Source organism: Glycine soja, chromosome 11, assembly GCF_004193775.1.
Source record: "Glycine soja cultivar W05 chromosome 11, ASM419377v2, whole genome shotgun sequence".
Lineage (NCBI taxonomy): Eukaryota > Viridiplantae > Streptophyta > Magnoliopsida > Fabales > Fabaceae > Glycine > Glycine soja.
Window position 1 is genome coordinate 7,110,154 of NC_041012.1, and position 261,581 is coordinate 7,371,734.

Here is a 261,581-nt window from a genome sequence, read left to right on the forward strand (position 1 = left end):
CCTGTTGAAATAATATTATGTGAATTAATTCTTATACTATTTTGATATTTTATATGTCTCTAATTATAATATTATTTCAACTAATTTATATTTATTAAGAAAAGTATTTATCACATTAAATTTGTTAATTATTTATATTATCATTCTAAAATTATTCTTTTTCTATCCATGTGTTTTTTTATTAATGTTTGAGAGAAAAATAATTAATATATTTAAAAATAAAAAATTCTTAAAAGAAAAGATAAACAATTTTAAAAAAATTATAATTAAAAACAAAGGAAGTAACATTATATAAACTAATAAATCACCAATTCAGAACAAATAAAATAATATCCAACATTGAATAATAAACTCATGTTGTAATTAATTATAAGACTCTTCAAATTTTTTTATAAAATTATTTTTAATTTTTAGATGTATTAATTATTATTTTTATTTAATTATTTTTTAAAATATTAATGAGAAATAAATAAGTAGGTAGAGAAAAAATAAAAAAAATAATTAATAAATTTGATGTGATAACTATTTTTTAAAATTAAGGGAATTAATTGAATGCAGAGCAATTATTCGAAGTATGATACACATGATTAACGTAATGTGTTGTTGTTTTGGTGCATGTAGTAATTTGAAAGAGAAAGAGACCGTCCTTTTCAAATTCCCGTAAGGAAACAGTGTCCAACGTTGGAAATAAATACTGGAGAGAACAACCCACACACACACACACCTTTTTTGCATTTCAAATCTCTGTTCTTCCACTTCACGAGGTTGCACGCCAACCACCTCTTTATCACTTACTCTCCCGGCTCCACACACAAACAAACACTCTTTCTTTATCTGTCTCTAATATATACTCTTCCTCTCAACTTGTTTCTGTTGCATGGCAACTGCAGCATCAAGAAGACCCAAGTGGCGCCCCCACGCTCCTCCTCCTCCCACGCCGAGGATCCTGCACTTCTCTCGCCGGAGACCCTCTTCCCGGAGGGACCTTAAATCCAATACTACTAACAGGCTGGGGGCTCTCATTGATCGAGAAAGACGTGCACGTGTTCCAATAGTGGTGTTGGACAACAACAATAGTTCCGAGGGTGAGAGGAGGAGGGAGAGGGTTGAGAATGAGAGCAGAAGCCATAGTCCAAAAGGGTGGGCCTTGGAGGAAGAAAAGTGGAAGTTTCAAGCGGAAATGTTGAGAGCAGAATGTAACTTGTTGAGGATGGAGAAGGAGATTGCGGTTAAGAAGTTAGAGAGGACTCGTGTTAAGATGGAGACAACTCTAAGATCTGCACTCCACACGCTTGTTTCTGTTAGTGCCCCTTCTCTCTTTCCTTCTTCATATTTTGTTATTGTCTTCATTTCAACATTGACTAGTCAGCCATAGATATAAAAAGATCATACAATATGAATATGATCAAAGCAGTTTGTGAGGTGTTTCCAAATTTAGCTCCAGGGAATGTCTTATTTCAACTTTGCTATGACTTTGTTTGTTTGTCTCAGATATGTTGCAATTTTTAATGTTTATTGTCCAAAGTTTTGAGAGTGGGTGGGGTGGGTGTTTATTTTATAGGAACATTTGAATTGAATAGTTTTTGTCACATTTGATGCATTATGAATTGGTGGGGTATAATTGTACTTACTATAGTTTTCGTTGGTTTGGCTTTACTTGTCTCTTCTTATGATTTGGACCTTCTGATCTTTAACTTGTGATGTGGAATGCAGGGAAGAATCAAGATTTGTGAAGGAAAGAATGTTGATATGGTTTTGGATGAGGAGATTCATGAGTTGACACAGAAACTTCAGAGATTGCACAAGAGGTCGAAAGTCAAGGATTTAGGGGCTAGGAAGAACAGAAATTTTGACAAGCAAGTTTCTGTTCTGCAGAGGAGACTGGATAAGATTGGAGGGTCATCAGATGAGATATATTTGAGGGAGTTTCAAGAGATGGAAAACATAAGCTTTTCAATTAAAAGAAGTAGCACAGTTGATGATAACGTTGTTGCAAGTGGAAAACTAAATGTAAGTAAGAACCTTAATGTTTTCCCCTCAACACTTGTATTGAGTTTTGATTAACTCCATAGCTCATAGCTCAAATAAAAAACACCACGATTTTCTTCTTCCTTTTGTCTTTTGTTGTTATTTTGGTGTTTTCTTCTCATGGATTTTATTAAAATTTACAGGTGGAGATTTTGAGGAGGAAAATGGAGGGATTGTCAAAGGGCATATTATTGCAGAGAATGGAGGAAGAGTATAATTCACTGCTGTCCACTGCTAGTAGTTCTCTTGCTAGTTCTGGTTCAAATTCCAAAAGAGTTGAATTTCAAGATTCATCTTCCGTAAGAGTACCTCATCAGGTATATACATATATCCATGATTTCTTTGCTCATCACTACTTGATAGTAGTAGGCTATTGTTAACAATTAGTGTACACAGTACACACAATAACACAATGTTGGCCACAGTGTACCTAATCCTGTTTAATCCGACTAAAAAATCCCACCACCAATAGGAAAATCTAGACATGAATTGATTTGACTTATCTTAGTGTACTAATTCTTTTAAAACCGAAAATAAAATTGAAGAGTGGTCCACCTTTTTTTATGTAAAACCAATTTTCTTGACTAACTGAATTAAGAAAATGATTTCTTAACTAACTTTGGAATTAACAAATCCTGCAGGAAAAATTATCCTGTGAAGGGAATCCATGTTCAGGACATTGCAAGACTGTTGTACGAAGAATTGTAGAGCAAGTTAGAACAGAAACTGAGCAATGGTCCCAAATGCAGGAGATGCTAGGTAAGGTGAGGGAAGAGATGGAGGAATTGCAGGCTTCTCGAGATTTTTGGGAAGATCGGGCACGGCACTCTGATTTTCAAATCCAATCCCTACACAATGCTGTAAGATACAGTTCATTGTTTCCACTTGTTCTATTTCTTTCATTTCTCAGTTTTCCTTTTAAGTTCTTGTTTCTTATGCAATACTACTTGTAAGCTTCACAACCATTCTAAAATAACTTTCTTTGCTTTCATGGCTCACCAATTACATTGTTCAGATACTTCAGTGAGCACCATATCTTTTTGTTTTTTTAACTTATTTGCTAACATATAGACTTGGCTAGTTATCTTATTTGACAAATTTAAATGTTTGGACTTTATGCTCAATGTTTCCTCTTTGAATTAAAATTTGAAGGAGAAAATATTGGGCATTCAGACCAGCTGGTGGAAAGCATAAACTACCATAAATAAGCAACCTGTTAATTCATTTGACTTGTGTTAGCTCAGCATTAGTGCACCTGACAGTGTTTAAAATGTGGTTGATGGCATTTCTAGTGAATCACTTTGGCATTATTTAAGGTTCTCACTCAAGTCATAGAAAGAAAGAAAAAAAGATGAAAAACATGAGATTTGGTGATGCTCAAAACATGTCCTTGGCTTGCATTTGGTCTCTTAAGCTTGTTTTTTGTTTCACAGGTGCAAGAATGGAAAGAAAAAGCTCTTTCATCTGAAAATAAAACAAATGAGGTTGAAGCAGAACTCTCCGTACTCCGTGGTGATCTTGAAAGATTGAGGAAGGAACAGAATGCAGCAAAGGGGACCAAATGTTTATCAATTCCCGTGGACACACAGAATGAGTTGGAAAAGCGAATAGTGGTTTGTAACTCAAAGGAAAAGAATGATGTTTTAAGGAGTGGGGAAAGAAAAGCACATGGTGGTCGTAGAGGAGGTGGATTCTTAGCCCCAAAACGATCACCACTCCGAGACATTGGGAACTCATCATCATCATTGTTGATGAAGCAGAATAATAATGGCAAAGCAGTTTTCCCTTTGCGTTGCCATCTTTCTTCAGATGTTTGAGATCTTCATGTAATATGTACCTATATTATATTATATGCCAAGAGAATAAATTGATGTAGCTGAAGCTTTCATTTGTTAAAAGAATAAAATTTAGCTCTTAAAGAGATTCAAGATGAATCTTGATCTTTGGTATAGAATAAAAATCATGTTAAAAAACAAAATTTAGCCGGTGAAATATCAATTTTGATTAGAAAGCAGCACTAAAACCATATAGAAAAAACTGTATAAATTTTTTCGTTTTCAAAAATCATCAAAGGTTTGTTACCCAGGTACCAAATTCAACAAGGTAGTTGTACCAAATTCAGCAAGGGAGATGTAGGCTTTGCTTGCTCCAGCATCATATTCATGCGCGACCCCGACCCCTCAATATATTACTATTTAGTCATTTAATTACAGATGTGTTCTCATGAATTAAATTTGATTCAAATTAATGTAAGATGTTTTTTTATTTTTATTGCGCTTGTAGTATTTAACTTCATTTTTTTAGAGGAAAACTTCATTTTATTCATTCGGAAAACTATCTTGATCTATTTATCTAAAACTTTAGCAATGTATTGTACAGAATACATTATTTTATATAACTAAATTTATAATAAATAAGTACTTCCTAATATATAAGTTATATTATAATTAAAAATTATAATAAATAAATACTTGTAAAATATAGACTATAAAATATTTTATAATAAATAATTTATATTGTAATATAATATAGTTTTAAATTATTGATAATTTATTTATAAAACATTGAAGTTCAATTTAGAACTTAAAATATTGAAAATAATAAATTGAAAGATATAAAAGGTTAAATTTTTTACTAAAAACATTTTTGTTGAATAAAAAAAATCATAAAAAACATTCTTTTTGAAAGATGTTTTTTTTTCTCCTTTAAAGCAAGATAACCTCTATAGCAAAAAATAATGAAATTAACGCTTAAGAAATCATCAAAATAAATTTTGCTGTTTCATATGCACAACTAGAAAAATAGTTAAAAATATTTTCAGTTAAGATATCTATTCTAATATATACATATATATAGATCATTTTTTCATAAAGTACATCTAAGATCTCTCTTTCTGTATTAGCAAATAAAATATTACTTGTTAGAAGACGAATTAAGATAATCAAGATAAAAAAAAAAAACCCATTGAAGATTGTTTAATTTTACAACAATATAAGATTTTTGAGGCCAGACGTCATGCTCGAACCCACTACATAATGGTTTTAGATGGTATCTGCAGACTGCAGGCTACAAAGTCATGTAGAAGTGACTTTTTTGTATATGATGTAAAGATAAAACCGAACAAGGAATAGTTGAATCCTTGACTAAATTGATTAGGCTTAAATACATATTTGTTTTCTTTTTAATTTATTATTTTTTTTTTGTTTTTATATTGTAATTTTTTTAGTTTTATGTCTTTTATAAAATGTATTTGATTTATTTTTTGTTTTTAAATAATATTTTTTTATGATTCAAAATATGATTTTTTTATTGTTTAAAGTATTATTTAAAATACTTTTAAAAACAAAAAGTAAAATAAATATATTTTATAAAGATAAAAAAATACTAGATTATAAAAAAATGTATTTAAACCAATTTATTATTGTCATTGACCTAAAAATATATAATCACTTCTTTTATCAGGCGTTATTGCGTTAATGAATCACTTTAACCATTAACTTCACGACCGCCCAATCGCAGGATTCGCTTTTCACGTTCGTCCTCCTTCCAAGTTTCATTTGCTTTGAACTCGTGACGACGTCGTTTGGAGCGTCTGCTTAAAGCTACTCGTTCTGTTGTTCTCTTGGTACCTTTAGTTCTAATTGAAGGTGTAATGTTAAGTTATTGATTTTGCCCCTTGGTCTATTTTAATTCATTCAGTGGGTAAACCCTAAAAAAGGTAATTTCTATAATTTTAAAAAATAAATTCTTTTTTTTTTCATTTTCTATTCAACTAAATAGAAAGAAAAAAACATCATTATCTATATTTTTTATTTTCTAGTTTGTTATTTCTTATTTAAAGAAACCATTGAAATGTCATTTTCTTGGTAAAAATATTTGAAAATGATTGAACAATTTCTTGGGGGTTTTAATTGGGGTGCCAATCTGAATTTCCCCCATTAGTGCAACTCAAAGGCACGCACGCCATGAAAAGTTTCTCCCAACACCACCACTAGTTCCTTAATGCTTCAGTGGGCACCACCATGTACCTGTATAATCATGATACGACTCTAAATAATTTTTTATGGAATAGGTCATATTCGTGTTTTCTTCTTGAGAAAAAAAAAACAATTAGGATTACTTGAATTTAGTATGTCATTTTGATCCTTGGATTTTTTTTAATTTATTCTCTTAAATTTTTAATTATTACAATTAATTTTCGCCACTTTTTATTCACATAAAAATTTTCATTTTCTCTTAATTAAGCTATTAAAATATTATCGTTAATTAATTTAAGAAGAAATAATATAATAATTTAAAAATAGAATATTATGATTAAATTCAACGAATTTGTAAGACATGGGAACATGGTTTTGAAAGGAAAAAAATGATTTTTTAAGTTTTAAATAAAACATGAATTTTTAATTGATAATTTTTTTAGCAAAATGGCATTAAGTAAATTTAACTAGTGTAAGACTGCATTTTTATAAAGTTTTCAATTATATATGTTGACATTTTGCGAAAATAACAGTGATTGTCATAAAATTATTATTGTAACCAGCTAGTATGGATGGTGTAATACCCCATATCTATATATAAAATAGATAATAATATCTTACACTGCACATGCAAATTAAAGTTGACGTACTAATTTAGAATAAATTTTACTGATTTTTCAAATAATACTTTTTTGTTATTAATTTTTTTATCCGAAATAATTAAAATCGATTCCCTTTGATATTTTTAGTCATTGATTATAAATATATGAACTACGCATCTGAACTTAAAATAAATGCAATTTAAGTCATACATGATGCATGCATATACAAGTTTTACAGTTTATCAAATTAATGTCAACATACATACATAACCATAGAATGGCTAGAGAAAAAAAAAGTACCAATTCCATACAAAATGCCCTAAAAACATTTTTAAAAAAGTGAGATTCAGTATTGACAACAAAAAGAAACCAACACTGCTTTGGCTGATTTGAAACTAACAATTAAAAGGAACTCAATAATGTCAATCAGACGAGGGAATCTGTCATTTAAAAAAACAATTAAAACGTAAGAAAACATACACAGACAAAGAAAAAATTAACAGGGAGATATATAGGTTTCGTGCTAGGGCCTTAATTGTGTAATAACAAATTAAAACAAATAATGGGCCTAATCTAGCAAATTATCATAACATAAACAAGTAGATTGGACAATATATATCATATCACTAATAACAATCAAATGAAATGAACAGATACACAAATACATATTCATGTCCACAGGGAACCTTCCAATAATGTAGTAGTAAGATTAATTAGTAGCTCGTACTCCACCAAGTCACCAACCTTCTGCATGCATCAATATTCACGTAGTAGGTGTTCATAGACACACCCCAATACTATTACACTAATCATAAATAAATTGTAATGATTCATCAAATATGATATATTACTTAAAATGTTAGAATTAAAGTTAGACAAAAGTTACATAAAAAATAAAATAAAAAATAGGTATAAAACAAACGAGTTTAGTTTCATAATTATAAAATACGTTTTAAAAATGATTCATATAATAGAATTTTGATTTAAATAAAAAAATGTTGGAAAAAAACATATTAAATAACTTTTCAAGCACAAGGAAAGAAATATAAATTCTACCAGTGACCATCATGAAGAGAGCTCCACAACATTTAATAGTGGACCAGAAACATAATGTTTAATTTAGTGGAATCAGTAGGCAATTGCGCATCATCATGTTTTCATTCACAAAAATGTTTTTTCAAAACACCCCCATTCTTAACCAACTTAGTTGACGTAACATAGTCAACTCACATCAACTACACGTGCTCTTTTGTGCTTTACAAGTGGATCCATCTTCATCTCCAACATCCAACGAGCACCACGGTTCCCGATCAGTTGTAAATCGGAAGATGAGCCATGGCAAGTAAATTAAAGTACCATTCAAGATCAGTTTACTAAAACCCTAACCAATTTTCTTGGTTCATGCCAGTTTAACTTATAAATTACAAGTTGTTTAGGCTTCATAAACAATTAGTTAACTTTTCTATAACTTATTTTTTGTTTTTAAGATGAAGTTAATTGGATCAAACACTTTTTGATATATAAAAACTATACTCTAAAAAAATTAGTAACTTTTTTTAGAAAAAAATACAATGATAAAGAGATATTAGAAAAGGTAATTTGAAGGAGTTTCAGGAGCATGTTTGCATTCCTTTGGGGGTAATCTAAACTCAATTTCGTGACCATTTTTCATTATTCTCCAAAGCATATTGTCATGCTTATATTTTGCTTCAAATCAAATTCTCATAAAACCAAGATAAATGTTCTTTTTCCAAAAAAGCACAAGTATTTTTATGAACTTTAATGTACGATAATGAATTTTAATACACCAAGTCAAAAAGGAAAAAAATGCTAATTCAAGAATAAAAATACTTCTAATCTATCTCAATTTTAATCCAAACATGCAATTATAACTTAATCTTACTTGTATCAATATATTTTATATTTTATATCTTATGTTTTTTTTAAAGGTGATCAAAATCAGAAATTAAAGATAAGTAGGAGATAAAAAATGTAATTTTGCCATTGAATAAATATGACTATTACGTTTGAGTGTTCATTTTTTTTACTATGGATATTATTTATCATCTAATTTTTTTTGTGTTTCTAATTATTCAATTTAAATGTATTTATAGTAAAATTAAATTTTTTGAAATTGTATGATTTTCAATCCTTTCAAAACTTATTTATAGTAAACATTTTCCTATTTTATGTAGTGCTGTATAAAGCTGCCCTGTGCAATACAAGTGCATTTAAACAGAACAGATAACACAACCACCTCACTCTGTCTCAAGTCACCAAAGTCACACCAACAACTAGCAGCATAGCACTGCATTGATTTCTTCCTCTTCATAATTACTTCCTCCCAATTTCAACCTCTACTTCATCATCTTCCATAAAAGATCAACTCATACAATTAATAATATCCTCTTCTATTTACACACACATGGCTTCTGTTCTGCCTATTTACCACAACTACGTTAACCTCCCATGTCCTCTTCCCCTTTCAAAACCATCCACCACCTTCAACACACCCATAATTCTCTTCTTCCCAAAAACCAAACCTTCACTAACCCTCAAGTGCTCCTCTTCCGCTTCAAGCCTAACCCCGGAACTGGACCAAGAAGAAGAAACATTTGGTAACTTTGATGAGCCTCCCTTGAGCGAATCGTGGAAGGAAATCCAAGGCTTGAACAACTGGGATGGTCTCATAGACCCAACCATGAACCCTCACCTCCGAAGAGAAATAATCCGCTACGGCGAACTCGCCCAAGCATGCTACGACTCCTTCGACTTCGACCCTCACTCCAAGTACTGCGGAACATGCAAGTACCACCCTTCACAGTTGTTCGAGAAACTCAACATGTCCCAAACCGGCTACATGATAAGCCGGTACCTCTACGCCACCTCCAATGTCAACCTCCCCAACTTCTTCCAGAAGTCCAGGCTCTCCACCAGCGTCTGGTCCCCACACGCCAACTGGATGGGCTACGTGGCAGTCTCCACCGACAGGGACCAAATCAAACGCCTCGGACGCCGCGACATCGTCATTGCATGGCGAGGAACCGTCACCTACGTCGAATGGATCTACGACCTCAAAGACATTCTCCGTCCAGCGCTCTTCTCCGACGACCCCACCATCAAAGTCGAATCAGGCTTCTACGACTTGTACACCAAAAAAGAAGATTCATGCACCTATTGCTCTTTCTCCGCTCGCGAACAAGTACTCTCGGAAGTCAAGCGTCTTCTCCATTATTACAAAAACGAAGAGATCAGTATTACCATCACAGGACACAGCCTCGGTGCTGCCTTGGCGATTCTGAGCGCTTACGACATCGCTGAACTCAAGTTAAACGTTGTTGAAGACGGTCGTAACAAAATTCCTGTGACTGTGTTTTCGTTTGCGGGGCCGAGGGTTGGGAATCTGAAGTTCAAGGAGAGGTGCGAGGAGCTAGGGGTGAAGGTGCTGAGGGTGGTGAACGTGCAGGACGTGGTCCCGACCGTGCCGGGGATAATAACGAACGAGAAGTTTCAGTTCCAGAGGTACATAGAGGAAACGCTGTCGTTTCCGTGGAGCTACGCGCACTTGGGGACGGAGATGGCGTTGGATCACAGGGAGAGTCCGTTTTTAAAAGGAGGGATGAATGATTTGGGGTGCGCGCATAACTTGGAGGTGCATTTGCACTTGGTGGATGGGTACCATGGGAAGGGGAAGAGGTTCTGTTTGGCAACCAAGAGGGACATAGCGCTTGTGAACAAGAGCTGCGATTTTCTCAGGAGTGAGTACGGTGTTCCCTCGCATTGGCGCCAGGATGAGAATAAGGGGATGGTCAGGAGCCGAGATGGCCGCTGGGTTCTGCCGGACCGCCCAATATTGGAGGCTCATCCGCCGGACATGGCGCACCATCTGCAGCAGGTCCTCAACAACCACTTAGCAGCTCAGCAATTCGAAACCAGTACTTGATTCAAGCTCAATATCCATCTTCAGAGATTATCTCGTGTTTCCTCTGCTCATGCTCCCAAAATATTACATGTTACTTTTTAGATTTTTAGATTTTCTCAAATTCTACCATTTATTCTTCTCTGATATTTTTATATATTATATTCTGATCAGCTCAACTTAAAAATTTGTCCTGCTTTAAATTCTACCATTAATATAATAATTACTATCATATTTAATGTTTTATTCTTTCCCTCCAATGAAGCCAAAATTTCATGCATTTTTTCTTTTCATACACTCTTTTTTGTTATTTTTATTTTATTGATTTTGCAACATAAGAGTATAGTATTTTAAAAAATTTAATTATAATGGTTAATTAAAAATATAAATAAATACTATAATTGTGAAATTATAGATAAAATTATGAAAATTGAAAATTTGAAATTATAACATTTTGATTATCACGTACATGTCATAGTATTTATTACTTTAATAGATAAATAATTAAATTATAATTGTTAATTAAATCCTAATAATTATAATTATACTAAATATCTTAACCCCTTGACATATTTTTATATTATATACATATACAACACTTGTTATAAAAATAAAATAATATATAAAAAAAAAACATGTTACTACAAGCATCAATTACAAAAGTTATAAAAACTGCAATGATTGATTCATAACTTCTAGACTGTAGAAGTATGTTTAAATTTTGCAAAAAGTACAAGAAATTGTTAATTATTTGTTATTATTATTAATTACATGGGCCTATAATGTTTTTCCTTGACTTACATAAACAAAACAAAGATGTCGGCTCAATACACCAAGTCCAACTATTCATTATCCAACTATAGTCCAATGTTTCCTTAAAAAACCTATAGTATAGTCCAATGTTTCCTTAAAAAAAAAAAAAAAAAAAAACTATAGTATAGTCCGATGTTCTTCATTTCTCGAGAATCTTTGTAACAATACACCGAAGCTCGTATGAATGCTAGACTAGACACATGATCATGATCAAAGACAATTACTAACAGACATTCGTACGTTAAGGGGTTTAGCTTAAAGTCGCCTTTCACGGATCATCACACGCAAAAACAGTAAATATCACTCTAACTCAATGAAAATCTAACGCGAATATGAGAGTTCTTATAAGTGACCACATCCAAGCTCAACTAAAAAATTTAATGAAAATCTTAACTTTTATCATATTTATTCGTCAATTTAGATTTTTTTTTGCCTTAATCTTCTTGGTTTATAAAAGCAAAAATATGCTAATTAATTCGAAATTTGATGGTAAGGTAAATAAAATCTGATAAAAATTTATTTTTATTAAAAATCAAACTTAAATAATATCCAAACAATTTAATTTTAATTTCAAACACATTAAATCATTTGGTTATTCTTCAACTTGGATTGAAGTGTAAATTATTAAAAGCTATTATTCTCGTTGTTGTTATCTACCCAATTCATGAAGTGTTGTACACCTTTGTTTAGAATGATGTTCCTTGAATATATTAAATTCAGTAAGAGTGTCCTTATAACATGAAAGCATAATAATAAATAATGGTACTAATATATATAGTCTCTCGATCATAAAATAAAAAATAAAAAATCAGTCTCTTACTCTTGAAGAAAAATCTGATACTGACATAATTCTTAATTTTCCATATATCTTACATAAATTTGGAATTGCAAAATAAGACAAGACGACATTAACCTTAGATGGTGAAGGTGAAGAACGAGGAGCCGGCCATCGGTCCAAGCTCCAGGGAGTTGGAGTTATTTAATTGTTGATAGCATCTTTAGTTACTATTTCAAATGAATAATAGAAGCATTTGCAAGTTCAACCAAAATGGGTTCACAAATCACAAACATGCTCTGGCTAGTGGACTCCGTTGTGTTTGGCTGGTATTTTGTGTCAGCGGAATATTCAACGTTGTTTTAAGGATTCTTCGTCTATCTATGACTATGTGAGTTTGCTTCCAATAATGTTGGTAGAAACTAGAAACACACGTTGCTGGTTCTGTCTTCTGTCATGCCATATGCTTCAAATAATGAGGCCAAACACGGTAGGCCAAGACGCCATTTTATAATTTCTTTAGAATGTGAAAATTAATTCGAAAGAAAACTAAATTGAATTTTATCTTTTAACAAACACAAAATTTTGTTGTATTTAGTTGGCGAGGACATTTTTTTTAATATTGAGATTTGTATTTTGTATAAAAAATATAACAAATTATTTTAATTTATATTTAATAATTTTTTGTATTTGATCTCTATATTTAGTAAACAAATGTTTTTATAATCCTTCAATACACCTTCATTAAAAATAATAATTTTAAATATACAGTGTAGATTTAATCTAAATCTTTGGTGTTATATTCGATGTAAACATATTTTATCTCTTTTTTTTTATTAATATTTATACATTGTAAAATAATTTTACATAGTTATTTAATTACATATTTAAAATAATTATTTTAAAATTTAATAAACTAAGTATACATAGTAGATTGTGTGAATCAAGACATCCGCCTAAGGTTAAAACTAATTCTCCAAACTACTAAGATTCATTTAAAAGATTTAAGTGTTTAACTATTTTGACAAATATATTTTATTCCCACGAGTCAATGATATTATTCAAACTAAACCACAATCTTTTTATTCTCTTAACAATAATTTTTTTTTATAATTGGATCAGATAATTTTTTATTTCAAAATTAATTTAATTTTAATTATATTCAACAAAATATTTTAATTAATTTTTATATTTTTTATTAACTGAAAATTTGATTTGATTGTTCAATAAACAATTTTTAATATTTTTTGAAACATTTGAAGTAACGTTTTTTAACATGCATTCTAACTTTTTATATTTTATTCTTAATATATTTATCCATTTTGTTACTATTTTTAATAATTTTATTATTTTTCTATTATTTTATATTTTTCAATCATTTTAACAATTAAATTTTATCAAATATTTATAATTTAACAAGTTAATTTTTTATCTTTTAATTTCCATCTAATTTTTTTAATTAGTTTTATCAAACTTAACCTAAAGAAATACATCTAAAGAGAATAAAAAAAAATTGTACAAGAAGGGGCTAAAAGCTCGAACTAAAAACCTCCAAAGAAAGAAACTGCAGACATATCTGCAAGCAAACGCAATCTGAATCCAAGCGGGTGGACTCTCAAAGATCTGCATAGCTTCCCAAGTTTATCAGTTACCTGATTAGCCTCTCGAAACTAAAGAGAGAGAAAAGAATGAGTAACATCATGCAAAAGCTAATGATGCATTCCATTTTATAAATCGTTAAATAATTGGGACTATGATTTTTTAATACAGAATTGGGAATATTTTTTTCAATTTTCATACGTACAGAATTGGGAGTATGATATAACTATTGAATGGTCTTTATATTATTAATTAATGTAATTTTATTTGCTGATTATGTAAAAAAAAAAAAACTCTCAGTTTTTCATCATGTGCTCATAGGCATATATTAGAAGATTCGTTTTTATTTAGAAAAGTATATGATTTATAAATTATTTTAACTTAAATAAAGAGGATAAAGAAATTCTAGAATAGTGATCAGCGACCAGAAAAAAGTTGTATGAACCAAGTGATGGAAAAGAATAGTATTTATGACTTACACAAAAAAAGAATAATTTTTAACATCATGCAAAAGCCAATGATGCGTTGATTTTATAATTTGTCGAATAATTGAGGATATAGAACGATCTTAAAATAAATGTGGCCCCTTAAAATCCACTAGGAACAAAGATTTAATATTGATTTACACAATCATCAGTTTTGACATATTGCTAAGAAATCACGATCATACTGATAATTATTAAAAGCTAAATGTTTTTTTTTTCATTGGAAGATATTCATGTTAATTGTTAGATTTTTATCGGTGGGGGATTTAAGCCTATGGTTTTTTCATTCCTATTCCTTTCCCTCCCTTTTTTTCTTGCAATATCTGTAAGCTAAATGACTAAAATGATTCGATAGTGGATATATACTACGATATTCGTTAAAAGCTGTTTTTTTCATTTCTTAAAAAAAACTGTTTTTTCATTCGGAATTAAATATTTTTCAACAAAAAAGGTAGAAGAAAACAGTTAATTATGAAAGGATATGTCTTTATGCTCAAAGTCTCAAAATTCTATTGAGGAATAGAAAAACGAATCAAAAGATACAATATATATATATACTATTTATTGTTTAGAGAAAGGACAACTTTTTAAAAAGAAAGAATAAAAGAGATCTAAAAAAGGCGGGGTTATGGTTGTTAGGGATGGTGATAGCACGGAATGAAGCTAGGATGAGTATTTATTTTTATCGGACAAAATATTAAAACAAAATAATATACAATATGTTGTAAATTCAAATTTTCTCTTGTCTTTTTAGAGTAAAATATTTTATTTATTGTGATGATATTGATATTGGAAAAGGGTTTTTGACCGTTAGATTTACTAGGGATCAAAGAGAGAAGTCTAACTAGTTAAGAGATGCACTCTTCTATGCACACTCATAGAGAAATGGTTCTTGACCGTTGGATTTGCATGAGTTCAGAGAAAAGAGTTTAGCTAGTTAAGAAATGTGTTCTCTTCTGCAGCACACAATGTTTAAAATTGGAAGTAAGTGTTTCTTTGGATTATTTTGTCAAAAAAATGTTATTGACTATTTTCAGTGGATTTTTTTATCTATTAAACACAAATTCAAAAAATTACTTAAAAATATAAAGTTGAATACCATTCAAATATATGACTTGATGGTAGAGTAACATAATTTTAAATACATTATAAGTATTATTCGAGTCTAAATTAAATACAAGTATTTTTTAGTCCAAAAACTTTTACATGAAAAAACCATAATTTAATTAGCATTACAGAGTTCAATGTATGGTTATGTTAAATAATTTTAGAGAAGTGGAGGGTTTTAGTATCCATGATGATATTTTACGGTTTCAACTTTCAAATCTAATTGTCTTTCTCTAAAAAAAATACTAGTTGTTTCTTATAAAAAAAAAAAAAAAACAAAAGGAGTTATATAAACTTGTTCCGACTTTTAAACATCGTGTCTAGAAAATAAAGAGTAAATTATAGTTTTAGTCTTTAAAATATAAAATATTGATACTTTATTTTTTAAAACAAAAAAAAATCTAAAAAAGTATTTGAAAGGGTAATCTATCATTTAAAAAAATGTTCGGCTTAAGTAATATCATCGATAATTAGGAATTAATATATTTTTAATTTAAAAAACTAGTGATATGATAGAGTTATTTTTTTGGGATGAAATCTGATAGAGTTATGTGCACTTTTATTAATTTGAAAATGGTGGGGGTTTTGCCTAAAATAAAAAATGGCACACGATGGATTTGGTGAGAGTGGAAACGTAACCTAAGAAGTAACGCCGGTCGCCTTCAGCGTGGCAACAACAATTTTGTCCCAATATTAAATAGCTACAGCGTAAGCGTGGCAGCACTGACCAAAAACAAAACTAAACTAAACTCACAGCAGAACATAAAGTGTGTTTCATTTGTTTCTCCGAACTAGCAGGGAAACTAAGTGAATTCACAAAACGCAACAATGTCGATCGCTTTTTCCTTCTTCACTCCACTCTCTTCCTCTTCCAAATCCATTCCCTCATTTTCCCTCTCTACCCCTACCCCCCCTCTCCGTTTCCGCCTCACTCCCCTCCGCCGCCCCACTGATCGCTTTTACCCTCTCCGCTCCTCCACCGGAGTCCCTGACGGCGGATCCTTCGGAGGCCACGGCGGTCACGGACACGGAGGACATGGTGGTCACGGTGGTGGCGGCGGTCATGACAACGAGGACAATGGGAGAAAGAACGAGGCTTTATTGGTGGTGGCGGAGGCGGGGAGGTCGTTGGAGAGCGTGCCGGCGGACCTGGCGGCGGCGATAAAAGCCGGGAAGATTCCGGCGTCGGTGGTCACTCGCTTTCTCGAACTGGAGAAGTCTCCGTTCTTCCGGTGGCTGCTTCAGTTCGCTGGGTTCAGAGAGCGTCTCCTCGCGGATGATCTCTTCCTCGCAAAGGTTGCTATGGAATGCGGCGTTGGCGTTTTCACCAAGGTTTCTCTTCTCTCTCTTCATTCACACTTTATAATATTCTTTTTTGTTATATTGTTATTTGTACCAAGTATTCTAATCATGACTTTGCTGATGATTAATCTCCGATCACGTTTTTTTTTTCATTTAGAAGATGCCTAAAACTCAGACCAGCCACTTGCTGGTTCACACTAATATCATTTGCCATCTGAATACAATGTCTCGTTCTCTTTTGTGTTTAGACTGCTGCTGAGTACGAAAAAAGAAAAGAAAACTTTTTCAACGAGATCGAAATTGTCTTCGCGGATGTGGTACTAATTTTCTTTCTCAATAGTTTGTTTGTGTGTTGTCTTGGAGGTAATGGACTAACATTCCTTTTTACACATACTGTTTTGTTTACTTAGGCGATGGCCATAATTGCAGATTTCATGTTGGTTTATCTTCCTGCGCCTACCGTAGCTCTTAGACCGCCACTCGCACTCACTGCAGGGCCTGTTGCTAAGTTTTTCCATGGCTGCCCCGATAATGCTTTTCAGGTTTTTATATATTATTCATCCCATAGATTTTTATTACTTTCATATTTGTTGTAACTAAATGTTGGTATTTAGTTATTGCATTCTTAATTTCCTTCGACAGGTTGCTCTCTCCGGAGCATCATATTCCTTGATACAGAGGGTTGGTGCAATTGTGGTATGTACTACAATTTGGTAACTTGCGTCTTATTTATCTTGCAATTTGAATCCAATTTTGTGGCTGTAGTTTCCTGTGACTAATTGTTGTATATAATGTGGTTACCTTCCGCAGCGTAATGGGGCTAAGCTTTTTGCAGTTGGAACTGCTTCATCACTGGTTAGTTCTCGTCTTGGATTTTTTTTCCTGGTTTAAGAATTTTTTGTTTTCAAGTTTTGATATCACTTGATTTTATCTTCCCCATAACTTATGATTAATCATTACAATAGTTAAGGAGACTCATGATTTGGCAATTGAGTTGACTGATCACCGATGCAGTCTTCTTCTCTTTTACCTTCCAACAAATCTTGAGAGTTGGACAAAGACTTTTATTTAGTCTTCACGTTTACCTTCAAATAATGGGCATGATCTTAGTCAGAGCTACACTGCAGGCAATGGTTCTCATAGGCAAAGAGTTATGTTTAATGTTTCTCATAGGCAATGGTTCTTTTTTTTTTTTGCTTTCGCAAGGAGTGTCCCCCATTGAGCATAGGGCTTAATCTCCTCCAGGGTACAGGAGGCAAAGGGTAGACCCCTTCCCGAACTTCTTGCTTAATGGAAGAGGGCCCTTACCACTCATGATAACATGGGTGCTATTTGAATTTACTTTTTACTATTTCTTTTGTATAATTCAAGTTTTATGCACCTGGGTGTCTATGATGCATTGCTAGTGTTAATACTGATCCTTGTGCTTGTTTTGAACTTATTTTTCATTCCTTTGGTGTACAGGATGGGACTGATTTGACATAATACATTCCACTATTATAATCAACTGCTTTTATACATGTTCTTCAAATGAGTTTGAAACTGTTAATCAACTAGTTCTTAAGAATGAGATTGTGAATGGCCTAATTTTTTTTTGAAGGATTTACATCATATATCACAACCTTTTCTTTTAATAAATAATCCTGCCAATTGTTCTTTCCCTTCACTGTTTTACATGTGACTGGAATTAAATGACTTCAGACACTGACATATACTGCATTTTGTATTCCTTCAGGTTGGGACAGCTATGACAAATGCCTTCATTAATGCAAAGAAGGCAGTTAACAAGACTTCTGAAGGGGAAATTGAGAATGTTCCCGTATTGTCTACCAGTGCTGCCTATGGTGTCTATATGGCAGTTTCTAGCAACCTCAGGTAAAAGGGATAATGTAACTAGTGATGGATCATTTGACGATTATAATATAGAATCTACAAATGATTTGGCTTTTGCTTCTAACTCCCTCATGCCTTTATGCATCTGGGTCTTCCACTAATTAAATGTTATACATTTTATGGTTATTCTAACATTTAGCGAAAGCTATTTCACTACTTGTTATATAAAATAATGACTACTATAGGAACCATTGAGACACGAAATAAATATCATCAATATGATTATAATGTTAGTGCTACTCACCCATAGTTAAGTAATTTATGTCAGGTGCTTGTCATTGTTTAGAACGTTTTACTTATTGTCATCTGATTATGGACAAGCATCTCAATATATCATGATGAATTGCTTGGGGAGAAAGGACACACTTTCTTTCTCTCCATTCTCATCCTTTTTTAAAATCTTTATTATGTGATAAACAACTAAAGCTACTGGAAAAGTCAAACAGATGTTAAGAAATGTAGGTTATTGTAGATGGTATTTGCACAATTTTATGATGCTTGTTGCATAATTTTCTAAAGAAAATTCATGATTTATGAACTGTTGTTATCTTTTGCCATATGAAGTATGTTATCATTATTATTACTTTTACCGCATTGAAAAATGCTCTAGCCTGTTCATGTCTCCAGTAAGTGTATATCCATTGTTGTTTAAAACCTTTACTAAGAATCTGATTTTGCTGACAGGTATCAAGTACTTGCTGGAATTATTGAACAGAGGCTTTTGGAACCTTTGTTGCACCAGCACAAACTTATCCTTAGTGCACTTTGTTTTGCTGTGCGGACTGGCAATACATATTTGGGTTCATTATTGTAAGAAATTTCATACCTTTTCTGTTACTTCTAATGGGAGCTTTACTTGTTGCCAGTGGTTCATTTTCTGTATTTTTTCCTTGGCAGGTGGGTGGATTATGCTCGTTTTGTAGGGGTTCAATAGGCCCAGGACCAAGATTACCACATGACTTATATCTTTCTTTATTGACAACATTTTTCTCAACATGTTTATTTGCTTCAGTACTGGATCTTTACAAAACTATTTATTTTCTGCAGAGGTTTGGTTGTAGGACTACCTCAATAGGTTTTCGTTCTCAATTTTTATGTGCTCATGGCTGAGCACTCTGTATTCTTGTTTTTCTCACAAGTTTCCTCATTCAATTATGCAATGAGGATGTGGAAATTTATTTTTTGATATCAGGACATAATTTGTCCCTCGATGAAAGGTGAAAAGCTTGTGATTAAACAAGTATTATGTTAGTAACACAAGAAATCCTCTGCCATTGAACAAGTATTTTACAAATTTAGCCTACGTATATTGACTTATTCCCTGTAAATTTGGTAGAATTATGATAGTCTTGATTATCAATATGCCTGCCAGAGGAGACTTTTTCAATCGATGAATTCAGACTGGGACATGGGTGCATTTGTTTTCTTTTGAGTAATTTGTTCTGGCTGGTTTGTGTCAGTTAATTAGGTAGATTTGGATCATTTCAAGACAAACCCATGCTATATTAAAAATTAAAATATATTTTATGAAGACTAAAATCAAAATTTTAAATTTATAGAATTAAATTCGAACTTCAATTTTTTTAGAAAAAAAATAGGGAAGAAAAAGTATCACTTGATGACACATGGCAATCATGTATGTTATGTGAATGTCATGTGATAGCCAATTCACTCAAAATTATCATGTTAAATAGACAAATGTTAGTAATTAGTATGTTATGTAATGCTGATGTGAAATTTCATTAACACCAAGTTAACAAGGTTAGATGTTTGCATAAAAAAAAAACGTCTTATATCTTGAGGGGACAAAAATAGGAAGAAATTTTTAAGTATTAAAACAATTTTGAAAATTTCAAAAGATGAAAAAACATAATTTACCCTTAATAATAATAATAATAATATATTGGCAAGGAGAGCATAGTAATGCTCTCTTTTACATGCATACAAGATTAAAGGTTTAATTATATTTTTTTTATTTTAGTCTCAATCATTTTAACTTGAATTTAGTTTTTCAAGTTTTAAAATGCTACAATAAAAATACTTTTATTTATTACAAAATCTTTGATTTTTTTTTCTTCTATTCAGATCCTCTTTGATATAAATTATAATAATAGTTATTTTGAACTAGATAGTTTTAGGAGTCATCATTTAATAAGAGCATTTTTAGGTATTTTTCTTAAATGGGGCCATTTCTAGCAGTTTAATTGTGTATCTTTTTAAATATATCATTTTTATCTTTATTTCTAAATTTTAATATTTTTAAAATAATCAAATAGTTAAAAATGTATCACATTACAAATTAATTGTAAGTTTAAAACATATTTTACATATTAAAAATATTCATGTACTGTGAATTTTAATTTATAAAAAAATTATCCTGTGTATTGCACAGGTTAAAATAATAGTTTGAGATAGAAAATGATTTAGAGATTCATAACTATTTTTTTAGGGTAAATAAATTCATAGCCTGAAATTTGATGTTTTTTTTATATAAAAAAATTGTTATGTAAGGGGTAGGTTAAGGTTTCAAAGATAAAAAAATGAATTTTAATCTCAATAAGTCTCTTGTATAATTGTTTTTGCAAATATTCCCTTCCTTTCTAATTATAATACTTTCTTAAAAAAAAATTGTTTGTCCCTTTTTATAAAATTATTTTCTAATATCTAGATGTATTAAAAAAAACTATATATCCTTACTTAGGTAATTTCTCTCCAAATATTAATAAAAAAATAAATAAGTATATAGAGAAAATAAAAAGGTAATTTTAAAATAATAGTATAAATAATAAATAAATATAATGTAATAACTATTTTTTTCTTAAAAAATATGAATTAATTGAAATAGTTTTATAATTAGGGATTAACCTAGAGCAAGATAGAAACCTGGAGTAAAATAAGATATTAATCAACCACATGGATTGACTAAGCAAGAAACTGTATGCAATTAACGTAGCAATGAAGGGGTCTTTGTAATAATAATAATAATAATAATAATAATAATAATAATAATAATAATAATAATAATAATAATAATAATGATAAGTGAGTCTTAATTTGAAGAATGGCAGATTCGCAGTATACCTCAGATGAGGAACATTCTCATTCAATGGATGTAACAATAACACTTGGCCATATTTTTTACAAAGGCGCTGTTGAAAGTTTTCATGTATGTCTGGAATATATCCCCCCCAAAAAAATGTATCTCTGGAATATACATTGCCTAAAATGTCTGCAATTTTTGTTTTAATTAATATATTTTTAATAAGTACATCTAAGACAAAAAAAAAAGTAAAATAAATTAAACTTTTCAATAAATTAAAATTAACTTTATCTAATTCAACTTTTGTAGAAATTCAAAATTCAACTTTATCTTGACAATTGACATGATTGAATATTTACTTTCAATATTTGTTATCTTAAAAGATGAAAAAAAAAATCAAAATGTGATTATAGAACTTTTTAAAACATCGTTATACCTATTAAAATACTAAACAATAAAGTGTTTAAAATTATTGGTTTATCACACTAAAACTCGAGGAAAAGTAAAAACCATCATTGGGAAATACATTCATAAATTATTCATACTATTAAAAGGTATCCATATTTATCTTTCTCAAGAGGAGAGTATACATTTTAAAATAAGAGAGAAATAGGGTGTAGAGGAGTATAGTTTACTGTAAATTATAACTACATGTAACTATTGGTAAAGAACTAAAATTACACTAAATTTTAAGTTGCTACTAGATAAATGACTACATGTAACACTCTGCTATTTATCTTGATAAATGACTGACTAGTCAGTTTGTTTCCAACTATAGTTGCTCTACATACAGGCTTACTAAGAAGGAAGTCATGTTTCCCGGGGGCCATCAAATGATTGTGTCTTTCTCAAATTCCAATGTAGGCCCTCATGAATACTGCGCAAGAAGTCATTAGTAGAATCATCCAAACAAGCCGTAGGAACAGGCCATGGAGCCATGCTGCACACTAGTGCATCTCCAGGTGCTAACTGCTTCCTGTCCTTGCCATCAAATGATGCCCATGCAGGGCTTCTGCTGTTGAATGGTACTTGCACCCTCAAAGTCACATGCTCTGGAAATATCAATGGCCTAAAAGATAGCGAATGTGGGCAAATTGGAGTGAATAAAATACCTGGAACCTGCAGCAGATTGAAGATTTAGTTTCAGACAGAAATTAAATCAATTAATAGCTTTCTATGACACTTGAACAAAATATAGCAGACTTCAGTTAAAGAATAAGAATAAGAAACTATTAATCAAAATACCTGTGGATGGACCATTGATCCTCCAGCTGCTAAAGAATATGCTGTACTGCCAGATGTAGTAGATAAGATTAATCCATCCCCTTGCACACACGTGACAAAGGAATTGTCACAGTAACATTCTAAATTGGTGAGGAAAGAAGATATTCCACGGTCAATTGTAACCTCATTTAGAACAAGGATAGGTTCTTCAGTTTCATATTCATTTTTAGCTGCATCTCGTATAACATGACATTGCAAACGATGCCGTAATGTGATACTAATGGGTCCCTTTAAAATTGATTCAAGGCATTCTTTGTATTGTTCCCTATCTGAAGGATGGTTAAGTTCAGCTTCCAAGTAGAAATGGAAACAGATATTATAATAAAAAAGATAATATGCATGAACACATGTTGGAGGATACAGAAAGGGGTCATAAAGCCAAGAGACCCTAAAGAAAAGGGGACAATAGGAGGCACTGGTCCTTTGAACATTGAAGCTGCCTTCACATTTAGTACATGATAATTACTAATCAATGTCAGAAAGCAAACCAATATACAATATATAATAGGATAGGTAAAGTAAAACAAGTATTATAATAGATCTAATTACTAAACTCTTTAAGCGCATAATTCATTGCCAGGGATTTATAGGACTGGAGATAGCCCATCCTAAGTCTAACAGTCATCATATTCTTGGAAATTCAAGTTCCAGAAAGAAAAAAATGGTGAAAATCCAAGATCAGTAATGCTAATTAGATGAAATTTAAACTCTTAAGATGAAAAACTTTTTTTTAGTGATTCATTAGCTTGAATAAGTAGAGTTATAAGTACAATTTGATACTTTATGTATATGCATGATTCAGACTTACCTTAACATGATATCTCTCCCTCAAAACTATCACAATGCTTAGAATCATTAACAATAAAGTATCTAGCAATATATACTAGTAATAATACAAAAAAAAAAAAATCTGCAATTCAACTTCAGGCATCAGTGGTATGGATAAATTACTGGAAAACTGAGAGTTTCTTGTGGTGTGCCAATTTCTCTCTTATTCCCAATACTTGTTGGTTAAATTTTATAAAAATAATTTTATGGCTTCAAACCATATTTTATGTGACAAAGTTGACAGGTTTCACTTTGAAAATGAACCTTTACTAGATTTGGATCAGAAATAGTTTCTTCAAATACTAAAATCAAGGAAATACCCAGTTCCATTGTATAATAGCAAGCTAGACTGCTTTCTTATGTAGAAAATTAATTTAAATTGATTTCACATACCCATAGGACAGTGCCATCTCCACCAAGAGTTACCACGAGGTCAACTTTAGTGTGTAGCCTCAAAACTTCCTTATCTACAAACAGAAGTTGTTCATGAATTGTTATAATTTTAGGAAAAATAAAAGTATGCAACCAATAAAACCAAATAGTTGATTGAAAAGATAATACAAGATATTGCGTCAAGTGATATTCACCATCTTAACTCAAACAAGGAGGCTGTAATACAATAAATAGAACACAATTTTTTTAATCTAAATCATAGTATTTGCTTTAAGAAAAGGATTGATTAGGGCCCATCATTTCTGAGCTGAACTCTAATAATCTTTGGCATTATGTTCTGCCAAAATTATGCCGACAATAAAAATGCATCATTTTAAGTAATACAGTAATTTTTGGTGCACGCCAATGGTACATAATGCTGCTGATTAAAAAAAAAAGGTAATTAATGCAATATTTGAATGCTGGCTTACTGAAATAGCAAGTAAACATTTGATACTAAAAGAAGGTGTGGCGTAAAATAACTTGACTACTAGGTTTCATTTAGGCTCACAATAACCTTCAGGAAAATGGTTCATATATATATATATATATATATATATGTTGTTGCAATAGAATGAATTATAACCATATAATTTAACTAATCAAAGACACTCACAAGTTTTGGAAAGCAGCAAGGTAAAGTAAACAAAAGAATAATAGAGAAAAGACTAAGGCAAGAGACATAAATAATAGAGAATTAATTTGGTTTTAGACTTGTGTGGTCAACCATAAAGGCTATGTATCTAGTTCTAGTGTGGGCTTTGATGAAAATAAAAGGAAACAAAAATACCTGCTCATGGTCTAAATGATTTAGAAAAAGCATGTGATAGGGTTCGATGAGAAACTGTGTCTTGTGGAAGGGTTTAGAAAAGGACTTCATATCAGAATATAAAAAGGATATGATGGATTAAATGACTAGGTTTGGACCAAAGGTTGCATACTGGGAACAACCAAAAGCTATTGCTTTAATGCATGCTTTTTACAAATGAGAAAATCCAAGTTAATGAGTTGATAGAAGAAGTAAATACATAATTTGGCCCTCCGATTTCCTTATCTTCACACAAGTTTTCCATACATAAGGTAGCATATATAAGCAAGTTGCACTCTCAGAAGCAATGAATCCACAAAAATAAAAAGCATTAGAAAAATCCCTACCAATGCCTCCCAATATAACCTTCGTGTACATGCTGTGCAATTTTGTGAATCAATTTATGAATTTAATTGCTTACCATCATTCCAAGTTTCTACAAAGTTAAAGTATGATGATTCTGTCAAAAGCTCAACCCTGACATGTGGTTCCACATAGATGTGTAGATTCTTTTGCTGCCTTAACCATCTGAAAATGAAAAAAAAAAAAAGAAGAAGCAAGCAGCACCATTTAAACAAAGGTTTGGCATGAGTTGAAAAGGTAAAATCAAAATGAAAATTTCTGTGCTATATAGCCTGTTATTCATTTATACCAAAGACAAATACATGGAAGGATAAAAAGGGAGAGGATAAATGTAAATAGTACATAATGAAAAGTGGAGTTAAACTTAAAACTTGAAAAAAAAAACAATCTTCACTTGCCACATCAAACCCATAAAAAAGAATTGCAAAGTCAGGTTAACTTTAATTTTTTCAAGAATCTAGTGAGAGGTGAGAGGATTAAATCTTGACCATCCATTATGATTGAATGGTTAAGACTAGTTCCTCTCACACTCTCATTTGCATGTGTAAGAGCAAAAAGCTCCTGTATTAAGCCGAGACCTCTAAGTTTTCCCAACAACTGCTACAAAAGAAAGAATGGAAGACACCATGAGGTAGCATGTTTCCATAAAAATATAAAATGAGTTTTGACTTTTGAGCTCTATGATTAAAATTATATTCTTTAGCAACACATTCCATACTTTTGTGAAGAGTTTATAACTCAAATCAGTACCAAATTAAAGAAAACCCGACTTTGGGAAATCTAAAAGTGAAAACAAACAATAGATTAGAATTCATACGTAATCATTTCAGCACACAGAATTTGAACTGAAACTGAATTTGGTTTGGTCAATATAAGCACTGTCTGTGGGCATGACTCCCACTTCAAAGAGATCTGAAATAAATATAACTTCTAAATTAGACAATATACAAGTATAGCTATCAGAAATTTATTACTCACGTAAGGACAAACTTTAAAGAAAAAGATACACAAGCTTATCGATCATAAGAGTAATAAAACCAAATTTAGTAAAATCAAATCGCTCACAACAACAGAAGGGACACCTGCTTACTACTGCGCTCTGCAGTGGTTATATTTCCTCTTTCAAAAGAGACAATGTCGTGTTTGTACTGATCACTTTGATCACCTTTGCTGAACCATGAAAGTTTAAATGAAGCCTGTCTCGAGAATAAAGAAATTAATTAAAATCAATTCTTTTAAGTAGGAGTAAATCAGAGTATATACATTGCAATTTTAGCAATAGACAAGAGGAATATGTCTTTAAAGTAAAAATGGTAGAAGATGTCTTACCACAGGTTTCTAAGTTCAAATAAATGGAATCAATAATACAAGATGATGGAAAAATTAATGAGGATGTCATGCACAAGATTCAAGCAGGATGGATAAAATAGAGGCATCAAGGTTATTTGTAATCACAAAGTCCCTACCAAACTCAGGCAAGTTTTATTGTACTACTATATGTTTGGCTATACTATATGGTAGTGAATGTTGAGCTTTAAAGGGACATGAGAAAAAGGTGGGTGTAGCATAAATGAGAATGTTAAGATGGATGTGTGGCCACACCAAAAACAATTGAATACAGAATGGTTATAACGAGAAAAGATTGGTGTAACACTGATTGAGGAAAAGATGAAAATCGATTGAGGTGGTTTGGACACGTATAAAGAAGGGCATGAGAGGCATCAGGGAGAAGGTAGAGGACATGGTTTTTAGTCCTATAAAAAGGAGGAAAGAGCAACCAAGAAGGATTTTGGAGGAAGTTGTCTATATCTCATGGTAAATAATATTCCTGAAGCTTTGGTTTTTTACAAAGCCAAATGATGTTGTGGATCCATGTACCCTACCTCACCTAATGGGATAAGGCATTATTGTTGTTGGATTTGTTTAGTTAAGGTTGAATTTGTAATTTTAACGTTATTAACATATGCAACAAAAATAGCAAATTCATCAAAACATATGGTGATAATACTTGCACAATGTCATAGGAAAAGATGTACAAAATATTCAATAGTAATTTTCATAATTTTGTATCAGTAATAACATTACTAGTCAGTAATTTTCCCAGTTGTCATTTGAATGTAATGGCATAAGGCTCAACAGTTTTTCTGTTCTGAAGAGTCATAATCTATTCAGCCTTATGGATGTTTAAACATGAGAAACATCAACAAAATGGCTACACAAACAAATTTACACAGAGACACAAACATTTCAAAGTATCAAATATAAATAGGAACCCAACTGTGACCAAAGCATAATAGCCCAATTTGCTTCAAGCAGGGATTTATAAAATACCTTTTTGACCATCTTGGAATCAGAACCACGTGTTCCATCCCTAAGAACTTCATGGGAGCAAATACCATTCCTTGAACAACATTTTTCAGACTGTCCATTAGCTTCATTACATAAAGTAGGTTGTTTAGCAGGGTTATTTGTCCTCACATCATCAAGATCAGCCTGATGCTCTATACATGATTTCTCTGTAATAAAAGCAAGCAGCGAATAGAAATTATAAGGTTGAGATATAGACAGAACATAACATAGCAGTTGAGATGGAAAGCATGCAATCAGCAAGAGTGTGATACAGGCCATGTGGTAACACAAATCTGGAAGTCACAGAAAATTAGAAAATTCAAGCATTCAATTTATGCTTCAATCGCCATATCTGTGAGAATTTTTCAATATAACCAGTGGACCTTCCTAGATATTAGAAGTTTAGAAGGTACATATTACATCCAAAATATTTAATGGTTTACTTTATCTTCAGGGCAGGATTGAGACCATCAAAATAATTAGGGGTATGCTGTTTTCAATAATGGAAATTCTGAAATACAATATCATGTCAAGTGAGCATGAATACATCGTGAATTAAAGGAAAAACCAAGACGCTAAGAAAATGTGATGAACAAAACCACTCCTTATTGAAGGGAAGTGAAAGACTTCAATCATCAGATATAAGAACAAAAAATGAAGCCAAAAAAAGTACTCTCATTTGAGAGAGTAAGAGTAGACTTCAAACCAAACACATCACAACTATAAGAACGTGAGTTCCAATCACTAACAAAAAAATTGCATTGCAACAAATACTTAAGACAACAATTTTGGGTGAGAGGGTACAAACCAAGGAAATAAAAAGTAACAAACAATCAGACATTGTATATAACTGAAATATAAGAACATAAGCAATAAAAAGAAATCAATTGTTCATCAATCTACAAGTATGCAGAGAGCATGACAGTAAAGTCAAAAACAGATGAAAAAGCTTTTCCTTAGGCAATATCAACTGTTATAGAATAAAAAATATAAATAAGGATCTTCATGTTGTAGTTATTCAATTATTAGAACCTGCATGTTCAAACTTCAGATTCCGATCCCTCTCCAACTCATATTTACGTTTCCATTCAGCAGCCTCAGCTTGAGCAGAAGCTTTCCCTTCAGCAACTAGCCTGAGAGCCTTCGCAACAGCTAGAAGGAGTTCAAGATAAAATAAGGACAAAGATCATAGTATCAAGCTTGTTGATACTTGATATTAATAATTTGAACAAAATATGATCATACTTCTTAAAGCTTCAGAGAACTCAATAAGATGGTCATCCGACCCCTGGACTGGAGATTGAAGAAGCTCTTGCACCACCTTCTCAGGGAAGAGAGAAAAGGAACTGACAAAACCATTCTCACCCTGTGAACATGGCATACTTGTATTTCCCTGTTGCGTAACGGAAGACAGACAACAAGAGATATGTGAAACTCTGCCCTGTGAAGCAGTGGATATATTTGGACTTTGGTTGTCCTTTGTTTTAAAAGCATGATTGCATGAACATATGAATGACTGGTAGATATTCATTTTAGCAGATAAACCCTCTATGGCTCTATCTCTATGTCAAAGAGATATGAAGGTAGAACAAACTGACATGAAGTATAGTATTAGTGGTTTACAACTAATCCCACCTAACAATCCAGAAATTAGGGAAGAATCAAGGTCAATTTTAACTATAAGTCATTTTTCTCTTCAGATTGAATTTTGCTAGCATGAATAAGTGTGGTCAATTGCAACAGTTAAGTAAACGGTTTCCCAGACTCCCAAATTCCAGGAGCACAAGTCCAAACCTCAAAATGGGACATGAAGTAACCATCCCAATTAAAGAAAAACCCTAGCAATAAAAAAACACATGAACCCAAATAACAATTAAGATCAAATTCACGTCAAAATTAAGAAGGACATGATCAAAATATGGAAGATGGGAATATAATTACTGAGGAATTGAGCTTGTTAGGAGCCATAAAAGATAGTGAAGAAGAGGAAGATGAAGAATGAATTGGGATCCCTTTGATGTAGAGCCTTCTCTTCACTGGTTCTGCTCCTATACAATACAACACAATGTGTTTGAAGAATTTTGACCATCTTATATAGATACAGGTAACGTAAGGCACATGCTGTTAGATTAAAAGATTTCGTTTGAAGTATTGTGTAATTTCGAATTTGAACAATCCAGAAACAGTGAACGCAAGACTAATTCATTAGTAATTCCTGTCGACAGAGTATTGGTAGTACCCACACCAGATAAATGACTAATGAGTGTATCCATGATATAATTTTTTTAATAGATTAAACATTATTTAGTTAAGTAATACAATCTGTTACTTGTGTCTATTCAAGTTAGCTTGTTTTTCAATTTAATTTCTTAAGTTAACTTAATAGTATAATCAATCCATTTAATTTTTAATGTTGTGAAAAAATGGATTGATTCGTCTATCGTCACCTTTTGATTTAGTCTTCTTCACCTACAAAAAATAATGATTTAATCATTATCACTATAGTATATATGATATTTGAGACTAAAGTTGTAACCAAAAAATATTAGAGACTAAATTAAAGTGAATCTATATTCTTAATATTAAGAATTGAATTGATGAATAAGGTCGATTTTAAGGACTTCGAAGCATGATTATTAAAAGTAAATATTAAATTTTATTTTTTTACAGTATAAAAAATTAAAATTAACTGAATATTAAATTTAAATACCAAAGTAATGTTTTATTGGTATCATATGATTTCAGTTTCAGTAGGAAAAAAATGGTACTATATGAGTATACTTTCTTACCTCTGGCATATAGCTGTATAGCGGTCAACGCAGTTTGGTTTTAATGAGGTTTTCCCAAACAAATTAGTCAAACTGACTTAAATTTTTGTTGTTGCGTGGGATTCTTGAATTTCTTTCATTTAATTGGCTTCAAAATTCAAACTAACATGGTCAAGAATGATGCTTGGACTTTTAGCTGTAACTGTGGCAGCTACTCTGATGTATGTATTATCAATTGGAGTCTTGAATTGTGTGCATCTTGCCCTCAATTTAAATATTTCTGCTATTAATCATCTTTTGCTTATCAAGAATTACAAAGGTTTGGGTCGGGGTTATTAAGTTAAGTCATAAAATTATTTTTTTCAAAACTTGTTTAAAAAATTTAACAAAAATTATTTTTCCTTAAGATTCTTAATGTTTAGTGTAAAACTATACCCATGCATCGGGTCTGCCTGTTTTTTTATGCTTTAGATTGTTTTATATATATATATATATAAATTAGTAAAAATTAAAATATTAATTTATTAAATTATAAATATTTATAAAATTATTTGTTGTAATAGTTAAAAAATATAAAATGATTAAAAATAATAAAATTATAATTTATTTAAAAAGGATAAATATCAAATTTGAAAATATATTAAGGTAAAAGGAAAGAAAATATAAAAAACTATAAACTAGATATTAACGTTTTTGAGTAGCATTTTAAAAAATATTATAAATTATTGAAAAATTATTAAAAAAATCTTAATAATCAAATAAATTTTTCAACTAAAAAAAATTAAAAACTAACTTAAATATGATATAAATTAATTTAATAAAGATATGTGAACGATAAAAATGTTTTTATTTTATTTTGACAACAAAATTTAAAAAAAACTAAAATTTATTTTAATCTTATTATAATATATATATATATATATATATATATATAATTACTTAACATAAAAATTATAAATAATAATTATAAATAAGCATAATAATAAAGAGGAACGAGGACAGGTATGTCATTTCTGATCGCTCTTCTCAACATTGTGACATCAGTGTTTATGGGATAACATGTTTCCATCCCCATAGAGTAAAAATAATTATTATTTTATAACAATATATTTATATATATATATATATATATATACATATAATTTTAAATTTAAAACTAATTTTAAACATAACTAAATTAAATAAGTCAAAATTATAATGCATAAACTCAACCTGTTATGGTAAAAAAGATATCAAATCTTAACATGTACCCCATCAAAGTGAACATTCCCCGTCAAAGATTACACAGATTCGGATGAGTACTCACATATACAGAAATTTCTGCCGCTGCTAATTGTGAAGTCATTTAAAAAATATTTCACTTTGATAAATGATTTTTTTATGAATTTATATATCAATTTTAACATTTCACAACAACAACACACAGAAGAAAACCATACTCTGGCATGGGATGCTACGCACAGTATACATTTGTAAAAAAAAAAAAAAAACACTTTTAATTTAAAAAGAAATGCACAAAAAAAGATACACAGTCAACTTATATTAGGCCCAAACATTTATCTTTTATTTGGTAGGAAGAAATATGAAAGAGTAAAAAAAATAATACGAGGTTTACTTGAGTAACACACATTTTATATTTTATTTTAATTTAAATATCTTCTTTTTTTTTTATCTTTATTATCTCTATCAATCAAACAGAGCATCAAACAAAATCCTAAATATATTGCTTTCGGTCAAGTTTTTTAGTATATTAAATTGCGTAAAACTGATCAACACTCCTACAAGTTTAAATTCAGTAGTTTTTTTTTTTTTTTTTTAAATTCAGTTTAAACATTCTCTATATCAATTAGTTGAAGTTATGTATTAACATCTATTAACTGTTTTTTTTATACATAACATATATAACTGTTTAATGAATAAGAAGTATAATTTCATTGTGAATAAAGCTTTTGAATTAAAATATTATGTATAAAAAGGCAAATACGTTATTATTCCACTAATCATCTTAGTATCCATAAAAAATCAATGGAAAATAAATATATTTGATATTTTTCTTCATTTGATAAATTAGAAGTTAATAAAAATGCTGTAAAAATTAAAATTATTCATGAAAAAAATACTAAGAATTTTCTATTCAAATATGTACATAGAGTATTGGATTTTTTTTTGGGTACATGAAATATTGGAATTTGATTCAAATTAATTAAAACCTAAAGTCATTGTTTAAACTTAAAAACATATAAAAATCGTAACAATTAAACTCAAACACAAAATAACATATTCATTTAAAATGATTTATTTATAATAAAAAAATATACCGGTACAAATTTATGATAAAAATAAAAAATAGAGTATTAATAATGATTATTAAAGTATCGAGTTAACTCATCTAACTAAAATAAGTTTACTTATATCATGTGAATGACTTTGATGTAAATTCTCTTTTTAATAGACTTTGATAAATTTTAAGTAAATTTGATAGACTTTTGAGTTTATCGTTGAGTCAACGAATAAGTAAGTTAAAAAATTAGATCAAAACGTAAGTCATTATTTTTTATTTGATTAATATTAAACATATCTTAATTTAGTGTGTTGTTCATGAATAGAAAAATTTTCATTTTTAATAATATCAAATTTTTAATTTTTAAAAATATCAAACCTATATGTGAATATTTTATCACTATAATAACATTTACAAATTATTATCTAATAATAACGTATTACTAGACTTATTATTTAAATATTGTGAAATTCATAATTTATTATTTAATTTTTATTTTATTATATTATTAAAATGTTTAATAAATATGTTATTTATAAATATTTTATTATTTTTATTTTTATATAAAGGAAATTCTTACACGTTTATAAGTTGAATTCATGAAATAAATTTATAAAAAATTTACGAATTTAAGTAAATTCTTAAATTTAAGAATCTTATTAATAAGAAGTAATCACTTCCAGTGATTGGCATAAAATAAAGTAAAAGTTTGACATTTAGTTTTGGTTAATGGGGACCGCACCCCACTGCATTAGTGCATGTCACTCAGTCGGTCTGGTCAAAGTCAAACAACCGTTCGTGAATCTACGCTGCATTAATGGGTAACTGTTGTCAGATAATTTGTTCTAAAGTTAAACTCAAGATAAATTAAGTTTTGTGTAAAATCATTTTAAGAATATCATTCATGAAAATCTTGTATCATGAATGAAAAATTATTCCCTGAAATAAATATTAAATAACTATAAGAATATCATTTTCTTTTTAAGGTAAGAATATCATTCTTAAACATCATTCATGGGAATTTGGTAATTGCTATCATGATTGGAAAACTATTTCAGCAAAAAAAAAAATGATTGGAAAATTAATCCCCAAATAAACATAAAATAATCTTAACAATATGAGAATCTAGCTCCATGAATGAAAACATATTCTTCAAAACAACCGCAGTTTAATTTGTAAATTTATAAATGAATAATGCATGCAGATATAAACAAGTATTTTTTAAGGCATTTTAATTAATTTTTATCTTTTTTTATTAATTGAAAAGTTATTTTATTTGTTTAGTAAATAAGTTTTTTTCCATTTTTTTCGGCTTTTGAAATTTTACTAAAAATAATATTTTTTAAAATACTAGTAACTTTTAATTTTTTATATTTTTTCCTGTTTTTATCCTTAATATATTTATTCATTTTATTGTTTTTATGATATTATTATTTTTTTGTCATTTTATATTTTTTAACTATTTCAACAACTAATTTTATCAAACACTTATAATTTAATAAGTTAACTTTTCAACTTTTAACTTTCAGATATTAACTAATTTTTTCGATTTCCAACTCACTTTTTAACTAGTTTTTGATAAACATGACCTAAACAAGGAAGCCATATTTCGACTAGTTTATAGTCTTCTTTATTAGTTGAAAAGTTTATTTAACTATTTGATAAATAATTTTTTTAATAGTTTTTAATGTTTTTTAAAATACTAGCTTTTAGTTTTTTATATTTTCTTTCACTTTTATTATTGATATATTTATTCATTTTTCTTATTATCTTTTTAAAATAAATTATGATTTTTTTTGTCATTTTACACTTTCTAACTACTTCAACAATTAGTTTTATTCAACACTTTTAATTTAACAAGCTAATTTTTTAGTTCCTAGCGACCAACTTGCAACTATCCAATTAACTTTTCATTTTCTTACTAGTTTTTTAGTTTCGAGTTAGCTTTCTAGCAACCAATAATTTTTTTAAAATTTCAGCTAATTTCTAGCAACATAATATTCAATAAGACATTTCAGCTTGGTTTTATTTTTTTTACTAGTTCAAAAATTAATTTAATTGTTCGGTAAATACATTTTTAGTAGTTTTTAGAATTTTATTTTAAAAATGTTACTTGAAATTTATGTTTTTTAAAACGTTATCTTTTAATTTTTTATATTTTCTTCTATTGTTATCCTTATTATATTTATCAAAATTTATATTCACCTTTTTAAAATAAATTGTGATTTTCAGTCATTTTATACTTTTCAATTACTTTAAAAATTAATTTTATTAAATACTTATAATTTAATAAGTTAATTTTTTAATTTTTAATTAATTTTTCAATTAAATTTATCTCATATAATTTAATAAGATATTTTTTTAATATATATTTTCCATCAATAAGGGCTATAACCCCACGAAAGAACCTTTATTAGAATCCAGAAGGGAAAGAGATAGAGACCATATTAGCCATTAGAGAGTTAATCAGGAAGCTGGGTAATACTGAAACAATCCTGCTCTCTCTATCAATGAGGGCTATATTTTTTTTAATATTATAATCTTATCACAGATTTTAATATATAGTCGATTCACTGACATGTACCCAGGTGATTAATTTACGCTTATAAATAGGTATGAGTAAAGTATATATATATATATATACTGCAACAAAATTTTACACCATCATTAGATTATAAATTAAAATACCAAAAAATGATAGTTTCATTTTGTTTCTTACTTACCAAACCAAACCAGTAAGTACCTTTGAAAAAGAAAAAAAGGTGGCCGGTACGCGGAAACGCAATCCACCGTCAACAAAAGCAAGTAAGTACTTACCAACTACCCGCGCACGCAGCAACCAAACCTTATCGAACGAGTCTTTCCACTAGGAATCAATTAAAGTGTTTTGTTTAATTTTTTTGGTAGTTGGTTTTATATAAATAAAGTAGAAAAAAATTCTTCCATTAATTCTTTAAATTCCAACTACTAGACTACAATAATACTTACCGTCCTTGATAAACATTTATCATTTATTTTTTATGAGGATAACTTAGTATTAATAATATGGTTAAAAAGAAAGATGAAATTAGTGGAGAAAAATTTTCCACGTACCAGTGCCACAAATACGTATGCATCAGGAAAATTAAGCCTTCAAAATCCCACATTAGATATAAGAAAGAAATAAGCGTTTTCTTTTACAACTTCTCTCTACCTTTCCATCATAAAATTCTTCGTGCCAAACCAAAATATAAGGTTGCTTGACAATGAGTAGAAGATAATGGCCTAATGGGTGAGCAATAACAAGGATGATTGATTGATTATTTAGCACACTTAACATGTGGATTTTTCATGAATAATTATAAATTATTCTACTTTGTATGTCAAGCATTGAATTGTCTTTTTTTAGACATTAGATATTTTATTTTTATAAAGTAATAGAAGAATTTGAAAATAGGAAAAACTAATAATTTTAATAATAATAATACATTTTTAAAAAGTTTAAATTAGTTTTTGATCATCAAATTTATTTTTAAAATGAATTTGAAATGACGACATTTCTTTCTTTCTTTTTAACCACCGAACCAATTTAACTCTTATTAAATTAAGAGTAAAATTAGCCTTAAAAGTGACTAAATTAAACTTATTTTTTTTAAAAAAATAAAAAATTTAATTGAACACAGTAAAAAACATAGTTAAACCATTTTTAAAAATCACGTGACCTAATTAAATCTTTAAATAATAAGAGACCTAAATTAGACAACAACAAAATAATTAAAACTTTTAAAATTTAGGAAAATCCGGGGCCTTAGATTATTTGAGGCATAAGCTTTGCTGTCGTCACGGGCCCGAGTCTTCAAGTCTATTGGGTTGACATCATGACCCATTTAAACTTTTTTTTTCCGGTGAAGACCCATATCAAGGTTTTTTAAAAATATATTTTATGAATTAATTTAAAATTAATGGCCCTGTGACTTTTAAGTTATTAACACAACACTTTAACCAACTGAACTAATAAGATAATTGTGTTATAAAATAATTAATGTCGTTATATATAACACTAAAATTTATAATGTATATTTAATACACATGCAAATTTACATAATAAATTTTAATGCACCAAAATTAAATATCACAAAATTTATTATGTAAATTTACATGTGCATTAAATATACATTAGAAATTAGAAAAAAATTAATTTGTAAAACATTTTTTAAATTTTATTTTTTAAAAATTGTAATCCGTATGTACATATAGATTGCTGATCCGTATGCATGGAAATCCTTATGAACACATGGATTGCCAATCCATAAGCTTGTGGATTATGAATTCACAAGTTTAAAGATTACGGAACCATAAGTTTGTCAGGGTAAGTTTGGAAAAAATGAAAAAGTGCTGGTACACAAGAAATTTTCTGTGTGCGCAAAGCAATTTCCCTCTTACCATATCATTCTGGGCTTATTATGGATATGGGCCTCAAGAAATCGAACCCAATCCAATGGTTTGAACAAATCCATCATTCTAAAGTTTCACTTTCTTCTATTGCATAGTATAGTTAATAGTATGACTCTTCCTCCATCCTTATCGGAGCCACCCTCATTTTCCGATTCATTCTCACCGTTAAACCCAACCCTAGCCATGGATAGTCTCCAAGCCACTTACAAAGACGAAGAAGAAGATGACGAAGACGACCCACAGCCGCAACCACCACCAACCACCGCCACAACCACCGACGCCGATTCACTGGAAGCCCCTCCCGCCACCACCAGCACCCCATCCGACACCCCAACCGAACCCCCGAACGACGCCCGATCGGAGCCCGACCCCTCTGACGACCTCTCCGAAGATGAGGCCGCCTCCGACGGCTCCAAGAAGTCCCCGAAATCCGGCCGCGAAGAAGGCGACGGCTCCGACGAGGACCCGCCGCCGAAGAAGCAGAAGCAGCTCTCCTCTCTCACGGTGGATACAAAGGAGGAGGATGGAACCAACAATGCGGCGGCGACCGCTACGCCGGCAACGAACGGCTCGGCACCGAAGAAATCGAAGAAGAAGAGCAACAACGTGTGGGCGACGAAGTCGACGCGGAAGGGGAAGAAGAAGACAAATCGCAACAACAACAACAACAACAGCAACAACAACAACAACCACCACCACCACGCGAACGGCGAGGACAACGTGCTTATAACGCCGGTGCCGCGGTTCCCGGACAAGAGCGACGACACGGAGGAGATGAAGATATGCCTCTCAAAGGTGTACAAAGCGGAGAAGGTGGAACTGAGCGAGGACAGAATGAGCGCGGGGAGTACCAAGGGTTACAGAATGGTGAGGGCCACGCGCGGGGTGGTGGTGGGCGCGTGGTACTTCGAGATTAGGGTTGTGAAGTTGGGGGAGAGTGGGCACACGCGCCTTGGGTGGTCGACCGAGAAGGGTGATTTGCAGGCGCCGGTTGGGTACGATGGGAATAGCTTTGGGTATAGGGATATTGATGGGAGTAAGATTCATGAGGCGCTAAGGGAGAAGTATGGAGAGGAAGGGTACAAGGAAGGGGATGTTATTGGTTTCTATATCAATTTGCCTGATGGGGAACAGTATGCCCCCAAATCATCTCAATTGGTTTGGTATAAGGGCCAGAGATATGTTTATGCACAAGATTCTACGCAAGATCCACCCAAACTAGTGCCTGGTCAGTGTACTCAACTTTGCTACTTGCTTTTCTTTTCATCATTTTTAATGGTTGCTAGGTGTAGTTGAGCAATAGGATTTTTTTTATGGATCTGGTAACATGAGGGGAAATTTAATTGTTCATGTTTTTAGGGACTTCACCTAGTTTTTAACTCTGGATTGTTCGTTCCATTTTGTGTCTAGATTCTAATGTATGTGAAACTGAGTGTTGTTGCCAAGATATCAATCAGTATTGTCAATGATAAGTGGTGGGCAAAAATCCGTCAGACATGTAATAGATGGTGAAGCTGCCAATGGCAGAGGCTTGGAGACATTGTTAAAAGAAATGTAAAATATACTAAAAAGACCTGCAGAACACAAACAAAAGGAAGTTAACAAATTATATCTAGAACAATGAACATAATAAAAACATTTTCTAGCAAATAGAAACTCAGTCCTATATAAACTTAAAGCTACCATCGATACTGGCTGTGCAATAGTTATCTACCTCACATAGAAACCAAGAAATAGCTAGAAACACATATGTTGTGATTTGCATAATACAGACAATAAAATAAGTACTCAGAAGCAGAGACAAATTATTGTATGTAAGCAGCCAAAAACAGTGTCTAGAAACAAGCAGCAGAGATGCGAGTAAAATGTGATCATAAGGTTTTCATCATTTCATGTCTTTCTCTTCATTTTTTTTTTTCTGAACAAGAGTAAGTAGAAATACCAAAACATTGTTTAAAAATTGATAACCATGTGTTGGAGGTACGCACAGACTTGCCAAATGAGGAAATTCTCATTTGCCATTTCACTCTGATGAATGGTCATTTGAGAACACTGTTTTTAATACAATTTAAAGTGTTATACTTGCAAAGCCTGAATGCTATCTGTTATTTCATTCTTCAAAGCTCAATTCTTATTGTTGGACTTATCATGAATATGGTATTTTTGGAATTTGGATATACATGGATGTACATCTAGGATATTCTAATTTGATGAAATAGGTGGCAGCTTTTGATTTCAGATTACTCGTCTATGAATAGGCCAATGATTTTATTGTCAGTTTACTAGGTTATGACCCTCTATCTGACATTGGAAAGCTTCATTAATATGTGGTTATAAAACTGAGTCTTTCCATAAATTCTTATTGTCTTCATTGTTCTATTTCTTTCATTCTTGTTATGCATTTTTGCTGACAGTGGTGCATTCTACTTGTTATGACACTTTAGTGGGTAGAAAATTCAAATGCCTCTACCAGGATGCCAATAATGTGAAACATTAGGGGTAGAAGTGAAAACGAACTTGCTATGAGTCTTAGACATCCCAATATTCTAATCAATTAAATAAAAGATACTGAGTTTGTTTCTTTATTTGTCAGGTAAGAAAAATTTCCATTCTACAAAAAATTAATGGTGAATCACTGAATCATGTATTCTAAAAATTATATTAGCTTCTATAGCAGCTAATTGGTGGATCTATTGTTTTTAATGAGAAGAGAAGCCACCAAGAAAGCTAGGCCAAACATTACCTTGGTCACCCATGCTACATTTAAGTACACCTGATTGGGCAACAGAGGGGGGTTGGGGGGGCATCATTTTGCAACATGAATTAGAGGTTTAAGTGAGTATACATGCAGTGATATGTGAAAGGACCATGGCCATGATGGGTGAGTAGGAGCTAGTGAATACAGAGTACATATTGAAAATTAGATTAAAATTTTCCCAGATGCACTAATTTATTGCTCCTTGGGATGAAATGTTTGGAAGTGACTGAGAAAGTGACACTTCAGAATAGTAAATCTATTTGTTAGCATTTTTGCTGGTAGTTAAGTACATTCTGTCAAGGCCATTGTTAATTGATCCTAATTTATTTTGGCATCTTTGTATTGGTGTATATACTAGCTTGAAGTCCTCAACTTTAATATTAACTGACTGAAAGTTAGGGTTGCTTGTCAGTGACTCTTTGAGAAGTTCATTAGCAATCTTAGCAATGGTGAATGGTGGCTGATGGCCAAAATTCCACTATATAAGCATGCCATTGCGGCCTATGGCACCACCATAGGCTACAATGATATGCTTATATAACAAATTGCCTATGACAGATGAGTCAAAAAACGCCATGTTATGTTGGTGCTAACAATTATTTAACAACATTTTTCGTTAGACATGTTCCTTACAATTGCAAATGCTGTTGACATTTAATAACCGTTTCCCTTGCATATAGAAAACTATTCACATTATAATATTATTATGACATTATTTGATCCATGTTGCTGACCCCACTAAGCGGGAAAAGGGCTTGATTACTATTGTTGTTCCCTTACATATAGTACAAACATTGAATTTCCCTTGCTGTACTGTAAGTTGTATTTTATGTATGTTTTTGTAAATATTAACTTAGTTTCAAATGTTCTATTCTGTGTGCAGGAAGTGAGATATCATTCTTTAAAAATGGCATATGCCAAGGTGTAGCTTTTAAGGATCTCCAAGGTGGTCGTTACTATCCTGCTGCTTCAATGTTTACTCTCCCCAATGAACCAAACTGCACGGTCAAGTTCAACTTTGGTCCCGACTTTGAATGTTTTCCTGAGGATTTCAATGAACGGCCAATTCCCAGGCCAATGAGTGAAGTTCCTTATCTTGGTTTTGACAATAAAGTTGAAAATGAAGAGTCTAATGAGAAGAAATCCCAGAAAGAGTGATGTGGGTTGCATTTATGTATTAAAATTGATCGTCTTCTGTAATGTTAGTTGGTATTAAAATTGATTCACAAATGATTAGATTAGTGGTGTAAACTTCTGATAGAGAAATTTGGCCACGTGAAATACATAAAATTTTCATGTGTTCAAGTAGATATTTTGTAGTTTCCTACATTCTTTGGTATTTTTTCTATTCGAGTTGCATAGTGTCAATATGATCATGCATAAATCCTTTGGTTACTTACCCGCAGAGGGAATAGCTGCGAGCAAGCCTTAGCTCACATGGTAATCTGTCATACCCCTCTTATCAGGGATCAAGGCCCTGATGCTACAGTTGCCTTAGTGTAGTAGTGCTGACCAAGGCAATTAATTTACTCGAACAGGATAAGATTAAGTGGAATTGGGCACTGTTCAATAAACTTGAACTATATCGGGAACTCGGACTACCCGGATTGTATTGGAGAAAAACTGAAAACCCCAAATGGCCATTATTCATGTGCTTATGGGAGAGTTCCGAATGGCTATTAGTCTGGAATAGTGAGTGGGTGAGAACCAACTTCAGTAACCATCACTATCCTGTGCTAGTAGAATTAGCCTAACCAAAGCAATTTTTGTGACAATTTCTTTTAGCCGAATGTCCAACTGAAAGTTATCTTGTGAGGAATTAGAGACAAGGCGGTTGTCATCTATAAATACCAAACCTCAGCATTTTTGTGTTTGGCTTCACATTGAGAATTATTGATTTTTGGATCAAAATTAATTATAATTTAAAGTAACTTTAAGTAGTGTTTACTTTAGATGAAAGCTTTATACAAGTTTTATTATTAACTTTTTTTATAATAAAGACATCTTAACATAAGTCTCATTATTTTGAAATTGATTTTATTCAAAATCAATTTAACTGTGATTTGTTCTGACCTGAAACCATAATATTATAAGGACCCTTTCTTATATATTTTAAATTTTTATTGATGTGAATTCTCAAGACAAAATATTCCCCAATATACAATATAACAATATATTCGGGGTATGATATGATATATCGAGTGTGATTCTTTTGTGTTTGTAAATATCAGCATATATATGATATATGATGGTTCTAATGAATAGGGGAGTTGAGACCCTCTTGAGAAGACAAGGGATGCAGTGATTGGTGACGCTTGGAAGGGAAAGATGGTCCTTTCCTGAAAGAAGGTCGCTTCTTGATACGTTGCAGAGTTTGCCTGGCGTAGATACTATAAAGAAAAGGTGCAGCTCTTTCCTTGAATTTGAGAATGAAAAAGAAAAGAACTCTAAGCAATACGAGGATGATCATGACTGCAACTAAGTCCCACCATTTTGAAATATCAACTCGAATGCCAAGCATGGTTTTGAGGATGATTTCTCCTTTCAGTTTTGGGCCCCCAGGTTCTAAGGAATCAAACTCCATTCCAATCATGTCATTCTTGAAAGCTCCCTGCATTCCCCATATATATATATATATAATCAGTAACTAAGCTGAACAAATTGCATGCGCTTGTTATATATATTACACACCCTAAGGCATTAACTGTTATAAACCATTTTGTTCAGTTGGTATCCTTTTGATCATGCACTTCAGTTAAGATTTTCTCTCTTAGATTTACCTGCAATCCCCATGCGCCATAATTGATGTATGATATTGGGTAACGCCAGAAGATCTTAGGAAGATCTGGGATCTGACGGAAATAGCCTGCGGTCATCATCATAACACCCTGCACACACACTTTAAATATCAGCATCAAAAGTAATTTTTCAATGAAGAATAGACTTATATTATGTATAGTACACTTACAATATATCCCGCTCCAATTATCAATCCCATGAGGAAGTTGGGAACCAGTGAAGCTATAATCATCATGGAGCTCTCCACAACCGCAATACAGCCAATAAGATCCAGACAGATATACACATAATGTGAAAATTCTGTACGAAACTTAACCATATAATAGGTTATTGTCCCCGTAGCAATGGACATCACTGCCACAAAGGGAAATGAAGAGAGAAAATTTGATAGAATGTAGACTCCAACGCCATAATACCCGTTGAGTCTTTCTTTGTAGAAAACCTGCATGTATTGGGAGGGAAAAAAGATTAAGTAAAGTACTGATAAAAAACTAAATGTCATAAACTTATTAAAGTTGTACCAAACAATAATTTCATATATATATATATATATATCGATATATATATACCTTCATTTCTTCTATGAAAGAAGGGAAGCCCCCAATGGACATGAATGTCATGAAACCAGATATAAAAGCGCCACATGCTCCTCTTGCAAAAATGGCTCTATAACTCGATCCAACTCCATAAAAGATTGTTCCAACAGAGAGAGATAAGGCAACATAGATAGTTATCCTTATCCAGTAGTATCCCACATCTCTAGACATGTTCACGACAGATCTACGAGTCAGCGTTGATAGTTGCTTCCACCATTTTGCTTCGCATTTGCTTTTACTTTCAAATCCATGTCCTTCCTGTAACAGTAACACGATTAATTCCTTGACTTTTACGTAATATATGTTTCTGTAATCTAACGGACCAGCAGCATCCCCCACAAAAAATATGCTTCTAATCGTTGGAAATTAAATATGAAGTATTACTACATTATCTTTGTCCTTATATATAAAACTCTTAACCAATTTACATTCTTTAAGAAAACGGGTTAATTTAGTTAATAATATTAAATTTGTTAGCAATTTGTATTATTTGTTCTCCTAATTTCCTAGCTACAAAATGGTATGTATCAAATCACTTGATTGTTTTGAAGATGTCAAATTCTGTTAATTCAATCCCCAAGCTCTCAAGTGGGAGAACGGAGTATTAATAGTCTAGTGGAACATTTAATTAAACTTGATTCATCGTGTATTTTGATATTTTATCCCTATGGATGTGTCTTTTGATTGAAGCACAGAAGCACTCCTAGTTTAATATATAACACCTGATCTCGTTTATTTCCTAATAGTTTTCTTCTTCCATAGCCTAGCTAGCTAACAGTAACAGTTTCAGCTCATGAAAAGATTAATATTAATTACGTGACCTTTTTATGTTCCGTAAACAATAGTTATTAATTATAATCTAAGCTGAGTAAAAGGAAGGCTACTTACAGTGGTTGATATTTCTTTGATTCTTGCTCTTGCAGTGGTTGCGTGCTCTGACCATCGGTATTTCTCTATGAGTGTTGCTTTGATTGCTGCAGTTGATAGCGATCCCGTTATTGACATTTCTTCCTGTATTGAAATAGAATCAGGGAAGATATATAGTGAGAGAGTAACGACTTTGAAAGGAAGAGATTTCAAGGGAAGGCAGAAAAATGTTACAGTAATGACCATGTTAAGTGAATAAATAATATATCCCAGGGTAAAAGTTTTGTACCTATATATATATATATATATATATAACTTCTAACTTTTAGAAGTGACACTAAAAATAATTTATGATTATTGATAATATAAAAACTTTTGCACTTGTAAAAATACATACCTCTCAAACCCAGGTTAAAAATTCATCTTAGTTTATTACATTAAATTTGAAAGTGACTTGTTTTTTTTTTAGTTTTTTTTTCAAAAAAGTGACACATTATTATTAACTTTTTAAATACTTTATAATTTTAAATATTTTCCTTCTAATTTATATTTGTCCAATTCTAATGAATTAATTACGGGTAATTTTAAATATTATTTAAGTTATACCTTTTATCTTACCTGAATTTAAAAAGAATGCAATAACGGGGGATCGATATTTGCTGATGTTTGAAAGTAAGTTTTGACTAGATGTGATTATGCAAAGGCTAAGTATCTGATTTTTTTTTCAAGGTCAACCGATGCTTGACTAAAGCTACATGTAAGCTACCTTTTGAGCTTCTATAGAGGATCCTGATAATTAAACATGTTCCAGCTATAAAATTGAATTTGCCCTTAAGCAGGGAAAACAAGAGGAGGAGTCAGAGACGCAAGCATAATCAAGCAGAAGAAACAAATAGAGAAAGAAAGAGTGAAGTAGACAAATAATAATTATGAAACTTGTGTGAATATAGATAAAACAAATTATTAGACATGCATACATGTACTCTTTGGCAGGCCATCATAGTCGTTGTGACAGCGTCAAAGTCTGAATTAATACAACGGAGGAAATGATCTGAAGGGTTTCTTCTACTTGGACAAGGGAATCCTGCTTTGGCAAAGAACTGCATGCACAAATAGATGGATAATTTATAATTATGTCAGGTTTTAACTTTAACCTATTTAGGTTCTACACACATGATTTTGTTATATTACATCAAAACACGACAAATTGCATTTGAACATATATTGAAGACGAGAGCAAATCAAGTTAAAAATTCCAACTTAAAAATTTCTATAATATTAATTATATAAACACTGAGAGTCTATACACTAAGTAATAACATGACATTATACCAACATTTAATTAATTAAAACGCTAATATATAGCATATATGAATTTTTTTATATCAATAAAATATTTCATTAGTGATGTACTAGTACATGTACATGTCTCTAATAAACGTCTACATAGTACTAGTATATACTAACAGTTTATTAGATAAAAATTAAATAAACGGAGGCAAATTCAATGCAACCTTAGTATATATACCACATGTTTTTTAGAATATGAATAATAAATAAATGTACCTCAACTGCCTTTTGGGCTGGTCCAAAATAAATTGTTTGACCGCCAGAAAGAAGAAAGAGATCGTCAAAGAGTGCAAAAACCTCACTACTTGGTTGATGTATAGAAGAGATAACAGTACTCTTGCCATCATGACCTAAATTTCTCAAAGTTTGGGCAACAAAATATGCTGAAGCACTATCTAGACCACTGGTGGGTTCATCAAGGAACAAGAGGCTTGGCCTTGTGAGGATTTCAAGTGCTATGCTTAGCCTTTTCTTTTCTCCACCGCTTATGCCTCTCAAGTGCCAATTCCCTACTAGCCGATCAGCACAGTCTTGAAGACCCATCTCCATAATTGTTCCCTCTATGATATCATTAACCTCTTCTTTGGTCATGGTTGATGGAAGCCTTAGATTAGCTGAGTAAGATATTGTCTCTCTCACTGTTAGTGTTCCCAACATTATGTCTTCTTGAGTCACATAAGCCTATAGGTGTGGTATATAAAAGATAATAATGAAAGCATTAACAATGAAACAAAAACAAGGTTGATAAATTGGAAAAATGTTGTTTGGTGCCTTCTTTTATTATATATTTATGGAAATTCAATAGCCAAATACTGGCAACAACAAACTTAATTTACTAGAACTTATAGTGTTGGATACTTACTACAACTCCATAGTCTAATCTCCTCTTCTTTCCATTTAAAAGCACATTTCCAGACATGATAACGTTTCTAGAGAGTCTACCTGCAAGGAATCCCAATTATCTGATGTTAAAGTCCACAATATATATATATATATATATATATATATATATATATATATATATATATATATATATATATAGAGAGAGAGAGAGAGAGAGAGAGAGAGAGAGAGAGAGAGGTTTATTCATAAATAAGAAACTGAATAATACCACAAAGCTAGCTTAATTACAAATTCATTTGTTCCTACCCAATTTCCAAATCAGGGTCTATCTTCACCTACCTTTTTCTTTTTATTTATTTTAGTTATGCTTATAAACAAGCATGTTTGGCTGAGGGTTCTGTCGGGATGGTAAAATGATTTTACATTTATTTCCTTCTTTTAGATTGATTTAAGAAAATATTTTTTGATTATGTTTTTTTCATAAATAATTACATGAATATATTTTATTTTTACTATATGTCATAATAAATAGTGAAAAAATATATTTTTTTTACCATCATCTATAGAAATATTTGAAATAAGAAATTAAGCTAAAATATGCGGTAACCGAAGTCCGTGAAAGATAATCAATTAACATTAAATCCTCATTGTACCAAAAAAACATTCAATCCTCCATACCAAGGATAGATATCGTCACTCAGTTGTCAATAAATGAACTGAGTTTTTCCATATGAGGAAACAACAGGGTCATGGGAAGTAAACCTCCTTGTTCGGCCATGGTAGGTGCTCACCAAGAGTTTCTTTGCTTCAAGCGTTGTAATAAATAAATGGGGTCTGTACCGTAAACCTAATGGCTAATTTTTGCCATATAGAAAAGTGGATGTAAAAAAATATCAATCTTTGCTCCACTCTTGGAAATGAAACCAAAAAAGAAAAAAGAAATAATAATGGAACAATTTAATATATGGCTCCATGACTCATTTTTACCCTCAAGTATAATTCTACAGTATTTCAACCTTACACTGGGAAAATGTTTCCATGAATTAATGACTCATAACATTATCCTGTCTGTTCCTTGGCTTCTCTAAGTTGACAAGTCATTTGCTTAGTATGGAAGGACACTCCTTGGTTTTTCGATTAAAATGGACATGATGATGATGATGGAGTTACGATTTTTCCACACTCATCAACGTTTTCTTCATGCCCTTTTTATTTCTCTGTCTCGTTTTTTCAATTATATCTCTCATCATAAACTTTTTAATCTAAACTTTCAGGGCTACTTGTCTACACGATGTAATAATGACTAACAAAAAAGGGTTATAAAGATTCTTTATTCACGATGTGATTGAAGTAGAACACCACAAATTCTATATCTTTGCACTTTGTTTGCAGAGAAAAATATTGAAATGAAATAGAAATTGTGTGCAAGCTTGCGTTTCTTACAAGATGAACATAAAACGAGGAGAAAAAAATACAGCTAATACTACTAAATAATAGAAAAAATGAAAATAAAGCAAAGTTCATATAGTTACCCGAGAAATTTCTAGCTTGATATCAAGAAATTAAGGTTAATACAAAATAAAAAAAATATCAATAAATATTTTACGAAAGAGAAAAGATATCTGTGGAGATTACAGTTATTTACTTCTATACTTTCCCCGTTGTTTTCATTTTGTGCTTCCAAGCTAGAGAAGAAAAACATTTTCTCCCCAAGTTTTTTCCCCTCCAGTCGTGAGTTTATCCAAATAAATCAAAGTTCTTGGTCGTCTTCTGATTCACCTCTCACACAATCTTCTTTGTAATATAAAATATGAAAGAGACCACAAACAAACTTTCCCATAGGTAAAATAAAAGGAAGGACAAGACTAGTATTAAGATCTGTATAATCAAGTGATAATAAAAATTATTGATAATCAAGTCGAATGAAAAAAAAGTACGTTCGTACCATTGTGCAGATCACGGTAAGCAAAGCAAAAGGGTTGTTTAAGTTATAGAAGAACATCATATATTAAGCACATTCATTGATATAAAAACCAAACGTACATGAAAGAGCATGTATCTTTTGGCATATACAAGTACAAGAAAAAATAGCATGCACAAAATTTGGACCCATGAAGGGAGAGATAGAGCTAGGGAGAGAGACCTGCTAAAGCATCAAGAAGAGTAGATTTTCCAGAGCCAGAAGGACCCATGATAGCCATGATTCTGTTAGGTTCAGCATATCCACTCAACCCATCAAGCAATCTTCTTGTGTGTCCATTCCCAAAATTTGGAACTACAACAGTTAAATCTTCCCACACGAGATACATCCCTCTCCTATTATTATTAGTATTATTATTATTTTCTGAAACAGTATCACCATAGTCGGTAACACCCTTTTCATTGGTAGTGGCTTGCTCTATCTCCATTTCTAAAATGGAAAAAAACTGGCTTTGGTTTGAAACAAATGGTAGTAGCCAGCCAGCCAGCCAGCCAGCTTAATTTTAGAGCTTACATATATACAAATAGAGATAGAGATATATGTACGTGATGATGAATGGTGGTATAAGGGTAAGGGAAATTAACATTAGTGGGACCACTAGCTCACACCATGTTGTTTTTCGTCATTCGTAACAAGTATGCGCAGTAATTAGTAATTACTGTCATCCAACTCCCACAGTACGTATTGTTCAGTCAATTAGGCCATGCATGTGAACTGTGAAGAAGGAGAACGACAGGCCTCAGATTTAATTAAGGAACTGCATTGCTCGGGTGATTGAACTCAACAATTTGATATTGAAGACTCAGAATATTTCTCAGAAACAATAAATGATTTCCTAAGTTATTAGATGATAAATATAATAAAAATTAATTTATATTATTGAATTAATATTTAATGTTCTAAGTTTTTTTAGTATGAGGTTATAGATAATACTCTATCCATTTAAAAATAAGTGTAATTCTATATTGTTTTATACGGATAAAGAAAATTAATAAATAAATGATTTTTTTTATAAAATTAAAGTTATATATATATATATATATATACATTTATATACATTGAATTTATATTTAATTGGTTCATTTATAATTATTATTTTCACCCAATTACACTTACATAAAAACTTGTCTTCAATTCATTCATAAATAAATATAAATTGTTCAATGATTATATATATATATATATATATATATATATATATATATATATATATGAGTTATATGTCTTACAAGAAATGTTAGCAATACATTGTGTAATATGGTTTTTTTACATACTCTTTAATAGTGATTAACATTTATTTAAAAATATAAAATAAATCATGAGTTAGACTTATTAAATAAAAGATAACTCACAAAATTTTGTTAATAATTATCATATATTACAAAATACTAAAATACATTATATGAAAAGTGAGACTCACTCTTTTTCATTCTCTCAATTAAATATTCCTTCTTATTTCTCCAAATATTTTCTCTTTTGGAGGGTCTATTTATTTCACACATATCGATTCCCTAAAACTTTTTATTGTTGATCATCTTAAATTATATATCATTCTTTTATCATTATATTTAATCTTCTTAACTACTTCCTTCATCCAAAAAAACAAGTATGATTCTATGTTATTTTATACAGACTAATAAAAACTAATAAAAAAGATTAATAGTTTTACAAATTTAACTAATCTTATTGTACCAGCTGAAAGAGAATAGTATTATTAATATTAGATTAAAAATAAAAATAACATTTATTAAGTATACGTATTGGTGAAAAAAATAATTATCGTTACATACCTACGTTAAAATGTAATATTTATTTTAAGAGAATTTTTTACTCAAATATGATAATTATTTTAGAATGAAAATAATAATATATTATCTTATTTTGTCTTTATATATCTAAATTGAATTTCAATATATCTTTTAAAAATTCTAAATAAATAAAAATAATCTTATATCATAAGTTAAATTATTTATTATAAAATTAAAATATATTTTATATATTAAAATTATTTATTAATTAATTTTAAATTTTAACTATAAAAAAGTAAACATATATTCTATGCACTCATTGCTGCTTTGCTACACTTGATAGACTAAACTAGGTATTATTGCTATAATGAGAACATTCAAATTGATTGATGACGGGTCAGTAACTACGTACTCTCACCAAACCATCTAACCTGCTCATAATAAATTCCATTATGAAGCTGGTGTGGGGAACTGCCGAATTGAACGTGAACAGACTTTGAAGTTAATTTGAGCATTGAATAATTTTGTACGTATGCTGCTTCTACACAGTGTACACACTATCCCAGTGTTCCACATGCATCTGACACTATTTGATCTTTAGCTTCCACCTGTACGTACGCAAGCTCTCACATCCTTCAATGTCTTGCTTTCACTCTGCAGGCAAAATAATGCTCGTAATTTATAATTAAGGAAACACATATATATTGGTAATTTTACTTTTTCCTAGGCTGCTATATGAATACCTTAAGAGGGCATGGTATTTACTATTGCTTTGGCATGTGGTACCAAACTCCAACTGGCCAATTGAATCCTGAGGGCATACCAATCCAATTTTTTCTTGTTCCAAAGCCATTTTCATGTTCATGTCATCAGCTGATCATGTTTGACAAAAAAAAAAAACTTTAGGTTGGTCTTACATGCATCTTTATCATGCTTAAATACCTCTACATGTTATTTAAGGATTTGCAAAATTAATTTTTTGTTCAAATTCTGTTTAAGGTATACATCTAGCTAGCTGTTCTTTTTCTCCACCCCCCACTTTTCCCCCCAAAAAAGAATTAAAGCCTGATCACATGAACCGCTTCAAAATACCATAACATCGTATATAATAATGCATATTTGGTAGTATTTAATAGAATCCTTTATTTAATTGATTCGTTCTCAATAATTATTTTAAGATTATCCTTTTGACGCATATTCCTATTATACTTATTTGGGATGATCCTCTTCGTTATAAGTTGTTGACTGATGCATGTTTGGTAGTAAAAAATTGGCTGTAATTCACTGCTTCAACTAAATATAAATGTATCCTCATGTCATGTCATTTCATTTGCCCAAATGACTTATTATATCTTCCTTTTGTTTTTCATTACAAAAAATTTAGTGATGTTTTTTTTTTTTTTAATTACATACAATTTTTTCAGACCTAATTTTAATTTTTTTCGATTGTAGTGATCTTTTAGTAATGAAATTAATTATTCAAATAGAAGAATTAATAATGAGCTAAACTTATGGTGGCCGTTGGAGCAACTTTGGCGGCACGTAGATTCAAATCAGAACAGTGTGCAACCGAACCTGCAGCCATGTTACACCAGAAATAGTCTCAGCCTTTACAACTGCAGACTCATTACCCCAACACCAGAGAACTAGACAAGGGGCATGATGAGTATTGCATTGACATAAATTTATGCTTTATCTTTCAGCTTCTGTTTGTTAGGTAAGAAATTTGGAAGAAAAGATTTAGATAAGAATTAAATTTAAAATTGGTAAAACTCGGACTGTATTATCTTTTATTTATGTTTAATTCTTTATTAATCTCTTTTCTGTTTTTATTTAATTAAATATTTTTAATTTTTACTTTATTTCTCACTTATTTTTACTTATTATTTTTAATAATTTGTATCCATCCTATTTCTCTCTTCTCTACTCGTGCGTATTCTCAATTCTCAAATTGATCAACCTAGCTTAGGGACTGACCCTTGATGTTTTATCTAGCCCTATGTATACTTCTTTTGCATTCCTCACATGGTGTAAATTTAAGACGTGATAATATCAAGGCGTAACTCTCAAAACAGAGGAAACGAGAACTAAAAAATTGAAACAAGAGTACTGATGTGTGAACCGCATATCATACACTCTATTAACAATATTTTTTCATCTTAATATCTTTCTCTTCCATTCATGAATCATGTCATATTCCGTATTATACGTATAATTTTTTCTCTTTCTCACATTCTAACACCCAAATGTCTATGGGTGATGATTTTTCTTGAAACAAAATCTTCATGTTATATATATATATATCACCCCTTTGTATTTCTAGAGGGCCACAATATAGTGCTATTAACGATCACAAATTCCATACGTGGGTCGACAGAACAGTCTTTTACAAATGTTGTGTAACATATATACATACATATCCACATCACATGATCATTAATATAATGTAGTACGTACGTCTGCGAAGAAAACCCCACTTTCATCCATCATTACATGACTTTGAATATGTAAAGAGGTGGAGCGAGGTCTAGCGTGAGGTACAAGTACAATGGTAAATGGTGCAAGGTGGAGCACCTTTATTTACTATTTTTAAATGACTTAATAATCAATATTAACAGTTAGATAATGTTAAATAATTAAACAGTCTGCCTGTCTATGTAGGCCCAGTTTTTATTTTTTTATCACTTAAATATGTTTTCGATTATTGTAATTTTTTTTTTAATTTTGGTCATTGTAAATTTATTTTGTTCATTTTTAGTTGTAGTGGGTTTGTATCTTTTTAATTTTGGTGTCGTATTTTGTTTATTTTTATTTTATATTAGTTTGTGTTTTTTTAATTTTAATTTCTGTAAGTGCAAGTTTATAGGGTTATAAATAAAAAATTAAAATACTAAAGGGAATAAACTTAAAAAAATAAATTTATAAGAACTAAAAATGAATTTTTTTACAACTAAAATAAAAAAATACCAATTTATAAAACTAAGATTAGGAAAATGAATTTGCAAGAAGAAAAATAAAAGTTCTTGTAGACCTCAGTCAAAAAAAAGTTCCTGTAGACCAGCTGGTGGAATCAATTAAAGTTTTATATATAATCTCTTCAATTTAAGCCAATTAATTAATCCAGGTATTATATTCATCGTGTCTAATTCTTCTGCTTGTAACTCTGGATTTTTGTACAGAAAATGTACGTAATTTGATGAATCCGTTAGCTTGCTAGAAGGTTTGGAAATGTGAAGGTGGATGAGGATGATGAGTTGGGTGTTGTGTCACGTGGTGTAATGATTTGCGGGAACTAATAACATGTAGTACTACTGTTTGCTGCAACAAATTAATGAGTGAAGTTGTCCTCTCTTTTATCTCTATATAATTTTTATTTTATTTTTGTCTTCTTAGGCGTTGCGAAATTGAAGAAAATTTAAAGGACCTTAAAGAATGTCCTTCAGTTTCAGCAGACAGACGAGTTTAATTAATTAATTTCTGTTTTCATGATTGATGAGGCAAATTAAATAGCTCATGCAGGAAACAAGTGGTGAAGTTTGTAATTGAATTTGCAGGCAGCCAAAGATTGAGAAGGCCATTTCATTTCAGCCTGCAGTTCTCTCTAGATAGAATATTGATCTTTTCTCTGATTGAATGAGTTTTGGGCTGAAAAATGATGAATGATGCTGTTGCTGGTGGATGGAACAATTGCAGCTTATTCAACCAAGAATTTGAGTGGTCCTTCTAATCCAACATCCATGCTCCCTAGCATCAAAAGGGAACAACTGAGGCCAAGTACTGATCGTGCAAAACATGAGGAGGTTGTGGTGGTACTTGAGAAATTCTCAGTCCCTTTTTCTGGTAAGATTCTTGTCTCGCTCTCTCTGCTATATATACTTTTCTCTTCATTCCATACTATCATATACTGAGTGATATCCATACCAATACATTGCATATTATACTGTGTTGCTACTATTTCTTATGAATATCTACAACATCGTAACATGCTGCTGCTTTACAAATTTATTTACAATAAGGATGTGTTTGCAATTTCGAATTGGTTCACAATCAAATGAACAATATGCGGAGCTCAAAGATGACGAGTAATGGTTGGAATTTATTATTATTTTTTCTCTTAAATATATTTTTGGTACAGGTAAGTACGTCAGTATTTTTATTTTAATTTTTGTAAGTTGATGTTTTTTAATTTTGGTTCAAGTAAGTTATTTTATTTATTTTTAGTCTTCCTAAGTAAGTTTGTAAGTGTGTGTGTGTTTTTTTTTTAATTTTAGTCCATTTAATATTCATATATTTTTATTTATATAGTCCTTATAAGTTTGAGTAAAATATCTTATAAGAATCAAAATTAAAAATATGTAAATTTATTGGGATTAAAATTAAAAAAATAAAATTATAGGAAAAAAATACTAATTTATCGGGATCAAAAACATATATATTTTTAAGTTATAAAAGAAAATTAATAACTGTTGTGCATGTAATATATAGTACTCCCTCGCGCAAGAAACTTTTGTACTTATTTTTTCATTTTTCAATACTTTTTCTTGCCTTAGCTTTTTAGATTCTCAAGCAGTTGTCTAGATCTTCCTCACATCACATGTCTTCATTTTGATCACTAATCCGTGAGACAAAATGGGTGTAATACCACCATGTTAAATTTAGAATGGATCTACTTCAAATGTTGAATTATGAGAGAGAGCTAGTGATCTTCTTGTGAATGCTTGAGAATTGCTACTAATTAATTTGTTGTGTCCAAGACATTCCCTTTTACACTTTAAATTTGTCAAAATGAGCTGAAGGTTTTTCTTAAATAGCCTGATATATATTATGCAAGTTGAGTTCTCAAAAATCAAGCCGAATTTTAATTAGGCCTACCCTAAAAATTAACTAATCCATTTGAGTTATAAGCTCACAGTGGATTGAACCAATCCACTAATTTAACCTTTTTTTTAGTATGATTATTAATTTTAATTATTTTGGATATTTTTAAATTAGCTTTTTGTGTTAAACTAGATCTTCGTACTAAAACCAATGATACATACTTTTTATATTTGCATTAAATTTAAGGGTTGAATAAATATATTAAATATCAATTTAACAAAGGAGTATGATGATAATTTTATATAAAATATTATTTTTATGTAAATTATTATATTATTAATGTAGTCGTAAAGTAAATTTAAAAAAAGAAAAAAAAACTCATGGGTCACTTTTTTTGTCCCACGGCTCATAAGAAATTGCAGTGGCGAATTTTTAATCTGTAATTAAATTGGTCAAACTTAATAACATAATTTAAAATTTTATTAAGATACTTTTGATTACCAAATTGTGTGAATTTTGTTCTCATTTATTTGTGATTACCTGCTTGTTTGTTGGTTTGTCATTTTTCTTTCTTTTTTTTCTTCTTGTTTTTGATAAGTAAAGATTTATTGAGATAAAAAAAAGGCAGAAAAAGTACAAGATGTACAAGTTCTGCAAACAGTAAAGATATGTTGTTTTGTCATTTTTCTGATAAATGATAACAATTATCGGGTTGAATTAATTTATGAGAGCATATATACTTCGCATTATATTAAAAAAAAAAATACACACCCACTTTTCGAAGAAAAGATTATAAAGTATATTCAGGCATCCTGGCCTATACGATAAATTTCTTGTAGTTAATAAATATATCATTAGATATCTGGACTTTTTTGTTCATGCAGGTATTCATGCATCTATCCAAAGTTTCAACCTGAAATATTGTTTACTAGGCCAAGGACCATGAGCTAGAGATACCTGCATTTGTACAAGGTAATTATCCCAATTTAGAGATTTTAATTGAAAGAAAGAAAAAAAAAATGTAATGGAAGGACGTAGACAATGTCCCATTAATTTGTCTGTTTGTACCTTAAACGGTTATGAAACATTTTTCTCTATACATATGCTAATTAAGAGATAACAAATACAATTTTGTATGTTATAATCCGAAAATCCAGGTGCATGCAAGTGCAACACTTTTTTATTTGTGGTTGATATTATTGATTTTAGTGGAGTGGAGAATCAAGACCATCTTGAGAAGAAAGTGAATGGAGGGGTTGATGCCTCTGTGAAGGGAAAGATGGCATCTTCCTGAAAGAGGGTCTTTTTTCAAGCTGTTGTATGGTTCTCTTGGCATAGAGTGTCTGAAACAATGGGGATGCTCTCTCCTTGAACTTGAGAACAGTAAAGAAGAGAAGTCTGTAACATATGAGAATCACAAATAGAGCTGCTAAGTCCCACCACTTGGAATGGTTTAATTCAATGCCTAACATGTGTGTGATGACGTATTCTCCACTCAATTTTGGGTCACCAGGTAACAGAGGATCAAACTCAAGCCCAAGCAAGTCATTCTTGTAGGAACCCTGCAATGCATTAATTATATATATTTCAAATCATAAAATCAATATAATGCATCATTTGGCAAGTACTATATAACTTGTCACAATTTGTTTTCTTTAAATGTTAAATCTTAATATCATATATCAAGTTAAAGATACCCAGCTTTCTATCAATAAAGATCATTAGATTTTGATTTCAATATTTTTTAATTTATTTTCATATAATAAAATAATATGCATTGTTGATAATGAAAATATCTACTATTTTTATTTATTTATTTTTGTTTATAAATTTTACTTAAATATAAATGTTAATAAAAATTGATTTTAAAAATATGAGCAAATTACAATAACACCATTAGAGCAAATTACATGTAATTTTTTTTTATTTTTCTACACTAACATCCCTTTTTAAATTTGAAAGTATTACCCTAACACTTTTTGTATGTTTAAAAACATTACACTAACATCAAGTAGAAAATGCATGTATGATTAATTAGCTAAAAAATATTCATGAAAAAATAGCTAAAAAAAATAGATTTGCCAAATTAATTAATTACCTGGATTGCCCAAGAACCATAACTGATATATGAAATTGGGTAGCGCCAAACCGGCTTTGGAAGATCAGAGAGCAACCTGAAGAATCCGGAGGTCATCATCATGATTCCCTGCCAATAATACAAAATTAATATATGTGGGTAATTTTTCAAGTACAATTAAAGGCCTAAATTGTAATTGTTCTTACTATTATTCCAGCCCCTGTAATTATTCCCATGAGGAAATTTGGAACAAGTGAAGCTACAACCATCATGAGGCTCTCTATTACCGAGATGCAGCTGTAGATGTTGAGAAAGAAAAACACAAAGTGACTGATTCCTGGCCTGAATTTCACCATGTTATACGTAATGGTGCTAGATGTCAGAGCAATTGCAACCAAGAATGGGAATGAAGAAAGGAAGTTGGCTAAAATATATGCTGCTACTCCATAGTATCCATTTAGCCTTTCTCGATAAAATACCTGTTTCATCATGTCAACAAATTAAATAAGCCTAAGTGTTAAACATGTATTGAGCATAAACACAATATACAAATTAATCAAAGGAGATTAATAGTGAAAACATTAGCAGCTTAGATTAATTAACTTGTCACATTTCCCAAATCAAAGTCTGTATATAATAGTAGCAGTATAGTAGTACCTTCATTTCTTCAATAAATGATGGAAAGCCACCAATTGACATGAATGTCATAAATCCTGATATAAATGCACCGCAGGCACCACGGGCCAGGATGGAAGTGTAGCTATAGCCAACATCAAAATAAACGGTTCCCACACATATGGATACAATGATGTAAATTATGATCCTCAACCAGTAGTAACCCACATCTCTACACATGTTCACAAATGATCTCTTTGTCAACGTTAATAGTTGCTTCCACCAACTAGCTTGACTTCCATGTTGTGTTGGAGGTTGAAGCCCTTCCTGCATGTAACACATCAATTAACCATCAACATAATTAATATTTTATGATTATGCTATCAGTTATCAAATGTTATTGTGCTGAAATGGATTTCAGTTCAGCATTGTATCAGTTGAATTAATTAGGTGTAGAGCTAAGTAGGGAAATGCATACATCGGTAGACAGTTCTTGAATTCTGTTTTTTGCCCTTCTGGCATATGTTGAACGCCTATATTTCTCAACTAGTGTTGCCTTAATCTCTGCTGTAGCCAAATTCATGAAAGGATCTGCTGAATTTGGAACATCCTAATAAGGAAAAAAAAAAAAAGAGAAAGAACAACTCCACGAATTAGTATAGACATTAATTAAAAACCAAATTGGACCCGGAAAAGTGAAGTTCAACTAGACAACTAGTTATCAACATCTATAGTTTCATTCTTTAAATTGAGAGGCAAACAGTATTAAATCTGTATCATACATCAAACACAAGAAAGAGTTTATTAAGGGGGGAGGGGGGTATAAGTACTCACATAATAAACCACAAAGCATGTTGTTAGAATATTATTTATTATCTAAAACATACATGAATTCTTTGAGATCCCTTCAGTGTAGCTGTTACAATGTCGAAATCAGAATTGATACATCGTAGGAAGTGATCAGAAGGATTTCTTTTACGTGGACAAGGGAAACCAGCTTCAGCAAAAAACTGTAAAAAAATTGAAAAACTTAGGCATTGAAACAGAGTTTCTAACCACAAAACATTGAATTAAACTAACTAAATAGAGAGACCTAACGTGACCATATTTTGGTGCTTACATCGAACATGTAATTTATTAATCATAATCATTCAAGGAGGGGATCACAAGTTAAAATTACCACTTTATATACCTCAATTGCCGATTTTGCTTCTCCAAAATAAACTGTTTCGCCCCCAGATAGTAAGAAGAGGTCATCAAAGAGTGCAAAGACTTCACTGCTTGGTTGATGAATGGAAGAGATGACAGTCCTTCCATCACGAGCAACATTTCTAAGAGTTTGAACAACAAAAAATGCAGAGGCACTATCAAGTCCACTGGTTGGTTCATCAAGGAACAGTAAGCGAGGCCTTGTAAGAATCTCAAGTGCAATGCTAAGTCTCTTCTTCTCCCCTCCACTTATCCCTCTCAAGTGCCAGTTACCAATTAACCTATCAGCACAGTCTTGAAGACCCATTTCTATGATTGTTCCATCAATGATGCTGTTAACTTCTTCTTTGCTCATTGATGTTGGAAGACGTAGATGGGCTGAGTAGGATATGGTCTCCTTCACAGTAAGTGTTCCAAGCAGCACATCTTCTTGAGTTACGTATGCCTGATAAATTAACAAGAACGCCTCTTAGAGATGCAATTGTCCATGCAGAATTAAAATAATATCTTTCTGCTAGAATAAGTTATTACAAAGTCACTTTTAGGAAAACATTCTCAAAGGCTAAATGAAATTCATTGATTCAAGAGTATTTCTTTCGAAATACTATATTCTATTAAAAGATAATATTTTCCACTAACTATATATCTACACGCATCCACAAGCAACAATATGTGTTACAAAAACTTTATATGCATGACATCAATTTGATTTGGTTAAAAATTTAATTTAAAATGATATTATATAATACTGATATTATTTATCAATGACATCCTTCTTAATAACTAAAATTATCGGATGTCTCTGAAGGGAACCTTAGTAACTATTTTTTAATGGTAATATACTGGGATTTTATTCAAAAGAACTTAGAAGCATTACATCCTCTAACATGATTTGGTCCAATTAAGATGGGACCTCCTCTACCCTGTAAGACTCAACAACTGAGAAAGCTATATTTGCTAAAATTCAAAAACTTACAATTGGATTAAAAACACTAATAAAATCAACTAATTAATGATGAAGCCATAACCACTTTTCAAACATTGATGACAAGTTGGATAATTAATTATTCCTAAACTTAAATCAATAATTAATGATATATTTCTCGTAATTTTTAGAGAAAAATCAGGATTCCCCTATATTAATCGATCCACATATTATATATTGAAAATGTGCATGTTACTTTACTCACAACAACACCGTAGCCGGCTCCTATGCCTTTTTTCTTCCCATTGAGAAGAACATTTCCTGTCATGACCACATTTTTTGAGAGTCTACCTGCGACAATATTAAGAAGGAATGTAAAATCATATAGATACAACTACAACCTTCTTTAACCGAAAGAAATAATTTAAAATTCATCAGCTGTTTCCTTTAACGGACAATTGTCCTCTGATTAACTGTGTCCAGAAATAATTGGGTCTTGTTAACTACTGCACAGATTTAGTGGAAAAAAAGACTTTATTAAAAATTATGTGGGAGTACATTTAAAAATCATAAAAGAGTGCATTTTTATACATATCAATAAAAACATTTCATCTTTTACTTCTTTAACTAATATTTGGACACCGTTAGCATTTTCGGAAATAATTTAACTCCTGCGTAGTCTGGAACTGATGAAGCTGATCGAAGACTTCATGATGTTCAACAACACTAATTTTAATTTTTGAGGAAAAGGGATATACAAGAACTATTGCACAGCATTTTTTTTCTTCTTGTTTTTATTTTTATTTTTTATGTATAAACCAATCGTCCGATTGGCAAAGATGATTATGAAGTTTGCTTTTAATTTGTTCATACACTATTCACATAAATATAACACTTCTTATTCACATAAATTTAATTAGAGGGTGTTTGGTTTTATTTTGTATACTTTTTTTTATCGATAACTACATAAATACTATTTTGAAAGAAATAATAAAAATAATATCTTTATATTTACTAACTAAAATATATGAACTTAAAATGATCAAACCAAACTAAACACCCTATGAGCAATTGCGAATTGAAAGGCGACATGCTAATTAATTTCTAGTGTTCGTGCTATTATGGTTAAAATTTTATGAGATCATTGAACATGAATTGATATAAAAATCATACATCATTCAATTAATTTGTGATAGGCGAATGTTAGATACAAGTGCAGAGACGAAACTGATCGAGGCCCAATCCCATTACAATGCTATGAAAATGACAACACAAAAGCCTGCAATGCGCAGCAAACCTACTACTCTATGGTCCCAACATGGCTTAAATTGCCTTTTATCCATGCTCTGGAAGTTGGTAGTAATTGGTAATGGTATAATGAATAATCATCTACTTATAGTGAAAAAATCATTATGCATTATAGTCACAGTTTTCATGTTTGGGAAATATATTTAGGGTCGTATATTTAAGGGCAAATGCCAAGAGCATCAGTTAAAAAACTTATATAAAATAAAAATATTTTTATTAAACGGTAAAAAATTGTGTTTTTATGATATTTTTTATGTTTTTTTATAATTTGCATAATAAATATTTTTTATTTTAATTTCTTAATAGATATCTTAAAGAACACTTATTAATCAGATCCTATATTTAAAAAAGACCTTTCAAAATCCGTGAGATAGGTTATAGTTATAGTTATACACTTCAACATGCATGTAATTCCAATCTCTTCGTTCCAACTACCAAAATTGAAGACGCCTCTGGCTACTAAAGTCTAAAGAGAACGATCAACTTGTCCTTTTCAATGTCAACTATCAGAAATTTCGAAAGTAAATGAATGGAGAATTAAATAATAACCACCACGACGCTGCTATGATTAAAGCCAATAGCAAAAAGTGCAAAATCCAGTGCACATTAAAAACCAAAAAAAAAAAAAAAACAAAACATGAAGAGGGAAAATAAAATAAAGCAAAATCCAACACATTAAAATAACTTAAAAAAGAGGCAAAACATAAGAGTTTCTCTTTTCTTTGTAATTATTTGAAACAGCAGCAATATAGTTGAGATTGTGTCCCGGGAACTTGGATGGTCTACTTATTCTTGTTATGCGTGGTAGTTGGGGATAACATCATATGCATACCCCACCACGTACCAAACCATTAAAACAAGGGCCCTTCTTTAGTGTCACTAGATTTGAGTTGGAATAATAATAGAAAACAAACAAAGATCAATTTAGTATATTCAACACACTTAAAAATTCAAAGTTTTAATCAACCAACCCCAAAGATAGATGAATCTCTATAAGGAAAGATTCAAATCCCAATTGATTAAAAGAATTTGTCCACCTCTAGAAGTGAGAAGACAATAATCATTAAAGGTTGAGCTTTTCCCAATAAAAATGACAACTTCGCTTTTTAAGTAGGTGAATCATGTTCATGAACCTTATCATGTTAGCACAAGAATGAAAGGTGTAACACACATATACTACAAATTAAGAGGAGATGAGATAGATAATTAAGTACCTGCAAGTGAATCAAGAAGGGTGGATTTTCCAGAGCCAGAAGGACCCATAATAGCCATGATTCTACCAGGCTCAGCATAGCCATTGAGTCCATTAAGCAACCTCTTGGTTGGTCCCTTTCCAAAGTTAGGAATCACCACTCTCAGATCTTGCCAAGCCAAGAAGGTTCCTCTGTCAAAGCCACTGTATGGCATCTCTCTCTCAACACCACGACCACCCCAATTGTTGTTATCGGTGGCCGCTGCTGATGATTCTATCTCCATGTTGTTGATCTCTGCAGCTAGCTAGCTAAAGAGAAGAGAAGTTTGACCCTGAAGATGGAACTAAACATAAAAAATAAATTTAACAAAGATAGATAGATAGATAGATAGAGGCTAACTAGTAGCTAGAAGGGAAACATAGAGTGATTGGCAACAAATACCAAACAACTAACTATTAATGCTATCATCAAATGAATTAGAGAGAGAGAGAGAGGGAGAAAGAAGGTAGAGAAGAGTTAATGGCTGGAGCATGAACAGATCAGAGGCATACAGGTGGCAAGTAAGGGAAATTAATGCGAGTTACAGGTGCATACATGTATACCATGCTTGTGATGGCACAGCTATGAATGCTGGTGTCAGTTTCAATATGGCTTTCTTCGTGTTTACATTTTCCATAAGGAAATTTGTCAAAGGATAATTCTCAAATTTAATTTCCATGAGTAATATCTTCATACTGTATTAAATGGAGAAAGTATTGACTTTTTTATATTTTTAATATTGTTTTTATTAGAAAAAATCACAAACAAATAATAGGAAATTTATAAGTTAAAAATATATCTTATTTAATCAATTGAGTTTAGACTCTTTTATTTTTTTAATATATTAATATATTTTATTTTTTATTTAATATTTATATTTAATTACAACTCATTAACAAATTAAAGATATTTTATATTTTTATTTAATTAAATATCATTAAAATTGGTGATTTTTTATAATAATTATTTTAAAATTTGTACATAAAATAATTTTAACTAATTGACAACATACAAATATTTACCTGACAATACATGAAAAATATTAAGATGATTAATATTTTTTATATGATTAATATAAATATATTATAGAACGATATCTAGTATATTATTCAGTAAAAAAAATTATAATTAACTCGATCTTTTGCATAATGGATCCATTCTAGTAAAATTTATAAGATTAAGTAAAAAAAAATGTGTGCTTAATTATCTTTTCATAAATTAACATTAAATACGTTTTTCATCGAAATTTGTGAAAATCTATGAAAAGAGAAATTAATACATTACATAAATTTCACTTATAATTCCTTGTCGTGCAAAAATAAATCTAACATGAGTGAATTTTTTTAGAAGAATATGAGAGGATCTATCCCTAAAAAATCCTTCATCTTTTAGCATGAGAACTACTATTTTATATGATATCATAACAAGTAAAAACTCAGGTTCATATAATTTGTTATGATTGATTACATATATTTATATTTGGAATGATTAATTATTTAATTGAACCTAACTTTTTTTTTATCAAATTTGTATACAGTTACTATGTTTTAAATATCTATATAGTTTCTTTTAGCGGTGATTTATGACTTCGTACTTGGAGCAAAATGTTACGTTAAGAGGCAATGGCGCAAAGCAACCTGAATCGAATTCCATTTCAAGATTAGGCTATCTCAAAAATAAAAAATAAATAAAAATTGATGTCACTTATGCAAAGGTTCAGGGACATTATTCTTTAGCATATATATGCTATAATTGTTTACATGAATATATATCTAGATCATGACATGTATTATATCTAAATTGTGTAATTAGGATATGAATTTTTATTTAATATTTAACTAATTTTCTCTTACCAGGTCAATGTATCTTAGGTTGAAATGATACTTCTATTTGTTATTTCATAATGTTGAGGATCTAATTTTAAATCTTAATTAAAAAATTTAAATATCGAACCATTTGTGTTAATGACTTTTGTTATAATGTATATAATTCGATTAACTAGTTATTATTCTTTTTCATGTTAACATCTGAATTAAAAAAACAAAGTTTTAGCTTTTGCATGCAGTGTATCGTTTGTATATTCTCATAAATTCATTAATGGCTTCAAACTTCATTTCTCAATTGAGTAGAAACTATATCAATCAATGAAACCAATAAATTCCTATTTACTCTTCCAAATTGTATGTGTATTAGTTATATATTAGTCTTTGACTTTGCAAAATATCTTTTATTTTAGTTTTTTGTGCAGAATAATAATGAAAAATAAAGTGAAAAATTAAAATAACGACATTATGTAAAATCAAGAAGCAACAATATAATTTATACTATACATAAACTATTTACTCTTAAAAATATTTGAAGTACGAATGTGTGATATAACCGCGCCTCCATACAGGACAATTTTTCCAAGATTTACACAATGTTTAAGGGAGTTATGTAAAACTCTTCAGCCATGCAATCGGTAGGTACCTTACAAAGTTACAACCACACCCGAAACCTCCTTAAGTCAAATGAATGTGATAATGTGTTATCCTTTAATTTATGTATTTTTTACAGCAACAAACTCATAATAAAATTTAATCTATACAAAATGTTATTGAAGATAATAACTTTACCAAAATTACTCTAAATCCTTCCTCATGTATGTGTTCATTATTTATATCTTCAAAGGTTATCACTAGTATATTTATTGTTTTTAAATATTCTTTTATAATTAATTAGAGGATCTAAATGTCAGTTAAGGATATAAAGTAACCATCTAGGCAAGGAACTGCTTGCATGGACGAGGGTGAAATTGCTCCCCCAATAAAATATTTTTCCTTTAACTTTAGAAGCAAGACTTCCACACATAGATGAAATATACTCCTTTGAAAACTTTATGGTATGTGTCGGTATTCATTTGCCAATTAGTACTCCCACCTAAACTTTTTCTACTTCAGTTCCTACATGTTAGTTCGTTAAGACCTACTTCCATAGAACTTTTACATCTTCCTTTTATGAATTGTCCTATAATTTTTATTGAGAGAAATTAATGTTTTTTTAATTTTATTTTAAACTGGTTTTTGTCTTGGACCATTAATAGTTGCATTGAAGTACGATTATTTTGAGTTGAGTATGATAAATCCGGTTAATAAGGCAAAAAGCACTTTCAACACCTATTTCTCCTTCAATAAGGCTCCAACTTGAGTTTTTATTTAAGGAGAACCAAATTTCTTAGACTTATCACTTGAACCAATAAATGTTGGCCTTTAAATTTAAGTTTAACAGATCATTACTTGCACGGTCATCAATTATGTAGTCTTTTAAATTATTAAAAAATTAGCATAAATGCTAAAAGAGCATTTTATGAAACTTATTTAAATTTATATTTTGTAAGTACTTAAACAAAAAAAATAAAGATATTTAATTAAATCTATATACGATCCTCTTTTTTTGCAGATTATTTTAATCATTTTTAAGACATTTTTTTTGCTTCGTTGGAAAATTCAATTTAATTATAACTCACCGACAAAAAATTTTAATCAGCAAAATTATATATAGATGGATGCCAAAACCAATTACATTTACATGCTAAAGAAACAAGGTTACAATTAATATAGCATAACCGAGTCCAATAAGCCATCCCCATAAAAATCTTTTACACTACCATCCAGTATTAATAATTATATAATTTAAAATTATTAGCTTTTACAAAAGTTATTTTAAAAGATGTAATTAAAGTCATCTTTAAATACCTATATAGCTTCTTTTTCAGCTTAAATATTTGCATCCTAATAAATTTCATTAAAACTCTTCTAACTATAGCCTTTTTTTAACTATTGGCCGCAAAAGTTGTTGAGAAATTGAGATTGTATGGGGTTTCAATTTGTACTTCTACTTGAAGTTTTTATGTATTTTTTATTGTTTAATACTAAATGATAATATAGGACACGTGGAATCAAAATCTAATTATTCAACCTGTTGAACCAGTAACCATTTATTTATGTATAAAACATAACAAAGTATTCGATTTGTTTCAACTATAAAAAATAGAATACAAATATCCTATTCAGATTTCCAACCATAATGATTGATCTATACAAAGTTACAAACACGTAAACAAATTTCAAAATCTCTCTCAAGGTAATTGTTATGAACTTCCTCTCAATTTGAACCCTTACCTTGAAATCCTTCATTGACACTTGTCTACTTTTAGAACTTCCACTTCTTAATATCTTTAACTTCAATCTCAAACTTTAACTCGAAATTTTACCATATTGCTAAACATTCTTCAAATCAACTTCAAACTTCAATTCAAAACCCAGCAGAAATAAACTTGGAACTGCATCGATCAGCAATTATGCACATCGAACGGAGCAAATTTGGAGACAGTTAAAAAAATACAACACAATCTGAAATTTCTTCTTCAAATTTTACAACTGACAGTGGCGGGATCAAAATTAAACCTAGGATGAAGTTTTATTTTTATATACTGATACAAATTATTTTAAAATTCAATATAAAAAGTCCCTGAGACAAGTCATCAACTACAGAACACTTATCAGAGCCTCCCGTAAAATTCGCAAATAATATAGCAGTAATATTTTAATCCAGTAGGCCGAGCATCATAACAATTATTAGCTTCAGCAAACGGATCATTACTCTTGTGGCGTCTCAAATCTTGTTGGGGTGTCAATTCCCATCATGCAGCAAAGGCCCGATATCAAAATTATTAGCAAAACTATACCCTGGATTAACACATAAAGCAATATTATCAGAACACCATAAATGTCATAGTCATGTTGCAGTATTTCCGCAAACCCTCAGCAGACGGTAGTCAAACATGAAGAGAAATCACACAAGACAGCCACAGCCACCTACTCTAAATGACCCACTCAGTCAAATATCAGATGCACAGACAAATAACGATGAAAAGTCATTATCGCTGTCTCGGGGCATATCAAGTGAAAGCATAAAAGGTGAAAGGAGCTAATTTGACAATATTATGGTATGTAGATAGTTAAGATTAAAATTAAATAAGCTCAATCTTAACCATCCATGAAAAACTAATGATCAAGAATCAAGATTACATCATCTCAGACTTAACACCTATTACACTCCCTTGTATTGGCCTGCCTGGCTGCCTACATATTGCAGGTTACTTGGTTACATATAGCACAGGTTCATGATAAAATCCGTTATCAGGGAAAGAAAAGCAAAATAACAAAACTAACGAACCTGATAAATAATAGGCCATACATTTATGAAAACAGCAAACCGGGTAGATAGGAATAAACGACAAACATTTCATGCTCTAGTTAAGAACAAAAGCAAATTTTAATCACTTCCTACCACGCTAAACTGAATTTAGGGCCTATTGAAGTTCCAAATTTTAAATTTGTTCTCTATGCTACTGAAATCTAGACACCCATAGCATTAGAAAGGATATTCCTAACACAGGTGAAGATAAGAGATTGGAATATCCCAGGACAAAGTGAAGAAGTATAAGCAAGTCAGGAAATAAAGGAGTAAACTGTAATGGTAAATATAAACGGAAGGTATTAGTTATTATAGATAATCTCCTCATCTCTTATCCCTACAAACTAGGAGTTATCTTTTATAGGACATTTGAATTGTAGTACAACAACAACAACAACAACAACAACAACGCCTTATCCCACTAGGTGGGGTCGGCTACATGGATCAACTTCCGCCATAATGTTCTATCAAGTACCATACTTCTATCCAAACCATTAATTTCGAGATCCTTTTTTATAACCTCTCTTATAGTCTTTTTGGGACATTTGAATTGTAGTACTTAATCTAAATTCATAGGGCCGAGACCCAAAGAGGATTCTTAGATGATTCCTTGGTATTTTAAGAGTTCTCAAAATGTGCATTGGTTAAGAATACTATAGTATTATTTACCACGTTTTTACATCTTAGATTGAAGGACAGTTCTACAAGGAATGTTGCCACATAACACTGGCTATTTTTTTTTAACAAAAACCAAATTTAACCAATTGCATAGCTTTTAGGGGAGCAAATGAAAAAGAATGACTAAGACCTCCTAAATCGAGAACATTACAGGATGTGGAACTGAACGTAATGATTTTATCATACTTGCATTGTTAAAACTGGAGTAGTTAGTTAGAAACAGACAACAATCTACCCAAGCAGGCCCAACAAGAGTATGGTTGTGGCACCATAGAATTTACTCATCAAGGAAAAGAAAAAAAATGGAGTTAAAAAAACAAGACAACTCCCAGATCATTGAGCTACTGCACTTGTAAAAATGGACAAGGAAACTTACCACTAAAATTCCCTCTAGAAGAGATGATTTAAGCTGGCAGACTTCATCACAAATTGTGGAATTGGTTGATTCATTCCCGGCTGTACTTTCTGCTAGAAATCTTTGCAGATCCCTGTAAGAAGGATACTGGATTGACCTGGAGGGATCCGACACATAAAGAACGGCATATTTTGCACCAGATTCCTCCACAGAACTGATAAGATTGGATAAAACTTCCCCTACAAATACACAGCAAACACAAGCATTTAGCATGTGGTAAATCATATCTAGCAAATCCCATACATAAAAGTATATGTACCTTCAGATTGTGTCTTGTCTACATTTTTAACAGCTTGAGAGCCTTCATTGCAGAACACAACCAAATCTGTTTTCCCTCTGTGACTCTCTTCCATCCTCTTGATCAAATAGTCCTGTCAATGGTAAATAAAGAGCATCAGGTCACCATACAGGACCCAAAATTCCATAGTAGACCATGTCAATTAATTTGTTGATTACTTGAACTGAGTGCAAAGTTGTGATTTCTTCATGATTTGCCCCATCCATGGAGCAAGATCCATGGAAAGCAACATTGCCAATTCCCATATCTCCACAGGCTTCAGCAAATCCTGAAATCAATGAGTTTTCCAAAAGCACATCCTCTGATGTAGAAACATAGGGAAATGCCACAGAAGTGTTGGATCTGGCGAAAGAGATCTGTTCATGACAATGGAACAGTATCACAGTGAAAAATAAAAAATGTAATTCCTTAAGAAATCTTAAATCACAGTTACTCAACATGGAAAGTTGACAGACTGCATGTCACAATTCACTCACCTTGAGCAGGTCCAAAAGAGCTGAGTCTGCATGTTTGTTCATGTTTAAATCTGAAGATTGTAACTGCAAAAGAAAAATGTAACATAATTTACTCAACCGACAACCAATGTCACTTCACTAGTTGACAGGAATCTAATATAAAGTAAACAAAAAATAAATACAAAAGTGGCAACATGAACTATCTATTTAGATGCTTGGAAAATGTTACCTCTCTACCAACAAATAAGAGTGCCAGATCCAGAGGCTCATGAAGTTTCTTTCCTTTGCACTATCCAAAATAAACAAAAATTAAAAACACTAAGCAACAACAATGATAGAAATAAAGTGAACAAAATTGAAGCAAAACTAGCATAAATAAAAAGAGAAAAAAAAAATCCCCTTCTCCATAAAGGTTGAGGGGGGAGAGAGAACTACAAAGTACATAGTGGGAAACCAGTCATGAAAAATAGTGTAATATACCAGAAAATTTGACCAGCCTGCTTCAGAAAAAACAGATTTTGCTAGATCTTTTGGAGAAATGACTTGGTAATTTACAGATTCCTTCAATCCATTTTCAGAGGCCCTGTAATAGTCCAGTAAAATATAAATGGTTTTCTGATTTTCTGAAGTACATAATGTAAACACATGAAGGGAATATTCGACAACAATACACAAACCCATTCTTACATAGAATAAATCACATCAAGTATCTGGCAATTTAAGGATGTTGTGAGTTGCCAATAAAAACTCTGTTCATGTTTTCCATTTATCCATTGCTTTCATTTTTTCACTCCAAACTAAACCTTAAAAACCACAAATTTGAAGCCTTAAAGTCCATCATATCTGCAGTTTTCTTGAGTAATTCAGAAAATCTATCTCCCGCTTATGAATCAAAAAGTGGGCATAATGCCAATGGAAACCTCAAAATGAAGTGTGGGGTTTTCTCTACTTCAAATCCTCCTCCCTTGATTTTCTTCCGTTTAGAAACCTTTTTCTCGTGTGGTTTCTATAAGCCAGACACACTACTTTTAATATCCCCAACACTACATTACAACCTTAGAAAACCCAAACCCCTGCTCCTTCCAACTACAAAATCCAAATTCACCATTCCTTTAACTTCCAGATTAGCCCTATCCTGTCCTAATCAGAAAAGGCGATTATAAGCTCGGCAATAACTCAATTAAATCTAAGTTGTTTGCTATTAGCTACATCCATACGAATCAAACACTAACAACGTGGAACATTGCAAGTAGTGATTAATTGCATAATGAACTAGAAATTGTCAATTTACACAAACACGAACAAAACAAAGAGTTAGAGAATCAGAAATTACAGTTCATAATGTGATGACCAAAGGAATGCGGGGACGGTGGAAGGAACTGCTAACAATCCATTCGGAATAAAAGCAAAAAAGAGAATGAAAGCAGCAAATAGCGGCAGCACCATCGTTGTTCCTGCACTCACAAAACAACAATTCGAAGTTAGATCGCGTGATATTTTTGATCGATCAGCTTCAGATCGAGCACAAACAACGTACAACTACAAATTTGAAGGCTCCACGATGGGATGAATTCAACAATCGAAATCGATCGAATCAGAGAGAGAGAGAAAGAGAATGAAAACCTAATGGTGTCTATTTTGCTATTATTATTTTTCTTGTTTTTATTAGAAAAATTGCAATGGACACCACTCTTTCTACATGCCTCGCTCTCGATTAAGATCTATGATTAATGATTAAATGCATATATGCTCGATTTTTTTTAATAATAAAAAACAATTTAAAAATGACAAATGATTTAAAAATAAGAAACAAGGATAGAAAAATTGTATTGAAAAATAAATAATTTACAGTATTATAATAATTTATTTCATATAATTTGAAGCATTTCAGAAAATACATTTAATTTTTATCTCCAGGTGCGTTAATCAATTAGCTTAAAATTATTCTAACTTTACAAGCAAAATAGTGATCTTAATAATAAAAAAAAAGATACACTTGATTTTCCTTAACTAATTTGTTAAGACATTACTGTGAGAAAAATAAATACAATAACGATATTTATTAAGTTAAAAAAGCATTTAAAAGGGAATAAATATAATACTAATAGAGTCTCTAGTACAATTTTTTTAGGGAAAAAATCAAATTTAATTTAACTGTCAGTTTGTTTTTCTAACTTTGTTTGTGCTAACGTTTTCTTCTAACTTTGTTTTGTCTCAGCTGAAATTTCCTAAAATGTCTTGGACTAGAGCTACTTCTTTTGCACTTCATTGTCAAACACATATAACTGGATTCTTCTTCCTCCGTATCCATCTCCTTTTTACATCTTCTATGGCTTCCTCCCTCATCTTCACAAGCTCACCAAAGTATAGTTGCTTTTGTGTCTCTATTGCTTCAAGCTCCAAACTAACTGCAGCTCGTTTGAATGATCTTTGTTAACTAGAGTAAGAGAGCATGTGCTTGATATGTCAGTTTTTGGATGATCTGCAACATGAATCGATTAAAGAGCCTGCTGAGTGTTGATTTCTCTTGGATTAATTGCTCCTTGAGGCTTTGAAGTCTAATTGTGTTGTGTTTCATTTAAAGTTAAGTTGAAGGGACACATATTTGCATATATATTTTGTAAGTAATAAATAAATTTAACTTTTAATTCAATGATCATGGAAGGTCTCCAAACAATAAATTAAACACACACTAAGTTCACACAATCTCGATAAAGATTGATCTTCTTCTATCACAATTTTACATAAATCTTTTCTCTCATGAATAACCAAAAATAAATCTTCTCTCTCATGAATAACAAAAAATGTTATCGTAAATTTTCACAACTCATACAAATTAACTACTTTTAATCACCTTGTTTTTGCTTTGTTTTTCATTTTAAACACTCAACAATCCTTATAAACAACCCACCACCATTGACTAAATGTTAAGACTTCCATTTAGGAGTATTGATGACTCATTACATCTCACTAAAGCACTAACCCGTTTTGACTCAAAGCTAATTTTGATGGATTTAGATTTTAGAAATTAATATCCAAGCATATATTTATCAACTTAATTAATAATATTTGACATATATGATATTATATTAATATTAATCTTATTTATTTTGAAATATAATTCATAAAATATACCTTAATATTAATCTTATATTTCTTTAATATTATGTATTAGTTATACATAACATTAAAAATGATATATTATACTTATAAATCAAGTCAGTTATTCTTATTTCATACATTATTAAATTTTGATTGTTATTTTTTAATCCAAATAAATGATTCTGTAAAACACCATTATCTTTGTTTGTGTTATTATTAACTCTTTATTTTACCATAAATTTATATCCATATTATTGAATTCCTAGTAAATGCTACGAGATTAATTTAACTTAATTAATTATGTTCAAATTTTGGTTATGCAATTATATTAATATATTAAGAAGAAGTACTTATCATTAATAATAATCATTGGAGCATAATTATTAAAAACATATGTGGTCTAAACAATAATTAAAAGTATTAAAAAAATCTTTTAAATCAATAACGTTTAACTATGAATAAAATTAGATTTTTTTTATCAATATCTTTATTGGAAGGGATGATTAATTTTCATTAAGAATTATAAGAACACATAATATAAGTATTTTTCTCTCACCACATTGAATTAAAATCTTTAAATGATTGAATTGAATCAAAACAATATTAAGCAAAAATATTAACTCAAAAAACTGAAAAGATGGACTGAAATAAAAAAAATTCAAAGAACATATTAAAACTCATTAAATTTAAAAGACAAATAAAATAGTTTTGTTTGTTTATAATTTATTACTTCATTTACTCAAAAAATAAAAATAATATTTTACTTCACATCACGTCTTGATTTAAGACACTGTCAAAAGAAAAGGTTAAATTTTTATACAGTTCCTTTATTTTTTAATATTTTTTTTTCAAAAAAGTACACATGAAAAATAAATATATTTAATATTTTTAAATTTTAAATATTAATTTTTTACTATGGAATTATTTATTATCTACTAAAATTTTTATTGTTATAAAATAGTACTACTAGGTTCATCATGCATTGCGTGAAGTAGGTGAAGACTGAAGAGGTAGCTAGTACTGCTCCCTCTGCGACTTCGTTTCGTAGAGGGATTTTGGCCGCCAAATAAACAGTCTCACCATAAACTTCAAAGTCCCAACGCTAAACGAAACCAAACCCCAAACACAAATACCGTTGTTGTCTGTTGTCTCTGTCGTGTCTATATTCGCAGATCTCTCACTCATTCTCTGTTGTTTCTCTGCCCAACTTCGAATTCGAAAGCAAAAACATGTTTTTGGCGAGACCCATTTTCCGAGCACCCTCCCTTTGGGCGTTGCACTCTTCGTACGCGTATTCCTCTGCCTCAGCAGCTGCAATTCAAGCTGAGAGAGCCATCAAAGAAGGACCCAGAAACGATTGGAGCCGAGACCAAGTCAAATCCATCTACGACTCTCCCATTCTCGATCTTCTCTTCCATGGGGTAATTCCTGTTTTTAGATATTGTTGAGTTGATAAGGAAAGGCCATTATTTTTTGTTAGAAATAATGTGTTGGAAATCTCACATTAATCAGTGATATGACTAAAAACAATATATATGTGTGTGTGTGTGTGTGTGGTGGCGGGGGACAACCGTTGTCTCAAACTAAAGGTGCGTGAGTTGTTTTAGACCACTCGGTACCTGTCTTCCGGTCTCTACAGATCAGAAAAAATAAACTAATTTTTGAAGTTGGTTAAGATGATACCTGAGTCTATCCTACTAGTTGTTGTTAGGCCTGATATCAGGCCATTATGAGACCACTCAAAGAAGTCCAGTTTCTCACATTTCACCCTCATGTAACGGCTGCATGATCATAATTGTCGTAATATTACTAAGATTTTGTTTCTATTTTGGGGTGGTTTGGTTTATCAGGCTCAAGTTCACAGACATGCTCATAACTTCAGGGAAGTTCAGCAGTGTACTCTTCTGTCTATCAAAACAGGAGGGTGCAGTGAAGATTGTTCCTATTGTCCTCAATCCTCTAAGTATGATACAGGAGTCAAAGGCCAACGCCTTATGAACAAGGAAGCTGTTCTACAGGCTGCAAAGAAGGTACACTTTTTTTTCTTCTTCAGATAATCAGTTTAGAGGTAGTGTGCTTTTATAGCATTTGGCCTAGTGATGTCATTATTAATCTCTGGAAAACTTGAATCTGCCTCTTGAGTGACATCGTGGAATGGTTATGTGTTCATTTCAAACATTTCCTAACTTAAGCATCGTATATCTTTTTATTCAAATTAAGAAATGTAGCTTAATTTAGATGTCGGGAATCTTATTTTATCCAAAGAAGAAAAAAAAAAACCAAGCATCTTGTTGCTTTTTTATTTTTTATGACAAATGTTAGTTATTAGTATTGTTAGTTTTTGTTATCAGCATCTTGTTGCTTGTTGCTATGGTTTTTTCTTGAATGGAGACTCCTTTTCTGTAGGCAAAAGAGGCTGGGAGCACTCGCTTTTGTATGGGTGCTGCATGGAGGGATACACTGGGAAGAAAGACCAACTTCAACCAGATCCTTGAATATGTGAAAGACATAAGGTAATGCAACATCATTTTATTTTTGTCAGATTTATCAAGTACTACACAATGAGCTGTCGAGTCTAGGCCAATAAGTCTTCTTATTTGAATTTTGTTTGTTAAATACATAGTAAAAGTTTGGCGGTGACTGAAAAGTATGCTGAATGTTTTATTTATTACCTTTCAAGTTTCAAGTGAAATACACTTTATTTTTTCATTAAAAATGATAACACTTAGGCTATCTGTCTTATTCTAGGGACATGGGAATGGAGGTTTGTTGCACCCTTGGCATGCTGGAGAAACAGCAGGCTGTTGAACTCAAGAAGGCAGGTCTCACTGCCTATAATCACAATCTTGACACTTCAAGGGAGTATTATCCAAACATCATCACAACAAGGACTTATGATGAGCGTCTTCAAACCCTTGAGTTTGTTCGTGATGCAGGGATCAATGTTTGTTCTGGTAATTATATTGCTTAAAATACAATGAAACTTATTAGTAATTTGCTGTGACTTACAGTCAAGTTCATCGAGATGAATATACTAGTGTTTGTAAAATCTTTCCTAGATTAGTAGAAGCTCCTCCATTTTATTCATAAGCAGTTATTCTTTCTTTATTCCAGAATCATAATATGTAGATTTAATTTGTTATGAACTCTTCTTTCATTGTTTTCCTTTGCTCTGAACCGAGTAATATAAAGTTATTGGTTAAATACTAGCCGGACTTGACAACTTAGTCTTGATAAATGGTATAAATCTTATTTACATGAAAGTGAGAATTATGTTTTGAATGGATTGCTTTTGGAAATAAAAAAATTCAAAATGTTAGCTTGGAATTTGTAAAATTTGAAATGATACATATTTTATCTATTTATAGATTAATTGTGTAAGAGGCAAATCAAATCTAAGTGGCTTAAGAATTTTTGTTACAGTATTTTGTTTACTTTGGTAACATCATAGTTACTTGAGAAAAGAGATTCACAGCAGTATAATGATGTCTAACGGACTTGAATTCATTAAATATCTTTTATGGCATAATTTCTATCACTTCCCTTATAGCATCTTATGGATGAACAATATTTATTTGAAGACTCAGCCATGACATCGCCAGCTATCAAATCCAAAGTTTGCTTTGTATCTATTTAAAACTAACCTGAATTACTATTGTTTATCTTTTCACTTCAACCTAAACAATGATTGTTCAAGGTCTCATTCTATTCACCAGTTCTTATAATTGAGCCATTCCATTACTCAAGAAAATATCTCATTGCAATGGGGAGGGTTATTTTTCTTACAATAGTCTGACCAACTGAAAATTATTTACAGGAGGAATTATAGGGCTTGGAGAAGCAGAGGAGGATCGTGTAGGTTTGTTACATACATTGTCAACACTTCCCACCCATCCAGAGAGTGTTCCTATTAATGCACTTGTTGCTGTAAAGGGAACCCCTCTTGAGGATCAGAAGGTGAGTTCAATAAACCACTTGAATTGTTTAACTGAACTATTAGCAAAGAAATGTCAGCCATCTTAATGGATCTTAATTTTTTATTCAGTCTGATAGTTGACTCAGGAGGACAAAAGGGTCTGATTTTAAAATGTTGAGTTACGAAATTAACCTTTCTGGAGACACCTTTTATGTAGTGCATTTCAGAAATGTGAAGATAGTAGCTAATATTTTATTACTGGAATCCAAATTGTAAAATTTATGTGATGAGGTGACTAGTAGGGAGCGGGTTAGTGTAGTAAAATTGATAGATAACAATTATCTTGTGTGGTTTGAATGATAATGATGTAAAAGAGGAGGTGAAACCTAATTAATCTGATGGAAGGTGACAAATCGTGTTATTCTCAGGTTTATGACAGAAGCAAGGGTGTATGCATTTTTTTTATGTGGTTTTATCAGATATTGTTTATTAGGATTTTCATTCTGTCATCTTCCCCTAACCTTTAAGCATCTTAATGACTATATTTGTATCTTGTGTAGGATGTAATTGCCCATTAATAATATTAAATAACAAGCATCGATGTTGAATGTAGCTATTTTGCTTGCTTTTATGTTTGGACTGGTAGCATCAGGAATTGCTTCAAACTTATTGACTGTGTATGCAAGTTTACACAAATTACTGCTACGTTGTTACATGTTTTGAATTGTCTATTAACTTATCTACAAATATTTTTCAGCCTGTTGAAATATGGGAGATGATTCGCATGATAGCAACTGCACGTATCGTAATGCCAAAAGCAATGGTCAGGTTATCAGCTGGCAGAGTTCGATTCTCCATGCCTGAGCAGGCATTGTGCTTTCTTGCTGGTGCAAATTCTATATTCACTGGTGAAAAGCTTCTCACTACTCCTAACAATGATTTTGATGCTGATCAACTCATGTTTAAAGTTCTTGGACTTCTCCCAAAAGCTCCAAGCTTACATGAAGGTGAAACTAGTGTGACAGAAGATTATAAGGAAGCAGCTTCTTCTAGTTGAGTTGTCAACGGTTTCAAAACAATATCTGTGATCCTTCAACTTCTCTAATTGCTCATTAGCATGTACTGATGTTAGGTTTCATTGAATTTGTCTAATCTCAGCTTTGAAGACACAAACTCCAACAGTTAAAAATAAATATTGAAATTATTGATTTTTCCCTAACTGGGTTTTTTCAAGATTAAAATAAATGTGTAAAAAAGATGTTGACAGTTTTCTGCGTCGTCATTCTAAAAATATGCTCCAATATCATGGTGGTGGTTGGAGATTTGCCAAAATACTCTCTTAAAATTTGAAGTATCGTTATCAATTTATTTGTGAAACACATTTGTTGTAGTCTGCAACCGCCAGAGACTTTAGTTTTGGGTATTCTGCAGCCGCCATTTTTAGTGGTTTACAATCGCCAGAAATTGCTGGCAATTCTGTTTAGACGGCTGCAGCCTGATTCATGTCTCAGGCAGAGTCTACGGTGCAAAAGAAAAAATAAATAGCTTTCAACCATTGGATTTATTAATAAAAAAATATATGGATGAGATTGATTCTCAATTTTCTTCTTTTTAGTTTTTTTTCCTTCTTCCCAACTATACCCTTGTACCTCTCTGTCTTACTTCCCCTCTATTCTACTAAAACGAAAAAACTCAACCACCGTGGACCATTCTGGCTGGTCTTTCCAACGCTGATTCACATGCTCGCTGAGTTATACATTTTTAGCGTTATAAATTTTCTCTGTATAAATTTGTCTCACACACATCATAGGTTAAAGAATTGTCTATTACCCTTTACGTCTAAATATTTCATTTTAACGGCATAACAAAAAAACAATCCAATATATCCATGGTTATATCATATCCATGCAAACATATAATTCAAACCATTTTTACCAAATAATTTACTTTTGATTTTTATTAATGGCCACTATGCTGAAGACCAAGTCGACGTCGAACTAAGGATTAGTACACTGTTCCTACGTCAAAATACAGTATTATAAAACCGCCCCTTCGAACCTTCTTCTAATAATGAAAACTAGCAATCTCGTATTAGTACAGCAACTATGGGATATTTTGTACCGCTGAGATTAAGATAGGTTCAACAATAGCAATATTACACAATAACAGTGCAGCATGAGCTAAATTAGCGCTACCATATATCATTAGACAACCGAGGAGCACCTCTTACTATCGAACTGAGAAAACTGAAATGTAGAAAATAAATCAATAGAAGGAATTGAGTGTGACAAAATAATTGACTTTAGATTATCAAGGATTAAATCAAGACACTTTATCTTTAAAATAAGACGTGAGATCCTCTATACAGAAAAAAGAATAGTCAATTGCTCAAAAGTTACAATTAGGCATGCCTGGGTATATTCTGTATTCCTAATCTTGCAAACAGATAGCATGCAAACTGGATAAAAGATCAAAAAGGAACACTTGGAAAATATGATCAGTCAGATTTTCCAGCAAGGGAATAGTCCCCCACAGTGAAAAAGACATGCTGACCAAGAACCACTTCCACAGCAGGTAGCTGTTCAATTGAATCGACAATTTTCTGCAACAGGAGATAAAATGAATGTGAATATTTCCACCAAAAACTAAAACAAAGACAGGACTATAGCTCAATCAAACCTTTCCATTTCCATCTTGAAACTCAGACTTCAACTTCAAATGATCTCTTGATAGCAGATAAGTTTGCAACTTATATGCACTTTTTGCATCACCTGTAACAACTGAACAGTAAGTTGGAGCAACCAAGAATCACAGATGATGAAAGGGTATCAAAATACAGCTTGTTTTGGCAAAGGGCGTATGAGCTTAACTGAGAGAAAACAAACCTGTAAACAGTGAAAGAATGGCTTTTTGGTTAAACATCAATGCAGGTCTTGTCAAAGTGATACCAAATGACATGCTGGCTATCCCATGGAACCTCTCTTCGCCAAGGACAACCTGCAGTTGTTCAAAGAATAATAAGATGACTGATTTATAAAGAAAAACATTTCTGTTGAGGCTTACAGCATATCACCAACATGAGATAGGAAAGGAGAGGTGGAAGCCAGGACAAGTATAGGATAACAAAATGAGAAAAAAGGTAATACACTAACAGTATAAAAAGTTTTACACAATCATCCAATCACAATCCATAATGTATGATAAGTTTGTTGACTTTTAAAATAATTATCTTAAAATAATTCAAACGATAATTTATGATTGGATGACAATGTAAAACAGTTTTACACCGTCAGTACATAATCGTTAAACTCTAACAAAATTACGTATAAAATATAATATTTGGTCTCAGTTTAATCATTTTGAACTTACTGCTTGAATATTTAATTCAGGCAAATATCAGGGTTTAAGAAATATTCCAAAAAACAATTTTGTCCAAATTGCATTAATAACCATAGAGCGAACACATGCTAACGTATAAACAATAGAACTAATTGGGAGGTTTCCCAAAGATCAGATGGGGTTAATTGTCAAGATTCGAATTGACCTTTGCACCAAGGGAAAAGCTTTGTAGCAAAAGACAGAACAGAAAGTTGAGACACATTATTTTCAATAAAACCTATAGGGAAAAGGCTTTGGTTGTTATTGAAAAAGACATGCTCAACTTCATTCAAGTTAATAGAACATAATAAATCAGCCAATCCCCCATAAGGTCCAAAATTACTTACTGCATGTGCAGGCATTAGAGAATTTGGAAGCAACTGACTACCAATAGCATCTCTGATGTAGGATTCCTGCAAAATATACATGATAAAAGAAAACCACATTACAAATTTGAGATTAGTACAGGAATTAGGTGATGCCAAGATTGTAAATTGAATTCAAGTATACCCAGCCCAAAATGCATGATGCAACTCACCATATAAGAACCACATGCATGTTTTTTACGTACAAAAGATTTTGAGAAAAATAGCTTCTTTAACATAGACATTGTAAAAGACAAAATGCCTAGCACGTCTGTATCTATAAATGAGTATGATATTAGTCCGCTAGAATTCGAACTATTCACAAAAAATAAGCCTCCAACCCAAGAAGGAAAACACACTCTTGGGTCCGATAATGAAGAGAAGAGCAAAGCTATAAAATGGACATGCAAAAAAGCCTTTTCTTAGTAATATGAGCATAGTGTATGTATATAATTTGTGTATCAGGTCCTCTCACCCTCAGATTAAAAATATCATGCCATCATGTAGGACAGATTAGCAGAGGGTTCAATTATAATTTCTATTTTAATTTTGTATGGTTTTCTTGGGCTTCTTATAGTTTGTGCAATATTTTAAAGGTTGTTTATGGTAGTTTTTGGAAGCTACGGTCAAACTAAGTTCCAACATTCTAGAACAATGAAGTATTTTAGAAGGGTAAAATGAAGATAATGTTTATCTTCTAACTAAGAATTATATTTCAAATTTTTTCTGCTTCTTTGTGGTGAACTCCAGAATTATATAGTGGATTCTAGTTTATCTACAAGAATAACTACATGATACTAGCCTCAAATTCACACTTACATACAAACACACCTCCCAAGAGTTGATAAATAAACTCATTATACAAAAAATTGTATAATGCACTGTACATATTGGGTTAGTACCATAAAACTTTTAGCCCTCAGAGAGTTCCAATGGTGAATCTAAGTAAAAGAAGATGATTAAAAATTTGATCAAGTTTTTACAAGATAACAAAGTCCTGACTCTTTTCACTGAAATTCAATTTTTTTTTCATTCTAGCATTCATGTGTCTAACCCATCCCCACACCAGCAACATACTATCTATCCACCATCTTCAAATCAAGACTTTTTTACAGAATTTACATCTTACTATTTGGCAATTCATTTGGAAAAAAAATTGTTTGGTTATTACAATTTTGAAATTTAGTTGTTTAGCTTCCTAATTGAATACTCGATGATTTAGTTTTGTACCTGAATGCTTCAAAATTGAGAATTTGTATGTTAGATCACTTTTCTTTGGGATAAAAAAATAAAAAGATTCCCAATTGTTGTAAATTTGACATTTAGTTGTTGCATATCAAATAGTATTTTGACAATTCTAGTTTTTGGGTGTTTAAATGGACCACAAGACATTAATAACTTTTCATGTTATTTTATTCTGTAAGTACTTAAATCTTTTGATCTTTATTTCTAACATAAATTCTGACTATTTTTAAAAACAACTATTTTATGGTAGCTCAGTAGTTTTGTTTGATTAGTTTTTTTCACTTTCTCAATTTCCATGTTGATAGAATAAGAATATGAATCTGCAAAAAGAAAGTAGCTGTCCAGCAATGCTTTACACAAAAAACACAAGCATAGTATTTCAAACTTCAAAGCCATTTATTGATCTCTTAATTCTCTACCTGTGAATGCAAAACTCTCTGAGAGACCGATTTGTCATCATCTAATGATTCAAAGTAAACCTCCACCATGTCAGTTGGGTCAAGAGCAACTTTCTTCCGTAACTTCTGAATCCTATTAACAATCTGTACAGCAAAATTTTAAAATAAATTAATAGATTTAACTCAATTTCAGGCCTTAAGAGTTGTAAGTGAAAAATATTAAATTAAATGAAAGTATGATAAATGTAACATTATTGTAAGAAATGGAAAAATAATATGTACTATTGAAATTATGATGTTTTAGGTATAAAGGGAGGAGATTGAGAGAACAGAGACTATGAATAATAATCTCTTAACCATTACGATGTTACATTTGCTGATATGTTTTTAACTAAGAGCACTAACTCTTGTTTATATGCTAATCATAATCTTAATTCTTAAGTCTTAACTAAATAGGGAAACAAAACATTAGATAAACGTTGCATCCGTAGTTCCATACACTTTATAAACATTAAAGAATTAGTTAGGATGTTTCTTCCAAGGCAATTATTTTACCTCTCGAGCAGCACCAGCCTCAAACAATGACTCATCAGGACGCAAGTCCAATATCACTAGAACATCACCTAAAACAAAAAGACAGACGCTCATCAAGAAAAAAAAATGCCATAAATTCAAAACTGAAAATTACAACATCATAGAAATCAGCTCATTTCAAACATAAGTTGTTTTTATAACTGCAGAAAAGGGAGTTATCATTAGCTATTAAAGATTCTCACCATCTCCAGCAGCATCAACCTCCTTCTCAGTCATACCATCAGGTCGTTTAAAATCACGGAGAACCTGAATAAAAACAAAGAATAAGGTCCTAATTTACTAGTCCACAGTCTACACTTTAAGGGAAAACCCCATGGCAGTTGGATGCTTCTAGAATCACCCTTTAGGTGCCTATATATTCAAAACTACATCTGCTTGTCACTTTATATAGGTAAATTATTTGCAGTGACCATCATGAACAGACAAAATTAAAAGGAATAATTTTGACAATATATGTTAAACAGAATTCTGTGTTTTAGAGAAAACAAAACATGGCACTGAAGGCACTCAAGAAAGCATTCATTGTAACTATGATAACTATGGTCCTATTTGGATAAATAATAATATCTATAAGCACTTATAGGAGAAGAAAATAAGAAAATAAAATGAACTAAACTTCTCTCATGAGTTAAAATCAACTTATACACTTCAACTTTTATAGAAGTTCTTTCATCTAACTTCTCCAAACAAGACCCATACCATCATCACAGACTCCTAGCTCTGAGAATACTAAAACTTCATTAAGTTCAATAAGACTTCCCTCATCTCCACACTAACCATAAAGAACATGTGCTATTTAATTATTTATTTGGGTAAAGATCAATGCAAACTAATAAAAAGGGAAAGGCTCTACTCAATGAAAACAGAGTCTTAGTTATCATCCCCACAAGATTAGCACCTTAATATCAGTCAGCTTCAAACATTGATTTGCAATGACGACTTCTCCAGCATTCTCAAAAGCCAAAATGTTTTCCTGTGACATTGCTTTGATTTCTTTGGCAACAATGCCCATTGATTTTCCAAGTCTTTTGCCTAAAACACTGCAAATAAAAAAAGAATAATATTAAACAGTGTGACAGGTATAAAGGACAAACTTCCCACAAAGTCATAAAATGCATACCTAAATTCAGGCTCGGCGCGTAAAGTGGCATATTTTAAAGTATCATTACATGGTACAAGGGATCGTACATTGAGTTCCTCCAGCACATACTGCAATGCAAATAGAATACACTTACAATTTGATTGAGTAGAAGCCAAAATAAATAGCGAAGCCTAAAAACACAAGCAATTTTTTCAAAGTAAACCATTAAGAGAGGAACACAAGGGATATGGACAAACAGGAGGAAAAGACATCTTCAATGCAGAGACAAAAACAAAAGGGAAAGAAGGTAAAAGGCAATAACTGCTCTAATTATAATTGTTAGAATAATAAGAAGGTACAAAAGAATATGTAAAACAACAATAATCACATACAAACATCAAAGCAACTTCAATAAAAAAGGATATAAACGAAGCAGATGATGTGCCATGTAGGTTTGTTTTTTCGTCCCATTTGGGAGTGCAACAAACAAAATTTTGATTTGAAATATCAAATGGAGAGAAACTTAATTGAAGGGCCAAAGATGCAGAAGGATTAATCTCTTTGTTTTGTTTTTGTGGAGAGAAAACATGGACAAATAATCATATTGTTAATAGTTAATTTAATCAGACCTCTGAGAGACTTATATAGTGAGCAGGGTAACTGATTATCAGAAGCATCAGGTAAAAGTTATTATTATCATAAGAACTGATTGGCATAAAAAAACTGCTGAATAAAAACTAAAAAGCACAAAGGGAAAACAGTAACAGCTGTTACAGCTTGTCACATCAAGCAAGTACCTCCTTCAATTTTCCATTTATGTCATCAAGGAAGTCTGCATCGGGATGAACTATAACCATCTCCCTGTAGTAGCAAGAAATGATAAAATTCTTATATGAAACCAATTGATGTCCTTACAGACATTAGAATTTAGACATACATGTCTGTATGCATTTTTTATGCTAATATACCTTAGTGGAGTCTTAAGAGGCTTGTTGTGACGCTCACGAATGTTTCTGGCTAGATCAATTATTGTCATCATCCTTGAAACACTCTGCTCAATTCGTTCTCCCCTCTGATGTAATCATGTAGTTAAATAGAAAGAGATAGCATATTAGGTTAATGCTATATATCTTGATCACAACTAAAGCAAGACCCTGTATTTAAGTTAAACTGCAAGATGCAATTACTTTCCACCACAAAACCCAATTATGCTTTCTGGGGAGGGAGAGGTAGTGGATGATGCATAATAGAGAATATGTCAGGAAAGTTTACATTCAATCCTATTTCTTATACCATATATTGAAAATAAGAGAAAAAGAGAGAATAAAAAAATATGAAATATAAATTCAACAAACTATACCAATCCAAAGGGTTATCTGCAAACTTTTAACAAGAAATTCTATTGCAAAAAAATAAAACACAAAGAAAATGGAGGAAATGAAATCATTCTAGAGCAAGGTAACAAATAGAAAAGGCTTAACAAAGGATAATGCTCAAGCAATACAAGCACAAACACTGCATATGAATTGTACATGGATCAGGATATTGATGTGACCCACACAGACCCGAAGGTGAATCTTATCATGCAAAAAGGATATGCTACTATGTTAGTTTTCAACTTTCACTTTATCTTTTGCATGTGTACTGTAGTATAGCATTATAAAAAATAAAAAATAAAAATCTAATACAAAATCCCAGTTCATCTGTCAGTTTCCAGAAGAAACAAACCAATAAAAATAAGCAAACTGAATTATGTATATCTAATAGTATATTAAAAGCAAAGATAACTTTGCACACTTCATACAATAAACATGTATACTATAATGTAAATGTAGCAATCAATAATAGATTGCCAAACAATAAGCACAAGAAACTACAATGTTTTTGTTTTTTAATCATTTTATAGTATCAATTACAGGACTGAGAGAATATATTGAATAATTAAGATATACCCTTCCTTCTTCTGTAGGAAAACTGCAATAGTGTATGCTTTCCTCTGATCCATTAGAAACTTTTCGCATATTTTGATAGAGCACCTCAGTGAAGAAAGGTGTAAAAGGAGCCATCACTTTACAGGATAACAAAAGCACCTGAAAGAGTTCATATAATTAAGTCTACACTCTACAACTGCTCTAGCATAAGGTACCATCTTTTTCTGGTAATATTGTGACCAACCAAGGTATAGATAAAAGATATCACAGACATACATGGTAAAGAGTTGATAGTGCTATCCTGCAGTCTTCTTCCCCAGAACGACCTTTAAGTCTCTTACGATTGAACCTTACATAAATATTTGTAAGGTTATCAAGAAACTTCAGAAGGTAAGGAACCACCTACAATATAATTTTTAATAATGGTAACATTTTAGTATACTTTAACTATTACACTTTTCAGCAAAATATATATATATATATATATATATATATTACACTAATTATACCCGAATATGGCAAATGATGTACCTGAGCATCATAAACAGTGGCAGTAAATCTTATACATAAGCAACAATTGTGAATTTGAGATCATGCAAAGTGAAAAATTGCGGACTTTTAGAAGTAAATGAATCTAAATGTAAAAGCAATGACTTAAAAAAATGACACCAGAGATTATATTAATATTCCTCGTTCTATCTAGACATTTTCTATCCAACAAAAAAAGACCAGCAGAAGCACTACTGACTGTGTAAAGGCGATAACCATCCATTTCTTGTCGGACAAAATGAATAAGGCTTTGGGTGGCTGAGTTAATCCATTGATCAAGAACATTCGTTGAGTTCAGAAGTGTGGCCTGATCAAAGGGAACAAAAGGTGCTAGACCTTCAACTTCAACCCTCTTTGCATTTTGAACAAGGAACCGATATGCATTATACCAAGGGAGGAAAACATCCCTAACCTGTCAGAACACCACAACAAAATGGAAGTACCAGTTGATCAGTAAAAATGAAATTAATTTTTTAGAAAGATAATGAAAATAAAACCTAGATAGATAATACTGACAACACCATAAACTCCTTCTTTCTTGAAACGAAGTGGCTCAGCACGCACAACAGGTGAGTTGATAAGGTACAATCGCAAGGCATCCTATCCAACAGACAAGAACATCATAACTGATTTTTTTATAATACAAATCACAAGTTGAAATCATGGTCATAATTAGAAAAGACAACGTTGCACATCCCAAGTAAATAAATTATGAAACCAAAAGTTCTTACCGCTCCATAATCATTAATAACTTCCGTCGGTGAAGGATAATTTTTCAAGCTTTTACTCATCTTTTTCCCATCTTCGGCCAGGACTAGTCCATTGCAGATTAGATTCCTAAATGCAGGCTTGCCAAATAAAGCAGTAGCCAGCACCATAAGGGTATAAAACCTGGAAAATGGAAAAGTGGAAAACTAAAATACACAACCATATTTGAAAAGGAGGTGGAGGTTAGGGACAAAATCATTGCTAAAAATTTCAAAACAGAGAATATAATTTCACAAGATAATTTGAAACTGTAAAATGATTTGGCAAGATAAAAAGATATAACTAATAAAAGCTGTAACATCATGAGGAAATAAGAATACCATAACAAACATGTAATTAGAAGCATAGTGACCACCAACTTTGTAATAAGTGGGGGTTCCCCCTTCCCTGGTTCTAGTTTGAACAAAAAATAGAATAACCCCCCCAAAAATTGTTCACTCAAATGAAAGAGATGTTCAGAAAAGCAAAAGGTGAATCTACAAAAGGTTGCGAACTGACCAACCACGTGTTTGATCCAGCCCTTCAGCAATAAAATGGCCAGGGAAATTCTTCTCAAAAAGCTCAACATTTTCAAAAGGATAATGGATATACGCATACGGCATGGATCCACTCTCAAACCAGCAGTCAAACACCTGAAAGATAAAACATGGATCCATAATGTCTGTCTACTGTCATATTTTTCATTCTTAGAATACTGATAATAGACATCTCTAGTTATTCATTAATGATGGCGTTGACATGATTTTGATAATCAATAATATTTCCTATATATATTAATACTATTTTCTGTCAGGGGTGATAATTATCCTTCGGTCAACTTCAATGCTATATAGCATTTAAATTTTCACAACCTGAAAGAATTAATGAATACACTACAACCATGAATGAGAGACTATGATACAATTGACTAACAAAATTGCTAAAAAACTATGAATAAGCATTTTTACATCATCAACACGTCGAAGTACACGGCCACTGTCAGATTTAATTGTAATATGATCAATGTTGTGACGATGAAGGTCAAACACCTGTAGAAAACATAAGGATGGGATTAGTGATACTTATCATTTAGCAAAAGTATCCATAAGAACTAAGAAAACAAATAGAGCATTCATTTTGGAAACAGAACCTATAATAGTTGAAACATACTTGAATATTTAGAGCCACTTTGGTCAATTAGTACACTATGTCCACAAGATAGACTATAGTAAGTGTAATATGTCCACTTTCGTAATGCATGGTGGAGGAATTAACGTAACAAATAAAGCTTTTAAGTGAAACTTCCAAGCTACAACAACCTTATACATAAGCCACCCATTGCTCAATACATGATGTAAGATTATGTTATATAACTGCCCAAAATTGACAAAATTTCATCCCAGTCACAACATGCAAAGTTATATTTATTTTATACAACTACTATATGGCTCAAAGTCAAACAGCAGAATTATGAAGCATACAGGCACTGACAGTCAATAAAAAATCAAGAAAATGTAATGAAAGAAAAGTAATAGAAGTCTGGAACACTCTACGGTAACCCTACTTTAGCAGGTCAAAGCCTATCTAACGTGATGTGTCATTGTCCAAGTGTCCAACAGGCCATGAAATATTATCTTGAGATTCTATTTTTGTTAAATGCTTTTATTTATATTGTTTGGTTAAATATTTATTACACATAATATTTTGTGAGCTAATATGGATTTCACGTAGTTTAGCACTACATTTATTTAACTCAAGATAATAGCTTCTAGAAAGCATGTGTCACAGCAATGTGATTGTGACATTATGTTTATATTTGGATTATTTATATTTTTTATTAGTTTGGTAAGTCAATTTATAAATCATTTATTTTTATAACCTTTTTTATTTATTTTTAGTATTTTTAAGTTTTGGCAAGCTAACCCAACCCAACCCACTACGTGTTGGGTTGGGTTGAGATTTTCAATCCAATCTCAAAATGGGTTCAGCCCAACCCAAAATGTTTTTTTTGTCAGGTTGGGTTGGGTCAACTTATCTTGACATCTCTAAATTGAAAACCTAATATATCCACCGAGAAGAGGTTTAGACTAGAAAAGAAGATATCATATAAATAGGAAACAAATTAGAATTTATATTCTCCAACTGGTTGTGCAGTCTTTTTTAAATATTTTCATGAAGCAACTAAGGTACAATTAATTAAGCAAAAAGGAGCTAGTATATGCCCATTTATCATTCTTCTAAGAACTTCTACAATCCCATTCCCACCTTATGAGTAATAGTGTAGAATTGCAATGAAAATATTTGGATAAAGTAAGATACAAAAATCACACCCTTCCATGTTACCAAACTATAACAAAATAAGCAATGAGTTATATATGTGAATTCATGCAAAACAAAATCAATTTACAGCGACAAATATGCATATATTTATTTTCAGAAATGTGAACAAAAGATTCTAACCTTTACACCTGAAAGCTCTTCAAGTTTTGCAACAGAATCTATGACAACTACTTCCTCCTCATCCTCACTAATCCATATAGGGAGAGGGGTCCCCCAAAATCTACTACGACTAATTGCCCAATCTCTTGCATTTTCCAGCCAATTGTGAAATCGCTTATCCTGAAAAACATGAACAATAGATAGATTTACTAAACCATTCTTAAAGTTCGTTTCCAATGACATTTTTACCTGAAGATACCTTATGGAACATGGACAAATGGTTGTGTTTATGACATGCAAATAATAGAAAGATTTGCAAAAACATATAGATTGCAGTCAATTTAAAATTCATTTCCAGTGACATTTTCTGCCCCCTGAATATGATATGGGATAGGGTTGTGTTCATGGTCATCTTTAGGCATTGTGTGACTACATATTTCATGGGAATTTCCAGAATTGAGATATCTTTTCTACATTTTTGCACATCATTGGCTCACTACTTTCTCACAGTTTCTCTCATTAGGATGATGCTGTCCTCATATTGTTATTGTATTCTTCCCCTGTGTAACTCTTAAGAATGTGGGTTTGAGTCTAATTCAACCCCAAAAGCTAGCTCATATGGTGAGGGTTGCCCCCCAACTTATATACTCTATCTTGGCCTCATCTCTAGCCAATGTGGGACTTGGGTTTTTTCCAATACACCCCTCACACCAGCACTTTTGGGCTTAGTGCGTGAATAACATGGTAGGTGATCCTTTGAATGGATCTAGGATATACTCTGATACTATCTTAGAATGTGGATTTAGGCCTAATTCAACCCCAAAAGCTAGCTCATAGGGTGAGGGTTGCCCCCCATTTATATACTCTATCTTGGCCTTATCTCTACTCCAGCCAACGTGGGACTTGGGTTTTTCTCAATAGTAACAAATATTTAATAAGTTAATCACAGCACATATTCATCCATTCTCAATTATTAACAAAGGCTCCCAATCAATAATATATTGACATGTTCAATAAAGAAAATAAATGACCAAAGTGCTTATAGAAACAATTTATTCCTTTATGCCCACATTGGCCAACTCTGGAAGCAAAAGGGAAGAGAAAAAAACAAATCAGATAATAATAAACAAAAGTTTAAAGACAAATCCGTGATGTGTTAAGGAAGACGCTATGTACCTTGACAAAATCAGGGACCCAGTAGGTCTTCTTATTGTTTTCCAACAATTTCTCTTTCAACGACTCCACTCTAACAAACCTACATATTAAGCATGCATCAAAAGAAAAACCAGGATCTTGATTGTAGAAATGCATATTATCATTATTGACAAAAAGACTGTAGTATTTATTCAAAAGAAGAGTTTCACTTCTTAAAACAATATGCAAGAATAGAAAAACCTTAATATTTTTGTTCTGAAAACAAAAATTACAATGAAGATGGTATATTTAGGGCAAGCTATTATTTACAAAAGCTACTATGAAATTTCTGCAACTTGGTTATCCTCTCAGAGAAATTCAGAGACAATATTACTGAGCTGCTAAAGGAAGTTATGAAGACATTTAGTGCAGTCTCATGCAGCAACTACCACAAGGCTTTTTAACACCACTGAAAGTCACAGACAAACCTGCATTCTCTGTCTATTAATGCACTAAAAAGCTAGTTGTAGTTGGAGAGCCCAAGACCCTATAAACCCCACCCACTAGAATCCCATACTTTCAAATCAAGACTCAAGTCTCATACCTTGCAATTGGATGCTAAGAATGATCTATATTTTCAATATCAGATTCTATTCAAAAGGAAATCAAAGAAACTCAGCACACGAGCACTTACAATCCATGTTTACATGAAATGATTAATACTGATGTGATCAGAAAATTAAAATAAACCATAGCTAATATGCTGATAAAAAGAAAAACCATAGCTAATATACCATTTTTTATGAGAAAAGTTAAAATCTTGGTCAAACATGCTTACCAGCTTGGAACAGCTCTGTAAATAAGAGGGGTCTGAGATCTCCAGCAGAATGGATAAGAATGTGTAAAAGCTCCAGATTTAACCAGTCTACCCTTTGCCTAAGGAAAGATGAAGAGGAAAATAAAATAACTAAGCAAATCCAATTAAAACGAAGTTTTAAGATGAGCACAATTCACCCAAGACATAATAAAATTAACTTCTATCAAATGTTCTCAACTTAAGCTCTACTTTAGATACTTAGTAACTTGGACAATCTGGTAAAAGGGTTCCTTTAGAAGACAAGCAGAAGGAGGAGTGGAAGAGAATTGCTGTATTCAGTATCAAGTTTATCTTTTATGCCCACGTGCACTCCCAGCCAAAAACACCGAGCATTTTCTCTTTTTTAATCTTTGTGCACTCCTCCAAATAAGTTTATAGTCGAAGTCTAAAAAAAAAGGGGGCATTTCTGTCCCAACTAGAATTTAGTGACAAACCTATTTGGGAAAAGAAAAAGAGTTCCACTCAGTCACATTAGAAACTTGGTTAATCATTCAAATAAACATCACCATAAATGATTCCAAATTAGTAATGGGCTAATGGCTTCTCATAATTATAGATATATGGAGCATACCTTTACAGCTTCAATGATATCTTTGTCAGCATGTTTGATGTAGCACCCACTAAAGTCAGTGATTTTTTCAGTAAAGCAGCCATCATCATCAACAGCTACAGTTAATTTATCCTACAGGCCAACATATTTCAGTAACCATATTAGGAAGGTAAGGAATCCAACAATAAATAAATAGACAAGAAAGGAAAATCTCAGAAGTTGTGTGCTGTCACCAAGGTTGCCAGTACAATTAAGTATCAAAGAGGAAAGTCATCATAAAAGATGCAGCATTGCAATGGGAAAAATGGACATAGGAGATCAATAGAAAATGCATCAACATGAATTAATCTTCCCGAGGGACAGAGGAAAAATAAACATATGAAGGCATGCAAGTCGATGATTTGGAATATTTATTCCAACTACACACGGCAAAGAATTGTGCCTCTAGCATTTCAGTAGGGAAAAATAAAAATCAATTAAGTTCCTAAAAGTACACACCTTGCTAAGAATTTGATTATCAATGCAAACACGGAAATCATCTTCACCAAAAGCAGGGGCACAATGGACAACACCAGTACCACTATCGTCGGTAACATAATTGTCGGCAACAATTCTAAAAGCTGTATCAGATAACTCCTTGAAGTAATCAAATAATGGTTCATACCTGCAGAACATGTTATCTTGTCAGTTTCAATACTCAATGAAATCCCATATGCAAATTGTCATTAGAAAGTCTCGAAACGGAAAATATAAGGTGCTCACTTTGTCCCCACTAATGTTGCCCCTGAGAATTTCTCCAGCACTTCAAAAGAATCCAACACATTTTCAGTTTTTCCACCTGAAGCTCCCTTGGTTTTTGCATTTATATTTTTAGGAACATTATTTGAACTATTAACAACAGCTTCTTTGGGCTTCTCCTTAGGGTTATGGATTGCAGACAGACGAGATTCAGCAACAATATAAACTTTACCAGAGTACTTATTGCGAACCTGATTTCATCAGCTCCAAAAATTAGAGTTCAAGTAACAAGAAAATAGCAAAAAAAATAGTCAAAAGAATATGAGTGTGTGCACCAAACGATGTGTGTGCTCAACCAAATGTGTTTTCATTCAGTCACCAATAATATAAGTAAATGTATGGCACTAGCTAGTGTAAAATCAAATGCACACTTCTTTCTAACACCTTTTTCCTTACCATTATTTCATGCATAAGTTCTTCACCATTAAAGATACTTAGTTATGGCAACATAAGTTTTATTACAGGAATAGAACAGCTAATCATTCAAGGCAAAGGCATACTCAAACATTGCAATCAAAATCTTCCTACTACTCAAAAAGAGTTGTGAAATAATAGTAGGTAAAAGTACTCTGTTATCCAGGCTCCAGTTCCAGCAGAACTTTCCATGCTAGCAACTTAATTCCACTTTGTTTCTATATATACATATACAAAAGTATGCTCCAACTCCAATACAATTAAAAAAAGCTTGAAAGGTAAAATGAGCAGCCTCTTTAGTTCCACATATGCTATTACCAACCGACCTTCACATAGGTAAAATTGGCATTGATGCACAGTGCAAGATTGCTAGGAAGAGTCCATGGAGTCGTTGTCCATGCTACAAAAGATGCATCATCCTGATCACCCACGACTGGAAACGTGATAAATACTTCAGGATCAGATACATCCTGTGCCAACAACATGGAATTTCAGAAGTAGATACAATTGCAACAACATAGAATAGGGTTCTGTTTGGAAAAAAAAACTCCAAACATTAGTTATAGATGAAGAATAAAAATGAATTAAAATCAACTTATGCACTTGAACCTTTATAGAAGTTCCCTCATCTAACTTCTCTAAAACCTAATATGCATAAGTTAATTTTAGCTGACAACAGAAACTCAATTCATTTTCCCTTCTCATTATTTACTTAATGAAGAAGTTCATCCAAACAGAGAAACTAGTAAGGTAAATTGATTGCATTGCATTGCATTGCATGTAATCACCACTAACCTTATAATTCTGACCAGCCTCAAAATTAGAGAGCGGCGTTTTGCAGCCAGTGCTATACGGCATGACCTAGAACAACAAAATGCAGCCATTGTGTTATAACGGAACAGAAAAGATGCAAGACAAACGAAATGAGAAATTGAAGCGTGACGAATACTACCTTGAAACCTTTATAGACAAGTTTTTTCTTGAACAGCTGGGCGAAAACCCACCAGACGGACTCCATGAAGTTGAGGTCCATGGTTTTGTAATCTTTCTTAAAGTCGATCCACCTTCCGGTGCGCGTGATGACGGTCTCCCACTCAGAGACGTAGCGCGTGACGATGGCGCGGCACTCCTCGTTGTACTTGTCGATTCCGAGCTTGAGGATGTCCTCGCGCTTTTTGATGCCAAGCTTCTTGTCGATCTCGTTCTCGACGGGGAGGCCGTGGCAATCCCAGCCGAAGCGGCGCGTGACGTGATGGCCGGTCATGGACTGGTAGCGCGTGACGATGTCCTTGATTGTGCCGGCGAGGATGTGACCGTAGTGAGGGAGGCCGGTGGCGAAGGGAGGGCCATCGTAGAAGATGTACTCCGGCTTGTCTTGCGTCAGAGATAGCTGAGTGTGGAATGCGTCGATTTGGGACCAGAAGTCCAGAATCTTCTCCTCCTGCTTCGGAAACGTGAAGTCCTTGCCTTCGCAAACGTCGTCCATCAGAGAGAGCGAGAGATTTCGTTGCTTTGCGGCGTCAAGTAAACTGCTAGCTAGTGTTGCCAGGAAATGGAATCAGGGTTTATGTAACAGTGACGGTAATTAAGTCTATTCAACCTGTACTGTAATGTAATTGTATAGGGTGGTCAAAGAAAAGAGATAAAAAGAAAAGTAAGAGTCTAATTGTTGCATAAGTATATGAGAAAAAAAGTTAGGATTGAATTAATTTGACAACCCTTTTTCTAAGGTTATCTTTTCAATCATACTTTTTGTTTCAAGAGACAAAATAAATTTTTTAATAGCATTCCTATCAAAGTATACATTTTGACAAAGAAAAGAGAAAAAAAAAAGTCTAATCTGTAATTGTTGCATAAGTAGGTTTGGTAGTGACTGGGTTCGGTTCCTAAAGACTAAGAAAATATTTTAATAATTATAGTAACCACATTTAACCTGCTAAAATAAAATGACTTCCTATTAAAGTATATATTTGATCAAAGAAAAGAGATAAAAAGAAAAGTAAGAGTCTAATTGTTGCATAAGTATATGAGAAAAAAAAGTTATGCATTAAGAGTGTAAAAATTTTACAGGGTCATACAATAAAAATCAATCATGTATATATATGATAAATTTGTTGATTTTTAAATTAATTATTTTAAAATAATTTAAATAATAATTTATAATTGAATGACAATATAAAATTATTTTATCCTAATATTGAGCGAGTGCACTATATAGATTTCATAACCAAATAGTATTTAAGATTATCTTATTTTTGTCCTTTTTACTTAACCACGTTTAATGTAGTTATGTGTGTTTGTTTATAGGCCTCCTAAAGATCATGATGTAACATTGCAAACACACCATGCAAGTTGTTTTAAAGTTGATCCAATTGTCTATCTAAATTTTATTTTTATTTTTTTGAAAAATGAATGATATAGATGTGATTTGAGCAATTAATTTGTCAAATATGTAAAAAGTTTGGAGTATAATTTTATTCATAAATTATGAAAATGAATAGATTTTTAAAAAATTATGAAAATAGATAAATTGTTATTCAAATGACGATTTCAACATGAAATACTCGTGTTTTGAAAAACAATTTCACTTATTTTATTTTTATTTTTTATACAAAAGTGACAATTAAAAACTGTCACAAATACTTTTGAAACGGTCATAAATTACTTTATAACATAAGAAATAAACAAATATTCATTTTGTGACTGTTAAAGAAGTAATTTGTCACAACTTTTAGCTAACACAATTATTTTAAAAAATACAGCTGAAAAGGTGAAATCATCTCTCAAAGGAGGATTTTTTTTCATGTTAAAATCATCTTTTGAGACATGATTTATCTATTTTCATAAATTTTTTAAAATCTGTGGTAATTTATGAAAAAAATTTGCACCATTTTGGTTAAAAAAAATACAACTGTCAATCATGGAAAACAGAATTCCTATAATCACGCATTCATGAATCATCCCCAGATAAAGATTGAACTATTCAAATTTCATATACATATTTTAAATTTGATTTACTGAGATAAAATATAAACACTACAATTTTCATTCAATGATAGTGATTTACTGATTGCAACTGTGGAAAATCCTGATCCGTCAATCATGTACATCGTACTAAGATGGATTTTAACATTTGAATCCTTATGAACCCACTGAAAGCTAGTCCCCATTTTGAACAGAAATACAAGAGCAGGAGCCAATAATAAAAACACAAAGCTATGCTGAACGGAAATAACATACTCCACACACGGATCTCCCTACAATAACCAACTAAAGTTTTAATACAACATTCATTATGCAATGGGAAGGATAGGGGAAAAATAGCAATTGGGAGCTCTCTCCAAAGAGTGAATCGTGAACAAAATTTTCTACAGTTATATGTCATTGAAATTCAAACGTTGATTACATCACAGGTGATTAGGAATGAATAGAGAAATTGTTGGAAGGCAGGAAGATGAGGAGAGAACGGTCGAAATCTTCTAACCATAATAATCTGAATCTGTTTATTCGATCTGCTCCCCTTAAAAAAGACAAATGAGGAAAGATGCAGTACAAGACAATCGAATTTCAAGATGTTATTAAGGAATGCTAATATTCCATACAAAAATGGCCATCCAGTATCAACGCTTGACCCATTGGAAACTTTTTCTTGCTTTGGCCTTTCCAGGCTTTTTCCTTTCTACCACTCGTGAGTCTCTTGTCAGGAACCCAGCTGATCAAGATTCAAGCAAAACAAGCTTAGTAAATCATCATAGCACAGCACGTATAAAATCCAGCCACAAGTAAAGGACTAATTAACATGAATCCCCACTAGGGAAGTTTGATACGAGAAATGATTAATCAAGAGTTTCATATGAGAAATTGATATGGAAAAAAAAAAAAAAAAAACTGTATCAACAATGGAGAAAAAAGGCAAAAAGGCTATACCATTTCTAAGTGCTGGCCGCAAATCTGGTTCCCAGTTTTGCAAAGCCTTGCTGATCCCCAATCGTATAGCTCCAACTTGCCCTGTTGCACCAAACACATTTCATTGACACCGATATGAATGATAGCTAAAGAATTGAACTTTGACAAGTTATCCAGTAGGTAATTCTGTTGGAACTTCCACTGTGCACAATTTCCTCAGTGTAGGATTGTCAGGGGAAGTTGAATAGAAGTGTCGATATATTAGAGTTCAAGCATTTAATCGTCAAACTTAAAAGTTTGGGCTGTGATTAGCTAAAAGGCCAAAATTAAAGCATAACGCATTTTGCCCTAAACAAAACCAGAAAAGATATTAGTGAAGGATGTAGTCATGTAACAGCAGTTGACTACAATAATTTTAGTTCGTATTAGTGAAGGATGTAGTCATGTAGCATATACAAAACAATCTAGTTCATCGATATTTTCTACTTTATATCTTGCATCAACACAAACATTTTCCTGTCTGGTCAAATCAAAATTAAAGAAAGCTCGTGATTGATATTGCAAAGGCCACTTTCAGCATGACTAAAATAGTTAAGACATGATTTCAACAACAATTAAGTTCTCAGAGGGTAAAGTTGGAATCCACCAAAAAATAAAATGGGTAAAGTCGGCTACATGGATCAAACAATACCACAAAGTTCTATTGTAAATCATATTTATAGACAAATGTAACTATTTATGTAAAAAAACAAAAACAAAAAAATAGAACATTGTAGTGACTTCTGAGCCATCTTTGTTTGCCATAAACCATTATATCTACACTACACATACAGGTTTTGAGTGTGGGCAAGCTTTCTATATCAAATAGTAAAATATGTATTTGAAAATGTCAAAACAATATTTTTTTTAAGCATCAAGCATGCATGCAATATCACGGAATATGCTTCAAGAGTGGCATAGATGCGGACAGGACACCAGATGTTCCACAAACTCTAACAAGCATTTGAAAACTGAAACTAGAAATTCTTCAGTTAAAAGAAATAAGATTATAATATAATGAAAGAATATGATGCTAGCCATGGGAATTCAAATATAGAAACTAACTAAAAGAAATGAAACCCACCTGAAACACCACCTCCTTTCACAGTACAACTGACGTCCCAGAGCCCCAAAGTCTTTGTCTCAGAGAAAGGTCGAAGGAGAGTAGCACGATGCTCAAGCATAGGAAAATAGACATCAAACTCTTTATCATTGACAACAAATTGGCCATTACCAGGCTGAACCCAGACACGGGCAACACTGCATTTTCTTCTTCCTGTTCCATAAGCACGTCCTTTATCATCAACCTGCTTCACTCTAGCTTTGGCAGCTTCCTCTTGCTTCAGACGCTCCATTTCACCTCTAGTCGATTTTCTAGTATTCTTCTCATACCGCATGTCTTCAATTACACTAAGAGGGGGCAACCCATGAACCCCATCAAAGTCTTTCAACGCAATCAAACTATCAAGCATCTCATCCGTGATTCCAGAAGCAGCAATCAAATCACCAAATGCACGTTTTGGGCCTGCAATGCCAATAGGAAAAATAACATCACTTACCTTGATAAAGGTCTAAACTCTAAATTAAATGAACAAACATACACATAATTACAAAGTACATTATCCACACACAAAAACATCCTGAGTATACTCTTGGCAAGTAAGACCAACATATCAGAACCTGGCACCCTAAAAACTAAAATAAAATGGTTGTTCAAAATATAACATACTCAAAACGCCATGAATAAATAATCCATGCACTGATAGTGTAGGACATTGTGATCCAATTGCTAAACCACACCATGTATGATAAGTTTATTAACTTTAACAATAACTACCTTGAACAATTTCTGATTGGCTGACAATGTAAAATATTTCTTAATTTGACAATGCATGACTATTAAACCCTAAAAACAATAAACCATAGAAACCAATGATATATGATGACATCAGTTCAAACCTTACGAGAACTATATTGATATTGTTATTGACAAATAATAAAAAGGGTTAAACTTAAAGCCTAACAACCTTTGACAATAGCAGTGAGAGCTTGCTCTTCCTTCTCAAGCTGTTCAACATCAACTTTAGGCTTAATATCCAAAGCAGTGATGTCTCCTGCATGCCCCACATCATCTTTGAAATCAAACACATCCTCTTTGTCCTCCTCCTCCTTCATGCTCCAAGGTTTGAAGTCCTCCCCTGCTCCAACTCCAAAATTGCTCTCATCAAAACCACCACCACCGGCTTCTCCTCCGCTTTCCTCGTCGATCCCTTTAAATATAGCATCTTCATCTGCATCGTCCAAACCCTTCTGTTGCAACCACCCTTGTTCCTCCTCTTGCAGCCACCCCCGTTCATCCCTTCTCCTCCCACCACTGCTTCCGCCGTCGTCGTTCATTCTGACGAGGCTTCCGCTCTCCTCCTCCTCCTCCTCCTCGAAGAACGCGTCGAGCTTCTCCTCGGTCTCCCGGAAATCCTTCCACACGCGGGAGGAAAACGGGTCCTTGCCATCGCCGTCGTTGTTGCCGCCGCCGCGGTTGGTGGAGAAGTGTTTGGGAACGACGACGGTGAAGTAGGGATTCGCAGGCGCGTGGGAAGGCTTCAACGGAAAAGAGAGAAAGCGACGGAGATGAGAGGGTTTGGGAATTAAACGAGAGAGCATGGTGATCGACACAGTGACTGTGAAGTTGATTTACAGAGTGAAGGCGTTGTCATTCATTCGTGCATTGAGAGATAAGAAAGTAGCCGGAGAGTTGACGCCGGCGATCGGAAGTTGTGGAGAGTGACTGAGTGACTGGTGACTACGTAACAGGGAGAGACTGCAGAAGCTACTAAGCTTGGGATTAGGTTTACACAACCAGAGGCCAACCGTCGTCGTTTAATGAACAAGGGTTGAAAAGGTTTATTAAAAATATAAAAAATAAATTAAACAAAAAATTAAGATTTAAACTTAAATAAGCGCCTGTAAAAAAAAAATAGTTTTCTTTATGGTGTATGTAGAAGTACAATAATCAAGACAATTCAGCTTTGTTGAAAAATGAGTAGAAGTACATGAATAGTAGTTGATTTTTTTTTTTAAAGAAAGACTTAAATTTTCATCTTCTTATTTCTATCAAAATGTATAATTTTCATCCTTTAATTTAAAATATAAGTATTTAGTTTTTAATTTTGTAAAATTCATAATTTTAGTCCTTTCATCAAATTCAAAAAATATTAATTAGTAAAAAATTAAATTAATATAGTTTAAATTAGTGATGTGACAATAAATTATTTATTTAATTTATATTATATTCAATGTTAATGTATTAATCGTCACGCTTTTTAGTTTAACAGGATGGTTAAAATTATAGACTTTATTTTAAAATAATAAGATTAAAATTATAAAATTTAAAAAAGAAAATAACTAAATGTTTATATTTTAAAGTAAAAAGATCAAAATTTTAAAATTTTAAAAAATAGAACAAGTAAAATTATATTTAAGACGAAAAGAAATTTGATGTTTTTTTATTATTGGAAGTTAGGTCCAAGAAAATGTAAATAATATCTTATATTTATTTAATTTCCATCATGATTTTTTATTTATTTCTTATACTTATGAGTTTTTTTATTTTATCAGGAGGGTTAATTATGTTTTTAGTCATTGAATTTTTTCAATTTTTAATTTTTAGTTATTGAATTAAATATTGACCCATTTTGGATTCTAAACTTTTGTTGTGTTAATATTTTTAATTCGTACCGTTAAGTATGTTTATTAAATGATGATGTGGTGGAAATTTTATTATTATTGTTATCTACGTTTGGTTTGGTGGCAGGTAAATGCAGAAAAAATATTTGTTAACTTGTTCAAACAAATATTAAATAGTTTGTGGCGGTTATAAAAACCTCCGGAATGCATATAATTATAACTATCCTTTAATATTATGCCCATTATTTGATTCCATGAATTCCAAAATTTAACAATTATTATTATTGTATAAGCCTCAATCAAAACTCACCATAAAAAAACAAATAATAGATAAAAAAATTATAATAAACAAATTCAAATCTACAACGAAGTCAATTTGCAGTGCACAGTTCTCAACTTATCGTTATTCCATTGGATTAGGTGTTATCTGTCATTTGTTTCTTAAATGCGTTTCTTTTGTTGATTCATTTTTCAATGTACCAAAAAAAAAGCCAATCCGTAAATTTACACACAAAAATAAAATAAAAAATTGGATTTGATTAATTTGTTTTGGTCGGCAAAGAGGAAGAAAAATTTACTTGAGATCCAATTTCTCGTTGGTCCCAAATTGTATGTATGCGGGATTTTTTATGAATCAATTTTGTAACTTGTTGAAATGAGTACGAAGAAACCAATGATAATTTCTGAGTGCTATTGATTTTATACTATGGACACTTCAAAGATTTTGGTGTAATTTTTGTTGATTGAGATGGTGGTGTGTTGTTGGTGTGGTGCATTGGTGGCTTTTTTGGGTATCTTTGTTCAATAATGAAGTGATATGTGATTGGGATGGTGATTTGATATCATAAATGATTTAAGACATAAGCTTCTTTTTTAAGTTATATATTGATATAGCTTTTGTACTTATTGTTATGGCATGATTTTGCCGCATCTTGTGCTTAAATTATGTCTCTTTTATTTAATTAAATATTTTTTTGCCAAATTCCAAGAAAAGATAGAACATTTTTTTTTGGTGTTTTTGTATTCTTTCTTTTATTTTTAATTTTATTTATCTTCAACATTTTTTTTTTGTATTTTTCCTTTTACTTTCTATTTTCCTTATTTTCAACATTTATTATTTATCCTAACAAGATTAGGATGTTTATGAATAAAACTAAAAGAGGATTGTGTATATCAGTAAACCCGATGCATATTTTACTCATGTACACCTATTTGTCTTCTACAAACAGCAACACTTTGGAATTATTTATCTATAATTTACTAAGTTTAAAATATTTATAAATTATAAAGTTTAAAAACATAATTATTTCTCTAAAACAAATTAATCTAAACATGCAATTTATATATTATTATCTATTTGATGCTTGTATTTTTTTACATGTTTGTTACAGACGGCTCATCTCCCCGGGCTTTTTAGCTGAACACTACTACCTATTTCAGCCTCTGGAAGAGGTAAGTTGTTAACTAGAATGTGTGTTTGTACATCAAGTGCTTCTGGCATGTAAGAGATTGCAGACAGTATTATGACGATGCTAATGCAATCCAATAATTTTCCAAGCATAAACTGTTTGGAGTGCCAATGATCCGTGACCAAGTCCATTCTGTCTCCTCTACAAGTTGTAATTCTGCCAACTGCCATAAGTGATGATGTTAGCTATATATGCAACTGTTTAGTATATCAATTTCAGCACCATACCACAACACCTTTTCAGTATCTTTGCTTCTGGCAGAGTTTGAATTAGCAAATTTGAAAAGGGAATTGGCAAAAGAGGTGAAATTGAAGCAGTCTACTAATATTCTATGGTATATGTTTCTAAGCTAGTTATAGTATTTGCTGTTATTGCTGTCTTGTAGTGGAAAGCTCCAGCAGACAATGATCAAAGAAGTTTGACAAATGTTAACTTAAATGCATAGACCTGAATCTTTATAGCACTGACAGCAAAAAGATTTAATTAAATTTAAGCTCACTTGAGATTAAGTAGAAGATTTAATGTTTGATATCTGGATCGGATCCACATGACCACATCCATCCTCCAAGTTTTTTTTCTAAATAATTAGTATTATTTTCAAAGAATGGATTGTGTGGTTATAAACTTGTAATAAGAGTTTTCCATCAGATAATTGGAATCTCAGTGAGCTAAGGTTCTTACCCTGCCATCTCTGAGCTCAAATATGACAGAACCTTCAGAAAATGGAATTGGTCTGGTGGATGCCACCTGTGTTGTATAAGATTCAAAGTCAATTCTCTGTCATTATTTTTTTTTTAATTTCAAAATGCAATTATGTCATTTTTAACCAACAAGTAACTACTATAGACTAATATTTACCTTTGGTTCACAATTTAAGTTAAGGTCAGCAAGGTTATCTTGGTCCTTGTTCAAGCCAGATGCACAATTTTCATCGATCCGAACTGGTTTCTCCTCATGGACTCCACCTCCAATATGTGCTTCACCAATTTTATTTCCCATAGAGGGGAAACCACAATCCTTCCACTTCCATGCATTTTTGTCCATGTATCTCAGGTGTACATTTCCATCTGAACCAATCAAAAGTAGTTGATTTCCTTCAAAGCTAGGACCAGGTGAACCAACCAGTATTACACCTTTATAAGGTGTTCCATGTTCTACCCAGTTCCATCCGTACCATGTATTCCACTGGTACTCAACAAGACCACCTTCTCTTGAAAGCATGAAAAGAGAGCCTGATAGTGATTTTGTTGATGGGCTTATAACTGTTCCAGGAAACTCTGATAGAATCAAATGTTGAGATTGGTAATGCTCATGCCACAGATCAGTCACTTTGTTGTACTGATATAGGCGACCATTTCTTCCAGTGACAAAGACTATATTTTCCCTGAACAATTCTTGGTCAACTATACTTGCAACTTTAACATTTTGAGGATTTTTGCAGTCTTTCCATTTAAATTCCCTCATGTAAACCTGGGTAGAACATGTAAATATATACTTCATATCTTGCTTGTGTAGCAGTATTTGATGTCTAAAGAGTTTATTCCCTGAAAATTTTAATATTTTATCCGTATGTGTGTGTGTGTGTGATAAATAAAGTATTTCATTCAGTTAAACATATATGAATACATGAAGTTCATGGGAATGAATATGACTTTAATTTGACTACGTTTAATTAATTCATTTATGCCAGTTGCCTTGTACTGTAAAGTGACAAACTTCACGAAAATAAAGTTCTTAAAGGTTCAAAGGGCAGAATTACCAATGTTCAAGATACGATCTGCAGAAGTTAAGGAAGTGCTATAATCTTTTTGTTAAGAGGCATAAAATCTTTGATGTATCTTTACCTAACACCTTAAGCTTTTTGACGTGTTATTCCTTCACACTTCTAGCATCTTTTATCAAGCCTTGTATCTCAAGTATTCTAACTTCTAAGGAACCAAAAGTAGATAGGTTACACCTATAAGATATTATCATCTTGTGCCTTATATTTTAGTTTGAGATATTGTGTTACTGTTTACCTACCATGAACTGCAGTAATCTTCCATTTTTGCTCACAAAGAAGATTGAATCTTCAGTTGTAGCCCTCCTTGCTTTACCTGGTAATCTATCCCATGGTTGTCCTCCAACAATACTTCTTCCTTTCCTCATAGCAGTGCAATTCCTCCATGCTATCTCATTATCACTCCATTCTCTAAGGAACAAACTCCCAAATGTATCAGCCATGAATAAACTTCCATTGTAGCTCCCCACTATACCATTCATAGTTGAGGAGCTATCATGCCTCAACCATACCCATACATTCTCGATACAAACGTATTCGAAAACCAAACCATCGTTTGTTATTAAGAAGAATGACTTGCCTTCATACAACAATCTTAACCGGAAGTTACTTCTAATCCAGTCATCTGGCAGATTGTATTCTTCTGAAGATTTATTCGGTTCACCACTTGTGCCTAGAAGCAAGTAATAATTCTGTGCTTGGCTTTGCTTTCTCCTACCTGTTACTGAACTTATTCCTGAATCATTTGACTCATCTTTTGTTCCTGCCATGCAATTCCGGGGGCCACGTTCTTCTGTGCAATATTCTGCATTCCATCCTTCACTCTCTGGCACATCTAATATAGTCCAAACATATTTAGTTGATGCTTTCCTTCGAAAGTTTTGTGGTACAGATGGTCCTGAAGTTTCACCACCTAGTCCTGCTAGATGCAATTCTGCAAGTCTACCATCATCTAGTGCAAACAGTATCCTCCCAACTTGTAATGGTAAGCCAGCTATACCTCTTGCTGCTTTTGCATGTAAGGGATGCTCATGACTTCCCCATGCTCCTGGAAACTGATTGTTTGGAACAGTTCCTGTTTTCGTGTGAGAATTCAATGTCTAGAATTTAGAATTCAGATTGAAAACTCTATTGTTGGTACATGTATATTGAATCATACAGAGATAGCATTCTATATCTTGTTACTCTTCTATAACTTAATTCTGCATATATGGTTTTCAATGGGAGAATATATATTGCAAATACTAGTTATTCTTGTGAGTAGGAAATATCAAGAACAGTGTTTACTGTTTAACGAAGTTGAAGTAAAGAATCTGATCGTCAAATAATCTTGTTAGTATTTTGTGATGCTTGAGTATATGCTGCAATAAGCTTTCAAGAAATTGACAGATTGAGAATTATGATAAGGATTTGACTACATAAGAGTTAACTATCAAGAGAAACAGGGCACCTCCCCTGGGAAACTAGTGTCTTTTTCCTTACTTTTTTAATCTCTATTCAGGAACCTATTCCATATCCCCATTAGACAATTCAACTACATGCTGTCCCTTATTTACTTTGTAAGAATTGGAATAAAATTTCAGATGGAAGATAGGTTTTGGTGATGGTGATTGCTATACAGCTGTTTACTTAGTTAATGAGATCAATATATAGATGTAGGGACTAGGGACTAACGGGAATCCACAAAATCCAGAAAGAATTTAGTTACAATAGGGGAAAATCAGAACTTTGTCTCACACTCCTTTTATGTATTGATAGATAAGGAACGAAACTGAAAATCCCTAATAGTAAAGTTTTTATATGCAGTGAAGGCCAAGGTAGTCATATCATCTTAAAAGCAAATAGCAATCATGGATAATAAAGTTAAAAGATTAAGCACAATTGGATGACTGACCTAACTGTTTTGGCATTTGATACTCAAAAACAGATCCAGTTGAAGTAGGAAAGAATAAAGAAATGAATGTTTCGCTTGATTCATCTTGCAGCGCTAGTGTAATCGATGTCAAAGTTTGATGTTCAGGACTTCCATGGACTACCCATTTCCACTTCCTTTGATGTAATCTTCTCTCCACCAAAGTACCTTCCTGTACAATTATCAAATATCTTTGAAAAAAAAAATGGTGTCCAAGACAGGATAGGATCACAGAAATAAATTCTTAAATGGCTTCATTAAGATCAAACTCTAGGTTTTGCCAAGCTATACGTGCTTAAATGAATTTCCTTTGAAACATTTCATTGAACTATCAACTTGAGAGTGATCATTCACGACTAGCTTCCTGATTACTTTCCTTTACTGAGCTCAAAATGATTTGCACTCATATTCTGATAATGGTAGATATGTTCATTAGATAAATTCATTAAGAGTACCTTGGTCAAAAGAAACAGAGATTCAGAATGATCACCACTTAATCCATGTAAAATGCACCCTTTAGATGGTAACAAAGGTGAAACTTTTGCCGTTTTTTCTTGCCATATGTGCTTCTTCCACGATGGTTTTGATTTTCTATCATATTCATAAAGATCTCCGGCAGAACTACATCACCACATCATCGGTTAAACTTGTCAGACTCCAAAAAGGTGAAGAATGACGTTTGATACAGCAATGTGGTCCATGAAATAAAAAAAGAACTATACATTTTAACTATATTTTCTGTAGTTTCTTTAGCATTTTATTTGTGAGTCAACGTGCTTCAAGTAACACACATATCACCCACCTTATCGTGTATACTACTTCTCGTTTAGAAGCAACAACAGCTATAGCTGCAACATTTGCTCCAGCTGGTTGGCCATGATTTGTCCATCTGTTCTATATATATTGGCAAAATAGGACAGAAATTAGTAATATTTGCTTAGGATTGAACTTGTTAGATTCAAATATGTGCTCCAAAACTTGAGTTTTACCTTGGAGACTCAACCGCATCAAGTTCTACCAGTGTTCCATTCTTTGTACAGAAATAACCTCTTCTGTGGACAATGCAACAACACAAACGAGGCATTATGATAGGTATCAGTAATCATGGAATTCTAATATATCCTTGTGTTATATATGTTTAATCTCAGAAACTAAAATTTCAATGTGTACTCACGTCCCATCATCTGACACCACACCAGACTTCATCAATATCAAAGAATTTTTCTCCTGATCATTATCTGTGATTTGATTGAGTGTATATGAGAATTCAACCCAAACTGGCTGTGAAGTTTCACCAAGTTGCAGATGCATCTACTAAAAAAACACATAATCAGTCAACACGAACAACAAAGGTATTGTTGCAGCAGTTCCAACAACTTTCAGAATACAAATCATATTTAGTGACTGATTTAAATTGCATGCCAAGTTGCCAAGCTACATGCATGTATTGTTTAACATGTATCCGAATAGTAGAGTGGATATTCTGAATGAAATGGAATTTAGAGAACAGATATTTATAACCTCATACAGATTTCCTGATTCGGATAGAGCAAGAATCATCTGATTGATGATAAAAACAGCAACTGCATGTCCTGCTGATATTGGCAAGTCATGAGGGGCAAACACCCATTCTAATCCATTCCAAAACCTCTCATAGATAGAGCCACTTTCACCAGTGACCCACACAGATGTCTCAGACATTTTGTTCAATGAAATTCTCTTTCTCAGAGGCATCAGAACCACATCCAAGGGCCCCGCTACTATTTTAGCTTCCTTTCTGTCCAGCCTCGTCTTTTTGTCATCAAATCCATGTTCTTGATCCAAACTTTCTTTCTTTCTGTTCTTCACTTTACCACACTCGCCATCACTACCAGATATCATCAGATCACAAGGCAGTTGCACTTCAACCCATCTATCAGCTTCTTCACTGAACTTCCAAAACGTATCAGTTTTCTGCTCAAACCTTCTATTGCTTTGCTGAAAAAACTGATATGGATGACAGCATGAAGCACAATCCACAACAGTACAAAAGCTCACAGACAAGAGCCCCCAGATGCCACATATCAAATGGAACATTGACATGGTGGCATGCATGCGGAGCCAGATAAAAACAGAAACTCCAAAAATTCAGGATTTGTAGGTTATTCTAAGGATACTCTTGGTACTTGGTAGGTGTGTGAAATATGAGGGTACCCCGTATGGGCCATGGATATAAAGGCTTCGATCATCTGATCAAAGAACTCAACTTTATGGGATAAATGGTTTTTTCAAGTAAAAGGGAATTCACTATTTTAGATATGAATATGTTGGGGTAGTGATGAAAAGAAGGAAGCAGGTATTGATTCTCATATTACAACTACCTCAAATGGCTTCTGTTTTCGTCAACTTTGAAGTTAAATATCTTTTAAAGTTTGTTTAAATTTAAAAGAAAATAACTTTAAAATAAGTATTTAAAAAAAAATCTTTTTAAGAAATAGACAGGATTTTGCTTCTTTGAAAAAACAAAAAAACTGATTATTTTAAGTAAAAATATTTTAGATAAACCCATCAGAAAAACAGAAATATTGAAGGCCAGTTGCTGAATGGATAAAAGTTACTCTATGTTTATTTTATTAAAAAAAATTCTTTCTTAAAAAAAAAAAACACTTAAACAAACCTATGCATTAACAGTAAAGTAAAAATAACATGAAACAAACAACCTGTTTTCCACGCAGCAGTTTAACTACCGTGTTACTTTTCTTTCTACATCGTAGAGCTAGGTAAGTAGAGTCCTCATCGGTTCTATTTCTAAGAAGCTGCTTTATCGGCTCACCAAATTAAGATTACTTCCCGCCCTTGATTTTATCATCATAGTGATGTTTAGGGGACAGATTTTGATAAATTGTTGGTTTGTGTTTGTAAAGAAATGTTAATAAGATTCTAGCGTCGACTTTAATTTACAACTAGGAATACAGATTCCAATTTCCAATACCGTGACAAAGATGCTGCAACCGACTAGGATTGTGATATGTGGTAACTGTCATTGGATGATCAGAAGCTACCAACCAACCAATGGCTCTGATATTGCGTTGCATTTTGACTGTGATTAGAAAATGTTACAAGCAAGTTTCGTATCACACGGGTTTGTGAGAGTGAGAGATAGAAGGATGACCTCATATAGCATTCATTTTTCTTTTGAAAGACATTTAGTGATGAAAAGGACGTGGAACACATCAGCATTTGGAAGTGATTGGCCTAACTAAGGCATTTATAAACAACGTACATAATGAATGTACTTATGATTTTACTGCTGGTAGTAAGAAAAGTTAAGTTAATTGTGCTAGCTTGCACTTTTTCTATGCCAATAAGTTTGATTAAAAAATAGTGAAGCCGGTGCTGAAGTGGTTGTGGCATCTTGCGTACGTAATTCCATCACTGTCACATGAGCAATTATTTCTACAATTGTCCAATTACAAATTATTTGTTTTTTTTTTCTTTTTAAAACAGAAAAACTCAAAAGATCGTATTTGAGGAGGCTTTGAGATTCTCATTACCCCCACAACGCGATCATGAAAGGCCCCACTTTTCCTTATACAACATAATAACGTGCTAAATTGTTTATCATGGTCTTCTAAATATGAGGGCGCTGACTTGGTCACACTTACATAAGAAACACCTTCCCTGTTACATTCTCTTTTGTGAAGTTGTGATTACAACAAGGTGTGCCTTTTCACTGTATTGTTTGAAATATTTTTAGAGATTAATAATCGATGATGATTATTATTATTATTAGTAATTTACATAGTAAATGTTTACTTTATATAATTAAAATTTACAATAAATAAAATATTTATATTATAATTAAAATTCATAATGAATAAATATTTTTAATAAATAGATTATATTTTAAACTTATAATAAATAATTAAAATTACGATAGGAGGTTATTTTTAATTAAAAAAATTATTGTTTAAATTTAATTTAGATATAAATATAAAATATGATATCTATATTATATACATATGAAAATGTTTTTCAGAAGAAATGTTTACACATGATATCTAGGAGCTCTATGTAATAAATTTATTTGAATTTTTTTAAAAGAAAATTCATTTGAAATTAAAAAACACAAAAGTTATATGTATAATAATGGGAATGTAACTATAATAATTGATTGCAATCATATTTTTTATAATTTTAATTATAATTCAGTAAAAAAATTATAATTATAATAATTAAAATGATTAATAATTATTTATAATAGTTATACATGTATTATAATTATTATTAATATTTATATTATTAATAAACCAATTGTTCATTAACATGTGCAACTAATAAAAAAACTAATTACGCACATAATAATTTAATGCATAATTATTTGCATACAAAATAATTTTATGACAATTATGACATTAAAAAACTAATCTTTATAGTATCTTGTGATTGAGCATAAATATGACTAATTTATATTTATTTTTTCTTAAAAGTAACAGATATCTCCCAATTCGTTATAATTCATTATAATTCAGTAAGTAAAAAAATATTTTAAATATTCAACATGAAATACTCATTCATTCATTTTTTAAAATATTTAATTATTTTAAAGTAATTAAGAGTAATGTATATTTTAATTCAGATTAATTAATACCATTAATATATTTTGATTCAAAATTACAATGTATTCAAATTAAGATAAGATATAAATAATTTATTGAGAAAACATAAATTTAATTCTTATTTTAATTTCCATAAGATATAGTAATTAATGAACCTTCAACGGACTATTTATATTACACAATAGTAATTAATAACTTAAAAAATGTTATATTTATGATACATTATTGATATTTAGCATAAAAATATCAATTTTAGCTTATAATTCCTAATTCAAAATTCTTATATATTAAAAATTTTAAAATTTTATATCATTTTTCAAAAACTAACATATGTTGTGAATGACATGTGTCACTTGAATTACAATTTTAATTTAAAAATATATAATAAAAAATTTTAATTTTATAAATATTTTATTTTTATGTTTATTTTAACGGGCAACTCCCAATTTAGATTATTTGCAATATTATCTTTCGATGATTATTTAAATCACCAACCTACTGAACATATAATTAATTATTATTTCTTTCATTGTATTTTTTTAAAAGGTTACCAGATATATAATCAAATATTAATAATAGACAACAGTAACTAATAACTAAATGCTTAAAATAGATAGATAAAAGTTATAAATAATTTTTAATAGAAAAGTTTTTAAAATATATATTTAAAATGTATGCTATAAAAATATTTAAAAACAACCTTTATCTGTGCATTTCACTAGTCACAAACACTCTAGTTATGTATATACTTTAAAATATATTGGAAGATAGGTTTGATTAGAATGACAGGAACTATAATCCATACTCATCATCAAAACCCTATTAGATCTAGTTTCTAAAATTCAAATTTGTCAAAATTAATTTTGAGACAAATCAGATAAATAAAATTTAGTTCACTGTAAGTATTTTTAATCTGAATTAGAATTTCACTTCAGTAACTTGTACTAATATTTAAGACAGATCTTTATCAGGCATGTTACATACAAGAAACTTTAATTCTATTTAAAGAACAATAACAATAACATTTAAAAAAAACTACATCTAAATTTTATCCTATATAAAATTAGTAAAATAAGATAATTCAGAAACACTCCTAATATAGTAGGACGGCCTAGTCGATTAGTTGACAATTAGTCCATTTTAAGTTTCGGTAGACCATTAATTAATTTATTAACTACACTCACTGCATTAATAAATGTTTAGTTGTGCAGGACGCTAAAAGAAACGCGAGTAATTAATTTGCCAGCAATAACATTTATACAAGTTAGATACCTCACTTTTTTGAAGTAAATTCATCTTTAAGGTGAATAGATAAGGATATACTGTTGATATAATTTAAGGAAATCACGATTTTAACTCATACTTTTTTCTTAAGAAGTTTTCGGACTCACATGTTAAACAGTACCATAGTAGCACTGTTCAAACCCACTCCCCGGTGATATAACAAGGACATCAATCAATAAAATTTCCCTAATAATCTATTTTTATAATTTATTCATGTTATATAGATACGTACACACAGATATAGATATATAGATAAATATAGACATGAATACAAATATTAAAGATAACTATAGTCCATAAAAAATTATAAAATTTAATCTCAATTTCAGTTAATTTTAATTGTTAACTACTGAAAAAGCCAGGTCCAGGTCGAGAAAGAAACCCCTCCCAGCATCTTTACCCATCTTCATCATATCTTCAACAGCATAATAACCAATTCTGGAAGCTTCAAGCACTGCTCAAACGGAGTTAAGAAGTAGTAACTTTTGAAGCTTTAGAAACAAAACTAGAAGTCATAATAGTCATATAATTATAAAGAAGTTCATACCATGTGTTCTATCAGGGGAAGCAACTAATTATCTAAACAAGCAATTGCCATCCTCGTTTCTGCTAGCATAGCCTGCAATAGGAGTGCGGCAAGACCCTTCCAACGTTTCTTCTGACTCAGTGAAGCAATGTATTCTGCATGCAAGAGTGGAACCAGAAAAAGCAGAATAGAACAGAACACTGCCATTCCGTTCTGTCCACATACCAAAGCTACCATTGTATGACCATCCTTAGTTCAACAGAGAAACCATCCTATCTAAGGAATGATTTTTAAGAATAAAGAACATAAGAATCCCAGATCCACAGCAATTTTATCTAAATTACAATTGGTTACAATCAAAATATTAACCAACCCCTCCCTAGATGAAAAATTGAATGACTCCTATAGATGACATCAAATATATAAAGTACTGAGTCACCAAACAGATGGTCCACAGCTAAAAGCCATCTCACAAGAAGAAAGCGATGATAATGAATTGATGATATCAATACCCATTTTCTCTCAAGGAAAAAGGCATTGGAAATCACAATTGTATTTTGGGTTTTTAGGATAACAATGAGAAATAAAAGATAACGAAAATATAAAGAGACAAGAGTACTGAGTTTAATATTAATGGAAACATTGTATAGTGGAAGGTTACAAGCTTACATTTAGAGATGGATATCTGTGGAGTATCTGTCACTTTCATCTGAGTGAAGGCAGTACCAACAACAGTTCCAGAGGGTAGATCAGCCAGTGAAACCGCACTCAAAAATATAAATGCATCTCTTACATCCTCACGTGGAAGGTTGCATGGTAGAATTGTTTTATCAGGTAAGTAGGAAAATCTTTCATTGAGTGGACAGCAATGTCAATGTCACCATTTATGAGTGCCTCGTCTAGACTTTTAAGAAGACGTAGATAATGCCTATTATCTTACAATAAGACTCTCAATCCTGGCATTGTCTATTACTTTACACTCATTGCCCTCATAAAATTTTAAGTATTACAAGGCCTGGATGTTAGGTTCCAGCAAAAATAATCTGCCTTTTGAGTCTGAGTGCTGGAAGCTCACTAACTGATTCGATAGATGCTGGTTTTCTTCTTGACAATATGTATATCAGTGAGTCAGAAAAGGTCTGCTCAAGGGTTAACACAAAATAAAGATGCTATGAAATTTTCTTCAACCATGCACCAATGGATGGAAGGATAAATGAGTTGTGATTGGAATTAATAGCATACTGTTTAGGAAAAGAAAAAAGGAACTTCCTTTTTTTAGTCATTCATGTCTCTACTCTAATTGGAATACAGGATTATATGCTTCATCATATATATAAAGCTAAGAAATATTATAAGCAGCCTATAATGACTGTTTCTATAAGAGAAAAATATATACAGAAGAATTTCTTGAACTCTTACCAATCAGATTTTCATCACTTTATGAAGAAAATCACAACTGTACAGCAAAAAAGATTTCTATTATCCCTCTATCAATCCCTTGCCTTCTATATTCTTTTTATTAGAGATTCTATTGATGCTTGGATTCTACTTCCTTCCATTTGCCTCACTGCTTGAGATGCCTCATGTAGATGCTGAATCCCACGACCCAAACTAGCAATGGAGGGGGCAGCAGGGAGAGACTCAACAGCACACTCGATCCCATCACCATACAAAAGCAGGCTTGTACAAGTTCCAATACTGCCTGCAAATGTAGCCCAAGGCAAGAACCCAACAGGTCGCACCTTCCGCTTCCTCATTATTTCATAGAAAGCTGTTCTCATGACCGAAATACTGGTTTTCTCAGCTGAGGCTATAACACCGTGAGCAACAGCTCGAATCTTTTCAGCAGATGCTGCTGCCTTCATGATGCCAGACGTTTTGACTCCTGAAGTCGCAATCCCTGGAGCCGCAACTTTAGAAGGGCCGAAGGCAAAAGCCAGCACCTTCTGCATCTGGCTGAGACCGATTTTGAGTGAAGTGGGAATTTTGAAAGTGACAACCTTCACTAGTGTTGATGCAGGGACTACTTTGGTCAGTGATGAAGCTCCTAAAACTGCTGTTGCTCCAGCCCCTACTGCCACCATAGGTTTATCTGTTAATAACCGCTTCTTCTCACTATGATTCAACGTAACCCCTTTACCCTCAGAATTTGTGATCAGTTCTCCAACCAACTCTTTGACTTCAACAGGAAGAGGAGTATCCCAGTGTTTCCTAAGACCAGCCAAGGCACTAGCATCTACCACTGCCACAATGGTCTTAAACTTATCAGTCTGACTCCGGATGGCCTGCGCAAAGAGTGCGTGCGACTTGTCATCAACCGGAAGCTCCGAGAACTCAATCTTATCTGACTTTGCAGCACTTTTCCTGTTAATCGGCCTCAAGCCCTTATTATTCAGAGCAATTCTAAGCCCCTCAACAGCAATCCTGAAAGTATAGACCTCAGAAACAGTTCTCTTGTCAAGAACCTCCCCTCTATTCACATCCAACAGCATCTTCTGCACATGTGCCAGCGCCTTCCCAAGCGATGGAAGATCACCGAATATACTATACAAATCCTCAAGCAAAGGATAAATAGACCTGGCAAAACCCGGGGTCTCATAACAACTTGATGGCTGAGTTTCCTCATTACCCTTCTCCAAAACAGAACTTGCATTGGCACTACTAAGCAAAAGTGGATCCAAAGAACCAGATAAAGCCTTAGCCAACATCATCCTAAGTTCCTTATCAAGAGAAAACCTCTTCAAAGCCGAAGGAGCCCAAGAAGCAGCATGCTGCTTAGGAACCAAACTATTAACAAGACTCCGAAAATGACTATCCCTATCACTATGACTATCACTATTATTACTATTACTATCACTATTACTATTACCCCAACAAGAAGGAGACTCTATAACAAGAAACGAAGATCCAACATCCTCAGCAGCCCTCTTAGCAGCCAACAAGGGACCATGAAAACTGGTTCCAAAGATCTCCCTCAACACAAAGTTACCTGCTACATTCTCATACATGTCCCTACCAATTTTATCAAGAAAACAGCGTTTGATTACCCCGAAAGAAGAGGTCGGGACCGGAACGGAGTCTTCTTCGGACTGAAGCTCGGAGAAGGGGGAAACGCCAGCTTGCACCAAAACGGCGTCGGGTTTGATCTCCTTGATGAGACACGTGGCATCGGAAGCTGATCGCTCCGATAAATTCAGAGAGGAGAGAATGTAAATGATGGATTGGGTCTGGGGATCACGCAGCGCGAATACGAATTGCTTCGTGTCTTGGGGGATGCTCAGTTTCTTCACCAATTGCTTCGAATCTCTTAACTCGTCCACTCTGAATGGCCATAGGTTTTGCAGATTCCGTAACCACGCAATCGCCATTTTGAGAGAAACACCACAAACCAATTTGGAAGGAAGAAGAAACTGAATGCTAAAGATTGAGGGTGAGGGATTGCGTCTCAAAAGATAGAATAAGTATGATTATTAAAATGGGAATACTTTTTAAAGGAAAATGAAAATAAGATTAAAACCAATTCAAAGTTCAAACTACTTCATATTAGATTGGACTAAATCGTTTAAGTTTTAAATCAAATTAATTAATTGAAGAGATTCATAGTATAATTTTACTCTTCAAATTCATTCAAAAAAAAAAAAACTGTTGCACAGTAAAGTGTAAATTACTTTTAATACCATGTTAAATAGCAAATACATAAATTATAATATTTTTTTGGGTTCCATGTTTTTTAAAATCCACAACTTTATCTCTTATTTTAAAATAGACATTTAATTCTTTATTTTTTTAAAATTCACAATTTTAATTTCATATTTTAAAATAGAAACATTAAATCTTCTAATTTTATAAAATTTATAATTTTGATATTTCCCTCAAGCTCAAAGTATTACTGTTAAGAAATTAAATTATTGCATAAATTAAATAAATTATCTTATGTTATATCATCAAATTTTGGTCACGTCAAGTTAATTTTTTTTTAATCTTTTTTATCGATCAAAAACCGAAATTGTGGATTTAATGAAAAATCGAAACACTAAATATTAAAGTGGTGAATAGCATGCCTCAAGTATGGTATTTGTAAGAATATCCTCGACACTAACTGCAAAGGTCAACAATAACAGTGGTGAACATATTTCAATGAGCGACAGTGATCAAATTCTTCAGTCCTTGTTGACTCCACCTGAGGTAGAAGGTAGCTAGATTTTAACAGCGATGGCCAAAGTCACCTAAAAAAGCTGGAAACTGATTTTAGATATAAATATTTTCTTGAAAACTTGTAGCAAACATGAAAGCTACTATAATATTCCCATGTAAAGATTTCCCTGAAGAAAGAAGAAAACAACCATTCAACCTTATACTAGGAACAATACACATAACACTCTACAAAAATTTGGCTTTCTAATCACCTTAAGATACAACAATTGGACCATGATGAGGGGCTCATTTTTCCAACTCAGATGAATATTTTAGTCCTTACAACATGGTTGAAGAATAGGCATACTTGGGATGCAGTCAACTAAAAGAGCTGACCGTGCAACCTCCCTGATCAAGTATTGTGTTGGCCATTTAATGTGGATAGTTAACGACTGAAAAAGCCAGGTCCAGCTCGAGAAAGAAGCTCCTCTCCAGCATCCTTACCCATCTTTATCATATCTTCGAAAGCATATGAACCAATTCTGGAAGTTTCGAGCACTGCACAATCCAAGTTACAGACAAGCTTAAATAATAATAATAGTAATAACTTTTGAAGCTTTAGAAACTAAACGACAAGTCTCAATAGTCATATAGTTGAAAAGAAGTTCATACCGCGGGTTCCATCAGGGGAAGCAACTAATCCTCTAAACAAGCAATTGCCATCCTCGTTTCTGCTAGCATAGCCTGCAATAGGAGTGCGGCAAGATCCTTCTAACTTTTCAAGGAAGGCTCTTTCACAGGAAACTGCTAGTCTTGTTTCTTCATGATTCAATGAAGCAAGGTATTCTGCCTGCAGAAATCAGCCAACCACATAAAGAGAAAACTAAACTAATAATTATGCAATTGTATCAAGTACGAAATATTTAAGACAGAATAGTTCCTCAGTCCTCACTATAAAGTCTCTTATATTGATAAAGGTAGAGTGGAAAATAGGGGGAGGGATGTCCAGGATCTATTAGAATTTTGTATGACATCATTATACATAATATCAATCTGATGTCCTATTCGAAGTCTCTATTCTCTCTTTTTCTCCTTCCCTAGCTAAGTACTATAATTTGAAAAATTAGATCTAAAGTTTATCAGATGCCATATTTGTACAAGTTATTTTGAGTTATTCCCTAGTAATTTTTAAATCTCAACCAACTGACGCATACTGCATTACCAATTAGGCAATACAGATAGATATACATCCACAAGCCATGCATTACCAATTAGGCAATACAGATAGATATACATCCACAAGCCATATCATCCCAGTTATTGGCCAGCCACTATCAAGTATTATTTCTTCAAGTATATGCTATTAGATGAAAATGCAAGTTGATAACTGCTGTGTATGAGTATACTTTGTAATTAAATCACATAAAAAATTGTCGGATTGTCCCTCTTTTATTGCTTTTTTTTTTGTGTGAATCGTTAGGATTTTGACACCATATGAGTTTTTGTCCAGTAGGTGTTTAAACTGGTAAATTTATACTGTTTTGATGGTGTATTTTTTGTAGAAACACAGAATAAGGCTTGAAAGAAAAGTTGAAGATCTAGAGACTCTCGCTCAGCGTGATACAGTCGCTCAACGGGCAACACTCGCTTAGCGCGAAGAAATCACATGGAGAAGTCTGATATCACGTGAAGGCACGTTGACTACTTACTCATCGCTTAGTGAGCAGTCGCACTTAGAGCAAGGTCACAAAAAACATAACAGAATTGCGTTTTAAAGTGAGGAAAAAGAGGGGGAGGATTATTCAGTTTTCATAGAGAGTAAAGTCTAGGGTTCGTGCAAGAAGAAGGAAAATCAAACTTTAAGAGCCATTTCATCCCTTCATCTCCATTCTTCTCAATTGTCTCCACCCTTTTGCAATTGTAAGCCTCTTATGACAATGAGAGGTTAAACCACTCATTGTTGAGAGTTTAACAACCAAACACTCTTGATGTAATGACTCTTACTATTTATTTAATGTTATTTTAGTTTCATTGTCTCTTTTCTGTACTTATTCTTATGCTATGTTTTAGGGTTTAGGCATTGAAAAATGTTTATTTCTTAAGAACTGGAAAAGAGCATTTAAATAATTCATCTATAGTGATAGAATGATGTTGTATGCATCTTCGTTAATAATGCAATTTAACTCGGATATTTCTTAAGGAATTAGGAGAAGAATTAGGTAAATTTGACTCTTTCATGTGAGGAATCATGATTAAAGTATATGAGTAGATGTAGGTGATAATGAAATAATATTGAATAGAGAAAAATCATTAACATTGCATCAAGGGTAGTTTCGGTAGGCTAAGTCCCATCATATCCGTATTCTGCATCAACCGTCGCTTCTCCGCTTCGAGTATTTGTTTTTCTCACCTTGCACGTGCTAGATAATTAGTTTAATTTTATGTCAATTTACATTTAATGTTTCATATTTCAAGGTGGACTCAACACCTGGACTTCCGTTTTACTTTATTACTTGGACGAATTGGTACACTTGCCAATGAATTAACACAAGTTTTTATCTCTGATATAGCTCTCACTTGATTGACAACAGCCAAAAACCATACATGTACCTAGAAGGCATGATACTATGGCTTACAAAACAATACAACATTAACTAATTATCATGTAAGGAAACATCACTGTAGCATGTCCAAGTAGCAAGATGATGCAAATAATGCACTATAGTTAATTAAATACTCACCATTTTATCATCGTTACTTCTACAGGCTATTCCAATTGCACCTTGGGCAACAGCTGGAAGCATATCATCAATTGATAGGATCGAAGACACATTTTCTGTCATATTTAATCGTTTGAGTCCAGCTAATGCCAATAGGGTAGCTTGGACAATGCCCTCACTGAGTTTTCGAAGCCTTGTTTGGACATTGCCACGGAAATTTTCCTCCACCTGAGATTAAAATTATAGGTTAGATAAGAATCATTCAGTGGTCCAGAAAACTAAATTGTCACTAATGAGGTAACTCAAGAACAGTTAAATGAAACAAGACACAAAAATGAAATGTTAAAGAAACACAATCATACAGATAGAAATCGTATAAGAAGGCTAGACTTATAAGAAGACATAGATAATGCCCATTATCCTAGTATAACACTCTCAATCATGGCACTGTCTATCACTTTACAGTTTACACTCATTGCCCCGATTGTATTAAGCACTATTACCATATTTGATGCCACCTATAATAAAATAACAATGGTATGAAGCAATACCAGTCCCCATTTCATATGTCTTCAGAAATCTATTGATAGAATTTGGTAGACATGCTAGAATAGGATGGAGCATAACATGAGTTTTGTTCTATGTTTGGTGTATCATAAAATAGAACAAAATGGGATATTGAATCAAAAAGGCATGACGTTTTAAAGAGTGGAACCGAAAAAAGGCAGAACAGGACAGAACCATGCCGCTCCGTTCTGTCCACAAGCCAAAGCTACCATTGTATCCTTAGTTCGATAGAGAAACCATCCAATCTAGAGGCTGATTTTTAAGCATGAATAGCATACAGAATTCCAGATCCACAGCAATTTATCTAAATTACAATTGGTTAGAATCAAAATATTAACCACCCTCCTCCCCAAATAAAAATTTGAATGCCTCCCATAGATGACCTCAAATATATAAGTACTAAAGTCACAGTACCCATTCTCTATCTAGTAAATGGCATTGGAAATCATAATTGTGTCTCAGGCTTTTAGATAATAATTAGAAAAATAAAAGACAATGAAAAAAGATTAAGTCAAGAAGAGAGAAATGAGTTTAATATTAATGGAAACATCTATATAGTGGAAAAATCATGATAATACAAGCTTACATTTAGAGATGGATATCTGTGCAGTATCTGTGACTTTCGTCTGAGTGAAGCAGTACCAACAACACTTCCAGAGGGTAGATCAGCCAGTGAAGCTGCACTCAAGGATATAAATGCATCTCTTACGTCCTCACGTGGAAGGTTGCATGGTAGAATTGTTTTATCAGGTAAGTAAGTGGGTACATCTTTCATTGAGTGGACGGCGATGTCAATGTCACCGTTTATGAGTGCCTCGTCTATTTCTTTTGTGAACAGGCCCTTCCCGCCGATGTCTGCAAGTGGCTGTGATAGTATTTTGTCACCAGTTGTTTTTATTATCACAATCTGAATAGCCCCTTCTTCCGCTAGCTCTGGATGTGATGCCATGAGCTTGTCTCTGGTCTCATATGCCTGAGCCAGAGCTAGTGGACTGCTCTAAATAAAACAAAATTATAAATAAACCCAAATAAACAAGGGGAATCCAAGACCATTTTGTCAAATGAATAATGGAAGCAAACAGAATCATGCAGCTAATAATAATAAATCGGGTAAAAAAAATAGATATAAACATTTTCATTACAGAAGAAAACAAAGATAAGATTGCTTTTCTTTCAAATAATTTAAATTTACTCCAATCCCTAGGGTTTAAAAGGGTATGAAGTCAACTTAAATCTACCGAGATGGGTAAAATTTACAAGCATTTCACCCACTATTTCATTTATCCTTTTTTTTCCTGAAAATACATCAAACAAAAAAAATAAAGCAAGCAGCAGTGTAATGAAGGATCATGGACAATTCTTCATGAAGCATAAGTGTTGCATAAAGTAAAGCCCCTTCTGTTTCGAGAATCACAAATCCACATAAAAGCACAGAAATTGTCTTCAATTCTGTCATAAAACTAACATTTAAAATACTGACTAGTTGGATTGATGATATATATAGAGAATGAATGGCCTTTAAAAAAGAAGCTAAAGCTGATCCATTGAAGAGAAGAGTAGAGTACCTTCCTCTGGTACCAATTTTGAGGAGAGCAACCTTAGTCTGCGAAGTTTGTTGCTCAACGGCAATGGAAGCCCTGATGCCACATTTGGAGAAAGCTGAAGTTGTGATTCTGAAAGATGGGAACACCAATGCAGAGCAGAGAGTCTCCATTTCACAACTTCAATTGCCTTACCTTGCCGATGATAGATAGATAATGACATATGATTTCATCTCCCAAGATAAAACGATATAATATGGTCCTACCTTACCCAGACTAGTCTAATTATATTTGTCTAAAGGGATAAAATGTATTGCCACATTAAATTAAATTTCTTTAAAGTGTTGCATTCTATCGCCCCAACGCATTTACATTTACTTCTTGTCGTCACTATAAATATAATCCACTCGGGTTATTCACAACTAGTACTAAATTCAGTAAATTGTCACTCGCTCTAAATTTTAGGGTTTTAAGTTTATTATGTCATTATATATTTTTTTGCGAATTTATATATTTATATATGTTTAAAAACTATTTGTATATTTTTTTAACTTAAAATAATTATTCTGAATATAATAAAAAAATTGAATAGTAGAAAATTATTGAATTTCGGTAATGTAGAATACTGAAGTGAAAAAATATTTTAAAAAATATTTTTCAAGATAAAATACATGTTTATACCAAAATATTAATTTCATTTTGGCATACCTTTGACAGGAAAAACATGATTAAATCTCTATTCAAACAAATTCACATGAAATAATGTGTATGGAATAACTCAAAATCACTCGTGTTCTCATCTAATATTATTTTTCACTAAATTTTACTTGAATCTTCTTCAATAATTTATAATGCAAAAAAGTTAACAAAATGGAACAAATAATATATATAAAAAAAAGAGAAGAATGTATAGAATATAGGTGATTATGAAGGAGTTGTAATTAGTCTTTCTTTATTTTTCCTGATGCATAATATAATATATATATATATATATATATATATATATATATATATATATATATATATATATATATATATATATATGTTTGAATATATGTTTATTCTGATATATTTAGCCTGATCTTAAATAGACTAGACCAAACTAGCCGCTTAGTAAATGGACCATGTTTGAACTTGATCCACGATGAAAACTTGAATTTATTAAAAAAAAAACATGTTTGTAATAAAAAACAAATAAAAATACTATAGTATATTGAAAACTTGAATTTATTAAAAATAAATAAATCTAACGTATGTATAAGATTATGATTTCCATCGGGTAATAAATTTTCTCGCTTTGATATTTTTTTTCCTCATGTCTTGATAATTTTAATTCTACTTGGGCTGGAGATGAATCATACCTAAAAAGTTGCTATGCATTTTCCTATAAAGTCCGATGCTTCCCCAAAGATATTATATATTTGGTAAAGTGGAAATGAAAAGGAAAAAAAATATAAAAGTTTTAAATTAAAGTAAAGAGGAAAATGATAGATCTCACGAAATTTAGTTTTACTGTTCATTACACTTAATTTTCATCTTTTTGTCTCTACAAACGGAATACATTCAGATACTTGCAGGGTATTTCTATTTTGTTTTTATTTAAAGAAGAAGAAGAAAGTCCTTTCTCTTCAGGAACAAAAATGTTCTATAATCCACATGAGATCTTGTTGAGAAGTAAATTGGAGAAGCAGAGCGAGTTACAGCAAGTTATTCAACTTCAAGAAAGAAGGCTAATGAATTTGCACCTTCTAGACTTAAGTATAATCACATTCACCATCTGCAGTGTAGCCCTTACCACAAATTCATAGTCATATTAACAACAACATTAAAGGAAATATTACAAGTGAATTGATTGTAATTTCTACCCCACGATACATTTTCTTGCACAATGACAATTGACAACCTTGTTTCAACCATTTTGATATAAATTTTGCTGCACAGTGACAACCTTGATCCAGCTAGCGTGCATGATACTGGCAGTGGGAATAAGAAGGATAGTACAGAGGCAGAAATAACATATAAGGTATCTTTCTGATCTTATTCCTGTTTGTTGCATTGCATCGATCTGTAATGCAGGTTTTCGTGGTTATTATTCATTTTGTTTTTCCCTCCCTTGTGGGTATGTTTGTGTTCCAAGTTTTTTATATTGTTAGTGCTTTTCTTGTCTGTGGAGCAGACCCAGCAGCTTCATGATAGCCTTTTTGCTTCCCAAACAAAAAGCTGCTGGAGATAATTGGCATTGGCAGAGGACAGTGAGAGTGCTTTATTCTCAACAACTTGATATGTCTCAACAAGGGGCAAGGGCACTACTGGTTGCAGTTTGTATGCTGCTGCACTTCCCTGCCACAGTAATATTGTTGTGACAATTGAAGTGTGGGTTTCAGGCTCTGCATTTCTAGATTTTCAAATGTAGGCAATAAAAATAGAAGTGGAAATTGGGGATATTTTTAAGGTAACATGTATTTCTTTTTCGTTTTCTTCTTGAAAATTTCTTTACTAGTAAGAATCATCTCCGATAGAATTGATAAGAGACATTTTTTTCAGGGAGTATGTGATAACTTAAATTCATTTTTCATTTTTTGTGTAAAAATTAACATATTCTGTGATAATTAATAAATTAATTTTTAACTTGAATTAATCAATTGAATCATATGAGTTAGTTTATTATGTAATGATAAAAAATAATCAACTTATGAAGTTGCAACTGTTTAAAAGGTACAATAAAATATTGCAAAGTACTCCAGTAAAAAAATACATTTTTTAATAGTTTTGTATTTCTTATTTTTTTAATCATTTATCTTATAATATATTGTTTTATTAGCAAATATTTTTATTAGTAAAAGAATCAAACTCATAAGTCTTCTTTCTCTTATTTTTTTTCTCTTATCACCCCCATCAACCTACTAACTTTTATCATCTTATAGTATGTGTATATATTGACTATAAAATAAAAATAAATTAAATGACAGTTTTAGTCAAAGGAGACAAACGAAACGCCAATAGCATGGGCAAAAACTGAGGTGTGTCGGAAAAGGGATAGTCTAATTAATTTTATGTTTGATATTGAAAATTGAACCCCAATTGTATCAAACCCAACCACCCTCATGAAAGGTTAAGTTGAAGTAACAAGCATTACACTGTTTTTTGTTTCTTCAATTCGAGCATCTCTTCTTTACATGCAATGACTATTCTTTTACCAAAGAAAAGATCGAATTGCCCATGAGCCTTATTAGAACGGTAAGGTTATAATTTCCCTAAGTTATGTTGTGTTAGGCTAATATATAATTTCAATTTGACAACCAACTAGTAAAATTCTAATTAAAAATTGTATTGTAGGCATAATTGCCAATTTAATTTTACCAAAACCTGAAATAATAAAATGCCCCATTGAACTTTACTCATTACACTAAGATCCGTGCAAACAAATATTGATTATTTTTCCCTTTGTACCTCCGAATGTGGGCGCGTCAGGCCTCTATTTTTTGCAAAGTCAAAGTAGACAAAGATGGGTTGCTAGAAAATTTGGCTTTTTGTAAGTAATTGCACAGTCCACACCACAGAGCGATAATAATCCGATTCCCATGGTTAGAAAGCAAACAGAAAAAGTATCACATCAATGGTTCAGCAAATCTCTGTACTTTACTTAATGTTGCAGATTTAGTTTCCTTGAAAGGAAGGTGGTCCAAATGATGGCCAGCCAGAAAAATAATGACGTTGCTGGCTAGATACCTGCAAGTCATGTGCCTCCACCACCACACCTATCATTCAAAATTCCCTTTATAAAGAATGCTACGCAAATGCAACCTTGTTTCATTGAAATAAATGAAAGAGTGTGAAAAGTTGGTGGGTCAGCAGTAGTTGAAGATAAGGAGTTAAAGGTTTGTGCTTTATAGTATTACTTTAACTATTATATATACTTGCAAAAACCATGGGTTACTTACAAGCAGAATTAGGTGCAGGTGCCACGGAGAAACAAATACTACTCATTTAGTGTGTGTGTGTGTGTGAACTGAAGAGTACTCTTTGGAAACCAAAGTATAAAGGTACAACTAGTTTATCTGCTTCTGGGTGAGATTCATTTTACTGCTTCATTCATTTTCATAGTTACATAAGACTTTGCTGTTGTTGTATTCATTTTCATGGTTACTACTTCATTCACTAAAATCTCTGTCTTCCGGGTTTAATTTCTGGTATCTATCTTCATCTCAGAGAGGATAATGGTTGTCCAAAATCTCAAAAAACTCTTTTTTTTTGTGGAAAGAAAAGAATTAAAACGAAATAAATTAGACACTTTATGCGTGCATGTGACACAGAACTCTCACTGGTGCATGCAGTCTCATGTTTTATCCTTTCTTGTTCCTTTTTCTGTGATTTTTGTTCCCTTGTTCTTCGTTCTGTCCTTGTGATCTCTTGAAAAAAAAAACATTCTGGGTGGGTTGGTCTTCACGTGGAAGAGAAAGTTGAAAAAAGTACAAGGGAGGAAACACGCGTCTCAGAGTGTACATTCGACACATCATTTCTTTTATATTTGCATAATGTTCAGCATACATTAGTCTTTGACTATGTATGACTTGGAGGCAGAGTTAAAGGGATTTGAAGTTATAACATTTATGTACTGTTATCTATTGTTGGTCGGTGGTAGCCACCAGCCACCGCCCACCCTAATTCTAGATAGAATAATGACAACACATATACATTGAAATCAATTTTCTAATATGCAGCAACAGCAGCAGCAGGGAAGCAATGGAAGGTGGTATATCGAATAGTACAGCTACAGGTCTTAATTTCTTTTGAAATTTTATATTTATAAGTTTCTTTTTATATATGTTGACTCACACACACACAAACTCAAACTAATTAATAATCTAGTACAATGTTTTTACCCTATGGTTTCTTGTGGTGACATTTGTATGGCTTTGTCATTGACCTATAGCATTTGTTTAAAGTTATATTTTCTTCCATGAAATAAAAAAAATAAAAAGCAAGATCTGTGATTGGCCAAATACCATTTATTCATATGATTTTTTTTTATAGTAGTATTTTCTTTTCTCTTATTATTTTATTGCACAAAAAGCTAGACTAGTTTTATTTCGCATTTTCATTGTAACATTAAATGGAGATCATCTTGCAATAAGTATCATTTTAGCATGACATGCTATGCCTATGACCCCATGTGCGGTGAAATAAAAAATGTTATGTCTCTGTTGACAAATGTGTCATTTTATTGGAAATTTAATTAGGAACGACAGAGTCAGAGTTGGAAGCCTTGCAGAGAGAGCATGAAGAGAAAAATATGAAAATTAAAGAGCTCAAGAGACAGATTGAATTGACAAAGAACCGCTTGGAAAAGAAAAAGAAAGAAGTCACGGAGGAGCAAATGGGAGGTTTCAATATAAGCAAGAAATATAACAGCCTGACAGAGGAATAAAATGAAATGCTAGCTGAAAAATTAAGGGAATCAAAGTAATAAATCTCAAATTATTAAGCCTAGCTATAAACATTACTAGTTTCGGATATATTTAATCAAAGATATGGATATATCTAATTAAAGTTAACTATTGTTTCTCCATATTGCTTGTATTTTCTGTTTCAAGAAATGAGACTAAGAGGGACGGTTCCCCTTGACATGAAAACATAATCAGACGAGCAATGTTTATAGATGATTAACTAGTAATAAATATTTTTGCTTAGGTGAAATTATTTCAGCCGTTAAATTGATTAAAATGAGCAATTGAAATTTGGTGTATTTCTTTAAATTTACATATAATATAAACGGATTCTCTTTTATATATATATATATGAATGATGAAGATGAGAAATAAATCTAAAAGAATTATTATTGGTATAAGTTGATTCATCTCCTTTCAATAAACATGTTTTAACAATGCAATTAAAGATCAAGAACAAGAAGGTAAAGAACATATATATATATATATATATATATATATATATGCCCTCACATTATATTTGTCGGCGGCCATAGAAGACATGAGTCCAACCTTTGATTCTTGGGAGAGCCATAAGTTTCAAAAGTAGCAGATTCGAACCAGAAGTAGAGCCGTAAAACCCAATATATATTTTTGAATCCAAAACAAACACTTCATTAGACTCACACATAAGACTCTCATAAACATTACTACTAGTATCATTTATCGGCGAGTAAACAGATCGATGCTAAGTGCTTTATTTGATTGGATTGCAAAAGCTAGTGCAAGCTCTGTAGCTTCAAGGACTCTTTGGCAATCTTGTCCTTCTGCCATTGAGACTCATCTGTTAGCTGATACTGTAGGCATCCCTTTTGTTTATAGCCTTTTGTTTCTGTTTTTATTCTCACCGATGAAAAAAATTGGAACTGGGTTGTGGTAGTAGTAGCGGTGGTTTTGGAAAGTAGTATAATTTGAATGACTTGTCAGGATTAAAGATATCAAAATATTGCTCAGTAATTCAGCTAGCACCTGGCTTTTGCTCCCTTTTTTTTTTAAAAAAAAATGTAGGTCGACTAATATTAAAACTAATTATATGAGGACTCCACGGATACTATAATTTCTCTAATTTTTTTTTCTAGCCTACCTCCATTAATTATTAGATACTTAAAAATACATCCAACAGAAATTTGGTTTGTATTTATTTATACAAAGTAAGTAAAATAGTACAAAACTAAATTAGGACATTTCGTATTTGTAATGTAGGGTATAGATAAGCTTTTAATAGATGTGCACACCCAACCCTCTTATTCAAAGTAAATAAACATAGGAGCATATATATTTCTCTCAGTTTCAATTGTTGAAACGAAGTTGGTATTTGGATGATTTATCAGGCCTGTAGAGACCAAAATGTCGCTCAGTTTCCTTACCCGACTTCTGGTTTTCATCGAACATGGCAAACAAGTAAGTCTCTATAGGCCCACGCCTTTTCGGAGTTCCATTCCCACTTGAGACATGATCAATCAAATTACTGTAATAAGTGCGTGCATTTTCAATAGAGGCTCCATCTCCACCTTCAGAGGGCCAGCCACTCTCAGAAACAACTATCTTCAAATTAGGTGCTCCCACTTTCTCAACAGCAGCATATATTGAATCCAACATAGCATCAAAGAGGTTTTGGTACCCAGCGTTGTCGATTCCTTGTTGGTTAAAAAGAGCTTATTCAAGCTTAATGTTTTATTGATGATCATCAACATAAGCAAAGTAAGGGTATACATTGGCAAGAAGTGGGGCTCCATTGTTCACTAGGAAGTTGATAATTGGCTTTATATATGGCTCTACATCGCTTTTAAAAACGGATGTACTGGGTGGGTAGGCGGGTGCAGCAATGAAAGCAGAGTATATTGCTGTTGACACCTTGAGTCGGCCATGCAAATTGGCTAATGAAATTGCTTTTTGAATGTTGGTCATAGCAGGTAGAATGTATTGGACCGACCTCATTGGTATTGGGGCCAATTTCGTTTCCAACAACGATGTACTTAAAATTGACGTCTCGTGAGTAGGGTGTCACGTACTTATTGACCCAGTCTCTGGCTGCATTAGCGTTTGTCAGAGATTGAAGGGTATCCTTAGCAACGTCCATGATCAACTCAATGCCTGAACCTCTAAGGGCTTGGAGGGCTTTTTCATAGTATATACGCATTCTACCTATGCCATTTGTTTTGTATAAATCCACAACTTCTTTCCCTGATGGTAGATATTACCACCATGTACTCCATAGCAAACTCCTATGGATTGTGCAACTACATGATATTTAAATAATAGTTAGTTAAATCATCATGAGAGGATAAACACATCAATATTACAAATTAAGAATACAATATAAACTTAAAAATATGTTTTTAAGATATATCTCAATAATGTAAATATATCCAAAAGTATGTATATAAACAAATGTGATAATTGTAATCTATATATAGACCCGCTTAGTAGTTGTACTATAACATAAGGAGAAAAAGTGTCACAGAGAAATTAATTAAGGGAAAGAAGTATAAACCTGTAATGTACGATAATATTTCAACAAGCAGCAATATGGCAGACATTGCAGTGCTGTTTTTAAGAAACATATCAATGTATTAAACCAAATCTTAATACACAACTCCTGTATCTTCCACCTTTCCAGCTAGCCTATTTATATGCATAATAAGGAACCTGGAACCCGAATATTTGTATGGCACGGTACTGCTTCCACAACAAAGACTTTAGCCCCGTCAATCACTTTACTATATATAAGTGTTCGTCAAAATTCCGACAACATCCAGCTACTCATTTAGGTGAAGGTGCATAGAATATTCATTGATGGCCACAAAGTAGCAATTAATAGCATTAATTGATAATTATGGTCATTTCTTCATACTTAGTCAGCTAGCCTTACGTGAAGGAAACGTTCTTAAATACACGTCACATATAGTCAACGCGGCGGTCTTCTTTTGGTAAGTCTATGCAACTAATTAAAATGACTCGTATATTTGGATTCATATTGGAAGGGGTCAGAACTCAGAAGTTTGTATGGGACTTCTCTTCTAAATATCTAAATATTTTAATGAATTACTCCCAGCTCAGCTGGCTCCTTCACACTCAAGTATTTATCACCAATTTCAATCTTCTTTAAAAAAGAAAGCATACGTAAGAACATTATTAATGGGGGCAAGATCCAGACAAAAAGAACCATTTTATAGAAACCACAGTACTAGAGTCAGAGTCCTCATATAATCAATATTAATACCAGAGATACTTTTTATTAAACAATCAAAAAGTTTTTTTTTTCCTTTGTAGAACCCATTTACTACAAAGAATATCTATGACTTTAATTAGAATGAATTGAAACTGTAAAAGTGTTTTTTTTTTTTTTTGTTACATAGCTTGTTCTTCATTTTTACAAGCGTAGAAGTGTTTTACTTTATTATCCGATGATTATGAATTGTCATGTATTGAAATATTATTAAATTTAAAAATAATTATTTTAAAATTCATATTTAAGGCAATTTTTAAATTATTGGCAGTGTAAATTTTTTTATTCTATCAGTAAATCAAAATTAAACTAAAAATATACTCATAAAACTCATTTTTATAATATTTTTATTTTTTTTGTAAATATTAGTTACACTGTAAATGCAGTTATACTATATACAAGTTGTTTATATTTAATATTTAGAATAATAAGTTCTTTATTTAATAAATAAATATTTAGAGTATATTTTATATACCAGTTTTATGAAATATCTATAATCAAAATGCTTCTAATTAAAAGAATATTTGGTCAAATCATGAAAAAGATTATTCCAAGCATACTTAAAATAATATGGGCTTTGATATTTCTCTTTTAGCTCTATTGATTAGTACTGCTCTGATAAACTAGTTCTGATATTTTGTTTCGGGAAATTGATCTTAGGTATCTGGCCGGGTAACTATTTTGTATACCATGTTTTGATACTAACAAATAAGGGAGTCCAAGGAAACATGCAAAAATAAGAAATAATATATATATATATATATAAAAGAGCTTGCGTACGTGGCATTATGTCTTATCTCCATTCTCCACCTTTGGCTTACAACAACTAAATTACTATCGTATAATATAATGGAGTTACTTATAGTTAGAGTGTAACAGCTAGCCTTAAAGTTCCAGCAGGGGAACTAGCAATAATGTGCATTACAGTAGATATCACCATGCATGCACCATATATATATATATATATATATATATATAACACCGCACAAAAAGTGCTAATATACTAAAAAAGTTGTAAGAATGTATTATATAAAGAAATAATTTCTCAAAAATATTTAATATAATCTGGATAGAATGTAAATATATATAATAAAAATAACTAAACAAATATGATTATTGTAATTTATAGACCTGCTCAAGTAGCTAGTCGTATAACATACTAATATAAGGAGCAAAAAGAAGAAGAAAAAAAGGTGTGTTACTTAGAAAGGGGGAGAAATAGACCTGTAATGGACGATAACATTCCAACTAGCAGCAATATGGAAGACATTGCAGTGCTGTTTTTAAGAAACATATCAATGTATTATACCAAATATTAACACACAACTCCTTTATCTTTTACCCTTAAGCCAACCTCTATATTTATATGCATTCAGAACCCAATAACATGCATGGTTCGTATGGCATATGGTAGTACTTCTACAACAAAGACTTTAGCCCAGTCAATCAGTTATTGAGTGTTCAAATTTTGCTGTCAAATTCCAACCGCATATTTCGGTGAAGGCGCATACAAATATCCATTATATTGATGGCCTTAATTGATAATTAAGGTCATTTCTGCATACTAGTCAGCTTGCCTTACGTGAAGGAAACGTTTTCAAAAACCTTTTATTACTTCACATATATTCGATCTGTTGGTAAGGTATATGCAACTAATTTAAATCACTCGTATATATCTGGATTCATATTGGAATGAAGGGCTCAGAACTCAGAATTTTGGTTGGGACTTCTCTTCTAAATATTTTACAAAATTCCTCCCAGCTGATGGCTCCTTCACATTCAAATGCACACACGTCACTAGTCCATCATCACCAGTTTTTAATTTCTTTAAATAAAAACGTATGAACTAATTAATGGCGGCTAGAAAAAAAGAACCATTCTGTAGAAACTATAGTACCTATAGACTCAGTCCTTATACAATCAATTTTAATACCAGACGAACTACTTTTTATCAAACAATTAAAAAGTTTTTTTTTCTTTTGTAGAACCCATGCCATTTACCACAAAGAATATGAATTTAATTAGAACGAATTGATAGTGTAGAAGTGGTTTTTTTTGTTACATAGTTTTTTTTTTACAAGTGTACAAGTTTATTACACCCTACTCGCAATACATTTTAAGATTATTAATTGTCATATTTTACTATGATATTTATATATATAGGATTATTTTTATAGGGAAAATATTATTTATTATTGGTTGTTTGTCATCTTAAAAAAAGAAACAATTATTAATTAGTTTAAGATGATACAAACTTCTATTTTAATGATAATAAGTAAAGAATCACTAAAAAGATAAGCTGTGTTGTACTAATGATATATATTAAGCACGCAGTGATGCTTCTTAATTTTCTCCTTATGATAACAATCATCCAATAGAAATTTGGTTTGTATTATTTAAACAAAGCAAATAAAAAAAATATTACAAAACTAAATTATGGCATTTCTTAACAGATGTGCATACTTGACACACTAATTCAAAGTAAATAAATATAGGAACATAGTTCTGGTAATTTCAATTAATTGAAATTGAGTTGGTATTTGGGTGATTTATCAGGCCTGAAGAGACCAAAATGACGCTCAGTTTCAGCATCTTGCTTCTGGTTTTCGTCAAACATGGCAAACAAGTAAGTCTCTATAGACCCACCAGGCCTCTTTGGAGTTCCACTCCCACCCGAGGCATGACTAATCAAATTAGCATTGTAAGTGCCTGCATTATCGATTGATGCTCCAGTTCCACCACCTTCAGATGGCCACCCACTCTCAGAAACCACTATCTGCAAATTGGATGCTCCCACTTTCTCCACTGCAGCGTATATTGAATCCAACATAGCATCGAAGAGGTTTTGGTACCCAGCGTCGTTGTTTCCTTGTTGGGTAAAAAGAGCATAGGCAAGAGGAATACTGTTTTGTTGATCATTCGCATAAGCAAAGTAAGGGTACACATTGGCAAGAAGTGGCGCCTCATTTCTCACTAGGAAGTCTATTATGGGTTTTACATATGGCTCTGCATCGCTAGTGAAAACAGCATCATTGGGTGGATAGGAGGGCGGAGCAATGAAAGTAGAGTCTATTGCTGTTGACACCTTGATTTGTAAATTGGCTGATGAAATTGCATTCTGAATGTTGGTCATGGCAGATAGAATGTACTGTGCCTCATTGGTATTGGGGTGAATTTCATTTCCAACAGCGATGTACTTGAAATTGACGTCTTGCGAGTAGGCTGTAACATACTTATTGACCCAATCTGTAGCAGCATTGGGGTCTGTCATTGATTGAAGGGTTTCCTTAGCCACGTCCATAATCAACTCAATGCCTGAACCTCTAAGGGCTTGGAGTGCTTCTTCATCTGGATAGTATATACGCATTCTACCTATCCCATTTGTTTTATACAAGTCCACAACTTCTTGCCTTGATGGTAGATTATTACCGAGTACTCCATAGCAAACTCCTATGGATTGTGCAACTGCATAATATATTTAAGTAATAGTTAAGTTATTATGAGCTGATAAAATCATTAGTATTACAAGGAATAAAATATACAATAAAATTAAATGTGTATCACGTATTAACTGAGAGAGCTTCTCTCATGAAAGCAAAATAGATAAACATTGATCATATTGTGAGGTCAAAGATTACAATACAACTTTTTTTAAGACATGCAATTTTTAAAATGTTTAAATGATAACCTTTAATTTTCACTATTATAATCAAAGATTTGCTCATTTCACACACACAATTTTGTAGATATATGATTGAAAAGTTAATTGATGATTGGGGAGGGGGGAGAAATCGAATAAGAATTGTTTGTTATTGTGAAAAACAGAATTATAAAGGTAGATGATTAAATCGTATTTGAGTAATTAACAGATAAATGTGCATGTTGTAAAAAAAAAAAAAGTGTGCATGATTTTTCGAAGTGGTCATATAATTAACCTCTAACTAACTTTTAATTTTCATCATCAATCTATGATTTATATGGTCACACACACTCAAGATTTAAAACTAACTAAAATTTAAGTCTACATGTTAAAGAAAATATTTTTTTAGTGCATACATGTTAAAGAATACTTAAACGACATCATCAAGCCCTTAAGTTTTTTTCCCCCTTAAAATGCGTGTTTGCACGGTCACAGACGCACAATAGTTAAAATTACACTAAAAAAATAAGTCTACATGTTATGGAATGCTTAAAATGACATCAGATCTTTAAGAAATTCTTCAAATGACATCATATAAATCATTATTTTTAAAAAAGAAATTATATAGTTCAATTTGACTTGTAAGCTATAGATGTAAAAGAGGGATACAAGTATGAATTTAGATGTAAAAGTGGGATACAAGTATGAATTTAGACTTTGAGTGATAAGGTCAAACTTGACCAATTCATTCAAACTTGTTCACGAACTCAATTTCTTAAGGTGACAATATTTTATTGAATTTATTATTTATATATAAATATAAATTTTAAGTTAATAAAAATAAAAATATTTATTGTTTAGTAACAAGTATGGCACGTTGATAAAAATACAATACCTATAGAATTTGTAAAAAATGGCAAGAAAAAATTTATTCTTTAAAAAACTTAAATAACTTTAAAAGTTAAGACTTGACTTACTCAGCCCAAACTAATCTATTTGTGACTAGATTGGTTCAGCTTGTGCAAAATCACATAAATTTAACTAATCCATGCATATAATTTTGAATGGTTTTAATAAAAAAATTAGTTAAACTTAACTCAAAGAACACTCTTATGTAAAAGTTGGATCATATATCTCTTGTATTTTACGTAATTAATAAAAATCTTTATTGATGAGAATTTTATCTCTGTAATATATAATTTTTTTATAATGTTTTACGGTATTATTTTATCTCTATATATTTGTTTCTATCATGACCCATCTTAATTATTATTCTTACTTGCCTCTTTTATTTTTATTTATCTCTCATATCATTGTAAAAAAAAATATATAAGACACATATCTTAGAATTTTTTTTAGTCGAAAAAATATATATAAAAAGAGAGAGACATATCTTATGAGAATAAACATCTTATATAAAAGTAAAAGGATTAAATTTAGACAATATAATCATATTTGGAATATTAAGATTTAATATAAAAAAATCATATAAATTTTTAAAAATTTAACATAACATTAAATTTTACTATTCATGTTTGATTATACAGTTCATATTTAATCCTTACATTCTTATATAAGATAGATAGAATGTAAATATATCTAATAAAAATAACTAAACAAATATGATTATTGTAATTTATAGACTTGCTCAAGTAGCTAATTGTATAACATACTAATATAAGGAGCAAAAAGAAGAAGAAAAAAAGGTGTGTTACTTAGAAAGGGGGAGAAATAGACCTGTAATGGACGATAACATTCCAACTAGCAGCAATATGGAAGACATTGCAGTGCTTTTTTTAAGAAACATATCAATGTATTATACCAAATATTAACACACAACTCCTTTATCTTTTACCCTTAAGCCAACCTCTATATTTATATGCATTCAGAACCAGATAACATGCATGGTACGTATGGCATATGGTAGTACTTCTACAACAAAGACTTTAGCCCAGTCAATCAGTTATTGAGTGTTCAAATTTTGCTGTCAAATTCCAACCGCATATTTCGGTGAAGGCGCATACAAATATCCATTATATTGATGGCCTTAATTGATAATTAAGGTCATTTCTGCATACTAGTCAGCTTGCCTTACGTGAAGGAAACGTTTTCAAAAACCTTTTATTACTTCACATATATTCGATCTGTTGGTAAGGTATATGCAACTAATTTAAATCACTCGTATATATCTGGATTCATATTGGAATGAAGGGCTCAGAACTCAGAATTTTGGTTGGGACTTCTATTCTAAATATTTTACAAAATTCCTCCCAGCAGATGGCTCCTTCACACTCAAATGCACACACGTCACTAGTCCATCATCACCAGTTTTTAATTTCTTTAAATAAAAACGTATGAACTAATTAATGGCGGCTAGAAAAAAAGAACCATTCTGTAGAAACTATAGTACCTATAGACTCAATTATACAATCAATTCTAATACCAGACGAACTACTTTTTATCAAACAATTAAAAAGTTTTTTTTTTCTTTTGTAGAACCCATGCCATTTAATTACCACAAAGAATATGAATTTAATTAGAACGAATTGATAGTGTAGAAGTGGTGTTTTTTTGTTACGTAGTTTTTTTTTAGAAGTGTAGAAGTTTATTATCCAATGATTATGAACTTTCATGTATTGAAATATTATTAAATTTTATAATAATGATTTTAAAAATCATATTTAATGTAACTTTTAATTTATTGACTGTTTAAATTTTTTACATTACCAATAAATCAAAATTAGGCTAAAAATATATTTATAAAAACTCATTTTTATAATATTTTTCATATTTTTTAATGAATATTACTTATACACAAGTACAATATACAAGTTGTTTATATTTAATATTTATAATAAATAAATATTTAAAGTGTATTTTATTTAACAGTTTCATGAAATATCTATAATCAATAATATTTGGTTAAATTATGAAAAAATTAATCCAAACATATTATGATAATTAATATCGGCTGATATTTCTCTTTTAGCTCTATATGCCTACTGCTCTGATAAACTACCATTTGTTCTTGTATTTTGTTTCGGGAAATTGATCTAAAGTATCTGGGTAATTATTTTGTATATTATGATACGTATAATTTTATTTTGTCTTGCTCTGCTAATTATTAGAAATATAATAAGCTTTTGAATACTCTGCTACGTACTTTGGAAATTTTATGCCCTGCTCTAATAGACTAATACTGAGACTTCAGCTTCATTGAGCTTATTCACATGTTGTCAGATTGGTAAATTCTATACTCTTTTTTTTGAGCCGAATTTTTTTTACTTGATATGGGATAGATGGGTACCCAAGTTTTTTTACATAAATAATCAAGCCCCTGCATAGATACCATGCATAAATACCATAGTACGACAAATGTACCCAACTCCTGCACAAATTAATTAATAATCAGTTACTTGTTGTTTCTTTTGCACACCATAAATTTTGATCGACACCTCCTTTCATTCTAAAAAGGATAATCTGGAATATAAACTACATTCCTGATTACCCTTTTCATAACGAAAACAGGTGGCACTTTTACATTTTGAAAAGGTAACTCACTAACTCAGAATGTAATATACATTCTCCGAAATGTAAAATTAGTGACGTTTGATATTTATGGGTTGCAGGGGAAAACACCGGTATTACACGCATAATCAGCCCCTAATCCTAGTTTGTTTGTCCATCCACAGCATGTATTAGGACTATTGAGTCCTGCACTTTCCACTTGTTTCCTGCAGTGCCTTTTATCGTTTTGGATGATCAACCCAGAATGTAAAATTACATTCCCAAATATACTTCTTTTTGGCTTCCGAAATGATCAATCTAAAAGATAAAAAAAAATATTCAAAAATAAAGTGCAGAAAATAACTTGAGAAAGGCAGGAAGTAACAATCATATGATAGAAGCCCATTCTATAAATAACTAAGCCCGCGGAATAAGTAAACCAAGGGTATTTCTATTTGCACTCTCCCTTGTTGCTAATACACTCCATTTTATTTTGTTTTCCGATAATGCCATGGAAATCCACTTCCCTTAACTCTCCATAAGTCTCTGTCTGACAAAACAAGCCTTCTCTTTGGAGTTCCACTCCCACCGATGCATGACTAATCAAATTACCATAGTAAGTGTCAGCATTGTCGGTTGAGGCTCCATCTGCATCATAAGATGGCAACCCATTCTCAAAAACAACTATCTGCAAAATTGGAGGCTCCCACTTTCTTAAGAGCAACGTATATATATTAAATCCAATATAGCATCACCCAACATCGTCGGTTCCTTGTTGTCTAAAAAGAACATAATCAAGACTAATGTCTTTGTCGTTAACATAAGTGTAGTAAAGGTACACGTTGACAAGAAGGGGTCCCCCATTGTTCACTAGGAAGTTGATGATGGGTGTTATATATGTGTTTGCATCACTAATGAAAGTGCCATTATTTCATTCTCGAATTTAATTTGTTCGATCTAAAGTTATTTCAAAGGACTCAACTATCTACGTACGCACCTTCTTCTAATGCGGTCCCACTCTATCAACGCCAGTTTGTCGCACTCGTGTATTTATGATGTTCATGTGACAAAGAACAGAAGTCACAATACGCAAGGAATTAAAACATTTATTATTTAGATATAAAGTGGTAGAGATGCATTTATTAATAATTAGAAGCATCACTTGCGTACTAGTACGTAGTACATTGAGGTCGGTGCAAATTAAACTAATTAAAACCATATATATGTAATGAGATACCCTTAATTATTCTGAGTAATCAGCACCGAGTTTATGATCCACTGTTTCAATTGAAACTGAGTTGGTATTTAGGTGATTTGTCAGGCCTGAAGAGACCAAAGTGTCGTTCGATTTCAGGACCATCCTTCTGGTTTTCATCAAACATGGCAAAGAGGTAAGTCTCTATGGGTCCACTAGGCCTCTTGGGGGTTCCACCTTTGGCATGATTAATCAAATTGCGGTAATAGGTTCCTGCGTTTTGAACAGTTGCTCCAACTCCACCTTCAGATGGCCAACCACTCTCAGACACAACAACCTTCACATTTGGTGCCCCTACTTTCTCAAGAGCAGCGTATAGAGAATCCAACAATGCATCAAACAGGTTTTGGTACCCAACCTCGTTGTTACCATGTTTAGTAAACAAGGCATAGTCAAGACCAATGCTTTGTTGGTTGTTAACATAGGCGAAGTAAGGGTACACGTTTGCGAGAAGTGGGGCTCCATTTCTTGCTAAAAAGTTTACAATTGGTCTTATGTATGAACTTGCACTACTGCTGAAAACGCCATCTTTTGGTGGGTAAGAGTTGCCAAGTAAAGTGGTGTCTATTGCTGTTGACACCTTCATTTGGCCTTGTAAATTGGCGGCAGAAATTGCTTTCTGAATGTTTTCAAGTGCTGGAAGTACAGACCCTGCTAAAGAGTCACCAGGGTGAATTTCGTTACCAACTGCAATGTACTTGAATTTCACGTTTTGTGAGTATGCTTTCACGTACTTGTTGACCCAATTTGTGGCAGCTCCAGCGTTGGTGAGAGATTGAAGTTGGTCATTAGGGACACCGAGGATCACCTCTATGTTTGAACCTCTGAGGGCTTGAAGGACTCCTTCGTCTGGATAGTATAAACGGATTTTGCCTATTCTGTTTGATTTGTAAAGATCCACCACTGCTTGCTTTGTTGGTAGATTGTTTCCATTTCCTCCATAACACACACCAACAGATTGTGCCCCTGCATGATCATATGTTAATATTAATATTGAACCAAAGATTAAGTAACTAAGAATAAGGTTGCACTTAAAAAAAATGTATGACTTGGATTGAAACTGGTAATTGATCTAAATGTATATCACGTACATGCATATTTATATTAATATTAATGACTGTACGTCAAAATATTTATAATTTGATGCTAATTAGTTAAGTTGAATTTAGTTAGAAAAAAAAATTACAATCGTTGATTCAAAAAATGGAATAGTAGATATATCATTCTTTGTTGTTGTCGATTTGAGGGGTGTTCTAACTTGGATGGTCTCGTTTCTAAATTCATTGAAGCAATTAAGTATGGAACATGTTGCAAGAAAAGAGAGAAGACATTCTTATAGCAAAAAAAAAAATGAAAAAAATGTGTTTTGTCATTTGTAATAGACTTGGCTGGCAGCTTAGATGATTGATTAAGACTTTAGGTAAATAAAACTATAGGAAATTAAGACACAGAATAATTATTAATAGAGACAGTGGCATCTATCATTGAGAATAGTGAGAGAGAAATATAGACCCGTAAATTCTACTCCAGTGGAAGATAATATTCCAAGAAGCAGCAATATGGCAGACATGGCGGTGTTGCCTCTTGAGAAAATCATATTGAATATGATTATGCAGAAGATCCAACTACTATTATGAACTAAACTCTTCCACACTAACTGATCATACGTATATTTTGCTCCAAACCTCACTACCTATTTATATAGGCAAAGTGGAGAAGAGGCGGCAAGACTTGGATTACTACGTACATGCCAATGACTTTTTGGCCACCGTCAATCACTCCACCAAAAAACAAACGATTGTGTTATTCACTTGGAATTCAATCCAATTTTCCTTATAAGATAAGTACATACAACAATGTCGAGTCGCCGATGGCTTTAAAATAAAAAAATAAAAAAGTTTAATTATAAGTGTAAGATAAAATTTTATATTCTATAAAAATGAGAAGAATAAAGATTATATAAGTAAAAAGAAGATTTATAAATTTGAATCTTACAATTTTTTGTTAAAGTATAATATCATATTTATTTATATGATTATTTATGATTCACTAATATAAATATCTTCGATTTATCCCGTGGATGAAGCAGACCTAGAATATGTGAACTATAATGATTATTCTATTTGCATGTGTATGTAATAAGCTAGAGTAACACTAATTTAATGTTGCATTGTTGTAGCCTCCTAGGCTCTATTATTATTATATAAGTTAAATTAATTTTTTTAAAATTAATTATTTAGGTTTAATTTTATTTTCTATTTTTTTAAGTTTAATTTCATTTTCTAATAAGAGAAAAAATATATTATAGAACAAAAATAATTTAACTTTATATATATTGACCTAATGGCCTTGGTTTTCAATATTGCCGCCTCACTACGACTATTCTACGGGTTCATATTTTCTTTCTTTACTGTATCACCCGTCTATAATACGGCAACATTAAATTAACAATATAAATTATGTTGAATTATATATATTTAACGAAAAAAATATTATTATAAAAAAATAATAAAGCATAACATAAAAAGATTATGCTTGTAATGAAAAGTCCATTTATCTATGAATAAATATTAAATGTCAAGGTAATTGTAAAAGTATTTATAAATTATAATACGATTAATTAAAAATTATAATTACTGATTACCTTGAAATGATTATTTCGTACCAAGATTTAATGTGAAATATTATAACATAATTGTTAAATTTATTTATAAATAAAATTCAAGTTATTTTCACTTTTATCGTTATTAACATTTTTTATCTTATAAATCAAGTGTATATGTTAGGTAAATAAAAATATAATCTTAATTTATTGAAAATAGAAACATTTATGATATTTGGAAAGAATGTAATATCTATATTTAGGTAATTAAAACTATTTAAGAGTATGTATTTGATTTCCTTTAACTTATGAACTAAACACACACGATAATAAAATGCATTAAATTATATTATTATATTTTATCTAAATATATATGCAATAAAGAAATATCTTTCCATGAATTTTATTAATAATATAAAATATTGAAATATAATAAGTATTTGATTAATTATATTTACAGTATTTTATTATTTTGTACTAACTCTTTTTCTAAACTACTCATTAAAATATAAAATATTGAAATAATTTAGTCTTGACTTAATTATTAAAGAGGTGTGCTCTATTAGAATTTTAAAAAATTTAAAAAACATTTTTTGGTAAAATAGTCTTGAGATATTCAATTAAAACTTTTAAATAATAAAAATAAGTGTTATGGTATTTAATTAAGACTATTATAATTTTTAAAGAAAATCAATAAAATCCATTGGTATTCAACTAAGATTTTTTATAACTTAAAAAAGTCTTTGATATTAAAAAGTATACAAATTTCGATAAATTCTTTCTTATAATGAATTTTAATTGATTTTATGATACTTTTTAGTTGAAAATACATATTAAACAATTTCACTCAAATCCTTGAGATTTCATGAAACTTTTTTTTTCCTATCATAGGACATGCTTTTTTTTTCCTATCACACATAATTCATTATCTCTTTGTTAAAAGTGGTAAACATTCATAATTTTTTTTACTCTTTTGGCAAATGATCAATATGTTTTAGAACATGTGATATGAGATATTTTCTCAATTCTTTGGATTTGAAACATCTTAATTATGTTCTTATATATATTAATGAACATAAATGTATATAAACATGAGAAATATATAATTTTAATGAACTTGAGAAGTTGAACTTATGTATATGCAGATAAATATATAAATGAGTTTTGAAACAATTATTGAGCATGTTATTTGTTTAGTGAGATTGTTATTGCAAAAATGATTACAAATATTCATGTTACTGGCACACGTTGTTGTATATAGTTTTTATACAATTAACATGATTGGTGATTGAAGGGGAATGAGTCTATTGTGTTTGTAAATATATTTAGAAAAATTGATTTATTATGTAATATATTTAGGATTTTTTGTATAAGATGAATTTGATTTAAAGTGTTAGATGAACAAAATTCATAGATCTTTATCAATAACTTTGAATATTTTTTAAAAATTTATAGAGTCTTTTAAAATCTTAAAAATTCACAATGTTCTTTCAAATTTTATGAATTCATATTTTGTAAATCTATTAAAATTTAAATTACAAAATCTTAATCATAAATTTTTTAAAAAAAATCTTTAAAATCATTATATTCTTTGTTACAAAGTCTTTTAAAAAATTTAGATTTTTTTATGTAAAAATAATCTTTTAAAATTTTAATCCAATATAAGTTTTCTACACTTTTTTTTAAAATGACATTAATCATCTCATAGACTATTAGCAGGCTATCCTTTCTTGTGAATATTTAATTTTCAACTTCCAACATTTATCAATATTTTTTTGTCTTATGTGAGAGATTAGATGTGTCTCCCAACCCATTGGATTAGAGACTAATTTTACTTATTGTATGTGATTATCGTTGGTCAAGAAAATTTTATTCAGGATGAGAATCAAATATAAATTCTCCTTGATAAATAGATTAGATTATTGTTCTCGTGTGAATGAAACAAAATCTTATAACATTGCGTCAACTCTTTTGTGTTAATATTTATCAATGTTAAGAATTAACTAGTATTTTAATAATTGCATTATACCGATCAATTATCAAATAAGTGTATAACTTATACAACTAAAATCTATAATTTATAATAAATAAATATTTTAAATATATAAATTATATTATATTTAAAATATATAATAAATATTTTTTTTAGCATACAAATTATATTTTAGATTTATGATAAATAAATTATGTTGTGATATATTGTTGATAATTTTTTTAAAAAAATAATCAAATTCAAATTCAAATTAAAGATGCTGAAAATGATAAATAGAAATAGATAAAAAGAAGTTAAGTTAAATTGTTGAGTTGATATCAAAAGTAGCGATCAAACCTCAAATGTTAAGTAATGGATTCAAGTGTTTGAACCACTTCAAATGTTCAACCACTCGTGTCAATAATTTTGGTAATTTTGTATTTATTTTAAAATGCTAGATAAATTTCGATAAATGATGCTAAATCTTTTTTTTTTTGGACAGAAAATGATGCTAAAAAAAAGATACCTTCAAATGTCAATACCTATAGACGCTCACTTCTCACCCGATTGAAACTCATATACGTTTACTACATATTTTTACTTACTTGGATTACTAAATATGAATTAACGCATTCTATATGTTACGGGAAATTAGTTTCATGATCACTTTCACTTATAAAGTTACTTTGTTTTCACAAGAAAAAAAAAGTGCATATGTGTTTGAATTGTTTTATATTATTATATTTTAAAAAAGTTGTAATAAAAATGTGCAACAGAAAAAAAGTTTTATTAAAAAAAAGTACGAGTTTATTATGGAAGAGAACGGACCGATGAAAACTGGCGTAATAATGGAATACTTCGAGTGTGAAAGATAAACATAAATTTGATGATGTGATGCACAAGAACGTCACTAGAAGGTCCTTCAATGCGAATAAACAAGATTAAAGAAACGTTATAAATTAATTCCGGAATTGCTACATGTTTTCATGTTAAAATGTAGAGACGATACTTATGACAAGTATTCGTGTTATTTTTTTTTATCACTGTATTGGAGTTATTAAAGTCAACATTTTATCAAGATAATAAATGATTGATGATTTTAGGGCTAAGCACAGTTGGGTCAGATTCAATTTGGAAAAAAATTGGGCAATTGCTATATACATTTCTCTTTTACTAGATGTACCTCATGCCCCTTCCATTTAAATTCTCTATACATTGGTTCCTAAAAATTTTAAGAATCCCCTTTTAAAATTTAATTTATTAATTCTGTTTATTTTTTCTTCTACAAACTATATTCACGTTGTAGACAATGTGGTTGATACTCAAATGGCGATTACAATCAATACACACATACCGATGTTTGTTTCCAGTTCCACCAACAGATATAATATGAGTTTAATTGTACCTATCTGAGAATAATAAAATAGTAATATAATTTTTTCTATTTTTACAGGACACATTGAATGTTAATGTTTGAAATAAAAATGTTAAGGTTGAAACAACTACGACACATTGAAACTACTAATGTAAACCTTCAACAGGAAAAAGCAATGGTGTTAAATAAAATAGGGAATTTTGAAATTTTCAGGAATCAAATTATTTTAAGGGAACTAAAATTAATATTTTAGAGGACCAAATTTTTCATATTTAACTCAAAATAAAATGAAGAAATTATATTAAATTAAAAATTAAGCTTAAATTTGGGGTTGGGCCTCATAATTTCGAAAGTCGGCACAGGTGATTTGTCAAGTCTGAAGAGACCGAAGTGTTGCTGAATTTCTTGACCCTGCTTCTGGTTTTCATCAAACATGGCATAGAGATAAATCTCTATGGGACCATTAGGCCTCTTTGGGGTTCCACCCTTGGCATGGCTAATCAAGTTGCGGTAATAGGTTCCTGCGTTTTGAACAGTGGCTGCTACTGCTCCACCTTCAGATGGCCACCCACTCTCAGACACAACAACCGTCACATTGGGTGCCCCCACTTTCTCCAGAGCAGCATACACAGAATCCAACATTGCATCAAACAGGTTTTGGTACCCAACCACGTTGTTACCTTGTTTAGTAAACAAGGCATAGTCAAGAGCAATGTTTTGTGGGTTGTTAACATAGGCGAAGTAAGGGTACACGTTTGCGAGAAGTGGAGCTCCATTTCTTGCTAAAAAGTTTACAATTGGTCTTATGTATGAACTTGCACTACTGCTGAAAACGCCATCGTTTGGTGGGTAAGAGTAGCCAAGTAAAGTGGTGTCTATTGCTGTTGACACCTTGACTTGGCATTGTAAATTGGCGGCAGAAATTGCGTTCTGAATGTTTTCAAGTGCTGGAAGTACAGACCCTGCTAAAGAGTCACCAGGGTGAATTTCGTTACCAACTGCAATGTACTTGAATTTCACGTTTTGTGAGTATGCTTTCACGTACTTGTTGACCCAATTTGTGGCATTTGCAACATTGATGAGAGATTGAAGTTGGTCATTAGGGACACCGAGGATCACCTCTATGTTTGAACCTCTGAGGGCTTGAAGGGCTCCTTCGTCTGGATGGTATAAACGGATTTTGTCAATTCGGTTTGATTTGTATAAATCCACCACTGCTTGCATTTTTGGTAGGTTGTTTCCTTTTCCTCCATAACACACACCCACGGATTGGAATTGTGCCCCTGCATCATATATTGAACCAAATTAAGTAGTAATTAACTAAGCATAAGGGGTGCATTTAAAAAAAATATGTCTGGGATTTTTTATTTTTTATTTTTTTTGTGAAATGATGGGGAATAACCCCACTAAAAATCGCAAAAAAATGCCGTAGATGTTACATCAGCCAAGACGGCAAGAACGAGAAAAGAAGTACAGCAAAAATCTGAATCCTATCATCAATGGACTAAGCATAACTAGCTAGCATACTGTCTTGAATCGCATCAGTTTGTCTCAGAATTCTATACGTAATTTCAGCTGGATGAAATTTAGTATCCTCAAACACAACAATAGGTTAAGTGCCTATTGAATCTGACACTATTGGTCGAAAGAGTGTCTGAAGCAATCTTTCAGAGAAGGAAACGCAATCTTTCAGGCCCCTTCTGATATCAGCAGGTAACACCTCCCTCAGATTCTGGAAATCCCAATCCCCTGCATCATTAACGTAGTCACACACCTTCCTAGCCGCCTGTTGAGGAGAAATGCTTACAATAGCTTTATTAATTTAGCTACCCTGAGAATGAATCCAATTATGATTCCAGCCCAAATTCTTCTCCACCTTATCCCAAGCAAATTCTTCTCCCAATTATGCTTACAATATGACTTGGTTTGAAACAAACTATTAATTAACCTTTTTTAAGAACAACTGTTAATTAACCTAAATATACATATTTCATGTACATGTAGATTTATTAATGACAGTAAGTAAAAAACATTTATTTGATGCTAAGTTGAATTTAGAAAGGGCAAAAAATATCAATGGTTGAATTTAAAAAACGAAATGATATAGATATATCATTCTTTGTTGTTATTAATTTGAGGGTTGTTCTAACTTGGATGGTCTCGTGTCTAAATTCTTTCAAGCAAGCATGGAACATAGTGCAAGAAAAGTGACAAGGCATATTCTCATAGCCGAAGAAAAACTTCAATGAAAGAAGAACTCAGACAATTAATAAGAATATACTTGGCTGGCAACTCAGACAATTAATTACGACTTTAGGTAAGTTAATTAAACTAAAGGAAATCAAATAAGACATAGAGCATAGACAGTGCCATCTTAGATATTGAGAGAGAGAGACCTGTAAATTCTACTACTCCAGTGGAAGATAATATTCCAAGAAGCAGCAATATGACAGACATGGCGGTGTTGCCTCTTGAGAAGATCTTATTGAATATTGATTGATTATGCAGAAGATCCAACCACTATTATCAACTAAACTCTTCAACACTAACTGATCATACGTATATTTTGCTTCAGAATTACTACCTAACACCTATTTATATTGGCAGAGTGAACAGTAGGCAGGACTTTGGATTACTCCATGGAAAAATAAACCTTAAGATATACGTATATATATAACAATGCCGAGTCGCCGATGACTTTGAATAAGAAACAACAATCTGTGAGAATAATTAGGTCGGTTATGCCATCCATTCAGCCTAACGTGACCAAAACGTTCCTATATATTGCTAGCCACAAATCAACCTCAAACGTCACTCACTTTTGTTGGTTACTTAACTGAATTTTATTTTTTTCTGAAAGCAAAATATTTTTGTGATACCTTGGGGGTGTAAAGATCATTAAAATAAATTTTGAATCCTATCATCTTATTTAAAGAATATAACTATCTATTAATTGCGGTGGGTCTTTTTATTCTTTACGTGAAGTTAGTAGACTTTTATAATTTGTATAAATGAGATTAAAGATAACAACACTCATAAAATATTTTTATTATAATAAAAAAATATAATAGTTATTTGAAGGATGTTATGATATTTTAAAAAGGATTCATTACATATAGTTATATATTTTTTATTATCTTATGATACAATTTATTTTTTTTTAAATATTATTAGAAACATATTTGAATTTTAAAGATTGTATGAGATTGAAGATGGTGATTATTATTATATGAGATCATATTTGTTTTAAATATTACTATGTCGTTTTATGTAAGATAGAAAATAGTCAATTTTAAATATTAAATTAAAATAAAATGTTAAAATTAAAATATTTTAAATTTAAATTTAAATTTTATTTAATTTTAAAATTTTTAAAAGATGTAAAGAATTTTTTTTTGTGTAGTTAGAAAAGCGAATAAAAAATAGTAGTGGTTTTTTTTAGAATGAAAAGTATTATTAGGAAGGAGAAAGAAGGCTTAATACTTTATAGAATAGAATTAAAGCACACGCTTTCTTGATCTTGGTCGTAAAAAGTAAAAAGGAAAACTTTAAAAAAAAAAAAAAGGAGAGAAAAAAATGAAGAAAAACCACTTATTAGTTGCATTTAGTTTTGCATTTAGACCAGACATATTTTGTTGCGTTGGTTTTCCAATGATTGCCGAAACCCGAAGAAGAATCGTCGATTCGATTCAATCGCAACTCCGATGATTCCGACGCGTCTCCGGCGTCTTGTTCCGTCGCACTGGTAGCGCAGCACCACCCTCTCTCCTTCGATTCGGATTCTTGAAACGAAAATCCAAAACAACCCAACCATGGAAAACGCCAGTGACAATATTAATAGGTTTTCGAATCCAAACGCAAACGCGAACGCAACCGCAACGACCTCGACCTCAGGTTTCACGTTCAGTACCCCTTCCGTTTCGGGCCTGTCCCGGCCCAGATTCGTGAAGGTCCGCAAGCCCAACAACGCCCCCGCCTTCAATCCATTTCGCAACGGCGCTGCTGCGGCCGCCAACGTCAATGCCGCATTCGCCACCACCGATTTCGCCTCACGAATCGCCGATCCATTCAGGAATCTCAAAATCGACGCCAAAGGTGAGTTCGCCTTTGCCACTAATGATTCCTCACGTGTTGATGAAAATTCGGTATCTGAACAGATCAACAATTTGAAGATTGTTACCGATAACGACGATTCGGACGACCTACGGAATGAGCTCAAGAAGAAATTGAGCATTAAAGAAGGAGGAGGTAGTAATGCTGCAGTTGCTGAGAACTCAGCGAATGAAGTATTATATCAAATGAAGAAACTGAATATGAATGACGCTATTAGTAGTAGTAATGTTCATAATAGTGCAGTTCATGTTGAACCTAGTTTGGAAAATGTGACAACTTTTCGAAATCGTGAAACGGAAGCTGCAGAAGATTTGTTGAGGAAATTTGATAAGTTAAACATAGTTAAGGAGAAGAAGGAGGATTGTGATAAACCGAACTTGTGTAATCCTTTTGTGGAGGGAATCCACCCAAGAGTTGCAAGTGGTGGTGCTCAAGTTGCTTCGGAAGACTTTGGAATGTCACAAGGTGCTGCTTCAGCTTTGGCCTCTGTTTCTGTGTTCTTTCAGCCTGCTGGAGTTGGCAAGAGGGAGGAATTTGTGTTTACTGGTAAACAAGATATTTCAGGTTCATCTTTTGTTGAGTTTAAAACACCTGCACCACAAATTGGCAAAGAAGGAAAACTTAAGGAAAAAGGGAGTAAAGTGAGAATGAATAAGAGTAGAGAAAAGCCAAAGCATTATAGCTCGGCCCCGCCGTGGCATGGACAAAGTTTTGTTTTGAAAGAAAGTGTTCCCCAGGATGAACCGCAGGGTTCACCAATGGACGTGTCACAGTATCAGGAAAAACTGGCTGAAAATGAAAGGTCGAGGGAAAATTCTTTGACATCCAATGAGTCATTTAGTGTTGATAACAACAATACAGTTAATGATTCAGAACCAACATCTTCTATTGATCCTATTGATGAAGATCTAATTGGCGCGGCAGAGAGCTTGAATATAAATGGGGGTGATGTTGCACACAGAGACACAAAGGAGGAAAGTTCAGAGGATCAAATGTGTGAAAATAGTTATGTTGAAGACCCAAAGGACGAGTCAGTTTCCGGGGTTGAAACTGAAAGCTTTAAGTCTGCCAATGATGAAGTGGACATAACTAGTGATGCATCTGGTGTATCAGCAGAAACAGAAGCCCATGATAGTGATAGAATGTTGCATCTTGACAGTGCTTTGAGTTCAAGAAATGTAAATGTGTCTGGCTTCACATTTGCTGCTGCTTCTTCAGCTGAAGCTCAATCAAGTAGCCCAAAACGTCTTCACAAAAAGAAAAATGTTGGCCACGATCCTTACAACTACACACCAAACATAAAGGTTCCTTATTCATCATCGTCTGTGGCATTTTCTCCATTTTCTGGGACTTCATCTCTTTTCACATCAGGGCAAAGTTTAAAACCCGAGGTGTCCTCTCCTCCGCCCAAAACAAGTGATTCTGATGAGAATCAGGAGAAGGGGATAAAGGAGGCTCAGGAAGGCTGTGAAAGGTGGAGGCTCCGGTGAGTATATTTATTGGATAATTTCATTACTATATTTGCAGCCACTTGCATGTTATGTATTTATTTTTGTTATTCTGGAATCTGGATACAAGGCCTGGCTTTTTACCGTTGCTTCTAATTTGTTCATTGAAATAGAGTACGATATACCAATGTTTATCGCAAACACACACAAATGGATTTTGCAAAGTAACTTTGAAATGGTTCCTTTGATTTTGACATAGTACTTTACCTACATTGCAACCATTATTCACAATACTGAATATGCTCTATACCAGAGGAAACCAAGCCTATAAAAAGGGGGATCTGTCTATGGCTGAGAATTGTTACAAACAAGGGCTTAGTTGTATATCTAAAGAAGCATCTCGTAGCTGTCTCAGGGCTTTGCTGCTATGTTATAGCAACCTTGCTGCCACACACATGTCTCTTGGTAGGATGAGAGATGCACTAGAAGATTGTAAGATGGCTGCTGAAATAGATCAAAATTTCCTCAAGGTGCAACTTAGAGCAGCAAAGTAAGTTTCCATTGTTTCTTCTTACTCCCTTTGTACTCAATGATTTTGTATGAATTTTAAGTTTCATGTAGGATGTATGAAACTTAGGATATATAATACTAGTGGGAGACTGGGAGTAATGATTCATGATGTAAAAAAGAATGGATCTGACGAGAGAACACCCCTGTGAAAGTGTGAATACATTATGGGGTCATTTGGTTTGAGAAAATGTTTTTTATTTTCATTTTCTATTTTCACTTTTAATTACAAAATGTCATATTGTTGTCACTTTTAACTACAAAATGTCATATTGTTTTCACTTGTTTCCTATTTATAGAACAATATAAAGTTATTTTTATTGATTCCTATACAAATTATTGAAAACCAGAAACAAGTTAAATCTTATCAAGGTGGCATTTTTGTAATCAAAAGTGAAAATATAAAATGTTTCTCAAAACCAAATGGCCCCTTAGTGTTTACAGTTTAGCATCTAATGCCTAATTGTTATTTAAAATTTGGATATACATTTTATTAATAACAGGAAACATTTAAGTGTCTAGCAGCATGCATACTTGTGCCTCAAGTCTAAAATTATCGAGATAGATGATTGAATCCCTTAAGTCCTTTGTTTTCATTCTTCTTTAAGTTGTTACCTTGCTCTGGGGGAAGTTGAAGGTGCATCACAATATTTTAAAAGGTGCTTGCAATCAGGAACTGATGTTTGTGTGGATCGAAAAATTGCTGTGGAAGCCTCTGATGGCTTACAAAAGGCACAGGTTTGATTATTTATAATATGTTTTTGACAGACAACTTGATATATTGTGATGGCTTGGATTATTAGTTTTTCTTTTTGGTTAATGATTTTTAATTAGTTACAGGCTACACACGCAATGAGTTAAAATTAGAAGCCTGTTACACTGAACTGGTTTGTCGTTGTATTATGTCATTGCCCTTCCACAGGAAAACTTTGTAGGGTTTAAAGTATATTTAATCAATTTTCAGTGTAAGTTTTTTTTAATATTTATTTCAACATTGGATTTTGGGGCTTACTGATGAGATAAGTTGGGGGTATTTTGAGGTTTTCTACTCTTATTTCTCGAAACATGTATATATGCTTTTATAATTAGAATTATTTTGTTCTCCTTGGGGAGGGTGCAAGGTGGATGATTTCAAAACAGATTAACCATTCATTTGATAAGGGTTAAATACCTTTTTGATCCCTATATGAAACCCATCCTTTTCATTTGGGTGCTACATAAAAATAGTTTGTACATGAGTCTATTGACAAAAATATTTTTTGAATGGTCCTTGTCGTTATCTAATGTTACAACATTGTTGAGCAAGTTCGATGTGATTAACAAATTTCTAACATGGTTTCTAATGGGTGAGAAAACCTTACCCATTTTTTTTATTTTGTTCCTTATACATACCACATCTTTTCTTTTTGGTCCCTATATGAAAAAAACTTTTAAATTATTCCCTTTACCTATCATACAATGTGAAGGCAAATAAAAAGCACAATGCAGCAAAACAAAAAACAAGATACAACAATTGTGTATCAAAAGTCTGAGCAAATTTCAAGAGTTTTGGCTTATAAAATGAAATAGACAAAGGAGAGCTTTCACTACTCTCTCCAACACATGCAAAAAATAATGGCTTTCACACCCAAAAGCTAGTATATACTGGCGTTGAACAAGTTTGTTGTAGCTTGAGGTGGTTTATGGAGATTGCGACACGAAGATGGTGTTTGAGAGTTGGGTAAGGGTTTTCTCTTTATGGATGATCAGAAGGAGTGAATGTAGACTGACTTTCGTTGGCCAAATCCATTGAATTTTTTTTTGGAGTAGTGGAAGGCCTCTCTTTAGTTGTGCTTCATTTATTAGGCCAAAACCCATGAAAAAACTTGCTCAGATTTTTTATGTATAATTGTAATGGATTGTTTTTGTTTTGTTGCATTGTCCTTATTTTTGACTTCGCATTACGTTTTGTTATGTGTAGTGACTAATTTAAAATATTTTTCCATGTGGGGACCAATATAAGGAAATGTTTATGTATAGGGATTAAAAGGCAAAAATGTGTAAAGCTTTATCACACATCATAAGCCATGTCAGATTCTTTGCTCTAACGATGTTATAATGTGAGAAAATGGTAGGGACCATTTCGAAAATATTTGTTTGTCAAGGAACTCGTTTACAAACTTTTTCATGCCAAGACCAAAAATGTATTTAAATCTTTTGTTAATGGTTTAAATTTAAATTTTAAAATATTTTTTTATAAGTGATGTGTAGAAATAGATGGGTAAAGAGAAATTGTATGTGTACATTGTTTTGTTCAATCATATTTTGCTGCTGTATGGATTGCTACTTTTGTATTTTCCTCAACAAGATCCCAATTTTTTGAATTTTTATAAGTGGGTTGATGTGAAGGTCTTCCCCCCCACTTTCTGAACTGATTAGTTTTTTTAATGGATATGACAGAAAGTATCAGATCTCATCAATCATTCTGCTCAGCTTTTGCAAAGAAGAACGGCCTCTGATGCAGAGAGAGCATTAGAACATATTAATAAGGCGTTAATAATAAGTTCATACTCTGAAAAATTGCTTGAAATGAAAGCAGAGGCTCTCCTAATGGTTAGTGCCTCTTTCTTATAATATGTTGGAATTTTACTAAAGCTTAAATTATGAATTATGACTATCTCAAAATTCAGCATTAGTCTATTTGTGCAATAATTTATACCAATTATGTCTGTGTTGGATAACTTTTGCTCCACATATCAGCTTTGTAGGTATGAGGAGGTGATTCAGCTGTGTGGCAAGACCCTTGATTCTGCTGAGAAGAATGCCTGTCCTTTGGATGCTGGTTGCAAAGTCACGGATCTGGATAATTCACAACTCTCAAAAGGTTTCTACTTCAGAATATGGCGATGCTCAATGATGCTTAAAGCATACATTCACCTAGGAAAATTTGAAGAGGGTCTTTCTTTGCTGGAGCAACAAGAGGAAAAGATGTCTGCCATAAACAAGTACGTATTACTAACCTCTGACTCATTCACCCTACTCTGCCCCTCCTCAAGTGTAAACAGAAAAGAAAAAGGCAACCTGAAATGTGAATATATGATGGCTATGATCCTTCTAATTTTTATCACCAGCTTAGATTCTGTCCCTGCAGGAGTGGAAGCAAGGTTTTGGATTCACTCATACCTCTAGCTGCCATCATACGTGAGCCCTTGCACCATAAGGTTAGCTTATGCTCTGTTTCATTATATCTTTATATTGGTTATTTATATTACTAATGTTTGTTAAATAACTTGATTCCTAGAACGTTTCAACTATTTCAAAGTAACTCTACTTTTTTAACTTGATTCCTGGGAGCTAATTGTTGTTTTAGCTGTTTTACTTGAGTCTATTATTTTGTTTCTTATATACAGTCTTTAGGACAATTTTGAGTTTTAAAATAAACTTTTGGATTAGCAGTGTAAATCTTTTTATCTACAATCACTTATTTCTACAGTTCTAGTAAATGTGCTTGCTGTTGCTCTAGGTGACAGTCTTTCTGCTCATGCTTGTTTTTCTTTGTAGAAATATATTAAAGGGGGTGAAAACTGCTCTATATTATAGAATTGAATTCACCAAGACACTAGATTGGTTTAGGGTACACTTGGATAAGCCTTGGAAAAACAAAAGTGCTTTCATTACATCATTTTCTTAAAAGCTTTTTTTTAGGTTTTGAGGAAAACACTAAAACTTTTCTATTTGATATTTTTGCCTTTTTTTTTAAAAGCTCGGAGCCACAGACAGATCCTTAGGCTTCTTGTGTGGGTATTTAAGTTCATATACTCTGGAATGTGGATTGACACAACTATAGTACACCTACACCTTGTGCAAGTCCATCTGAATATCCATCACACACACTGATACTGCTCTAATTTCCTTTATCTTGATAATATATCCTCTTCCTTTGTTTTATTTCTATACTCTTCTCTAATACAACTCTTCCATCATCAAAGACTGGAGAAAACAATTTAAGTGCCACATTGTTGTATTCTAAGAAGTTTTTGTTAGTTTAATTCATTCTGTCCTTTTTGTGTAACATGAAAATTGCTTTTGATTAGGATTGTGTAAATCTATTCATATGTAGACTGCAGGGAATGCAGCATTTCAGGCTGGAAGGCATGCAGAAGCTGTTGAATACTATACATCTGCTTTGTCATGTAATGTGGAGTCTCGTCCATTTGCAGCTGTCTGTTATTGTAATCGTGCTGCTGCATATAAAGCTTTAGGTCAAATAACTGATGCTATTGCAGATTGCAGTCTAGCTATAGCTCTTGATGGAAATTATTTGAAGGTTTCTCTCTTCAACCATAACTTCATTTTTTTTTTGAGATGTTATAATTGAATCAGATGGGGTTAACCTGACATAAGATAAAAACAACTAGGGTAAATTATAGCACATGAGAAATACAGGGAGAAGGAATGGGCCAAGATCCGGCCCACAGCCAATACAGAGCTTTATTCTCTTTGACAACTAGAAGAAAATTGTTGTTATCAGGATTCAGGAAAAATCTGAGGTATTCTTGTTGCAGCCATTATATTTATACCCCTTTTTATAGCTTAGAAATCCTAACTGAAAACTTATCCTAATTCTTAGAAAGATCTAATGCTATCCATCCTAAACTAACTTGAATAAAAATTAAGTAAAAGATACAAAAACGAAAAATTATAATATAAAATTGTTGTGTTGCCTAGACTACAGAAGTATAATCAGTAGCCCAAACAGAAATCCAACATTTAATATAATTAACCTCCTTATTCCTGGATCATAATTCATAACCCATGGGGATTAAACACTAACAGTTAAAAACCTGTAGCATTTAACTTGTTTGTTATTTCCTATTCTTTACATCCAAAGATGAACACAAGAGCCAAACTATTTGAAGTGGGTCACCAATAATGATAATTTTGGATGCTTAACCCACATAAGAGAAAATAAAGCAATTCAAAAGCTGCATTACAAATTTCCTATCTGGGGAGCTTTTGTATGTGTTCTGTTGTAGTTGTATAATTATATTAGATAGCCTGATGGGTTTCCTAGTGTGTGTTATGTTCTGTTATAGAGTAGTAACGTGTATTAATGATTTACATCTTCAGATATATCTATTATTACATGCTATTCAAGGAATTGTTTATTTAGGATTTCAATTTATATGATTGTATGAGAAAAATGTTTTCATACTCTTGCAGGCACTTTCTAGACGTGCAACTCTGTTTGAGATGATTAGAGATTATGCACAAGCAGCCAGTGATCTTAGGAGGCTTGTCTCTCTTCTCAGTAAGGGGGTGGAGGACAATGCCAATCAGCTTGGAATATCTGATAAATCAATTCATTATACAAATGATTTGAAACATAGTCGTGTTCGTCTTTTGGAAATGGAAGAGGAAGCCAGAAAGGAGATCCCTCTTGATATGTACCTCATTTTGTAAGCTCTTTACTAATAATCAACATTTCTTTATCTTATCATTGATAATAGATAATAGATTAATGAACCCCATTTTTCTAGTAGTCTAAATCACCTTCCTTAAAGGCACCATCACTTCTATTGGAAAAAACCTAAGTCTCACATCAACTAAAGATAGTTCCAAGATTGAGTATATAAGTGGAGGCAACCCTCACCCTATGAGCTAGCTTTGGGGTTGAGTTAAGCCCAAACCCTCATTTTAAGATGGTATCAGAGTCTATCCTAGATCCATAAAAAAGGGTCACCCACCACATTCTAAGAACTTCTACTTTTGCTTGTTTTTCTACTCAAAGATATGAGATATATCATTCTATTTACTGGGATGAAATGGGTAAATTTTGGACACATAGGGAAGATTAAAATATCCCCTCTTCATATGGAAGAACTTCAGAGATCCAATTTTCAGTATCCAAGATCAGAAAATAAATAAATTTCATTTTATGATTTGCAACTGAATGAGGATAGATAGATAACAATGATGTTTCCTGAATCCTGACGAAATATAGGCTTATATTGAAGAATGGATTTGTCAAATTTCGTGTAGAATAATTTGTACCTAATATATAACTTTTGTTACAATTGTCATCATTCTGTGCTGTGTAGTATGACAGAAAACATAATGCCAGCTAAAAAGTTATTTGTTCCTAATGTAGGGAAATAATATCATTCATTTAAGGCTATCAGCTAACTGACATTATGATGGCAGGGGAGTTGAACCATCTGTTTCGATATCTGAAATCAAGAAGGCCTATCGGAAAGCTGCACTGAGACACCACCCGGACAAGGTTGTTTAACTGGGCACTTAGTTTGATGCTCATACTAGTCAGTAATCACTCTGTTAACATTTTATCTTACTCTGTAGGCCGGCCAGTCTTTGACCAAAAGTGACAATGGAGATGATCAGATATGGAAGGTTATTGCTGAAGAAGTACACAGAGATGCTGATCGGCTTTTCAAAATAATTGGGGAGGCATATGCCGTGCTATCAGACCCTGCCAAGGTATTTTTATTTTGTATATTTTCAACTAATAAATGTTGCTAGGGGCTTGCTCTATATAGTTTAACTAAAAGTTTGGTTTTTTGTGGAATTGTGTCAATTAATCCATGTAGGCAATCCCACCTAGGGGAATAAGGATTTATTTTTGACACTCGGCATGTTATATGAGAAGTTCCTTTGTCTTAAAATAAGGCAAGTAACAGCTACCAATGAAATCAAGAAGATTAGCTTTGCTATTCTTAGCCGATCCCAAGCCCGGATAAAAGGAGAGGGTTGTGTTAGGCTTTCGACAGCCAACGTAAAACTTTGTCGAATCTCTATGACATGGATCAATTACGTAATAATGTGAATGCTAGGTCGTTGCCCGGAAGCAACGCGCTGTATAGCTCGAGTACAGTGTCAAAAGAGCAAGGGCCGCTGCATCGCCACCCGGATGTAGTGAAAAGTAAGCAAGGGTTCCCACATTTTCGAGAACGGGTGTGGGTAAAGAAGCTAGTTCATGACAGGAGGATTCGCTTTGGTACATGGAATATAGGCACACTTACTGGAAAATCTATGGAAATAGTGGATGTTATGGTGAGGAGGAAGATCAATTTTATGTGCCTACAAGAAACTAAGTGGACAGGTGAAAAAGCGAAAGAATTAGACAACTCGGGATTTAAGCTGTGGTATACGGGAAAAATCAGATCAAGAAATGGGGTAGGGATTATTGTGGACAAGGAGTGGAAGAAGGATGTCGTAGATGTAAGAAGAGTAGGAGATCGTATCATAGCCTTAAAATTGGTAGTGGGACAGGACACCTTTAATGTTATTAGTGGGTACGTACCTCAGGTTGGGTTAGCAGAACACTTTAAGGTAAAATTTTGGGAGGATTTAGAAGGGGTACTTCAGGATATACCCCAAGGAGAGAAAGTTTTCCTAGGAGGGGATCTCAATGGACATGTAGGTAGCGTGGATAGAGGTTCTGAGGGGGTGCATGGGGGTTTTGGCCTAGGGGAGATGAATGGGGAGGGTAAATCCATCTTAGAGTTTTCGGAGGCTTTGGATCTTTCTATAGCCAATACATGGTTTAAGAAAAGAGAGGAACATCTTATCACTTACAAAAGTGGAGGGACATGTTCTCAGATAGATTTCTTCCTTATCAGGAAGTCTGATAGGAAGTATTGCTTGAACTGTAAAGTTATCCCGGGAGAGAGCTTGACTAGCCAACATAGAGTTTTGGTTATGGATGTAAGAATTAGAGATAGGGCAAAGAGAAGAAGTCCTATGGTAGCACCAAGGATCAAATGGTGGCACTTGAAGGGTGAGAAACAAGGAATCTTCCAACAAAAGATATGGGAGGGATGGTGTGGACAATCACAAGGAAGTGCAAATGATATGTGGAACAAGACGTCCCAAGAGATTATTAAAGTGGCTAAAGAGACATTGGGTGAATCTAGAGGTTTTGGACCTAGGGGTAAAGAATCGTGGTGGTGGAATGAAAGTGTTCAGAGCAAAGTTAGAGTAAAAAAGGAGTGTTTCAAGGAGTGGTCTAGGTGTAGAAATTCTGAAACTTGGGATAAGTATAAGATAGCTAGAAATGAAACCAAAAAGGCGGTGAGTGAGGCAAGAGCCCAAGCTTTTGACGGACTATACCAAGCTCTAGGAACCAGGGACGGAGAAAGATCTATATATAGGCTTGCTAAGGGTAGAGAGAGGAAGACTAGAGATTTGGATCACGTAAAGTGTGTTAAGGATGAAGAAGGCAAAGTCTTAGTGCATGAAAAAGATATCAAGGAAAGGTGGAAGGTGTATTTCCACAACTTATTTAATGATGGATATGGATATGACTCTAGCAGTCTAGACACAAGAGAAGAGGACCGGAACTATAAGTATTATCGTCGGATTCAGAAACAGGAAGTAAAGGAAGCGTTGAAAAGAATGAGTAACGGTAAGGCGGTGGGGCCAGACAACATACCTATTGAAGTGTGGAAAACTCTTGGAGATAGAGGTTTTGAGTGGCTCACCAAACTCTTTAATGAAATTATGAGGTCAAAACGCATGCCGGAGGAATGGAGGAGAAGCACGTTAGTGCCAATCTATAAGAACAAGGGGGATATACAAAATTGTGCAAATTATAGGGGAATCAAGCTCATGAGTCATACCATGAAATTATGGGAAAGAGTGATCGAACGGAGATTAAGAAAGGAGACTCAAGTTACTGAGAATCAATTTGGTTTCATGCCGGGAAGGTCGACCATGGAAGCGATTTATTTATTACGGCGGGTGATGGAGCAATATCGCATGGACTAACAAGACTTGCACTTGATTTTTATTGACTTGGAGAAAGCGTATGATAGAGTGCCTAGAGAGATTTTGTGGAAAGCTCTAGAGAAGAAAGGGGTTAGGGTTGCATATATTCGAGCTATCCAAGATATGTATGATAGGGTATCGACTAGTGTTAGGACACAGGGTGGAGAGTCAGACGATTTTCCCATCACAATTGGTTTGCATCAAGGGTCAACCCTTAACCCCTACCTTTTTACCTTAATTCTGGATGTCCTCACGAAACAAATCCAAGAGATAGCGCCGAGATGCATGCTTTTTGCAGATGACATAGTCCTCCTTGGAGAGTCGAGGGAGGAGTTGAATGAGAGGTTGGAAACTTGGAGACGAGCTCTAGAAACACATGACTTTCGCCTAAGCAGAAGCAAATCGGAGTATATGGAATGTAAGTTCAACAAAAGTAGGAGGGTATCTAACTCAGAGGTGAAAATAGGAGACCATATTATCCCTCAAGTCACACGGTTTAAATATCTTGGGTCTGTAATACAGGATGATGGAGAAATTGAAGGGGATGTGAATCATCGCATTCAAGCAGGATGGATGAAATGGAGAAAAGCATCGGGGGTGTTATGTGATGCAAAGGTACTAATCAAGCTAAAGGGAAAGTTTTATCGGACTGCGGTAAGACCGGCGATTTTGTACGGAACAGAATGTTGGGCGGTCAAGAGCCAACATGAGACTAAAGTAGGTGTAGCGGAGATGAGGATGTTGCGGTGGATGTGTGGTAAGACTCGACAGGATAAAATTAGAAACAGAGCTATTAGAGAGAGGGTTGGAGTAGCGCCTATTGTAGAGAAGATGGTGGAAAATAGACTTAGGTGGTTTGGGCATGTAGAGAGAAGACCGGTAGACTCTGTAGTGAGGAGAGTAGACCAGATGGAGAGAAGGCAAACAATTCGAGGCAGAGGAAGACCCAAAAAGACTATAAGAGAGGTTATCAAGAAGGATCTCGAACTTAATGATTTGGATAGAAGTATGGTACTTGATAGAACATTATGGCGGAAGTTGATCCATGTAGCCGACCCCACCTAGTGGGATAAGGCGTTGTTGTTGTTGTTGTTGTTGTTGTAACAGCTACCAATGATAGTAGCTTATACCTATGGAAATTTTGATGGGTTTCCTTTCTTGGTCACTAATACCAAATTGCTTCTATTTTTTTAAAAAGAATTTCAAGCCAAAGACCAAATTGTTTATGGTTACTTGATGCTAGATGAAAACAGAAAAAACATAATTTGATATCTTTTCTTAATGTGAATGGTTTAATGTACTAAAGCTGTAAAATTGTCAAATAGTAAATGTGCATCACTAACAGTGATACTGATAGATGAGAAAATCTTACAAGTCTGGAAAAATAAAAATTAAAAAAAGCCTGCTTTGCTTCTCCATTTACAAAGGATAAATGAGAAAATCTCACAAGCGTAGAATTTTATTTTATTTTAAAAAAAAAACTGCATTTAAAGTGCTAGTACGTTTATTACTTCTTGTAGTGTTAGTAAGTATGCATTTTCTCCCACAATGTAGAAAAAAAGCCATAGTTCTGGGAAGTCGTTTTAATTTTTTAAGCTCTAAGTATATTATGCCGCGTATTCATTTGGTTATTATTCTACTTTATACAGCGGACACGTTATGATGCAGAAGAAGAAATGAGGAATTCCCAAAAGAGACGCCATGGACCTATAGGTAAAACTAATGTGGATGCCCAGTATTACCCATTTGAACAAAGCAGCAGGAAACAGTGGAGAGATGTTTATAGATCATATGGTAATTCATCTTTTCGAGGTTCTGAACCTGGCCGATCAAGCAGGAAGTAATAAAATCTGCATGGAATGTTAATCCCGTGAGGATCTGGATTGTTGTTTGACTATTTAAATGTGCCCTAGTTAGATGGTGCCTTTTATGTTATCCGCCACATTTGGCCTTCTGAATTTACGTGTTATGGCATGTTTGGTGCTGCTTTGATCCATCTGTTACTCGGCTTCAATCCTTCGAGTTAGAAGAGGTTCAAGAGGTTCACAATTCTGCAACTGATGACATTGGAGAAGCTTGGCCATTGGCTGGTCAATGCTTCCAGTTACTTTGGGAGGTAGAATTTTTCTCTGCGAAAGAGAGACAGCTAGCTTGCATTCTATGAGAATTGTCTTTTACAGCTGACCACGACTTTGAGCGAGGAGTTGGTCATTTTTTCTTGGCTGCTAAACCCAGCACATGAAAAATAAGCTTGAAAATTTTGCATTATGGTTGGTCAAGTGAGGGTTGATTTTTTTAGATATGTAAATTTTACTGACACAAGTTGATATTGAGATGTACAGACGAAATTAAAGTATACCACTACAAAGGTTGTAATTACCAAAGGACAGTTGGGCTTGTGTAGAAAGAGTTCATAAAAAAAGTCAACTTAGCACTTGCGAGTTAGTAATCCAAGTTAGGCCTCATTCGTACGGCCAACGATTGGCATTTTGCCTAGCGCCATAAATATGCAATATTTTTAAGTGTCATGGTTTTTTTTTTTTTTTTTGCCAAATTTCGAGTGATTTTAGAAACAGCCTATTCTAGTTTTGTAATGATTTTAAAAGATTGGGATATAATTGTGCTAGGTGACTGTAGACAACGAGGACGAAGAGTTAAAAAGTTAATTTGGCAAAACTAGAGACTAAAGGAAAAAATTGTTGCAACCGATCAAAAGAGTAATTAAAACTTTTTTTTAAACTGCATGTATCTCACAATTGAAACAAATTTTTACTTACATAAAATTTAATAAATAAAATAAAATTAAAAAAATGAATGGTGTAAGAATGAAATTTATTAAAAATCACCATTTTAAGTGAATCTCACTTCTCACCCATTTGGAAGTATGTTTCACCAAAATTGACGATTTCCAAAAATTTCAATCAACCATCAAGAGAATTTACTGTTGCTAGTTTCAATCAATTATTGTTTAAGTAGTTTTCAAAAAAAAAAATGGCAGTCCTTAGGTTGCTTTCTAGTTTCTCTGGTCTGGAAAAATAAAGTAACTTAAAAAAATCTTTAAAAATCCCATCACAAATATCAAATTTTTGTGATCTCTTTTTACTGGAGAAGGCTATAACTCATTTTCATCTAGCAAAACCAAATAGATAGGCATAGTGTGCCTGGTTCTTATGGGCATCTCATCGATTAATCCCATACATGCATGAAAATGAACGATGCCTCAAGAACTATACACTTACTGCCTCGCGGTACAATAAATTTTTGTTTAGTGAATATCACTTTTGCTTTGGTACAGGAAGGCTTATAAGTATATTCCTAACCCAAACTCTTTTGGATTCGTTTCAACCATCCATGGTGACCTGTTTATTTTTCAGAAGGCAAGAAAAATAAAATTAAAAAAATGGTTAAATATTTCCAAAATAAGTCACCAATGACACAGAACACCAGCACTAGGATTAGAAAGTTTACCTGTTCATTATAAAGTTAAAGGTTCCCTGGCTAGCACGATTGAGAAGAATTTCTCTTGCTTCAATTGGAATTCCTTGAGTCTGAAAGTAGAATTCGATGAAATTATTATATAGCAAGAAGCAAAATTTGTTTGCCCAAATGTTCAATATTACCCTTTTAAATTGCATAAAAAATAATAATGAGAATTGAATACGCATACCTCTTCAGGAAACCAAACTCCGGGTTGCGTGCTTCCTTCAAGAATTGCAAGTGCAAAAGCAGCTGTTGCAATTCCAACAGATCTGAAAAACGTCCACACTGCATTCGTCATTACTAATAAAAATAAACTATATTACGGGTTTATGAAAGTAGTATTTCCTAGCATGCACAATTTATAGCAAAAATGCTAAATTGTGTGGTTCCCCATTGTCAGCTACATCACTTGTCAATTTCGTTGTTCTCCCGACAATTGTACAAATGCGATAAATCAAAATAAACAGAATTTATACGTGTGCATGTAATAAAAGTTTTCCCACTGTCAATCAATTAAAATCATTCTTAGTATGATTTAGAGTAAAGGTGTCCGCTCATCATTTTTTTTTTCATGTTACACTAACAAAAAAAGCGCAGGCATTGTCGCACGTTTAGATCAATTATTTACAGATTTTTTAGAGTTTTTTTAAAAACTGAATATTTATTTATAAACCTGCCGAAAGCAAAGTTCAACAAAATTATCTCTTAAATTAATTGACTTAATGCCAAAAAAAAATGTTTTGATAACTTACGCAAGTGACAAAAGCTAGCTTAATGTAAGCATGATTTCACCCAAAAAAATAGAGATGGAAAACTTACACTGAAAGTCTCCTATGACTGAATATACCAACAGTATTGCGTCCACTTGCGCACTCCAAATCAACCTGTCCATTAGATAAGAAAAAAGATTTTTGGGGGGTAAACGTAAATAATTAGTTTATATACGCACTTTACAAACATCATAACTGCGTAACTTGTTGAGTGAAAAGACGGTTAAACGAGTACTAGTTTAACCCTTTGCATTCCCCTCACCCTCATTGATACGCGTTCTCCTGAAATCCCATCCATTGCTCGAACAGCAGGATCAAACAACTGAACCAAACTTTGGACTTTATTTCTGTCTCTCAGAAATTCCTGCAAGTTCAATCACAAGTGAAAATACTTGTTATATGATGCATCAAAATTTGCAGTACCATTTCATAATAGAGTAAGTACTGAGTAGTCTATGAAAGCAATATTGTATTGATAGAATATTTTCATGCATGTTGTTAGCAATTGCACTTATCTGCAACCAAGTCAATCCAAGTGATTCAAGAGCATACCGAAGGAAGAAGTTTTGTCATAGCTTCCATTCCCCAATTCCAGAAAAATGGTGATGTTCCAAATCGAGCACTTACACTTGGCACTCCTAGAATCTTATGAGCACTGCTAACCTCTGGTAAATTCCTGAAAACAGGAATCCTAATTTCTGAAGAAAGCAAATATATAGGGGTAATTAAATCAATTTGTTGTGGACCATATATCATATATGACTGAAGCAGTATCAATTTTCTTTTAAATCCTACTGTGGTAGCTTGGTAAAGAAGCAGAAAATGACCTTCACAGCATACACATTACAACTAATGATTTAATACAAATTCAATGAATATTTAGTATTTTTATTTTTGTTTTTGAATCAGGTTTCAGGGGGTATTCCGACTTCCAATGCTTTCTATATATCAACAAACTTACAATAGATAAACATCTCTTTTGCCAATTCCTTTTCCAAAGTCAACGTTGAGCATTCCACTATACGGCCTCATTCTGATCTTTTCTCCTAGTTGAACATTCCAGCAGCATCATTTAATCCTACAAACAAAATGGTAATTTAATCTAGATAAAATAAATAACTTGTACACACTCTTTAGACAACAACCTTTGTTATATGCAACTACTTCCTCTCCTAACAGCATGAAGCTGGTAGCTAAGATGGTTGGGCCAGCACCACCAGTTCCAGCTGTGTAGTAGTAGAATCTGAGTTGACCATAGTAGTTTATAAGTGGCTGAGTCAACATGAAGCTCAAAAAAAAAAACAAGAATATTCCTCTTGTCATTTTTGGATTTTTTTTGTTTGTCATTTTTATTTTTTGCCATTTTTCTGGCTATGCTTATTTCACCTCAGTCTTCAGCAGATAAATGGAAAAAATTATCTACATTAAATTAATGAAAAAAACTTATTCCCTGCATACCATAATGTAAATAATAACCCAGAAGGACTTTAAGGATGTATTTGATGTGCACTATGTTACATTACATTCTCAATTATCTTACACGTCTAGGCATAACAATTAACATATCAAGGAATTCAACATATTATGATATATCCAACTGGTAAGATAGGCAATGACATACCAACCAAAAATACATTTACATTTACATTTAAATAAAGAAATCATAAACTTTGGAATTATGAGAGGATCCACCAACCTTAGCCTCTCTGGCTTATCTTCACTTTCACTTGCAGCACGGACTAGCTCTGCTGCCATGACTATATATGACAAAATTGTAGGAAGTGTTAGCAACCAAAATACAAAAGATGCAAAAAAGATCCTTATTCAACATAAATCAAGATCTGCCCTAACTTGGTGATCAAATAATTTCCATACTAATTCTGGTTCTGATTTGGAAACAGAAGAACAATGCAGAATAGATAGATAGGTAAGCACCATTGCTAACTCCAGGGTATATTCCTCCGGTTGTTATAGCCGGAACATTTGCATCCAACGCCATATTCATCAAGGATTTCGCACGCCATGCATAGCTCGTATCATCACAAACATCAAGATACGCAGTCTGCAGAAAAAAAACATACGATCAATATAGATTGTGTAGTAACTGAAAATGCATGCACAAAGCCAGAGATTTTCTTTAATGGAACTAAACATTATTATTCAGAAACGATGATTGAAATTAAAAGCTACCTTAGTATTTATTGCAGCTTCTAGCACGCTACATCTTTCTGCTTGTTGGAAGGGACCAGCGGCATGAACTACGAGATCTACACCTGCACATATTCGCATTTACAGTTACAACATTCATAATCGATTCCAATTCATAAGAACAACGGTGATTGGTAGCGAGTGCAATTTTACTCTTCAACGCCGTTTCCAGCGAATTCACGTCGTCGATGTCGACACAAGCGAATTCTGAATTGCCGCCAAGTTTTGCTGTGAGAGCTTCACCTTTCTCCCTGCAACACGTGTCACGAATTTATTATTATTAGAATTAGAATTACTCGTAATCGCAATTTTAGAGACGCACGTGCACTGTTACTCACCTGTTTCGGCCGGCGACGAGGATTTGAAGATCGGGACATAAGTTGGAGAGCGCAGTGGCGGTGGAGCCTCCAACCCGACCCGTTCCGCCGAGGACGAGGATTCTCGAGTTGCGGATCTTCTCCGGCAGCGGCACCTCGGGGACCTTGCCGGTGGTGGTGGCGGGAGCGATGGCCTTCACATTCGACGGCGTCCATTTCAAATTCAGAGGCAATGAAAGTGGCGCCATTGAATTCAGTTTTTGAGTTTGGTCTTCTTTCTCTTTCTACACTTCGCTTCGCGGTACATTCCTTATCACAACTGCAACTGCTGTGTTCAATACTTGGCAAAATCCACGCCACACATCATATTTTAAATTATCTAATTTATGTCCATTTGATAGAGGCGAAATACGGCTAAAAGATGTAAAATAGACGGTAAAATTCCATGAGATTTGCATTTTTATTTTTAACTTTAATCAAAAAAAATTCTATTAAGCATATACTAAGTTCGACACAATGCTAAGAAGAAACGATACTCAAGTACATATTAGTTTTGTTAAATAATCTAAAGACACTTTTATTACCGAAATTAGTATAAATTTTCATTTAATGAGAAGAAATATATTAAAACTAGTATAAGTTTTGATTTAATAAAAAAATGAAAAATTATACTAGAAAAAAATATTTCAAGTAAAACCATTTTTATAAGTTTGGTTAAGAAATATTTTAATGCATGACCATTTTTTCAACAAAAAAAAATTGTGTGGTAATCTCAACATAATTAGTAACTAATTTTAAATATTTATTATCAACTTTGTGACCTTGAAAGATAAAAATAAAGATTGTATATGAAATTTTGAAGCTAATAATCAGTTTATTTAAAACGATATTTTATACTTTAAAATCACTAAAGACAAAAAAAAAAAAAAAAACGGTCTGCAAATAAACTTTTATAAACAAGGGTATAAGGGATACCCAAAGAAATAAAAGGTCTGTTAAATCAACCAAACCAACAAAAACAATTAAAAAATTGGCCAATGGTTATGACATATTTAGCATATTCTTTGTGCAAATATTAAATAACCACTATTACGCCATAAGCATCTGTATACTACCATCTGCTTCACTACCACCAATGCACCAAAGGATGTCGTGTCACAAACAAAAGCAGCATCAAAGTAATGTGCCATTCAGAAAAACAATTAGCACGTAGTATTTAAAGTTGTAAAAGAAGCTAAAATATCATTGGAAGAGATTTTTATAATCGTTCACAATGGTTAAGAAATTATTGTGACGGAAGTACAATATATATTTTAAAATAAAATCGGAGGACGTATTTCAAGTAACTTCAACGTTACGGTAGAGAGGGAAAAAATGAAAAAGAAAAGAAAAGTTTAAAATTCATATTAAAGAAAAATAAAAGGAAAGAAAATTTTAAATTTTTGTTTCTAGAAGTAAATTTTTGTCATTTTTCTTTCACTCTCTCCGACCAAAAAAAGTTTTCTCTACCCTTCCTCTTTCTCTCTTCTTTTTTTATGTTTGATAAGTTATTTTAATTAATTTTTTACTTTTTTATTAACTAAAAAAAATATTTAAATGTTCAGTCAATAAATTTTTGAATAGTTTCTAGTTTTATAAGACTAGTTTCTAAGTTTTTATATTTTATTTATTTTTCATCTTGAAATGTTTATTTAATTTTCTTATTATTCTTTTTAAATATATCATTTATATTATTTTATAATTTTAAACTACTTTAACATAAAATTTTGTCAAATACTTATAATTTAATAAATTAACTTAAAAGTTTGGTACTACTAACTAATTTTTCAAATTCTAGTTAGATTTATAGTTTTCAGTAAATTTTTTAACTATGTTTTTGCAGAACATAAACATACGAAGGAAAGAGAATTTAATTTACTCTATTATTGACATGTATTTGTTCAGTTTCAACCTCTCTTGATCCTCTCAACTTCTCCAAGAGCAAGCCAATTTCAAAATGAGATGATTATGTAAAGAACATATCATTTGATACAAAATGTTAATAGCATCTAAGTAATCATTGTTTTTACAAATAAAGCGGAATATCACAAACCATCCAACCTTCCAACAAACGCTGTCCACAAGACCACAGCTATATATAGGGTAAAAAAAATTCGAACTTACAACCCCTTTCCAAATTATCTATCAAAGATGCTAACAAAAACAATGTATAAACAAAATTAAATGAAAAAATGACAACATAGTAAAAAATACTAATAGTGGTAATGTTAGCTCCTGAGAAGAGTCTCGATGGCTTCGAAGAAAAATGCTGACATTTCAGGGCTCGGTGTCTTGATTGCACATTTGGCGCCAGGGTTTCCGACCACTGTGGTAAGTTCAATTAATAATGGTATCCCTTGAGGGATCTTAGCTGAGAAGTAAAACACATCCTGGTTTGCATTTTTGCGCTTTGCAATAAAGAACACGTTTGATGCAGCTAGTCGATCCAGTGTCGCTTCTACACTGTCAATCACAATGGCTGGGAAGTCCTTGGAAACCTCGTTTGAATCAGGAAGGGACCTCCAAGTCTGTGATACAGTTAATAATCAGCTTTCAATTTCATAAAGAGGGGCAAAGTTATTGCATTTGTACAAACTCTCACATTATCGTCAGCCTTCTTTGTAACATGTATAAAAATAGTCCCATTAAAGAAAAAAATTGAAAATTTTATACACCAAAGAATCAAAAGTTTATTGCATTATTAAAGGATCAAATGAATAATACCTCTAAGAAAGCGGAACGTTCCATTATACCATCCTCAGTAAAAAGTACATGGAATGAGAATTTATCATTAAAATACCACACAGGCTGTTGGTTGTTTTTAACAGCAACCTGCAAAAGTGAGCTAGGAGGACCTTGGGACATGTTCTGGAACATAACCATAGGAAGGAGTGTCCTCGCTGAGGTTCCAGGTTGCAATTGTGGAACCTGAAAGGCAACTAGTCATCTATTAGAACTTATTTTGATAGAAATATCTAAGTAAAACTATATGGGCATTAGGCAATAATAACCTGGAGGGGCCCAGCAGCTGCTAGACCAAATGTGTTCTTGTTAAACTGAATCATGAAGCCGTCAAGTGGAACATGAGTATTGTTCTCAAACAACATGCTGTAAAATATTTGACCATCTTGCCTGGTCAGCTGTGCACTGACTTGAAAACCATGACCAACTGAGGTGGGAAGTACAATAGACAATGGAGGTCTGCATGCAGATCAGAAAGATCTAATTGACCATGATTTCATAAAATGCAAAGTAATGAAGATTTCTGAAACAGATCAATCATTACGAATGTTGATAGGTTTTCCCAAACTCATTTGGAAAAAGTATGAATATTTATTAATAGACTGTGACATCACGAAAATTATCAGTAATCACTATTTCTATACAAAAGAAATAATCTTTTAATCATAAAATAAATTAAATGCATCACTTCTAAAGGGCATAGCATATTACAGTAGGAAATTTCATGAGTAAACCCCAATTTACTTCCTAGTTTCACTCACCCAGTAGTAGTAGTTGGCTCATCGGGAGGAACAATAGAACTATTATCCGTGCCCATCAAATCACCAAGTAAATCAGGCACAGGTGCAGTAGGTGGAGGTGATGCCGGTGCAACAGATGCAGGTGTTGAATAGCTGGCACTAGGAGGTGAAGCAGGGACATTAGCATGATTTCCAGGTGACTCAGAATACCCTGTTTCACTTCCCTCAGGATAGTCATCGTCTTCGGTTTTCTGGGCAGACAAGTATGTGCGGGTTACAAATGCATCTGGGGGCTTGTGATAGACGGAAGATAATGTAGCAATGTTGACAAGAAGCTCATCAAGTAGAGAAGGATCAAGTTGGTTTGAGTCATCAGTTATCACAGGCTTCTCAGCTAACACAACATCCTTAGCTGCCTGCAAAAGATAAGCAAGGTACATAAAAAGTACAACTCGAAATTGGTGTCCAAAAAAGACATTGAAAAAAATAACAATAATTTGAGGGGGGAACTATCAATTGCATGTGCTTAGGCACTGAAGTCTAATCAATGACTGACAAATGGTCAATCATAGTGTGTATACCTAATCCTTTTCACAGAATGATAAAACAAATGACTAACTTCTCTGTAAATAGTTAATAGTTAAATTCAGCTAGACAAAAGAGACAGGATTCTGAATCAAGTAATCAAACCTCGGGGTCAGTTGAGAGGAGACGCCAATATATGTATGCACGATCTCGCAAATCAGGATTATCTGTTTCAACAGTGGCATTGTTCAAAACAACCTGTGATGATTAACAATAAAGTGAAACTTGGAATAGCAGAATATGAAGAATAAACATGAAACAACTGCTAGCATTTTTATGGAACAATATAAAGGAGACTCTTAAACCAAATAATGCTGGGATGATAGGATGGTAGGTTTGTCTTTCATATTGGGTTACTATAATTCTGGGAATTGTTTTAGATATAAATCTCAAAGATCCACTCTCAAATAATGCTGGGATTCCTTCTTTTTTTTTGTCTTTAAAAAAAATGATGCATTTGTAGATGGCAGACCATAACATGGAGAAAACAAGTGTGCAGTGGTGATTGTAGTAGAAAAACAATAAAAGTTTCTAAAACAAGGAAAGCACACAATTATCTAAGATATAAAACAACTGACAATAAAACAAACATTTTTTTTATATACACATCAAGAAAGAGGGAAAGGAATGAATAGATTTGCATGCTTGGTAAAAAGGGTATTTCCATCTTGGTTTTGCTTGAGAAAGGTCAGTACATCTTGCTTGTTAACCCTATCTATAATTCACAGATGAAAGTTTGAGGAGATCAAAGGTAGAGAAATGCTACCAAAAGACAGAGTACCAAATATATCCATTTGAATTGAAAAAACAAGTCACACACTTGTGAACAAAACATGCATTATGTGGCAGGACCTGAATCATCTGCTGTGGGCCTTCAGTTGGCTTCTTAAGGAAAAGTTTTACAGTAGCTGTCAACAATTGTAGTTGGACTTGTGCAGGTTCTTCAGGGAAACTTTCCAAGAAACTTTCAAGAAGCTCATCGGCATTGTCAATTCTCTCTGCATATTCACCAATTATCCAGATCATCGATGCCTATCCACAAAGGAAAGTGGATGAAAAGATAAGCATATGCATGCAAATGCAAAAATGACAATTACAAAGGCACACAGAAACCTTGGCTTCAGGCTCATCCAGGGTGTCTAAGTTCTCACAAAGTGTTGCAATTATGGACTCATATCTGCAAAAATGAAACAGGTTAAAATAAAGTTTGAATATGATAATAAATGCTCACTTTGAATTCTTTTCTCCCTCCCTCCCTCCCCCCCCCCCCCCCCCCAAAAAAAAGAAAAAGATAAGAAATGATTATAGTAGTAGTACGTGTTGGGGTATCTTCTAAATATATCTTTGATAACAATGATAGCCTCTTGAACCACATAGTTTACTTTTATCTTGATCAATTCAAGCAAAACACTAATACATCTTTCAGCTGCTCTTTCTAACTTGATGGCACAACGACCAATTGCACGGACAGCTTTTCTAACAAAATCTACATCAACTTCAGTAGCATACTCCTTAAATTCCAATAAAACCTGTCAATATCATTATCAAAAGGTCAACAAAAATCAAAAGTGATCCCATACATAATATACCAAATAGAATAAAGCTGCAAGGACCAAAAGTTTTACAACAAAAACTGTCATGAGTGATTCATGTTTGGTATATCAAAGTTTTACGATGGAGGGACCAAAAAGTTTTACCAGGGAAAAGAAGTTCTACTAAATTAAATGGATACACAAATGATAAAGCTGCAATTCTGTCAAACGAAGAAATGGAATGTTAGTTTCATTAATGTAAAAGGATAGCTTGTTTTCAATAGAAAGAAGATAATTTCATTAAAGAGCAGGAAGAAAGTACAAGGGTAAATTATCCTCCAAAACAGAACTATAACAATGAAAGAACTAAAATGGCTAAAGAATGAGTCTTATACATGGGATAGGATAAGTAATTAACACATCTTTGGTCATGTGTGCAGTTTTCACTAAAAACACTAGAAATCAGTTTTTACCAAATAAAAAAAATGTTGATGGGGAGAGAAACACAAACCAAAAGAAAGTAAAGCTTGCCTGATCTATATTTCGGTCTGAAGCGAGTTTTATCATAATTTCTAACTTTTCCATTTTCACATATATGGGATCATTGTACTTGCAGAAGAACACCTACAGACAGAATAACAGCTCCAATATCACTGCATCCTCCACAATGGGGTACAGAAGTTTTTCACCAATGCCCAAGTGTATTATAAATTTATTATAACTCTGAAAAGTTCACAAACTAAAATTTAAACCGCTGTCCACTACCTTAATTTCATGTGCAAGAATTGTTGGTCTTCTTTGTACTATAAGATTGATATTCCGCAGGGCAACATATTGTATCTCGGGTTCTGCCGAGAGTAATGTCACAAGAGGAGGAGCCATCTTTTTGCAAAGATTCCGGACAACATCAGTACTGGTGATGAGCTCCATTTGTTGAAGGATCATCTACATGTTATTATATACTGTGGTTAGTAAACCAGGCAAAATGTAATTTCTAAAGGATTAGCACTGACACATGGAAACATAAGATGAAAAGTTTCAAAAAAAAATCACCTTAACAGCTGATAGTACAACTGCACAATTGGCATGCTGTAACCGCGGTGTAACTCTTTCTACTATGTTTTCTGCCTCACGAGCATCAGCTGCCTTGTATCTAGAAAGAGCATCCAGTATAAAAACTTGACCCCATCTGGTACATTAAGTAAAAGCAAGTTATGTTAGATTCATTGAAGCAATATGTGATCAAACTTCAAAGATGGATTAGGAAAAAGACAAGATGATGACAGCTAAAGCAATGACTAGTAAACAGCACAATCAACTAGACAAAATAATGTAGTGAAACTTTTTGGTCTTATGATACAAGAGATTCCCTCACGGCTTCCTCAAGAGTCAAGACAGTCTCCCCCATTTTCTATTATTATATTATAACCTCTACAAAGATTGGTTTGTTAACATATATTGCCCTGAGGCAACAAAATCATAAGTAAACCAGCTGCTCAAGATAGCATCAGAATCTACCAACTATTGCACCCTTGATCTTAGAGGAAGAGGAGTTGCACTATAGCTAAAGTCAAACGTATTTTCAACTTCAATTATGGTAACAAATATTTAAAACATAAACTTACTCTGTACATTCATTTAAAGCAGTGAGGAGCTTTGAGAGTGTGCTACTAGTGAGCTCAAAGATGGGTCTACTACTATTTTCCTGAATTTCAGCAAGCGCTGCCACCGCATTAGCTACAACCATTGGATTGTTATCAGATATCAAATCCTTCAGAGAATCCAAAAAACCCCTGTCCTCAACTAACTCTGCATTTATATCATAAAGCTTTGCAACACAAATGGCTGCTGTCTTACGAACATATGGATCATCATCCTGTCAACATATCACATACAAGTAAGGGTTACAAATAGGTGGCCCTAAAAACATTTTGTCACCATTATTAACACAATAAGAAATCTACAGTGTAATTTTCAAACCCAATACTAGACACATGAGAATTATAACAGCACTGTGTGAGTACCTTTAGGCATCTTTGAAGGGGATCACATAGATACTCAGTAATTTTATCGACACGGATGCAGCCCATTGTCCGTACAGCTAAGGCACGAATTAAAGGATTTGGATCTTGTGAATCCTGTGCATCATTATATAAAATGAAATAAAAATAAATGCAACAAATTCAGATTCGCTTCCGTCTAAGAGAGTCAGAGAACAACATTCAGTTCATGAGTATTATAATCTATGATATCAGTTTTCAATAAACATCTCTATTAGAGGGGGGGGAAAACTTCCTGAGGGTTAATGAAATACACATGATAAAATATAAGTTATAGTATAAAAGTTGGCAGCACTGGATAGGGAGGGAAACGGAAAAATATGGTGGAGAGAAGCCAGGAATGAGGAAACCAATTTACAAAGTTACAAACAAACAAAGTAAAGGTAATTCCAGCTTTTACCTTCACAAATGTATTCACTGCGAGTATTGCAAGATCAGGCTGGCTCTTAGCATAATTTATCAGATATAAGTAAACCAACTTTTTCAGCTCCAAATTCTCCGTTTGCATGCAATTCACCACATCTGTGAACAATGACGAGACATCCTTCCCGACAGTCATTGCGGCAATCACCTTTTTCACGGCATCTTTTCTTTTATCCTACAAAACATGAAAAGGAGAAGTAAGATTCCCACACCTCCTTGCAAGCAATTTTCAATTATGGCAACAAAAGAGAGACAGGGACTTCCAATAAAATAAAACATGTCCACCAATTCAAAACAGTGAAATAGCAATCTCATTGTGATCAGCTGTTAATCAGAACATCAATAAATCTTACCAATACAGTAATGTAATATAATACCCTAACAAAATTCACATACGCTAACAATAAAATTCGTAAAAGGAAAACAGGAACATAGCAAAGGGTTGCATAGGTTATTAAGTGAAAATCATAGCACAGTGGAAGTTATAAGTTAAGACACTAAATCCGCGGGGATCATAATTTAAAACATAAACGAAGACGACTAAAGCTAAAATATCAATAAACATTTGTATAAATCGGAATATTCATTCAGCCGCTGTTTACGTATTGGCGAATTCTCAGATATTTGAAGCTCAAAATGAAAGGAATCGAAAATGCAGTGCGAAGGATCGGGAGAAGCATCCAAAATGGAATCGAGAAACGAAAAGGAAAGGAGAAAGTGTGTGGATCTGGAGAATGGAAAGAAAACCTTGTACTGAGAATTCAGTTCTTCTTTGAGCTCGGGGATTTCACCCTTCTTGGTGGTGGAAAAGTACTTGGAATCGTTCCTACTCATCTTCTCTCAATTTGCGCCCTTCTGCTTCTTCTCCTTCTCCGTTTTCGTCCAGTGGAAAAGTACGTTGTCGTTTTCACAACTACGTTTAAAATGCATTTCATTTGTTAAAATGTGGATTTTTTTAATTTCCGGCGGGACAATCCTACTAGAATGGTGAGTGTAAAGGAAATTATCTTTTCAACAAAATTTATTTCAGGTCAATTAGAATTCTAACTTAGATCACTTAATCAATAAATACATGTCAGTATCATTTATATTAATTATTATTGATTGATAGATTAGATATTAAATATAGACATTTCTCTTTTAAAAAATCTTTAATTTATTATGTTATATAAAATAATTCTTTCTATTAGACCTAATTATTATTGGTCATGTTAGATCATAGTTAAAAACAAAATGTATTGAATCAACTGTTAAATGGTATGTCAAATATTACTTGCACCATTGTTTATAAATTTCTTGCTCCACTACAATCATTTCTGGTATGATCCAATCCATAACCACTTGCATTTGGGTCAAATGCCAATAGTTTGGGATATTTGGATACGTGTATACATTTTTGGCAAACTAGAGTAAAGGCAAAAAAAACGTAATAAACGCAAAATCATTCCTAAATTTCTTATGAAAACAAACGAGTATACAATATCAAGCTCATTTTTTTAAAAATAAATTGTTTGTATATTTGCAATCAAATTCTTGTTCTGTAACAGAAATATATTCTTGAAATACAAACGACTATTTAATAAACAATCATTTCCTAAACCCGCTAACTCAATTAAGATTTCTTAATGGCTAATAGTACTGTTGTGTCACATCCAAACTTGACAAGAATTACATTAAAGATTTCCTACTAATAAAAAATTGACAAGAATAATATTAATATTAATGATCTTAATAAAGAATAGACAGAACCTTCCTTTATACAGAGATTAATAAAAAAGAGGGGAAAAAATTCTTTCTGATTTACATGATTACATGTATGCATATAAAATATATAGCTATACTGTATCCACATCATAGGATGAATGCGAGGCAGCAAGCAGTGCTGCTCCAACGCCTGATCCATCTTCAGTGACCTTAAGAGTTACATGCTTGGCAATATCCTCCCCCAATATATCGTTCAAAGCTTCATGCAAGTACTCCCTAAACAATGTATAGCTAGAATATAAACCTCCTTCAATTGCTACAACTGTTCTTTTCATTTTCATTTCACTTCTACGTCCACCTGTGATGCCACCACTTCCATCCCTACCAATCTTCTTCAAGATACCAACAATACCAGCAGCTGCCAATCGCGCAGCTCTGCGAGTCACCACATCACACACCTTCACCACAACTTTTCTTAACTTCAAAGGAACATCAGGAATCTGAGACAGCACAAGGCCAAACATAAGGAATGATTGTTAGACTTGATCGACTTTTAAGGACAAAAGATATGGTGTCAGACTTGTTTACCTCAAGGATGTCTTTAAGGATTCTTGCTACTTCTCTCAAGTCAGGAGAATCATCCTCGTGCATGGCAGCCATCATAGGAGTCCTGAAATAGCACAAGGAAATAGTTGAAGAAATCAATGTCAAATCCGAGAAATGGAAGTGATCGAATAATTAACCACGGAAGATTATAAACTTGACAATACGAAACCCATTCCAGCAATGAACCCCTCAACCTAGCCATAATATATAGCAAATTCACTTTTCTAGTTCAATCTGAGAACTTTTCAGAAAAATTATTATTGGAAGAAAAAAGAAAAATAAAAGAATAATTGATTAACCATGTACCAGGCACTAAAATTGGTTATAAATAAATGAAATCCTAACAATTATTTGAAAAACTCTAGGATTTGAATAATATATGCATTCATGTTCAGTTGTTAGTCTGGCTATCTATATTTACAATGCATGCCTTGGATACAGTACACACCTCAGCATAAAGGGTATTGAAAGCTTGGAAGAAATAGGTCCAAACATATCTGACTCTAGCAACATCCTTAGAATGACTCTCCTCACGATGTCACCAAGATACATTCCTGATATCATTTTCTCAAAACCCTACATCAAAATTTCCAAAATCTGATTTGAGTCATCCTGAATCAAGCAACTGGATTCGTGAGCAACAGAACCTAACCTGATCATTTGGATTAGGGCTTTCAGAGTCTAAATCAATATCATAAGATGTTCTTGGTAAATGAGATGACCAAAAGTTTCCCCATTCCATATTTACAACCTAATAAACAGAAGAGTTATAATAAGCTCAAAACAATAGACAATAAACAAAATTGAAAATTAAAAAACATGAACAGTACCATGTATCCTGATGCTGTAAGAAGACCTTGACACTTGATAATAGCATCAACCCGTTCCAAATAGCAAGCATTGGTACCAGTGCCAATTATTACGGAAGCAACAGTATCTGAGTCATTATAATGTCCAAGAGCTAATGTTCCAACAGTATCATTGGCCTGATTAAAATGAACACACAATCATGTTTCTCAAGTAATACAATGAAACTAAAAGAGTTTATTATACATGACAGTGTTCCAAGTATGAAATTAGGGACTTAAAAATCATACCCTCTAAATTAAAACACAACACTTGGTGTTTTGAAACAGATTTGGCTCATTCCCAAAAAAAAAATTGAATGCAACTATAGAAAGCAGTACACATAAAGACAATAACCACATGGATATGCAATAATATACAATTGCCTCATATCACCAAACAAGTCATGCAAAAATAAGTCAAACCTCCCAACGAGCGGAAGCATAGAGATAAACATAATGGTAACAAAGGGCAAAATTCAGACATCCTATAAGAACATAAAGTATATCCTAGAACAATATAATTTATTAAAGGAAGAAGTGATATTGGAAATTGACCCAACTTGCATAACAATGACAACAAAAGAGAAACAAATTTCAGTGGTAACAACACAAAAAATGTAAAATGATCATAACCCCAGCAAACAGAAAGAATTCCTTACCAATGCAGCCACCCGCACGTCCAGTCCTTTTCTTGTCAATGCTTCCTGCATACATGCAGGAACATCTATTCCTACCTGACAACAAACAGTTGTTTTTGCACTTAATATTTGTTAAATTATTTAAATTCAAATATATAGCTTTGGTATTTGACAAAAACTCCTTTATTTCACAAGATCTCTCTGAATAGAAGTTTTTCATATTGAAATAGATTGAAAGCCAACAAACTAACCATATCTACAATGGAAAACCCTTTTGTCCATTTTAATAAAATGCCAGAGGAAACAGACATTTGTTTCACAGGGAAAGAAAATGTGAATCCAAGTTCCCTTCTTCTGTCCAGCGAAAGCTCAGAAGCGTTTCCTTCTTTCTCAATGAATTCCTTTAATGAAGAAGCAATGAAATCAAAGAGATCCTGCAAGCAGCAAAATCAATTACATTCTAATTCTATTATACTAAAAGAACCCATACTCCAAAGAGAAAAGAGCAAGCCACATAAACACCAAAAGGGTAGAAGATTATTTAAGTCACCTCACTTGTGCTGGTCATTAGATGTTGAGGAATGGGCTGTCGCTCTACTTCATGTTCCAAAACAGACGATTGTTGACCATGCAAATGAACCCGCAAAACCCTAAAATTTGTACCCCCAAGATCTAGTGCATAATATGTTCCTTTCTCAGTCCTGATCAAAGAATAACATGATTAAAACAATTTAATATTTAATCCATGCTATCACCAAACATGTATGCGGACGGGATATAAACGAATATACTCGTCAACTAAATTTCTTAATTAGTTAAAAAGTTATGCTCAAACATGTTAATAAGATGTAAACATCACCTTCTCTAACTAAATGAAATGATAGCAATAGTAAGTGCACGGTGGATGCTCATAGCACCATCTCTAGATTCCACTAGGTGAATCTCCGATTCCCAGTAATGCACAAGAATTTAGGAACAATTCCTAAATTTTTAAAATGATGCTATAGTATTAACAGAAATCCCAGTTGACCAATTCTAAAATTTCATGCATGGTACATGTACATCAACCAAGAATTCACAAGGAATAAAGCCAAAAAAAAAAACGAATGCCAAAGGATACATGAAACACTTAAAGTCAAAGGAGCAAATTGACAAATGTAAATATTTCAAAACAATATATAATAAAATATATGCATAATAGAAGTGGAAACAGAAAAAAAAATACATATATTTTGTCCTACAAAACACCGTAATTATTCGTTGTATTCCCTATAAAAAAATATTTAAAGTACCTGCATTTAACAAAATAATAAAATAATTTTAGTTTCTGGTTACACGTGTTTCTTTTAATTGACGAAAAATTAAAACCACATTATTTTGTAAAATTTTAGAAGGATTATAAATAAAAAAAATATTTATTATAAGTACTAAATCGAATCATCTTCATAAATTAAAAGACGAAAAAAATATTTACATTTAACCTAAAAAAAAGTAGTAGTAGTAGTAATAATAAAAAAAAAAAGGGACAGGAAAGGAACCGGAAAACATTGTACTATTGTGGAACTCAACATGCTCCAATCAAACATCGACAAGTTAACAAAATCATTCCCCGTGGCAACAAAGAAAACAAGATTAAGAGTATGATTAAATGAATGGCAATGAAGCATAGCAGAAAGGAATTAACGAAGAGATTAGATTACCCATTAGGGAGATTATGAACAAATGTTATAAGCATTTTGAGCTTAGAACCACCTTCTGATGCCAACCCAGCGTGCATCTCAACGGCCATAGCATCCACCACCTGCCTCAGCCTCCCAACCGAAGTCTCGCACCCTTCCTCAACCTCCCTCAACACTCTCACCACTCTCTTCCACTTCCCTCTGCTCCTCATTCTCCGGCCCACCGCCACCGCCGCCACCACGCACGCCACCGCTGCCAACCCCGCCGCTACTCCCACCATCACTCTCCCCATCAAATCCAAACCAAACTACATCCCACCGCGCCGCCACTTCCTCCGTTTGGACATGCACGCTGTCTCCCTATCCTCGACTCAATCGAATAAAAAGAAGTTCAAGTTCCGCAGATGATAGCATTACGCTCCGGCGAACCCACGCCGGCGACGGTTAACGGAAAAGTGAGGGATGAATGGAGAGAGAAAGAGAAAGAATAAAAGAGAAACGCGGCGGCTTCGCAGCACTATTTAAGCAATTGGAAGGAACACATGTGGAGAGTCAAATGACAGATTTGTCCCCGACATATATTGCAAAATTTCGGATTTCTCGTTCCCAACTCTTTACCATTTGCCACTTCCAGCTTTGACTTCCGCTCGACTCGAGTGTGTCTTTCTCACTCACTTTTCTTTTCTTTTCAACCTTTTTCTTTTTTGAATAATGACAATAACCAAGTATTAGTCTTTAATTTATAAAAACAAAATACATAAACTAGCTTTAATACGATGTTAATAACCAATGAGTCCTTAACTCGATAGTATGAGTGATTCTGAATTCATCCTCTTAAATAAAATATTTTATTTGAATCTTGTGAAGGATAAAATAATATTAAGAGAAAAAATGAATATTCCACGTCAAATGATAAAAAAAATATGACATTAATGATTATTAATTACATACATGACTCATTGTTAACCGATGAATCTAACACTTAACTACGAGTAACAATTAGTAGTAAATAAGAGATGAATGAGACAAGTTGGTGATGAGAAAATATTTGATTATTGGATAGAATAAATAAGTAGTGTTTTCTTTAATTAAAATTAATAGTTTCATTTTTCACTATAATTTAAGTTGATATTTTTTATCGTCTTTTTTTTAGTTGCAAGGGGTAAATGTCGGTATGTCACATGAAAAATGTTCAACATTTGTCATTGTAACATGTAAGTGTGGGGATATTACGGTCTTCGGAGTATCCAATTCACATTACTTGAATTGAAAGTTGCAGTTGAATATTTTGTCTGACAGGTTTCCTTCTCAAACTAGAAAACAGTTTATGACACTGCTCTAGTGCACTCACCGTTACCGGTTTCATCATTGACCATGAAAGGCAATGTTGTTAAAGTTGAATTAGGTACTGATCAACTTCAAGATTGCTCACTCATGTTCACCCAATTTAATTATTTAAATTGAAGAGTTGAATTAAATTACCCAATAACATTTATAGAACATTTTTTTTTTTGTTTTAAAAGTTACTATATTGCTAAAAAAAATTAAATGGTACTAAAAAGGTGTAGCACGCTTGATAAATAGATTAGTTTATCAAGCATGCAGTAGAAATTCAATTCACCTATGGTGCATATGAACGAAATTTTGTTGAAAAAGATAAATTTATTTTGGTAATCTTAATTATAAAAATACTTTAATTTCAAGAGAGAGAAAAAAACAAATTAAATGATTCGATCGACTTAGTATTTAGTTGATTAATTCAAATAGTTCCAACAACATTTTTTTAATAAAATTAACATGAGGAGTGCTAATCATACTCTCTCTTCCATTCTCTTTTTGGAAATTCTCTTTTTAATTGGTTATAATTCATTGAAAATTATATTATTTTATAGGTTTTGTTTTTCATTTAATATAAATCATGAGAAAAAATATTAATTGAAAAATAAAATTTATTAAATTTAGTGATTTTCAATATATTCTAATCAATTGTAGAAAAAATATATGAAAGAAAGTATCACTAGCATTCATCAACTAACATATAGTAAATAATTTTTCTTTTGTCTAGATCATGCCTATTTTTTATTAAAAACAATCATATTTGAATGAAGTAAGACCATTATGAGCGTCATAAAATTTTCACTAAAAGTATTTAACAATTCAACTTAAACTCAAACATAAAACCACTTGTTAATCCGGAACAATCAAACTATCCACTTGTTTGATGGTACAGCCATTCTTTCTTCAATGCATATTCTTCATCATACTAAAGAATAAATAAAAAGATGATACTCTGTTCTTTTATGAGTCATAAAAAAATTCATTTAATAGTGTTAGAAAATCATGTGTTGTGTTTTTTTTATTTCTCTCAAATATCTTTAGTATATGACAATTTTGGTAACCTAAAAAAACACAATTTTGTTTAAAGTAAGATCAAACATTAACGCTACATTTTATCAAAGAAAAAAACATAAATAATGATTATTTTCTTTCACTGGATTAAAAATAGCATAAAAAGAAAAAAAAAATTAAGAAACAATTTTAAAACTCTCTCTCTTTAATTTCAATTTCAACTTCTCTCTTATTATCTCTTCATTTAAACAAAAGAAGAATAAATATGAGATATATGCAAACAAGAAAATTAGTGTTCTGTTCATTTTAAAATGATTGATGTTTTAACATTTTTTTAAAAATCATATTGATTGATGTTTTTTGTTTTCAATTAAATATGTGAAGATTTATTCTAATTTTGTTTTTAATAAATAACAAAGAACAAAGCGATAAGCTTATCCTTTATTCCTTTCTTTCTTCTTAACTAATAAATTAATAATTACTACAAGTGTCAATAATTTCTCTTTCCTTTTATAGTTAAATTATTGAATAAATAATTATTTTTTCCATAAATATGCGTTAACAAATTCATCCAAAAAAAATATAAATTTAAATTTTAGTCTCCGAAAGTGAAAAGGTACGATAAATTTATGAATATGTTAACTTTCATTTGTTATCACTAATAAAAGAGCCTACGTAACACATATGAACGAAAATCTCACAAAAATAATTGTCAACATGGCTCCTTGAATAGATTGGATCAAAATGTTAATAAGTTTCCATTAGATCAAAATGTTAGAAAATTTCTATTAGACTAATTTATCAGACTCCAAATTTCGTTTCATTTAAGGGTAAAATATAATTTAATTTTCACATGTTCTCCTTTTTTGTGATTGAAAAATTTGCAATGATTAATCCACTGTTTATTTATTTTAGTACACTAATAAAATGTTTATTTTGGAAAAATTTTATCTCTGATAGCATTAGATAGTGACAAAATCAAGTTAGGTCTCATTTTTTATAATGATTAACTTAATGACATTACATTTTTGTTCGAATCTCATATTTTGGATAATGTATTGTCACATTAAAAAATTTAGAGTAACAAACTAATTATGTTTATTAATCAATATTATATTTGTTATTATGTTTGTTTTCTTATTTATTGAGTGTTTATTATAATGTTATGTTTGTAACGATAAAAAAAGGAAGAAAAATAAAGATTAAATTATATTCCACCATTAAATCAAATGAAATTTGAGATATTTAACAAATTAGTCCAATGAAAATTTATTGACATTTTGTCTGCATTTATGATAATTATTTTTATGATATTTTCGTCTTTTTATATGATGCAGACTCTTTCAATAACGACAATGAAGAGAAGTTAACGAATGAATTAATTAATCATATTTTTTAACTTTTAAAAACTAAAATTTAAATGTTTATCTTTCAAAAATAAATTTATCAATATTCTACATATTCAAAAATATGAAAATATTATTTATCTTAAATTATTATTCCAACTTGCAAGTACCAACAAGACCCTCTCAGAAAATCATCGTCAACCAACGTTCAAAGCAACTAAAACCAAAGGAAGGGAAAGACTGTAAATCCAAGATGACTTTAGGGCATTTAGGTCCGTGTAGTGCATACAGTACACTCGTGTTATGGTCCCCAACCTCGAAGAGGACGAGATCGATTACTATTATTATATAATTTAAAAATAAAAACTAATAGTAATAAATGAGTAGTGATAGCATACATAAGATCAGAGACAGGTGCGTGTGTGTATTTGAAAAGGAAAAGGAAAAGAAGAAAAGAGACAGAAACGGCGACGGTAACTCCGTATTTGGATTCGTACAATGCCAGCTGGCCTCCGCTAAGTCCAGCTGTTTTGCTTAGCTGTCCTCTGCTCACTGACGCATAACTAAAGCTAAACACACGCACCGTACTCATACCACCATTTCTTTTTTACAAAAATAAGTAATAATAAAAATATATATACAAAATAAAATGATTTTAAAATTGTTTATTAGACATGTGTTGTTTTGCTACCTAGGATAGTGGAGCAATCGATATAAAAAAAGTAAAAAAAAAAAAGATTAATACTAAATCATCCTATTATATTCTCATATTATCTTTTATATTCAATATTAAATGAAAGTAAAAACATTTATTTATAAAATATATTTAAAACTTATCACAAAAGATAGTAAAAAAAATTCTAGGAAAATATAATAGGAAAAATAAGAATTATTCAAAACAATAGAATGTTCCACTGGAGATAACACCTCCTCTTAAGTGAGTATAAAATTCAATTTAAAATAATATTATTTTTTATTCTAGGTAATAAAAAATAACCCAGATGTAAATAATTTTAAAACTACTCTGGTAGATAGTTTTTTTATTTCTTGTTTAGTAAAAAAGTCCTCACACCACACCTATCTTCTTTTTTCTTTTTTCAGATTAGTTTACAATAAATAAAAGTAACATTATTATTGGCACTTCTGTTACATACTTTTTTCTGTTTTTCAATCCATGATCATTAATTAAAATAGGTTTTGCAGAGATGCAGGACTCATAAAAAATAATTAATAGGTTTAGATATATTTTTCCTTTCTAAAATATTATGACTTTTATTCAATTTTTTCATAAAAGTGTTGTTTCTAAATATATTTAATAAAATAACGTGATTTTGATTTCTCATTATACACGTTTTTAACCTTTAATAAGAGATTAAAAATATTAGGATATTTTATTTGTAGTCTTTTATATTTAATAAAATTATGCAAATTCTTTATTTTTTATTTTCCTTGTCTGGATGTACGAATTTATTAAAAACAAATACAAAAATGCTAGTTGTATACTCCCAAGTCTCAAACAATTTTTTTGAACACATTTCCAATGTTTTCTACGACATGGTATAAATATTGCAAGAGACGTACTAATGATATGATGGAAACAAAATAACCTTTACTAGCTCTTAAGATAATTTATGAGATTGAGTCAAATTTAAACTAAAGTTTTAAGATAATATGAAAATCTATTTTATCAAGCCACTTATTATTAGATCCATTGGTATATTTGTAAGAAAAAATGTGTTTAAAAAATACACATTGCGGAATAAAAACATTTATTTTGTATTTAAATTATATTATAAGCATATGACATGTTAAAAGATGTACTTGTTGATGAGTTCTTGAAGTATAAAAATTCTTGAATAGTGTAAAGACTCTACGTATATTTACACCCAATTATTTGTCAACAACTCTGATGAGTAGAAAAATAAGAATAGAGAAGTGATATTAGGATCGGTGTGCAGTCCAAGACTCTATTTATAACACGCTAATGATAACAAATTTTTTTATCAAATCAAAATCATTATTGATAGTATCTTTTTTTAAATTATATTATTTTTGTTATCTATTTTTGTTAACCAATTAACAATTAAATTGAACTAATAATTGACCAAATCAAACTTGTATCTAGCAGTATTTTTAACTCAAATTCCAAATACAAAATCATACATGTTTGTTTCTCTTCCTTCATAAAATGTTATATTATTTATATTTTCAGTGCTAGCAAAAATATAATAATATTCCACCTTTTTGAAATCAATTAATCATTTGATCATATTAAATTCTTTAATTTAATTAATTATCAAATATTAAAATAAATTCTTTAACAAAGATTAGAACACTCGTTTGTGTGTGATCCCGTAGGTTCAATACTAAGCCGGTAATATATTAATCAAATTAATACACTAATCAAGGTAGGCGTCTAGCAACACTCCTTAACATTCAGATAACATGAAGTAGCATTTTACTTTCAAGAACCATTATAAGAGTAGTATAATAATTTTTTTCATCTTTACAACTTTGGATTAACTCTAGAGTATAATATTATTGTCAAACCCTTTTGAGTTAACTCGTAATGACTTAAAAAATTAATTTCTTCTTTCATTTAATTTTTTTGGCCAAAATATAATTTTATTCATAGAACTCGAACTCATTATCAAGAGTTGATGAATTCCTTCTTAATTAATCATTGATTCAACAAGTATTAAATCATATCCAATATCCATTGAACAAGTGCTCTAAAGCATTAGGTGTCCCTAATCAAAATACAACAAATAACCTGTTAATCACTATGGCAATCTGAGGTCAAAGAAAACTATTATATCTCTTCTTGAGAAGAATTTTATATTTACAGTTTATAGTAAATTTTAACAATTAGAAAATTTCAATTTAGTCACTTCAATGATTACATCAACATGTGACTCATATATATATGTAAATTAATAAATGAGATCTATTAATATTTATCCAATAAATACTATCACATATATATTAATCTATCCGGATTATTGATATCTTATTTACAATAATCCTATGATCAATAATGATTTAGATTAAAATTAGAACAAACTTGTTTCTCGTTATATAATCTCTATTATAGTAACAAGTCTTTGATTTTAAATAAGGACGTTATAAAATGGACCATTTAATCAAATGGTAAATATAACAATAAAAATAAAATAATACTTTATTATTAAAATTAGAATTAATTACATGATAACTTGAATCGTATATATACAAATTTATTTTCAATAATATCTTGAATTAATCTTATAAATTTTACACTCAAGACATGTAATTCTCAATATCAGGAGTTTATCCTATATCTAAAGTTTAAACCCAAATACATGTATTATGATTTAAATATATAACATAATTTCATTATCTATACTTTTAATAGTTATTAAATTGATTATGATTTAAATTAACTTTTAAATTGAAACTAATGATTACACAATTTACCTTTTCTAATTAGAATTGAATTAATTATGGTACAAATAATATCATAATCGATTATATTAATAATAAAAAATAATTTATATAATAATTAATTCAATTTCTATTAGTATCATAATCAATTAATTATGAGATTTAAATAAGTTATCTTTTTTTTTTAAAAAGGAAAGTCAAGATGTGCCAGCACACTCTACGAACTGCACAATTTACCCATCCATCCAAGCATAAACCGCTGACAAGCCAAATTCTTACTTCATCTATGTGGAAGATTATAACCAGAACCCATATTCATATAGAAATCGTGATATCTCACAAAAATTGAACACCCATGGCTCAGCCACTACTTATCCCACTCAGTATATTCCCCGAAGATGGCACAGGATAAACATCTTTTTTAATTACAATCGAATTAAAATGATACAATTAATTAACATCATAATCAATTAAATTGCTATTTAAAAGGTAATTTATATAATAATTAATTCAATTAATGCTATAAATTATATACGTAACTGAAAAATTCAATTCCAATAAAAAAGGTACGTTTTATTATATTTTTGCAGTGTATTTTGAGATTATAAAATTGATTCCGCTGGGGAACTTGTACAGCACATTATCTCTGTCATGTGCGTTGGATTTCCTAACTTGTGTTTAGATCAAGAATGTTTAGATTAAGAATTTCAAAATAAATTTGAATTGTTTTGATTTTAATTTCTTTTATTTTTTAAATGTTTTATTTGGATAAGTCAATTTAAATTTTTTTTATTTTAAATTCTTTATTTAGATAAGATAATTCAATTTCCTGTAAAATTTCAATTTTATATTTTGAATAAATGAAATTTTAATATTAAATTTTATAGAAATTAAATACAAACTAATTTTAAAATATTAATTAAAAAATATTTTAAATTTTTAATAATTTATAAATATAAAATATTGATAATTTTAACTAGGGTTGTTTTGTCTGACTAACTAGTGATGTTTTTAAACCGACATCAACCAAGACTATTTTTTGGTCGACATCAAATAGAGTTTTTTCTTTTTGTCGAAGTATGCCAGAAATATTTGTCAGTTGACGTTAGTCGAGGCCATTTTTTGGCTAACGTTGGTTGAGTCTATTTTTCAGTCGATGTTGGCTAGATTTTTTTTTTACCAATGTCGGCTAGGGTTTTTTTGCCGACACCGGCTAGGGTCTTTTCGAACGACATTGACCAAGGCTATTTTTAGTTAATGTCGGCCTAAAAAATCCCAGCAGACGTTGACAAAAAAATCTATCCAATATTGGTTAAAAAATAACTTGGTCGATGCCGACCAATAGAACCTACCCGATGTCGGCTGAAAAATATCATTGGTCAACATTGGCCAAAAAATCCCTAGTCGAAGTTGACTAAAAAATAGCCCTGACCAATGTCGGACAAAAAACCCTACCCAACATCGGCTATAAAATAGTCTTGGTTGATGTTGACTAAAAAATAGCTCTGATTGATGTCAACCGAAAAAACTCTAGTAGATGTTAATTGTAAGAACCTAGTCGATGTCTACTAAAAATAGTCATGCTCGATGTTGGTCAAAAATACCTAGCTGGTGTTAGCAGAAAAAACCCTAGTCAACATCAACCAAAAACACTAACTAATGTGATTAAGAAATAGCTCTGGTTGATGTCAACCAGAAAACCCTAGTCGATGTCAGCGAAAAAATCCTAACCGACGTCGGCTAAGAAAATCTAGTTGACATCAGCCAAAACATCCTAGCTAACATCGACTAAAAAATAATTTTAATCGATATTGGCTAAAAATAACTTTGGCTGATGTTAGCTGGAAAAACCTAGCTGACGTCAGCTGAAAATACTTGACAGGTGTCTCTAGTCATGACTGATGTCAGTAGACAAAATCTAGCCAACATTGGCCAAACAAATCATTGGTCAACATCAACCGAAGAAACCTGGATGACAATGGTAAAAAAAATCATTGGCCGACATTAGCAAAAATTTCCCATGAGTGAAAAACAAACAACTTATGTCGATATCGACCGTAAAAACTTTGGTCACCCTTAGTTGTAGTGTTGAGCGAAAAAAAGTTGTGAACAAAAACGTGAGTTAGAATAAGCATCTTCGAAAAAAAAATTCAAATTCTATATTTTTTTGAGAAAATTTCAGTCAATCAAAATGACATAAAAATACCAAAAATTAAATATTTTTTCAAATACTCTATTATAAATCATTTTAAATTCCTTGAACTTTTAGATCCGGAAATTTTAATTTTTGTTGTTTTTTGTTTTCATTTTATTTACATCGATTGATTAATAAATTACAATTAACTTTGTATTTTTTAAAATTAAGAAAATAAGATATAATCTGATTAATATTTTTTATCAATAAGATATGGACTTTCACGTTGAAACATTGCGATGAAATTTTTAAAATAATGATTAATATTTATACTATCTTAAAATAAAATATGTATTGCTCATCCCACGTTGAAACATTGTCATCAAATTATTAAAATAATCTCTAAAAATAGAGATGCAGCTTATAAAAAAAAATTAACAATTTATATAAAATACTTCCAAATTATTTTAACAAGTGCTTGAAAGTGTTTATACAAACGCTTATTTCAATTTCAATAAGCCCTAAACACCTCAAAATTGTCTTTTATGATTGTTAAAACTTAAATTTAATTCGTAAACATGATCACACAAAGAACACAAATGTAGGAAAAACGAAATCTTTTTTTTAACTATCAATTGTAAAGAAGAGAGAAACATGCAACAATTCGTAAATTGTAATATATAAAAGCAGGCCCATCAGAAAAGGACACCCTAAAAACAAATAATGGCTTCATCCCTTTCTCTTCTCCGAAGCAGACAGGAATGGACCCTTCTTCTCTCCTGCAAGACTGATATCAATTTGCAGATTTGTACAACCTCTCCACCATCTTCCTGTATTCTGTACACCCAAAACACATCGCAAACTCATTTTAGCTCTTTAAACATTCAAACTCATTAATATTTCAAAGATGTATATTGTTACCTTCTTGATTGCTCCAAAGCTGTGCTGCTTGTTGGTTTAGTGGTGAACTAATGTTTGGCTCTAAATTGTTACAAAAAAAAAAGAAGAAGTAAGAAACAAAAACAAAAAAGAAAACAAACACGAGAGAGCATTTAAATTTAAATTGAGTGCTTTTTCAAGTGAGGTACCTCCAAGCAGACTTTGGATGGAAAGAAGAATTGTTCTGACATCATAAGCAGATGACCATTTATCCTATAAAAATAAACAAAAGATCACAAGAAAAGAACACATCAGAATATAGAGTGACAATGAATGGAAGAACACAATTAATATTTGATCTACAAATTGTCACATCAAATAACCTGGAGTATGTCCAAGCATATGTTGCCATGCACATCAAAATTGGGGTGGAAGCAGGTTGTTTCAAACTTGACTTTTGGAGGCTTGAAAGGGTAGTCATTGGGAAAGGAGAGTGATAGCTTATACTCTGTGCCTTCAAACACAGTATCTTTGCTTCCTGTTATTGTTCCCTTCCAGAAGAATATGTTGTCCTCCTCAGGAAACGCAGATATCCCAGAATCTCCACTCATCTAACAAATCCAAACAAAAATCAGCATAATTTCTCACAACTAGACAAAATTAAATCATTCATTATTGATTTCAATTATGCCAAAGCCAATTGTATATGCTTTTCTTACCATCAAAGCCATCAATTCAGATTGCAGCCTGTTTAACAACACAAAACAAGGAACCAATTAGATATAAAGACAAAACGAATAAACCAGAAATATAGTCCCTAAAGCATTATTCTTTCTCTCATATATTATCCTTAAATACTGAGAATATACATCAGTTTAATCTCTAAATTGATTGATATTTTTTTTACAACATTCAGTTATCGATTAGATGGATAGTATTATAATACTCATCAATGATTTCTAATGTACTGGAGATAAAAACTATTTAGAAGATAATAAAACTTTAGAGATGAAATTGAAAGTTTATTTTAAAGACAAGAGAGAAAATATGCAAGAAAGAAAAACCTTTTGAGTACAGATTGAGAATCAACAGCCTTAGCAGGATGTAGAGGCTGCTTAGCGGGAGGAGCAATGTTGGATTGAGCAGATTCAGTGTTCCCATGAATATTATTATTGGCAGCCATATTGTGAGGATTGAACGACTAACAATTTTGAGTTGCAGAAAGAAAGAAAGAAAGAAAGAAGGAAGAAAAAGATTAGAAGATAGTGATATCTGAATCTGAATCTTCCTTCTTGCAAAGAGAGAGGAAAAGAAAAAGAAGAAGAAGAAGAAGAGGGTTGTGTTGGTGAATGAATGAGATGAGAAAAGGTGTGGCTTAAAAAGATTGTACTAGCCGTTGCGGAATTCACCAAACCCTATTTGCGTAAATTGTTCAAATAATTTGAACGTTGCAACAAAAGATCACAACGCAACGGCCAACGGCTAATAGCAATCAAAGGCGCCGTCCCCCAAACGGGTTGGGTAACCCTACTTTGCTTTCCTTTTCGGCCCGCATTCAATCTTTTTTATGACAAAAAATATTTTTTATATTTTTTTTCAAGTGATGAAAATGATATATTATTATATTAATTGATGCGTGCCAAAAACAAATTATTATCATTAATTGATTTGGTCTGGACAAATCTAAATGGAGATGAGAAGAATCTTAGAGGATAAAAAGGGAGAAATAAGTAACTTAATAATAATTTAATATAAAGGTTTTTTCTTCCAAATTTCTTAATCGGGTGGCGCCGAAATCAAGTAAAGGAGGATTTTAGTTCCCTTTTTTTTTCTTTCAAATTTTGAATCAAAATAAAAAGTTTATAAAAATATTTCTTATCTTTCTTTTGTTATCTTCCAATAATGTTTCATCTAATTTTTAAAATTTAACAGTGTGGACGATATTTTTTTGTGGCAATAATATGACATGATAGTCTCTGTTAAGGATGTATTTAGTACATAACATATGATCAAATAAAATAAGAGTAGAATAAAATAAACTTTTTATTTTATTTAAAATCATACTTGATAACAATTTTTATAACGTTATCGTGTTATCTTATCCTATATTTATCACAAACAAATAATGATATAAATAATGTTCTAATGATAATACTCTTTTGTTAAATTTACATGTATTTTTTTAAAGAGTGTTTTTAATTTATTTTTCACAAATTATAAAAATATAAAAAATATATCATTTTGACCAAATTATATACTTAATTTTTTATTTACAGTTACTTTTCTTTTTTGTTTTATTTTTAATATTGTATTTTTTTCCAACAAACTTAAGATATTTTTTAGTTGAGAACCAAAAATTAATCTCTAAAGATAAAAAAAGACTTATTAATAGAATTGACATCTTTCAACATATTTTTTTTCTATACTAACATGTGAATTAATCGCATGCTTAAGATATTTTTTGCATATTATAATAGTAGAGGATCTTAATTGATAAAATTTTTATCTTCTAATTTTTTAGCTTGAAATAATTCCTTAATAAAATTGTCATCCTTTACACACGTTTGGCAGCAACAAAATAAAATGTAGGACGAGAGAAAAGTGGGGAAAAACGCAAAAGTCTCAAAATTTCAGCGTTTGATAGGAGTGAAATACATGAGAAATATTTAAAATTTTAGTGGGTCCCGTGGTGCAGAAATTCCACTCTCTCACGAACAAAAAAGAGAGGAAATTGGCCCTGTTTGAACAATGTTGCAAAATTATCTTGCTGCTTCTCGTGTCCTCGTTCATACCGTTTTGAGTTTTGTTCCTTTTGCATACTTCTCACTTTTTCTTTGCGCTAGAACTATTCCGTTCTCCTTCCGTGGTGCCGCATATAAAAAATGGCTAGGATATAAATCGATTATATGTGACCATATTTTTAGTACCTGTTTGTGAAAAAGTGTATTTATGTTTTAAAAATAATAATATATAAGACACACAATTGTAAGATAATTACATAATTTTATACTTCAACTTAATGATTCATACTTAACAAAACACTTTAATTCAAATATTCTTTTTCTATTTTCATTTTATATCTCTTTTAACAAACATCCTATATTTTTCTCTATTTCTCTTCTTCCAAACATCCTCTATTTTCAATTTATTTCTCTTTTTTTCCCCTAACTTGCCACTTCCCCTCCCCATATTTCTTCTCTCCCTATCAAACATACTTTTAATTTTTTTTTAAAGGATAACATAACACTTTTCTTTTGTGAATAAGAAAAAAAGTGAGTGCAAAAAATTGTCACCTTAATGGAAGTAATAAAGTTAAAATAACCATCCCAAAAGGTGTAAATCACTCATTTTAAAAAATTCATAACTTATGTGATAATATTAACATAATTCTAAAGACTTACAAAAATAATTAATTAATTTAATATATATATATATATATATATATATATATATATATCAATAAAAGGACTTATTTCAAATTTTCTACCTTCTACAAACTAATTTAACATTTTACTCTTTGAGAGACAAACAAAGGTTTTTTAAATATATGCAAAAGTAAGACATTTTGTTTTGTTTTTTAATGCGCTAAAGTGACAAACACAAATTACACACTAATTTAAATAAAATACATTTTGTGTATGAAAAGATCTACATAGACACCAGATTTAAATAATAATAAAATAAACTACAATTCCAATTCATATTTGTTGCACTTGGAATCAGCATATTAAATTGATGCATATACACTTTGGAACTCGGGTGGACACGAAAGCGAAAATAACTTTCAACTGGTCAATGACACCCCAGGAAATTCCCCTTTCCCCCATGCTTCAGTTTTCACCAAGACAACGACAAAACGAGCAGAAACATCTCTTACAGAGGAAGATTCTATTTACTATCTGCAATGAACAATATTCTCTTTACTGAGATCTGCTATACTCCAGTCTTTCAAAAGAGTTTGATAAGACATCAGTGAAATCAGTTCTAGTGAAGAAAAGGCCCTACATTAAAGAATGCTACAATGAATGCTGATGGGTTAGAATAACAATCATGAATGCAATTGATGTATATACTCTACTATGTCCTGATTACAATTATCTTCAGCCTCTTGAGCGAAGCATATGCCTGTTTCATTATTCTTCTTTCCCTTTCGACGGCAGTTGAAATAGAAGGCAACAGAGCAAAAGCCGGATCAACCAATCATTCCTCCTACAGTGAACCTGTCTAACGACAATTTTTTTTATATAAACAAAAAATCATTTGCCACCAAATCCAGCATGAAGAAAAACAACCCTACAAGAAGCTGGCATCCGATGTCCCGCCATGTCCTTTTTCAATGCAAATCATCAAACCTGCAATGAAGATAAACAAGTATAAAAATCTTGCACAAACTGGGTATCTATAATCAATAAATTAAAAACTTAAGTGTTTAGCAGGATGGGGTAATTTGACAAAATGTACAACAAACAATAGAGTTGGACATTCACAAGGGGCAAACAATATAACTTGACAGATAAAAAGTTTGACAAAATGTACAACCACAGATAGAATTGGAATTTGGAACATTCACAGGGGACAATATAGCAACTTGTCTATAAGATACCACAGAACCACAGATAAAAATTAGTTTCTAAGCATCAAACATAAGAAACTGTACACACTACACAACCTTAAGACTACAAATTCTTCATTTTAACTACCAGCAATTTTATTTTGAAAAGAACAGGGGTATACCACTTCTGACTTGCTGATTCAATACTGTTACACTAAAAGGCTCCTCACCAACTACTGTATTCAACATTTTCAGCTTAACCCAAATGATTCCTCATATTAAAGAATAAAAACCTCTCCTTGAAGAATCTGGACCCAATTTTTGTAAACCATTATCTACTAACTAGCTGTATCAATATGTATCTTTCCACAAAAACAGATGTATCATAATACCAGCACAGTGAAGATTTCATCCATGACTGCCAACAGTATTTAATTGCAAGGGATCTGCAATGACAAGTGAAATTTTCACTTCAATCATTTATTATAAACCTGATGATATAAAAACTACAAAAAGGTTTTATGTCATCTTCTCAAAGAAGATAGAAATACAGAAACAATAATGTAGATGTTATCAACAATGTACACATCCTGAGTTGAAAATTGACAACAAATTCATTAATTTTACTACACCAAAAGCTAAAATACACACCATTTTATGTTAATACGATACTAAAAGCATTAAACCTTTTAATGGGTTCATAATTATTATTATATTAATATTAATACTAGTTCGACCACAGTTAAACCATTAAACCTAGAACCAACTAGTCCAGTTTTAAAAACATTGATTACTAAAAAGGCCCTGCACGTATATTCTCAAAGACCCAAGAAAGGGATCTTGACGGGAAAAGATAGTTATAGGAAAGAGGGAATAGATCTGTGAATTCTGCTAAGTAGAGGAATTGGAGGGGGGAGAGATTCATGCAAATTTTCCTCTTTTCAGCTTTTAGCTTTCCTTGGCATGGAGCAACTGTAGCTCTTCCTATTTTTGCTCACTGTTTTACTCAAGAATAATTAATACATACGATATCTCTTCTCCAAATTTTCATTTTGCGCATAATCTCACTCTAGATAGGAGTTATTCCTACCACATATCACAGTGCAACAAAACAAAATTCTTTAGATAATTTTTTAAAAGTTTTGCCCCTCGAAAATAAAGGAGTTACATTCTCCTATATCATTGAAAGCAAACCAATATGTGCAGATATACCGCCCAAAAATTTCCTGGACCACAGCACATAATTGAATAGGAATATAGGATGTCTAGGCTAAATCTATAGCCAACTCGAGCATCAAATCCTCTAATAGACAACTACATCCCAGTTTAACAGATGTGGATAAACCAGTAATAAATATTTTCTAATTTTAGGAAAACTGATGTGCAGATGTTATGACAAACACTAGACATATTCATCATCCAAAAGTTTATAAATTATAAAAAAATGCATGATTTGTTCATTTGACCTTTTATCATTTGATCCTCCAGGTCAAACAACAAATCAGATTTAAAAGAGGCAAGCATACCTCACTTAAAGGTTGTAGAGAAACAGGATTAGATAACTCCTCCGCACACTCAATTGCAGCATTGCTTTCAGTGCGAGACAATGCATTAATCTTCAAATGGGGACAGATTGGAGCAGTTCTATCAAGACAAACATGGCACTTAAATCCAATAAGTTGTCTGGTGTTCTCCACATTGAGCCCAAAAGCATCGCCATGAAACCAATCTGCATAATAGCATAGTATGTTCAAAATATATTTTGATAGATGTTCAAAAGGTGTAGTAAACATGTACAGACATTTACAATATTATTTTGTTAACTTGCAACAAGTGTTAGCTTCTCCTTTCCTCACCCATCCCCTAGCCCAAAAGGAAGAAAAACAGATAAGAATTAAAGTAGTCACCTCCACAGATTTCACACGCAATATAATTCAAGGTGCATTCATTTCCACAACAAAGGCAGCATTTAGGATAATCAACAGAGCCAGAGAAATCTTCAGATGAGACAACACACTTTTTCTCTTTAAACAGCATTACTCGTTCATCATTTGACTTTCTAGACAACTGAAGACCATTAAGCCAATAACTGTTGCAGGTTCTTGTTCTCTTCTTATGTGCAGTAGTAACTGGCAACTTCTTATATTGATCAGTAGTTTCCTTGGACTTTTGAGGGGTCACCTTCTTGGTTTGACTTTGCTTTCCCTTTTTCCGCCCCACATTCTTTTTAGTTGACTTTCCTTTTTTATGTCCCCCATTCAATTGACTATGCATATACAACGATTTGGCCTTCCTAGTAGAACGGCGAAGAGGTATACTTGATGGGATATTCTTACTGTTTCGAGATCTCACCTGTCGAATCTTATTCTTACTCGATGCCTTTTTATTGCCCTTGAGGTTCAATGATTTACAAACTGAAGGCACAATTTTACGTTTCTTTGCTTGAATCTTCTGCAGTTTTGAGTCAACTTTCCTTTTATTAGTATTAGTCTTTGCTTGCAACCCATCTTGACATCTGTGACATGAATAAGAGCTTCCAGTGGTTCTTGTGCCACTTGATTTCCTGACATGCCTCTTGTGGAAATATCCTATAAATTATAAAATGATAATGAGGTATTGAAGTGCAAATATAGTTTATGAAACATAACCAACATTAAAAGATGAAAAAACACTAGATAGCAGCATAAAACAAATAGTAATCACTTGATAAAGAAAACAAATAGTAATCAAAACTTAGTGAAACATACACAGATTATTGCTCATGTTAAAGAGGTTACAGAAAAAAATTCTAGCTTCCATCACAAATTTATCCAATTCTTCATCAATCTAGATACATCATCTAGTCTTTAGCATGTCAAAATGCAAATCTCTTTTTTCTTATGAAGAAAAAAAAGCTTATACACATTTTGGCACCTCATAATCCAGCCATGTTTTTTATAGAGAATAATGGTGTTTCTAATTGATTCATGTAGCGAACCCCATCATCTAGTGAGATAAGGCTGGTTTGTTGTTCTATAACATGGCTATGTTCTGATCGACTTTAAACTCTGTCATTTAGTTAAAATGCATGAGCTGAATCTTATATGACAATGTCAATTAATGACCAGTGTTTCATACAAGCTATTGAAACTCAATTATAAGTCAAACCCTGTCAAGAAGAGTATGTTGAGATGTCAATAAAAAAAGTGACTAAACCCTGCTGCCTACCAATAATTAAACAACAACATCGAAAAGGTTTCATATACAAAGCATTTAAAAGACAAATATACAGATGACTACATCCATATGTTAAGACATTGAAATTATAATTTATAACAATGTCAGATTCAGTGAGATACAAGTTATACATTATTATGGAATATAAAAAGGAGTTAAGAAAATGTGAAACAAAAAAAAAAAACCATTCACTAGATACAAAGCAGAATAATGAGGAAAAAATGCCAGATTAAAAGACAAACACACACCTTTGCAATGAAGGCACCTCACAGCATCCCTGCCAATTTCATAAAAAATGGTATATTTATTAATAAGTATATATTTTGAGGCAAATTACACACTGAACAAGGCAGGAAGATCTCAGATCTCAGTGCACTTGATAATTAACACACACAAGATAGAAGCATAAAACGACAATTGGTACGTGCATATATAATGATAAATAAAAATTTATTCGTATAAAAAAAGTATGGCAGTCAATCCTCTAATAATCAGCGAATCAAATTATCATAGCTCAACCTATAGAACTTTTTTTTTATTCTGTCCACAGGAGAAACATATAATCCATTATGCTTAATGAAGAGTACAATGAGTGACCACTCAATTGCTCAAACCACAATCACAAAATACCAAGATCACTATAAGAAGCTCTTGTTGGTGAAATTTAATACACTCCACAAAATCTCCATTAGAAGCTCTTGTTCGGTTGACTCAAGTTGGGCCAAACCCAAAATTAAAAAATAGCCAGTTCATAAATCTAGGAACATTCTAATCTTTGGCCAAATAATTTTAATCCTTCTACAGTGCTATTTTGTACTGGTTTATATGCATATTTGTTAAAAGTTAATGTTACAGAAACACAAATATATCATCGTACATATGGCCACATGCATGTAATGATGTTGTTTTAATGAAAATCCAGCATACTGTCTATAATGGCAATATTAGATTCATCGCTTAAGTATTTCTCAGATATATGTTCCTTACAGTTACTGACCACTAGTATCCAAGTTTGAATTACGTTTTTCATGTAAGGTTTTAGGCAGATATTTGGGGAAGGAATATTCATTTTGTAGATTTTTTTCCTCAGCCATGTAATCTTTCTTCTTTAGTTTACAGACATAAGAATATCATCAATAACTTTGAAAAAACATAGCCTCATCCTCAATCAACTAAAACAAAACAATCATGAACAAGATTAAAATACAATAAAGAAAAGAAAAATCATGTATAGAGTGACAGAAAAGGAACTTATCAAAACACGAAAGAATACCACAAATACCTCATTGCAACATCTTTGTTGCAGTGCCCACATTGATGGCAATCAGATCTTTCCAATCTGGTAAACAAATATGAAAATCCCTTTTGTTGAGGAATTTTCTTGTTTACTCTACCAATCTCAAGAATTTTTCCAAGTTTCTTATCCGTGGACTTGCGGACAATTCTTTTTTCCTCAAAATTCTTTAGAAGATGCAATGGAACATAAGTCTCCTCCAGCCAATATTTTTTTCTCTCACTAGAGGATTGTTCCAACAAAGAACCCTGTTTAATAACAACATCTGGAATAGCCCTTCTCTTCCCAAAATCAATAAGGTATTTCACAGATTGCCCTTCAGTGCACTTCCTGCGTATGATTGATTTTTTGAACAGCCTCACTGATTTTCTAGATTCCTTGTCCAACACATATAGGGAATGGTTGTTCTCAATATCATGCCACCTTATGTTTGAATAAAGCTCTCTAACCTGAAAAACATAAATAGTTGATCTTTAGATTAAAACCTATTTTATTACACGAAAAGTAGACAAGTTCATCAGCTTCTACCAATTTATGAAAGTTCAGAGTGTAACATTGAACAAAAGATACGAATAACACGTGTATACAACATCAAGATTTCAATATATTTACATATATCACTCTAATTCTCATGCTCATTCTAGGTTTTTTAGGTTAACAGAATGTGAGATCATCCCTTGACTTCATATGAGCAAACAATTATTGGTGTTCATTTTGGGGTCCTATTGGATGGCAGCATTCTCTTCCCTTTTGGTAGTCATGTTACTCTATTTTTTTTAAAATATTTTGGATACAGTCACTACAACAAAAGCAACGAAGACAACAAGTCTAATTTCAGTTTCTCACTCTTTCTCTACTAGGGAGAGGCAGGATAATATTGGGCAAGCCCGTTCATTTTGTAACAGTTTCACTTGGACTGTGTGAAAGTTTTGAGCAAAAATAAGGAGGCGAAAGTTAAAGAATTACTTTTTTCCCAATTCTCTCACAAATATGGTCAAAGCAGAATGCCTTGCATTTAGCAGCATATCTTTGCTCCTAGGCCCTAGCTTTCTTCTGGGATAAGGATCATCTCTGCCATGCTCGGCTCAACGATGTTACAATGGAATTTCCCAATATTTAATTATTTATATGTCATGCAGGGGAATAGACAACTTTGTTACATTCTTAAACCTTTCCATTCCTTGTTTATTACTTTTTCTGTTTTGGATGATTATTAATTTACTATTTGTACTCCCCATCTTTTCTCTAAAACATAACAAATCTTAAATATATACCAAAACAATGACCATCCTCAACAAGCCAGGTAATCATACCTGTAAAGCAAGCTGCTCGGCACTTGTTGACATCTCAACAGCAGCTCGCCAGGCAACAAATCTGCTTCTACGTGCAAAATCTGAATTCTCAGGATATAAAATGCCTGGTATCTTTCTACACCCACCTACAGAATTTCACAATTTCAAATAGATTCAAAATAATCCATGAAATGAAAAGGCTACTAACACAAAAACCATGCATGACATACAAAAGAGAACAATTTGCAGACCTTGTCTAGCAGCCTTGGTAACCAGGGAGTGAGGCAAAGCCTTACAATTAAACAACTTTCGGGAGAGTCTGCCACCTCTCCACCAGTACATCCCCAAACCACTAGCAGTGTTTGAAGATGAACTTGTTTCAATATCTGTATTCCTGGCCCTTTTCCTTCCAATACCATGCCTTGAAGATGTGCGTGATGAACTGACCACAATATGAGTAGCAGATCCCATTGTAGCAACAGAATCCACATGCTTTAACCAATCTGCTGAAAGTGCAAGAAGCCGCAAATTGGATTCTAACTGCAAAATCCAAAATTAGACAGTGTCAGACATTTAAATAGAAATATTCAGCGATGCGATGTTACCCAGCTAACTAAAAAAGACGTGTTTCTTTTGTTGAAAGCAGTTGATCAAGTTATTCTACAACATAATAGTTTCAACCTCATTAATGTCAAAGGCAACATAAAAAGCATACAGTGAGAAAATAGTAAAAAGATATACATCTATGTAGATTTATGGAAACATGCACAAAAATTGTAAAGGGCAAAGAGCTCAAAAATGATTTGACTAATGATGTCAAATAATATCTCGTAACTTGTAATCAGACATGAAATACTCAAATAGTCATAATATTAATGTCTTCAATAAAAATGATTGACAGAGAGAAAGCATATCCTTACAAGAAGCAATAATCGTTTAACAGGAAGAAAATCAGATGCCTTCAAAAGATCCTTATGCCAAAGATCAGTTTGATGCAGATTCAACCATGGACCCAACAAAAGCCCACGTAATCGAACCTCAAGAGAGAAGATAAGACATATGATATCTCTAAGACGTCCATTCTGGATCTTCCTGGGTTGAAGCCCAACTAAAGTATTATTAGGCACTTCCCAAATAGGCTTCACCACAGAATTAAACAAGCAATCCCTGTCTTCATTTTCACCTTTGCAAGTAAAGCACCACCCACATTTTTCTTTGTGGGCAGCTGCATTCAGGTCCTGAATACTTGGCCAACAAAAGTTAGTAGATTTCTTCATAATGACCTTTGCTTGGTCTGACATAATTTCTTCTTCAGACATTGCAAAAATCTTATTCATCTTTTCAGGTGATTTACACATCAACTCCTGTGCTACAAATGAAGCTGTTCGGGCAAAGCTGTAATAGTTTATGTAGTCAATTCCAGAAGGTACTTCTGAAGTATCCTTATTGTCCGTGGAGGGGGTAATACTAGCACCTACAGATCTTAAGTTTATTTTACGTCCCACATCTAACCTAGAACAGTCACCAACAGGATGGTGTCTTTCTGGTATTCCTGGCTGATTCAAGGATTCATCACATCTATGGGAATCACTGAGCCCATTTATCTGAACATTGTCGACACCTGTTCTAATCTGTGTGGTATCAGCTGATCCATCAGAAGCAACACAAGGACTTTCTATGGTGGTCGTTGAGTCTAGGCGGTTCCCAGCTTTTGGATACTCTTGGCCAAGATGCATACAACCAACAATAGTTGAATTTTCGTCCAACTTACTTTGATCATTAGCCCGATTCTTGTCCAAACATGTCTCTGAAGTAAAAGGTGCTAAAAATGTATGCATAGTAGAATATTCTCCCTTCATCTGCATGTTCTTGCAGGAACTTTGACTAAAGACACTATCCCCCACACTCAAGTTAGCACTGATATCCCAATGCTTATAGATAGCCATTAGTATGCCTTCATATAAAGGATCCATAGATTTTAGAGCTTCAATTACTACATGTAGATCATTTCTGTGGTAGTAATTGAACAATGACCCTGCTTCAGATGAGTTTGACCTGCAAAGGTTTCAGCATTAAAATAAAGTGAGAACATACTAAGATGATAAAAATCAGCACAGAACAGTTTAGGCTTTAGACATCTGAGATATGGTTAGCATTTTTCACAATGATAAGAACACTATCCACTTCAAATTACATATTCAATGGAAAAACTAAATTTAGCAAAGAGTCAGTTGTTGATAGAAAAGAATGATCAAATACACAAGGACAAGCAAAACTGCAGGCAAGCTATATGTTGTCTAGTAGATGCCCTGCATAAATCTTGTCTGATACATGGGGATAACAGCAGGACAAGTTGCCAAGCAGCCTAGAAGTTGAACAGAGAGTCATACAACTATTTCCAATAAAAGAATTTGATGTTACTTATGAAAGAAAATTTGGCAAGCTGAGGGTAGAAAACAAGAGGTGGATGCACTAATATGTAAGTTTATCCAGAAAAAGGGTATAACTAAACTTACACTAACAGGTAACCACAGCTGTTAAAATAGAGACGGCCATCCAGATCCATCCCTAATAAGTCTGCTCCTCGAAGTGACCTTCGTGATTTCATCCAAGCTATGTGTTTGCCAATTCCACACTCGGGGCAATACCAGTCACCTTCAGGGAGATGGCCACTGGCAATTCCCACACATCTTGAGTGGAATGCTGCAGGGCAACCGTCACAGCATATTAAACAACCATCCATCTTGCACAGGCAACATTCATCACTGTTCCAGTCAGTTGTGTCATCCACATTCTCCTCAGTCAAGCAAGAGCCACCAGACACATCCATTACAGCTCTTCTTTTCTTGCCAGTGTCAAAATACATATTCTGATCAAAACCCACATCAGACTCAGTTACCAAAGATCTTCTGTTAAGCTCTGACCTTATGGCTTCTGATTCAATCATATCATTACATAGATGCTGAAGAATCTCGACTTTCACAATTACAGGTTGTTTGTAGTAATCAGTTCTGAACATTAGATGTTTAAGATCAAAATCAGTTTTAAATCCTGAGCCATGAATCAGAAAGTACTCAGCCATGAAAATAGGCCATGTAACCAGGTCCAAAAAATCCCAGTTAAGATTCCTGCATTAGAGTAAAAATATAGAAATGGAGAACTTATAAGGAAAACATAATCAAACAGATTGACTAGTATAGTAGTATGACCATTGACCAATGAAAAATTGAAATAAATATACCTAAGGCAATTGGATGCAGATTGGCAACCCTCATTGGAAAGGTATTCCAAATTCTTTCTCAGAGTTTGCAAAATAGAAACATGAATGCTGTCAAATAATATACTTGGGATTTCAGACTTCAGGGCAGCTACAAGATCCTCCAACTCAAATGGACTCAAAAATAATAAAGTACTGAATGATCTTAAACAAGCATAAATAGAAAAAAGTTCAAGAACAGGAACGCCATCTAAATTCAAATTTGTAGAAGACGGGGGCAATTGCAGCTTTGGAAGAGGATCACTGCATTGCTCATATTTCTGAGAACCAGGGATTAGAGGCTTTTCTTCTGTTAAGGCACTGGTTTCCAAGGACAACAAAGGATCATCAGTCACCTCCACTAGTACAGTGCTTGAAACCCGCTTTCTAGCTGATGCCCGACGAGAACTCCTCCTTAAAACTGTCTCTGGCGTGACTTCTGGATTATCTGATACTTTTCTTCTTTTCCTTCGGCTATTTCCTTGTTTGCACGGACTTCTTGGATCATCTTGGTGTTCATGAATTATGGCAACACCACCTTCAGAAGGACAATGAACTCGCTGAGCCTCCAAAGAATCAGAATCCCTAACAGAAATTGCAATTGAAATCTGATGAGAATCAATAGCTGCCTCATCCTCTTTGCCATCATCAGCTCCATTTTCCTCAACCAAACACAGAGAACCATCTTTAGCTGCATGGGCAGCAGAAACGTGAACTCCCTCCAATTTGACAGCATCAGACACATGATTCAAATTACCATTAACTCCGTCATCTTCTACAGAACTATTATTAACATTTACCTCTTCTTCATTTTGGAGCTGCCCCATCCTACTAAACAAAGCATCACCTACCTCAGAATGTCCATTTCCGTCATCATCACACCGAGTTTCCCTACCTTCCTCACACACCTCGACATTCAAATCAAAATTACATTCCCGCTGCAATGCCTCCCCACCCAAACGACCCAGGTAACCCGAATTCACGCCAACATCATCTTCATTACTCACATCCAAATTCAAATCAATACAATCTCTTCTATTCAAACCATCCTCGGTGTCAAGAGGTAAACTACAAGCATCATTCAGATTAAAATCCTCATTGAGATTAAGCCTAGCATTCAAATCAAGCCCATCCTTGACACAACTACCATTAGCAGAGACACTCTTGTTCAAACCATACTCAAAACCAATTTCCTCTCCACCCCCGTTTTCCTTCACACTCCCATTAACATTGCCAATAGAATTCCCTCCATTCCCAACATCAACATCAATGGTTCTATCAATCCCCTCACACCCTAAATCCAAATCCCCACCACTAGCAGAAGAAACATTTCCATCCAAATCCCCCCTAAAAGCACTACCCTCCTCCACCAAATTATCGCCAACATTACCTGAACTGGCTTCAGCATCCGGCTTCTGCTCAACGCGGCGGCGCCGCTTCTTAGGTTTCCGACCAACCCGGGGCTTGGCCTTGACACTCCCCGGTTGAAATTGAAGTAGAGAAGCCACCTGGGAAGACTCCAATTCCTCAGAATCACCATCATCGTAAACGATCTCGAAAAAACCAGAGGAAGGGTCGTAGGATTTCACTGTTCCAGTGATAAACCCAACCCCCTTCACCTCTTTCCTAACGGTTTTTCCCACGAACTCCATCGCAGACACAGGGAATGAATGATCTCTATGAGCAATTGGGGAGAGAATAATAAACAAACAAAATATAAGAATTGATCAAAAGGAAAAAAAAAATGAGGGAAGAGAAAAACAAACCCTTGTGCTGCTGCCTTTGGCGCAGAAGAAGAGAGGAATTGGGAATTGAAATGAAGGAAGCTAAGTGCGAGGGAAGAGAGAAGAGAGAGAAAGGGTGTGGAAGTTGAAAGGAAATGAAAATGAATGACTCTCTCTCTAAACTCTAAAGTGAAAGTGGGTCAAACCAAGTAGTGCGTACTGCGGAGAGAGGAGAGAAACTAAACAGTAACAACAAATTCTTCGGATTTTAAACCCCTTTTTCTATTTTCAATTTATACTGTGGATTATTTTATTTCATAATAAGAAATACTACTAAAAAATGAGTAGTTGTTCAGACAAAGGCCAGTTCCTAGTTGGTTGGATGAGTTGGCTGTCTTTTCTCTTGAGATCATTGAATGGTTTAGCATTATGTTGCACACCCAAAGAGTGGTATAACTTTATAATGCTTACACTTTTCTTATCCGCATTCTGTGTCCGCATGCTAATTGTCTTTACAATTTAACCATGCTAATCGAGTTTGATGTGGATAAAAAAGCATTCAATGTCAAACTTACATTTTTCTTTAATCTTTAGAAGTGTATAAAATATGTTTATTTTCTTGGATTTGTATTTCTGCTTGAACTTTGAAGTCACGTAGTTTCTTTTCTTCTTCTTTTTTTGTTGCAAAATACTTATATCACTTCAATAAATAAGACTTCATTCCTTTCTACGAACCAAACTCATATATAAGATATTAATCAATTTGAATCTATCTTTACAAGAACTTAAAATAAAATTAAGTGATATAGTTTGAGTAAAGATTGTCTTAAACATTCTTACAATCAAGCTCAAAAATCACATTATGGGATCCCATATCAGTAACCAAAAAAAATGGTTGTCAATAAAGATTGAAGCTAAAACTGTTTCTTTCCGACCACAGAGAAGAAATCATTAGGTTGATCCCCTCTCTCCTTACATTTTATGTTCTTTGTGTGGAAAGAATGACACATCTTATCAACTTAGCTTACTCTACAAACCATAGGAAACCTATTGCTTTATCCCATAATGGCCCCAAATTATCTCATCTTTTGTTTACAAGTGATTTGTTTTTGTTTGGGGAGGCCTCTACAGAGCAAATCAATATTGTGAAGCATTGTCTTGATATGTTTTGTGCTTCGGCCAGGGCGAAGGTTAGTTTGGAGAAAATCCTCATCTTTTTGTCTAGAAATGTTCAGCCCTCTCTATCTCAATAGATTATATATCCATTTGTCTAGGTTTGCTCATACTTATGATCTATGGAGATATCTTGGCAAGCACATGATCCATGGCCGTAAGACTAAAGTCAAATTCTCTCATATTTTGGAACATGCTCAAGCCTAGCGTTCAGGGTGGTAAGCCAAGCAGCTTGTGTTTGTGGGGAGAATAACCCTCGCCCAGTCAGTTATCCAAGCTCTCCCTTTCTATTCCATGCAAACAATCTTGCTCCCTAAACAGGTTTTCTAGGAGTTGGAAAAAATGCAAAGGAGATATTTGTGGGGTGATTTCGACTCTTATAAATTGTGGCACACCATTCATTAAGAAGTGTTTTGCAGACCCAACAATTTAAGGGGTATGGGGTTTAAAAGTCTTGATTCCATGAATAAAATGTTTGTTATGAAGCTTGGTTGGGGGGTCCTAACCGAACCTTAGGCCTTGTGGATCCAAGCTCTCAAGAATAAGTATAATGTGAGGGGTGATATTGTTCCCAATGTTCATCATACAAGGAATGAATCCCAGACTTGGAGATTCATTTCGGAGGTTTGGAATTTGCTAAAGTAGGGTATTTTTTTATTGATTGGGAATGGTTGTTCTATTTACTTTTGGGAGGACTCTTGGCTTCCATCAGATACCATTCTCGTTGATTTTCTTGGTCATGATATTCCGAATGATTTTTTACAGGCTAAGATTGTTGAGTTCTGTGATGACCGCGGTGGTTGGGATTATCCTTTGTTCCAGGGGTTTCTTTCTAATGAGATAATTGTGGAGATCTAGGCTTGCCCGCCTCCTAATCTTAGTAGGGGACCGGATAAGCCCATTTAGGCCTTTTCTCCTTATGGGTGTTTTTCTATCAAATTTGTCTATTGTCTACTTGAAGAATTGCACAACCAAGATCGGGCTCCTCTTTGAATGAACATTTGGACCTAGGATGGTCCTCAGAGAATTTGCATATTCCTCTGGACTGTCACTCAAAAAGGGCTTAAGACCAATGTTAGACGTGGCCACTGTGGCATGACTTTGATAGGTTTGTGTTCTCTCTGTGCTTCAGCTGATGAAACTGATTTTCATATTTTACGGGATTGTAGCAAGGTCAAGCAAGTTTGGGATATCATCTTCTAGCATCCTCTTCCACCTCCATTATTTTTTTGGGATATGAGCATCATAAGCTAAATTCATCTTTTATTGAAGACTTTGGCAGGGTCTAATCGCCACACTATTCCTGGTATCACTATTTGGAGTATTGGGAATTTTAGGAATAAGTTTGTGTTCTCGTCTCAACCTTGGATCCCTACTTAAGTGGTTGATCATATTTTCAATGCATCAGGTGAAGTCATTCAGAATCCCATCCTCGGGTGTCACAGATCGACAAATTATGTAGTTAATTACATCAATTGGACTTTCCCTCCTTATTCTCGGGTAAAGGTCAATTATGGGGGTGTTATTCGGGATTCTATAGGGAGATGGATTGTTGGTTTCTCCCATAACCTAAGTTTTTGCTTTGTTACAACAGCCGAGTAATGGGGTACTATTTTGGGTCTCTAGTTGGCATGGAAATAGGGGTATCAACAAGTCTGGGTTGAGAGTAATTCCAAAGTGCTTGTTAATCTTATTTTCTCTATTCAACCCAACTCTCATCATTTGAATTCTCTTATTTGTATGGCCAAGGATCTCCTGCTTCAATTTTGGCTTGTTCGTCTAACTCATACCTATGAAGAAGAAAATTCTGTAGCTAATAGATTAGCTCATATGTCCCTTATTTTGTCTTTAGGGAATCTTTTTTTTATCATAGCTCCTCTAGAATGTCTTTCTTGTCTCTGGATTGATTTTATAGGGGTCAGTTGGCCTCGCTCATTGTTGGTCTAGGGGCTTAGCCCCTCCTCAAAATAAAAAATAAAAATAAAATAAGCATGATGCTTCAACTTCTACAATAAGGAATGTCCTGGTCTGGAAAGATGTTCTAGCAACAACAAAGTCACTTTCTAAATTCCAAATTACAACGCCTATACCATAGCTACATGATTCAACAAAAATAAATGCATGCACATCGCACTTAAAGTGGAAGCATTTTTTAGGTATGATGCACATTAAAAATAGAAGCAACTAATTTAGTTCATGTGTTTTCTTTATAATATAACATGATTTAAGAATTAAATATGTGTGCCTAAAGTAGATTTAAACACATATTGAATCTATACATATATATGTAGTTTTATGTTTTTCCTTGTTTCATAGAAGTTGCTTTCTAAAAAATTACATGAATTATATTATGGTGTGGAACTTGCTCTCTTAGGGCTTTATTGGAGTTCCTTTATCCCTACATGTAGAGAAGCCTTCAATATAAGTCATTTGGTGTCATTTAGATACAATTTAAAAAATATTATAATGTATATCGTTTTATATGGAATCTATTGAGTTTTTTCTTTCGATTATGTAGTTTACCTAAATATGATTCCTTTCAATATTATTAGTATGATTTGATTAAAAAATGCAAGCCTAAAATTAGAGGATCAAATAGGCACACAATATAGCATATTCAATCGACAATAGATAAAAGAAAAACACAAACAAATCATAGAATATGTGTATCTGGTCTAAAGGATTGAACCATCTCACCTTTCACATGCTTGCACCTGCTATCTATTGCAACTGTGGTTGAAATATGAATGAAATGTAAGAATATGGATCATGAAATCGGTTGGGAAGACCTGTGACAATGACTTGAAAAATATCTCTCCATTAAGGTGATTAAACACTATGATTTTTGGGGAATCACTATCACTTAACAAGAGCAAGATGAAACCCTTTTTAATTTCATAGTCCATTAAAGAAAGTTACGGTACTCTACATTCCAAAGAAATATGCAAAAAAGTGAGTTTATAAGGAAACCTATATTGATCTCGTTATACAAGACACTGAATGCTTTGATTTCATAATATATTGGTCGCATGTGAGCTTGTAAAATAAGTCCTAGACAAGATTTGAAAGGTATTAAAGCAATTTTGAGAAATCAATCACAAAAATACAGGATTTTATTATTGAGATCCATATCCAGTAAAACGTGGAATCCTTCAATTACTATGAAATGTTGTTATTTTTCTAATATGATGCTCAAATACCATAGTAAAAGGGAAACCCTCAAACAATTTTAATTCAACAGATCATAGAAGTATCAATAGACCTAAATAATTAATTTCAAACAAATCAAAGATGAACTTACCTACATATTTACTTGATGGAATACAATGAAATTGGGGCATATAGATCGAAATTCACTAATAAGCAAAAGCCCTACATTTATTTGATTGCCATTGCTTAACATGGATTGGTGGATTCGTGTCATTTTAATCCTTTTTAATGTATGCATGAAAACATATCCCAAATTGAATATTTTTTATCCACTTAGGGTTCATACGTTTTGCACCTTCAATTCAATTTTAACCAAGCAAATCAATGGCACTAATTGTATCTATCTAAGCTCTGATACCAAATGATAAAGGATCTATAAGACTTAAATCACAATATCTCGCATGAATCCACTAGCATGGTATATGCATTTGAAATAGAACAAAAAAAATAATTTGTGTACCTGGTGCAAAGGATTGAACCGTCTCATTCTTCACAAGATTTGTATGAAACATTTGATTAGGAACAAAAATGAAAGAATACCACCTTCCACAAAAATGTTTCATATAAAAATATTATGTTAATCATCTAATGGGACAACAATTAAATAATATATCGCATCAGAGCAAAAACCTCTCATTGGGCATTTTTTGAATAGTCCAACCCATCATGGTTATTTAGAACAGGGGCCCAAAAAAATATCTTTAGTTAGCCATTGCTTGACCAAAAAAATCTAAACTATTTTTTATAGAAATATATTTAATTATCTCTTATTAATTTATTAAATTTAATTTTTTATTTATCAAAATCATAAATTTTCCACTCATATTGTGTTTCTTGCATGACACAAGATCCATGCACTAATATATCATATAAGAGCAAAAGTCTCTCATTAGGCATTATTTAAATAGCCCAATCCATCATGACTATTTAGAATATGAGCCCAATACAATGCCAGTTAATTGGTCCAATAGCATAATAATATTTAGTGACAATTATTAATGTGACAAGGTAATTGAAAATTGAAAAACTACTAATTGAAACTAATAAAATAGATATTAAACCCACTAAAAATATGTAAAATGACAAAAGAAATTATACTTATGTGTTTTTTTTTCATATATTGTATTTTTTGTAAACCAAAATATATTTGTAGGTATTTATAATTTTAGTTTTCCACAAATTTTCATTTTTTTTATCAAATTTATCCAAAGATAAATATTTCTGGGTTGATTTAATTTTTAGTCCCTCAATATTTTGACAACTTTTAGTCATCCATTAACCTTTTGTTACCACTTTTAGTTCCTTTACTTTTTTTTTCCATTTTTAGTCCCTCGTTTATTTTTATTGCTCAAAATTAGTCCCAAATGTAAAATAAATGAGACACTAAAATGAAAAAATATGGATTATTTTTTTAAGGAATAAAAATTAGAATCTAAAAAATTCAAGGGTCTAAAAAATTAATTAACCTGATACTTTTTAAGAATTTAAATAGATAATTTAATATTTAAAATAAATAGTTCAGTATAAAAATGAATATAAAAATATTTTAAAATAGTATAATAGATTGAGGTCGAAAAACCATTTTAAAATGAATTTGAGTTTGTCCACGAAAGGGTCCCTTCAGGAAAGGATAATATATTTTAGTTAAATATTTTTAAAAATAATTTACATTTATTCCTTTACTCATAAATGTAAATTATTTTAAAACAAAATGTATTAATGAGGTGCTGGCAGCAATTGATGAAGGTGTAGAAAGTGATAATCCAAGTATTTGGACTCCAGGGTGTTACTTTGGACACCTAACAATTTTGTTCGGACACCCAACACTATAGGTGAAAGGGCAAAAATATCCTTAACCTTATTAATATAAATACGACTATAGTGTGCGTCCATACGATTTCACCACAGTGCTTTTTTTCCTTCGTGTTGTGCTTCTTCCTCCTCGTGGTGGTCTCCTTCACTCTCCTTCTGCTTCTTCGTTCTCCTTCACGCATGTCGTGGTCTCCTTCATTCTCCCAATAGTTCGTGGTTCTTCCTTGTTGCGGTTTTTCTTCTTCGTGGTTGTGATTCTTCTTCTTCCACCACTTCTTGCGCGGTTGTGGTTCTTCTTCTTTCCTTCTTCTTCCTCCACTTCCTATGCCGCTGTGGTTCTTCTTCTTCCTCTTCCTTGTGTTGTTTCATTCCGTTGGTGTTTCTTATTCTTCCTTTATGGGTATTTGATGTTGTTGATATTGGTTTGATGTTGTTGTTTGAAGAAATGTCACCAACAAAAATGACATTTTTCTTGGAAAAACACCATATGGATCATCAATCCGTATGACTCATACAGATTGTTGATCTGTATAGGTTTTTTTTTTGTTTTTTTTGTTGAATATTTTTTTTTCAATTTTTTTCCTTCTAAATTTGTTTTTTTTTCAATTTTGTTTACATTGTAAATATATATTTGTCAATTATATTTGTTGATTTCTAATGTTAAGTATTGATTTTATTTATAAAAAAATATATTAATTATTACTAAGATTAGACTGGTGAAACAATTAATTTTCAATATTGTTATATTATATTTGTTTAACTTTTAAAAAAATAGAAACAAATATTTAAAAGATATTGAATTTGTTACTTATGAAAAATATTAAAATCATAACGAAAACAACTTATTCTAAGGATGTGAGATTTTGTAACCAAAAATACCTATAAGGGTGTTTTCGGCATTTTCAAAAACTGCTTTGTGTCCCAGCAATAATGCTGGGTGCCCCAAGCTGGCCAAGCAGTTGTCTGCACTCACTCCGGTGTAGGATATGGTAGACTGGGTTTATAACAGTAAAACAAGTTTTTGGGCTCATGCAAGAGATTAAAGAATTGGGCCTACAGGATAGATCAAACAAGGTTATTGTATCCGGTAACCATTATTGCATCATGTAACTTCCATTATATTTCCAACGTTCATTTCATAATCTAAATTTACATTTTAAAATATGCTTTTTGAAATATAATGGGAGATGTCCAAGGCAACAGTGAGAGTGCAAGATATAAATGTCGTTAAAGAAGTGCATTTTCTTTAATTGTATTATTCAGATGAACTATATATATATATATATATATATATATATATATATATATATTTTATTTTTTTTTAAAAATCATGTCTCAATCCTTTTGTTTCTTTTCAGCCGCCTGAAGCATAAACGGCCGCATGATTTGTCATTCACTTCAAACAAATGTTTCTCTCCCTATTTAATTTACAACAAATTAAAAAAAAAACAATGAGTTTTTTTTCTCAGTGTTAACGAAATATTGATATATATATATATATATATATATATATTCATACAAGAGGATAAGATCTATTTGAGCTGTCCCATGTTGTAACTGGAAGGAATGCTATGTACTGCTGTAAGTAGTATGGAAATGACAATTATATCCTTAATTTGATGAATATCTTTCCTTTTGTAAATGAGCATGTATGTGAATGACATTCGGGTAATTTCACGTATACGTTCAATTTTACGGTATATGTGCGTATATTCAGTTCCTCACGGTAATTCGAATTTGGAAGTAGCATTTGTTCATTGCAGTAGTGACAACAAGACCTTATTAAAAGAACAAAATACGAAAAAATCGAAGTTGCATTTCATCCTATTCCCACGTCTATATAAACGCTCACGAACTCATTGCATTGCATTTCAAAGCATTGTTGTGATACAAATGGCAAGTTATAGCACTTATTTGTCCTTGGCAATATTGGTGGTTGCTGGATCTTTAATGTACAACACAAAAGAGGTTTCAGCTCAATGTGGAGGAAGTCTTACGGATCTCATAGCACAGTGCTCACAGTATGTGCAAAAGTCGGGACCACAAATCAAGCCTTCAGCGGCGTGTTGTGCAGTGCTGAGAAAATTTAATGTGCAATGTGCATGCAAACTTATTACTAAGGAAGTTGCAAGCCTTGTGAGTATTCCAAAGGCCGTTTTTGTTGCACGCACTTGTGGATTCAACCTTCCTCCCGGGATGCATTGTGGAGGTAACACCTTATTACCATGCATTGCTCCACTCATCCTTTTTAATTATATATACCCTTTCAATAGTTACATCATTTAGTTTATGATTTTTTTTTTGCCATTACAAAAACATTTTCATTTGTGATTTTTAGTTGTATATATTTAAGGGTTAATTGAAAAATTAAGTATTAAATGATATTTTTTGTTTTTTATACAGTGAGTATTGTTGAATAAATCAATTCTTCTTCTTTTTTTTTTTTACTTTTTATAATGTTTTCATTGACTATTCAAAATAATCGTGCTCACATTTTCTCTATTTTTTTTATCAACCTCATTTCTCCGTTCAGTTTTCTCTTTTTTTTTTTTGTGGTTAATTTTTCATACCGTTTTCTATATATTATGTATTTCCTCTTTTTTCCTCACACATATATAAATGTATATGCTTGTACTATATTTTCTAGTTGTCAATAAGAAATTCAAAAAAAAAAAGAAGAAAAAACTGATCATACGAAACTTGTGATGTTATTGTTTCAGCTGTTAAAATTCCGCCGAAGGCCATGAAGTGAACATTTTCTCCAACTGCACTGCACTGCCTTATTATTGAATAACTGTCTTCCGATGTACGAAGCACCCTTCTTTTTTGCAAAAATAAATAAGTAAATAAGTACTCTCCATATCAAACAGTAGAATTAATGCTCAGAGATGGAAGCAAGAACCTTGTTTATAAAATGGAATATATATCCATGTAATAAATAAGTTAATAACATGTGCAGAAACTTGCGTGAATATTATTGTACAACATCAAAGTTAATGATAACTTCCATTTAAAGCTTGAAGTTAATTAACTACGTTAAGAAAATCACAAATCCTTATCACAATATATGGTGTGACACACACACACACACATATATATATATGACTAAATAAGTAATTAATCGTTAACTATGTTGTCAAAGTTTTGAAGTTGTCTGATGAAAAAATATATACTTGAAAACCAAGTTATTTGTACGTTGCCAGAGGATATAACACAGCCTTGGCCAAGCCTTAGGAATTAATTAATTAGGATAGAGATTAATCAACCAGTTTGAAATATCAAATATATATCACCTGCAAAAAGAATTAACGATAGAATAAAAAGGAACCACACCATCCAGCCATATCTTCTTTGCATACCGTAGATTATAACGTATGTTATTTGGTGTTATCAATTATCATCATTATTCATTCCTTGAAAACGAACTCCATTTTTTTTTTTTTGTGCGAATGAAACCGCGCGAGGGTGGTTAGATGCGCGAGACAAATTTTAATGTAAAAATCAAAATTCATTCCAACTCTTCTTCCACAATAAAAATTCATACAAGTTTCACTGCCTATTTAACATAAAGTTTACTTAATAAAGAAACAGTGTATTGATAAATTGGGCCATTGAATAATTGGTCAAACTTGGTTGCTTCCAAAAATTGCTTTCTGTACCTTTTCAGACTTTTTTTTTATACCTTTCGAAATCACTATTCCAGAAGCCGAAAGGTATAACCAATTAGAAATGTATTTTTACAGTCCAAATTGGTCACTCGGAAAGCAAAAATATAGTGCAGGAAGCAATAGCCAACTGGGCCTCGTTTTTGACCCAAACACTTGAAAGTCATAAAGTTTGTGTCACCCCGGTGGATAGGGTTAACTGTGGGCCATGCTCTTGTAACTAGTTTCACCCTCGCGAGGACCCATAACTCCCTTTGTTTTTTTTATAGCGAAGTTGAGAAAATAATACATCATTGGTATTTTCTATTTCAAATCACACCATAAATGTCTTTTTTTAAGGATTATACCATAAATGTCTAATTTGTGCAATTCACGACTTCATTTGGTTTCTACAAATTAAAAAGTTTTCCTTAAGGTCATCATGTGTCACAAGCATACCACATATTCCGTATAAAAAAAGCACACCACATATTACTACTCCTTATGTATATATCTCATCTCATTCTCATGTAAAGGGGAAACCACTAGTGTGCGAACATTGCACGTGTACGAATTGGAGAAAATAAATTGTTTGTTGGTGCAATCTCAACCGTTATTTCTTTTGCCGCATAATATAAATGACACAATGATGCGTGAATAGTGCATGCGTTTGTATCAGTACAAGACTACAAGTGTTTTGAAGCACCTATCGTTCACTTTATCTATTAACGTTTCTACCAAAATCATTTTCATGCCACATCTATTATTTTGTTTATAATATGAATTTGACACTTATTTTTGGTTATTACAATGGTGAAATTATAAAAACTTTTTAATGAATCACGTTTCAATGAAGCAAAATGCCATATAACTATTGTTTACTAGAGTAGTTATGTACAAAATAGTTAATCAAGTGATGAGGTATAGAAGGTTAAAATTAAGGTTGAATTATTTGAATATTTCTTATCTTTAATAGAAATAATTCTTAATTAAACTTTATTTATCTTTCGATTGAATTTTGAATTAATTTGGATTTTTCTTTCTTTCTAATGAACCGAAAAGTTAAAGAAAACAAATATAAAAAATAATTATGCTTAGAGAAACATCATTGCATTAACAAACACCTCATATGAATGTAAAATTAGTTTTCGGGCTCGTGATTTTGACAGCAACAGATTGAAGTGAGCCTAAAAGATTGATCAAACAAGGGCATCTTATTTTATTGTATTTTTCATATGCATCTTACATTTTTGTTGTAAGAAATTCCCTTGATAATTATTTGAACATAATAAAATTAGTTTTTTTTATTACTTTTTAAGGAAATTAAAATGATTATTTTTACTTTTAAGTTGATTTCTCTTATTGTGACTAGTTAAACATTTTACAAAAAATTAATGGAGCTGCTATTTTCACACCCCTAAATTGCTACTGTCACTCCATTTTTTTCAGAAAAATGTAAGTGGACAAAATTATCCATCCTCACTTCCCTACACTCTTTCCATTTCCCCTCCTCCGCTTTTGGTTACAATCAAATCATGATTTGAGTCTGTTGTGTTGAAAAAATATAAAGCACTTGAGGGGTGAGAATAACAAAATGAAGGAGGGTGAGAATAGCAACTCCCAAAATTCATATCTGCATCCTTTGGCTTCTTTTCAGCCGCCTAAAGCATAAACGGTCGCTTTATTTGTCATTCACTCTAAACAAATGTTTCTATCGCTACATTATTTACAGCAAATTAAAAGGGCAATGTGTTACGAAAGTGAGAAGATGAAATGATCATCAATAACAACAATTAATGGTATCATTATACCTAATTAAAACTAGAATTAAGACAAATGATCACCCATAACAACAATGGATGGTATCACTATACCTAATTAAAACTAGAATTAAGACACAAAAACATATGAAAAATGCTTAACTTTTGGTTAGCCAAGAGGCAGCCACCAACCTAGAGTTTCCATCTTATTAAATCTTAATTTTTTCAAATTAAAACAAGTTCATAGATGATGCAAATTCAAAGAGAATTGATTTCACTTTAACACAAGTTTGGACCTTTATTTCAACTAACAAAATGCTAATAAAATCACTCAACAAAGGTGACACCCTCTATTCTTCTTGAAACATGGCGTAATTGACAATCCAAAGTTTCTCCACTTGTAACTTGAACCTAAATTCAAATAGCATGATTAACACTTGTTGAAGAATTTCTTTGACATTCTTTATTCTAGTCCTTGCCATAGGTCCTTCAAATTTTTCTAAAAGTTTCTTACCCTTAATCCTTGTCATGTCCTCATCACATGCGCATGCACACTCCTTACTAAAGAAATTGCAAGCCTTGTGAGTATTCCAAAGCTTGTCTTTGTTGGACGCTCATGTGGATTGAACCTTCCCCCGGAATGCAATGTGGAGGTAACATTTTCTACCTAACTCGTTTTACTTTCATGAGTTTATTCTCAATTTAATTTAATCTGTCTTTTATAAAAAACAATTGCATGAAGAGCCTTTTTTTCCTAACTTTTTTGCTGGTGTTTAGTGGAATTCTTACCATGCATTGCTCGACTCATGCTTTTTAATTGTTTTTATATAAAATTATAAATTACTTATGCTACTATATATGATTTTCAGTTGTATACAGTTAAGGGTTATGTATTGTATGTCCACGAATACATTTTTTTAAAGAATTAAATACATTTTATTAACTGTTTAAAATTACTTGTAATGGTTTTACTACCAATTGTTCTAAGGAATCAGTGAGTACAAAAACGTTTTTATTAAAAATTGTAGTTGAAATGGATTGTCAACATTAAATATATATTTATTACGTTTTTATTTAATAAAAATCATTTTTAATTTTTAAATATTGTCTTTAGAGTAATAGTTAGCAATATGGTATTGAAAAAAATATAAATATTAAATGAATTTTGTGTTTTTTATACAATAAATATTTTTGAATAAAACAATTCTATTTTTATCTTTTCTTTGTCTATTCAAAATAGCTCACATCTTTTCTTTTTTTCTCAACTTCATATCTTACCGCTCTTTTTGTTCTCCTCTCACACATATATAAATGCATATGCGTGTAGTTTATTATCTAGTGGTCAATAAGAAATTTAAAAAAGAAAAAAAAAATTGATGATATGGAACTTTTTGTTGTTGTTTTTCAGCTGTTAAATTTCTGCCGAAGACAATGAAGTGAACTTTTCTCCCACTTGAATAAGTGTCTTCTGATGGAAGGAAGAACCGCATTGAAAATGGAATATATACATGTAATAAATAAATTAATAATAAGCAGAAAACTGAGTGTATATTATTGTACAACATCAAAGTTAATGATAACTTCCATTTCTGGCATTTCAAGCTTGAACTTACGTTTAGAAAAATGGCAAGTGGTTCATTCCTAATATGTACCATACAATTTGTTTTTGCTTTTGCTACTTTATTACAATTTTTTTCTTTTTTCTTTATATTTCTCTCGTTGTCGTTCAAAAAATTATACAAATACATTAATGATAAAAATTTTAAATATATTATATTAGTATTAGATAAAATTTATGCGAAACCTATTAAATCATGAAAGTCTCACTGCCTATTTAATAAAACATCAAGTTGACTTAATAAAAAGCAGTGTATTGATAGATTAGGCCATTGAATAATTGGTCCAACTTGTCTTAGTCTTTGACCCAAATGCTTGAAAGGCAGGAAAGCTTGTGTGTCTCCCCAGTGGATAGGCTTAACTGTGGGCCCATGTTTGCCAACATCACTTGTTTCACCCTCGCGAGGTGCCCATAATTCTTTGTTTTTTTTTTATGGCAAAATTGGGAAAATAATACATAATTGGAAAAGCTTAAAATGGTATATTTCTATTTCTAATCATACCAATAAATGCCTAAATTGTGTAATTCACGGCTTCATTTGGTTTCCTAAAAAATATTTCCCTAAGGGGTCAGATCATGTCACAAACATACTATGTATTACTCGTTATGTTGTATGTATCTCGTGCAAAGGGGTTGGACACAACTGTAATACCGATGTAATAATATGCATCTAAAATATGTTTTTATATCAAGTTTTGGATATTAATTTTTGTAATAGGTTGATTCCCCCTAAAAAAAATTCCCAACAAGGCTAATCCTGATGAATCAATTCTGACGCCCAATTCACGCAAGAATTATCACCAATTGAAAAAGCAAAGTTCCTCTTCCAGGATTGAGATGCCTACAGCTTTATCAAAGCCTTAGAGAATCTCAACCATGAAAAATGTTTGAATGTATAGTCAAAAACAGTTGTAAACAAATATATTTTGATAAAGATGAAAGGGTGAGCTCAAGAGGAGGATTCTTGATCTTGGTGCTTCTCACAAAAGTCTATGTGATGAGAGATTTTACCTTGCTATTATTAATTGACTACCTCTCTGACAACACAAATGTTCGCTCAGCACTTTCAGAAAGTGTCTTATTTTAGTCAACGACAAAAACTTCACCACACCCCAATTATTTAAATGTATTGTTTGTGAATTGATTATTACACGCACCAATTTTCCAACAGCCACCACACCAACCAAAAAAGAAAAACAATGAAACATAACAAGAAAAGGATAACATGGAGGAAGTCATGATTTTATTTTGGGGTGTGTGTGCCTGCGTTGGGATGCATCGTATCATAGTAAAGACAAAAGCATTTAAGCCAATAGGATCATCTGTCACCACTACACGAAATATCGGACGACAATAATCCACTAATCTTTCAAACATGACATTAACCACTCGTCACTATGACTAAAGCAGCAAAAGCATAAACAAATTGTATGGTATAGTACATATTAGGAATGAACCACTTAAATTTCCTGAGCACCCCATATGAAAATGCTTTTTCACTCATCTAAATCCACTAAAAGACAACTTGCAACATTCGTGAAAGAGAACCGACAAATGTCCTAGAATTTTGAAAATTAACTTATTCTAAATAACAATTTTTTCTGATTCATTAGAAGAAAATAAACTCTTACTAATCTAGAATCAAATCACACCAGATAAATAAAATCTGACTGAAAATTATTTTTATCCAAGGGTGAACTCAAATAATACCTTACAATTTGTTTACTATTCTAAACAAGTAGTAAATAAACAAAAACACATTATATTATGTAATATACTAGGTACAAGTTAGGGTACAGGAGTTCATAATTCATAAAAAATAAAATGATTAGCTGTAAAAAATGAAACCATAAACAGAACCCCGATTGAAACTTCTACTTCTTCTGTCCTTCTACCCTTTTTTTGTCTTCTCAATTTCCTTACTTGGTGGGGATTTTACCAGGCAATGAATAGAGTATCTCTAAAAAAACGATCTTGAAGAATAGTCATTACCATAAGGATAAAACACTCTCATACAAATAAAAAGAAAGAAAGAAAAAAAAACATCAATATATCCCTTTAATTCTCTTACTTCCTAGATCTCCAAGCTGATATTGAATACATTGGCCGATCCTCCCAGCAAATTAAGACACAACCATTTTCATCCCTCATTCTGTATCCTTCACAACCATAGCTTTGCAGGAACCTCCTTGCTTGCAACATACCAAAGTAGCTCAAAGGCACGTTACCAAACCCAGCTAGATCAAATCTCTGGAACCACTTTTCCAGCTTTTCATGTCTCTCCTTTCGTTCAGATCCCTCACATGCAATGATGTTCTTGATTTCCTCCCCAAAAAGCATCTTCTCCACCCTTAATCTCTCCAATGATGTTCTTGAGACAGTGGATTCCAAACAATCAAACAATGCTGCAAAAGAATATAGAGCTTCAAGTAGCCTATCCATCAGAGTTGGACCATTGTGATTACAGTCTTGTTCTGTCACAACCATGACCTTTGGTGATAATCCCCACAAGGCATTAAGAAAGCTCTCCATATTCATTGAATTGGAAGTAGTTAAAGATGCCGGTGAAGATGAGGTTGAGTCAGGACTTAGAGTGTACCCATTAACCATATCTTTCTCAACCAAATCACCCAATGTGCTTTGGCCCATTGGCAGGACTCTTTGCAAGTGAATTCCATTTGAGGTTTTCAACAGAAGAGGAGACTTTCTCTGCATGGTTTCATCATCCCAGGCCAAAAGGGTATGCAATTGGAGAATGGAACTTATTGCTAGTGCCTCGCCAGTCTTCACGCGAAGTTTGTCGAAATCAAGATTTTCTAATTTGCTCACCACAGGGTTGAATTGGAACGGTATATCCAACTTTTCTGCTTCTTCAGTTAGTCTATGAGCCACCTGATCCAGAATCTCCTTTTTCTGATGAACCCCGGTGATTCTCAAATGAGGAGGGCCTTCGGGACGCCCACTCAATACTTGAAGGAGAGCAATCCACTGAGCAGCTTCAGCAGCATTGAGATCAATTATGTGAATCACTTTCTCCCCTTCCATTGCTTCAATGATGGCCTGATTTGTGAGAACAAATGCTACCTTCAAGAAAGGGAAAAGCTCAAAGAAAAGCTTCTGAACCAGAATTTCGTCGGATAGCAAAGTAATTCTGGTCGAGTTGAGGGCTCTGTGGATCCCAGGCCATGTTTTAAGAATCCGATCAGCAAGCGATTCCATAAAATATGTCGCGATTCGCTGCATAGTGTCCCCATCAGGGGAAGCAAGCAGGGAAATTTGCTCAAGTGTGGTGTTTGCATTTTCAAGGTTACCAGCAGCTACATGGTTTGCACAAGTGAGCAACAAATGGATCAAGTATAAACCCCTTTCCTCGGATTTCATTTCCCTAAACAAGAGATTGTTGGGAGAACCTAAGCTAGGTGAAAGTGACATCATGGAGAAGAACTGCAGGGGTGAAGAATTTACAGAAGACGATCCTTCTTGCAACATAAATCCCATGTAACAATAATGACAACAATCTCAGGAATTTGGAAACAATGAAAGGTGATGATGATGATGATTACAGAGGCAGAATGTTGTAGTCACAGACAAATTGCTAGATTAAATAATAATAATAATAAATCTTAAAAATTTAGACTCATTCAGATATCAAACCTCAGATTTTACAACACATGGGACAAGTTTGAAGAAGCCATTGAATGAAGACAGAATGAGGATTCAAAGCAAAGAAGAAAAGGATTTGAACATAAGAACTCTGATAAGAAGCTCTCAACCCTCAACCTCTTTCTTTATAATCTCAGAAACCAAACGGTTCAAGATTTTTCCGCCAATTCAGCAAAAAGTAGGCAGAAAAACATGAAAACAGTTACAACTTTAGAAGAAGAAGAGGGAAACGTACCAAAACCAGGTCAGCAACAGAAGTAGGCATTGCAAGTTGCAAGTTGCAACGAGGAAACGCTTGCTTATCCCTTGGTGGGTTTTCAAATTGAAGAATAATCCAGACGAAGCCCCCAGAAAATTCCAAAACTTGCCTCTTGGAACACTGAAAAAACCAGAACCATAATGGGTTTGTTTGTTCAGCTTAAATGGGAGTGAGTTTCAATGTTTGGACCCTTGTTCTTCTGGTTTCAGCGACTTGTTCATGACTACGTTGTCGACAATGCGTGAAGGGTCCCTTTTGTCTTTATTGTTTTGTTGTCCTTCACACCTCAGTGGAGTGTGGAATTTCTGAGAAGGCTAAAATATAATACCGTCTCTTTCTCTCTATAGAATCCCTGTTTTTTTTTTTTTTTGTTCTGTTTTGTTAGAAGGAAAAAAAAAGAGAGAAAAAAAAGTTAAAATCTGAAATAAAAATAAATTAAAACGTTTATTTCTGAAAGTGAATTTTTTTTTCTTTTTTTTCATGTTTTTAAACCAAAATAATATATATTTTGTTATACATGTTTTTGTTTCTCTCTAATTTTCTTTCCTCTTCTACCAAAAATAAGATTTGTTTGGGGTGTGTTTGATTTAAAATATAAAAGTAAAATATTTTTTTAATTAAAATAAAATATAAACCTCAATAAAAAAAATCTCATATTATTTTCATCCTTGAAAACAAAAACTTGAGCTTTAATGTTTTTGTTTTGTCTTTAACCTTAGGTGGGTAGGGAATCAGGACCGGCCAAAAGGACTTTATAATATTCCGAAAGACTAGGTGAAAACAAACGTGCCTTGCCAAAGACAAACAACGCTACCCCTCGGTTTTGCTTCCTTCCGAGTGAGAATGGCAAGGTGGCTCTAAACAAAGGTTTTGTTTTATTTTCAAAAGCAATGACCATACGATTATCTTCTTCTATTAGGACAAAAAGACAAGGAGGCTGAGGAAACGTCCAAAACGAGATTGAACATCTATCTCTACTTGTGGATTCTTAGGTGGCACTTGAGAAAAATCCTACACCGTCTCATTCTTTTCAGGAATTCCCCCTTTTCTCGCAGGAATTTCCCAAACTCCACATAACATGCCACTATTTTGCTAGCTTCCTCGTTAGGTGCTAATGCTATGTGATCAATTTTTTTATTGGCTTACACTGACAAATTAGTATGATATACAATACACTGCATGCCGCGTTTCCTCTTTTAAAAAATTATCAATTTTTTATCATCATATTATTCATATAAAATATTATTTACTTTATTGATAATTAATATTTAAATTTTTTATCATTCATATCAACAACTTGTTGGTAGAATTATCAATTTGGTTTCTAATTTTTTATCATCATGTCATCACAATTCATATTACTTTAATATTTTTCTAAAAATCTATTTTTAGTATATGATAAGGATTAATTTTTTTAAGAATATTATAAATTTAAAGACTAACAATTACATATAAAAAAGATATATATTGCGTGTAAAAATTTAGGATTTAAGAATATTCTTGAATTTGTATTTGTAAAAAATAATATACCATTTAGAGAAAATTTAGAAAACAATAGCAGTTTCCTTAAAAAATTGTGACCCCAATTATGTACTAATTTACTTAAAAAATCCCGAGTTGTAAGGATAATTGAGGGATAAAACAAAAAGGAAAAGAAAAAAAAATACTTGTCGATTAAAAAAATACTTAAAAGAATCGTCTCCTCAAATCATTCTATTACTCAAATTGATGAACTTATCATAATGCAATGCTTCTGAGATATCATACATCATAACATCAATCTATAAGAATCGTGTAGCTATATTATAGCCAAAAAGCAAAAGGAGAATAGTCAATCTATTGCCTTCCTTTGTCAAATTATATAAAGGGACAAAAGAGAGGTTTACAATCCGCAATTAATGACCTGACATAGTAGGACATGTGCCAAATCACAGAAGCATTGAAGAAGGAACCAGGAGTGAAAATGATGCGAAAGTGAGCAGACACGTTTTACCAATCGGCTCGCCCAAGAGGAAAAATACTTTATGTTATTAAAAGAAGAATACTTGGTAGTTTGTCAGGTTTAATTTATTAATTTCATTATTGATTTATTGGTATATGTAATGTAATTATATAATTTCACATATTATGATTTTAATATAGTAGAATAATAAGAGGTTGCTTAAAAAAATAATAATACTAATAATAAATAAAAGGTTAGAAGGGGCCATTTATGAAAAGGGTCCCAACTATCCCACCAAGATAAAATCAATAAATAAAAAAGATTACACAGGCAAAAAGAGACACGGGTAGAAATGTTGAAGGATTTGAGAAAAGGCTCCAACTTTATGTCTTGGTGATTGATACAAGATTGTATTTTTTTAAGTCTCATCCTAACTGTTTCTTAATATTTAATAGAAAAAACTTCAATGAAAAAAATGTTTATATTATTTTTTTTCAATAAGTTCTTACAATATTTTAGTATTTTATTAGTATTGTTAAAGTGAATTAAACTCATTTAGATTGATTCATTATGAGTTACTAAAAAATGAGTCGATCTAAATCAATTTACTTATAACTTGTTTGGAAATTTGTTGGTCCATCTTTAGAAGTATGTTTCAAAAGTTACAAAAAGATTGCTTCTCCCACCAGAACTTCAACATACGGTTAGAAATTCTAAATATTAATCCAAACAAGAAATTTTTGGTGAACCAAAAAATCCAAAACCCAACTCAACTCATTATGTATTTGTATGTTAGCTCACAAGTTGACTAACCTAATTTATAAATACAAAAAAATCTAACAATATACTAATTTCTAATAACACTAAAAAAGTAAGAAAATAAAATAAAAATCCCAAGACTATAACTAAAAAGGGTGAAGTAAAATGGATTGACGAGAATTGACATAACTCATCCAAATTGGCTGAACTCAACCCAAAGGTTAAATGAACCAGACCAAGTCAGTCCATGAAGTGTCCTAATTTTATTTTTCATCTTTTAATATTTAAACAAATAAAAACAAAAATAATACTGTGAAAGAATAATATAATTAACGATTAACTAGTAAACATTTTTAAAATTAAAAAAAAACATTTAATATTTCTAATTTTTTCATTTGCAAGTTTAAACATTTATTTGAAAATAAATAGGGAATTTTCGTCTTTCTTCGAATCAATCTTTATACCGATCAGTGTCGTGATGCTGCTTCGAGAATTGCAAAACTTGGCTATGACAAAACGTTCGTAACTAACCAACCACTCACTAGGTTAGTTAGAGAATTTTCGTCTTTCTACGAAGCAATCTTTAGGAGTATTTTGTCAGAAGCCAGACTAGGCCATTCTCTTGTGATAGCTACGAGCCTAGAATACCCTAAATCAAATGACACGTGGCAGAAAAACGATAGCAAGAGAACTAGAGAAGAGAGAACAGAGCAATCTATAAGCCACAGGCCAAACAATACTCTATTGGCAAGATAATGACAATTTTAGTATCTAGTGGAACAAAAGCTACAATAATAAATTAAAATCCATTAAGGAGGCTCATGTCATGCTCATGCTTACTGAAGTAATAAGTGATAACTGCTTTGAGATTTCATCTACCGCATAAGGGAAGATTCACATTTCTCAAGGCATGTTCAGCAAATGGCACAATGAAATTCTTTCACTCTCTCAAACGCCCAGAGGCATTTTGATGACAACAGACGTTAACCCTAGATGATTAGGCAGAATAAACAACCACCTGTTGGAGTCAGATGTTCACCATACTTTTCATTTGTATGGTCTGAAAGGCTAAAACCGTGTCTACCACATAGACCCTTTTAATTGCTCTTCACTATCCTCTCGATTCCAACAAAAACTTTGTCCACTCATTGGAATCTCAAAACAACATAAGCTAATTCATGCCAGATCGAGGTTGAAGGATATTCTCAAACCCACCAGGGACAAACACAGGAAGCTGATTTGAGAGTAAATTCCTTTTATATCTTGGCTCTTGAGGCAAGTTCACCGATATGCTGCCCTCTTGGGCATCAGTTGATGCCAAATGTCTTTCATTTCTCAAACCATCTTTAACAGGGGCACTCAAAAATGGACCTCCATAAAAGATAGAATCTCCTGTATACATCAGATTCTGTATGTGCTGCCCAGGAGATTTGGGTGCAGATGATGACAACTCCTGCTGAGGAATCACTGATTTTCTCCCAATACTGCTTGTTTCAGCATTTACATTTGGAAATTCTATGCGCATGGATGACCTATTTCGAGCTTCAGAGGGCAATAAAGGAACCGAAACATATCTGCCAGCTTCTTGATCCCAAACAACTGATGCCCGTTTCACGTCTCTTAGAATAGAAGTGTTAGAAGTTGAAAGCAACAATGGATCATTACCAATTCCTTTTGGCATTGCTGTCCTCCCATCAAATCCAAGAGAAGGACTAGATATTGGGTTCCTGAAGTTTGACAATGTTGCTTTAGAAGTTAAAGGACGCTCAGGCACCAAACTAGGAATTGAGGTACCTGCCCTGAAGCCACCCAAACTGTGGTCCTGTGGAAGAGGGCTGAGTGTAACTGCCTCTTGAACATGGCTAGGACTACTAAAACTACTCATACTTTGAGTTCCAGTCTCATACTCATCACGACTTCCTTGACTAGGAGCAATAGAATTTCTCACTGGAGACAATCTCAACTCGTGTTTTATTTCCTTGTTAGTTCCAGTCTCTGTGCTCAAACTACTTCTGATGCTCATGTTGCCACTAGAGCTCAATTCTCCATCTGGTAGACGGTGGTTATCTACAGGTCGCAAAACTGAAGAAGATGCCCTGGCTTTTGCAGCTGCTCTCACTGCCTCTTGTGAATCCAACTTAGCAAGCTTCCAAGCACTAATACGAACAGGTCTTTTTGGCATCTTTTGCCCTCTTTCTGCAATCCCAGCTGCATCTGGATCAACAGTTGATGGTAGCATTCCAGGCTCCAAGTGAGGCACAACTTCATCCTAAAGCCCATGTTAGGCAGGCCACATAAATCAAGTCATAACTACGTTTTAAGAACAAAAATCATTTTCATGGTCAAGAAAAACAATGAGAAAAGTGTTAACACCTAACAGCATGTAAGTTGCATAAAAAACCACATGAAAACTTCGTTAAGTAAAAAAAGGTATAAATTAAATAAAGGCATGAAAAATCACTAATTAGGCAAAACAACGGAAATTTATTTTGTAAATTCTACAATATACTTGCCCTATTGTGGTTTGGTTTAGTACAGGGATGGACATAACAGCGCTCTATAAATTCAGTCAAGGTTGCAGTCGGAAGTACATATATAGTTCATCCTCCCTACCCCCAAAGATTTTGTTTTTGTTCTGCCTATTCACTCTTTGATCCATTTCTTTGACCTAAAGGTCCTAAACTACATAAAGATGTTTAACACAACAATTTTTTTCTAAAAGAGTTAAGTGCGTCATAATATGGCAACTGTGGGTATTTAATATATGATTCTCGAGTTGAATTATTATAAAATAACACAATTTTCCTGATACCCAATTTATGGAAATCCTGTCTCATAAAATGAGGGTTGACATTGACAAGCAATACACCACGAGTGAAAGAAATCATGATGCAAGTTTTAATTTAAAAAATACATAGGCATGATTGTAATGCTCAACAGGTTATTTTAGGGCCTATTTGGTTTGAAAAACTATTTTCTATTTTCAATTTCTAGTTTCAAAAATTCTGTTTTCACTATTTCTTCTACAAATATTTGATAACAGAAAATGAAATAAAAAATACGGTGTCATTTTTGTAATTGTTTGTGAAAACAGGAAATAAAAAAAAAAACATTTTTCAAACCCCTTAGTTTCTCTCATCACTTGACCTCTTTCTGTGGATTAGAAAGCCACTGATTCAGATTAATTGATGTTCTTCAAAATTTTAAAATAGCATTTGAATGATAAGACACTAATTTTTCTAGACAAACAAAGGTTATAGTCTATAAGGTAGGACAGAAGTTCCCAATGGCATAATTAAAAGCTCCTTTTAGAGGATTTAAATTAAACAAGAACAGCTTCTGACACAGATTTATTGCCCAACAGCCCCTCAATATAGTTTTCTAACTACAAATCTACGAAATCAAACCACAAGCCAACAAGCATCTTTGGATACTTAATATAGTAGCATAACTTATTTTCTTTTAATCAATAACTATACGGATGAAAACAAAAAGTCAACCCAAGTACCTGATAATCCACGAATACCCTAGGAGGGGTACACCAAGCCCCTTTATACTGCAAACCAAGTGAACTTCCTCCACTCAATCCAGTTGTGGCTGAGCCTGTTGGAGAGTAAAGTATATTTGGCAAATCCTCATCAACAGATGCTCCAGCAGGTGCTTCGCTCATGGCTCTCATTGCTACAACATATTCATAGGTAGTGATGCCCTGATCCAACAAGAAAGGAGGGAAGATGAGAGAACCACTCTTATGTGTGAAATAGCTAAAATAATGGTCAAAAACTAAAATCAATTTTTAAAGTTCTGTAAATATCAGGGTGGAAGCAAAACATCCCAGGCATAATACACAAAAATGCTTAAGTAACTAACATTGATAAATTCTTTTCTAGTTCCTAAAAATGCTTTTCTTATTCTAGATGAATTTTCTGAAACTCCACCATGTCGTGTGTATCTTAAGTTCATTACATAGAGTTCCCTCGATCAAATTAGACTAGCCGAGCAGCATAGAACCATGTACAAAAGGATGGGGGTGGGGAAGAAAAAAGAACAGAAAAACAACCTCAGATTCTCTGCTACTGAATCACTGACCTTCCTAATTAGTATCATGTGGAAAAAGAAAAGCTCACCCAAAGGCACACAAGCCAAGATAGAAACTACAGTACATACAACCTACACATTGAAACAAGAAATATAATAAATTTCTAAATATATATAATAATAACCATTTGTCATATACCAGATTTAATATAAAACAAATAAAAGGGATACCACAACGGCTGCAAATGGGGGCCGAGAGAATCCATTTCCGAGTCTATCAATGATTTCAGACTCCATTCCTCTCTTGTTAACAAAGAAACGCACAAAAACAGCAACACCAACTCCAGCTTCAATAACTAGCTGAAATGCAAAAGAAGAACGTACAGAAGGCCTTATTAGCAACCAAAACAAATTATTGCTTTTAAATAATAAATCATTTATGTGGACCAATATACATACCCACGCAAGACTAAAAGCCATGAGAGCAATAAAAGAACTGTAATTTTTGTGACCCACACAATTGTTAAGCCACTGCAACAAGGTGATGTATAAGTAAAACTCAAAGTTAAGCCACTGCAACAATTGTTAATATTCCAAGATGTATGCTTCACTCAGCACACCAAATCATACCCGACAATGGTGATCGAAGCCATCAACACATTTATCACAACTTCTACAATGTTTACTGAACTTGCGCACCTGCAATACAGGAAATACAATGCACAAGATATACACACTAAGTGAGAAGCGCAAGCTACTTCTCTAAAATGCCTCTACTGATAGCTGCATGCAACCAGATAAGTAAATAACATTAGAGTAACTAACTTCAAGTCCCAAATTTCTAGTCGCAGAAATTTCCAAATATAGATAAAGAAAGAATGAAAGCAAAAGGGCACATAATCCAAAGACATCTCTATCACTCAAGTTTCCAGGAAAGTGGAAGGATATCCCAAAAATAGATAAAGGAGGAAGGAAAGCAGAAGGGCTCATAATTCTTTGGTATCTCTACTCTATCACTTAAGTTTCCTGGAAAGTGGAAGTCCGGAGTAAAATTAGAATCACAAATAGATAAAAAAAAAAGTTTTGACCAAATTGTTTTATATAATAGAGAGAGAGATAAATAAATGAGTTACAAATCACAATGCAATACCTCAGCATTGCACAAAGTGCAGAACAAAGCATCTTCACCACCACCCTGCTCATCAGCTGTTGCTTCCTGTTTCCGGCAATCTTCATGTGAAAATAATATGCAGAAAATTCCTCCAATTGCATTACACGAGTTCTGGTTATTCTCTTTCCTTGAATTATCTACTCTATCAAGATCTTCCACTGAGCTCTTCTTGCTCATAGACCTTTTGGAAGCAGCAGATGACGGAGAATATTGCTCTCTAGCAGCAATGCGTTCATGTTCAGAACCATGATGCTTCCCTGATAAATCATGAGCAGAACTGAACTTATTTCCCACTCTAGGGTCAAACTTAGATATAATGCCCGGATCTGCAGGGTTAATTGCAGTGCATCTGACGTAAAGAATGAACACAATGAGAGCCTGCAATGCCACACGAATGAGACAACATAAGCCCTGCTTCTTTTGGGTATGTAAATAATATATATAAATGAGGTGAAATGATAAAAAAGGCGATTTGCATACCACAGGAGAGTAAATAGCAATGAAGGTATATTCCCATATATGACCCCCTCCAATGAAGGGAGCAAGGAAAGCATAGAAAGCAATCACCAATAAGCAGAATACAGTGATCGCAACAACCTATTCATGAAAGAACCAATAATTAGAAAAATAAGTAGACATGCCTTCAACTGATAAAATCCAAGTCAGTCTAACCAAAGTGCTAAGCATTATATAAATAATCTAAAATATTGGAAAATAGCATTTGGATATATTTAACTGGTGTAAGGATCAAATTTAGGGATTTGGTTCAATACATGCATGTTGGAATAAGGTGTTTGTAGTTGCTGTTGTTGTTGTAAGGATCAATTACTTTTCACATTCAAATAGTACATGGGTCATATAGTGGTGTAACCTAGAAACACTAAACCATTTATTTTATCTATTAGAATAAATTACACTCCCCTCCCTTTGAGAGATGCTCAAATAATATTGCTTTCTCTTATATTTTTTAAAATTACACTACCCTCTCCTAACAGATTAAATTGTGCTACACTTGTAGTCTACATCAATGTAAACAAGCTTCTTAGGGACAATTTTTCTCTCAACATCCGGGAGGCTAGTTTTGGACCCTTTATCATTGACTTCGAAACTTTATAAAGGAAGAGATGAGGATTGCAGAGAATCAATTTATGTTAGGAAGGTTTACAACGTAAGTCATTTATCTTTAATGAGGTTTTGATGGAAAGGTACCTAATTAAAAAAGAGACTTACACATGGTTTTTATTGACTTTGAAAACACCTATGATATGATCAAGTGTCAAGAGAAGTTTTGTGAAAGACTTTGGGGTAAAAAAGGTGTCTAAATGGCTTACATCATAGCCATACAAGACATGTATGATGGGATAAATACTAGTTTTCAAACTCCAGGAGGCAAGACCGACTTTCCTATAAAGAGAGTATTACATTAAGGTTCAACCATAAGTCCTTACTTGTTTTATATGGTCTTGGATGTGCTTACTGGGGGACATACAAAAGATTATCCTTAATTTCATTATTTTTGTAGATGATATAGTTTTGATTGAGCTTTGGAGACAGACATTGGAAACAAAGAGTTTTTGCTTAACTAGGAGTAAGACAAAATATAAGCACTGCAATTTTAGCAAGAGAGGAGAAATATGACTTGAAAGTAAGGGTGGGAAAAAATACCATACCACAAGTTTAAATATATGAGATCAATAAAACAAAATGATGAAGAAATTAGTGAGGTATCACAGGATACAAAATGATATGGCTATAAAGGAGAAAAGGCACCAATGGTTATTTTGATTGCAAAGTACCTGCCAAGCTCAAAGGTAAGTTTTATCATATAACTATATGTCCAACTATACTCTATGGTAGTGAATATTGGGTTTTAAAAGGACAACAAGAAAAAAAAAAGTTGGGAATAGCATAAATGAGAATGTTAATCTGGATGTGTTGCCACACACAAAAAAAGATAGGATAAGAAAGGGTTGTATTGGTGTAGCATCAATTGAAGAAAAGATGACAAATCAGTTATGATGGTTTGGATACATACAAAAAAGACCACTAGAACCACTAGTGAAAATAATAGATTGCATGATTTTTAGTCATGTGAAAAGGAGAGAGGGAGATCAAGAAAGATATTGACAAAAGTTGTTAAGACGGATCCCCTGTTAAATAGTATCTTTGAAAAATGGTCTTCAATTGAGCTGAATGGCATCGTGATCCATGTAATTGACCTCACCTAGTGAGGTAAGGCTTTTTGTTGTTGTTGTCCGGCCCTCTTTGCCCATGTATTCCAGACTGTCTTGCCTTCAATTAAATTTCCTATATTCCAATCTAGCATCAGAACAGGATATTGAGATTTATAGATAGCATTCCTTTCTATTCTGTACCGCTTTACTAATCAACCCAATAAGTCTGCTGTTACTTGCTGGTTTAGAACTTTGGTAATAGTAAACAGTGCATGGTACAGTAGAGAGGTTGAGCTCCATAGTTTATATCTCATTCTGTTTATCGGTTGAAAACCCATTGAAGAATTAAGCAAGACAAGAGAAATAATTGGCCGGGGGAAGGGGGAGTTTGGGGTCAGAATATCTTAATCTTCCCTTAAAAAAAAACAAAAAAAACCTGGATCGTTTTATTCCAAATAAACTTTCTCCTTTTCAGTTTCCAAAACTGTTGCAAATAAATTTATCCAAACAAGGAAATTTCACTAGCTGCTTTTTTTTTCTTTTTCAAAAACAGTTTTTCAACCCTTAGTACGAAAGGGGGATATCCAAAACAGAATCAAACACACCCCTAAGTCTCGGGACAGTGAAAACTTGAGGCATTACTCAACAACCACATAGAAGACTTTTTTTCTGAGCCAGTAGCTAAGTTAAGCGCGTTAACCACGGGACCTAGACACAATTTTAAAACACGCGATCACAATAATTAATCAATGAAGAAAAATAATATGAGAATCCGCATGGAGATGATCATGAATAGATTCCAGAAAACCCTAACAAACAAAGAGGAGAGAATTAGACGAAGAAGAAGAAAGAAGAACCTGAAAAGTGTGAGCAGGTAGTTGCCAGCCATGTTTTCTCACCATATCTACTCAGCTCAATTCAGATTCGTCTCTCTCTCTCTCTCTCAATACCCTAAACCTTTAACTAGCAAGCAAGCGCACTAACTTGCTACTTCCAGCTGCAGAGTAGGAATAGGAACGGAAAAAAAAAAGAATCGTAAATATACCTAATCTCAATATAAAAACGCTTCTTAGTTCTTACATACACTTTTTTTTTCTTGTCTGAATTCTGACGTACACTTCTTAGTTTGCTTCCTTTTTAATCAATCTTTCAAACAATAAGAAATGTTATCAACAGCAGTCTTTTACAATTATAAAAGAAGACTCTACCTAATGGATTATAATTTATCAAAAAATCATTACTTTTTAGTTTTGTTCTTTTCATTTAATATTTTTTTCCTGATTTATATTAAATGAGAAATAAAACATATTAATATTAATCATTTATTAATGTCACTTGTATTTCTCTTATAAAATTTACCAAATATTTGATAATGAATTTCACTCATAAATTTTTAATGTATTTTAATTAATAATTAAACTAAAAATGTATTAGAAAATATGTGTTTCACTTATAAAATTTTCACCTTAACGCGTGTTTAACAAAAATCTCACTCTCACAAAATAATTTGTTTATGTTCGAGGTAACCTTGGTTATAAATACTTTATGTTTGTTTGAAGGATTTTGGAAAAGAGAGAAATAGGTGAGAGAAAATGAAGCATTATGTAGTTAAAGAAAAAAAGAGAAATGGGATAAGATAGAAAAATAAGGTGAGATTTACACAATTAATATCCATAATAATTAAAAATAAATATCAAAAGATTACGTTATTAGGTTTAATTGTGATAATTATTTATTTACTTTAATCAATGATGCATAATTTACCGTTTTCATTCAAGTGATTTTAGGTATAATTTTAAAAATTATAATTTTTATTAACATTTTTCATTCCTCTTTATTTTAAATCCAATGGAATATACGAACATAATCTTAATTAATATTAGTTATCATAATCTAAATTAATATTAAAGTCAATAAAAATTGAAAAAAAAAATATAATAATAAAAAGTTCCGCTAACCCCACATAAAAAATATTAAAAACATTGCATCTATGTTAATCCATTTTAAATATTTTTAGAATTAATTGAATTTTTTTACATTAGATAAAAATAAAAGTGACCACAATATCTGGTGAAGCAGAATATCAGTTTATTTTTCGGTCGCACATACAGCCACAAGACTAGGAAAAATTAAAACATGGAGTTAGGTCTTGTTTGGGTTCACCCGTTAGCAACACGGAAGTAAAAAAAATTAAAGAAAACCTAAAAAATTAAAATTTTGTCTCTTGACTTCCTACAATCAACTATAATAGTCTATTAGTCACATTCTGTCGTATACAATCATATTTTAAATTTAAATATTCTTAAAAAATAGTCTAGTGTTTTTTTAATTAAAAAAGGGCTATATGGCACAATAAATTTGAATCTAAACAAATACAAATTGGCAAATTTTTAATTAACAAATGCATCAAAACAAGTGCAAATTGGCAAAGGATAAAGGAGCAAATTTTTAGGAATTTAATAAATATGTATTGTCAATGTAAATATTTTTAACTGGCAATCAATAAAAAATAGTTTTAATATAATTTTAAAAATAATTACTATAAGGGTAAATAAATTAATCATACATATAATGTACAAAAAAATCATATATAACTTTAAATTGATGATAATATAAAAATTATATTATTAATACATGTAATATTTATTCAATTTAAAAAGAAAAGTGTGTAACGTCTTTAATGCGTCCATAATCCATATTGTTCATTTTAAATAATTTATAAAGCCTGCGTTCTAAAAAAATGTTTATTTTTTTTACCAAACAAAATTCTTTCGATATGACCCTGCGTTCTAAATTTGATTCACAATTTCATAAAATATTGTTCTCTGACAATTGCCTTCATTGTTGATTAAACTCTTGAGCACGATAGAAAGCTAATTTAATATTTAATGAAATTACAAGAACGGCCAAATACGACTGAACAAATACGTTACAGCTATTCACCAAAAAAAAAAAAAACGTTACGGCTAAGAATGAACTTAGAATTTCCTAGAAAAAAAAAATAAAATGAAAGTGTGAACTTATAATAGTCTAATGGGTATACTCTGTAAAAATTACACTGCATCGACAAAAGAAAAATCATATTCTATATAATTTACAAAGTTATCAAAATCAGCATACTTATGATATATTTAGTGATTTATCATTGAATAAAAATATAAAAAAAAACACATTATTATATATCTTATTTTCTCATGAGATTAAAAGCATTTAGTAAAATAAATAGAGTATAAATTAATATTAAAAAGTCATAATAAAATAATGGAGATAAAAATGATAGTTTAGAAAATCAAATACCGCATGAAATAACATCTAAAAATATATTACTAACACGTCATAAGCTACTATAAAATAAATTCTTTCATTAAACAAGCATAGTTTAATAATAATAATAAAAGGCAATCAAATAAGATATAAGTTTGCTTCTTACACTTACCAAAAAAAAAAAGTTTTCTTCTTGGTTCTTACTAGTTTCTTTTCTATCTCTGGGAATTAATACTTTTAATTAAACTTACAACGTATTTATACTACTCAATCCCCACCATAAGACTGACTACAGTGATTTAATTAATGAAGATTTGATCACATAATTAACGTTCATCCATAATAATTACATGATTTGAATTTGAATTTTGGAATCCTTCAACTTTGATAAAATTTTAGGTAAAAAGTCGTATGATTCAAATATAAAATAAATTTTACACCAAAAATATATAAAGTAAATTTTGGTCTTATTTTTTTTTCTAATTTATGATTATATTTACATTAGTTTGAATATAATATGAAATCTAATTTCATCTAATCTATTAACAATGATTTGATGTGAAATTCATGATTTTTTTTCATAATGTTAATTAAAATAGTATATTAATACAATAGCACTTTTCAAATAACACAAATTTGCTTGTATATTTTTTCGGAGGTTTATTGGATAACATTTGTGTTAATTTGCATGTCAATTGTAGGCGTCAAACTATACACGCCATCATTTGGTTCCTTTAACCTATATTTTAGGCTTCGATCCTTTAAATATTATGCGGCTTTTGAATTATCGTAATATTATGTTTATCGTTTCAAATCAATAAAAAAAGAATTTGAAGAACATCAAAAAGTGCATCGTAAGAAACAAATGATGACATGTAGTTTAACCCCCATAAGCCACGCAAAAATTAACACAAGTTGAGAACAAGACGATGGAAATAGCAAAAACAGGAGAAAAACCACAAAGTCATAAAATGAAGGGGGTGCTTATAAAAAAACACAGGGTCAAAAAGAAACCGCACACTTACGGCAAAACTTCAGTCAGATGATGCACAAGCCCTAAGCCCTAAACATTCCATGTTGTCTTTTAAGTTCTCATTATCCTATGAGCATAATAAACCCTTCCAAAGTTATCCACTTACAGCAAAGTACTTAAGAAACCCCTCGTTATCAATCTCGGGTAGAGGTCACAATCGTACAATAGTTATCCAACGTTTACATAAGAACTTAAGGGTGTGTTTGTTTTTTCATTTGAATTTCTAGATGGTTGTTGAAGTTTCATCGAATGGAGAACTATGATATTTGACAATTATAACAGAAGATTCAATTAAATGTGAATTACGCATGAACAAACGTTCAATTAGAAGTAATTTTGGATTACTTTTCCATTAAGGTTCATTGAATCCGTTAGAAAGATATTTTTTTTTTAATTTCAATAACTCCTTCCAGCAATTACCTTGAACATACTTTTCATCCCAATCATCAAAATAAAATTCATTTTGACAAAAGTATTTCTGCAATAAAATATCTAGACATAAAAGAAATTACATTCAACTTACTTTTATCTAAACTTAAGTTAAAAAGTTAAGTTAAACTTAACTTTGTAAAGTGTAATCTAAACATACACTTAATCTGCCTAAAAAAATATTTGACCTTGCGGTAAACATCAATATTAGTCTATTAGATCAGGTACTCCCTTAACCCATGCTTATAAACAGCAGCAATGTTATAAGCTTTTGCACTCTAAGTCTTTAGGTATACCATTACTGCCTCTTAGCTTTTTCTAATTTGAATTGTTGGAATTTTCTATTCCAATAATTAATGTGAATTAATATTATAAGATAATTATATTAGTTATTTATTATTAATGGATTTTATTTTATGTGATCAAATTAAGTGAGTCCGTTAGACAATCAAATTAAATGATATGAACTTAAATAAGCAGATATCGTCCCATTAGGGGATAATGAGAATCCTATTAGATTAACACAAAATGTGGTCTCCAATATATCGAACCGTCATATTAGTTTTTATTCTCCTCCATCTCAAGAATTACGAAGGTTCTATCAAGGAATAAATAGGTTATGGTTGAGTAAGAACCATGAAGTCACCAATTACCTTGTTAACCGGTTATCAGTTCCTTAACAGATTCTAAGAAGAACACATAGATCAAAAATCACTTATAGATTCATATTTCATTGCGTTTGTTGATCAACCATTGTTATGGATCCAAATATTCCTAAAATTCTTGATGATTATTGGTATTTTATAAGGATCTCCTAAAATTTTAACATCACCGTCAAAAGCTACATTAGTGTCATCACGTCAATCTCTAGAGTCCTTAAACCCCAAACAAAAACTCCAATTTCTTATGCCAACTTAATGACCGAGTCAGAGCATTGTACAAGTTTGGAAATGGATTTTCCTGCATCGAGCTTGCTACATTGTTTGTGACTTGGGTCCATGAAATAACAATTTTAAATGTGAAATATTTATCTTATTTAACAAATGCATACTTATTTCGTGAAAGAACATGAATTAAAAAATTAACCATGATGTACTTATATGTTAGAGTTTTGCTAAGTTTGGTTTGGGTTGCTATGAGTTCTGTAAAGTTTTTACTCAAACTCTTGATTTTGTTACTGATCTTCTTATGGAAGATCTTAGTTGTAATTCTTTTATTAATCATCTTTAATTGACCTTAGCTGTGGGTTTGTTTTGCCGTAACCATTCACAAAAAAAGAAGTTAATATTTAAATACTCCACATTACTCTTTATAAGATATGGTGTTTCATGAGTATTTGTTAATGTAATGTATTATAATCATATATTCATGGTATTTATCATCAAATTGTTAATTTGAATGATATTATATTTGATTTTCTTAAATAATGTCTCAAATTCAAATCTTATGAATGAAAATGATTAATTAATTATTCAATAAATATTAATTATAAACAAATTAATGAATATTTCTTATCAATATTTTGATGATATAAAAATATATTCATAATATTTCAAGAATAGCAAAGTTGTTGTTTTTGCCATTAGTTGCTTTTAAAAAGCAAATCTCATAAACGCATTTTTTTTTTCACCCCATTTTTTCGTATATTGCTTTATTTTTTATTATATCACTTTCTCTTTTTGCGTTTTCTTTACACATTTTTTTAAAAGTTCTCTACCATCCTACACAAGGATTCAGAAATTTATTTGTTTCAACAATAGAATAATAAAATTATTGGTTGGTAGGAAGACAAATTCCTAAAACCATGAGTTTAAATTTAATCGGATGTCATTATAATCACGTTCTACATTTGTTCCCACCTTTGATTTCCGTTTTTTTTTCAGGCTAACACAATTCGTGCCTTTTTTGTACATTAACAAATCGTACTAAATAAATGATATGATCATAAAATAATCCAAAAAGCATATAATTGAAAATGACAATCAATTAAAATAAAATAAAATGACATCATTCAACAACAACTGTATCAGGTGCAGTTAATAAATATATAAATATATAAACTCAAAGGATACGTTCTCGATTTTTATATCACCAACGCATACTCATACAATCACTGTGGTCGCGATACTAGTCAACAATGTCTACGACACATTAGTCGCAATAAGGGCCCACTGAATAATTATACTTTCCTTTTTATTACATTATCATCAAACTAACCAACCACATGCTTGCTTTAGAGGTCAGAGAAAAGAACGAGAAAAAGAGAAAATGTTAAAATTTAAAAAGAAGGGAAAATATATATTTTTAAATTAGTTTTTAAACTAAATAAAAATATACTTCATTCATCGTATTTCTTTTCATCCGTATATTTTTTTCTTTCGTCCAAAAATATTATAAAATAAAACTAAAACATATTAAAGTAAGATATAATAAAACTATTAAAAAATAATAACTAAACAAATAAATATCACCGCGTTAATAACTTATTTAAATATGAGTTTAATGCCCTGTTGTAAAACAATTATCATAAAGACTACACTTCATATGCCCATGAGTTTAATTTTTATTTTTAATTTCTTATCGAAGGCTTATGAGACATATGTTAACATAAAAACTTGAAGAAATGGTTTATTTTACTAAATCTTATCGGTTTTTAGGAACGTGAAGGTAAAAATGTATATTCCTATATTTGTTAAAGGTAATAAAATATTCTTGGATATAAATTATATTGGACAAAATATTTAAGTTATTTTTTTAGCTTTTTTATTAATTGCAAAAACTTAATTAATTATTTGGTAAATATTTTTTTGTGATTTATGGTATTTTTTAAAATATTATTTCAAATAGTATTTTTAAAACATTAGCTTGTAACTTTTACTTTCTTTTTATATTTTTTAACACTTTTATTCTAAATATATTTATTCACTTTTCTTTTGTTTTATTTTCTATATAAAAAAATGATTTTATTATTTTTTAGTTATTTTTCATTTTTCAGCTTAATTTTATCAAATATTTGTAATTTAATAAATTAATTTTTCAGTTTTCAGTCAACTTTTTAGTTTCGAGTTAACTTTCAGTTAACTTTTCATATAGTTTTGTTGAACATAACCATAATTTATTCTTGTAAATCTATAATACACATGTATTTCCACTTAACGGGGAGAAAATCTTATATTCGAGAATGCTTGAAATAATTTACCATTTTCCTATTATTCTATCTCATTTATTTTTTATTTTAAAATAAAATCATTTTAAAAATATTTTCAAAAATTATAAGCATTTACCTAATATCTTTGATAGAACCAACAATTGTTAGTCTGAGTAACACTGAACTTGGTCTCATCAGACAAGGTTTTGAGTTTAAATTTTGTGGATAAAAAAAATGTGATTAACAGAGAAAAAAATCATACTAAATGTGACCAACCAGGTTTTTTGTCGAGGAATAATTATTAGCAAAAATCGGTGAAAAATTTGTACCAATAAAGAACATGGTAAAAAAACATCTTTGACTAATGGAGATAACATTTGTAGTAATAAGATCCCAAAAATATCATTTCCAACAATATAATCAACCCTGTGAAATAAACACATCTCGAGTATTCTTTTATGAGATGTAGTTCTTTTTTCTATGCATATTTTTTTATGCAAATATGTAATTATGTTTTATTTTCTTTATGGCTAAATTATTATTTTGGTCCTCTAATTTATTTTTAATGTTTGATTTGATCCTTTAATTGTTAAATGATTCAATTATATCATCTATTTTTTTTAAATAATTCATTGAAGTCTTTCCGTCCAAAGTGGAGTTAACGTTCAATACACTTGTTACTCTTTTAAACTTTCTAATAGTTTAATAAGCCTTATTAAATAAAGTGATGGTTAAAACCGTCACCGTCATTATTATTAATGTATTTTTTAAAAATGAGTTGTGAGTTATTATAAAACAAGGAAACCAAAAATTAAGAACCCCAACCCATAAACGTGAAAACTAAGAACCCATAAACTATGGAGCAAGTTTTGTGTTTTATATTGTTTGTTGTTGTGTTGTGTTGCAATGTTGTTGTAAAGGAAGGAAGAAAGAAAGAGCATCGGGTGAGTGATGGAGGAGGAGGCATGACCACTTCTGCTACAACTTCGGTGTTGTGGGAGGAATTGATGCTAAAAGTGAAATGGAGCGGTAGCATACTGTTTGCGTCTGCAGCAACGACACTGTGGGTGAACTCAGACATCGAATTTGTGAGCTAACCATCGTCTCCCAAACTCAACAATGACTCTATCCTCCTCTCCCAGCTCCCCCTCAACTCCTCTCTCAAGATGACCATGATCGGGTATGCCCTTTCTCATTTCATTTCACACTTTTTCTTTTAGGGTTTTCTTTCATCACATTACTCACTTGAATGAATGAATTGTAGTACTATGGGAGATGACTTGCTTGTGGATTTGTGGAGTCCCCTGGGATCCTCAACGATATGGAGCTTTCCAAGGATGATGTTGTTGACATCAAAGATCTGGAAGCCAACAAACAGAAATTGAATATACACATTCATCACTTAAAGGTTCTTCTTTCTCTCCATTTTCATTTTTTTGTTTTTTGGACTGGATTATGATTTACTTTTCAAATTTTTATTTGATTTGGTATTTTTTTTTTTTTGCATTTGAGATTTAATTTGGGATCTGGTTAGGATCATAAGACTTGATGATTATTTTAGAGAACTAATTTATGTTTTCACATTTAAAAATAATTAGTGACGGTTTTGAAATTATCAATACGTGAAAACTAATTATTGACAATTTGTAATTGCCATAAAATATAAAATTGGCATGGACCTCTAATCTATTAACACAATTCACTTCAATATGAACTAAAGAACCTAATTGAATTATTTAAAAAAATTTAAAAAACCTAATTGAATCATTTAATGATTAGAGAATCAAATTGAACATTAAAAATAAATTAAAAGATCAAAACAAAACAATAAACTTTTTTTTATAGGAAATGTAATTATGTTTAAATGATCACGATATACCATAAAATATTATATAACTATTTAAGACATCCGTATAATCAGAATTCAAATTTATTTTAATTTAATTAATAGTTTATCTATACATCAATAAATATGAATTGAATCTTGAGATATGTTGTACTCTAACGTGAATAATTCCAGAAATTAATTGTACAACCAATTAGGAATGAAAATAGTAGGTCCTAGTACAGTATATCAGTATGACGTTAAAACGTTAGGTCCCACATGTGCGCATTCCACGTCCACCTGAATCAGCAAGTCAGAAGGAAGGGCTGCTACGTAATCGCGTCTTCATTAGTGATAATCATCTAATCAACCAAGCGATCCCAAATTTATCGCTAATTAACTAATAATAATTAGTTCACCTGCCTAACAAAAACCTCGTTCTATTTTTTTGGTTGAGTGGGAGCCACCGAGTGAAACATTTCGCTCGTGCGTGAGTTTAAGACAGAGCCCAGAGTGCTCAAATTTACGCGTGCCACATAACTTGGATCACTATTTCTTCTTCTTAGTTCTCACTCTCACTGTCTCCGTCGTCTTTTTCTCCAAAGTTTCGGTGCTGACGGATAGAACACTACCTATTCAGCCGCCATGCACACTCTCCTCCGATCCACTCTCAGGACCAAGGCACGCGTTTTTTTTTTTTTTTTGTGTATTTTCTGCTTCTTTTATGTTTTGTTAGTTGAATCTGCTCATGTTTCCGTTCCTCGCTTTCTACAAATTTTTTCCCTATCTAGTTTCCGACTTGCGCTTATGGATTAGATTGCTGATTCATGAAACGTATCCAGTTATTCGCACTCCGAATCGTTCACTGTTCTTGTTTACTTGTTGTATATTGAATGTCATAGAATTTTGGACACAGGACACGTGATTGCGATGAAAAAGTCAAACTACTTTTACAATTCGTGAGATCAACGACGACGGGGTTTTGTGAAATTGAAACGAGATCCGAGATTATGAAAATGAGAAATTATTAATTAAATCGTTGGAACTTGTATTTGACAAACTCGAAGGACTTTTTCAGAATATTTATGGTCTCTGTTCATCACTTTTTGTCAACTTTTCTCAAGTTATCTGGTTTTAAAATTTAAACACCTTTTGCTGTTTCTATCTATGAAGTACGGACACTATAGTCCCTTGCCGTGTCCGGTGTCCGGACACTGACACGACATCCGTACTACGTTTTATATTTTGGACATTAAAGATGTCCACGTGTCCATGTCCTTGTTGTGTTCGGTGTCCGTATCGGTGTCAATGCTTCATAGGTTTCTATTTTAGAATTTCAGCACCGTTTAAGCTATTTTCTTCGGGTCGCTTAGAGTATCTGGTTAGATTTGACATTTTCATTTTTATACTCTTTTTTAACGTATTCTGGAAGTCTAAGAATTAACTATACGTTTTATAAAGTCGTCTAATGTTCCTGCTTCTGCGTTTCTGAGAAAAATATCTCGAGAAATATGTAAAAAAATTTCTATAAATTATGGTTAAAAATATCTGGCTGTAAAAATCATAAAATTATGGCTGTACCATTCTCGGTAAATTCAAGGAGCCTAGTATCTGTAAATTTTGATTAAGAAGGGATTAAGTCATTCTCCGAAGGTTTTAGTCCAGAATTTTGAAATGTTGGCTTCCAGTTTGTGTTGCTGTTTTATCAATGGTGATCTACCTTGTATGCTAATTTATTGATTTCATTTGAAGTAAATGGATGGTCCAAAAATAGTCCTATTTGTCACGCAGAACTCATATTCTTATGATACTTATACTTATTTTGTTTTCTGTTTACAGACTGCTTCATCTTTAGCATATGCTGTGGTTTCCAGAAGTGCTCACGAAAATCTCCTTCAGGCTCCCTTATTGTCTAGATCAAATAGCACTGAGGCTTCATTGGCAAAGGATAATTCCTCTAATGATGTAAAAAATGGTCAAGGGTATATGATTCTTCTGTTAACTTCTTACTACTTTCTCTGGTGTTTTTTTGTGTATTGATCCTAGCTCTGTCTTGCATGTATCTTAATTGGACGTTAGTATAGTGCCTTTAAACTCAATATCACAATCATTACTTTCAATAATAAAATATGACTCTGAAAATTGTTGCTTTATTTTTTCTTTTGAGATTTCAATCTAACTGTATTAAACTAGAGTTGTGAAATACCCTTTTATAATCCAGAGGGAGAAGTGAGTGACTACTACATCTCTCTGATCAGTATTTTATGATTTTGATACAATCACAAGTATGTTGAATGCATTATCTAACACCCCTCTTTTCTCTTTAGATTCCTGTTTTGAGTAAACTGGCACTATAAATTGAAAAGATTCATTTGGAGAGTCCATGTATGAACTCCTTTTTGTTTTTTTGTTTTGTTAAACGAAACAATGAAAAATCAGCTTTAAGTTAAAAATTTGCAAACCTTATATGGTTAGTGTGAGTAAAATTGCTGAAATGCTTCAATTTTGTCAGGTACAAAGGTCATAGTATGCTTGCTCCTTTCACGGCTGGGTGGCAGTCTTCTGATTTGCACCCTCTGATCATAGAAAAGTCAGAGGTGAACTTTGTTGCTATGGTTTTGTGATTTTTTTAATTACTTCAATGTAATATATTTAGGAAATCATGGTTCCCTTTGTTTTCATTTTAAAGATTTAACGATAACTAGTTTTTCAATTATGTTATTTACCTGATTACTTGATCCAGGGAAGCTATGTATATGACATTAATGGGAAGAAATATCTTGATGCACTTGCTGGTCTATGGGCCACTTCTTTAGGTATGTAAATTATCTACTTTCAGTACTTTGCACTTATTTATTTTGCTTATGCTTTCTGAATGATATATTTCTTCTGGTTCATGTTCTCAATCCACTTCTTAGAAGCAAGGATGGCTATAAATTTAACTTATTGATATTTTAGCATGCTCTCTCTTCAGATAACCACCAAATCATGCATTAGTTGCTTGGGGATCCATCCCCTTCCCTATATTTAGACAGGAACATTTTTTTTCTTGGCAACAAGTTTAAGGGACCAGCCGTTGTGACTATTTTTGCAGACTGCCCTGGATATTAAACTTTAGGGGATTGAAAGAGATATACGCTTAGTTTATTAATTGGAAGAAATGTTCCGTAATGTCATGCAAGGTGTTTAATATTTTGGATGGGTGTGGGGTTGGTTTGTGGTTGAACTATGCAATGTTTTAGTATTTGTACTTTTTATGCTGGTAGCTCGTGCTTAACAATACAACAACAAAAAACTTATAAATTATAATAAAGCTGTATTGGACAATAACTGCATTTCTGAAGTTTGTGGTTTTCTATAAGTGTAGTTTTTGAATAATAAAAGGATTTATTTAGTCATGTTTCTGTTAGATAATTATAGAAGTTGTTTGCATTTATTTTCATATTGTTTACTGTATTATTTGATTGTTGTAAGTTATGTGATTATCTCCGTAGTTGTTTGTATCCATGCTATGAACAAGAGACTAATGCACAAGCCTAGACACAAATTTGCCCACATTTCTGTTTTTTACATGATACCCTAGTGGTACCATCCATAGTGACCTGTTATTATTTTGCTGCCAAGTTTCCAAAAAATGTGTAACTCTTTCATTTTCCTTCTCCCACTCCTCAGGCCTGTCTCATGGTTATCTCCCCATGCCATCCCACTTGCTGTACACTTTACCCATATTCTGGCTACTGGAATCTTAGTTTTCCCCTCCTACTGTAGCTTCCATTGAACTTTTTCTAGCCAATAGGTTTTGATGAGAGTGCTGGTTTTATCCGGAAATTTGATTTGCGATAAATTGCAAAGAAATCAGATCATGATTAAAATATTTAATAGCTTTGATCTGTTAAGTATACAGATACTCACACAATTGTGGGGGGTATATTCACATGTGGAAGTTATAAATAATGTAAATGTTCTGTTAATCTTTGTTGTGCATGAAAGTAATTTAGTCTGAACTCTGAAATCAAATATATTTTATTTTGCAGGGGGAAGTGAGCCACGCCTTGTTGATGCTGCCGTTGCACAACTAAAGAAGTTGCCATTTTACCATTCCTTTTGGAATCGAACCACATTACCTTCTTTGGTATTTATTTAGTTTTCTTATAGCTCTATTTTAGAGGATAAAATAAAGATTTTGAGTAAAATCTCAATTCTTTGTTACATTTTTTAAAGTCTCAAAGTTGGTAGTCAGGGTTCAAATTAATTGCCAGAGAGTTGGAAAAAAGACCATTGGGATGATTGTTTATAGTTTTTTATCACTTCTGATAGGATTTTTTTACATTTAATGGACTTAGTTGTTAAATGATGGTGCCATGGCCACTATGACAGAATGGTGTAGCAGATGTTTTTTCCCAACTGCCATAGGCAATTTCTGAAGGTACCAGCTATGGCTGCACCATAGGCTGCAATGGCGTGTTTTAAGGCAGGATTTTGACCTTCCATTTTTTTGGAGGGGGGGTTGGGATGGTGGATGAAACTGTGTTGTTTTACCTATCCTTATCAAACTCATACAAACATTACCTTTTTAGATTACTTTTCAAGTGAATAAAAAAAATGATGAAGTACCTTTCGTGTGATGTACATGGTTGATAATATACATTTTTTTATTAGCATGTACACAGTTGATGTTGTTTTAGTGAATTTTACATTTGATATGTACTTAATATATATTTCCACATACAGGATCTAGCAAAGGAACTCCTAGAAATGTTCACAGCCAGAAAAATGGGGAAAGCTTTTTTTGTTAATAGTGGATCAGAAGCCAATGACACTCAGGTTTGATAACTAATATTCCCTTGTTACAGTCTCATTTTCTTTGGAATTTTTCATTTAATTTAAGGTATATGTTTAGAATGTCTTTACTTTCTCATGCAAAGCAAAATTTTAAAATCATTACCATAGACATATAACACATGCCACATGAAACAACAAAAAGGGAATTCTAGGAGTAATCAAAGCACCCAAAATATTGGAAGACACAATCCAATATATTCTCAATGCCAAATGTGGTTCTTTAAATGAATATAGATCGGTTTTTGTCAGGGTTAAGTGCAAATGAAGATGAATATATGGCATGTCAACATATTGTTGAAGTACATAGTTTATTCATAATATATTCTTAGATATATTTCACATTTGCATATTTTATTTCAGGTGAAACTTGTATGGTATTATAACAATGCGCTTGGAAGACCAGATAAGAAGAAATTCATAGCTCGTGCTAAATCGTATTCATGACATCCCAACCAATGCTATTTTCTTTAGTATACCTAAAAAATATGCATCAATCTAATGTTTTTGCTTTTGTCAGGTATCATGGTTCAACATTGATAGCAGCCAGTCTTTCTGGGTATGATCAACTCAATTTTTTCAGTAAATTAGTGCTTATTTAACATAGTTTTATGTTATTAATAAAAAATTCTTTATTCAATAAACCAAACAATTGTGTATTTCAGCCTTCCGGCTCTGCATCAAAAATTTGATTTGCCAGCTCCTTTTGTATTACACACTGACTGTCCACATTACTGGCGGTATCATCTTCCAGGTTATTATTTAAATAGACATGTTTTTATTAATACTTTAGCCCTTTTATTTTAAGGCATAAATATTATGCATGCTTATGAACATTTCAGGTGAGACAGAGGAAGAATTTTCAACCAGATTAGCCAATAATTTGGAGCAGTTGATTCTGAAAGAGGGACCAGAGACTGTAATACATTCAGATACATGCAAAGTGGTTTCTACTACTGGAACATTGGTTTTGTCACTGACTTAATTTTTTTATTACAGATTGCTGCATTTATTGCTGAACCTGTAATGGGGGCAGGAGGTGTAATACCTCCACCATCAACTTATTTTGAGAAGGTATTTTGTGGTTATTGCTTCACTTGTGTGTTCTGCATTTTCAAGATGGATGGATGCCCAGTTAGTCTATTTATGTGTTTTGCATTAATAATGCATTTCATTTGTATTCCTAGTTCTAATAGGAGCTTATATATTATAGTCTGTATAATTAACTATTAAGTATGCTCTCACCATCCTTGTAACGGGTCTGTTTGTTTAAGCTTATTCAGAAAAAAGCATTTTCTTTAATAAAATAAACAGTTTTATGCTTTTTTGATATGTTTGTAAAAACTGTTTTTTTCTTCTTAAAGTAAGCAATTTTTTTGCTTTTTTTAAGAAGCAATTAAAAGCACTAAGTTTAAACAAGGGCCATATATAAGTTGATAGGTGAACCTTTATCATGAAGTACTTTTTATAATCTAATGGTTGGTGCAATAAAAATGAGAAAACTACTAATTTCTTGGTAAAAAAATTTCCAGTTCCAGTATTCTAATTAGTTATGGGCTTGGGCATGAACTATTAGTATTAGGCTAAAGAATATCGTATAAATAGTTGCATTTGGTTATTAATTTCTTTTAATCATTTTCCTTGTCTAAACTGTAAAATATTTTAGAGTTGTCAATTTATCCCAGCCCAGAGCCTCAGGGCCTCATCCCTGGCGCCTATGTGGGTCAGAGCCTAAAAGGATGGGGTCAGTATTTTTTGAGTTTTATCAATCATACACGGGTTTGAGTCAAATAATAGTATTGAGATTGGCTTTGTACTAGTATTACTATTAGTACTAACACTTCACTCAATTAATAGTATAAATGAGTACACACTAGGTTATTGTTATTTTTGTGTAACATCTCACCAATTCTAATAATGCATTTATATACATTAAAAATCCATTTTGCTGTCTGACACCCAGGAATAATTTGCTTCATGGGTGTTTTTCTTTTAGCAGCAAGATTAAACAATGCCATTTTCGCTCTTCCCTCTTGTCCAAATACCCATAGAATATGTAAGAAAGGAAAAAAGGCAACCTTTTTTCTCATAGCATCCAAATTCTTATGCAGGTCCAAGCCGTTGTCAAGAAGTATGACATTCTTTTTATTGCAGATGAGGTACTTCCCTAATTCTTAATATACTGTTATATAAGGTATTGTGTTGTCGAATTTCTTATTCTAATTACTATGTTATATGTCTCTTCTAAAGGTAATATGTGCCTTTGGAAGGCTTGGGACAATGTTTGGATGTGACAAGTACAACATTAAGCCAGACCTTGTATCCCTGGCTAAGGTAAAAATGAAACAGCTCTAAGTACTGGTTTGTCCATCCCATATTTTTAAAAGTTTTTACAATGTTCCTCATTTTTCTGTTTGACTTATAGGCACTATCTTCTGCATATTTGCCAATTGGAGCTGTCCTTGTAAGCCCGGAAATATCAGAAGTTATACATGATCAAAGCAACAAACTAGGTATGGTGGTTGATTCATTCATGCATAAATCAGAAGAATCATCATTATATCTTCAGGCTTAGTATTCTGACAATGTTTGCTTATTTTAGGTTCATTTTCTCATGGTTTTACTTATTCTGGACACCCTGCAGCCTGTGCAGTTGCAATTGAAGCACTCAAGATCTATAAGTGTGTTCTTTTGTTTCTTGCTTTTAAAAACTACTATGAAGCTTATTCTATACGCTAGTATATTTTAATATTTTGGCTATGGAGCATGATTAATTGATTATACCTCTTTGCAGGGAAAGAAATATTGTTGACCAAGTGAACAAGATCGCCCCAAGGTTTCAAGATGGCATAAAAGCTTTTTCTGACAGTCCCATCATTGGAGAGGTGTATATTATTTGCTGGGTAATTTTAAGTTTGTGGTTGATATATAAATGCATGAGAAACATAACATTATGGGATTTGCAGATACGGGGAACTGGCTTGATTCTGGGCACTGAGTTCACAGACAACAAGTCACCTAATGATCCATTTCCTCCTGAATGGGGCAAGTTCAATACTCATTTTTCATCTATCCCTTTGTCAAACATACTTGACTCAACATGGCTATTTTATCCTTTCTAGTGATCTTAACAGTAATTTAAGCAGCATACATATTCTATAAAAGGCTACCCTTAATACAAATTCTGACATTACATGGGCTGCATTCTATTCATGTTTAAAATCTATAAAAGATGGAAGAAAAATTATTGGGTCATATGTTGGATTTGATAGCCTATATCTTGTCTGCTTTATATTTATTTACTTAAGTTATTAACAGTGGTATAGTTACATGTGAATTAAACAAGCTGTTGTTTTATGTGGATGTGGGCATATTTTGTGGTTGTGACAGTGTAATGTATATTACAGGAATAGGTGCCTATTTTGGAGCACAATGTGAGAAGCATGGGATGTTAGTTCGTGTTGCGGGAGATAACATCATGATGTCTCCACCATATATTATATCTCCTGGAGAAGTTGAAGAGGTAACTTCACAAATAACCTTCACAAAGATATCTTCATCCATTTTCATTTAGTTTGACCTCTGGACAAGAAAAAAATCACATAAAAAACCTGACCTTGCTGGAGTAATGAATATGATTGTGGAGAATCACACTAATCAATAACCCTGGGCTTTTTTTAGAGACCTCATTGCTAGGGACGGAAGTAGCAAATTATTGATGGGGATGGTAATGGTAATACATACAATTGGCCACACCCCAAAACATACAATTAGTGCAATTACCCAAATTACTTGACTAATTATACAATTAGTATATTGAGGTTTTTTGGAATGTTGCTGTGTGACTTCAAGCCAAGTCCAACACTCCCAATGTATGCTCGTTATGTGTCTTCTCTCTGTGTATATCTGACATACAAACAATACTATAATGCAGCTATTACTTTGAATTAAAATTTTGTTACAAGTTTTATATATGAATTTCAATTTTTACCCCCAGTTAATCAGCATTTATGGGAAAGCTTTGAAAGAAACGGAAAAGAAGGTACAGGAGCTCAAGTCTCAGCGCAAGTAGCTTAGGCCTCATGATGGAATAATAAACTCTGCTGCGCCCACTTCCGGGGGAAAAGGAAATATTGTAGTAACTTGATAAGACTTTGTTCCAACCTTTTCGTTATTGTAAATGTCAATAAATTGGTTTCCTAGTTGCTTCCTAATTATATGTTGTAGTTATACATATGCTTAGAATAATGCTCGTTACACATCTCCACATTGCATGTAGCATAGCCTCTCATTAATGACGTGGCAGCATCAATAGTGCAAGTGTAGAAATTTTAGTAAGCCAAACTGTAATAAGGTGATGGAAATTGGGCGAAGGGGAGAAATGTGTGTACGTTTGTGTTTGTGGAAAACAAAAGCACCCCGTCGATACGAAGGATGTGTTGTGCATTGGCCATTAAAAAATTGTAGTGATCTAGTGTAACTAATGACTCGTAGAAAAGCGCGAGTTAGATGTGAACAAGGTGTTTGCGCAATTATCATTAAGCTTATGTTATTGCAAGTCCAATACTATTCAAGGTTTAATTCATTTACAAGTTCAGTTACAATCTAAAGCTAATAGTATTAACAACTATTCAAATTTTATTCATTAATACTTAAACTTGATACTCGTAGGTAAAAAATTATGCAATATTTGATTAAATTGTCGCAGGTAAAAAATAATAATTGCAATTGCAATGTTGGAACAAAAATGATGCAATTATTATTATTTTTACTAATTTTAAAAAATAAGGTAATATTTTTTTAAAGTCTTTATAATTGCTCTTATTCTCTATCCTTGAGGCAGTAAACAAAAAATATCTCTATCCTTGAGAAAAATGACAACATAATTAGAATTTTGTAGGTTAATAGATGGGCGAAGAGGATGTTGACTCAAAAATTATATTTAATCCAAGTTTCTCAGTTTACATATTCTCCTCAAATACGACGTGTATTTTGAAATGATGGTCGATGATGTTAGATGGACTGCAATGATTTAATAATAGTTTCAATTATGTGACATAAGCTTAATCTACACCCGTTATGATTTACTAGTACATTTTAATCTAGTTTGCAATATAAAAGAGAATGTATTTTAAAAAACAATTTGATCATTCTCAGTCCCTCACCATACACATAATGGCATAACATCGCTATTCAGAGGCTGAGACTTAAACAAAAGTTGGGGTTTATCATGGTAGCAAAATAAATACGAATTAATTAACGAAACACGAAAGAAAATGAAAGCCAACCAAACTAAATAGACAAGTATATCTCATTTGGAAACTTTTTAAAATTAAAAAAAGAAGATAGAAAAACGGTCCCGTGGAAGCAATTCCACCACACCACACCTTTGGGAAAAGCATAGATGATTGAATGAAGTCATTCATCTTTTGTTATTTTTGTTAGCTTGTCTTCTGGCACGCCTCTCTCGGGAGCTAGGGGATGGCCTATAAACCCCATCTTCATATTCAGATTCTTCCAAATCTCTAAACGATTTCTGTGCCAAATAATAAAATGCAAAATGAAAATTATAACTCAGAATTTGATAGAGAGAAGGCAAAAGTAACTATGAAATTACCTCTCTAAGTTCAGCAAAGCTTACTGCATAGAAGGTCGCAGCTGCAGCCGCAATAACTCCAACAATAGGTAGAGCTATTTGCATCCCATCCATATCTGCTTAGTGTGTTCCTTTCTCTTTCTCTTTCTCAAACACTCATTACTTTTATTTATGTGACTGTCAATAATAAAGGGAATACGATGATAAGATAAGATAATAAGGTATGCTTCCACTCTACAGTTTCACTTTTACAGTGTCAATCTATTGGCTGATTTGGCCCCTTTGCTGTTAAACAATCACTGATGATTCAACCGGCAACTTGCTATTACTTGTTGACAGATTCATTTATTATCAATAAAAAAACGTTATTATAATATTCAATATTTTTTTTAGAAAACAAAATCGGACAGGAAATTTAACCGATAAAAGTGTTAATTTATGATTTACTGACTTGATTATGGATAAATTGGAATTGAACCATTAACAATTAAATATATTTTTAATATTATATTATATTAAATAAAAATTAATATAAAATTGTAAAAAAAAAAGTTTACATAAAATTTGAAGTTATGATAAAAGAATCTTAAAATACTATGTTTTTAAGGATCTACGCTTGTTACACCCAATCGGCTAATCCTCCAATCCAATCTAATTAAATTTTTATGGGTTGAATTAGATTATTGGATTGGATTAGTTTTAGTTTAATGAACTCAATTAAAATTTGATTAAATGATGAACTTGAAATTATAGACCCGATCAAAACACAACCTAATCCACATATAATTAAAATTATTAATATAAAAATCTTAAATCAAGCACACTTCATTCTTAAAGTAATATATTATTTATCTTAAGATAATATATTATTTGAGTTTATCTTTTTCTACTTATTTTAAGATAATAACATTATTTTATGAATGAAACCGTGAGTATGTATTTATGTTTTTTTATGTTTATCATATGAATAGTAAAATATTTTATAAATATTGATTTTTAAAATATCTTTATTAGTCTGAAAAAAATTCTTATTATTTTTTAATTTGAGAATTTTTTTAATTTTTTTCTTAAGGTTTAAAGAGATAACATTTTTTTAATGATCCAACCAAATAACTAATCCAATCCAAAATAATTAAAATTAAATTGAATTGGATTGAGTTGACAAAATAAAAAAGACAAACACAATCTAATCCAAGTAATTTTAATTGGATTGAGTTTAAAAATTGACCAAACTCAATCCAATCCAGACCACTTACACTTTTAATTTTTTGTACCTATAAAATTAAAAATATTTATCTTTTATCTTTTGAAAACAAAATTGTATGTTTTTAGTTCTTGCTACACCATCGTTTGGTTTTAAATTAGATTTCGATTAATCGAGATAAACTCTAAATCAAACAATAATATATTTTAATTTTACAAAAACTAGAAACATAAAAAAAAATGCACCGACAAATTGCAGCCATACACCATAGAGTTCAAAAGTAGAGAAGAGAAAAAACTTAAAAAAAATCATTTTAATTTGATTGAATAAAAAATACAATCAACGTACGATACTTAAGTGCTCTATATATAGAGCTTATTAGTAACTAACTAATATTATTCTCAACATCTTGCGGAGCAGCTAAGAAGAGATATCTATGAAACTCCTGTTTGCAAATTGTTGAACCCTTTCTTCATCCCCAACTAAGTTAAAGACATAGAAAAAGTAAAGAAAATAAGTTATTTTTCTTCCCAGGATGATGATTTACCATTTTATTGAATGTCATCAAAAAGCTAATATTCGATTCTACTATTTTTCTACATGTGCTTAATTTGACAATACAAAATATGAGTTGTGTCTTTGTTTACACTCTCCCACGGTTGATTTGGCAATAGTCAATTCTGCTCTCATCTGTTATAAATTGTGATGACTTTGTTTCACGTGTGTTCTTTATTTATAGTTTATATATACATAGTCAGCAACTAGCGCACATTCCCTACAACCTTTTTCATGTTCAATAACTTTTTGCGACAGAATGGGAATATAGTGTTTGATCGTGAAGATGAGAGTTGGGGCTTCAATATTTGATACAATTTCCTGAGGTAGGACACATGTAGGAGCTGTAGACCTTTGCATGCTAGTTATGTTTTGATATTTGCTACTGGCTAATGTTGTTATGACATTCCTGCATATTATTTTGTAATCCAAAAGATACTGTAATGTTCATCTGTAGGCTTTGTTGTTTTATTTTTTCAGGTTTTTGAGGAGACATTGTCCAATTTATTCCCAGATGCTTAGGTTGCAATCCAAAAGATACTATAATGTTCCTATTTCGTAGAATCGTAGTGGTATGCATAAAGGCTAAAGCTGCTAAATAGCTAAAAAGATAGGTTACTTCTATGAGTCATTTTAGTTATTATTTTGTGAAATAACTGACGGGGTTATCAGATGAAATCTCTCCCTTGCAGTGGGGTATCGTACACCACAGAATCCTAGCTTAGGTAAGGTTATTGGGTAAAGAATAATGTTTATTTAGATTTTTATTGATAAATATTGATTATTAATTTTTGTTAATTAATTTTTTTGCAAAAAATGTTTATTTAAATTGAAGTCAATTGTTTGAGTAAAATACATGAATTATTATAAATGTTTTGTATATATCTTTGATTTTTATGAATAAAAAAGTAATTAAGTCATCTAATTTAACAAAATAAGTGAGAAATAGAATACAAATAAGTTTGATTTAAGTGAAATATAGTGAAAATAAGATAGATTATTGTCAATAAATAAAAAAGAAAATCGAAGCCATGCAATTCAACTTCCTAGCCTTAGAAAACTAGTAGACAGTAGACTCTTGCGTGCTATGTGCTGCCACGGCAACTGTGATGAGACAGTGCTTTTATCTCGTTGGAATTGAACATGGGTACAAGCTATACAAAGTGTACAAGTTATGACCTATCTGATGAAGAGGTTCAACTGCAAATATTTACATTTTTGTCTGCGAAGGACGAAGGTGTAGGAAACTTCTTTTTCTTGTTATTATCTCTTTCCTCTTGTGGTTTATTATTATTATTAAATCTTCCCTCTTGTATTTTGTGATTTTGTCTATTGGAAGAAGGGAAAATACTAAATTAGTGAATGACTGATTGCAATTTTACTGAAAAGGTTCTTTAAAATTTGATTTGATGCTATCATTTAGTGTTATTCATTTTGTTCTCTTTTGGTTTTCGAATTTTAAGACTGTAACATGTTTTTTCTTTATATTTTTTTAAATTTTTTTATCAGGTTTAACTTTTTTCAGAAGCTTAAAATAAGATGGGATACAAGTAGCTCTGCCTATTGTTGGAGTTGCAGTTGTGACAGTGTGACCTTTTATGCAGTAAGCTTTGTTGAGCTTAGAGTTAGCGCACATAAGCTATATCATTATCAACTATTGTGTTTGTTAAAGACAAGGGAAATAGAGGGAAAGAAAATAAGTGAGAAATAGAATACAAATAAGTTTGATTTAAGTGAAATATAGTGAAAATAAGATAGATTATTGTCAATAAATAAAAAAGCAACATGATTGGTTATAAATTGTGTACTAGGTTGATAATCAATTATAGTCTTTTGATAATCAATGCCGTAATTGATTATTATTTTAAAATTTTGATTTTATTTTTTTGTTACGGTTTAAAATTGTTGCTAAACACACAAAATCTGTCACTATTTATAAAAAAAAAAAATTGGTTAAAATGATGAAAAAGTAAATGGTAATAAAAAATTATGCGCCCCACACTCCTTCCCTCATTTTCATTAAACCAACCATGGCGCCTTTTTCATTACCTACATTTTATATCATTTTCCAATATTTCTTCAACATTTCTTACCAACCAATAACAGACTGATTTGGGAGAATTTAAAATACTTCTACTACAAAGATAATAAATTATTCTTCTTTAGTTTCCTAACTTTAAAATCTTCAATTGTCTCTGCTTTGCCAAGGTGTGGTAGAATTGTTTTCCAGGACCGTCTTTATCTATTTTTTATTTTAGTTTAAATGTAATTTTGGTTATTTATAATTTCAAATCCTCAATTTTGGTCTTTTATTTTTAAATAAAGACATTTAGTATTTCATAGACCAAACAACAAACAAGACTTGCCCTGTTTAGTTTATTACATTAACATTATCTTTCATAAATTATTAATCAAGAGTTATTTTTTTTTCTTCAAATTATCTAAATTTAAAATTAAAAATATTTAATATGTAAATCTTTTAATTTTATTTATTATATATATTTTTTATTTTCAATAATTTATATATATTTTATTTTTACTTAAAAATTTATAATTAAATTTCATAAATTATTATGTAAATTATTTACATAAATTTTCTTATAAATTTATTTAAATATACATTATTTTCACTCTAATTATTTACTTAAAATTATTCATAGATAAGAAAATAAAATATTTTCTTTGTTTGATTAATTATATTAACATTATTTTAATGTATAAATAGTCAAGAGATATTAATTTTTTAAAAATTATAAAATACAAAATATTTAATCTACAAGTATTTTTAATTTAATTTTACAGAAATAATTAGAATAAAAAATCTGTATATTAAAATCAATTTACAAAAAAAATTATGTAAATAATTTACATATTAATTTATGAAATTTAACTATAAATTAATAAAATAAAAAATGTAAACTATTCAAAATAAAAACATATAAAATGATATAAAATATAACTAAAAATATATTAAATATTTTTTAATTTATAAATTTTGAAGATTTAAAAAAATAATAATAATTATGGGCTAATAATACATAAGAAATAATGTTAATGTATTTTAACTAAATAAAACAAATGTATTAGTGATTTATTGTCCTATTTATGAATAAACGGTCATAAGTTCAATTCATATTAAAATATTTTTATTTTTCACTTCATTTAACTTTTTTTCCATGTAAATGTCATGTCAACATACATTAAAGGGAATCATTTTTTTACACAATTATTTAATTAATTAAATTTTAATAAATAATTATTTGATAAATAAAAAGTTTTACAAAATATTTATTATTAAATATATGTGTCAAATTTACTATAAAAAAATTAAATATATATAAATTTAATTTTCTATTTTTCTTATCAATTTTTCTCTATCAATATTAATTTTTTAAATTTTTTTTTCTCATGTATATAAAAAATCTTAAGGGAGAGGACCCTTGTTTTTAGGGGTGTACAAAAACTATTTTGATAAAAAAAAATCAAATATTTTAACCCATTTGATTTTTTTCCAAATAGTCAAACCCATTTGGAAACTAATTCAAAATCGAATTTGTTGTAGAAAAATTGATTGTGAATCGAACTTGTTTTTAAATTGTTCAAATTATTTTTTCGAACTATTTTTCAAATAAAAAAAATATTAAAGTGACACGCAGTTCGGTTAACCAAACTATTTTGTAAAAATAATTCAATTAACCAAATTAATTTTGTAAATAGTACATTCCTTTTCTCTTAAACTAATTCAACAAAAGACTAATTCAATTTGAGTTTGGTTATAATTTGATTCAATTCAAACGGATATTTTTACAGACCTCTTCTTGCTCCCCTTAAATGCGTCCCTGAATGTACTTGTCTATTTAGTTTGGTTGCCCTTCATTTTCTTCTGTGTTTCGTTATTTAATTCGTATTTATTTTGCTACCATAATAAACCCCAAGTTTGGTTTACGATTCAATGACATGTTCAGCCGATGAATAGTGATGTTATGCCATCATGTGTGTGGTGATAATGATCTAATTGTTTTCTTAATACAATTGTTTATATTGCAAACTTATGAGGAGTTGGGGATAAAAATGTACTCGTAAATAAGGATGTTGTGCCATCATGTGTGTGGTACGGATTTTTATTAAAAAGTTATTCAAATCAAACATACAAAATATATGTGGTTTAGATTTGTAATTTGAATCAAAATAATATAAGTGTTATCATAAATAATATGGTTTAATTTAATTTGATTCGATTTAAACAATACAAATCATTAATCGAACCAAATCGATCAATTTTAAAAAAAATTATTCATACAAATAAACAAATCAATTTGATTTGATTTTTAATTTTTTTAATTTATTTTTTATTTTTGTTTTTGATCAGTTTAAATGTAAACACCACTATTGATAAATTATATTTGGTGCAGAATAACACCGTGTTTGATTTTACGAGTTTTGTGAACCAAAATCACAATAAAATTAAATTTAATATAAAAGCTTAAATTCATAACGCCACTAAGACGCCGAACCAAAGACAGGCTAAGTTTATGTTACACGACTGAATCTATTAAAAATTTAAAATCGTTGCACTCAATTTAACATTATCAATCATCATTTTAAAATACACTTTATTTGAGGATAATAATAGTATACATGCACGAGGATACTTCCATACTCAAGTAAAGGGTTTCCTTCTTATATTTAAGACTCAAGTTATTTAAATAAGCAAGAAAAATAATTATTTTTTAATTTATAATAATAAATTTATTTTAAATTATAATTTTTTAAAAAATTATCATTGTTATTAATACTTTTTTCTTTTAATTATTTGTCAATATATTTTTTCTCTTATTTTAATTAATGAATGACATTTTTAGTCCAAAATTAATTAATACATGAAATATTATAAACTGTATATTGTAAAAAAGAATAAACACAATTTTAAACTTGTGTATTCAAATAAGGATAGAGGGAGAACCCAAAAGATTGATGCAATCATGTAAGGTCGTGTTGTGTTCACATAAGTGGAAGTAATCTATTTAGTGGGAGAACTTGTGTTCGATTTTCATCACGTGCAAAATTTTCTTGGATCAGCGTTAGTCACATATCGCGAGCGAAATTAATCTCTGACCTAGTGGGTTAGAGGACACCCGTGGTCTATGATCTAAGACAACAACAAAAAAAAAGAACGAAGGGAGTAAAAGAGTAATGAATAATAATGAATAGTCTTTGGTTACATCGAAAACCTTATGCTTCATAGAGTTGGCATGTGGGTAAGTCCATCCTGCGAAGCCTGTACGACAAAGTCTGTAACCCATGAAGCCCATCTTGTGAAGCCGCATTCTTAATGGGCTCATTTTTTTCAAACCCGCACCCATCCCGCATAGTTTGCAAGCTTAGTGGTTGGCCCACATTTGACAATAAAGTTAAAAAAAGAAAAAGAAAATTAAATTTTAAAATGTAAAATTTGACCAATTTTAAATCATTTTAAAAAATTATTTTGAATTACCTAATAAAAAATCATTTGCCCAAAATGGTAATAAAATTTGCATTTTAAGCTACCAAAAAAATATTTTTTTACATTATGTTTACTTAATGTATAATTATATACCAAATCAAAATATTATATCACAATTCACCAACTATTAAATCATATGGAAAACACTTGAAAATTTATACCTTTTTAATTTATTTTTTACTTTATTTGCACCTCTTATTTATTAATATAATATATATTTTTATATTAAAATATAAAATTCAATGGGACCTACGATTAAGTAGGACAGGTTAAAAGGCTTACAATTTAAACGGGTTTAAAATATTAAGGCCCACATATCATGCGGGTTTCGCGTGTGGCCCATGGGCCCAAGCCCATTTACCCAACTCTAATAATTTATATACACATATTAATGAGTCTTGAACTCATGGGCCTTACTTTCAAGATTAGTGAGGGTGTGAATTTGTGATTACCTACTCGTGAGGTCTTGATACCTTTAAATAATATGTTTTCCTTAATCCTTAGAGCCTTCTTGTATTGCCATGATTAAGAGATGTTTGACCTTGGCCAATGAGGTATTCGTCCCAGGCTGATGGGGTGTTCGACCAAAGTTGACAAGTATCTTGTTATAAGCAAGGATATTTAACTAGGTTAAGGTGTTTGACTATGGTCGAAAAAGGTATCCAACCATGTCCAAAATGGTAACTTAGTTGGTTGGAGATATCAACCTTGCTTGGAGTGGTTAGTTGCCTTCAGGAAGTGCTTGATTCTAACTAGGCGGTGTTAAGCTATTGCCAAGGGGGTCATCATCCATGCCCTTGACCATAGATTGACCTAACTTTTTTTTAAGGATCAAATTTTTTTTTTTTCGGGGACTTAAAAAGTATTTGAACTAATAATAATTAAAATGAACTAATTGGTATAGAAAAGTTAGATATTTGTTTTTCTTTTATATACATAGGACTAATGCTAGCAGTAATTTAGCATCAACATCATATATATTTATTTTAATGATAGATCTTATCACTCGATTCAAATCAACTTGAACATGGTTAGGTTGGACCGTGTTGAAGATTGAAACAAGAAAAATTTGAATCAGTTCAAAGCTATTGAAATTAATCAATTTGAACCAAAATATGTCTTAAATTCAAACTAAAATAACTTGTGTCCATTGATTTTGATATTTTGCATAATCCATAACAAAGATGATTTTATCGTTAAATATTAGTTGTTATTGAAAAAAATTTAAATCCACAATCTTATCTTTATCATTTTCTTTTCAATCAATAAGTGAATCTTATAATATCATCACTCATAACAAGTTAATGATTAATAATAAAGATAAAATTAATACATTAATAATATTTTTTTAAATCAGTAAAATTAACTATTTTCATTAGTGGGTGATCATGTTGAAAGGGTTTTGTATTAGGAGCTGGAGGGAGCAAGATTGTCTTTCCTAATATTTTGTTTAAAAATACCATTTTCGTCTTCTAGAAATACTATTTTGAAATTTAAGAGTGTGGATTTATTGGTGATTCAAAACTCAAAGGAGAAAATGAAAAAGTATTGCCTTTTTGGTCTCAAAGTGGCGGCCACAGACAACCGACCAAACCGCCCTCCATATGCGTGCAAACATGAAGACCGCTGTCTTTACTTTGAAAGAATCAAATACCAAACACAAAATGTTATTGGAGTTGCTATCCGGTATTAAAGGAATATTCAAGACTTGGTTTAACTTAATCATTTTTAATCATATTACTTATGCGATAAAATTACTCACAAACTTTTGAAGATGTTTTATGAAACATTATTTTATTTTATAGATATGTTTTTTCGTTGGAAAAATAGTATTATATAAAATTAAAACTTTTGAATTGTTTTATCAAACAAATTTTAGCTTAAAAGGAGTTGCTTAAAAAACTTTAAAATTCACAAACAACTTCTACTTTTTATTTTAAACTCATATTTTTAAATTTAACTTAAAAATAATTTATAAGTTTAAAATAAGCTAGATCAAATCAACCTTATTATAAGCTCCTTCATATTTTGCAATTAACTATACACTTACCACCCATAATAATTATATGACTTAAATATATTTTTATTTGTAATAAATATTTAATTTTTTATTGGTTCATTACTAAATTTTTATTTTACGTTGAGTCTTTAATAAAATAATATTTTTATTATTATCTTTAATATTTTATTT

At 32.0% G+C, this 261,581-nt stretch overlaps 28 protein-coding genes, 1 long non-coding RNA gene and 1 pseudogene across 43 annotated transcripts; 9 read left to right on the forward strand and 21 right to left on the reverse strand.

Moving 5' to 3' along the window:
* Nucleotides 1–708: 708 nt before the first annotated feature.
* On the forward strand, nt 709–3,949 carry LOC114374976. The gene is made up of 5 exons (XM_028332704.1): nt 709–1,300; nt 1,714–2,010; nt 2,172–2,345; nt 2,670–2,888; nt 3,462–3,949. Exons 1-5 carry the CDS (start codon nt 878–880, stop codon nt 3,843–3,845), a joined length of 1,497 nt encoding a protein of 498 aa, XP_028188505.1. The 5' UTR covers nt 709–877; the 3' UTR covers nt 3,846–3,949.
* Nucleotides 3,950–8,832: 4,883 nt separating this feature from the next.
* LOC114374668 (phospholipase A1-Igamma3, chloroplastic) lies at nt 8,833–10,765 on the forward strand. Its single transcript, XM_028332337.1, has one exon. It carries the CDS (start codon nt 9,033–9,035, stop codon nt 10,548–10,550), a length of 1,518 nt encoding a protein of 505 aa, XP_028188138.1. The 5' UTR covers nt 8,833–9,032; the 3' UTR covers nt 10,551–10,765.
* Nucleotides 10,766–15,971: 5,206 nt separating this feature from the next.
* On the forward strand, nt 15,972–19,817 carry LOC114374322 (protein RETICULATA-RELATED 4, chloroplastic-like). Its single transcript, XM_028331956.1, has 8 exons — nt 15,972–16,637; nt 16,856–16,924; nt 17,018–17,149; nt 17,250–17,303; nt 17,418–17,462; nt 18,343–18,482; nt 19,185–19,310; nt 19,398–19,817. Exons 1-8 carry the CDS (start codon nt 16,134–16,136, stop codon nt 19,432–19,434), a joined length of 1,107 nt encoding a protein of 368 aa, XP_028187757.1. The 5' UTR covers nt 15,972–16,133; the 3' UTR covers nt 19,435–19,817.
* A 2,250-nt stretch (nt 19,818–22,067) lies between these two features.
* LOC114376779 (NAD(H) kinase 1-like) lies at nt 22,068–29,806 on the reverse strand. Its single transcript, XM_028335046.1, has 11 exons — nt 29,546–29,806; nt 28,850–28,997; nt 28,637–28,756; nt 27,587–27,771; nt 26,338–26,451; nt 26,073–26,167; nt 25,314–25,420; nt 24,046–24,119; nt 23,186–23,264; nt 22,786–23,093; nt 22,068–22,659 (listed from the first exon to the last, which is right to left on the reverse strand). The coding sequence occupies exons 1-11, from the start codon at nt 29,570–29,572 to the stop codon at nt 22,351–22,353; spliced, it is 1,566 nt and encodes a 521-aa protein (XP_028190847.1). The 5' UTR covers nt 29,573–29,806; the 3' UTR covers nt 22,068–22,350.
* Nucleotides 29,807–37,182: 7,376 nt separating this feature from the next.
* Nucleotides 37,183–41,215, forward strand: LOC114376541 (protein TRAUCO-like). The gene is made up of 2 exons (XM_028334708.1): nt 37,183–38,315; nt 40,729–41,215. Exons 1-2 carry the CDS (start codon nt 37,196–37,198, stop codon nt 41,001–41,003), a joined length of 1,395 nt encoding a protein of 464 aa, XP_028190509.1. The 5' UTR covers nt 37,183–37,195; the 3' UTR covers nt 41,004–41,215.
* A 736-nt stretch (nt 41,216–41,951) lies between these two features.
* Nucleotides 41,952–48,788, reverse strand: LOC114376540 (ABC transporter G family member 15-like). Its single transcript, XM_028334707.1, has 9 exons — nt 48,444–48,788; nt 46,320–46,399; nt 45,674–46,138; nt 45,085–45,207; nt 44,129–44,251; nt 43,214–43,498; nt 42,814–43,086; nt 42,626–42,733; nt 41,952–42,456 (listed from the first exon to the last, which is right to left on the reverse strand). The coding sequence occupies exons 1-9, from the start codon at nt 48,706–48,708 to the stop codon at nt 42,100–42,102; spliced, it is 2,079 nt and encodes a 692-aa protein (XP_028190508.1). The 5' UTR covers nt 48,709–48,788; the 3' UTR covers nt 41,952–42,099.
* A 6,892-nt stretch (nt 48,789–55,680) lies between these two features.
* Nucleotides 55,681–62,786, reverse strand: LOC114377390 (ABC transporter G family member 15-like). 3 transcript variants are annotated; one of them, XM_028335871.1, is made up of 10 exons: nt 62,769–62,786; nt 62,196–62,517; nt 59,939–60,024; nt 58,720–59,193; nt 58,427–58,549; nt 58,018–58,149; nt 57,582–57,866; nt 57,131–57,403; nt 56,946–57,053; nt 55,824–56,409 (listed from the first exon to the last, which is right to left on the reverse strand). In XM_028335871.1, the coding sequence occupies exons 2-10, from the start codon at nt 62,455–62,457 to the stop codon at nt 56,053–56,055; spliced, it is 2,100 nt and encodes a 699-aa protein (XP_028191672.1). In that variant the 5' UTR covers nt 62,458–62,517; nt 62,769–62,786; the 3' UTR covers nt 55,824–56,052. The 3 variants fall into 3 exon arrangements, with proteins under 3 accessions (XP_028191671.1, XP_028191672.1, XP_028191673.1); XM_028335870.1 differs by lacking the exon at nt 62,769–62,786 and having other exon boundaries at nt 55,681–56,409; nt 62,196–62,711; XM_028335872.1 differs by lacking the exon at nt 62,769–62,786 and having other exon boundaries at nt 58,732–59,193; nt 62,196–62,709.
* Nucleotides 62,787–66,173: 3,387 nt separating this feature from the next.
* LOC114376052 lies at nt 66,174–70,998 on the reverse strand. The gene is made up of 9 exons (XM_028333965.1): nt 70,835–70,998; nt 70,631–70,751; nt 69,778–69,880; nt 69,527–69,586; nt 69,319–69,381; nt 69,001–69,198; nt 68,804–68,915; nt 68,506–68,723; nt 66,174–66,940 (listed from the first exon to the last, which is right to left on the reverse strand). Exons 2-9 carry the CDS (start codon nt 70,741–70,743, stop codon nt 66,851–66,853), a joined length of 957 nt encoding a protein of 318 aa, XP_028189766.1. The 5' UTR covers nt 70,744–70,751; nt 70,835–70,998; the 3' UTR covers nt 66,174–66,850.
* Nucleotides 70,999–73,381: 2,383 nt separating this feature from the next.
* On the forward strand, nt 73,382–77,534 carry LOC114376341 (biotin synthase, mitochondrial-like). The gene is made up of 6 exons (XM_028334427.1): nt 73,382–73,820; nt 74,250–74,429; nt 74,806–74,912; nt 75,148–75,353; nt 76,217–76,356; nt 77,073–77,534. The coding sequence occupies exons 1-6, from the start codon at nt 73,629–73,631 to the stop codon at nt 77,370–77,372; spliced, it is 1,125 nt and encodes a 374-aa protein (XP_028190228.1). The 5' UTR covers nt 73,382–73,628; the 3' UTR covers nt 77,373–77,534.
* A 1,059-nt stretch (nt 77,535–78,593) lies between these two features.
* LOC114376340 (isoleucine--tRNA ligase, cytoplasmic-like) lies at nt 78,594–94,406 on the reverse strand. Its single transcript, XM_028334426.1, has 27 exons — nt 93,768–94,406; nt 93,611–93,676; nt 93,142–93,285; nt 92,366–92,592; nt 92,102–92,267; nt 91,625–91,735; nt 91,015–91,112; nt 90,219–90,297; nt 89,064–89,222; nt 87,572–87,652; nt 87,123–87,256; nt 86,588–86,747; nt 86,373–86,456; nt 86,056–86,268; nt 85,584–85,709; nt 85,329–85,466; nt 84,345–84,448; nt 84,174–84,237; nt 83,416–83,504; nt 83,194–83,335; nt 82,478–82,541; nt 82,257–82,324; nt 81,723–81,845; nt 80,041–80,106; nt 79,201–79,312; nt 78,995–79,086; nt 78,594–78,917 (listed from the first exon to the last, which is right to left on the reverse strand). The coding sequence occupies exons 1-27, from the start codon at nt 94,299–94,301 to the stop codon at nt 78,813–78,815; spliced, it is 3,549 nt and encodes a 1,182-aa protein (XP_028190227.1). The 5' UTR covers nt 94,302–94,406; the 3' UTR covers nt 78,594–78,812.
* A 1,631-nt stretch (nt 94,407–96,037) lies between these two features.
* LOC114376775 (30S ribosomal protein S9, mitochondrial-like) lies at nt 96,038–99,643 on the reverse strand. Its single transcript, XM_028335040.1, has 4 exons — nt 98,788–99,643; nt 97,845–98,285; nt 96,743–96,823; nt 96,038–96,527 (listed from the first exon to the last, which is right to left on the reverse strand). Exons 1-4 carry the CDS (start codon nt 99,419–99,421, stop codon nt 96,436–96,438), a joined length of 1,248 nt encoding a protein of 415 aa, XP_028190841.1. The 5' UTR covers nt 99,422–99,643; the 3' UTR covers nt 96,038–96,435.
* A 2,161-nt stretch (nt 99,644–101,804) lies between these two features.
* LOC114377358 lies at nt 101,805–108,498 on the reverse strand. 4 transcript variants are annotated; one of them, XM_028335833.1, is made up of 10 exons: nt 107,127–108,498; nt 106,780–106,916; nt 106,595–106,654; nt 106,408–106,494; nt 106,061–106,226; nt 105,588–105,777; nt 103,936–104,768; nt 102,772–103,383; nt 102,595–102,660; nt 101,805–102,076 (listed from the first exon to the last, which is right to left on the reverse strand). In XM_028335833.1, the coding sequence occupies exons 1-10, from the start codon at nt 107,697–107,699 to the stop codon at nt 101,966–101,968; spliced, it is 2,835 nt and encodes a 944-aa protein (XP_028191634.1). In that variant the 5' UTR covers nt 107,700–108,498; the 3' UTR covers nt 101,805–101,965. The 4 variants fall into 4 exon arrangements, with proteins under 4 accessions (XP_028191634.1, XP_028191636.1, XP_028191633.1 ...); XM_028335835.1 differs by having other exon boundaries at nt 101,806–102,076; nt 106,595–106,657; nt 107,134–108,498; XM_028335832.1 differs by having other exon boundaries at nt 101,806–102,076; nt 106,595–106,657.
* Nucleotides 108,499–111,822: 3,324 nt separating this feature from the next.
* Nucleotides 111,823–115,381, reverse strand: LOC114376884. The gene is made up of 3 exons (XM_028335195.1): nt 113,577–115,381; nt 112,083–112,168; nt 111,823–111,941 (listed from the first exon to the last, which is right to left on the reverse strand). Exons 1-3 carry the CDS (start codon nt 115,379–115,381, stop codon nt 111,823–111,825), a joined length of 2,010 nt encoding a protein of 669 aa, XP_028190996.1.
* Nucleotides 115,382–116,087: 706 nt separating this feature from the next.
* On the reverse strand, nt 116,088–121,236 carry LOC114376208 (porphobilinogen deaminase, chloroplastic). Of its 2 annotated transcripts, none has more exons than XM_028334199.1 (5): nt 121,000–121,236; nt 120,021–120,426; nt 118,889–119,095; nt 116,820–116,997; nt 116,088–116,705 (listed from the first exon to the last, which is right to left on the reverse strand). In XM_028334199.1, exons 1-5 carry the CDS (start codon nt 121,146–121,148, stop codon nt 116,593–116,595), a joined length of 1,053 nt encoding a protein of 350 aa, XP_028190000.1. In that variant the 5' UTR covers nt 121,149–121,236; the 3' UTR covers nt 116,088–116,592. The 2 variants fall into 2 exon arrangements, with proteins under 2 accessions (XP_028190000.1, XP_028190001.1); XM_028334200.1 differs by having other exon boundaries at nt 120,021–120,431; nt 121,000–121,117.
* A 3,548-nt stretch (nt 121,237–124,784) lies between these two features.
* On the forward strand, nt 124,785–126,613 carry LOC114376210. Of its 2 annotated transcripts, none has more exons than XR_003658923.1 (4): nt 124,785–124,853; nt 124,935–125,018; nt 125,697–125,752; nt 126,216–126,613. It is a non-coding gene; the product is annotated as an uncharacterized LOC114376210 (long non-coding RNA). The 2 variants fall into 2 exon arrangements; XR_003658924.1 differs by having other exon boundaries at nt 124,808–124,853; nt 124,929–125,018.
* Nucleotides 126,614–127,572: 959 nt separating this feature from the next.
* LOC114376209 lies at nt 127,573–129,820 on the reverse strand (annotated as a pseudogene).
* Nucleotides 129,821–131,994: 2,174 nt separating this feature from the next.
* LOC114375154 (glucan endo-1,3-beta-glucosidase-like) lies at nt 131,995–135,199 on the reverse strand. Its single transcript, XM_028332904.1, has 2 exons — nt 135,068–135,199; nt 131,995–133,155 (listed from the first exon to the last, which is right to left on the reverse strand). The coding sequence occupies exons 1-2, from the start codon at nt 135,135–135,137 to the stop codon at nt 132,209–132,211; spliced, it is 1,017 nt and encodes a 338-aa protein (XP_028188705.1). The 5' UTR covers nt 135,138–135,199; the 3' UTR covers nt 131,995–132,208.
* A 2,724-nt stretch (nt 135,200–137,923) lies between these two features.
* LOC114374058 (glucan endo-1,3-beta-glucosidase-like) lies at nt 137,924–139,760 on the reverse strand. The gene is made up of 2 exons (XM_028331652.1): nt 139,605–139,760; nt 137,924–139,058 (listed from the first exon to the last, which is right to left on the reverse strand). The coding sequence occupies exons 1-2, from the start codon at nt 139,687–139,689 to the stop codon at nt 138,121–138,123; spliced, it is 1,023 nt and encodes a 340-aa protein (XP_028187453.1). The 5' UTR covers nt 139,690–139,760; the 3' UTR covers nt 137,924–138,120.
* Nucleotides 139,761–144,127: 4,367 nt separating this feature from the next.
* Nucleotides 144,128–146,736, reverse strand: LOC114374898 (glucan endo-1,3-beta-glucosidase-like). The gene is made up of 2 exons (XM_028332623.1): nt 146,438–146,736; nt 144,128–145,324 (listed from the first exon to the last, which is right to left on the reverse strand). The coding sequence occupies exons 1-2, from the start codon at nt 146,496–146,498 to the stop codon at nt 144,348–144,350; spliced, it is 1,038 nt and encodes a 345-aa protein (XP_028188424.1). The 5' UTR covers nt 146,499–146,736; the 3' UTR covers nt 144,128–144,347.
* Nucleotides 146,737–147,589: 853 nt separating this feature from the next.
* On the forward strand, nt 147,590–161,461 carry LOC114375904. 3 transcript variants are annotated; one of them, XM_028333764.1, is made up of 11 exons: nt 147,594–149,640; nt 149,916–150,152; nt 150,778–150,907; nt 152,609–152,761; nt 152,909–153,153; nt 153,285–153,369; nt 154,269–154,475; nt 155,372–155,607; nt 156,353–156,431; nt 156,509–156,646; nt 160,585–161,461. In XM_028333764.1, exons 1-11 carry the CDS (start codon nt 147,854–147,856, stop codon nt 160,777–160,779), a joined length of 3,492 nt encoding a protein of 1,163 aa, XP_028189565.1. In that variant the 5' UTR covers nt 147,594–147,853; the 3' UTR covers nt 160,780–161,461. The 3 variants fall into 3 exon arrangements, 2 of the variants coding, with proteins under 2 accessions (XP_028189565.1, XP_028189566.1); XM_028333765.1 differs by having other exon boundaries at nt 153,300–153,369; XR_003658866.1 differs by lacking the exons at nt 156,353–156,431; nt 156,509–156,646; nt 160,585–161,461 and adding an exon at nt 154,567–154,698 and having other exon boundaries at nt 147,590–149,640; nt 155,372–155,482.
* A 538-nt stretch (nt 161,462–161,999) lies between these two features.
* On the reverse strand, nt 162,000–166,048 carry LOC114374926. The gene is made up of 13 exons (XM_028332651.1): nt 165,732–166,048; nt 165,547–165,644; nt 165,376–165,458; nt 165,121–165,247; nt 164,882–164,942; nt 164,331–164,428; nt 164,147–164,231; nt 163,738–163,861; nt 163,448–163,549; nt 163,235–163,299; nt 162,603–162,684; nt 162,404–162,483; nt 162,000–162,294 (listed from the first exon to the last, which is right to left on the reverse strand). Exons 1-13 carry the CDS (start codon nt 165,956–165,958, stop codon nt 162,237–162,239), a joined length of 1,290 nt encoding a protein of 429 aa, XP_028188452.1. The 5' UTR covers nt 165,959–166,048; the 3' UTR covers nt 162,000–162,236.
* A 1,867-nt stretch (nt 166,049–167,915) lies between these two features.
* Nucleotides 167,916–174,753, reverse strand: LOC114377284 (beta-adaptin-like protein C). Its single transcript, XM_028335730.1, has 15 exons — nt 174,579–174,753; nt 173,809–174,006; nt 173,373–173,486; nt 172,974–173,224; nt 172,402–172,537; nt 172,114–172,293; nt 171,880–171,972; nt 171,134–171,345; nt 170,930–170,993; nt 170,669–170,848; nt 169,922–170,014; nt 169,253–169,647; nt 168,761–168,950; nt 168,474–168,677; nt 167,916–168,277 (listed from the first exon to the last, which is right to left on the reverse strand). Exons 1-15 carry the CDS (start codon nt 174,663–174,665, stop codon nt 167,978–167,980), a joined length of 2,697 nt encoding a protein of 898 aa, XP_028191531.1. The 5' UTR covers nt 174,666–174,753; the 3' UTR covers nt 167,916–167,977.
* Nucleotides 174,754–175,522: 769 nt separating this feature from the next.
* LOC114374110 (hexokinase-3-like) lies at nt 175,523–179,599 on the reverse strand. The gene is made up of 9 exons (XM_028331712.1): nt 179,328–179,599; nt 178,178–178,328; nt 177,879–178,061; nt 177,649–177,723; nt 176,972–177,127; nt 176,794–176,892; nt 176,590–176,717; nt 176,124–176,205; nt 175,523–176,035 (listed from the first exon to the last, which is right to left on the reverse strand). Exons 1-9 carry the CDS (start codon nt 179,597–179,599, stop codon nt 175,667–175,669), a joined length of 1,515 nt encoding a protein of 504 aa, XP_028187513.1. The 3' UTR covers nt 175,523–175,666.
* A 9,559-nt stretch (nt 179,600–189,158) lies between these two features.
* On the reverse strand, nt 189,159–190,869 carry LOC114374737 (ubiquitin-conjugating enzyme E2 20-like). Its single transcript, XM_028332407.1, has 6 exons — nt 190,502–190,869; nt 190,157–190,184; nt 189,821–190,048; nt 189,647–189,710; nt 189,480–189,539; nt 189,159–189,395 (listed from the first exon to the last, which is right to left on the reverse strand). The coding sequence occupies exons 1-6, from the start codon at nt 190,618–190,620 to the stop codon at nt 189,352–189,354; spliced, it is 543 nt and encodes a 180-aa protein (XP_028188208.1). The 5' UTR covers nt 190,621–190,869; the 3' UTR covers nt 189,159–189,351.
* Nucleotides 190,870–193,086: 2,217 nt separating this feature from the next.
* LOC114377581 (DDT domain-containing protein PTM-like) lies at nt 193,087–205,119 on the reverse strand. Of its 2 annotated transcripts, XM_028336164.1 has the most exons (12): nt 204,814–205,119; nt 203,033–204,724; nt 202,308–202,919; nt 200,712–201,846; nt 200,043–200,331; nt 199,813–199,937; nt 198,488–198,948; nt 197,454–197,482; nt 195,897–196,577; nt 195,516–195,718; nt 194,382–194,435; nt 193,087–193,789 (listed from the first exon to the last, which is right to left on the reverse strand). In XM_028336164.1, exons 2-11 carry the CDS (start codon nt 204,697–204,699, stop codon nt 194,421–194,423), a joined length of 5,217 nt encoding a protein of 1,738 aa, XP_028191965.1. In that variant the 5' UTR covers nt 204,700–204,724; nt 204,814–205,119; the 3' UTR covers nt 193,087–193,789; nt 194,382–194,420. The 2 variants fall into 2 exon arrangements, with proteins under 2 accessions (XP_028191965.1, XP_028191966.1); XM_028336165.1 differs by lacking the exon at nt 194,382–194,435 and having other exon boundaries at nt 204,814–205,118.
* Nucleotides 205,120–212,845: 7,726 nt separating this feature from the next.
* On the forward strand, nt 212,846–213,993 carry LOC114376304. The gene is made up of 2 exons (XM_028334371.1): nt 212,846–213,175; nt 213,687–213,993. The coding sequence occupies exons 1-2, from the start codon at nt 212,860–212,862 to the stop codon at nt 213,716–213,718; spliced, it is 348 nt and encodes a 115-aa protein (XP_028190172.1). The 5' UTR covers nt 212,846–212,859; the 3' UTR covers nt 213,719–213,993.
* A 5,737-nt stretch (nt 213,994–219,730) lies between these two features.
* LOC114376303 (scarecrow-like protein 3) lies at nt 219,731–222,212 on the reverse strand. 3 transcript variants are annotated; one of them, XM_028334370.1, is made up of 2 exons: nt 221,887–222,212; nt 219,731–221,464 (listed from the first exon to the last, which is right to left on the reverse strand). In XM_028334370.1, the coding sequence occupies exon 2, from the start codon at nt 221,421–221,423 to the stop codon at nt 220,056–220,058; it is 1,368 nt and encodes a 455-aa protein (XP_028190171.1). In that variant the 5' UTR covers nt 221,424–221,464; nt 221,887–222,212; the 3' UTR covers nt 219,731–220,055. The 3 variants fall into 3 exon arrangements, with proteins under 3 accessions (XP_028190171.1, XP_028190170.1, XP_028190169.1); XM_028334369.1 differs by having other exon boundaries at nt 219,731–221,467; XM_028334368.1 differs by having other exon boundaries at nt 219,731–222,212.
* Nucleotides 222,213–225,327: 3,115 nt separating this feature from the next.
* LOC114375997 (probable protein S-acyltransferase 19) lies at nt 225,328–233,115 on the reverse strand. 3 transcript variants are annotated; one of them, XM_028333890.1, is made up of 9 exons: nt 232,852–233,115; nt 230,301–230,417; nt 229,800–230,198; nt 229,280–229,348; nt 229,109–229,180; nt 228,881–229,009; nt 228,701–228,781; nt 228,120–228,320; nt 225,328–226,880 (listed from the first exon to the last, which is right to left on the reverse strand). In XM_028333890.1, the coding sequence occupies exons 1-9, from the start codon at nt 232,894–232,896 to the stop codon at nt 225,783–225,785; spliced, it is 2,211 nt and encodes a 736-aa protein (XP_028189691.1). In that variant the 5' UTR covers nt 232,897–233,115; the 3' UTR covers nt 225,328–225,782. The 3 variants fall into 3 exon arrangements, with proteins under 3 accessions (XP_028189691.1, XP_028189692.1, XP_028189693.1); XM_028333891.1 differs by lacking the exon at nt 228,701–228,781; XM_028333892.1 differs by lacking the exons at nt 229,109–229,180; nt 229,280–229,348.
* Nucleotides 233,116–242,187: 9,072 nt separating this feature from the next.
* LOC114375970 (gamma aminobutyrate transaminase 3, chloroplastic-like) lies at nt 242,188–251,084 on the forward strand. Its single transcript, XM_028333849.1, has 19 exons — nt 242,188–242,374; nt 243,533–243,675; nt 244,206–244,290; nt 244,437–244,509; nt 245,728–245,825; nt 246,425–246,517; nt 246,896–246,969; nt 247,053–247,091; nt 247,198–247,286; nt 247,375–247,451; nt 247,532–247,606; nt 248,644–248,691; nt 248,783–248,866; nt 248,958–249,045; nt 249,135–249,213; nt 249,327–249,417; nt 249,499–249,577; nt 249,940–250,055; nt 250,530–251,084. The coding sequence occupies exons 1-19, from the start codon at nt 242,339–242,341 to the stop codon at nt 250,602–250,604; spliced, it is 1,542 nt and encodes a 513-aa protein (XP_028189650.1). The 5' UTR covers nt 242,188–242,338; the 3' UTR covers nt 250,605–251,084.
* A 569-nt stretch (nt 251,085–251,653) lies between these two features.
* On the reverse strand, nt 251,654–252,358 carry LOC114375971. The gene is made up of 2 exons (XM_028333850.1): nt 252,150–252,358; nt 251,654–252,068 (listed from the first exon to the last, which is right to left on the reverse strand). Exons 1-2 carry the CDS (start codon nt 252,240–252,242, stop codon nt 251,955–251,957), a joined length of 207 nt encoding a protein of 68 aa, XP_028189651.1. The 5' UTR covers nt 252,243–252,358; the 3' UTR covers nt 251,654–251,954.
* Nucleotides 252,359–261,581: the final 9,223 nt, after the last annotated feature.

Coding starts and splice junctions, on each gene's coding strand:
- LOC114375154 (XM_028332904.1), bottom strand. CDS start 135,137: ATGTTTCTTAAAAAAAGCACTGCAATGTCTTCCATATTGCTGCTAGTT. Junction 133,156..135,067: donor AATGTTATCGTCCATTACAG/GTCTATTTCTCC, acceptor TATATTATGCAG/TTGCACAATCCATAGGAGTT.
- LOC114375971 (XM_028333850.1), bottom strand. CDS start 252,242: ATGGATGGGATGCAAATAGCTCTACCTATTGTTGGAGTTATTGCGGCT. Junction 252,069..252,149: donor GCTTTGCTGAACTTAGAGAG/GTAATTTCATAG, acceptor TATTTGGCACAG/AAATCGTTTAGAGATTTGGA.
- LOC114374976 (XM_028332704.1), top strand. CDS start 878: ATGGCAACTGCAGCATCAAGAAGACCCAAGTGGCGCCCCCACGCTCCT. Junction 2,346..2,669: donor CCGTAAGAGTACCTCATCAG/GTATATACATAT, acceptor CAAATCCTGCAG/GAAAAATTATCCTGTGAAGG. Junction 2,889..3,461: donor TCCAATCCCTACACAATGCT/GTAAGATACAGT, acceptor TTTGTTTCACAG/GTGCAAGAATGGAAAGAAAA.
- LOC114374668 (XM_028332337.1), top strand. CDS start 9,033: ATGGCTTCTGTTCTGCCTATTTACCACAACTACGTTAACCTCCCATGT.
- LOC114376340 (XM_028334426.1), bottom strand. CDS start 94,301: ATGGACGACGTTTGCGAAGGCAAGGACTTCACGTTTCCGAAGCAGGAG. Junction 86,457..86,587: donor TTATTAATGATTATGGAGCG/GTAAGAACTTTT, acceptor TCTGTTGGATAG/GATGCCTTGCGATTGTACCT. Junction 85,467..85,583: donor CACTATCAACTCTTTACCAT/GTATGTCTGTGA, acceptor GAACTCTTTCAG/GTGCTTTTGTTATCCTGTAA.
- LOC114376303 (XM_028334368.1), bottom strand. CDS start 221,486: ATGGGATTTATGTTGCAAGAAGGATCGTCTTCTGTAAATTCTTCACCC.
- LOC114376779 (XM_028335046.1), bottom strand. CDS start 29,572: ATGGCTCCTAACAAGCTCAATTCCTCA. Junction 24,120..25,313: donor TGTAGAAACTTGGAATGATG/GTAAGCAATTAA, acceptor TTCTGTTTGTAG/ATAAGGAAGTTTTGAGGCTA. Junction 23,265..24,045: donor GAGATGGCACTGTCCTATGG/GTATGTGAAATC, acceptor CTAAATGTGAAG/GCAGCTTCAATGTTCAAAGG.
- LOC114375997 (XM_028333890.1), bottom strand. CDS start 232,896: ATGGTGAGAAAACATGGCTGGCAACTACCTGCTCACACTTTTCAG. Junction 230,418..232,851: donor TACCTGCTCACACTTTTCAG/GTTCTTCTTTCT, acceptor TTTCATGAATAG/GTTGTTGCGATCACTGTATT. Junction 226,881..228,119: donor GGGTATTCGTGGATTATCAG/GTACTTGGGTTG, acceptor CATGGGCTTTAG/GATGAAGTTGTGCCTCACTT.
- LOC114377581 (XM_028336164.1), bottom strand. CDS start 204,699: ATGGAGTTCGTGGGAAAAACCGTTAGGAAAGAGGTGAAGGGGGTTGGG. Junction 201,847..202,307: donor AGCTGTGGTTACCTGTTAGT/GTAAGTTTAGTT, acceptor AAACCTTTGCAG/GTCAAACTCATCTGAAGCAG. Junction 199,938..200,042: donor TACCAAGGCTGCTAGACAAG/GTCTGCAAATTG, acceptor GAAATTCTGTAG/GTGGGTGTAGAAAGATACCA.
- LOC114376208 (XM_028334199.1), bottom strand. CDS start 121,148: ATGGAGACTCTCTGCTCTGCATTGGTGTTCCCATCTTTCAGAATCACA. Junction 119,096..120,020: donor ACAGATATCCATCTCTAAAT/GTAAGCTTGTAT, acceptor TTTTAATCTCAG/GTGGAGGAAAATTTCCGTGG. Junction 116,706..116,819: donor TTCCCCTGATGGAACCCGCG/GTATGAACTTCT, acceptor TGGATTGTGCAG/TGCTCGAAACTTCCAGAATT.
- LOC114377284 (XM_028335730.1), bottom strand. CDS start 174,665: ATGAGTAGGAACGATTCCAAGTACTTTTCCACCACCAAGAAGGGTGAA. Junction 173,487..173,808: donor CAGTGAATACATTTGTGAAG/GTAAAAGCTGGA, acceptor AATGATGCACAG/GATTCACAAGATCCAAATCC. Junction 173,225..173,372: donor CCCTTCAAAGATGCCTAAAG/GTACTCACACAG, acceptor ATATGTTGACAG/GATGATGATCCATATGTTCG.
- LOC114374737 (XM_028332407.1), bottom strand. CDS start 190,620: ATGGCTGCCAATAATAATATTCATGGGAACACTGAATCTGCTCAATCC. Junction 190,185..190,501: donor TCTCAATCTGTACTCAAAAG/GTTTTTCTTTCT, acceptor GTTGTTAAACAG/GCTGCAATCTGAATTGATGG. Junction 189,711..189,820: donor TATGCTTGGACATACTCCAG/GTTATTTGATGT, acceptor TTATTTTTATAG/GATAAATGGTCATCTGCTTA.
- LOC114374058 (XM_028331652.1), bottom strand. CDS start 139,689: ATGATTTTCTCAAGAGGCAACACCGCCATGTCTGCCATATTGCTGCTT. Junction 139,059..139,604: donor CACTGGAGTAGAATTTACGG/GTCTATATTTCT, acceptor ATGATCATGCAG/GGGCACAATCTGTTGGTGTG.
- LOC114376541 (XM_028334708.1), top strand. CDS start 37,196: ATGACTCTTCCTCCATCCTTATCGGAGCCACCCTCATTTTCCGATTCA. Junction 38,316..40,728: donor TCCACCCAAACTAGTGCCTG/GTCAGTGTACTC, acceptor TTCTGTGTGCAG/GAAGTGAGATATCATTCTTT.
- LOC114376052 (XM_028333965.1), bottom strand. CDS start 70,743: ATGGTGCTGCCGCTATTTGCTGCTTTCATTCTCTTTTTTGCTTTTATT. Junction 69,382..69,526: donor TCTTATTTGTTGGTAGAGAG/GTAACATTTTCC, acceptor TTTCTTTTGCAG/TTACAATCTTCAGATTTAAA. Junction 68,724..68,803: donor AGACAAGACACAATCTGAAG/GTACATATACTT, acceptor GTGTATTTGTAG/GGGAAGTTTTATCCAATCTT.
- LOC114374110 (XM_028331712.1), bottom strand. CDS start 179,599: ATGGGGAGAGTGATGGTGGGAGTAGCGGCGGGGTTGGCAGCGGTGGCG. Junction 176,206..176,589: donor TCAATACCCTTTATGCTGAG/GTGTGTACTGTA, acceptor GTGCTATTTCAG/GACTCCTATGATGGCTGCCA. Junction 176,036..176,123: donor TCCTTAAAGACATCCTTGAG/GTAAACAAGTCT, acceptor GTGCTGTCTCAG/ATTCCTGATGTTCCTTTGAA.
- LOC114374898 (XM_028332623.1), bottom strand. CDS start 146,498: ATGTCTGTCATATTGCTGCTTCTTGGAATATTATCTTCCACTGGAGTA. Junction 145,325..146,437: donor TGGAGTAGTAGAATTTACAG/GTCTCTCTCTCT, acceptor TATATGATGCAG/GGGCACAATTCCAATCCGTG.
- LOC114377390 (XM_028335870.1), bottom strand. CDS start 62,457: ATGGAGATAGAATCATCAGCAGCGGCCACCGATAACAACAATTGGGGT. Junction 57,404..57,581: donor CATTTATTGAAGAAATGAAG/GTACTACTATAC, acceptor ATGATGAAACAG/GTATTTTATCGAGAAAGGCT. Junction 57,054..57,130: donor TTACAGGGGCTGGAATAATA/GTAAGAACAATT, acceptor TATTATTGGCAG/GGAATCATGATGATGACCTC.
- LOC114375970 (XM_028333849.1), top strand. CDS start 242,339: ATGCACACTCTCCTCCGATCCACTCTCAGGACCAAG. Junction 246,518..246,895: donor CAGAAGCCAATGACACTCAG/GTTTGATAACTA, acceptor ATTTTATTTCAG/GTGAAACTTGTATGGTATTA. Junction 249,046..249,134: donor TGATCAAAGCAACAAACTAG/GTATGGTGGTTG, acceptor TGCTTATTTTAG/GTTCATTTTCTCATGGTTTT.
- LOC114374322 (XM_028331956.1), top strand. CDS start 16,134: ATGTCGATCGCTTTTTCCTTCTTCACTCCACTCTCTTCCTCTTCCAAA. Junction 17,150..17,249: donor GCCCCGATAATGCTTTTCAG/GTTTTTATATAT, acceptor TTCCTTCGACAG/GTTGCTCTCTCCGGAGCATC. Junction 17,463..18,342: donor TTGGAACTGCTTCATCACTG/GTTAGTTCTCGT, acceptor GTATTCCTTCAG/GTTGGGACAGCTATGACAAA.
- LOC114376540 (XM_028334707.1), bottom strand. CDS start 48,708: ATGGAGATAGAGCAAGCCACTACCAATGAAAAGGGTGTTACCGACTAT. Junction 45,208..45,673: donor CAGCCCAAAAGGCAGTTGAG/GTACATTTATTT, acceptor TTGTGCATGCAG/TTCTTTGCCAAAGCAGGATT. Junction 42,457..42,625: donor ATGGCGCATGGGGATTGCAG/GTAAATCTAAGA, acceptor TGGGGAATGCAG/GGAGCTTTCAAGAATGACAT.
- LOC114376304 (XM_028334371.1), top strand. CDS start 212,860: ATGGCAAGTTATAGCACTTATTTGTCCTTGGCAATATTGGTGGTTGCT. Junction 213,176..213,686: donor TCCCGGGATGCATTGTGGAG/GTAACACCTTAT, acceptor TTATTGTTTCAG/CTGTTAAAATTCCGCCGAAG.
- LOC114374926 (XM_028332651.1), bottom strand. CDS start 165,958: ATGGCGCCACTTTCATTGCCTCTGAATTTGAAATGGACGCCGTCGAAT. Junction 165,645..165,731: donor CTCGTCGCCGGCCGAAACAG/GTGAGTAACAGT, acceptor CACGTGTTGCAG/GGAGAAAGGTGAAGCTCTCA. Junction 163,862..164,146: donor AAAAGAGATGTTTATCTATT/GTAAGTTTGTTG, acceptor TCCTGTTTTCAG/GAATTTACCAGAGGTTAGCA.
- LOC114377358 (XM_028335832.1), bottom strand. CDS start 107,699: ATGCATGCCACCATGTCAATGTTCCATTTGATATGTGGCATCTGGGGG. Junction 105,778..106,060: donor CTCTGTTTCTTTTGACCAAG/GTACTCTTAATG, acceptor ATAATTGTACAG/GAAGGTACTTTGGTGGAGAG. Junction 102,077..102,594: donor TTGAGCTCAGAGATGGCAGG/GTAAGAACCTTA, acceptor CACTTATGGCAG/TTGGCAGAATTACAACTTGT.
- LOC114376884 (XM_028335195.1), bottom strand. CDS start 115,381: ATGGCGATTGCGTGGTTACGGAATCTGCAAAACCTATGGCCATTCAGA. Junction 112,169..113,576: donor GAGGCATCTCAAGCAGTGAG/GCAAATGGAAGG, acceptor TCTTGCATGCAG/AATACATTGCTTCACTGAGT. Junction 111,942..112,082: donor TGCTAGCAGAAACGAGGATG/GCAATTGCTTGT, acceptor CCGTTTGAGCAG/TGCTTGAAGCTTCCAGAATT.
- LOC114375904 (XM_028333764.1), top strand. CDS start 147,854: ATGGAAAACGCCAGTGACAATATTAATAGGTTTTCGAATCCAAACGCA. Junction 154,476..155,371: donor TTGATGGAAATTATTTGAAG/GTTTCTCTCTTC, acceptor ATACTCTTGCAG/GCACTTTCTAGACGTGCAAC. Junction 156,432..156,508: donor TGAGACACCACCCGGACAAG/GTTGTTTAACTG, acceptor CTTACTCTGTAG/GCCGGCCAGTCTTTGACCAA.
- LOC114376775 (XM_028335040.1), bottom strand. CDS start 99,421: ATGCTCTCTCGTTTAATTCCCAAACCCTCTCATCTCCGTCGCTTTCTC. Junction 98,286..98,787: donor TCTCACTGCTATTGTCAAAG/GTTGTTAGGCTT, acceptor TTGGCATTGCAG/GCCCAAAACGTGCATTTGGT. Junction 96,824..97,844: donor GAAAGGAGGTGGTGTTTCAG/GTGGGTTTCATT, acceptor TTGGTGCAACAG/GGCAAGTTGGAGCTATACGA.
- LOC114376341 (XM_028334427.1), top strand. CDS start 73,629: ATGTTTTTGGCGAGACCCATTTTCCGAGCACCCTCCCTTTGGGCGTTG. Junction 74,430..74,805: donor TTCTACAGGCTGCAAAGAAG/GTACACTTTTTT, acceptor CCTTTTCTGTAG/GCAAAAGAGGCTGGGAGCAC. Junction 76,357..77,072: donor CCCCTCTTGAGGATCAGAAG/GTGAGTTCAATA, acceptor AATATTTTTCAG/CCTGTTGAAATATGGGAGAT.